The sequence below is a fragment of the Larus michahellis genome, chromosome 2 (assembly GCF_964199755.1).
Source record: "Larus michahellis chromosome 2, bLarMic1.1, whole genome shotgun sequence".
NCBI classification, from domain to species: domain Eukaryota; kingdom Metazoa; phylum Chordata; class Aves; order Charadriiformes; family Laridae; genus Larus; species Larus michahellis.
Genome location: NC_133897.1, coordinates 130,840,030 through 131,128,387, shown reverse-complemented (window position 1 = coordinate 131,128,387; position 288,358 = coordinate 130,840,030). Strand labels below are relative to the sequence as shown.

Below are 288,358 nucleotides of genomic sequence, written 5' to 3'. Positions count from 1 at the left end.
TAGTTAATGCCCCCACTTGGAAGAAACAGTTAGGATTTTTGCCAACAATGATGATTTTCTCCCCATCACAATAACCTACCATGAAATGTATGTTTGTGAGCATTTGTAGCCTACAATACGAAGAGGAACATTTTTTGAGGAAGGGAAAATGCCCGTTAATATTTGATGGGTAAAGCAACAGTTTTATTAATAAAGAAACATCCTGATGCTGACCTCAGCTACAACAAGCTGCATGCACCATTGACACAAGCCCACCAGTGACATCAAGTTATTTAACACTGTTATAGCTGTAATCACCAAATGATGCCAGGGAAACAGGATAACTTGAGAAAGCCGCTGTGGGCCTGGAAGCCTCTCTGTTTTCCCCAGCTATAGTATCTGACCTCAGAAAAGACGATCCCTCTTTCTAAGTATCTTGCTTCCCCAGAATAAAATTATTCCCTCTCTCTTTTTATATGTATACAGACACGTGCACACAGGATCAGAATCTGGCCCACAGTTCTTTTGTTTGCAGCACTTGCCGATGAATGCCAATTATATGTAAAATAAATAAATGCTAGCCATATTATGATATAAATTTCCTTCAGAAGGGAATGTTCCAGAATCCTAATGGCTGCATTTTCTTTGTCTCTTTGAGTTTTACCCTTTACATGCAAGATTATTAAATATAGTCATTATCCAACTTAAACAAATAATAATGCCTGTAATTATAGCAGAAGCCAGTTCACTTATTGTTAAGTTAAAATGCTATATATCAGATATGTTGATGTGATCTGTATAATACCAAAAATTTGAACAATGAAAAATAACATTATCAAACATGAAAATCCATTAATGCTGGTCATTAGATTTTAACTATGCTTTTAGGGTTGTTAATGTGGAGAAGGGGAAGACACTTCAGCTGACCATGCCTAATGCTGCAAGCATGCAGCAGAATTAAATTCTTTATTTTCTCAGTACTCAATAAAGAAAACAGGAGCGTTCATTGCCTATTAATATATAACACCTTTGATGAAAAGATTTTTTTAGTTTCTAGTCCGTTACTATAGCTTCTATCCAGAAATTGTACTGCAGGTACTACATTGAATAAATAAGCTGACCTGTCAGGTTTTTGGCAATTTATGGGGCTGGTCAGCCTGTACATTCATGCAGTTTTTTGTTGCAATGAGATGTAATGGCTTTTCAGCGCACCATAAGCACAGTTGTGACCACAGGCTCACTAGTGTCATTTTGTGTGCAGTAATGAAGCCTGACGAGTGGTCTCCTGCTTGCAGATAGCCGGCTGTTGTCCTAAAAATGCAAACCATTGCCTCAGGCCATGGAATCAGGAACAGGCAAAGGACAGTGGCACAGGCACGGCTCCCCACTGCTCTCCCTCCCTTTAGCACACTGTACTTGGATGCAGTAGAATAGTCTTTACCCTTGTACATAAGGACACAATGAGAGAAAGTGATAAAAGCAATTGTATGAAGGCCATGTTGGAAATCAGGTTTTGTGAAGTTGCTGAGCCGACGTTTGGGGGGAAAAAAAAATCCATTGCCAATACGTTTTCCCCCCTGCACAGTGAGGCCTTTGAGCAAAAATGCTGCCACTTCATCATAGTTTCCCTTCCTGTTTTTTCATCCGTATAAATATTTGCGCAGAAATGTGTGTGCATGCTTATTTATATTTATTTATATTTTGAGAATATGGACTTACACCCACACCAGCGCACAGGCGCGCATGTATACATATATACAGCGAGACAGAGCTAGCAGGCACAGCAAATCGCAGGAACAAGCCTCGCTGGGGTTTTTTCGCAGCTCATCAATATTCCACAGCCCAGGAAGGCCAGGCATGCATGGGGGGGGGTCACACTTCCCACGACTCAGACGGCCCCACCGCAGATCCCCCTCCTCGCTGCGACACCCGAAGGCGGCCAGAGAGCCGGTGGGAGCTGGGTAGCACAGTGCTGGGAGACGGCTTCTTTTCGGAGTAAAATTAAAAATAAGTCTGTCCCGAGTCAAATAGCAACTAGGCCTCGAATTAGCAACTAGGCCTGGAATTGTGTGATTTGTGATTTAATTAAGTCCCTTTCTGTACACCAGGCAGCACGGAGCACCCCTGGCCCTCGTGGCAGGGGATTCTCTAAATCCTGAAGTTGAAGGATGATTTGTTCTTCTAGAGGGTGGGAACTTTCGTGGTTTCCACAGGCACACCCAGTGTTTTGTGAACAACCACAGGCAAAGGATATTGAAGCAAAAGTTACAAATCTGTTTCAGTTATTACCTCGTCGTATTCATTCCCTCTGTTTCACAGCTCTCTGGGAAGTCATCCTTCCCCCCGAAACTTTTCAGGTGGTGGGAAGCATCTTTGTAAAATGCCATGTTAGAGGAGAACGTGGAGCCCGAGGCTCTCATGCTTGCCTTGGCTAAAACCTTTCCAATCTTCATCCTCAAAATATTTGTCCCCTCATCTCAGAGACAGAAAAAGGCTGGGGTTTACTTGGTGTTTCTCGTGCAGAGGTAGAGTTGTGTGGTGCACGAGCTGAGAAGGAGGGAGGCCTGAGGGAGGAGAAATAGGGGATTGTTTGCAGGTACTGCTCATCAGCTGCATTTTTGTCTTGGAAGTGAGACTCTGGCCCTCAAATATAAAACCTAGACTACCTGTTTTTACATTACTTCACTTCTGAAATAGGAGGAAACGTTTGGTGAAGTATTAGGTCTGCTGCAAACTGGCACACTCGGCAAAAGCAAGCAGTTCTTCACGTTCTGCAACACAAAAATGGCAAAAGCAAAAGTAGCAGTTTCCATTGTAACAGCCAGTCACTGATGCGGCCTATAAGCAATGCATTACATTTGTCTTTATTTCTTAAAAGTGTAGCTTAATATTGATATTTTTGAAAGGTTAAATGTAAATCAGAAAACATACAGAATGTACAGCGTTGCCTTGGGAACCTTTACTTACTTTTTTTTTTTCCATTTGTGAAATTTTATGATGGGAACTCTGCAAAGTTAAGGTAGCATTAACCCAGTCTTTGGGTATATATAATACAAAATGCTTGAACTTCTGGGACAGCAGCTATTTCTATGGATACAGTATGTTGAACAGACATGGAACAAAGAAAACCAAAACAGTTGGTTCTCTGCTGTCAAGGAAACAAGCTGCTCTTTCTGCTTAAATATCTCTTACCAAAAGTAGGAGGAAAAAAACCTCCAAAACTCGAGTTCGCACTTAAAAAGAAGAAATCTGACTTACAGGCATCAGAATGAATGTATTTCCAAATATTTCAGTAAGTGATATTGTTATGTCTGATATAGGTAAATTAACATATCTCCCTGAAAGCCCCTAAGGTTAAGATTATTCTTAAAGATAAATATTAAATCATTTTTTGAGAACGGTAGGAGTCCAGAAGGAAAGTGAGAAAACATTCTCCAGTGTTCTGGGTTTTGTGCTGCATGCAGATTACTTATTTAGATTAAATTCTGCTGTTTGTTCTTCTATAATTCAAATTCCTTTTTTTTTAGCCCCTACCCAAGCCATTAGGAGCTCTGTGTTTTAAAATAACAAAAGCTAAACCTCATATTTGGTGAAAACCAGAAAATTTTAATGGTTTTTTTTTTTTTTTTTCAGAAATAGTAAAAAAGGTGTACTGAATAGAATTATTTCATCTGATAAAAAGGATAAGTGAAGATGCACGTGTGTGTTCTATATGACACTTCCAACGTACAAATGACATGGTAGACAGCAGCTACTCAGAACCATGGTTAAGGTTATGTGAAAGAAGGGGGCTATAGGAAAAAATGAAATGACTCATAACATTTTTAAAATCATGGAGTTCCCTCCTGGTTCTGGTTGGAATACACCAGAGACACATACCACATAAACTTGTGGTGTTTCTAGAGTATAAGTAGACCCAAAATGCCCAGCTAGCTTTGAAACAAGCTCAGAGATATGAATCCTTGCCTCTTCACAGCAACATTTCTAATCTGAATCAGGGAGCACAAATGAGGTTGAAGGCCTCATTGAGGCCTGTTGAGTTAAAGTTGGCTTTGTTTATGGGCCCTGTAGGCTTTATCGGCCAGGTTTTGTAACACCTCTGGTGGGCTTACATGTATGATGGCTGGATAATGAGTGTCCTCCCAGCAATGGGTACCCTCCATGTGCACGTTCTTAGCCCCCGGTAATGGAAAGGTATGCAAATTCAGTACTTTACCCTTCTGTGAACAAGAACTGAAGTCAACCATATCACTGTACTCTTCCTGAGGGCTAGGAGCCACAAAGGAACAGAGGGTGTGTAAAACAATCTTGTGTCTGGAGATAACTCTGCCTTGGTGGGAACTTACAGAGAAATTCAGAGCATTTGGCCCATCACATACAAGTGGTTAAGGTTGATTTTTGAAGAGAATTGCCATGAAACTCCCTGCGCCTTATCACAAGTGGCCAGCAGTAAGTCCTTTGCCTTGGTATTCTTGCTTGCTATATTAGCTTTGTTTGTCTTGTAGGCTAGAATTAGTTTTTAGAGCTTTTTTCTTGAGTACAGGTTGTGAAACAATTTAAAGACACATCCCTTAAGAAACAAGAAACTGATAGATTCAAAAGGCATACTCTGAAATGTCGTTAAAGATGCTACATACAACCCCACTAAAATAAGAGTTACTACTGAAGACCTAGTACTCATCCATAATTAACTTCACAGTGTCTTCTTCACAAGTGCATGGATTATAAAATTCTGCATAGTAACCTTCTTATCTTTGAATTTCCTGGCTTTTCTTACTTTGTTTAGACACTATTGTAGCAGAAAAGAGGAGTGGGTTTGGGGAGAGAGGGCTAGTTTGTACACTTCTGAATATTTGAGCTGTGTTTAATCATTCTCATGTGTGAAATCCTTTATTAAAAAAAATCAGTTTATCTGATACTTACTGCTCTTTAGTACAGCACAGCTTGGTAGCACTAGGTACGTCTTGTTGAAAGTATGTCCATAAATATGTCCCTTGCAGCACAGAACAGCTTGTTAACTTGGCAATCCTCAGCAATTTGCTTTGAAAAGTTTGCCTCAGTTTTGATAGTCCAAATGTAGGGCAAAAACTCAGAGTAACTTTTTAGCTAATTTTACCAATTGACACTTTCCTCCCGGTTTTAACTGCCTGCTTGCTAGAACACGGACTGCAGCGCTTCTTTCTCGTCATTCAGTAATTTATTTTTGCAAGGTCTTTTCATTTGTAATGGGCTGGGACTGCTGATTTTCTGTTTTCCTAATGTACAATCTAAAAGAAAGAGTCCGTTATCTTGAGGAAATACTATTCTATTATCTTAACCATATATAAACCCCGTGCCACTGTTATATAGGGGATGGTATTATCATGAATTTGAGTGTTTTCAATCTAAAGAGAACTACAGAAGTGGGAAAATGCTATCTGTCCCTATGTCACGGGTAGAATAAATGGGGCACAGAGAGGACAAGTAACTTGACCAGTGCCCAAAGGCTGCAAAGGATCAGCAGCCTTGAGAAAAAAATAGATTTTTGCATGCCTGGTGCTGTAAAAAATTTCTACACTCCTTTTTTGCTTTAGTGACACTTTCAGCTAGCTTTGTTGGATATCGTTTTTAATGGGAGAATGGAAGTAAGATGCCTGCATTATTTCTATACCAAATACATTAGGTTGGCCTATGGGAGAAACCCTGAAGTGAAAACTTTTGAGTCTATGTTCTAATTTAACCACATGAGGACCATGATCGAGATACTTCAAAGTGGGTTACGATGGTTAACTAAGTGAAAGATAATATCCCTTTGCCATTATTGTCTAGTAGGTCTCATTACTCCTCTGGGCATGCTCCTTAGAATAAATTAAAAGGATCCACTGAGAACCATTTTGCTTTGGGTTTTTTTTTAATGATTGCCAAAAGCCATTTGCTAGAATAGTACAGAATGTTTACAGATGCCTTAGGAAGAAAACAGCAGAATGTGGAACTAATTGTGTTTATTCAAGATAATTATGAAACACAAATGACCATTACTTACAACAAGTCCCCTGACAGCTAGAGTTTGACTCATGGGGCCAGGATCAAACTCAGTAAAGAAAGGCGTTAATGTTAAGTTATAATGTCCATATGGACACGACATATCAGCACTAGCTATTGCAGCTATTGCTTGCCCCTCAGTGCTCTTGTACCCAACCAGTGTTCAGTACAGAAGAACCACAGCTGCTAACTTTGAAGAGGAAAGGCAGGTGGAAATGAGGAGTACTTCGGAAGGAAGATCCTACTGGGTGAGAAGCTCTGAGAAATGCAGCCACAGACTTTTCTGGCAGTTAGAGTAGAAGTTCTGTTGCAGGAAAATGAACAAGCTTTGCTGCACCAGTGGTGGGCATTTAATCTCATCAGTCAATGAGATGCATAAAACAAATCTAAAGACATGACTATTAATTCCACCGTAAGGAACAATGCTATACACAGAGCTCGTGTTCATCCAAAAATGGTTTGTCAAGCCATGCCTACGTATCCATGTAATACTGGTATGCATACTTTATTCTTGAATAACAGGACAAGAGGAATCCAGTGCAGTGCAGTGTTGGAAATGCATAACGGTATATAGAGAAGAAAAATAGCGAAAAATTTTGTAGTGAAAAAATTTAAGTAAATTGAATGCCAGATTAAGGGACCTAGACATAATCTGATTTCCTGGTTTCTTATGGGGCACTGAAGTGTATTTTTTTTAATTGATCGGGGAGGTTTTCTCTAATAAAACGTAAATGGGTCAATACTGTTGTTACAGTTTCATTTCATTCTTGCTGTTGCTGTAGTTGAATTGTTTTTCTTTGGACAAAAAAAGTGGGTACTTAGACTACCAAAAAATGTATTAACATGTGGTTCTCATACAGAGAGGTCATTTATAACCTTAACAGTGTGAAAAGATGATGCAGGCTGTACTGCTTTTGTTGATTTCATTTTCTGGCGACACACATACACAAAATCCCAAACTTAGCAATGTCCAAAGGAAAAACCAGGAAGTTCTTTATTGACTTTGGATCTTGCTTGCCCATATGGCTGAGGACACACCTTGGTGAATTTCTGGCCCTTAAATCACTGAGAGTTTTGGTTCATGATCACTTAACATACCGTGCATGTAACTTATGTTGAAAGTTATAAATCAGCATTCAGTGTAGATTTCAAAATTCCAGGAAAAGGGATGAGTGTTAGAACTGGCAAACTAATACAGAATTGTTGATGAGGGTTGAAACCCACCAGCAAATACATTGTGACTGAAAAATGTTGGCAGTTCAAGGGGACCAGAAATAGTCTCAGCAGACAGACTGGATCTTAGCAGTCTGGGTCCCTGTTCACAAGCTCCCGTGCTTCAGTCTTGGTGCTTTTTCCTGGGAAGAGAAAACCTCCACTTAGCTCAGCGTTTAATATGGCCAGAAGAAATTGGACCAAGATCTCAAATTAATTCTCAAAAATTTTACAGATGGTTTATCACACCTCCTGTCGTTGTTCCATTTATGAGGTAAGTAATAGTAAATTCACTCATATCCCGTAATGAGCCCGTCATTGTTTTTCCTTGCCCTTTTCCTTACTCTCTTCTCAAGGTACTGCCAAGACCGCAGGCTGTTGCCAGTACCCCCAGGTATGTGCTGATGCTGGGCAGGAGTGACCCACCGTGGGCAGGAGTCACTTCCCTGGGGGAGGAAAAGAATTTTGAAGGAAAACAAAAGAATGGTGTCAACCAAGACCTTGCCCACCCTGGGGAGCAGACACAGGCACTATTCAGTTGTTCTGGGGCATGGTTGTGAGAAAGTGGCAGGAGAGCTGGGTCCAGCAGCAAGGTCCAGGTGCTGCCGGTGTCCGGGGAAGTGCCTTGGCAGGGTTCCCTCCACCTTCCACTGGGCTCATGGCAGAACCAGAGACTTCTCTATGGAGAGTGAACGAGCAAAGAGGGTCGTTCCAGGTGGACTGAAATGATTTGTGGTGCTGGGCAGAATATGATGACTCCTTTTTAGTTGTTTGGAAGAGGTGGGGAATTAGAAGAATTCTGAAAACATTTACTGTAACATTTGTGCTTCGTTTTTTATTTTTCATATAATGGGTGATATAGTTATAAGAAGGGAAAATGATTTTAAAAGGACTGAAGACCCTCAGAATGAAATTAAACATATAACTGTGTCAAGCCAAAAGCTTCAGCAGGGTTTGAAAAATTTTCTATGTGTTTCCATTTAATAGCTTTAAACAATGTTTTACTTAGACTTAGACCTACTTTTTCTCATTGAATTTTCAGTTCAGCCAGCTCAGACTGGAGGGTCAGTCCCTCCTGGTGACAGCCCTTTTCCCTGCCTGTTACAAAGACCATACTGTGCTGAGTCCACCAGTTTCCCAAAACATATTTTTAGCCAGAAGGAAGACTTACCTCTGCCCTATGGGACATTGTTTTCTTCTACCACTACACTTAATGGTACAGGTTGAAGGGATATGTGAGGGAAAGAAGGGGGAGAAGCAGAAGGCAAATAGCATCTTGGGGCGAGAAGTTTATACTAGTGAAAGCTCCTTGAATCTCTTGCCCAGTGCATCTGGGCAAGGAAAAGAGTGGGAATTAATTGTATGGGAGCTGCAAAATAATAACAACAATGAAAAATGAATAGTAAATTCCTTTTTTTAAAAAAAAAAAAAAAAGTTTGTCAAATTATCCCGAGCAGTTCAACGGGATCTCTTAGCAAAGAAAAACCAAGGCCTGGTGAGCATGACCTCTAAGCCCATGTGTGAGTGGACTGCCTTCTTCAGGGTGGCTGCAAACAGCTTCTAGTGATGCCAGTCAGCTGGGCAGAAGCAGAGAGAAAAGGACCTCCGCCTTCCTTCCCTTCCTTGATGGTCATAGCCCATAAGATTAATGCACCCTGCTCTCCTCTCAAGCCACCAGCTGATCCCCCGCCGAGACGCTGAGGTGAGAGTTCACTGACAAAGCTGGATTAGGTTAAAGATAATAAGAGTATAAACATCCATAGGGAGTTCAGCTCATGTACAAAGTCATAATTACGTAAGTCATTACCATCGTCTGGGTGAAAAGAAATCGCTGCGAGCAGGGGTAGAAAATATTTGCCCAGACAGCCTTAAGAAGCAAGGATGGAAAATATCAGACTTTCTCCGGTGGATGCACCGTGGCTTTAGCTAGGCTATAAAATGTGGATTGTTTGGTTATTCAAGTAGAAACCTGTTAAATGGATAACCTTGTTGCAACAAATTTTAATTCTTTTAGCAGGTCAGTTCTTTCAACAGGTATTGATTCAAGCAGCCGCTGCTATTTTTATCAAATGCGTTTTAGAGGCACAGAAAATGCCACGGAGGATTTAAACCCCCAGTAAGCTGCACAGAGGCAGTGTTTGTAATACACTGCTTGCTGCTTTCACAAGCTGGACAAACCTCATACATTATGGGCCAAATTATGCCCTTGGATGAGTACGCCTGATTCCCACTGCTGTCAATGTGGCTGTCATAGAAATCTGTGGGAGACCAGCTTGGGCATCCAAAGAGGAATCTGGCCTAAAATCTATTGTGCTCATATTCCTTGTTACTTAGATATTTCTCATGTCTGCCTGACTCACTCCCTTTTTTGTCGGGGTAAAATAAGCACATTTAAAGATATTCTTGGAAAAAAAAAAGGACAAAAGTCTTCTAGTGCTACAATGTTTTGTTTGTGTGTGTTACTATAATTAATAGATGATGTTCTTTATCCAAGGTTTCCTTGAAAAGTCACTATATAGATGGGTTTATAGAAATCTACAGTGTTTCTGCAACCTTTTGAGTTCTGGACAGGCCTGGCTGATATCCCCTATAAAGTGAGCAAGGATGGTCATTTCGCCCCAAGTTTTACTCTGCCAATCCTCAGTTGCTCACCAGTGATGCCCTCCCCAAAGAAAATACCTGAAAAGAGCCGTTCAGGAAATACTCTGCTGCCTCCATGACGCAGGAGTACCCCCCCCGTCTTCACTCAGGTGTCCTGTCTGGGAGTAAAGGGTGGTCTGGATGAAGTAATCTGCAAATATAAAACACCAGGAAAAGCCAGTTTTGAGAAGGGTAGCCCCCATGAAACTTCATGAAACTGAATATACCTCGTGCATCCCCCACGGGTACTATTGTGAGGAACCAGGACCTGAGGCCACATGGATGATGGCAGGAAGGGACTAAGGGCCAGCTCCTCTGGAGGTGTTCCCACTGGCCCCTCTCAACATCTCCTGGTGTCCTGGCCACCTCTGTGAGCTGGATACCAGGTTCAAGATTTACTTCTCTTTGCACGGTTGCTTTGAATTTATTTTATTCTAGGCAGCTAGTTGGAGTGGTAAATTTATACATGCATTCAGCATTGTCATAGTCATATCTTGCCTGAGGGCATATTGATCCTTGTTACCATATTGACTTGATGCTTTTACATCTGCCAGCAATAGGTCTACACATTTTTTTTCTACAAAGATTGCACATTTTCCTTCCCCTGCCCCAAATCTCCTTCCACACAGTCTCCTTTTATTAAGGTAAAACACTTTTTTTTTTTTTTTTTTTTTTTTAGTGCGGTGCCTGTGTTTGCTCAGGTAAAGGTTGTGCAACGATTTCTGACTCTATTGAAAAGGAAGGGTAAAGCACACAGAAATTAATTAGCAACACAGCTTCCTTTCTAAATTACAAATACACAGAAAGCATGTTTTGTATTTGCTTTCCAGACTGCAAGAAACAAAACAAAGGGGAAGTTACCTGTCCATTTATAATTAAATCACTGAAGAACAGGGGAGCAGCAGCAAGTTGGTCCTTGGTGACTGATACGCTTTCAGCAGGAGAATTGCCACCACAGGCAATTTCTTATTTTCACTCAGGTTCTCCATACAATTTCAACTGTAAAGGTCAGTAACTAAAAACAGATGCTAAAGTGGGTCCAAAATAGTTTTTGCTTAACTTTTAGCATTTACTTAACTGATTACTAGTTACAAATCTGACACACAGCAGAGATAACAGTGCTCTCAAGGAGATTAAAGGATTAGTCACTCACTAGTTTAATCAGATTAATCAGAGATTTTGAACACAATATATAATTCTATCCACAGAGGGGATACATGATAGCCACATGCTAGCCTAATTTGAGAAGGGATACTTGGGATGGACAGACCCAGACAAAAGAAGGCAGAAAAAATTGCTAGTTATCACAAGGATTTTTCTATGTACTGCTCTTGTAATACCACTTAGAGACCTTATATTTTTCTATTGGAATTACAAATTCACAAAATGTAAGACCAACATCAGCTAGTAGCCTATGCAAAACTGTAAGGTGACTAACATAATGTCCTGCTATAAGCTCGTGATATTGGTATATATTAAACATACGTATGTGGTTTTCCCTATTTAATTTCATATTTGAAAACTAGTTTTTAATTTGTGGGGAGAAATTCCTTTCTTTTTCGTTTGATGCCACAGCATCCAGGATCTGAAACATAAAATGTGGGGAAGGATCCTGTAAAATATTAAAAGCTTTATGACAAAATTGGAAGATGCTATTTGATGCAGTAAGTTATTCCAAAGTAGAAAAAAAAAAGATTTGCTGTCATCTGTGAGAGCTGCCAAAGCTAGAATTTAAACCTGGTGTTACCTGCGGAGAAATGTAGTATTTTTTAAGAAAACGTGAGTTTCTCTTCCACGCGATTTGAATAAAGGGCAAAGTGGGGCAGAATCTCAGCATATTGAAACTGAGGTTTTCCTGTAGTAGACGTTACTTAACAACTGTAGTATTTCTACCAACAATTAATAAAGAGAAATCATAGATGACGTTGATATGAGGCCTGTTTTTACATGTAAGAAAAAGAGCAAGGAAAAATCAACGTAACTAATGCTATCTTAATCTATCAGCCTCTTCTTAACAAAACCCCAGAACATTCTCTTCTTTCTTAATGCATTTTTTTCATTTTCCTGTTTGTTTTTTTTTTCATTTCTGGGATTGTGACCCTAACAAGTTTCCTTAGCATTTTGGAAGGTGTCGGTCTCGTGTCTGAATCATATCTCCCTGACATCCAGTCTTCAGAAAAGAAGAACTTTTAAGAAAGAAACAAACAAATTAATCTCCATGTGCTGCGGGAAAGACACTGTAGTTGGAAGTAGGCCAGGTTTTCACTCTGAAGGATGCTCTGTGCTTGGCAAAGCTCAGAAATGTGTGTCTGCAATGCTGCTTCTGCTAAGATTTTAAGATTTAATAATTACAGCTCTTTAAAGGAGGAACTGCCGTTTAGTGGGAACATAGCGGCTAACGAGGAAAAACCGTGTTAACAGCAATTAAGTGTTTGTTATGCGGAAACTGCAAAAAGAAAACTGAAATCTTGGCGAGGAACGCTCAAACTGTGCAATCGGGCAGCCTGTGCCCAGGGTCATGCCCACGGTATGTGGATTAAATGAGTGGAGGTGAGCCTCGCTATGCGCAGGCTGCCGATGCTTCCCTCTCCCTCGGCAAAAGAGTGACTGGAGGATTGCCCTTTGCCGAGAGGATTCAACAAACCTATTTGCAGCGGTCCACCCCTACGCTCAGGCATTTGCCATCGTCTCTCCGGCGGCTGCCCCGCTCCCTCTCCCAGCCGGCCCCGGCCCCAGCGCGGCTCCCCGTGGCCGGCTCCCCTTCCAACCGGCCCTGGCAGCCGGATTTCAGCCACGCAACCCGTGGCAACCACCATCCCATCACTGCTTTCCGGCAGGAGAAACACAGGCACAAACACAAAGCTGCCTTTCGGAAAAACAGCCACCGCGCGCTCAGGCTTTGCTTTGAAGAAAGAACGTGCTGAATTAAAAAATGTGCCAAGAACAACCGGAATGGCATCGCTTTATTTTCATAAAGAAGTCTCTCCTAATTGCACACTAACTGTCTTTTTTTCGCGGACAAACTTGTTTTCCACCTAACGCTGACAGTCGCGGGAGCCTGAGTGTATGTGTGTGCCGGGGAGCGGGGGGGCTGCTTTGTGGCAGTGTCTGTACGTCTCGTGCCTGCGCTGATGGAATTATTGTTTATTTTTTTAATTTTCAGAGGTAGGTTGATGACAGCTGAAGAAGACTGTATTTGCCGAAGAGCAGCATGATGGTAGAGAGGAGCAGAGCTCCTGAGGGAGATCTAATGGTGCCTCTCCTTCCTGCACAGAGATAAAGACTTATAATAAGCGTGTATGTTCACCATCTGGCTCTGTGCATGTGGTCCTTATGGAGGCGAAAGCAGCACAATCTGTAAATGATCAGGAGCCATCGCACTCTCTCCAGAGAATCCACGATGCAATCAAGGTGACAGATGGCATGGCCGCTGCTGTGGCCTCATGGAGAAGATCAAAATCACCTTCAATAAACTCTGACTGAAATGGGCATGAGCACCTCAAAAAAGTCAGTTTGTCAGTCAAACTGCGACAGCAAGCTGCATTGGGGAAACATAGCGGCCAGCTCTCTGTTTTCAATCGTTTCCGTCTGACTGAGCCTGAACTATGATCTTTCTCAAATTGTCCTTTCTGTTTAGCTGAAGCAGGCCAGCAAATTGCCAGATTCATAGCTTTATTGAAGGAAATTGAAAACATGATGTCCTCAATTCAAGGGACAAACAGCTGGCAGGTGCTTGGACACCCAAGCACATAAAATGGACCCCTAGTCTTTTGGACAAGTTTGTCCAACTTTGGTCAGAATAAATATAGATATATAATAAAATAGATATAATAAAATTCCAATTTAGGCAGGGTTTATCAGGCATTAGCTGTCAGAGATTATATGGCTGCAAATGAACCTTGCGCTATGTATTAAATGCTGGGTTTTCCCATTTACGCTAAAAATGCCACAGCTACCACTAATTAGAGTGATTTTTGTTTCCCCATTTTTGGCCAAATATCTTAGTACAGCCTTTTTGCCACGGTTGCTTATCACGTATCGGCATTAAGGGCCCGATCTTGCAAGGTTCCCAACACCCCCGAGCAGGTGGCTCCGCACCTTACGGGATCCGCCTGACCCTCCTGCAGCACTTGTCTGCTCCCAGCCCATCCGGCCCCTCCGCCTCTGCCCACACCACCAGCAGCCCCAGACGCCGAATTCCCACCCTCGCACAGGCAGGGAGGTATCTGCCAGGCGTTTTCTGTTATTTGTGCAACTTACACGAGCACTTAAGGACTAGGTGAGCTTCCCTGAATGCGGCGGTGAAGAAATATATCCTTTTTTTTTTCTTTCTAATTCTTTCTACTTTTTATACTTATTTTTTACTATGTCCTTGGCTTGATCAACTCCTTTTATTAAGGGAAGCAAAAGTAATGCGCCTGTCACTGTTTTCAAATTTGCACATGAGGGCTTCCAGCCTGAAAGCCCTATCGCCAGGCTGAAGCAAGACAGACACGCTGCGAGGTGACAGAGGAAGAGCAGGGCAGCCTTCCTCCTGCCCGCGGGATCCTGCCCTGAGATCTTCCCGGGGCCCACCATGGGTCTGCTTCAGTACAAGAAGTGGATCGACGGCTGCGTCCCCGCTCCGTGTGGCAGATGGTCACTGTCTTTCTCAGTTTGCTTGCTTGCATGTTTGGTTTTCTACCACCACATTTTGAAACATCCCTGTCGCCCTTAGCCTTTCCAACTACTCATTTTTAGCTTCGTTACTCGTGAAATATTCTAGAAAGTCCTTTGGCCTGGTTCAAAGTCTGTTAATGGCAGCGAGTCTTTTCATCAACTTCACTGGGTTTGAATAAGTCCTTGGCACGCACTTCACTGTACAACAGAGCGTTGTCAAAGGCAATTTTTTTTTAATTTTATTTTATTTTTCGGTTGGGTGTGGAGTATGGATAACATTCCTGTTCCATCTGACCGATTTTGCACATATAGCTGACCATCCTGGATTGTACGTTTTATGTCTGCAAAATAAATAAATAGGTTGCCTTTCTACTAGCTACACCTGTTCCTCTCTCCCAATGTGACTTTTTGCATGCATGGGAGAAGAGCTATGCTGCCTCTCACCAGTACACAGACACCAAGACACTGGGACAGAAATGGCCCAGCATAAGGCCATCATTTTCACCGGGCAGAATGGTATTTTGCTAGTCCTGCGCTCTGAGAGTTAGATAAAAAGTCAGTGGCAAATCCTTGATCTGACAAACAAAGACGCGCGGCAAGGAGAACGAGGAGGGAGTTTTTGAGCTAAACTCCTCTGGGTTTCTGTCCTGTCTATCAAAAAGTTTGATTCGGGATTACAAGGTCTTGCACTGCTTTTTACAGTAGTGTTGTTCCAGGGAGCCCAGCAGACCAGGTATATGAGCCATTTCTCCCAGAGTGGAACCTTTTAACCTTTTCACAGTTGACTGTGCTGTTGGTGGCCAGTTCATCCTCAGGGAAACACCTGAATACTGCATGGACATTTCCTATGGTGCAGTTTCCAAAATGGACCTAATGTAACAGTGTAAAATATTCATGTACATTCAATAATATTATAAGCTTGAGGTTCTTGTGTGGACCTTGTCAAAACATCTGAATATCTGACATCTTTATTATCGCAACCAACCTGTGTGGTGAGACACTAAGGCATTGGGACGCTAAGATTTTGAAACAAAAGTATTTTGAAAAATTAATGCATTTGCCACGAGCAACAATGAATTGGCTTTCTCTCTAAGTTGTAGCTAAACCGTGGTAGTTTTCTATCTTTGGACTATCTATCTCCCCACTCCTATTTTATTTGCTGTTTGTTTCCCACACTGGTCACAAAGGGAGTAGCAGGGAAGTCTGCTTTACTCCTTTGGTAAAGAAAGAAAAGTCCAGGCCAGGTAATTTGGTTGACAAGCCTCAGCCTACAGCGACGCAATGGAGAGCCCTCGGTACAGACTCTATTTCCCCCTACCTTGATCTTCAGAGGGTCCCTGCAAGGTCTCTGTCTTCTGTTGGAGGAGTTCCTGTGGGGTTCCTGTGAGGGAAGATGAAGGTGAAATCACCTTCCCAGACTGTTTTGAGTATAATGAATGGTTTTACTTCTCATTTAGTAGGTGACATAATGTGTGTCACATAATGCACGGCAAATTTCAATAAATATCTGCATTAGATCAAGGGAAAAAAAGGCAAGCCTGACCGAAATTTGCTACTGCGTGGCTGAGAAATCTGGAGGTCTTTGCCCAACGGAGGGAAGTTTCACTTAATGCATAGAAATTTGATGTCATATATTATCAGAAGGAAAAAAGGATAGGTTTGTAGATAATTGAATGAAGTGAAGGGAAATTTAGGGCAAGAAATGCTTTTGTCCTTGAATGTTCTTTTATCATATTCCAAATAGGGACTCCGTGTCATGGACCTGTGAATACAAAGACTGCTTTTAAATCTCTGCTTCTTGCATGACTGACACTTACAATTCAGTAACATCTTTCAAGACATCCTTTGTGCACATTTATTTCAAAATAATGTATTGGACCTGTAAAATCTTATTAGAGTATTTTTGCTGCAATTACAGTCCCATATTATGTGATCAACATTTAAGTTGATTGTCCCTTGTTTTAATATGACCTTATACCATGACAGCATAAATACAATGTCAGTCACTCTCTGAAATTAAACAGCTTTTATATCATTTACTGCGGGTATTTTGTTACATATTGATGGAGGAGATAGCTGATTGAAAGAGGAAAATGTTTTGTTTTCTGGAAGAAAAATACAGAATTTGGAGCCTAGCAACGTTGCCTGGGGAACGTTTAATAATATTGCCATGCCTGCCACATACCAGGGAAATGAACTTCCCAGCTATGCCTAGAAAACCAGGATCACTCCTTACCCTCCTTTTGTTTGCTTGCTTGCTTTATTTCTTTGACCCTCGTTCTAGTTAGAAAAACATATTGCTTCAATCTTTTTTAGAAATCATTTAAAATGGAAGGAAATGAAGAGAAGGGGAATATCAGCACAGAGCAACCCACTCTCAGGAGTGGAGTCTCAGTTCAGGGCAATTTCCATTCCAGTTCCCTGGACAGCTTTATGGGGAAATGGGATGTTCTACTTCCATGGTTATCACTGCGGCAAAGGCAATGAAATACCCCCTTAAGAGGAGGTCAGCAGAGTCCAGTACCAAGAGCAGGAGGTTTCAATGGAGAAGAGAAGGTGATAAAATTGAAATAAAGGTTTGATTTCAAACATCAATGCCAGTGCTTCATACATATGTCTTTCATCTACTGAAAGTACCTCATAGAGGGGAAAAAAATCATTCATAAACACAGCAGATATCTTGTCCGTGTGAACTAACGTGAATTTCTCACAGTACTCTGATCAGCTGTCACCAGAAAGAGGGAATGGCTATCATGATGTTCCACTGCGAATTTTTCTTTTTAAACATTTTAAATTTCTGGGACATTTTACGTAGTCTGAATGGTGGATATGCTGGGATCAGCAGTATGAACTGGAACGTAGAGGAAATCAATCTAGTATGGACTGGCCATTTGGAAGTATTTGGATGTGTGGGATTAAGATTGCAAAAGTTGATATGGGCAAAAAGGGGATGTTTTGCATTCAATTTTTTCTTTTTTGCATGTGGACACAGAATTAGTATCACAATAGGTAGACGGGAATATTTATGGATGGTATCAAATAGCTACAAAACCTATAACCTGATTTGGAAAGGTCCATTTACACAGTGGTCTCAGCCTGATTTCTAATTGTTCCTGAATTGTTATTTGAACATAAAATCCTGTAATTTCTCCTGTGGTAGGAGCAAATTAGTGAACTCAGAATGGTCTATCTAAAATCAGAAACCAGGACCTGAAAATATTCAGTATGACTGTGGTATATTTCATGTTATGAATGTACCACAGAGCCCTCAAACCGCCGGGTACTTGCATTACAATTTTGACAGCAGCTGATACATCTGGGTGGTAGGTAAGGTCTGCTCATACCTACCTGCAGCTCCACCACAGCCAGAAAAATGGAAGTCTGAGAAGAGGAGATGCGTTGCTTTGTATGATAAAAGGTAGTTTCTTTGTCTGGCAAACCACTCCTTTTGTATGCACATCAACCAGATGGCCATTTCAGTTTGTCTCCGGCTGTGAATCAGACAATATGGCAGAATTAAGGGAAAAGCAAAACCTTCCCCTCCACCCCTCCTCTTTGTACATAAAATTAGAAATCAGCAACCTTTAGGGAGATTTAATTTTAATACTTCATTTCTTTGGTAATTTAGTGACTTTTGACTTGCTCAGTCAGCTACCGTGCGACACTCTCTTAAAGGTGTGACAAGCTAAATGCTTAAAAACAATGAGACAGAAAAAAGGGAGAAAGAGATTAGGTAACAAAACAGGTGGGTCATTACAAAAAAAAAAAAAAAAAGGAGAGTGGTGGTAATTTTGGTTCTTTGGTTTGATACAAGCTACATTTTACATGGTGAGATTCCTGATGATGCTACGCAGGCAGTGACTGTGGTTGTTTTTCATGTCACATCAAGAAGCCTGGGGTCTTGTACAAGACAGGATTAAACACAGGAAGTTCTTCTCTGATGGTCTACGTTGGTTTCTCCTACACTGGAGATCCTTCTGTGAATTCTGAGCAGCCACATTGTTACTCTGCAGAATTTGCAGAGAACTTGGAAAACCGACTTGTTTTGAGACCAGGAGGTGAAAGGCAGCTGCCCCACCACAGGCAGCTCACACACCGATGGGGAATGTTACATGCTCGTGTTATCTGAATTTGATGGGTTCAGCTGGACAGGAAGAAAGAAGGTGAGGAAAGAGGGCCAACAGAAATCTCAATAAAACTAAGTCTCCAAAAAAGACTGAAATCTGCAACAGGAGCCCTAAGAACCTTGACTGTTGGACTTCCAGGGCAAAAAGGCCTTATGAGGTTTACAGAGACCTACCGTCCACAGCATGTAGTTACTAACATAATTTTGAGCCTCCTGACACTGTTCATTTGGTTTATTTGGCACAACTATGTGGGATAAAGTTTGACAATAGCTACAAAGTGATACAGAGCCAATATGCCAGAAAAAAACCCCTCTAGTCCTTGGTAGGAGATGGTAGGTCTGTATTAAATTGTATATTTAGCTAGGGTTAATTTTGCACAGATACTGGACCACAAATTTCCCAGCATATACCTAATGATTTTGGTACATCTCTCAACACAAAGTTGTCTCTGAGCACTAGTAACTTTTGCTATAATACAGTGATAGCCACATGCAGTTGTGAAGAGGCGCATTCCTCTTTGAAGCATGTACCCATATTTTAGCAACTGCTAAAATTAAATCCATGGGTTGAGTCCCCAGTTTGCCTGCTGTTTCCACCTACTAGTTACCAAGGTATTAAGAAATACTAAGGTATTTTTCTAAAGTGAGAGTAACATTATATCCTCGCGGCTCATAGATGATCTCCAAGAACCACCATGGAAGTTTATGTAAAATTAAAAGATAGAAGGCGTCCTATGAAATAATAAAACTGGGCGCTCTCAGGATTCTCCCTACAGTTGGCAAGAATTCCTGTTGACTTCTATTAAAAAAGAGTTTCAAATCCTGGTCTAAACCTTTAGTTAGCAAACATTGTAACTGTGTTCAAGTGACACTTAACAGCAAGGGCAATGGAGAAGAGCACTTCCCTGTGCATCCCTTTTTGGCCATTTCTTTGAATTTATGCCAATAGTGACAACAAGCAATTGTATTTTGTGGTTTCCTTCAGGATATATACATTTGGTTTAAGTCTTCTTTTAACAAAAATCACACAGAAATTCATTTATATGTACAAATTTTTGCCAGAAACTATGGGAAGAAAACAGCAGTAAAAAACATTTGGGAACATATAATTTATTAGTGAGTATCGCTCCTCACATGAACAAGGGACTAGGTTGTAAATAACTCAATTTCTAGAGAATTTGGGATGTTTTACACCTTCAATCATTTATCCTAAGGCTCTGGAAACTGGATTTCCTGGGGCTGGCTGCTGTTGTAGTGAAAGTAAACATAACAACAGGCAAAAAAAAAAAAAGAGATATTCTGGAGTTTTGAAGTGATTAGTTGCAATTCTTATGTATTAACTTGTGTTAATAAAATGTTGTGAGGGCCAGCAGACATTTCACTAATGTTTGGTGGGAGATAGCTTTTGCCCCAAAAGTTTAAGGGTCAACTTACCAATGCAAAGAAGGGGTAAGATAGAAGAAAAAATTATAACAATGATTTTACATTAATGAAGGTTTGTTTTTGTACAGAGATATGTGAAATATCTCTGCTAGAACTGGTGTTGAACTCTGGAATGTCAGATATATGCTACCAAATAAATTTTAACCATACAATATCTGCTTCTTAAATCCCTGAGTATAAAGTTGGTACTAAAGTATTCCACATTTTCTGCTAATGAGGCAAAAATTCTGGGAAAAAGTTGCATGAGTTGAGTACTTTTAAAATTAATTTTCGAGGTGGGGAAAGACAAAAGGTAGAAGAAGTGAACATTCAAATATTTTATGAATTTTCTCTCCCTGTCTCAAGACTTGTATTCTGAAAGTTAAGCGCTTACACTAAAGGGGCTTGATTTTCAACAGCATTTGATACCCATTTTCAGCTTTACATTAGATATCTTTTACTTTACAAGCTTAAGTTTTATATGTTATTTACTGTGCCTAGGTCAAATAAAACATCCATTACAACCTGAATTCTGTAAGATTCTGGAAAAATCTGTGAAATTAAAATACCTTGGTGCAAATCTAAGATCTCTAGGGAATAACCAATTCTGATGAGGAGTTTCTTTGTACATCCGTGTTTCTGTCTGTAGAAATGAGACAGTAATATATAATTCTTTTGAAAAGTACCTTGACAACTGAAGTCTTTGAACATAACTACGTAATAACTAGGTTTTGTTATCAGTTAGTGGTGCATTGTTGGTACCAGATGTGTTAGAGAAAGACAGAAGTGATCGTGTGATGTACGATACGGAATAAACTCCCCAAGGGAAATTCCTTCTTTATCCATGACATTTTTACCTAAATGTAGAGGGAAAAAAAAGAATGGTATTCTGAAAAGACACCGATCAAATTGCTTTTTTATCCAAGGAGTGGTAGAATTAACATGCTATCATCTGGTACAAGGTAACTGTTTTACTGGGAGAAAGAATAGATTTGCCAGCATTTTGATAGTCGTGCCATATAAAACTGACACACTGGATCTGGAATGCAAGCACAAGAATCTATATATCCATCTTTATCATAACGATTACAATAAAAGGGAGGAAAACTGTTGGTTTGCTTGATAATTAAAAAAAAACCCTTAATGGGCAGGAAAATTTTAGCAAGGTAGCTGTAAATCTCGGCACAGTTCTCTTATCAGATGATCTATAATCTTACTATAAAGTCACTTCAAACCTATGGAAGAAAATCCCAAAGGTCAACAAAAAAAAGTCATTTTTCTTCTTTGAACTGGCATGCAATTTTTACGTTAAATAAAATTTATACCCCTATATAAACAGATTGCTCAAAATTAATGTCTTCCTACCTTTATCCAGTTATCTTCTCCCGATTTTAAATAATCAGAAGTCATAACTTATGCTATATGAAGACTTGAGTGTTTTATACGTTGTTATCATTCCCGAGCATGGCTTCCACAGAGGTATGTATAGCCTGGAGTGTGCGTGTATATATATCCTCTCTCTAATAAGTGAGCCTCTGGAGACAAAGCCACCTCTTGTGCAGTTCTTAAGTACATGAATAACCTTAAGCACATGACTCATTCTCTTGACTGGGGTATCTCATGCATTTAAAGTTACATATGTGCTAAAGTGCTTTGATGGATCAGGGCCAAAACAAATAGGGACTACAGCACTGTGGGGCTAACGATGCTCTTATTGTAAGACTCATTATCCCTGTTTTTGCATGAATTTTAACAAAGCAAAGGTGTTTTGATTAGTGGGAATTCTTTAAGATTTATTTTAATTTGTTTGATTTCATTCCATTGTGCATGGCCCATTTTTATGCCTGTGTTTCCAAGGAAACAGTTGTAAAATGGAATTTGATATGATGTGTTATCAGGTTCCTTGTCAGCAAGTTTCAAGTGATAGTTATGAACTTGACAAATTAAGTTAAAAAAAATTATGATACAAGTATTAAGATAGAACTGCATGTATAATGTTTGTTGTCATGTGAACTGTGTTCTAAGGCTTTAATTTGTTTGGGGACGGATAAATTGTCCTGATCGCTGCGAGGAGTTCATAGTATTGATAGCACGTATACAATATACAGTGTATGCAACTCTGAAATCAATGTTTGAGTACGCTGCTGTTTTGACCGCAGTAGTACAATCTCATGAGAAAGCGCATTGAGTTAAATCAGACTGATTCCATTTAAGAGGTCCTTTATCTTTACCGGATGGCTAACAATAACAGGAAAGTGAAATCTAAACGGGACCCACGTCTTATGTACCAAAAACCAAGTAGTGGTTATATATACAACAAGTCTAAGTGGACATAGTACTTGGGATGGTATTTACGATCTGTTAATTGCTGTGCAAGCACAAACATACATGTTTGTTCCAAAACATTTGTACAAATGCATGTGTTTTAGAAAGCAACAAACTGAAGTTCTGCTCCCCGGCTTTTTTATTATTCTTATTGCAATAATGAGGGTCCCCTGAGTAGGTACATTAGGAAAAAATGGGCTTTGCTAGGAAAAAAAAAAAAGTTTTCTTAAAAAGGACTGTAGATCTGAGTTTGTGTCTGTGATATTTTTCACAGTTATTGACCTCAGGACAAAGATGAACAGGAAACTCCAAACACATACTGAGGATTCCGTTTCACATAATACTGTTTTTCAATGACACTTGCAAGACAAAATATTTCAGGAATAGTTCAGTATTCTATTGGGAATGACTTTTTTTCGAGCAATCTGTATAGACCAGTTACCTTGACTGAAGCCTGAGGAGCTAGGCAAGACCCTGAAAAACCATAAAGACCTCTGCAAGTGATATGAAATCCCTGAGTCTGAGGGAAGGAAAATAGGGATTTTTCACCAGAGTGTATTCCAGAGCTGCTCCCTTTCTAAGTGGGGAAATTGCTTGGTTGTGTTTTAATTCAACTAGTATTTGTGTGTCAGATATTTACTAGAGGTCACGTCAGGACTCTTAGAACTCTTAATATCATGGTTTCTTTGATGTCTCAGCTCCTGGCATACCTTCACAGGGATGCTCAGACAAAAGACAATGTGAGGATCCCGACCTCTGGTACTTGACATGGCCTGCCCTGAGATCATGGTCTCCCTGTTGACAAGAGGTGGGACACACCAAAGCCTGTACTTCCATTGGCATCTGCGCTCACTTTTCCATGAAAATTAAGGTGCTGGATAGAACAACTGGGGTTACCAATACAGGCGTTTCTCCAGCGTCAGGATGCAGACAGGACATGCATTTGAAGCCACAAGACCAGAAGCACTCCTGGTTCCCCACATTTAGAGGTCAAGTGTGAAACCTTAACAGATTTGGGGAAAGAGGCAGGGGACACTATTTTCATTATAGCTTAAGGAACAGGATCATGCAGGAAACTTTAGGCCAAGCAAGAAGTCAAAGCTGGCTTTCCTCAGCTGTAGGCTATTGCCTTAGTGCCTGAGGTGAGAGGTGACCTTCCTCCCCCAATTTACAAGAGATGTGTAAATGAAAGAGAGGTGAATATTAACACCGGAAAAGAAGAAATAATTTCCCTTTAGACTAATGTAAAGTATTTGGAGCTGCCCAGAAATTTGGCATTTTTAAGGTTCTTGATGAGATGGATTTTTGAAAAAAGGCAAGTGAGATGTCAAAGGTGAATTAATTTCAAAAAGGGACCTGCATGGAGAAATCATCCCTACTTGCATAGTTGTATGCGCACACACGCACACATACATAGACATATTGTGCATTTTTTGTTTTTCATATGTTAAACCTGAAACCAATTTATGTTTTTGCATTAACAATATGAAGTAAGTTTATTTAAAATCACAGTAGCTGGACTTGCTGAGGCAAGGGTGAAGTGTACACTCTCATTCGTAGAAGTAATTTCATTAAAAATGTCGCGTGATTGCAGTTGCATTTGCCTTAGCCTTTTCCCTTTAGTAGCAGTTTAAAAGAAAGAAAAGGAAAACTATTCATCTTGAAGACAATCAAACCTGACACAAAAGACTGTAAAAGCTTGAAAGATGGTCTAATGTGGAAATACATATTTCAACAATTTGTAAATTGTGCATTATACTCAATGAAGAATTGTGGTCTGTTTACCAAATACGAATACAGACAATTGTTAATGTACTATCATGTCAGTCCATGCGACAGAGACATTATATTGTTGATACAAAAATGCACATTGAAGGAACAGCACCAAAAAAATACATACTTGCCACTGTTCAAGCATTAATAAAAGAGCTGTTTTAATGTTGTTAGAGGTTGGAAGAAGTCTCATCTTGAGACAACTGAAACTTTTAAGAACCCATTCCCTGAATGTATATTATAAGAGTGCAAAATGCATCTACATATGATGTGTTGTTATCTTGTCTGTCTCTTTTTCTAATTCTGTCTTTTGATGTCATTTAAAAATGGCTAGGGGAGTGTTTTGAAGGCTTGTAACAAAAAAAAAAAAAAGGCAAAAAAAAAAAGCTGCTCTCATTTCCAAGACAAGTCTTGCTATGAAGTCTCAGGAATCAGTTTGGGTGAGTTATTGCAAATCCTTTAAGAAAATGGGAATACACAGGCTATAACAGCTCTATTTAAAATAGAAAATCTACTTTCTGTGTGTGTGTGTGTGTGTGTGCGTGTGTGCAGGCAAACATGGCATTCAGGAGAGTGAAATGAAATGAGCCAGAAACTTCTCACATTTTCCTGGCATCTGTGGCGTGTCGCCATATGAGAACCATATGACTGCTGGCAGATTGGCATGTCAGCTCAAGCATGTACAACTTGACCTCACTGAGCTCTGTGTTTATCAGTTTATAACAGGAATATTGATACAATTTTAGCTGCAGTCTTTCTGTGCAAGGACACTTCATCCTTTCACAGTCCTAATTCTCCTTTGCTAAAATGACAGCACCTTGTTTTTGAAGTTGCTTTTCCACTCGGGGGAAAAAAAAAAGCAAAGGCGGCAGAAGACAGCAGAAAGCTGTTCTGTGTGCCAGAATGATGTTTCATTCATTGTTTTGTTAACTGTGAAGTCCTTAGTGGAGTTTGTCATGGGATTGCCTGGCTGACTTGCGCTGCCTTTGTGGTTGAAAACCACAGCAGTATTAAAGACAGAGGTGGAGACAAAAATCTGGATTGCTGTTAAAGCTGAAAGTCAATGCTGAAATATATATGCACAGAGCAGACTGTTGTCCCAACATTCATTCACTCAGAAGAAGGATAAAAGGACAATACGTAAAATTGTGGATGGGCAGATTTTCACCTCAAGTTGGCTTTAGATGTCCTGATCTCCAAAGAAGTGAAATGTAAGCATGTATGTAGTTGCCACAATTAATATATATGCAGTTAAATATAAGAATGGTGGATGTGATGTAAAATCTGAGGCAAATGGCTCTCCATCAAGACTGAGAAACTGGATAGAAATGTAATCATACATCTGAATTTGCTTCAAAAAATCAGACATCATACAAACTTGTCTGGCAGGTTATGGCTGGGTAAGAGTTGATAACAGTGAAATGACGTGGGTACAGCCCGACCATGACCTGGATTGCAGACAGAAATAAAAAGTACAGAGAGTACTTCTGACCATACAATTCCATTTAAACTGCCTTCGTCACCATCATTTTCTTCAAGAATAAGCGTATATCTCTGATCCTCAAGCACTTAAACACACACTTACACTATGACTTGTTCCACTTAACAGTGTGGAAAGATGCTGTAATGGACACGCCTTTCTTCACATTAGCGTCTGCAACTGCACTCACACTGTCTTTCAGAAATAACATTGCTCATATCTGCTCAAGCTTCCTTGAAGGTTAAGCTTTAAACTGCTGTGATTTTCTAATTTTCTCTGTACTGGCCATTCGATTAGAATTTCATCAGGGTATATTCTAGGACTGAAGTTAAAACTTTCTCACCCACTGTCTTGACCAGAAATATTATAGAGATAGTACTATAATGACTAGGTCCTCTGTAAGGACCGGCATGAAGGTAAGTGGAAGAGCAGTGAAGAACACGGGAAGGAAATTAATTAGATAATGTCCTGAAGATAAAAAAGAAAATGAGAGCAATTTTGCTTGTTCATTTTTTTAAGAAACTAAGAAATAAAAAAAGTGAGATCTAAGATTTCAGTTCCCCCAGAGACAGATTATGGGAGACTGGGATATAAAGCAACATCCTGTCACATGCAACTATATACCTCTGTATAGCTCAGATTGCCAATCTGTAGTGATCAAAATTTCCATTTACAATGCCCTTGAGGGTATTTATCAGAAAGCTTAAAATATTCGGGTGTATTTTCCAGAATTTCATTCAACAGTCTTTTCACAGTGATAGATTGGAAGAAAGAGCAAAACAGAAATAAAAAAGGGAGGGAAAAATGGCTCTGTTCTGCTGAGAATGGAGAGTTATTTATTTCTAGTTTGTTTTGGCAGGTGACGTTTGGCCATCAAACCTAATATTGTGCTAAGGCCAAATGTTTTTGAGTTTACCCACCTGTAACCTCCACACAAGTACAGAATTTAAAAAATTCAAAGTTTCAGAATCTTTCATGCATGATGAATGCAGATTTAGTTTTCATTATCATCCTTAGTCTGAATCTCTGCTGATAGCTTGAGAAAACTTGCCATATCAAATTACTGCAAAAAGATGTCCAGTCTCTGGAAATGAACAATGAGCAACATCTATTTGACAATTGTATTTTCTGTTGGCCGAGACATACCGTGTCAAAAGGACCAGTATGGATCAATGCTGACATCAAAAGGGGCAAAGTGCATACTCAGACCATTGAAAATCAAATCTGACCACAAATTCTTATGAATGGGTCAGTTTGTGAATTTACAGACACATTTGCACTGTTGCACACTCATATTCAGACTTGAGAACCCACTGACGTTTATGGGTGGGCTAGACTCTCTCCAAAATGTATATATGGGTCAGTGATCCTTTTCCTTTATAAGGGGGAAAAAAATAAATTTGCAACTACAGTCAGACTTTCTTATTGTGTTTATTACAGGTGTAATTTATTATTTTTAATGGTAGCAAAAAGAACTGAAAGCATACCTGTGGTTCATGATGGTGATATGCCTTTCTAAGGAAAGGTAAAACCACTTCTGAGCAATGAGCTGGTCTTAAGTAATGGAGGCCAAATAATCAAATTGTAGTCATCTGGAGGGAAGGACGTAAATATGCATAAAACAATATAATAGACCTTACAGTAGTTATAGTATAAACTTGACTAAATAGTAGATTTATACATGAACTAGCAAAGCCCCTCATCATTAAACAATACTTAGTGTAAAAGGACAAGTCAAGCTGTTTGTGCCTTTTCGTTTCATTTCAACGAAGTGTAGCAGGGGATGCTTAAGTGTATGATTCAGAAGGGAGGGAAAATCATTTACTGCAGCATGTGGACAGGTTTGAGTGAGAGCAGATTTCCGTGCAGCAATGAAATATGAGCCAGCGAAAACACCCCTTTTTGAACATGCTCACAAGCCCTGATTACATGGCCCACAGCTGGAGTTAATCCAGATTCCTGTTTAATTAAATAGTAGCAGGCATTCTGCTGCATTACATCAAGATGCACAAAGGTGACATGGAGGTGAAACACAAAATGTGATATCCACCTCTTTTCATTGTTATTGAGAAAATATAAGATTTATTTAAAATCTTTTAATTAAAATTTATTAACTGTGCAGGATAGATTCTAACTGCTGAGAAGCGTCTGTGATAAAGTGATGGTTTGGTCCTAACATACCAAATTTTGTTATGGAATAAACTCTGTATCAAACAACCTCTGCTATAATTCGTGGTGAGAAAATCCATCCTATCCTGGGCCCACATTATCAACCTGTTTCTGAAGAAGAATAATTCAAACTTCTTTTCCTTCATAGCAATAAGAAGAAAAACTTCAGATGAAGGATCTCTATATAAAAAAACCACGATACGCTGTCCCATTTTAAAGCTGGGCACTTAGTTATCCGATGTGCGGGACCTACCTTTCAGCATCTGTCTGTCTGTCTGTCTGTCTATCTCTCTATCTCTATATTCAACCCTTTCACAGGTGAGTGTCAGAAATTTCCTTAGTCTTTGGGGACTAGCAACTCATTTATAACACATGTTGATTGAGATGTGTAAGGCACCATCCAAGGTTAAAGGGTATCATAGAAGTAACCAGGTGAGAACTTTCTTACAAACTTAAAACGAATGTATGTGTTCTACTTCTCCCCAGAAGGAAGATCTTTCCTTTATTAATCTGCTCAGGTACCCTGATTTCATTGCATGCCAGAGACTGCCTGATTTAGAAGGCAGAGATACTTGGGGAAACACAGACCATGGATATTTCCTTTCATTGAAAAATACAGGAAATGGTCGGGATACATATTATGGGGTTATGAATTTTTACAGCATTGTGTGGTAAACATGGCTAGCATCCTTGAAGAAATAACAACAACCACCACCATCACCTTGGTTTCCTCCTGTCATGAAATATTAAGGGTTGAGTTCGCTTTATTTGGCTGAAGTCAACAGCAAAGAAAATTGTTGACCACAGACAGCAAAGAGGTTCTGGCTCCTTGAAGAGAAAGATGACTATTGGGTTGGTGACCAAAAAGTGAAGGTTAGAGGAGCAACATTTTCCCCACAAATACGTTAGCCCATTTTTTTAAAAAGATTTCGTTCTATACTTTTGCTTAAAAGCATAAAATGAGATCAATAAATGAACCTGGATTGCAGAGGGTTTAACAGTGATCAAAATTAAATGTTGTCTTTATGTAACTCGTTATTAACTGGTGCGACTCCTTTCACAGATATTACTGAGCCAAAAATCAGCAGGATTCAGGAAATGTATAAAACCTTTCCATGGATCTTGAAAGCATTCAGTCACATTAAATTAGAATAAATTATTTCCTAACAGTATGAGTACTCCTATCTCAAAGAATGAAACGCCCTGTCTGCCTGCTCATCCAGGCTAGGACATTATTTCCAGTGCAAGCAGATGACTTAATATGGGTTTTTAAACCTTGCTGTGTCACGTCAGAGGCCAATTAGATGGACTATTGCTCTGACCTGGTGTGGTTATCTTTTTATCTCTTCTGATGTTGCTTATCTTTGCGTCTGTTTTAGCATCATCCTTCTCATCGCTTAGACGTATCTTTGAGCATGTAAAAATATGTTTACTTCACATACCTCATTTTCCCCTTTTCTGTTGCTTTCTGCTCCATTTCTGGCAGTCTGAACATGCCATCTCTCCCTAGAGTCCCCGTGTGTGTTTCTCCTCACCTTGACACCTTTCAACTCTGTGGGACCAACCCTTAAAGACCACCATAAAGACTAAAGTAGTAATTCATTTCCATCTTTCTTCACTCCTTCCTTCCACAGGCTTGCTGTTGCAGCAGGCTTGGCAGGGATGGAAAGGATGGTGATAAACACATTCAGGGTTTTGTGACATCTAGAAAAAAGAGCAACTTTTCAGAGGAAGAAGAGGGCTGCTCTAAATTCTGCTTAACATATCTGTAAAATCTAATTTTCAAATACAGCCTCAAATTGCCCCTTTTTCTTCTCTGGTTTTGAGACCACCCTCCCCACACTCCTGGAGGAGGATCCTCAGAAGTGACGTTTTGCTGGAGGTCTCCTCTCCTAGGCAGCCTATGGGGGCCAGGGTGCAGCTGGCCTCAGCTTGCACTAACCCGCTGGTCCTGGCTCCTGTTTCTCCCTCCCTCATGTTCCTGGCGATGGAGCTGTGTTGGAAACACGCTTCTGGACACCCTGCTCTGGGAAGCACCTGCAGCACAAACCACAGGTAAATCATGTGCTCTACAAAATGAAGCATTTGGATCCAAGAGGAGAGGGATGTCATCTCCATTTTCTTGCCAGCCGCATCGCACCCTGTGCAATACATTTACTTTATGATGCTTCAAAAGGGCAAGGATTTGCCATAACAGCTGCTTCATCTATATGCATTTTGTGCGTGCTCCATGGATATATAGCATATCCGTGGCCACTTTGGGACCCGCAAGAAGCCTTACAGGGCTCCCATGCTGTCAGCATCTCCCATGAGAGACAGTGGGGTGACCTGGTGGGAGGGATGCAGGTCACATCCCTACTGCAGGAAGGTAGGAGCAGGCAGGAACATCCCAGATTGGAAATGCTCTTGTCCTACAGCTCAGTCCTGTCTCCTGGTGCTGCTCGGGGAAGCCTGGAGTATCCTGTCTAGTTCACGTTTTCTCATTGCATTGTCATTGTTTTGGGCTTTTTTCTCTCTCTCTGCTTGTTTTTGTTCTTCAGACTATATTAATGGTAATTAATGGTAAGAACAAGACTAGGGAGGGTGTGGGCCCCCTCAGAAAGGAAACGGGGGAGCTGGTGACAAGTGTTATGGAGAAGGTCGAGGTTGTCAATGACTTCTTTTCCTCAGTCTTCACTGGCAAGGGCTCCAGCCACACTCCCGGAGTCACAGAAGACAATGGCAGGGGTTTGACAGAACTGCCCATCAGAAGTGAAGATCAGGTTCACGACCATCTGATGAACCTGAAAGTGAACAAGTCCATGGGACCCGATGGGATACACCCACGGGTACTGAAGGAACTGGTGGATGAGGTTGCTAAACTGCTCTCTATTATATTCCAAAAGTCATGGTAGTCTGGTGAGGTCCCCACTGACTGGAAAAGGGGAACCATAATCCCCATTTTCAAAAAGGGAATGAAGGAAGAACCAGGGTACTATAGGCCAGTCAGTCTCACCTCCGTGCCTGGTAAGACTATGGAGCAGATCCTCCTGGAGGCACTGCTGAGGCAGAAGAATAACAAAGAGGTGACTGGGTACAATCAACACGGCTGCACCAAGGGCAAATCGTGCCTGACAAACCTGGTGGCCTTCTATGAGAAGGTCACAATATCAATAGACAAGGGGAGAGCAACTGACGTCATTTACCTGGACTAGAGCAAAGCCTTTGACACTGTCCTGCATAACATCCTGGTCTCCAAGCTGATAAAATATGGGTTTGACAGACTGACAATTCAGTGGATAAAGAACTGGCTTGATGGCCACACCCAAAGAGTGGCTCTCAATGGGTCCATGTCCAAGTGGAGGCCAGTGACAAGTGGAGTCCCTCAAGGATCAGTACTGGGACCGGTCTTGTTTAACATCTTCGTCAGCGACATGGACAGTGGCATAGAGTGCACCCTCAGCAAGTTTGCCAATGACACCAAGCTGTGTGGGGCGGCTGACACGCTGGAAGGAAGGGATGCCATCCAGAGGGACCTTGACAGGCTGGAGAGGTGGGCCCATGCCAACCTCATGAAGTTCAACAAGACCAAGTGCAAGGTCCCCCATCTGGGTCAGGCCGATCCCAAGCACCAATATAGGCTGGGCAGTGACTGGCTTGAGAGCAGCCCTGAAGAAAAGGACTTGGGGATGCTGGTGGACAAGAGGCTCAACATGAGCCATCAGTGTGCACTAGCAGCCCAGAAAGCCAACCGTATCCTGGGCTGCATCAGGAGAAGCGTGGCCAGCAGGTCGAGGGAGGTGATTCTCCCCCTCTACTCCACTCTCGTGAGACCCCACCTGGAGTACTGCATCCAATTCTGGAGTCCCTACTACAAGAAAGATATGGACGTGCTGGAACGTGTCCAGAGAAGGGCCACAAGGATGATCAGAGGGCTGGAGCACCTCTCCTATGAGGACAGACTGAGACAGTTGGGGTTGTTCAGTCTGGGGAAAAGAAGGCTCTGAGGAGACTTTATAGTGGCGTACCAGTATCTTAAGGGGGCCTACAAGAAAGCTGGTGAGGGACTTTTTAGGATGTCGGGTAATTGTAGGACTAGAGGGAATGGATTAAAACTAGAGATGGGACGATTCAGACTGGACGTTAGGAAGAAGTTCTTCACCATGAGGGTGGTGAGACACTGGAACAGGTTGCCCAGAGAGGTGGTGGAAGCCCCTTCCCTGGAAGTTTTTAAGGCCAGACTGGATGGGTCTCTGAGCAACCTGATCTAGTGGGAGGTGTCCCTGCCCATGGCAGGAGGGTTGGAGCTAGATGATCTTTAAGGTCCCTTCCAACCCGATTCTATGATTTTGTGATTCTATATTTGACCATCTTTATCTCTTTCTAGTCCTATTTCTTTCCTTTTCCTGCAATGGTCTTATTTTTCCAGCTGTTTGTTTCTTTCTGCACTTTTACTGCTCCTTTTCTGCCAAAATCAGAGATCTTAATTTCTTCATGGAAACAAGCCCTAGTTTGAAACCATGGCTTTTGGTTTAGCAGAATGGAGTTTTCTCTCCTCATGGCAGTTTCCCTCCTTCCCTCAAATCCAGTTTTAAAAACTATTGAAGACATAAGCCACACAGGCAAAAAAAAAAAAAAAAGGAACCCGGTTTTAATAAAATGTCATTCAGGTTTTGAATGACAGAGAGAGGCTGTGCATTTGATATACTATAAAAAGTCTTAAACACCAGTATATTATGTGAAAAAGTAACTGCTATTCTTTGTGAAGGTGCCATTTATCAGTGTTGGAGGAGGTTATTCAAGTGAATAGATTAACAAACATGAACTTAAGTGTAATGTTTATCAGCTGTCCTGTTTAACTCTAAATAACATAGCAGAAGATGGCTCTTAAAGATGAAATGGCCATCAATCAATTCGTATTGCCCATTTTACATGAGAGGTTATATATTGTTTCCCTGTGGAAACAATGCACATGTGAGGTGTGCCGCCGGGGGTCACCCCGCCAGGCAAAGGAGAGAGGCTGAATCGCACACCTTGGGCAGGCACAGACAAGCACTCTGTCATTTTAATAATGCTCTCATTGCAGAAAGTTTCGCCGGTTATGGCCGTGATGCTTAATTGCTCTCATTTATCTCCCTAATAAATGATGTCATTGACTTAGAGCTGTTGTACAAATACAACTGGCGAGTCAGTAAGTAAACCTGTTATCCACCCCCAGTGATGAGAATGGGGGAATACACAGGAGTAAGAAATGCAGCAAAGGCCTTGACAATGTAGATAGATGAAAACGGGGACAACAAAACAGATATTTCTCTTGCCTTTCTCTATTTGTCATAGAATCATAGAATCATAGAATTGCTGAGGTTGGAAGGGATCTTTAAGATCATCGAGTCCAATCTTTAACCTACCCTGACAAAAGCCACTTCTAAACCATGTCCCACAGTGCCCCATCTACCCTTTTTTTAAACACCTCCAGGGATGGTGAATCCACCACATCCCTGGGCAGCCTATTCCAAAGTTTAATAACCCTTTCAGTGAAAAAATGTTTCCTAATATCCAATCTAAACCTCCTCTGATGTAACTTGAACCCGTTTCCTCTCGTCCTATCACTGGTCACCAGGGAGAAGAGGTCAGCCCCCGTCTCTCTACAACCTCCTTTCAGGTAGTTGTAGAGGGTGATGAGGTCTCCCCTCAGCCTCCTCTTCTCCAAGATAAACATGCCCAGCTCCCTCAGTCGTTCTTCATAAAGTTTGTCCTCTAGACCCCTCACCAGCTTTGTAGCCCTTCTCTGGACACGCTCCAACACCTCAATGTCCCTCTTGTAGCAAGGGCCCCAAAACTGAACGCAGTACTCGAGGTGGGGCCTCACCAGTGCCGAGTACAGAGGGATGATCACTTCCCTAGTCCGGCTCACCACACTATTCCTGATACAGGCTAGGATGCTGTTGGCCTTCTTGGCCACCTGGGCACACTGCTGGCTCATGTTCAGCCGGCTGTCAACCAACACCCCCAGGTCCTTTTCCGTCGAGCTGCTTTCGAGCCACTCTGCCCCAAGCCTGTAGCGCTGCATGGGGTTGTTGTGGCCCAAGTGCAGGACCCAGCATTTGGCCTTGTTGAACCTCATGCCATTGGTCTCAGCCCATTGGTCCAGCCTGTCCAGATCCCTCTGCAGAGCCAACCTACCCTCAAGCAGATCAACACGCCCGCCCAGTTTAGTGTCATCTGCGAACTTACTGAGGGTGCATTCGATCCCTTCATCCAGATCATTGATAAAGATATTAAAGAGAACCGGCCCCAGCACCGAGCCCTGGGGGACACCACTTGTGACTGGACACCAACTGGATTTAACTCCATTTACCACCACTCTCTGTGGTGGTAAAAACCCAGCCAGTTTTTTACCCAGCGAAGAGTACACCTGTCCAGGCCATGAGCAGCCAGTTTCTCCAGGAGAATGCTGTGGGAAACGGTGTCAAAAGCTTTGCAAAAATCCAAGTAGATAACATCCGCAGCTTTTCCCTCATCCACTAAGTGGGTCACCTTATCCTAGAAGGATATTAGGTTTGATAGGCATGACCTGCCCTTCACAAACCCATGCTGACTGGGCCTGATCACCCTGTTCTCCTGCATGTGCCGTGTAATGGCACTGAGGAGGATCTGTTCCATGATCTTCCCAGGCACCGAGGTCAGACTGACTGGCCTGTAGTTCCCCGGATCCTCCTTCCAGCCCTTCTTGTGGATGGGTGTCACATTTGCTAACCTCCAGTCAGCTGGGACCTCCCTGGTTGTCCAGGACTGCTCATAAATGATGCAAAGTGGCCTGGCGAGCACTTCCGCCAGCTCTTTCAATACCCTTGGGTGGATCCCATCCGGCCCCATAGATTTGTGCACCTCCAGGTGCTGAAGCAGGTCCCTCACCATTTCCCTTTGGATTACAGGGGCTTCATTCTGCTCCCCATCCCTGCCTTCTAGCTCAGGGGGCTGGGTACTCAGGTGGTCTGAGACCATCTAAATTTATTGAGCAGTGATAAACTAAAAATATATACAGTGAAACTCCAAACACTCTGAGTGCAGAAGTAAGCCTAGTCTGTAATGCTGGCTTGAGATTTTGAGGGGTGACAGTTGTCCTTTGGTCCTGAGGTATCTTCACATAGATGGAGATAGCTGCAAGGCTGTGCAGTGCATCCCTCACTCTGTGCATAGAAAAAAAGGCTTTCAGCTCCATATTTTCCTCTGCAGCCAGGTTTTATTCTTGCATGAGGTAGAAGAATGAAAGCAATAAAGTGAAAAAAGCAAACAAACAAACCGAAGCAAACAAAAAGCCCCCTAAATGGCTTTATTCAAGCTGAGTGGACAAATACAGAAAAAAACAAACCTAAATACCTTCCTAGCAGTGACTCTGCTTTATCTCCATAGGATAGAAATCATGGCCATTTCCAAGTCTTTATCTCCCTTGCAGAGGTTACCACCTGCTGCATTTCCAGCAGGTCTGGATGGTGTTGCTGTGGCCTGGCCAGGGGCCGTCAGAACTACTGTGCCCAGGCAGGGTGATCCGTGAGTGCGCAGGAGACGTGTCCAAGGTGGCTGGGTTTTTGTTTGCTTACTCATTTGTTCTGTGGTATTTCTAAGGGAAGAAACTGTCTCTAAAAGGAATCTGTTCTGACAGAGCTGAGCTTTTGGAGCCAGTCTGGACTTCTCATCTTAGCTCTGCCCCTTAACGGGGGGAAACGTGAGAGGGTTGTTAATGTCCTTCTTCCTAGAAATCCTCCTTTCCCGGGCTCAGGGATTAAATGGCTGGAGTTTGACAATTAAAAAAAAGTTGCCTAATCTCCGTTAACCTTTGTGCCTACAAGGGCAGAAAGCAGCAGGACTTTACAAGTCTGAGCGTGCTAAAAGTGGTCATGCGAGATGATGGGAGTCTTGGGGCGTCCTGTGCCGCCTCATGCAGGAAATTAAGCGATTATTGGAAATCAACTTCCTGGGAATTGCTAGGTTCCTCAACACAGGATAAAAAAGATGAAAGCTCCTTTAAGGAAAGCATAAAGGGAGTGAGGGAGGCAGAGCGTGAGCAGAGAAAAGCCAAGGGGCTTCTGCAGGGCCAGAAGGAGGTAATCACCTACGTGAGCAAATGAGAGGTAGAACAGGGGAGGATCGATGACCCTGTGCAGAGCTGGGCTCCTCAGCCTGCTCCTTTCTCTTTCTGTCATTCCATTGCTTTCCAAGCTAGGGAAAATGATTTTTTAAAATGCTCCCTGTTTATGGCATGGCTTTAGATATTATTTTTTTTTAAGGTCTTGCACCTCTAGCTGGAGCGCTCAAACTGCCGGTGGGCAGATAGCTTGCCACCGCAGCGCCGAGAGACCTCCTCAGCAGAGTTCACAACTGCGGCTAACAGTTTGGGTGGTTCTACTAAAAATACATTACACCTGGAGATACTTGATGACTCTTTTCCCAGAGCTGATGAAAATTACTGTTACTTTTTTGAAGGGAATTTTCAGGAAGTGTTAAAAATATCTATAATAAGAGGAGTTGGCTTTAAATGTAATATTCACCACAGCTTTGAACTGTTGGTAAATCCAGTTTGCTTCCTACAATATCCCCACACTTCTTTATGGAAATAACTTCACACAGTTGGAATCTGTGAGAAAGAAGGTGATACAGGTCACAAAATGATACCAGATTTTAATTTCTACTGTATGAAATTCGTAGCGTGCAGGATCTCAAACAGCAGCTAACTAGTTAGATTGTATTCTTAATATAGACTCTCAAACCCTTTTATGATTAGACATTGAATTCTCCTATGTGAAAGCACAAAAGATTTTTTGCCATGGGGGAAGTTCAAGGCACCCAGATTACAGCGTGTAAAAATGAGAAAAAGTCCTTTTAAAATGTTGGAAAAATGTTTCAGGCCATTTCAAAACCAGTGTTTCTGAAATGTTGGTAGCACAATAAACTATTAAAAAATTATGGAATGAAACCTTTGTTTTTAAAATGATTCTCACTGATTTTAAAGAAAATGGTAAACGAAGAGGAACTAATGATTACAAACCCACAGATTCGAATTTGTGTTTAAAAATGCTGAAGGAAAAGGCTTCAGTTTGTTCCACAATATCTTTAAGGCCTTTTAATTTTCCTAAGTGAACAATTTGGTAAAAGTAATGCAGCTTTACAAAATGCTTCAGTTTTGCTGACTCAAATTTTTAAACATTTCATCCAGGAGTCTGTGGCAGAGACGGGCACTTGGTCTGTGAAGGGCTAGGGACTCACTAGGACCAGAAGACTGCTGTAAAAATGAGGAATAGAAACAGGAAAGTCAAGAAACTACTGCACAATTCAGAGAGTAGTGGAAAATGTAAACACTAAGAAGGAAGTCAATAACATGAAAGAAGACTCAACAACTGAGAAAATGAACTGTAGATGGAAAGCCAATGAATCGCATTGGCATTGTGAGAGAAGCATTAAAAGGCTTTAGCAGAAATCATTAAGAAGCAAAAAAAGCAGAAGAAAAGACCAGGGTAGAGCACTGGTGACAGAGCAGAAAAGAGACCTGCAAGACAGGGGGGCTGTGAAAGAAGAGAAATACAATATAGAGGTAGAGGAGAGGGTGTAGAATGACAGCTGGAAATGTCTGTGCAAGCCAACTGCCCGTACGTGTTCCACAATAGCACATATTCATTTATTCACTCTGGGTGAAATCCTGGCTCAGTCGCAGACCATGGGAGTTTTGCCATTGACTTCACCAGGGCCAGGATTTGCTGGTTTTGGTTTAGTTCCACAAACAGTGTCTGACTCATTTTAAGTGCAGAAAGATGTTTAAAAATTAAGAAGAAAATGAAGTTTGCAAATCAACAATGCCATTACTTGAAAGGCTGGGCCAGAACTACAGAAACCCCTTGCTCAGAAACCAGTTTGGGTGGGCAGCCTCTGCATTAATGAATTTAGAATAGAATAGAATAGAATAGAATAGAATAGAATAGAATAGAATAGAATAGAATAGAATAGAATAGAATAGAATAGAATAGGAGTATTTCAGTTGCAAGGGACCTACAACAATCATCTAGTGCAACTGCCTGACCAATTCAGTGCTGACCAAAAGTTAAAGCATGTTGTTAAGGGCATTAACCAAATGCCTCTTAAGCACCGACAGGCTTGGGACATTGACCACCTCTCAAGGAAGCCCGTTCCAGTGTTCGACCAACCTCTTGGTAAAGAAATGCTTCCTGATGTCCAGTCTAAACCTACCCTGGTGCAGTTTTCAACCATTCCTACGTGTCCTATCACTGGATCCCAGGGAGAAGAGCTCAACACCTCCCTGTCCGCTTCCCTTCCTCAGGAAGCTGTAGAGAGCCATGAGGTTGCCCTTCAGCCTCCTTCTCTCCAAACTAGACAAGACCAAAGTCATTAGCTGCTTCTCACAGGACATTCCTTCCAGCCCTTTCACCAGCTTTATTGCACTTCTCTGGAGGCATTCAAGGACCTTCACATCCTTCTTAAATTGTGGGGCCCAGAATTGCATGCAGTACTCAAGGTTTCTCATGCCTGTGTCTAGAAATGGTGATAAATGCACCAACCACTGGCCATTTTCGTTGTGCTTATGTGTGGATATACAATAGGCATAAGGTATATTCTTCCCTTCTTCTATTTTTGTGTTCTGCAAGAAATTTTCCACTAATGTGAAATTTTCACTAATGTGATATTTCACTTGCCAAGAAATATTTTGGGGTTTTTCTGCTCAATAAGTAGACAATATATAATAATAAAGGACTGAATTGTTAATAACCTGTCAACTAAGTATAGTCTTATGATAAATGAAATATCAAAATACATTTTAAATTTAAGGAGCCAAATCCTGATCTTTTGGAAAGCAATAGGGTCTCTTAGCTGTGTTTCAGTGACGTTGTTCGTGATGCCTAAATACATATCACATGGGAATATTAGCGTAAGAGGGACATTGAGGTGTTGGAGCGTGTCCAGAGAAGGGCTACAAAGCTGGTGAGGGGTCTGGAGGACAAACCTTATGAAGAACGACTGAGGGAGCTGGGCATGTTTATCTTGGAGAAGAGGAGGCTGAGGGGAGACCTCATCACCCTCTACAACTACCTGAAAGGAGGTTGTAGAGAGACGGGGGCTGACCTCTTCTCCCTGGTGACAAGTGATAGGACGAGAGGAAACGGGTTCAAGTTACGTCAGGGGAGGTTTAGATTGGATATTAGGAAACATTTTTTCACTGAAAGGGTTATTAAACATTGGAATAGGCTGCCCAGGGATGTGGTGGATTCACCATCCCTGGAGGTGTTTAAAAAAAGGGTAAATGGGGCACTGAGGGACACGGTTTAGAAGTGGCTTTTGTCAGGGTAGGTTAAAGGTTGGACTCGATGATCTTAAAGGTCCCTTCCAACCTCAGCAATTCTATGATTCTATGATATTTGATTCAAAATATAGATATATTATATACCAAATGATACCATGCAAATAGAGCTGCTTTGGGTGTTATCAGGGTAATGATGTTGTAAAACATTATTCCTGACTGGTAACCTTATCTTTCACACCCTTTTCAAGATATCTAAAAATGCCGTATTAAAAGAGTTTTAAAAATAAATAATTTCTTCCACTTTGTGAAGTGAAGTGCTTTTCATCGGAGCATAAATTCAGTATAAAAATAAAAAAGAAACCTTTGCAATCTTCCTGCAAAATTAAACACTGCTATCTGAACCACTGACAGAAATATATTTACATATTTCAGGCTAAAGATCTTTTGTAAATGTTTAGTTACCACATTCAAACCTTTCAACACTTCTCCCAAAATCACATTATTCTTATGAAGATACAACAAGGAGTCAAAGAATAAAATGTAAAAAGCTCCACTTCAATAATATGAAGGTTGTGAAATGAGCTGACAGCATCCAGGAAGCTCGAAGTTATGGCTGACAGTCTGTCCTTAACTCATGCTGTGTGAAAAAAGCAAATGGCACTGACGCATGTTAGCTGAGCTCCAAATTTGAACCCCTCGGCCCATTCCTCCTTCTCTATTTGAGTTACTGGAGCTGTTGTTTTGAGGTCTGATTTTCAAGCTTGGCTTGGGTGCTGCTGTTAGAAGGCATGCGTGGCACTCGCACGCAAAGTCAGTCTTTGCTCCAAAAGCTCTGTTTTGTCCAGGCATGTGCTGGTGCAGCAGCAGAGATGCAAGATGTTGGTTACAAACATCAATACCTTTTCCGTGGGCTTCGAAGGCTTCAGCAAACGCGCAACAGCTTGCTGTACACCTATTCCAAAAACATTTGCTTTACCTGCTTTCTGTCTTTTACCCCAGCTACAGTCTATGGGCCTTTTATGTTTTCTAACCTGTAACACTCAATGAGGATAACCCTTCAACAAGGCAAGTACACCATATATGTTTAAAAGCTCTGGGGAACTCAGAGGTGGCCCACAGATCTGAAGTCCTTTTAGGAACTGGCTGGTGCCTGTAACTGCATGGAGAGGACAGAGAACACTTCCTACGATGGCTCCTTTCCCAAAACTGGCTCTCATGGTTCTTGGGGAAAATAATGGCAGGACAAACTTCCACCCATGCCTTGGGAATTTTAAGAGTAGAAATACGTTCCCTGAAAACTGAGTAAAGCAGCTTTTATGAGTCCACAGCCTAAGAAATCTCTCTTGCACATCCTAAGATATGACCAACAATATTGCTTCAGCTAAAAAGAAACACTCTCAAAGTGTTTAAATCCTTGCATACCTTTTTAAAATAAAATTTAGACTGGACAAGACAGCAGACAAAAGTCGGTGCCTATCTATCTTGTAGTATTTTTCTTTTCCAGACTAGTGATCAAATATTCAGTACCCGTAAGCTATAAACCTTAAGGATTCCCCATATTTCAGTAGAATCAAGGTGTCTGCCGGATTCTGTTATTTACTTTCTTTGAATGCTCCTTTTCTTTAGCATTGCTTCCCAAGTTTCTGTGTACTTGCATTGCAGATTAATCTGAGCAGTTTCCCAAGAGTGAACCTTGACAACGTTCTCCGGTTCTTGTGGGATAACACTTCGGTGACTCCTGTTTGTGAAAGCTTCCTGCCCATTCCTGACAATGTCTCCTTAATAAACATGAGCTCAAACAACTAGTGGAAGGTGCTGGTAGCAGAATAATAATAATATTTTGTAAAAAAAACCCGACCAACCCACCCCCACACTAGAGGATGTATTTAAAAAAATTAGAACATCTGAGATAAAAAGGTGTAGAGAACATGACAGTCTGTCAGTAGAAGTCTGAGCTGATAAAGCCAGCAGTTTGTTGAAATGTAATGGCCTTCTACTAAAATGCTAGGAGAGTAACAAGGCACCCATGCAAAAAAAAAAAAAAAAGGAAAAAAAAAAAGGCTGAATGAACATTTTAATTAACTCATGTGCAATTTTAATTAAAAACATAATGTGTCAGGAAAATGAATAATGCCTTGGGGCAATAAAATAGCTAGATTTTCTGTTCAGTCTTCTGCTTCATATCTTTTATGGAAGTAGGATATTATTGTTAAAGGGAAAAAACACCCCCTCCAGCCTCCCACCCCCTCTCCACACATCCAACCAAGAACGTGTAATGTTACAAAAACCAAAGGTGTGGACAAAACGAACCAGATTAAATCAGCATATCATATAGAATATCTATACTATGTGTTGCTATCATGGTGGTTGTGCCATAACTTTTCTGGCTTTTAACAAAAAAACTTTGACCTTCAACTTCAAAGTCAGTGTCTTGTAAAGTATGCACAGAAAATGTGGATGCCCCCATTTTTTCAAGTGAAAACTTGAAATGTCTCATTGTTACCAGACCTTAATGAAGAACTGATGGTCTCCACCCTTCACAGATGAAGCCATTTGAAGTCATTGGGATTCTGTAACCTGAGATACCAGAAATCACTTGACTTTTTAAATGAGAAAAACAAAGCTTTCAAGTATTAGAAAGGAAAAATAAACCAAGGGGAACAAAAGTTGAAGAAAGCTAACTTTTCCCTAAATGGAAAATGCAGAATGTCCAAACCTATTTATTTCTTTTCTTTGCCCAGATACCACTCAGCCCTCACTGAAAGAGATTTGAAATTCTAGCAGCTATAGCGTAGCCTGGGGCAAAGGCAGGGTCACAAGCACCATCATGTAACACATTTTAAAGGCTGTCAGAGATGTTTCTTCAGTCTCTGTGTCCTCAGCAGTCCCAGAGTCGCTGGCTTGCTGCAGGGAGCTGCTACCTGGTCATACCTTTTCTGTGGCTCACATCATTTTGACCGTAAATCACATCTAAACTGTGAGAAGGCTGTTTGCCTTAATGCGCTCTGAAAGCATATGAAGCTTTGTGTGCGAACAGTCCTGTGCCACATCCAGTCTGCAGCAGATTTTTGCAGAGCTCTGGTCACCCCTTGGCTTCCGTGGGCTTCAATGGGAAGCGCTGACACCCAGGATCTCCTCTAAACACCCCCAAATATACTTAAGACTCTAAATTTAGGCTTCTGACTTTGAAATTCTGGTGCCAGTTATAAGCAAAGTTTCTGGTCCGATTATTTTCCTTTTGTTCTTGCAAGCGGAAAAAGAAGATGCAATGCTGTGACTTTTATTCACACAAGTGACAAACCCCTTCATACCTTGGCACTGCAAAAGCAACTATTGCGTTCACATTAATAACCAGTGTCTGAAAAAAGGGAACGATTGCTGTTCAGGCTCTGTAAGGAGCACCACTGAGAACCAGCCCAAATAGAGCACCGTGACACTGATGCTTTCGCTGGACCCTGCCGAAAGAGATAAGGGTGAGCAGTTGTAGTACTTTCTTTCCTGAACTTTTTTTTAAGTGAGAATTGGGTAGGCAAAATTTAGGCAATTGGGATTGGGATTGGATTCCAGGATGGTATTTTTGAATTTGGTAGGCAAATCCTGTAACAGGGCAGGATTTTTATAGAAAAGGAATGGGGTCTAAGCTGATGCCTCATTTCTTAAGCACTGTTTACTCTGTCACTCCACCAGTTACCTGAATATATCGATATGTTTGCTACAAGAAATGCATTGAAGCAGTCTATATTTTAGGTTTGTGCCAGGCACTGGGTTTTTATTGTCACACTATTGCATCTATGCTGAGTACTTATGCCCTACTCACTGCTACGATGCTTGAACACTACCTCAGATGAACCTCTTCAGCCATAATTAAACCATTGCTCTCTGTCCTGGTTTGAGAGACACAGGACAAATTTATCTTTTAATGCCAGGGAAAACTGCACTTTTAGAAGACTCTAGCATCTGAACTTGTGAAAGTATTTACTTTATAGCCAGCTACAGTATGCAGGTTCAAGATCTCAGTGTTTTTGAGATCCCAGCTCACGAGCTTCCCCAGCTCACGAGCCTGCTGTGAGGACGGATGACCTACAGGGTCCTCACACCCCAGCATGGTGAAGTCACATAGACTCACAAGAGAGACACAAATGCTGTGGGACCACATCTGCCAGAGTCCACAGATAACACACTTGTAAATCTTCCATTTAATTTTCTCTTCCTGTACCATTTAATTTCCTGTGACAACCCTCCAGCTTTCCCTTGTCAGGTTTTTTTTTTTCCAAGGAACTTCTTGCAGGGTTTTGGATCTGCACCGAAGCAACAGCAGGGTGGTGTCTCTCAGACTAAATGTTCAAGGATGAAGAGTTGCGGTATTTCATGGCAAGTTTATTCCCTCCCCAGGGCAGGCAGGGTCGGGGTCGGGGGGGACACAGCCTGGTGCCCACCCTGCAGAAACCCCACTACTGCTGGGGCTGCCGAGTGTCACCTGCACCCTCAAGCATCATTTCCACATCGCCACCGTTCACAGGCCAAACTCAAAGAGCCAAGCCAAGTTGTGGTTTTTAGTCATCCAGAAAATAGTGGAGGGCTTGCTACAGAAACATGCAATGTTTGGAAATTTAACAAACAAATGGGAGGTAAGGATCAGCCTAAAAACACGAGCCTCTGAGGTCACTGCCTTTACACTGCATGTTTATGTCTGCATTCACTTAAAACACTGAAATTTCTGAGTGCAAAGTTGTAATGTCTGTTTTTCCAGAGCCTGAGGGGAAAACCTAAATTGATTTTCACTGTACAGAAAATTTCCTTGCAAGAAATGCCTTTTTAGCACCTCTTCAGACCTGTTACTTGTCTTTTTCCCTTTTTGTTCGCCATCAAATTACAGGCTATAGCACATCTAATAAATAAAGAATATAATTCCAGGTTGCACGTACTATTGCTGAACAAATATGTTTTAACAATATGCCTGCCATTTATGTTTACTTCTCATAAATGAGCTTGCTTTTGTCATGGCAGCAGCGCTCACAATAAGAGTTAATTTTATGCAAATTCTGGAGAATATTCCAATTTAATTATATTTTTTCTCCCCCCATCCCCCCAAGTCATTCACTTGATTCTAAGACTGTCATTTACCGAAGGAATAGTAACACACCATTTGATTTAGGAGAGCAATCATGGTTCATGTTTCAAATCCTAAATGTTCACAATAAGGTGAGACAAATTATTACAGAATTATTCATCAAATTTCTCTGAATAACAAATAAATGCCGTGGAATTATGGTCTGAACGCACACGCTTCACAAAGGGGCAAATATGGTAAAATGAATTAAATAAATTCTTCAGTGCTAATTGGGGTTTATACTGCTATACTCTCGGATCCTTTGAGAAGTGAGTTACTTTGTAACTTATCCCATTGATTTCAGTGAGGTGATCTGTACTGGTACGATTTGAAATGTAAAGATTTTACCATGGAAAAGCCCGAGCAATAGAAAATAAAAAGAATTTGATAGCTTGGCCCCATATCTTTGTTTCTGGCCATAGGCTAGAACGTCCTGAAAAGATGTAATTATTCTTATGAGCCAGAAAGCAAATTTCTTGGCATGCCTCTCTGAACCTCTTTGCAAACCTAGGGCAAGTATGAAGGAGTTGAAGTTTGTCCACTGAATATTGTCTTCTCATTCCTCGCTATACTTGGCCAGCCGTAGAGGTCTCTGAACACCATATCCGCAGGTCAGCTGGGATGCCCGGTCTGCATCTGTGGGGATGTGCTGCCTCTGATGACAGCAGGGTCATGTCCCCTCGCCACGGGGATTGTTACAGCCTGAACTGAGCAGGCAGGGACTGAGCAGAGGCTCCAGAAGGCTAATTCCAGATACTGGCTGACAGTTATTTTCTCTCAGTTCCTACTTATGTCACATTGGTTTGAAACTATTAAATCCATTTATTTGTGTTTTGCTTAGTAAGGATTTGCCTGCATCAAAACCGGAGCCAAAATTCAGTTGGTCACATTTGTTTTGGTAGAAGTCCACATGGGGACACTGCTGCAATAAACGTGCCTGCTTCTGAGGCAGATCGGGACTGACGTGAAATATAAGTGCCGCTAGTTGAAAAATCAGAATTTTTCAGGGACTTCTTCCAGAGGTACAGGTATAGTTTACAGTCAAATTAAGCAACTTGTTCCCAGGTTCCATGTAGACAAGCTCTATATCATTTTATAGCCTAAATATAAGCCTTCCATGAGAAGTGATTCCCCAGCCCTTCAGAGTACCAAACAACAGACTTACCTCCCTAAGTACCTGCTGAACCACCCATGCTACCAAGGCCTGACTGGCACTTAGGTGGTGGTTAGCAAGGACTTTCCTCCTGTGTAGCAGAGCTTTCCCTTTCTGTACCTGCCAGCCATCTGCCTACCGGTCAGGAGTGGGGACACCAGTGAAACACAACTCTCTCCTCTGGTTTGGGGGCCCAGAAATTATTCGAACCACTGTTGTAAACCAAAACTGCTCATGAGAAGCTTTTCTCACCTGATTTCTCCCAAAATGCTTACATCAGGCCTATGAAATGGCTTTTAGTCCTGATACAAATATGACGGCACTTGGTTACGTGGTTATTAGTCTTTTGCAAAACGTTTATGAACATGGTGACTATGAATGGAGCTAAACATAAGTAGAAGAGACCCGCATGCCCTTACAAGGAAGTTTCATGCCTCTAGGAGAATCTAGATCATCTTGACTCTTCTTCCACAGATCCCTACAGATGATTGGTATGGCAGTAAACTTGTGAGGCCTAAAATTTTACCTACAAATGGAGGAGATTAGATCATTTACAGGCAAGTATCTGCATACAGTACCTAATTTTTGTATACAGCACTATCAGTGCTGGAGGTCCATAAATATTTATGTGTTTGCAAGTACATAAAGAGTATCTACCGTTATTTTGACTAGCATATGTAAGTCAACCTTCCTGCCTCAAGGTATCAAATAATCCTTAGAGGATTTATCCTTTCTGCTCTGCACTCAGCATTTCCAGACTGTCCAGGTAAGTTGCATGGGATGACAATCTGGTGTCTCAAAGCTCCTTGAGACGAGACATCACATTTATTATTAGTCTGCAGCAAAATGAAAAACAGTAGTCTTGCAGGTTCCAGCAGCAAGCTCTGCCCATCGCTCTTAAATTTCCCTGAACAGCAAACACACATTGTCAAGAAGAAAAAAAAAACCACACTACTTCAAAAAAATTCAAAGGAATGAGGTTTGCATCCACCATTAATGTTCTCTGTTGCAGATGCAAAGATAATTAATGTAATCTAACACATCTTGAGGTAAACTAATGTGCATACAGATATAAACAACAATTCCAATCTTTTAAAGAGCGCAAATCTGGTGCTTATTAGAACAGTTCATAATCACTCCCATTTCAAGTTCTGCATGAGAATATGCTGTAATGAGGAATTTAAAATCTTCTAATTAGACATGATTTTATAAAACAGACAGATAATTAAAATGGTGAGGGTTACACAGAGAAAGATGAGAAAACACTGCAAAACAGACAGAAAGGAAGAAAAGGGTATAAATAAAGAAAAAATAAACACAAAGCATCACCGATGTTTCAAATTTATCCCACAAAATTTGAAGTGTACTGCAGTTTTAGATTTCACAGTGCCAAAAGCTACTATCAAACATTTTTTATAAGGTTACACTAGCATAGGTAGATTCATACTAACAAATTTATGTGATTAGCGGATGCTTACTAAGCCTTGGGCGTTATTTTCTTAAGTTTTAGCACTGCGGAACAGGACATTGTGCTCTATAGACTATAGCTGTTTAGACTGACAAAAACACATAGATAATAGTTCTTAGCTGTAAAGTCATTGCAGAGCTATTTACCCTGATTTGTATTCAGTGAGAGACCGGGACAAATAAAAAATATTTTCCATATATTGTAAAGAAGGAGGGTGGTCTACTTCTGCTAAAAGAGAGGAAGGGGTAAGAAGTTGATTCTATAGTGAGCAATTCTTCTTCCACCACACAGTGTGAAGGTGACAGAAGATAACTGACCCTTGTTAGCACCCCAAGAGAAGGGTGGCCCTAGTTCCTTCTTTTTAATGCATCTGGGAAGGTGAGTTCATTTTGCCTTTGTAGCTTTAACAGAGACATTTTAAATGGCTTGGGAATGAAACTTCAATTGGGAGAGTCACTTTGTTTTGTGTTGTCACCGAACCAGCTGATTTTCCCCGACGGTTTAAGCAATTTCCAGATTGTAACAGGGGATGCCACACGTTAGCTAGATACTGAGCAAGCGCCTATCCAAAGAGTCGCTGCATTTCCAAATGCTCCATACCAGTGGGAGAAATTCAAGGAAGTGCATATGTTGCTTCTAGTTTCCACAATATTTTGGGTGTGACTGACTAGACTCATATGTTCCCGTATTTCACCAGCAGATATGTATTGGACTCGGAAACAATTCCACACTATCAACATTAAAGTGATGTGCGAAGCCAAGAACGCTATTACTTAAGATCTTGCCAACTATCCTTGATCAATAGATGAAGGTCAACTTGCTCAGACACATATATCTATTTCTGATCAACCAGTTCTAGCTGCGTAGCTGGGAAATTGTTCATCAGTTAGGAGCTAATCTGCATATATTGAAAGAGGAATGTTCCTCTTTACTGATAAATAAATATCCATCAATGTTGCGAGTGATAGTGTTTATTTTGTGAGGAATTATTCAGTCTTGGCTGAATCTATGAATGATAGCAAAGAGAAGGCAGTTTGAAACTCATCCACTAGTGGTCAGATCTTGAGGACTGTCTAGTTGTGTGTGACTGCACCAAAATCCACTACAGATGGCAGAAGGACCATGAGTTTCTGCTCCAGCATTATCATATCAGGGATGCTCTCTCAGGTTATCTGCTCTCCAACTTTAAAACCAAACGTTAGTGTTTTTAAGCCCTAGAATTGAGAGATTCCTCACTTGAATGGAGGCTATCCAGCTTAACTTCTATGTAGAGGTGTACAGGGCTGACAAATGACAAAATTGTCTCTTTATAGAGAGACGCAAAATATTTGTGTCCAAGCACTCAAAACCGATAATGGAACCTACCTGGGGCTGCTCAGGAATTTTTGTCTGCTGGACCAAGGAAGGAAACTACATAAATAGAAGGTAGAGAAGGTAATCGAAGATGTGTGATAAACTGCAGTTCTCATAATTTTGTGGTTTATTACATTATGTAGTGTGTGTTCATGTGTTAGGGAGAGCAGAAAAGTAAGTATCATCCCTCAGTAAAAGCATTGTTCTGCAACATTTTATTTGAGAATTTCAGTAAGGCCAGCGAGACCGAAATAAACTCCAAGATGCCAACAGCTCATACGTGGCTTGCACTGGAATGATAAATTAGCATGAGCTTTTGATGGTTTTATTTTATTAAGCAAAAAGATGAATGAATTCTCATTTCTTCTCATCCAAAATCCAAAGATTCACAAATTATGCTTTGTTCAAGGTGTACAATAATTTCAAAAGGATTTTTCACCTTTGTGAACATCTGATCTGTTCCTGTCAAAATGCATTTTTAAGCTGTCTCTTCCTGATTTTTCCCAGTAGACAATTCAAATTGGAGTACACTTTAAAAGATTTTCACACTGCAGGTGGGCTATTGGGAACTTTAGAAGGTAAGACCTGATTATTGAATAGCCATGGAGAATGTGTCAGCTCCACATGGAGAAGAAGAGAGAAAAAAACAGCAAAAATGCTCAGATGGAAATAATTCTTAAGTAAGTAGAGAGTGCCAGAATTATCTAAGAAAGAAAAATATTTAGTCTTGCTTATTGAAAGTCACAATTTCACACTGTAACCACAAAGGACTCTGGTTTTTAGCAGAACTGAGGAGTTGGCTTTCACCGCTGCTGTAGTCCCTAGTTACAGAGGTGTGAAATGTTTACTTAGTAAGTGCAATTCTTCACATACGACAATGCAAAACCATTCACACCTATGAGAAAACCCCATTTCCAAGCATGCGTGAATATATCTAAACCTCCTGGATTATATCCACTGAGTCCAATGCAGGAAGAAATATTACCTGGACCAACCTCTTCCCCTGTGTCTCACTGGGGACTTTGTCCCCATGGGTGGAAGCTGATGTTGTTCCCTGCTGCTTCTGCTCCCGTCGGGGACTGCACTGAAATCCAGCGACAGGAGCTGCTGAGCCTGTACCATCACACCATGGCATGACCCTTCTCCTTCCCCACTGCCATCTACCTTGGGGCCACGCTGACTTTCTCCAGCCCTGCTTCAAGATATTTTGACTGCAGGCAAAGACATTATAAAAGGCAAAGACTGGTTCAAGTTTCGTAAGACCATTGTCCTACTCATCTGTTTACTTGAGACCTTTGAGAGCAATGACAACCCAACTGGCCTTGGATTATCCATTCATAGCAACATTTCGCCTCATAATTGAGTTAAACAACTAGTTATTCCTATAGCCAGAAAGCATGAAGAGGATGATAAGGGAAGACTGATTTATGATCACTTGGTATCTGAAAGGTGTAGCGTTCTATTTAACAAATAGTATTCCTCTAGATTGGAAAACATCATAAACACATTGGAAAACCTTCAGCCCAGACCCATAAACCACATGTATTTTTTTAACATTTTAATTTAGCTATCTGTTTTGGATTACATAAATAAAAAAAAATGAATTCTGTATTTTCTTTCTCAAATAAATCAATTCTGCTACATTGGAATTACCGATTAGATTGAGCATTAGGGAATGTATAAAACTGCATCTTTAACAGGCACGACAACATTTCTCAATGAGAATCAGGCAGTTTGCAGTGACCTTCATGTTGATCAGTGGGGGGTCAGTACTGGCATTAAATCATTTTGATTCACAGATGAGATCAACATATTCATATTTGTTTGCCAAATGTGTATTTTAATTTAAGCTTCCTCTGATTGATGCATGTAATTTATGCTGCTTAGAACTAAGGCGTCATATTTTTCTTTTTTCCTAACTAACCGGGGGAGACTTTCTTGGAAACAGATAAAGGAAAGAGTCCAGTAATTTGTAGCAATGTGACTACAGCCACACATGTTCTAGAATTAATGTTCTTCATTAGGGTGAGGAGTATCAGCTGTATATATACATCAGGATTTTAATTAACTTGGTCCCCACAACAGGACATGAGATTCAAACTGTTTTTCCTTTATTCCTTATTAGACAAGAAAAAAATACCAAACCAACATGATGTAAAGTTAAAACAGAAAAACAAGGAAAAAAAACCGAAACAACCCCATGCACACGCAACAATAAGAAACAAAATCTAAGTTGCAGTCAAGGTCAAGAATATTTCTGTAATTCAGAATTAATCATCGGGAGTAACTTGGCATGGACTTCTCACAGAGCTGCGCTCAGAGGGAGACGTTTGCAGTTCTACCTCCCTGCATAGCCCAGGCCGACACAAGGGTGGCGACTCATTCATGGGGTAGTTTAAATCCTTCTCACATATTTTTGGGATGGACACAATTTCGTTTACAAGTGACTTGTAATCGGCTACAAAAGATGCAACCGCTGAAAAAGAAGAAAGACTTGGACTCCAAGGGTGTATTTTGAGAAAAAAATTACTAATCTTCTATAGAAAAAGGTTTCCAAGGCCCGTGAACCTTACCCATCATCCACTTTTTAAAGTGACATGGGCAAGAGTGGGGCAGTGCATTTCGCGCAGTCTCAGGTATGACACACATTGTACCCCAGATGGTTTTGCCTGTTCAGACAGTCACACGTGGAGCTGGGTATTGGGTTAAGTAAAACTGACTCAATGTAATCCAATGGTTGGGTGTACAGAAAGGGACTTACATGAGTGGATCCACCACTGCGCTACGCTGTGACAGATGGGTTGTCCTTTTAGCGAGTGCTGAACATACTGCCAAGGGAAAAATGCATCTTATGCTGCCAGTGACTGGTTCATGTTTCACCTGACCTCTGTGTAGCCAAACCGATGACCAGATTTGCAGACACCTTGGCTGAGGTTTTTTTATTTCACTCAGCATGAATTATATATATGGAAAAACCTGATGGGGGAACCACCATTGACTTAGCAGTTCCATGAGTTTGAATACATAACTGAAGTCTGGATGCTTTTATGAACTGTAATTGAACAAATAAGCAGGGACTTATGCATACGTGGAACTTCAGTACACAATTTTCAAGGTGGGTTAAACAGCTGTAGAAAAGCTATTCTTCTTCCAGAAGTAAATGCAGCTGACTGGAGATCTTATGCAGAGCTGCCATTGCTTTTCAAATCCCCACTCTCCTGACTTTATATTGCTTCTTTATACAGTTCATCCTTTAGCTACGTAAATAGGGTTATGAAATTTGGGGGAACAAATTTTGTTATGGAATTTTTTGTATCTCTGTCTCAGCTTTCAGAGAAGTAGGAATTCCAGATAAAGAAAAAAATTAAGCAGGAGTTTGTAAAAGATCTTTGAGGTCTGAAGTTGGGCTATTCACGTGCACTAACTGCAATAGTGTTGCTATCAGTTGGAAAAGAATGAATAAACACTGAGTTAAACAAAGTTAAACAGAGCTTCAGATTTTTTTAATATTTTTTTTTGGGGGGGTGTCCTCTATTTGTGGAATAAAGCATATAACAAATTCAGGCTAGAGTCTGTCATACAAACCTTATGAAAAACGACTGAGGGAGCTGAGGTTGTTTAGCCTGGAGAAGAGGAGGCTGAGGGGAGACCTTATCACCCTCTACAACTACCTGAAAGGAGGTTGTAGAGAGATGGGGGCTGACCTCTTCTCCCTGGTGACAAGTGATAGGACGAGGGGAAACGGGTTCAAGTTACGTCAGGGGAGGTTTAGATTGGATATTAGGAGACATTTTTTCACTGAAAGGGTTATTAAACATTGGAATAGGCTGCCCAGGGAGGTGGTGGATTCACCATCTCTGGAGGTGTTTAAAAAAAGGGTAGATGGGGCACTTAGGGACACGGTTTAGAAGTGGCTCTTGTCAGGGTAGGCTAAAGGTTGGACTCGATGATCTTAAAGGTCCCTTCCAACCTCAACAATTCTATGATTCTATGATTCTATGATTCTAATTACATACTTTCTACCCCATCTATTTTAGACATCTGAGATGTAATTCAGAGCAACTAATATCCTAAATTCTTTATATGATCAACAGAAGAGGTACATTGCTGGAAAGAAGTAGATTTGATGCTGAAGTTAGGATGGACTCCCATAGCTCTGAAATAGTGGAAAATAGATATGCTGCAGAAACGCGTGAAGCATCCTAACACGCTGACGAAATATCCTAGAGATCTTGGCACATACTCTTAAACAGCATAATCCTATTTTGCTATTTTCCAGTAAGTCTTCTTTATTTGTTTCTAGTATCATAAACTCTCCTGTTAAGCAGAGTAATAGAAAAGATGCCTTTTATCAGCCTGGAGCCACTGGAGCCAGACAATACTTTAAATCTTTGCACTTCTGATAAAATAAATTGTATATTTTAAGGACCAAAAATTATACAAAGTTATGTTTCACTTTGTCATAGTGATTTGGAGAATTACTCTAGATTATAAACTGATTTTTTTAAAGACATTAGGCATTTTGCTATTATAGCACACTTATTTTCAGTTGGTGACAAGCAACCCAAAGCTATTAATTGGGGTTAAACATGTTTGATGCTCATTGACAAAAGGACAGTGTCTTCATTTTATTCTAGGGGAATAGTATTAATTGTTTTGAGGATATGTAGAAATCTAACTGGGTATGTATGTCTGTTATATAATAAATCAAGACATTACAGTAAACCTACTGTACATCTAGAGATGTATGCCTGGAAGCAGATCTGGCAGTCAAAAACCAGGTTGCACACCCTCTTTGTTTATGAAAAGCCCAGACTCCACTTCCAGCCAACAAAAAATTGCCTATTATTAAAGCCATTTACCTGCTGATTATCTCCATACCATTATTTCTTCTACCATTCCAGCCACCAATAATATGGAAATGTTGTCAAATATTTCTTAAAAAGAAAAAAAGCTCACGCTGTCTCTGCAGGTTGATCGGATGAGCTCTCTCTCGTACATCCATCGGAAAGCTGACTACTTTCCAACAACTTGATTTCACAAATGGAAAAACAGCATCTGTTTTCCTGCAGCTCCACATATGGCTCTCACTGTTGCTGCGCGGAGCTGAAGCAGGTAGCCCCCGCGAGCGTGGCCCTCCGGAGCCCCCCGGCCCCCCGGGACCGGCCAGAGCCGTTCGGCTGTGAGGGCCACCGGCTCCCCAGGCAGTTGGAAGCGCGTACTTCATCAGCATATGCAAAGCATCCCTCCCAATGTCAACTTGCAGGGGGAAAAAAAACTCAAACGTGTATTTAGGACTCCTGCACTTGTCTTTTTGGTGTGGCAATTTCAGTGTATCTACTCCAAGGCATGATTGCTCAAGGACTTTAGAAAATGTCTAGCTGCCATCAACGGAGCGTGAGGGGAAGTCAAATAATTTGCAGGCAGAGTGGTGTGTGCGTATGAAGAAAGGAAACAGAGCATCTATGCTAGAATTAAGATAAAATGCATTTATTTTTTCTCCATGGCACAAGACTATTTTTGGCTCTGTAATTTATGCTATCCAGCAGCTCTTGCTGGTCCATTCGGAGGAGAATGAAGCTGAAGTCAGATAAAAATATCCAGGCTTCTTTTTTTGCCTTTTTTTTTTTAATTTTTTTTCCCTTTTCATACGTTTTGGTAAGCATGTGTGCTTCTGAAGGTCAAGGGACTGGCAGAATCAGAAATTGAATTTCTGAGTACATCCACAGTCCAGGTATATTTCAGACAGATGCTCTCATTCTCAGACTGCCCTGCCAATGACCTTAACCCCGATTTGGAAGGACAACTCAATCTACTATAAAGAGGAAAGGTGATTTAGTCTCCAGCCATGCTGGCAGAGTCTTGGACCTCTCTGAACACAGTTTGTCATTTGTGCTGAAACATCAAATCATTTGGTAATGTGAACTATCTCCCACTAGAGATTAAACTCAGACTAATCACTAGTCTTTCCCTCTCAAATCTGGCTCTGAATAATCCCAGTGATAAAATACTCTCTATTTTCCCTTTCCATAACAAAATGTAATGCATAACTATCTATTTAACCATCTATCTATACCATTGTTTCAGACTTCTTGAAGACCAGACTCAGGAAAAGGAGAGAGTATTTTCTGTGGCCGTTGCTGGAGACTGCATTATAGCAGGTTATAGCTTGACAAAAGCCTGATTTGTTCAAAACTAGCATTCCTTTCTTCAAAGCATTTATCCACATCTTCAAACCCACCAACTTGGCCCCAAAATCCTAAAAGCAGTTTGGACCAAATCTAACACTAAATAACTGTACACCATCTGGTGAGGTGGTATCTTGGTTCGTGGCACCAAAAAAGCACGATGGTCCAGGAAAGACGCTGACACGTGGCTGCAGCAAGGCATCTTCAAAAGGGAATAGCGCAACCCTGAAAACTGGATCGAGTCTGCCTTTTGGGGCAGGAGGAAGTGAAAAAAAAAAACCACGGCCATAGTCACCACAGGAGAGTGACAACCAGCAGCACCTCGGAAATGCCTTCAGAGAGACAGGGCCAGCAGGAGGGTCTGGAGAAGGTGAAGGTAATCAGGTAAGAGGTGAAGAAAGAGTGAACACAAAGAGAAAGTGGAAAGAAAAGGGAAGACAGAAGGAAAAAGAGAGAGGAAAATAGAGGAGTTAAATCTGGTGAGAGGCTGGATAAGGAGGAAAGATAGTGCCAAAACTGGTATTTTAGAAAATCAGCCATCTCCTCTGACCTCTTACATATCAGCTGAAGGAAAACAAAGCTCAACATGATTTCATTTGATGCAGGGAAAAGAAACATCCCGTTACTGAAATCTGTGACAGTGTACAGCATTATTCTGCTCTCCTATGTCAGGAAAGAGCTGCTAGTGCTTAATCAGGGCAGACATCAGACTGCGAGGGAGAGGGAGAAACGCCAGCTCTGCTGCTGATTTGCAGGACGTTAAAACTCTTCATTTTCAGTAAAGTGTGGAGCTGAGGTCTTCCCATGGTTCCAGCCAGGCTGTTTGCTTGGCCTCTTACGGCTTTAGCCTTGCTCTAATTTAGTGAACCCTGTGTTGTGAAGCAAATGCTCTCTGCACGCTCTGCAGACCCGGGGAAGATGAAAAGTCCACTTGAAGCCTGACCCCAGAGGGAGAGACAAGTTTAGGAGGTTTTAGGGGGTTTCACCCTCTCATATCTAGGAGATGGCACAGTTTTCCTGTCACTACGTGAATATCTGAGTACCTCATTCGGAAAAAATACTGGGACCTACACTGAAACTGAAAGGCCAGGAGGGAAGAAGAGTCCCAGCCGTGCTCTATACCTGCCATGGACAGAACACTTACAGAACAGCACAGTCATTGTACAGCTGCCCTCTACCTGCCAAATTTCTGTTTGTTTGATAACCTCAGCTGTGAACAGATTAGTAAAGATATGTTTTTATTTGCCTTGTGGGAGAGGTAGCAAAGGGAATCCATTCTTTCTGTGAGTCAGGCTAGTTTATCCACAGATAAAGCTCTTTGAAAGGAAAATATCCAAGTCCTGTCAAATACAACAACTGCTTATAGGAAAAACACTGAAATATAAATGATGTAAAAGCAGGCATTGTGACATAATAAAAAAAATCAGATCCCCCTTTTAACAGCGAGGTCTGTATTTTTTATGTTGAATCAGGCTCACACGTAGCGCTCCATTTCACTCAGTGAAATGCCACGGATGTATTTGAAATGAAGAGCAAAATTCCTCCCTCACAGAGCAGTAAATTTTCCAAGTGTTTGCAGTTTGTTCTTTTCAGATGGATGAAAAAAGGAGGGAATCCACCTCAGAAATTATTAGAATACTGTCATAGTATCATTCATCTTGGCAAAAGTTGACTGAGCAGATGATGAAGATCCACTTAACTTGGACTCAATCAAAGGTTTTGCTATTTTCATTTCACAGGCCAGATGTAGCTCATCACCAGTTGGAGCTGATTTCAGAAGAGGTGTTAGAGTTTGCTGGTCCAAGAGAGGATCTGATCCAGGCATCAAAGGGAGCCACGAGAGAAGCGTGTGCTCTTCCCCCTGCTCGCAATTGTCTGTGGCGCCGGCTGCTCACTTCTGACAACCCGGAGCCACTGGCCTGGCCCAAGGGCTCCTATGCTCCCCTCCTCAACTCTCCCCCCCAGGCTCCCCATCCCAACCTGCCATCCCGCCAGTGGCCAGCTAAACAACACGGAGTTGGTGCCTGCACAAAAGCGAGGAGGAATTGCGAATAAATGCAAGGCTGTACACCCAAAAAATTAAGAGCCAGCTTCCTGCTGTGTGTTCGTTTGACTCATCCACGCCCATACACAGAGCAAGGAGTTAGCTACCTCCTCGCCACTTCTCCTTCATGACTCTTAAGCTTTTTCACCGCGTTGTGGGGAACATATTCCAAGTTATCTGTGTGGCATCTGTTGCCTGGTCTTTCTGACCTGTGCAAGAAGCTTTCTTGGTCTAAAATTTTTCTTAGTCTAAAATTGGTGATGCCCAGAGTTCTCAAGATGCGAAAGATTCAGTAATACCCCGGCAAGATGCAAAAGGTGTCTGAAAATTTTTCTTACTCTGTCTTATGTCCTTAAAAACAAAGAGCGTGCCTGAAACATTATTTATGCCCATTCTCCCCTGTTTCTATCACTGATTCTAATGAGTTCAGTACAACTCTTGAAAATGTGATAGATAATGTCAATTATTGTGGTATTCATGCAGTACAGCTTTGTTTTATTAGTCTACAAATCAGCCTCATACAGAGGGTCTGCCTGAGACCCCGACACAACATTATGAACTTCAGAAGCTGACTGGAATTTCTCTGGATTTTGCATTTTTTTCCTGATGGTTCACAGTAGGTGACTTTTCTCTCTCTCATAGATTTTTTGTGAGTGGGTTTCTCTGACACATTTATAAAACTTTGTCAGCATTAGCAACTTAAAGCTTTCTATCTGATGATGTTTCTTCTATTTCTAGTCTCTGACTGGATAAAGTGACTAACCAGCAGAGTAGGAAAACCTCATAAGGTTGCTGCAATCAAACAAACTAGTGAAACAGTTGTTTGGGTTTTCCAGCACATTTCCGGCAGAGATCTATGCTGGTGTCAAAAATGGTAGTCCAGTTACAGACTTTACAAGGTCAAATCTCTGCCTGGTCATGAAAACAGACTGCATATTGGTTGCTTGCATGGTTCTGTTCCAACAAAGGCTATTCAAATTCACCTTCTCCAAGTGTGTGAAAGGACGAACCAATTGAAATTCCCATTGTAACAATATATTACAGGATATTAGAAGAGTAAATATATTTATCAAGGTTAGAAAAGATGGGCTGTCAGTTTTGTGCTTCTCCTTTCACATTTCTTCATTTTCTTCTTTACCATCATGCCAATGACAGCAACCAATAAAACATTTAAAAAACAAAAAAAAACCCACCATTGCCCCAGCAGTCACCATTTGGAACATTTTCATAAATGTTCTTTTCAAGACATGCCCTACTCAATGAAATAGATGCCTGAAATCATGCATACTTCAACGTATTTCCTTTTCACATTCCTTCTGGACGTGTATTTATATGCCAACTCGTCTTCATAAATTTCATACTGGCCTTATAATAGCACAAATTAATGATGCCACTAGAAAAGAACTCAGCTGCTTTCAAAGGAGCAATAATCATGTCAGAGGTGCAGTTGGCATGAAGATGATTGAGTTGCACCTCTTCTCTGAGATATTTTCAGGGATGAATCATTCCTTACATAACATATAGCAACGGAAAAATTTTCCATGTTACTCTGATACCTCATGCCATCACATTTAATTGTGTAACAGTCAATCACTATCGCATAAATTTGCTTCCTCAATGATTTGTTGTAAGACCGTGGTAGATGTGTTTTCAGTAAGCTGATTCGAGATTTCAGGAGACACGTTTCTGACACTATGCTGAATTGCAGGAACTGCAGGATAGCGATACACTTTTCTGGAGACAAACTCTCCTTCTGACTTTTGGATGTGAGCTAAATGGAACTCCTCTCTCGAACATTAACTCCTCCATTGTGAACAATTAAAGGGGAAAATTACAGACAATAAAAAGTCACTTTACTGTAAATAAAAGGACCTTATTACACACTTTGACTAACAGACTTTTTCATATTCTCATATATCAAAAATTTGCTTTACTGCTTGTGACATTTTTCAGGTTATGCCTTGCACCTCTCTTTAAGAGAAGCTTAGATTAATTATTCATCTAATTTTGCAAGCTAAATATGCTCAACAAAACCCCCATGCTTTTCCTATACCATGGTACAGATATAGCATTGCTGAAGTGACACACATTATTACCAGACATTCGAGTCAGTCTTCTAGAGCATTCTTTGGATTACTTAGTATTTTAAGAAGCCGGCATTCATCTTAACACAATGAATCTCTTACTGTTTTTTGTCATTGTGGACTCTATTGAAGAATGAAATTAAACAGAAGTAATTTAAAACCAATATTTTTATGTTGAATTGTTCTCATTCAAATGGGTTCCAAACCTGGAAAGGCCGGGACTGTTGGCCTTCCTCAGAAAAATATTTTCGGTAGAAAAGGGTAGATCGGGCATGATGCATCAGGCTACTGTTTCACTCAGTGCTTCACAGAGTATGGCGTATCTATAACCCACCCGCACTTCAGAGCTGATAACGTTTCACATCAGCCCAGTGCATGACACCCCAGTATGCCAGGGAGCGGTGAAGTGGGTTTATATCTACACTGACTTTAGCCTCATTGAGAGCAATTCATCCTATTTAACTTTAGACACATAACTGGAGTGACCAAGTTAGCAGTCTAGGTGCCCTACAACTTAGGTTGATTGGGTTTTGTGTTGGTGCATTAAGATTCGCATCCCTGAGCTGCTTCTCTCTCTCCTTTCACTGACCCTACTTTAACTCAGTGAGGTACCAAAAGCTACATGGGATATATTAAAGTAAATTAAAATTGAATGACATTCTGAAAAAATGTAAGACCTGCAGCTATTCAAGGAGAATCTCTGTTAACACAAATATCAGATCTTAGCTCTTCTGATGAGGAGGATAGTTCACTAGACTTTTATTAACATCGATATTTCAAAGTCTTCAATGGATACCATGTTCTTTTTACCAGAGGAGAGGGGTGCACACACGCATTACCTGACATATTCCACCCCACTGACACCTCCATGAAAGACCAAGGATGTCCTTTGGTCCTGGTAGACACTTATTTTGTGATAGTGATTTTAATGTAAATCTTTACTGAATGGATTCTATGTAGAGTTTGTTCAAGAGACGGTTTGTCTAAGCCAGAACAAGGATGAAGAAGGAAAAATTAACCTAGATAACATCATGCAGTTAAGGAAGAAACCATGATTTTGGAAACAAGAAGTCATAAGTAGGATCTTAGTGCCAAACTGTGTAATACATTTATCTTCTCTCCAGTTATACTTTGTTTGCACTCAACACGCAGTTTATCTGCAGCCTCTGTGATCTAAGGCTCCGTGCAGAAAGTCACGCTGTTCTTAACTGGAACTGTATGAAAGGCTACCATATATTGAACTTTTCCCTTGGTACATTCCTTTTTCCTGCCAAAAAATTTGGTCCAGATAGAGTTTAAGGATCTTTAAAATCTGCCTAGAAATTCCAGATGTTTAGCAGCCTGGCTGGGGTAACAGCTCTGCCTGGGTCACATTGGACATTCAGAAAACCTGATTGTGTCTACTGCAGACATACACATCAAACCCAAAAGATATGTAGGATATGGCTGAGGTTCTGGGAACACATCCATCAGTGGTACAGCCTGTTCTCAGGAGACAAGATGGCCAGACTGCATCCCACTTCAGTCTCTAGAGCTTCTTCTTGTACTTCACACTTAAAATGACCTTTGCAATAAACCTGTCTTACCAGCCTTTCCTGCAGCTTGGTTGTTACACCATTGTCAAGGGCTGTTTGGTTCCCATCAGTTTGGGGAACTCAGGTTGCCCATCGCATAGAACGTGTTCAAGGCTGCTGGCTTTTCTGTTTGGCAATTCTGCCATGCCCTGTTGGGTTGGCATGGCTAAACTGCTCTGAACACAGCTACTGGACCTGACCCTATGTCCTGGTTCCGGTGGGGATAGGGTTAATTTTTCCTGGTATTCCATGCCATGTGAGCCACGCCCACCCTGAGCTGCCGGGGGAGGGGGCAGGAAGTTGCTGCTTAAAAGCGGGCTGGGGTGTCCCGGGTCCGGTCCGGCCGGCGAGCGGCGGGGAGCGGCGGTTCCGTAATCGCGTTTGTATATTCCCCTATCCGTGTTGTTGTTGTTTGCCTGTTCCCTTTGCTGTTCTGTTAAACTGCCTTTGTCCCAACCCAAGAGTCTTGCCTTTTCTTACGATCCTTCCTGTATTAGGAAGGCACGTGCGAGCGGCACGTGGTTCTTTGTTGCCATCTGAGGCTAAACCACGACACCCTACAAGGGCTTCTGCTCTGCCCAACTGGGCTTCAGAGGGCACCACCTGGTGAGGCAGTTCTGGGCACCCTCAGAGCAGAAAGTGTATAAAATGAGGATAATTCTGAATGAGGAGGGAGGTGTCTAGCCAACAGAGACCTCTCCAATTTAGAGCCTTTACACAGCAGGCTTTAATATCAACTTTACGTCTGCATATCTCAGGCCTCTTTAGAGCTAGACCTTCCAGCAAGGACCTCCAGAGTCTGACAAAGGCAAGAGGAAAGCATCCTGGAAATGACACTGCTAGTGAAAAAAAGGTCTTTGTGTTCATATTTTCTGCACGATTCCTTCTGGGTCAATGAACTGTATCTTTGAGCAAAGGGCCTGAAGAAGGCTCTGGCACCACTTCACTTCTACTATCTGAATTCACCCCTTGTTTGATGTTGTGGCAAACCCATGAAAGTCAAAGTACTTGCTCATACGTGAGTCAGAGTGAAATCCAGGATGTGGATGTTCATTTCGAGGGACCGTATACAATTCTCAACTCATTCAGTCAGTAAGATTTTGGACTTGCACAAAACAATACCTTCATAAAGATCCAAACATACACCTTTATCTTCCTTTTCCAGTGTCACTTTGCAGAGCAGAACATCTTACATTTTAAAAAAAAAACAAACTTATCAAATCTTAACAAGTTGTTCAATGAACATGAGAACATATGTCAAATCTTTTATATATCTCACTGGGTAAGCAGAGAGAATTGAGGTGAAAGCTGCTTACAAAAGACAACTGACAATAACTTGTGTTCTGGGAAGTTACATAAAACAAAAAACAAGCCAGTAAATAGCTTCTTCACTTTTAAGATGCTTCCAAATTAATAGAAAATTGCCTTGGCTGACCAGAGACAGATTTCCTTGGTAGCTTGCCCACAAAAACAACCCAAGAACAATTAGTGCAAGTAGCTGGACAATGTTTTTCTAAAAACTATTACTTGAGGAAACAATTGTGCTTCTATGAATGACCAACATGATTTTACATTCCCCATTTAAATAATCCAGTAATAATTTCCCTGCTTTTCCTTCTTTGTGAGTGTCCTGTCATGGCAATCCTGTCCCTGCTGATGGGAAGCTAATGTATTTCAGTACTTCTGTGAATAAAAGTAATCTATCTTTTTTTTAATAATACATAAATTAGAACAGGATTCTGTATTGTCACTATAGTGCTTTTGGCTCTGTAGTGATGTAGTGACCTTCTATTTTTATGTCTTAGTAGATGTTCTTGCATGCAGAAAACTTTCTAGCTTCAAATATTATGGATTTGCTGGCTTTCAGTGCATTTCTTGACAATGCAATCAATCTTTCATTCAGGGTTTGTTTTTTTGGTTTTTTTTTTAGGGAGAAATGGCACATTTTTAAAAGAAAAGAAAAAAGAAACCTAGTTTAAGGTCTGGATTCACACACAATTTTCTTTGGGGTAAGGATGAGGAAAGACATACAGCCTGAGTGACAGCTATGTTACCAGTTGAGGAAAATGGGCTACTCTTGCTAGATTCTCCCAACCAAACTGCTACAAGTCTTCCCAAGGCTTAGAAATTGAACTTTTGTATATAAGCAAAGCATGGGTTATTTGTTTCATGTATCCTCTCTTCTTGAACACTCTATTTCTTTGAGCTTTTATTTCATTTTTTTCTTTATAGTCTGTCAGTTTAATCAATGTATTTAAAGAACTTTGTAAGTCTCTTTGCACACTTTTATCAAAACTTCAAGTGCTTTTTTCCTTTATTAAAAACTACCTTATTACAAGGAAAAACAGTAACGGTCTTTGGCATTCCAGTTTCCGCATGTGGCCCGAGAGACTTCAAGTATTTCTATCCCCAATTTGTGGAAGTCTACACAAAGTGGGAAGACGGCACTGGGGATCTGGTATGGGGTGCCCAGCATTTATAGTTTTAACCAAATTTTCAATATTTCAAACTGAGTTTCGGGTCTTAAACCAGAATGGATTTCTTTGGTGACCTATCAATCAGCCACACTTACTTAAGTAAGTGTATATACAAAATTGTTATTCAAGAATTGGAAAGAACTGCTTCCTTTTCTCTTTCTGAAGAAAATTTGCATTAAGTATCTGATGTGAATCTTATTCAAAAGAGCTAATTTTATTTCTTTGGAGAAATAAAATTTCCTATGAATATTTGTCACATACTAGATCTTTTCCCTTCAAAATTCCAAAATAAAATTGCTGATATTAAAGGCTTACTGAAGTCAAAAAACATTCAGTTGTGGGTTTTTTTAATTGAAGGCTAGAACTCAGGTAGTAGGGTGTGGAGTTTTTTGAATTAGGCTTAGTCAGAGATTTAACTCTGACAGCTAGGGGCTGGGTAGTTAGCGGCTTTTAATCATATTGTTCTCACAACTTGTGTCAGCATTTCCTAGAGCTACAGAAAGCTGCTCAGCATTGTAGACACTGAGATTTGAGTAAACAAAAATCGGTGGAAAATGTGAACAAAACTACACCAATATGGATTTAGACAAAAGGAGATGGGCAAGGGTAAACGTTCACTTACCCTCTACCCGCTAATCTGCAAATAAGAGGGGGAATTGGATGTAACACGGGCATCGCTCCTGGGGAGAAGTACGTATGATTTACAGAAGCAAAGGTGAATGGAGGTGGGGAGGACGTGGTAGCAGGGAAAACGAGGGAGCCAGAGCCCAGCTGCCGTGTAACCATGGGCAACTACACGGACTCACAGGGAATTTCAAAGGTGCCAGCACAACTGTCTTTGGGGTCTGCCAAGGAGCCAGATGCTGGTGCGGAGTGAATATTTTAGACCATTTGCCATACTGTTTTCAGAATTCTACCTGATCATCTTCCCATCTCCTTTGGAAAACCCAGCGGTGTGTTAATTACCAACTTCATAAAGGAAAAAAAAAAAAGTCTACAGTAAGCTCAGTGAGTTTACAGAACTTTCATCGAAATGCAAGGCAAAGCATGCCGGACTAGCTGGGAAAACAAAAAAGTACATTGTTACAATCAGTACATTAAAATTCATTGTCAATGTATAACATTTGTGGCCTCTCTGATTAAAAATGAGGTTCCTTCTTTCTGTAACACCCAGGGATTTTCATTAAGCAAAATGAAGATCTTAACTGCAGCTACTAAAAGCAGCAGCTGGCGTTTCTATCGGTACAGCTATATGGCCTGTGACTGGTTCTTGCCTCACGTCTCATTTCTAGTGAGGCAACACATATCTGCTCCGTCTTCCCTGCTTCTGAAAACCCTCTCACCACTGGAGAAATACGAGGGTCCTGTAATAATTCGTGGTTAAGTCGTTCCGACGAGAAGGGTAAGCTGAAGGTATAGATTTGCAATCGGTCGATGCCTGTCTGTTGATTAGATATAACTGTGTTTTTATATCCGTCTCTTCCAGATTAGAGGATATAAATGCAGTCACCTGTCAACCCAATCCAGCAATGAAATTCAGCAGCCTATTGTCCCAATCACTGCTTTCAATCACTCTAAACGGTCTCCAGAGACAATCATTATTATAGGACATGTTCCTAAGAGTAGATAAATGGAGCTCAACCTGCCAGCCTGCATAGGGAAAGATGGACAGTCTTGGCCAAAAATATGAAAGGGCCTGGAGCTTTATTGACATTTACATCAAAAATAGTTAGCAATGAAAGCAGCTGTTGTGGAGAGCTTTCACCACAACGTGTTTGGAATATGCTGTGAATTGAAATACAGACCTCCTGACAAGCAATTTACCTTCTGTCATTCTCCATGTGCTTGCAGCATTACTGGGTACTTGCTGTGATAGCCCACTTAAAGCTGCACATGTGTACAGTTTGGATGAAAGATTAACTGCAATTTGAGGCAGGAAGTAACGAATTGTGGAGTGTCATTCATAATGGCCGACATTGTCATCTGCAGGGTGACACCACAGCAAGAAGGTGCCTCTGTTGTGACGAGCTCATAGATTCAGATGTCATTCATCCTAATGAAGATCTGCCTACAGTTCTAATAAGCAGAGTGTGAGACAGCTCAGGATTATAAGCATTAATCTGCCTTGTTTGTTGACATTAACATGATGACTAAAATGCCATTATGCAAGAAATTCTTTCGAAAGCTATTAAAAAGGGGCAATCTTAATATGAGTATTACAGCCCAGAACAAAAGATGTGCCAGGAGTTAATTTCCATGTTTACTCTTGTCATTTTCTACACCGTATTGATTTTTTTTCTCCTCTAAATAACTTATGCTGCACAAAAGTTTTTGCTATTTCATGAACAGAATATAGTACCACTTACTGTAGCTGAAATACAAGCCGCATACTGGTTTTCCCTAACGCAAGAGCTACATGCATTAACCCCTGGTACTCATAGCAGGTTAAGTTAAATAGAAATAACAACAACACGATAAATATTTAGCTGATATTTTGTGAGAATAGCAAACCTAAATCATGCCAAACACACTTAAAAGGAAGACTTACGATAATATTTAATTTAAATAATTGACCTAATATGTAAGTAGATTGGATTCTCTTTTCAGTCACACAAATAAGCCATTTTCAAGCTGATGTGGTGCTCTTGACTATGGGGGTCAATGGAGAACTGCCAACACTGATTTTTCCAAAGACATCAAGACTCTTACAAGTCATTATCAAGTGGAATTGAAATAAATCTGTGTGTAAATCTCTGTTTAAAGAGGGCTAGAGAAGGATATTAAGGATTTTGATCTTTATCCCTGCAGAAGTGGATGACATATATAAAAATGGATTTGTGTGCCTGTCTTTGCAACTAAGCTTACATATCTTTTGCTATCTGAAAGCTGTATTCACTAGCAAAAACCAGACAGCAATCGAGTATACTCAGACATCGGATAAACTATTTTCTTTCTAGATGAACCTAAGAGACTCAGGGGACAAGTTTTAATGGACAGTGATGCAGATGGGGGATCTCATTGCACTTGTAGATGCTTCAACATGTTTTGGGGGTTTTTTATGCCTAGTTACCAAAACCAACTTGAAAATTTTTAATTCTTAATTTTTGTAAGACAGATTTCACCAGAACACAGGTATTTTTGCTCTGGATGTGGAAAAAATTACACTCAGCAGTGAGAGATTTGGGTTGGGGATAGGTTAGTACAAGATCTTCTAAAAAGGTTAATCAAAATCCACTGGCAGCTGTTATCTTTGTAATGTGTCAGTGGGGAACAAGGGGAAAGATTTATCTTGACGTATGTTTGCCTATATATCAATGGATGCAGGTAAAGGAATTTAAAAACAAGAGGACCTGAGAGACACGCTGAGGAGAACACGCACTGCCTCTTCTTAGTCTTTTATATCTCTGCAAAATGGACAACCCTAAAAAGTAATTTCTACTTGAGTCCAGCAAGAAAGGAGTGGGAAGTAAATTCATGCTCTGTGTGGGACCACTGTAGGCTGCTTCTAATGAGAGCCAGGATGTGGGAGCCTTATTGTAATTCTACGAGTTAGTGATTGAAAACTAAGTGCTACAGCAAAGCTAGGCAGGGATTTTCTTTTTCCCTCTCATAAGGACTCTTTTTACTGCCAAGCCATGACACCTTTAGAAAGGTCCTTTTGCCACACTAACCTAACCACATCTAAAAGGGAAACTAAAATTGCTGAAGGGTGCATTTGTTCCATGGGAGTTCCAGTTTGCTTCAGGAGAAAAAAGAAATCCCCATTTAAGGTGAAGGATAAATTGCCAGTTTATGTCAAGTTTATATTTTTGGCCTCCAAGCCACGTCTAGTATTGCAGCTGAAAAAGACAGAGGCCTTTAGACTGGGAAGTCACTGAACTCCAAGGGATGTAAGCGGGATGAGTCGATTGTCTTGGAGTGGGGCTTAAAAGGGACACTGCTTAAAGTAAGGAGTTGCCAGAAGTCAGCAGGGGCATGGCACAACATTGTGAACTCAGGCAAATAAGGAATACCATTCATGGGAATAATATCGAATATCAGGTTATGGGAATCTCTCATGAAAGGAGGGACTTGGTCTCTTTTCAAGCAGCCAAGAAGGGCACAGGTGGCACAAATGACAGGACCTGAAGAAGGTGGTACTTCTCTCCCGCTTCTGGGGCAGAGCAGAAGCTGTCATGTTGGGGGCTCATGTTTGTTATATTTCCGCCATTTGATGGGTCCCTAAATTCCCCCCAGGCCTCTTGGTGGGTCACAGTTTTTGGTATGGATTCCAAGTCTCCCTGTGGATGCACTTATTTTATTTTTTTTTTTGTCTTAGCAGGTGAAAGCACCATTTCAAAGGAGAGGGTTGTGTAGAATTGTCTGAGCTGCTGGGCATCAAGCTCCCTTCTGCCAGGGACCGGCAGCAGGGCAATGAAGAGATGGGGGCTGGCCCCTGCCTACTCCCTGTGTCTATGTGGGCTATGCTCTGAGGGTCTGAAGCACAAGGCTGCGCTCACTCAGAGGCATCACGCTCTGCTCACTGTCTTCTCCGTCCCTCCATGGTGTGAATTCCCTGGCAGCGCTGCCAGGCAGTCCCCGCTGGCTGTTTCAGCTGGGTGGGACTTCTGGTTCAGCTAGCACTGACTCCCTGACATATTTCTGACTAGAGATATGCTCAGTCCCGAGGGGAACGTACCTCAGAGAGCAGCTGTTTGCCGCTCGTCTGACCCCCTGCACCAGCTGCACATCTCTGGAGCACCAGACGCACGTAGGAGCTTTCATGGTGTCTATGCAGTCGTCTGAAACAGCACAGTACTCAACCATTTTCCTGCTCTAGTTGAACAAGGCTGCTCTTCATTTCTTAAGCCTGTGTCAGGTAGATGAGGACAGCACGCAATTACAATTTCTTACAAGTCCTTCTGAGAGAATCTCTTGCAAAACGCTGTGCGCCTTCATGATGGTACTTGGCTGTTGCACGGGAAGCGTCCTAGAGGTAAGAGTGAAATGCCAGTTGTAAGGGAGCTTCTAGACCTTCTCAAAACTCTCTCGATCACAAGGCCATGAGAGTTATTCCAGCCCATAGAAACCCTGCTTATGTGGGTGTATGCCCACACCAGGGTCCTGGTCCTTCAAACAGGGGAGGTGCTTGGAAGAACATTGTGTAGTTTGCCCAGCCTCTGCACACAAATAACCTTTCTGTGGAAAAAAATAGGCTCTGGGATGATGATCTAGAGAACATAAAACCCCTGAATCTCACCCAGACAGAGACAGGTCTCTCCAGGAAACTGCCCATGTGCCACAGGCTAGGCAGAGGATTGCTGAGCCCAGACTAACTCTGGCGGCCTACCTATACCACTCCAACAAACAGCAAGGTCAGTCCAAACCCAATAGATCCACGGATCTCGATGCAGTGGGAATAGTATCTGCAGATTCAAAAGCTACCTCTGTGAATATTTTGGGGAACCACATGTTGGAACTTTTTTTTTTGGACTTTATTTATCACAACTTTGTAATCAAAAAGGCTTTTGAAGTGGGTATGTATTTTGTTTGTTTGTTTGTTTCCAAGGAACAAAATTAAGAATTCCAACAATCCAAAACCAGCTGAGATTTGGGACAAAATGGTTCTTTTGTGGGAAGAACTTTTGCTTGTGACACAATTTTATTTTCTGATAGAATCCAGCTGTTGAGAAATGTCCACAAGCTCTAGATTTAGAAGGACTGAGTCTGCAAGAATGGCGTTCTCACCAAGCTTTTAATTCTGGACTCTGAGAGCAAAAAAGTAGCAGATTTATTAGACATTTCTAGAAATGTGAGCTAATTATTTGCAGATGACTACAGATTTTGGTGGCATAAATGTCCCACAGATCAGACTGACTGGAGAGATGTGAACAGGTGAATAGTTTCCATATTATTGATTACTTTCCATACTTAAAATAAGAGAATGGAACATTTCTGTAAGGCAAAGGAAACCGATAGCTGAAAGCATGAGAAGAATTTGAAGGAGAAATAAATAAAAAAAAAACCAAACCCAAGAGGGAGATTTTTTTAGACAAAAGTAGATAAAAAAATCAAAGTATATATTATTGAACAGACCCATAGTACTTTTAACTAAGAGTTTCAGCTGCTTTGAATGAGTTCACTGAATAGAAACATTGTCTTTTCTAAACAAATTCTGATGCACAGTTTTCACAGAGCTTGGCTTTCCATCAGGTCTTTAATTAGACCATGTGCTGGGAAGAAGACGACTGTGAGTTTAGTGGTGAAGATGGAGCATCTTGTTTTTAAGAGAGAATAACAGTGGGTCATTGAACCACTGTGTAGATGTTCAGAAAGCAGAAGTATTTGACTGTCTATGAAGTTTCCATTTGGATCTAGGAGTAGATCAGAAAAATTCTATGAGCCTGGATGGAAACTCACCAAAACTTGTTGCAAAGTTAAGGGGAGTAACTGAGAGAAGTTCTCTCCTGGTGATCAGACTGATGTGTCAGCCATTCTGCAAGGGTTTTCAGTCTGTACTTTGATTATTTTCACATCAGAGAAAAGTACTGGCCTGAATAACGGAAGGGAGGAAAACCAAAACTAAAGGTTTGAAAATTGTTTGTTTTCCCACAAGTATTAGGAGAAGCAGCCAAATAAATACACTGGAGGATTATTTTTTTCTCTTTTCAGACTGCATTAACTTTCAGCCAGGGCTGTGCAGGCTTATTTCTAGCTCAGAAGCTGGACCTACTTTTGCCTCCTGTAACACTGTCGTTAAACAGTAACACTATCTGGCAGCAACAAACAGCACAAAATAAGTCTTAAGATTATCCAAGAGCACACACAGCTGAGAACATTCAAAACCAGCTGGCAAATGTTTGGAGCTACTCCAGATTCTCATAGTTGTCTTCCTTAATGCAGACAAAGGTAACAAATCTGTAAGAGGGGCCAAAGATTCCTGGTTTGCTCCCAACCTGTCCTTTAGCCATCAAACTGATTATTGGGTGATCTTTGCTAACAAGGACACAGTGCGATTTCCTTCCCTTAAATCCTTTGAACTTTGTTGAATTTCAGCAAGTGATAAAGTTTAAAAAAACAACATCCATGAGCGCAGTGTGTGACAGAAAGGAAACATTATTCCTACATATCTTATCAAAGCCTTGCAAACTGGCTATGTTGCGTATGACTTTTCTTCATTCTGCTCAAAGGACCACGCAAAATCAGTCCTCCAAAACTTGAAGTCTTGGCCTATTGCCATCAAAAAAATCCAGACTCAGAAAACAAGTCCTTAAGCAAAGGACTTGTCTCTTTCATATAGCTCTTGCAGGAGAAGGAAAGACTTCAGGCAGGCATTGCCTGACATTAAAACCTGCTTGTCTGCCTAGTGGTAAATCTGTGCTTGATACGCAGATACGGGTTTCCCCGTGCTTGCCTTTCACTTGAGACTGTTCATTGCTTGTAGCTGAAATTTCAAACCGGCAAATGGAAGAAAATCTTGATTGCCCCGAACACACCAGGCACAGGCTCCAGTCCCCTTTCTGCAGTACGCTGGTGCTGCTGGCAGCGGTAGGCTGCTGCACGTGACACTGGGAAAAGAAAAATTGTGAATGTTGTGTTACTACGTATTTCTACTTTTTCTGCTAGTTCTGTTTGTCCTCAAAGCGAAGGCATGTTTTTGAGATCAAGCGCAGCCGCTTCTCCCAGAGGCACAATGTTAACACCGTGGTGGACAGTCTCCCCATCCCCACCAAGGTCCTCCCACAGACTTGGGAGTTGCAGGAATCACATCCTCTGTGAAACACTGAGGTTATCGAGTATTGTGAGCTCCTGCCATTTAGCCAGATAGTATATTTTCTTTGTGAATAGCTACATGTGTACATAATTTTCTAGCTAAGTTCAGCAGTGAGATGTTGTTAGTAAGCGTAGGTGAAGACTTGCAGCTCTTTATCTCAGTGCTTTAAAGAGCAGAGGTGAAATGTTCCCTGGTCAGGGAGGTCTTGCTGCTCTGGAAAGAGGTGTCCTATTCGGCATGGCTGAAGGACCTTTGTGGAGACCATCTGTGCCCCTTTCTGAAGGCAGTCTGGGTAGAAGCTGCTGAATCCTAGCGGGGTGGGGGGGTAATACTCCACTACAAATGGTGGGGGAAAAAAGGGAGTGCTGCTTATTTTGATGTGTACTTTCTCTGGCCTCTAGTTATCGGGAGCCCTGTCTTGGCATCTCCACAGGCAAAATCTCTCAGAGGAACTGTGTATTGCAAGACAGAAAAAAGGATACGTTGTTGTTTAATATTCACAGGATAGCAGGACCCAGGAGCCTAAGCCAGCCTCAGGACTCCCTTGTGCTAACCTTCATTCAAACGCTTTTTGTCCTTTATCCTATTTACCTGTTAACAGTGCTCCTCGCTGCTTTTTAGCTTCTTACTACTTTGTTTTCCTTTTTTCCCCCTTTCTTTCTTGGGGGCTTGTCACCTCTTTCTTTGTCTTGTTTCTAAATACCAGTACAGAAAGCAGAAAAAGTATTTAATTTAATGGGCTTCCTAGATTTTAGTTGGTGACTAAGTTACAAAGAGACTCCCCTTCTAGGGAACATTTCCTTTGAGGTCTTCCTTTCTCATAAAAGGAACAGTTTGAACAGGCAGTATTTCTTGTTTGTTTTTAAAGGCATTTTCTGAATAAACAGTTTTAGCTAGAGTTTTTTTGCTTGACTCCCTTATGACTTTGAGAGTACTGGTTGCAAAAGTTACCCTCTAACCTAATTAACAACTTATTACTCTGTTTCGCAAACACATGTTCATTCTGACCTTGTAAGCCAGCTATCTCCACAGACAGACGAGGGCTGCTTCATGGCAGGTATAATTTGCCCCAAGTCTGAGTGAAGTACTGGGCGAGACAGGGAGAAATGGGCAAGAAAGAGAGGGCTAGTTATAAATTTGGCCGAGAAATCCAAGGAGACATCATTTCCAGGCTTCCATTCCATGGTACAGAGGCATGGACTTTGAAAAACCTGAGTGCAGTGGAACGGGTCAGCTCCACTGTGCTGTAATTTGATTATAGCTATAAACTGTCAAGCCTTTAGGAACAAAACTTTTTAAGAGAAGTACTCTTGAAGAAACAGCTGGCAGTCTGTGATGTCCATTAGACAGTGATGGCTGGGGAGCTGCAGATTCCTGTTTTCACCCTAGAGAAAGTGAAACCAGAGTGCCTCCCTCCAGACCTGGCCCCCTCCTGCCCCAGGGTTGGAGTTTGCTGACATTTTATGCATTGAGGAAAGAGGGTGAGGAGCAGTTCTGGATGTCAAGAGGCCCAGAGGGGACCCAGGCTCTGCGAGAAGTGACCTAGAGAGTGCCGGAGGGCTGGGAAAGCCTTTGAGATGCACCAAGGCCACACTGTTTCACCCAGCGGTGGGCTCTCCAGCTCCATCATCCTCCTTCCCCACGTCTCGTCCTGACCCCCCGCCCATCTGTGCAGAAACCCCACTACCTGTGCCCTCTTCCATCCAGACCACCGGTGTTTTAGGCCCAGGCCGTCTGTCTCCTGCATCGTCAGGCAGAGCCTGTTTCCAGGCATAAATGACTAATGACAGCAAAAGAGGGGCGGGACAGGATCTGGGTTACAAAATCTAAAGTAAAGCTCTCAGATAAGGGAAGCTGTGGTCGTTTGAGCACATAAACTTTGGACAAGTAAGGAAAGTTCTAGGGAGAGCAAATGAATGAATAGATAAACAGATAAAGTGCCTGTGTTTTAAATAAAGAGTCAGCTGCTCCGTAAAAACAGGAAGCCTTTAAAATATGAGGAGAAAGAGGCATTTGTTTTCTGCGTGCAGAAAACCAGAGCCTTGCCGAGATGGAGAGAGCAGTGGTTTGAGTCTGGGTACTTTCGTTTCCACTCACGGTGCACGCGAGTGTGGGAGCAGGTTCCTGCTCTAACGAGACGGGCGGAGAGAGGGTTTAAGCTTGGAGGTTGAGCAAGTCCCCATGCAGGAAGGCTGTAGCTGCCGGTGGGTTAAGAGGCAGCCTGAATCAAGCCTCAGCACTCCTGAGATTATTCCAGTTTCCCGTCTTGCCGCTCGCTTCTTATTTTTTCTTAATTAACTTTTCCTGAACCGAAATACTTTTTAGGAGCAGGTCTGGTTATAAACAGCTCCAAGTGATCAGACTGAAGGGGTATGAAAAAGCGGAGGTATCCACATTTATCTGCTTTTGCATTTCGCTAGTCTCTTTCTAGTTCGAGTCCAACATAATTTCCCAGTTTCTCATTCGTACAACAGGCGAGTTCTCCCTTTAAGATATTTCAAAGATCTTATTAATATAGATTTTATATAAACATATTGATATGCTATTTCTGACATGAAAAGACATATTTCTTTGCTTATTGATTCACAAGAAGAGCAAGTGAAACTTCAATTCTAAAGCGTATTGCACTAAGAGATCCTAAAGAATCTCTTCAACAACATTCGCAAGTGTTTCCCTATGAAGAAAAGTTTATGAAACATGTTTAAATATTTATGGAATGTTAAAAATGAGGCATTAATTGGCAAACAACTTAATTAAAATGCTTTCTCGAGTAATTAGGAGCAAATACTTTCCTCTCTGTTTTGCATGCCATTTGTCTTGTTCTCTGTTTGATAAAGCCTGCCTGTCAGTCAAACTTTGCTGCAGGTAATTTTTTAGCTCTGTGGGGAAAATCTTCAAAAATTACATCTGAATTTAAAATATTTTGATTATCATTTTTGTCTAACAAATTCTCCTTTTTACTTCGTCTTCTATATGTCCCAGTGAAGCAGCATCCTGGGAATTTAGGGCCTGAAGATGAAATTCTGCATCAAGGCATTACTGAATTTCCAAAAACTCTCTCCTGAGAACAAACTGAATCAATCTAGAATCAACAAACAGTGCAGTTAATTAATGAGTACACCATAAGGGAGCTTTTTTAAACAATGTTGACTGCTGCTGCCTCAGGACCAATAGCACCAGAAGTTATTGCTGGTTTCAAAGAAGTGATTCTTAGGGTTCCCCCAAGGCACCTTTTGCTTACATTAGCTATTTACTACAACTTTTCCTCTTATTTGCACCCTAGGGAAACTATACTTATTTGCTAAATTACTTTTTAAGTGATGCTTCTTCATGCCAGTAGCCTGAGGTATATGAGGGAAGATGCTACAGCATAAATAATAGCAGAAACTGAGCTGCGTTACAGCAAAGTGCAAGGAAAACCTTTGAGCTGGACACCACCCCAGCAGTGTTTCCAAGCCAAGCTGAACCTGGAGGGCCGGGGAAAACCCCAGGGACTGACTGCCCACCCAACCAGCTGCATGCCACTGCTGGAGACAGAGGCAGGGAAATGTGGGGCTCCCCAGAGGGAGCAGCCCTGCAGATCACTTTGGAGAATCGGGACAGTATAATTGAGGAAAAACCCCAGATTTCCAGCCACGTGAACCAGGAAAGCTGAATCAGTCTCAGGAGAGTGATGCAAGTTTGGACCAGTGAGATCCTGGCTAACAGATTGTCCCCAGCAATAACCAAAGTGAGATTAACATTCCAACCACTGCCTTTCACGTAAAAATAATCCAAACAAAAGAATATTTAAAATGTGACCACATTTTTCTAAGCTCACAGAGCTATACAATGGCAATGCAGTGATTATTTTTCTTGTGTAAATTTTGGAATTTCCCTTTCTGGCCACTCTGTAGGAGGAGAAAAAAATATCTAAAGTAGGAGGCTGTGTTTACCAAACACCCTTCAGAAGATAAGCCAGGTTGATCACAATGTTCTTGCAAAATGATGTTTTCTTATTACAGCTATGCGATGAAAAAGTTTATAATTATTATTAAGTAAGGCCAAACTATCATCGGCATGGGGTGAAGTTGTATTTGTGTGTAACAAAATTCACATGTTGGATAAATTGCTGCAATTCCTTTTTAAAGACCCCAGCTGGCAATTGGCCTTACCTCAGCCATGCTTTGAGCTCTTTTAACTGTAATGGCAATTTAAAGTGTCCCACGAAATGAAAGTGTAGAGATATTAATCTAAATCTGAATGGCAGCATTATATATTAATAAGTCCGAGAGACTGCATAAGCATTGGGGATAGCAATAATCAGCTGTTATCACTGATTGGATCTTGCTGGAAGATATTTCCAGTCTTCACGTGCTTTTAGTAACATTTAATTACAAATTACCCCTACCATAAGTATTTCAGTGGGGATTCACTGATGTGATGTAATGTAATCCCTAAAAGTTAGGAATGATTAATGTTTTGGTTTATTCCTGCTATAGCACTTTAGCCAGATTTTTGTAGGACCAAGGGAAGCATGATCACCTGCAGGATGGGGGCGAAGCTGGAGAAATCTTCATGGTTCTGAAGGGCTTTCTCTGCAAAGGGTTCAGACAGGTTGGAAAAGAAAGGATCCTGTAAAACGCAGCCTTTGCTCCCAGAGAAGAAAGACAGTGAAATCTGCTGCCAGGAGGGCAAGTGCTATCTGAACCCAGGGAGCTAAACTGTTGTTTAATTCTCTTATGCTTATGTCTGGTTTTGTTCATTTACTGTAAATTCGAAGGGACTTTGCAGCACAGGCACCATGACAGGGTTTGACCCAGGCAACAACCATCTGCTAGGAGGGAAAGACCTCTCGCCACCTAGGCTCCAGCCTTGTGCAGCTGGCAGCTGAGCGTCAGGATGCTGTTTCTTTGGAGCTCCTCCTGGCATTGCCACTAATCATTTATTTATTTTGGCGGATCCAGTTTACGCAAGCGAGCCCTGCTGTGTGTTGCATACCAGGGCAGCTTCACCCAGGGGCTGTGAGCAGAGGTGGGGTGTGAGGTGGCCCCAGGCTCTGCTCTCAGCCTGCCCGTGCTCCCGCAGGTTTGGCTGCTGGGAAAGGTCCACAGAAGTTGCCAGTTCCTTAGTGTTGTTTTGGGATCAATTCTGCTTTCTTCGGTCTTGGTATCAAGAAGCAACTTCTAATTGTGTTTTTGATGCTAATAAATTATACCTGAATAAAATCATAAAGCAATAGCCATAGGTTGCTTAAATATGAAAAGAAAATGGAATAGAAGTGGGCAGTGGGGTGGGAAATTGAAGTACTCCCATTAAAAACAAACAGGAAACCCCATCAGATTTGTACTGTTCCTGGTGATGGTTCTGATTTCAGCCAGCTCTCAGAGCACATGTTTTAAATTTCTCAGTAATAAATGTTGCTCCTCCCCCCAAACCGCAAATACAAAGTTTATTATACTTAAAGTACATGACTTTGGATTAGGAGTGTTCATACCAACATTTTTTAAAAACAACATTTTTTGTATCAAATAGCAGCAAAAGCAATTCACGCTTGGCATTGATACATTGCATACTGCCTCAGTAGAAAAAAAATGGGCCGGCTCTATATCTGTTTGTTCCCTGATGTATAGCTAAAATCTGCCTTAGAGATGTGTATCAGATTGTTGCATGCAAAAGTTGGAGATGTTTTCCTGCTTATCTTATGTAATATTCTAGTAATATGAGCCACCAAAATCCAGAATTATTGCTTTGGAAAAATGATTGTCAGTATGTGGTTTTGTTTGTGTCATTACTGTTACAGGTAAAGTATGGTATTGGCTGAATATCCTGATGACCAAAAGACAGGACCAAACTAACAAATTATGGTTCTTATTTCTGCAGATTAAATATTGTAACAGAAAAAAGATAAGGTCTTTTCAGCCCATGGGTGTAATTTCATAGAAGCGGGTCTAGACAGTGCAACCCTGACAAAGTGAATCAAGATGATGTGGTGAAGTAAATGGTCTACCACTATCTGTAGTCACACTACGTATGCAGTTTGTCCTATGGGCCAGCCAACCACCAGGACAGGGCACTGGGCTTGATCCTCCAGCATGGACATGGAGTAGTCCATATTCAATTACCAAATCACTCAGAATTCCTAGTATGTGAAGAAGACTGCTGACAACATGCTCTACGGCATTGACTGCTGGCAACATGTTTTGTGGCATCACCTGCTGTCCTGTCTAGTCTGTTTATAACTCAGCAATGCCACCTCAACATCTCCAGGCTTCTACAATGAACTTGATCAACTTGTGTTACCAAATCCTTGCCTTTTCTCCCACTGGATGTGGGACTCTGTCACCTCTTTTATAATGGCTATAATAGGTCGACTTCTTCCCAGTGCTACAGGCTGTGCTCCTGTACATCTGCCTGGCTGTGTTCTTTGGCCTGTGCTAATTGTAAAGCCTTGGAAGAGTATTTATTTTATGGGCAACTTGGACAGCTGATTCAAGTTGCTTTGTAGTGGATCTGGTTCTCAAAATTATCTGTCAGTTTACGGGGATGTTTTCCTCCCTGATGGTCTTACCAGCAAACTGTATATCTACTACCAAGACGTTGCTTGCACCATCCACTCCAGAAATAAAGTCTGCTCTTCCCTGTCCACAATAACTCTGTCTGGCATGCAAGATTCTTCTACCCCTTCTAAAGGGTTTGGACTTAGGTACTGTAATTAATCTGCATACGTACAGGGAGTATATGTGAGTTTTCTGGATATACTTTAGTATCAATATTTGGTAGGGCCAAATGATAGCTCTCTCTGGACTGCTCTACCTCTGAAACACTTAGCAAAGTGTGAAGCTCTCCATATCCCCATGGAGATGATTTCAGGCAGAAAAGAGAAAAAAATGGATTTCTGAGTCTGCAAGTCAGGTACCCAAAAGTTAGATATGATGCTGGATCTGGTGCCACATTTGGTATGGATTGATAGTGCTTTACAAATTTTGGACTGTCTAAGGATTTGGTTCTTGACTGAACCCAAATTCTGGGTCCTCTGCAACTTTAGAAGTGTTGGCCTCGTATGAACTCATTCAACCAATTCAAACTCTAAAAATTTTTTGAAGAGTTGTCTTTTTATACAGCAGGTTTTATGCCAGATCAAGTACTGTCTATGCATGCAGCTGTAATTGCTTGCTAAATCAGGCATCACTCAGCGTCCCTCAGCTGACACAGAGCTACATAAAAATATATGGACAGAATGAAATCTGTATTCTGACTAATTTGGCAGACAATTGTGAATCCACACTTCACCTGGATCAAGCTTGTATTAGCAGTTGATTCTATCACGAGGATGGCTGATATGAAGGATTGTGCAACACAGTCTCTCACCCGTTCCTGGTGAAGTTTAGAAAAAAACATCTTCACTCTTTCTAATGTCAGTTTGTCTGAATTAGTGGAAGATGAAGTCTAGTTTAAGCTGTTGGCTGAACTAACATATTTAGTTACCAATGTGAGTGAATATTAATATTGACACACAGCTAGTCTGTAACTAGACCCCAGGAAATTCCTGAAAAACCTGAGCTACCAAGCATCATATGCAGGATTGCCTGGTTTCTGGAAGGGGGTTTGCAAAGCAGTTGGTAGATAATGTAGTGATAGAGTTTGGAACTGTTAATTTCCATGTAGTCCTTTGCTAGAATTACCTGGCAAATAGAGTTTGGGTAGTGCTCGTGCTGCTTAAACATTTCTTACATTTCTTTTTTTTTTTTTCCCCTTGAACAACATCAGAATAAGCATTATAGCTGCAAGAGTTTGAAATGCTGTTTGCAAGTCAAACTGTTTCAAAGTAGCCCTGAGGGGAAGGAAAACAAATATTCCCTTAACCTTCATTCTAATTATATCAGTCATTAAAATACAAGGAACAAAGAACAGTGTTTATTAAAATTCCCTTCTGTTGATATTCCTCTTTATAGTGTGGTTCATATCAGCAGATGTTTAGTGGAAACATCGTTGTGGAGGGGAAGACGAGAAGGCTTATGAATTGAGATCAGTTAACCAAATATTTTAAAATATTCAGATACTCCCTACAATCTTTTACACTATCTGTAGGCAAAGGGGTTATTTTAAGAACGCATTTCCATTACAGCTATCTCTGTGATTGTCCAACTGTGCCCAGTCCACTGAAATGTACAGTCCTGATGAAATGACAGTGTTCAATAGCTGCTGACTGAGATCCAGAACTGGCATTGTACGCTCTTCAGATAAGCAAACAGGAAGAATAGAAATGGCTGTTTCCCACTGAAGACCTCATTTTTCTTTGCTGTGAGAACTCCTGATTCCATAATCATAAATTAATTTAGGTTAATTTTGCGATTATTAGTACAACTGCCATGTACTTCAAACAACGAAGCTGTCTCATAGGGACATTGGAGAGGTGCAGACGTCTGGTCTAGGTTGTTTACCTTCTTCGTACGTCTTTCCTTCTTTCTGATGCTGCAAGTTTCAGAGTGGGCTTCAGAGCAGGTGCAACCACATCCTGAGTTTGTGATCAAGGTGACTATTGCACTGTGTTCAAAATACTTACACTGTGCTTTGGAAAGACTGATTTCAGGCTGTCTGGTGATCCCTAGAGACTACCAGAAGAACAGGAACACTCTGCTTTTTAGCCAAAGCTTACACCTGAGTGGATACTTCTCTTTAAATTAAGTGGCTTTTCATGATGATGACTAGAACAGACTGTTCATCTCAATTTCTTTATTATAGAATCACAGAATCATAGAATCTTCATGGTTGGAAAGGACCTTTGAGATCATTGAGTCCAACCATACACACACAGAAAAAACCCCAAAACCCCTACAATCCCTGTCACTAGAGCATGCCCTGAAGAGCCAAATGTATCCGCTACTTAAATATCTCTAGGGATGGTGACTCAACCACCTCCCTGGGCAGGCTGCTGCAGTGCCTGACCACTCTTTCAGTAAAGTAATTCTTCCTAATATCTAATCTAAACCTCCCCTGGCACAACTTCAGACCATTTCCCCTGGTCCTGTCATTATTCACCTGGGAGAAGAGGCCAACCCCCACCTCTCTCCAACCTCCTTTCAGGTAATTGTAGAGGGCAATGAGGTCTCCCCTCAGCCTCCTCTTCTCCAAGCTAAACATGCCCAGCTCCCTCAGCCTCTCCTCATATGTCCTGGTCTCCAGACCCCTCACCAGCCTGGTAGCTCTCCTCTGGACACGCTCCAGCACTTCAATGTCCCTCTTGTACAGAGGGGCCCAGAACTGAACACAGTACTCGAGGTGAGGCCTCACCAGTGCCGAGTACAGAGGCAACATCACTTCCCTGCTCCTGCTGGCCACACTATTCCTGATACAAGCCAGAATGCTGTTGGCCTTCTCGGCCACCCGGGCACACTGCTAGAAGTTAGATCTGGAACCCGTTTTTGGATTCAGTTTTCACTTTTTCCTTCCTAAATGATAGCTTTGTTATAACTAAGAGTTTTAAAAATCCGAAGAATTTCAGCATTTGCTCTAGAGGTGATTTCTGTTTGCTTGCACTTTTGCTTTCATAATCCACAGAAATGAAAATTGACTGTTGTAAGGCTTTTGAAAACTACTTAAAGATTTTTAAGCAATATGTAAATCTGGAAAAATGGAAGTTTGGTATGTTGTATGCTGCTGGTCTGATACGGATAGTAACAGTTCATTTTCCTTTCTTGGTGTTCGTGCCACAAGGCCTCCAACTGTCTTACAGGATGATTCGGTTATAAGCAAAAACAAGCAGTCAGAGCAATCAGCATGGGACTAAAGGGCTCTGGCTCTCAGAGAGGTGTTGCGTTGCACATCTCAACTGCACACCACCTGTCTACCTTTATAGGGAAATACATGTTGCTCCTGATGAACATGATGGTGATAGTATATGCTATTGATGTAATCCTCCTAAGATAGGGAATTCTAGCATGTAAACCAGGTTACTGAGGCTTGTATGAAATTCAGGTCACACCTGACACGAGAAAGACAAAGGAGATGACTTCTGGGAAGCTGCATATCCCAGCAGTAAAAGACAGAGCACGAACAAGCTCCTTAAGTTGAGTTCTCGAAGCTCCATGGCATACAAGTGTCAGCTGGTATCTTGAACTCTGTCATGTTTTGTGGCTGTGAGGATGAAGACCATTCAGAGTGAAAAGAGCACAACGAGAACACCAAGCACAGGGTTGATGATATGAAAACAAACTGTTCAGGGAGCAGGTGGGAAGCAATGGGGGCCAAGCACCTTAACCCCACTTCAAGCATGTCTACTGCTCCAGCAGCAGAAGGCAGCTGTTACCAGGGTGGATACTGAGGCAGCTCAGAGCTACTGCAGTGACATGTAGATCCCTTATCGCTGGAGTATAGGCTGAAACCGGCAAAGCATTTGTTTGTTACCTTTTAAAATTCTTCTTCATTCAATAAACAGATTAAATTATTTCCTCTATTATATTTATATTATTATAATTATATTCCTCTATTGACCAGAAAGTGGTTTCAGTACCTAACCTTCCAGAGTTCTTCAGTAAATTTATTTTATTTCATTTAAGAGAATAGTATTGATTCATTCATTTTTTTCTTCATCTGTACCTGGTTTTCTTAGCTGAAAGAAAAACAATATCTGAATCTATATTTCTATTTAAAAAATAAAACTAGCAGATCAGTTAATACTAGTATTGTTGGTATCTGTGTATGCCCGGTGGACTTGCTTCTGAAGACTCTTTTATTGCCTAGCAAGAGGTAATTCTCAATCCTCTGTAAGTAAGGCCACCAAGAAAATCTGCCGATTTTCACCAGCCCATTCCATGTTTTGCTGGACCGCATGTCTCTTGCCCCTAAAACCTGTCCCTTGTCTTTTTCTGTAAAAGGAAAAACAGGGAAAAAATTTTGTTCTGACAGATTTTTATTTTACCAAAGTGTGCAATTATTCTATAATATGTGGAACCATGTGATTATCTTCTCATCACAATCCGTAAAAAGTGCTCCAAGTTTCCAAAAATCAAAGTCTGACTGAATAGAAGAAGGGAGAAGCGTTACAGAAGAATCCAAAACTAAGGAAAAAGTGTCATGAAGACAAAACACTTGAGGTTATCAACGTACACAACTTGCCTTCAGAAAAGAGTTCCGATAAATTGTTGAATCAAAGGTAAAGACTTTTTGTTTTAAACAAGCAAGTCAGATTCTCTTGGCATTGACACGGACACTAGTTTGCCCAGCTCTAGCTGGAGCAGAATAAATAGCTTTGCTCTGCACGTAGCAATACAGGCTACAGGTGACTTGACCTTTCCAGGTGAGGGGCCTAATTGCTTAAAGGCAGATTTCCATAGAGTTCTGGAAGATACTTCCTTACTGATGCAAGTCTGATGGCATCCTTAAAAGAATTTAAAATATGGATATTTAGAAGCCCTACACAAGTTGTAACTAATATTTTCTTTTGCCCTGAGCCTGTCATGCAAATAAGGTTTTCAGTGGGGTACTATTTTACGTGAAACCAAATGCATAAGGGTTGCAAATCAGATTCTGTTCTGTGATACTGCAAATGCATTTAAATTAAGGATAATGCTTTCAATTCACACTCGTAAGAGAAAAACTAAGTGAGGGGTTTGCACATTGCTAGATCTTAAGAAGCAACACGCAGTAAGTCATATATACTCTGTTTTTATTTCTGAAATATCACAGACACTATATGCGTCGTTCTGCTTGGAGCCTTATGTAAAAAAACAATTCCGCTTTTCAAAATCAACAGCAAAACTCAAATAATCCAGTGCTGCATGTATTTTGGAAAAGAAATATGACCTAATTTAAAATGTGAATATAGAGGTAAAAGCACCAGTTGCATTCAGTAATTGCCAGCAGTCAATGTTATTGCATGCAGAAAATTGACTAGTACACCCAATATAAATTATTGATGCACTCATATTGACTTATTCTGACTTTGATGGATAGAAAATGTGACACTATTGTAATATGCATATTGTATTAATAACATAACTAATCAAAGATAATTTTTAACAAACTATGACATAAGGCCTTAAATTATTGATGGAGAACAGTTTAGAGATGGTTAGTGCATTAGTTGAATGTGTTCATTTCACTGACCATTTGGTCTGGTCCCATCTGCCACAAGTTAGCTTCCTCGTCTCTCTAGTACCCATTCAGGTGCATTTGGAGCAGCTGGGATATTAGTTCTCTGCGGAGAAATAAGATATCACCATGACTCGCCAATGCTCCCTGCAGTTCCATGCTCCCCAGCAGCCTCTTCAACAATAGGACAAGGCCCTTCTCAGTTCCAGGTCTAATAATTTAATCTCATAAAAGAATGTAACTTAGTCCCTTGGAGAGCCTTGCCTTATTAATAAAAAATGCAGGCATACAATTTACATTGTTGCAGTGACATTCCTCATATTGCTTTTTTTTTCATTCTGTCAAAAGCTTCTGGAAAAAACCTTAATAAAGAGAGACTTATTCAAGGAAATAATGTGGCCATTTGAGCTAGTTGGCCTAGGATTATAGCATAAAAATGAGAAAAAAGGTGGGGGACAGGGGTGGGAACACATGAGAGATGCATTAAAGGAGATCTGTTTCTTTAATTCTTTAGTTTGGCTACGCTAAAAAAAAAGTGTGTGGAATGCAAAACAAGAAGTGCTCACTTTTGATCTGTCTTTTCAGTTAAATGTTGAAATAGCAAATAGACCGTGTTTGCTGAAGGATTTTTCTTAATACTAATAGCATCCATTGGACAGTGAACCAGGACAATGCACAATGTGGATCAAAGCACTGAAACAAGTGGCTTCCCATGACTTGTATTTAAGTTTTGTAGTACAAATTGGCCAACTGCAGCATGCAGTGTTTGCAGACTGTGTCCATTTCTACAGATGTTTTAAGTTAGGAGTTGTTCTTTGTTGTTAACCCTGAAATAGCATCTCAAGAGGAATGTCAAGAAGCCACAAATGGTTGGAAGCTTAAACATTACTGATGACAGGCATCCTTTGAAAGAAAATACTCTTCCTTGCCAGGCTGCACTGGGGGTGGTGGGAAATGATGCTTGTTAGCAGACAGCTTGGTAGACCTTCCAGAACTCCCCCTCCACCCTGCCGATTTTCTGCTGTATGCTGACTTTGAAAATGTCTACATTTTCTGTGGCCAGTTTTTAGACTGGGCAAGTCCTCTTTGTGCTACAAGACTTGCCATACTCCCACATGGTCTTCTACACCAGGTCAGCTTGCCCACCTAAGCAGCACTCTGTATGCTTACACTCGGTCTCTGCCTTAGTTAATACATAGCGTGCTAAATGGGTTTCTTTAATTACCAGCAGCAATCAAGGCATGAGTCAGAGGATGAAGTCAGCCTCTGAATGAACAGAAAGACATGTCAAAGAACTCTTTGATTAATGTTGCCAAAAAATGTTCTTATTTTTGAGTTTCCATAGTCAGAGAGTGTATTATTTCACTTGTTCTTCCTTTAGGTAGGCTGCAATTACTGTCCCCACCAAAACAGAATGAGGTATGTCTGAAAACACAGAGGAATTTCAGGAAGTATTCATACAGCAAACCACTGTTTACGGTAGTAACACAGACCCAGGAGTCAGTGGTGAAAAAGTATCTGGATTTTCCACGCGGCTCCAGGGAATCAAGGCAGCGTTTCTGTCTCCATCCTCAGCTCCCTTGCCTCCACACCCTCTGAAAACAAGCTGGGAAGGACTTCTCCAGAGCTAGTTTTTCTGTCCTAGTCACAGGTGAGAGGTTATTAAGGGCAACTGAGAAGTATCACATCCCCACTGTGGTGTGATTTGTCTTATGTGACTAATATATAAGAAAGGAAGCTGTGATGAAGTTTCCAGCTTTCCAGTCTGGTGGCATATGCTGAGGATGTCTGTGGTTCTCCAGCTCAGTCATTTGCTGGGGGAATACTTGGGAATTTCCAAGAGCCTGAGCTGGATTACTTCCCTTTTACCTATGAAAACACCACATTTGGCTTCTCCGTCCTTTCTAGACGTGACTAACTCTCAGGACTCATAAAAGCACTTCTGAGGCACTCTTTTCTCCAAAGTATATCAGATGTATAAAATGAGATTACCTTCTTTTTCTTCTTTCTTTTTAAATGATAAAAGTAGACTGTGTCCCATGGTATGGCAGAACTATCAAATTTTAGCTCAATGTACTGTTCAAACCTCACAGGTTGAACACGACTGTGATATCAGCATGTGATTTTAGGAAACATGGTATAAAGTACAGAAGGGACAAGCAAGCGTTTTCCTACTGCTGCTGGCAAAAGGAGTACTTATTTTGGTATTCTAACTGCTAGAGAGCATATGATCTCCAACTGTTTCTTCCAGAAGAATTAAAAATTGTCAAGTGGCATTCTGCCTTCCTCCTGGATTTCATGGGAACAGCTGGCTAAGCTTCTGCGCTCCCTCACCCTTCTGCTGGAGCCTGGTGTTCAGTCACTGGCTTGCTTTTTTGCCCTTCTACTTAAACATTGTTTACACATTATTAGTCTAGGTGGAGTAAGGCATTCTGCAAGGTTTTGAAATGAAAGACAAAAATTGTGTGATAGATTTGTCAAAACACACCTGAACAAGGACTGAGGTTTGACAATCCTGGTGTAAGTCAAAGGGTTTATCCATATTGACAGAAGTTATTAAATCCCTGTACAATTTCACAGATACACAACATGAACAGCGTAATTTGTGAAAAAAAGGCCATAAAGAAGCTGTATTTTTTCCGAACTATGTATTTTATGATTGAATTGCTTGTTCCCGTGTCAGAGAAAACTGTCTACCTGAATGCTTAAATCCTCATTGTCATGCAGATTAGTCAGCAGCTGGGGCTAGGTGTATGCTCCTGCTGTTTGTTCACAATGCCTTCTGCAAACTATCAAAACCCCAAAAAATTCTTGTTCCTGTCATTGGTGACTGACTGCAGTATTCATAGGGTAATTTTCTAATTGGAGCTAAAATGCTGTGCAGACCAGTTCTTGCAAAACAAACTTGAGGTTAGTTTTAAAGGGGACTTTTTTAGATACGGAGATTTCTCCATGCAAGGAAACCCAACTTTACTTCTCCAGGCTGTCTCTCAGTACGTGGACACAGCTTTTCTGTTGCTGATTTTCTCTGTGTATTATGGTTATAAAAATGTGAATGAGAACCTGATTCCTATTTTATAGTCTAGGTGGAAGGCACGGTGCTGTCTCTGTTTGGAGGTGGCTTGGAAAACTTTGCACAGAAGACAGAAGGCAGAGGTTTAGCTTGTACCTTGCAACACCTCAGAGACTGCGGTGTCACAGGCCACGCAGCACCATGAAAAAACCGGTACAGCTTAGGCAATGTCTAACCTACGTAGAGCATAAAATGCACAGTTACCAGGATGGGATTTATTTGCCCATACAGGCTGTCCAAACTAAAGAACCAGAACCTAATTAGAGACATTGGCCGAAGTGCTCAGGCAATATGGGCTGTCCACATTTCACTGGAGGGTTCAACTGCCCTTCCCACTCACACAGCAGTGACAAAACCATCCTGCCCATCAGCATCCCATCGCTTAAGGATGGTACATTTAAAAGGTACGACTAAATATCTGCTGTGGTTTTATATGCAGATTTCCGAGCCTCTCTAACATGCTTTCTGGAGGGACTTGGGTTTCACTGGTTACAGCTATGCTATCATGAGTCTGTGCTTAAGCCCAGAGCATATGGACACAAGCCCAGGCTGTGACATGGACATTCAGTGAACCTCAGTGCTTATGGAGAGAAAGCCTGATCCCACCTTCCCCCTGAAGCCCCATCCCTCCTGCCGGCAGCATGAGGTGGCTTTGTGCAGTTGTCCCAGTCACCAGCCTGTAACACACAATGCCTTACGGCGATTGCACCTTCCTGGATTCATGCAGGCTGGGGTCATTGCAAGAGCCAATACCGCATGGAGTAAGGACTGAAGGGGTGCAACAGGCAGCCCAGTACGGCTCTGGGGAGGTGGGAAGGGTGCTGTGCCCTTGGTGGTGCTCTGGCCCATGCTCTGCTGAGCAGCGCTGTCCCTTCCTCTGGCTCCAGCAGGGATGCAACACCTCGCACTAAGGGTACGATCGCTTGGTGCCAGCTGGACATAGAATCATAGAATCATAGAATGGTTCGGGTTGGAAGGGACCTTAAAGATCATCTAGTTCCAACTCCCCAGCCACGGGCAGGGACACCTCCCACTAGACCAGGCTGCTCAAAGCCCCATCCACCCTGGCCTTGAACACCTCCAGGGATGGGGCAGCCACAGCTTCTCCGGGCAACCTGTTCCAGTGCCTCACCACCCTCACAGTAAAGAATTTCTTCCCAATATCTAATCTAAATCTCCCCTCTTTCAGTTAAAAAACATTACCCCTTGTCCTATCGCTCCACTCTCTGATAAAGAGTCCCTCCCTATCTCTCCTGTAGGCCCCTTAGGGGCCTACAGATCTTTGCAAGCAAGACCTTTAATAGCAAGGAAAAATGTCCTGTTTCCTCTTTTTAAAGTAATAAATATGGTGATTTCTCTTGCTAACCAGCATGCAATTATTTCATCTAGTACTTCAAAAGCATTTGAAAATATGAAAGTGCTACCTGTTTTTTTTGCTCAATAGAGGTGCAAACTTAAGAGGAAGCCAAGATATTTTTTGTGTATTTTGCTCAGTTTACTCATGTAGCAAGGTGATGCTTAGCTATGGAGCATTTGTCTGAGGAATGGTTTCTTTTCATCATGAAATATATGGGAACAAGATTATATCTACAGTTACTGCAATCTCAAATTACTAATTTGTTTTAATGAAATTCAACTCCTCCCAAGATTGCCCCAGAACTATATAATGATTTGAAGTGCTAATGCTTGCACTGGGATCTTTACATTAGCAAATAAATCTGGGAAAATAAATGTATCCATTTGTCTGCCTTGCAGGGATATTCCTGAGGAGGCAGCTGCACGCTGTTTCGTTTCATTGTGTTGTTTTGGTTTTAACCAGCTTGGCTTTCTTTTCAGCCATGCTGCAGGACAGGAAGGCTCCATTTCAGTGGTAAAAATGTTTCTTTTTAGCCAAAAAAATAAATGTGTTGCCTCCACTGTGAAAGTTGCAAGGCTACCCAGTGCAGCTCTATTTACAGCAGGGTGAACTATAAAAGGACACCGCAGAAAGAATCGGTCTTCTTCACAACTTCATTTCTGAGTTCCACCCCGGAAAGCACACTGTAGGACCAAGGTGGTTTTTATTGTGTTATCCTTTCTGAGAGGGCTAAATCCCCATTTGCAAAGTTTAAGTTTCCAATAAATAATAAGCACGAGTGACCAGTGTGCATCACGTGGATACCAAATCTTCAGAGACAGCTGAAATTAATTGCTCAACTAAATCCTGCACTAAAATATAACTGAGGAATTCAATACTCAAAATAAACATAAAAACATTGGGAAGTCTTAAGCAGATTATGAGATTCATTCAGCAGATAAATTATGTATCCTGTGTAAGGACCAAGCTTCTGACTTTAGTGTGGAAAACAAAAGAAAAATATCAGAAATATCTTAGATGAAGTAGAAATGTGAATTTAATTTTAAACTGAGATCATGTCTTTGAAGTTCAGCAAATTTGGGGGTTAGCCTCAAGAATCCCTCCTTTAGGAAAAGTTTCACTGACCACTCACAAGACAAATAAAGAAATCAAGAGCTATAAGCAGCTGGGAATGTTGTATCTGACTTTCTTCAGATATCAGCTAAGGTGACTGAAACGATTTGTTTCACAAAAAGGAAGTTAACTATTAATCCTATTTTCAAGTAATTGTTTGACCAATTCTAGGTGAAGGCAGACCTTGTGAAAGAGGTTTCATGGCTGCAAACACATGTATAACTGCTACAAATCTCATCTCTTTACTTTGCCAAGTAATATACCTTTCTCACCTGTATCAGTCTTCAGAAATGGGACACCCCCCCCCCCCCAAATTCTTGTTTTTAATTTGGAAATTGGAGACTGCCCCCATTCTTACTTCCATTGCTTCACATGAAGATGCACCCACATAAAAACTGTTACGTTTTCTTTAAAGGATATGTAGGTTAGCAGATACCTCACCTAATTTTTATTTCAAATTTTAAGCCCTTCTGAAAAGAGACATACTCAGCCCCTCCTGAAATCACTGTCTCAGCTTCGCAGACGGTGAAGAGAAAGAGGCATTTCTAGATACCTAGTTTAGAGTTAGGCATTTAACTTTTGGTAGCTTAGGTTAAATGAAATGAATTCCTAGAATCATATAATGTGTTGGGTTGGAAAGGACCTTTAAAGGTCATCTAGTCCAACCCCCCTGCAGTAAGCAGGGACATCTTCAACTAGATCAGATTGCTCAGAGCCTCATTCAGCCTGGCCTTGAATGTCTCCAGGGATGGGGCCTCCACCACCCCTCTGGGCAACCTGTTCCATTGTCTCACCACCCTCACTGTAAAGAACTTCTTCCTCATGTCTAATCTAAACCTACCCTGCTCTAGGTTAAAACCATTGTCCCTCATCCTATCGCTACATGCCCTTGCAAACGGCCCCTCCCCAGCCTTCTAGTAGGCCCCCTTCAGGTACTGGAAGGCTTCTATAAGGTCTCCCTGGAGCCTTCTCTTCTCCAGGCTGAACAACCCAAACTCTCTCAGCCTGTCTTCATAGGAGAGGTGCCCCAGCCCTTTGATCATCTTCGTGGTCCTCCTCTGGACCTGCCCCAACAGGTCCATGTCCTTCTTGTGCTGAGGACTCCAGAGCTGGACGCAATACTTCCATCCTCAGTGAAGCTGTGCTGCCATTTGCAGATAAATAAATGCTCTGTCTAAAATCTACTGTGAAGATAAACTGGTGTTTGGAATATATAGGCTTCTTTCCTGTTTTTTCCACTTACCAAAATAATGTCTGTACCTGTCACTCTTCAAATTCCTTGATATATATGTATAATTCCCACTTTCTAACTGCCATTACTACTAGTAGGAGATGTACGTGGATATTGAGAGCAGAATATACCCCAGTTTCAAGTACCTGAATTATTTTTACTTTGCATGGAAATATGATTAGTTGTAATGAGAATTCCGGATTCAATGAAGGTGAGGTAGCTTAATGGTGAGGATTTAGTGCACTTTTACAATCTGATTATCTTAAAATGTCTCAACTTATAGCTTTTTCAAGCAGACATAATGGACCTCATTCAATAAGTTTGCTTAATCAGGTGTTACTTGTGGAGAAATATTACCATTCTTCTAAAAAATAAAAGATTATGTTTCCATGTGTTACTACTGGGCTTTTCCCTTTTCTTCCTATGACAGGATTTGCTGATATAGCCCTGAAATTCTTTTATTAATGTGTTTATTTCAATGAAATCAAAATAGCCTGTAGAACTGGCTCCCCTGCGTTTAGGCTTTCATATGTATCCTATGATAGTAGTAACTTGGAGATATTTTAGCTTCCATAAACATTATTTGGCAAAAATAACATCATTAACGAACCGTGGCTTTGTAGGAACCAGGAAAGCCATGGTCCTCAGGGCTGAGGCACTGAAGAACGGGCCTCCTAAACCTGGCTTTGTCACTAACTCATCACGTTATTTCAAGCAGCTTGTCACACCTTGGTCCTCAGGTTCATCATCAGTGAAACAGAGGCAGCAACACTCCCCATATCTCAGGACAAACCATGAGCGTAGCCAGTGTTTTACCTGCTGCTTGAACAAGCAGTATGGAAAAGCTTAGCTAGTATCAGTCTTATGGTGGATTGTCTGTGCCTTTCCTCGCATGAAGGGAACAGCCTCTTCATTTTGTGCACAGAAATGAGCTGAAGTTTGCAAAAATGGCCTTGGTATGCCGGCTTAAGGTCAGTGACTGTGTCCACTTTCCTTTGCTCCTTTGGGAGTGCTGTGCTTAGCATAACTGAGGCACGGACTGAGTTGGGAATACTCCATTTTGTGACTGCAATAATTCAGTGTTTTTTCCTAGGCGCAACTTTGTGCTAAATTTTTTACTGGAGACCACTTAGTCCCTTGTGATGGGATTAAGTGATCTCAAGTAAAAATGTAGTCTTAGGAAGATCAAAGGGTCAACTACCCAGGGGTGGGGTTTTTTTCATTTTACACATACTGTGCATGTTTATATGTACTTCTGTGCATGTTTATATGTACTTATATACATATGAAACACCTAACAAAGAAAACATCCTTCATCCTTTCCATGTTTAAACGTCAAGACAAATAAGAACTCAATACCTTCCATGTTACCAATGAAGGAGGGTATAAGGAACCAGGAAAGTGTCTTCCACATGTGTTGTCTTGTGCGATGCTGTGTGGAGCTGGAAACTTATCTGTCCGTGTTAATGCAAGCTGCCTAAACATTAATTTTCCAGTCTAAGCCAGTTGAGTTTGAACACAGCACTTCCTCTGATCTGAAAATCAACGTTTAGGAAGGTGTAGTTTATTGTCCTTTGGAAGGACTTACCTTTCCACTGAGTATATTGGGGCCTAGGTGACCATTTTAGTCTAAAATTAAAGAATAAGTTACAGTAGTGTAGAGCAAAATGAAACCAGCCTTCAGGTTGCTTGAAAATATTAAAAATGTAAAAAAGAATGTAAGAACTGTAAATGTGCAGAACGGTTTCAAATATATTCATAATTTACTTTCAGACTCACGAAGAACAAGGTCATTAATATTGTGGACTATCTACAGATAATTTCAAATGCCTGGTTTTCGATAGAAAATACAGATATTGCTGGTGAGGGCATGAACCATATAGATTTCTGGCTGATGGTATATCATGTGAGAAACCCACTATCACTATACAGACTGGTATCCTATGCGGAAATACTAGGCCAAACAAATGACTAACATGCTAGGGATGACAAAAATCTGTCATCTCACTTCTATCAGCATCTCACCACGGTTTTTCAGTGCTGCTATTTAGTGTCAAATAGAAAGCCTATGGAAAGTAGAAGACTGAAACAGATGAAAAATTTTGAAATTTTGAAAGAATAAGATGATTCAGAAAACATCAGGACAAGGCAGATTTATAATGAAATTTCCTCTTGTTTTTCAAGCTGTGATAAAGCTACTTTAAAAAAAGAACAAAAAATAACACATAACTGAAAAAACATGAAAACATTGTAAGTCTTCTCCTCCTTCTGCATTAACTGTATAAAGGATTGAATCCTGCAGTCCACACTCAAACATCCAAAATGATTAAAGTTTTTTCTGGGTAAGTAGGAAAGATCACATCTTGACAGTACTTGCTAAGTGGTACTGATGGATACGAGAGATTGGCTGGGCCATTTCAGTCTGTCAATTCTCAGTCTATGTATCAGAAAGAAAAACTAGTTTGGGACTGAAATGCTAAAACCATAGAAATCCAACACAGATCCAAGTAGTCTGGAAAAAACTAAGAAACAAGTATTGTGGTGAGTGCTTTAACTGCAGCAAGAAAGTGCCAAATGGCAATGTGACATAAGTAGTTTAAACATCATTCTATGATTCTTACTGCTTGAACAAGTCTAGGGCGATTTTGGATCATGATCCAGAAGGTCATTCCTTATTCATATCTAGAGAACTCACTGGAGCTGTTCTGCTCTCACTGATGATGTCACTGGGAGAAGAGCATCACCCCCATCTTTTAATTTTCTTTGTCTTGCGTACATATACTGAGAACTCACTTTTATTGTTATAAATGGTTGTCATCAAAACCAACAGTTTGTGTGGCAGGCATTTTGGGTGATATTCAGGGTACTGGTAAGATATTGTTGTCCATTTTGAACTCTGCCACAGCCTGTGAACCTCCAAGCATGTCCAGAGAAAGTCACTTTCCTGTTGTCCCCGTGCCATATACGCATATAGACACGTATATGTTTTTGTAAACTAGAGCTTTTAGTGATTGGCTTGGCTAGCACCATCCTTAACAAGCTTGTTTTAGTCTATTACTTCAAATTAATTTTTTAAGACTAGAGCATTAGAGAGTATGTCTGCTGGGGATACAGTTGGAAAGACAAGTCTGAGGGCTAGACTACGAAATAAAAACAGCACATAAGGGAAGAAAACTGCCTAAAGGAAACATACTGCTCTTTGAATAGCAGGCGAGAGGTGGGAGGCAACCAGTTGAAATAACCCTTGTTTAAAAAAAAATACATTAAAACTGGGAAAAAGGTCCAGATCCTCTTTAATATCCCAAACTCAAACTGAGGCTTTGCCAGTTTTAGTCTATTCTACACATTTATTTTTTTTTATCACAGTGGTTGACTTTTGAGAACTACTGGTAAAAAAACCCCGAAAATTACAAATGCTTCAGGGAACACACCTTGCCTGCTGGGTAGTTAATTCCTGCAAAGTAAATTATTATTTCTTAAAGAAAACTGAGATTCTTCTGCACTCCAAGATCAGGAGCTTAAAGGAAACACCGTCTAATACCATGAGCCTCGTGCTACCACTGAGAAACAGAAAAGCTGAGTCTAAAAGTCTGTCCAGAACTTGTAGCACTGATTATACTCAAATCCTGAATCCCTTTGAGGACTTCCCTCATACCAGTCGGGTGCAAGCAGAGCAGGTAGTACAGGATATTCCTGAACAAGGTCCTTCTAATAGAAATATTTGTCTAGGTAAAAGACGACAATGCTCTTGCCTCAGCCTCAGATGGTATTTGATGTCCATTCTAATTCCTTGTGTTTGTTCTGTGGATATTTAGTACCAGCAGCTTCAACAGCCTCAGCTGGCTCCTGAGGCACATAAGAAACTTGAGCCTGAATCCTAATGCAATTTCAGGGACAAATAGGAATGGCCACATTGATGGGATTTGTGTGTACGTACCCCCAAAAGTGTGTCTGACAGACTACTGTGAGCTGTGATTTTTGAACTTGCATGCAGCTAAAAGGTTGTCAATACAACTTCAGCCTTAATCGGGAAAAGGGTGCCTGTAATATTATATTTTACATTCCAGATCCCCCACCCCCTTTTTTTTTTTTCCTTTCTCTGCTGGGCACATTGCCTGTAGTTCTCCAGGATTTGGTTAGAGCTGAGATCTCCAACTTTCAAATTTTTAGCTGCATCCTCATGCTAAACTTGTTTTCTATCTGTAATAAATTTCCCATTAATTTAGCTAATACACATCATGCATATAATTCTTACCAGGTCAAAAACATTAATTAAGACTGAACAAGACTTAATATGCCCCTCCTAACTAACTCTTTTCCAGGGAAAAGAAGGGCAGTTTGGACTTATATAGTTAAAAATTAAGTATGAAATCAAACACCATTGAAATCACCAGAAACTGGTAAGATTTCTCTTTTAATCTGACAAGGAAATCCTCCTAGAAAAACAGCCTGTGAAGCTGCATCCGACCTGCATCATGTAATCCTTTGTGGGAGAATCGGAGGAACTCCATACCAACTTGAAGTAGGTATGTGCATGCGTGCAGGTATGTAGAGTTGCTTTAAATGTATGCTGCTCTCTCCCTCAAAGTTAAAATGGGAACCAATTGAATAGATTGCTGTCAATTGAATGATCTTCACATTTAACTCCTCCTCTACAAACCAACTGTGTTCAAAGCAGGACAGAAATATTTTTTCCCAAAGTGGTTTAAGGAAAAAAGTGCTGAAAATTGCCACTATATCCATTTTTTAAATCATGTTTAACAACATAATTGCCGCTAAACATCCCCTTCCCTTCAACCCCCCCAAAAGAAGTACATTTGAGGATACAAAATGTCATTGAAACACTGAGAAAAAAAATATTTCAAACTGCGGTGTTGCTAGCATAGTATGGCTATAGCAAAAGGCATACTAGTGAGCTGGAATCATATCATCCTGAGCATCTGCACTACTCCTCCTTGGAGAGTGCATACTAATCATCTCTCTTCATGGTCAGTAACCACATAAGGACAACACCAGACGATGCCAGTGGTTTTGGTCCTGTAGCATTTATATGCTTTCCTGCAAAGATAGTCATGCCAGATAATATTCGTCAACCTTGTCTTTGGTCTTCTCTCTTGATTGAGGCAGATGTTTATTTTCCATCTGCACTATATGTCAGTGCAACTGCAGCCTTCATCTGGCAAAGGGTGCCTGTAATATTATGAGGCCATCGCATAAGCTGCTGGAAAGATTACTCTTGTGAATAAAATCAGTTTATGGCTAAAAACATTTATTCTTCATTTTGATAAGCCCTTAACAAATGAAAATTTGCTTCCTTACACTTTTGCCAAGCATAGGACCATGTTTATTTCTAGCTATATGGGTCACGAAGGATTCCCAGCTGTTAGATAGAGTCAGTTGTGCATTGCTGCACTCAACAACATCTGTTTCACAAAAACAGTATCCAGCTTTTAGCGCTCAAATGGAGGTTATACCATATGCCAGCAGACCACTTAGTTTTTACCTTGGGAACCAACTTTACACTAGTCAAGGTAACAGAGGAAGTACTGAGTATTTAAATGCTACCAGGCTTCAGTCACATCTTCATGTGCTCTTGTCATTTCCAACTATATATAGTAAAATTAGTTCCAAGCATATACCACAAGCTGTTCCTCTGTTTAATTATTAACTGGAAGAAAGTTTGTTTGCAAAACAGTTAAAATGTTTTTTGTGATAGACTCTGATGTCGAAAGCGGTGCCATAAGATGCTTCTGCAAATACAGAACCTTGTTAAAATGTCAAATAATATCAGCTATCAACAAAGGCAGATCAGGTTGAATACCCTTTAACTACAGAGCAGGATGTTAAAAAGCCATACTACCGTGGAACTCTTCAGAGCCTCACAAACCATTCAAAATGTCTGGCGGTGTTATACTACCAGGATGTTTTCGATTATGATTTATGTTTTTCTACCAACTGTCTTCTTCCCTCTCGTTTGGTTTTAATCACTTAATGCCGCTCCGGAAATAAAGTTTTAAAAATACGTATCTTTGACAGCAACAGATAAATTAGATTAAAGGAAATGCCTCTGATAGGTGAATCATTCTCTAAGAAGAATACCAAACAATTTTATGCCCTTCCTGATAGGAGGAGGATGGCTGCTGCTGGTAACGTTGCATGCTATTATATTGCACTTAGTGATGTAGTAAAGCGGATTTGTTTGCCGATGATTCATTTTTATCATAAATGTTTTGCTGCAAAATACATTCCTTAATTCCCAGAAAGATGCTTTCAGTAGCTCATGAATTAAATTTGGTGTGTACTCCAGAATAGCTACAAGATTCACATTATACTTGATTCTACCAAATCATATCACTGAAAATGTGGATTATGCCAGTGAAGTGAACGAGTTAGATTCTGTTAACACACACAAATTTCACTTGTCTGTAATTAAACTGACTACAGTGGAATTATTCTTCATTGAAATTATGTAAAAAGCACATCGTGATACTATGGAGCAGTTTGCTCCAAATCCCATCCTTAGTTTGTAAAATTGAAGAACAGGATGAGTCAATTTGCATACGTAATTGCTTATATATCTATTTCCCTGCCATTACACAACCAGGTAAGTAACAGGTTCATATCACCAAATAGAGTCTGTTCTGCCAACTTCCAGGAGAGCCGTAATAAATTCACTCGGTCCACTGTAACTCTTCTGTGAGCATCACATGTACATACTACAAGTTGTATCTGGCTTAGGCTGTCTCTTTCTTTACCTTCTGAGTTGCAGTATGGGTATGCCTCAGGCTCCTCTTCCTCTCTTCAACTGGTACAGGGACTAAATCACCATGCCTCTTTCCTGGCCGCTCGTGTTTTTCTTTTCGATGAAAATGATGCAGTGTGCACATGTTGATATGGAGTTCACATCCTCATACGGAGCAAGGTATGGCCAGAAAAGTATCCACCTCCACTAACAGATCCTCTCAGTTCCATATTACAGACCTTGCCAGAGCTTTACAAAGCCGTGCTTTTGGGAGATGTGTCCATAAATCTACAAAAGACAAAACAAGATTCTAAGTAGGCCAAGTCATAAATTATACTAGGAATTCAGGGGGGTTGTCCCCAGAAGGGACACTGAGAGGGACAAGGATTCCAGGGCAGATCAGAACATCAGAGGTGGCAAATTTCTGAACAGGATGATATGACCTTATGGTTTAGTTTATGTACCCTTTTGCAGAAAACACATATTGAAGTTTTAGATAAATATGGATGGAAGAGAAATAAGATTGCCTGTTTTTAAAATGCAGGTTAGATACTTGATAGATAGGAAATCTTCCCACATAGCTAGGTCCAAACTAGTTTAGCAAAACTGAAATCGGAGGAGTTACATCCATTTATACTGCATTAGAACTTGACTTCTAACTATGCCTTCTTTGTTGTTTTTTTGTTGTTTTTTGTTTGGTTTTGGTTTTTTTTTTAATTATTGTTATTATTATTAATTTTATTTTGCTCACCGTAGTCAGGTATGTAACTGAGCTACTCCTGCAACAACATTTACTCAAATCTTGGGTGGAAATTTGAGTTTTCAAACCTGTTGTCTGTTTTCAAACCTTTAAGAAATCATCCAGCTAAGAATGATCTACGCAAAGGGCAATATGGAATACTCCATGCTTTTTAAAAACCCAATGAATCCTTGAAACTACCAGTTCTGTCTACTTATGATGGAAAAATCCCTCTTTCCCTATATTTTGAATATTTTTTTTTCTATCTTCATCAACATTAAGTTCTTTGGGACATTGATGCCTTTCTGTAAGTGTGTATCATGCCTGTGTTCAGCTAATTCTGTATTACAAATAGTAACAGTTTAGTTTATTCTTCCCTCTAGGGCTAAAATTACTGAAGTTTTGTGTCTCCCATTTTTGTCACCAGCAATTGCCTTAATAGTCACACCCTCCACAAACTAAAACAAGGACTTTGTTTAAAAATAAAGTAATGTTTACAAAAATGAAAGGTACGCTATCCCTTTCTAGCTTTCATCTTAGAATACACCTTATTTTCCAAAGAAGGTGGGAAGTGTTAGTGTTTCTATTTTTCAGTCTTCAGAAATGTATAAGTTGCTGGGAAATCTTCCCTTCTATTTATTATTGTTTGGCATCCAGCTCAGTTTTGAAGTTTTGGCTCTTACTCCACTTGGGAAACACAAGGATTCATGGGAATGAAAATAATGTTGAGATGGCTAGGGTGCCAGGAATATTTACTGTTACAATCCATGACCTTATCACAGAATTTTTTGCAATATTTCTGACCAAGCGTGCTAAACTTACAACAGTAACTCTGTACGTACAGTATTCAGAGTTGATCCTGCTCCCATTGATCTGATTGATAGGAAAGATTAGACTCTGGACTTTGAAACGTTGCTCTTTCCTCCTAGTGAATCATTGCCAGGAATAAAGAACCCCTCGGTGCCCCTTTTCAGCCTCTTCATTTCTACCACACATCTGTGCAGTCTTGCTCCACGTAAGAAGAATTGCACGGGTACTTTGAAAGCCCATCTTTGGCCCGGAGCGTCTATGCTGCTGGAAAGCCGCGATGTCTCACAGCTGTTAGCTGAAAAGAGCTGCTCTTCATTTGTCAGACGCAGACAGAAATGTCAATATTGAATCTGTGAATCTCACTGAACACCTAGTCCCAGACTGCCATTTCTCAGAGTCCAGCGTACTTTGGCACGGAGCCCCACAGCCTCAGCAGGTGGAGAGGAGGGTAGCAGGAGGGTGTCCCTTCCAGGGCAGAGGGCTCAGACAAATTCTTGTTCAAACTTTTGGTGGTTCCACTGTCATATTCTCCATGCTTTATACATTTCATCTACCAAATCAATGATGACTGGCACCATCCACTTCTGACTCCCCATTAACCGTTTCTCATCAAGTCTTTTTAATATGATTTTGTGCTTCTGTTTCATGCCCCTTTCCCCTCTCCCCCATTTAAAATTCTCCACTGACTTTATTTAAGCTCTCCCTAAGCCTACAAGTTTGGTGAGCTTTTCTGAACAAAAATGTATTAAAAAACAAGCTGGTTTTCCAGGTGGGTTTTCCCAAGCTCTCACAGCTCTCATTAGAGTAAAGTTTTTACAGTTACATCTGTGCAAACAGTGAAAACAAATACAGCATAATGGCACGGAGCTGAAGGAAGTTAAATGCACCTCTCCACCTGCCAAGGCCCAGATGTGGGAAATAACACGGCACAAAGACCCCAAATATTGGGACACAGCAAAATTATTGCTACAGAAGGCTTTGGTACTACGTTAGTTTAATTTCTTGAAGCATAATGTTTTCTGCAACCATAGCTTCTCCATTTCTGCTGCAAGCAGTTTTACTGCACTGAGCATGAGGTAAGATTTATAAGGTCGCTACAACCAGAAATGAGCAAAATGTTTGTCTGCAATGAAGAATGCCCATCATTAAGAGAGACCAAAAAGAGAGATGTTTGTGTCTATTACGAGAGATAGGTAAGACATGCAACTTATAGCAGGACTTACCGCCTCGCAGAACGTGGATGCAGACCAAAAGAAAAGTCTGCTTTCTGAAATTTCTGAGATTGCCTAACCTCCCTCCAACCCCACAAACGGGGCCAGTAACACTCACACTGAATCTCTTTCTCATCATAAATCCTCTTATTTATTCTCACCAAGCGATGCAATTTGGCACATAAAGGCAGTGTTGTTTCTTAAAGCTGTTTCTTAAACAGAGAAACTCCCTGTTAGCGCTAGACATTAGTATCTATCAGACAGGCACAAAGTGATATTAACTAGTGATGGTGAAAGCCTGGAAAGCTTCTGAGATGTGGCTCACCACACAACTGCTCATACTGGATCAGGCCACAGTTCTGTTGCATCCGGTGTCTGATCTTTAATAATAAACAGGACAATGCTACAGCATGTGTAGCAAACCCCTCCCCCAAATACACTCCCATTTTGTGCAGCCTTACAGACTTTATGAGCTGGACATGCCAGCCACATCTTCCCATTTAAACAGCCCTATTTTTACACCCATGTACGCATTCTATGGTATCCTTTGGATACAAGCTCTACAATTTAATTACCATGTGAAAAAATAATGCCTATTGTTTTGCTGTTTGATGAGGTAATTGGGTTCCTCTTAATGTTTGTGTTAGAGAAACAATTACTAGTTGTTGCCAGTTCTCCATCTCCATGCTGTTTGTGATTTTACAGACTTACTCTCAATCTTTCAGTTTCCAAATGGAGGGGAGATGAGTCTCCTTAATCCCTGTTCATGAAGGAAGCCTTCCTCTGTTCTGATAGCCTTTTTCACACTCCTCTTCTGCTGTAACCTTCCTGGTGCAAAGGGGACCCAAACCGCATACATTACTGATGGGACACATCAGGGATCCACAAAGGCATAATGATCTTTCTGTTTTGTTTTTGCTTTCTTTCCCAATAATTTCTAACAATCTATTTGGGTTTTTTTATTGCCTCTGAGTTTTGAGCTGGCATTTTCATACCCACAATGAGTCAAGATCTCTTTGCTGAGTGGTAATAGCTAGTTTAGAGAGCATCACTATACATATATAGATTATGACTGTTTTTCCCTATGTGCATTATTTGGCACTTATGAATATTGAATTTGCTATATTATTCTTAGTCATCCAGTACTGCGAGATCCTTTTGTAAGTCTTTGTTCATATTTACTGCCATGAATGGTTTTGAATCATCTGCAACTTTGCCACCCCTCTTTCCAGATCAGTTTTAATTTGGACAGCAGAAGTTCCAGCCCACATCCCTTGCAAGGTTCTCATGATATCCTCCCCTCCTTCTGACACTTGATCAATTCTTCCTACAACTTGTTCCCCATATAGAAAAGTTCCTGTACAGGAACCTATGTGTCCTCCTCTAGAGCAACTATCAACACAGAAATTCATCCAGCTTTTCTGCTGTGGCTTTATGATCCTTGACTACCTTTTTCACGCTTGAGTCATTTCTTAGCCTTTAAAAACTGTTTCACATAATTTTTTCCTCTGCTATGAAAAACGTTATTGTTATCAGTTTTATGCTCTTATCAAATTATTTCTCAATATTTGCTTTTGCTTTCTTTATTAGTGTTTACATTTAGAGTGCTAGAATTTATGTTTCCATTTATTTTCCTTCATTGGACACTTGACCACAAGAGCGTTTCCTGCAACCTGAAGAAGGTCTTTTATTCCTAATTGCCTTTCCTATTCTGTTGAGCCTTCTCCCCTGATTCTTTTCCAGTCCTTCAGGACAACTTATGTCTTGGTGCATAGGTTTGTTTCCAAGTTAACAACTATAATTATATATACAATAATTCAGAAATGCAGGGAATCTGTAGAGAAACAGGAAAGTAATTGTCTTGTAAAAATACAAAATTACAGCTGTAAGTAATACAAGACAGAATAAGAAGGTACTGTAATATGCAACTTCCTTTTAAATGATACCACCATCTGCAATAATTAGGATGAATGGAAAATGAAAATATAAAAATGCCTTGTATTTACCTTCTGATAATACAGACAGTCCACATCTGCCAGGATTGGTAATGAGGCCAGGTACCGTTGGATTTCTGCAGGCAGAGCTTTGGTTTTTTGAGTAGTTTGGGGTTTTTTCAAATATTTACTATATTTCAAGTATTATCAAGGGGAAATAATTTGTGAGTCTAGATAGAGTGAAATCCCATGCTTAATAGAAAATAGATTTAAAAGCCCAGATTCATCCTTCTTTTGTTAACTTATGGTAGTTGGAAGAATTGGACAAGAAGGGTGTTTAGATTTCAAGTGTAAGGATTTGCTTTCTGTCATGTTACATCAGTCTTGGGATCTTTTTAAGAAGAGGTATTTATCAAGCTGTAATGTAGGTTTCAATCATCTCTGTCAGTGGAGGATAGTGGAAATTGATGAAATATGAACAGAAATGTGGGAAAAATATAGAAAAGACCTTCACACACCTTCCAAGTTACTTGACTCTTCAATTTGCCCTGACAGCCGACTTACTATAGTATTTTTCTGTGTTTGTTCCTAACCTCACCTGTGAAGCTTTTGTTCTTGCCATGTGACTAAAGTTTCATATATGATCCAATAGTGTTATTTATCAACAAGAGACTAATAGCCGCACAGACTTGACTAATAAGGACCAAATTCCACAAATAACCAACTGATACAAGAAAGGTTATTCGGAGAATAGGGTACCAGTAAATGTGCATTAATATGTGGCCTTATATTAGTGGGTAGTGTGCAACCAGGCAAGTGTTCTCCATTTGTATTTAGCTCAGAAGTTATCCATCTCTGGTTGAAAAAGCAGATTTTTTAAGAGCTGAGAAAAAGTTTGCGTGCCTAAAAGCTTGTAGCTTTCTCAATGATTTCAGCTGCTCTGACGACAGATATTACCTCTACCTGCAAATCATGACCTGTGCATGTCCTTAAACCACTGTAGGTAGTGCTCAGCAGAAATTCTATCACCTGTTTTGATTGCAATTTCGGAGGCCGTTGATGCTCTCACTGCAGAAAAGCTCAAGGCTAATGATAGTTTATTTGTCTACACCTTCTCTGCATAGTTTGAGACTGAGTCTTCCTTTCCATCCTGGTATTGTACACTTGCACACCAGCTGAATGGCCCTGTAAGGACGCTATTTAGCTGGTGAAAACTTTCCATTTGGGTTTTTTTACCGCTTGTTTTCCTGGCTCCAATTTCCCTGAATATTAATGTATAAAAAATTTGGTTCTTGCTCATAGTTATAAGGGGTGTGTGATCTCAAAAATTTGGACATCTGTGGTGACTGATGGCTATGTCTGAGATTGTCTCCCTAGGCTTCTTCGGAGGTCAACAGAGAAGGATGTATTAGACCTGGTTTAGATACCTGCTTTGTGAATCACACCTTGGAAGAGTATGTCTCTCCGCTGCTAACACAGGGATCAAGGCAAGTAACTCACATATAGTCACCTCTGTAGATATATTTATGTGGTTGAATGGATCCCACCCAGAGTGTGCTGTCGCTTTTTCTGCATTGTAAAATTTCATTAACAAAAATGGTTGAAGGAGAATATACAGTACTTGAAAAAATCTGGTTTTTTACCTCTAGCTCACAGATCTGAATGCAGACTGAGAGTCCTCATGGTCTAACAGCTGTTCAGTGACCTATGTGACATGCTTTGAGTCTTCAGATTTTGGTTTTGCAAAGTCCTAAAAATAACCCTCTTTTTGCCATCCACCGTTCCATTGCCACTGCCTGCATGCTTGGGGTGTTTGCTCAGGCATGTTAAATGTGCTTTTTTGTACCTCCTTGAAAACAAGCTCTTTAGGTAATTATTACGCCAAATGCAAGAAAAGGGTAAGAATGCAGATTTAGCTGATTTTGACAGCAAACTCTATTGTCTAGAGCTAGTACCAACCAGCAAAGTACCAGCCAGGATACCCAGAGATAGGGACTTCTTAAATATGGATTGGCACTCAAGTCCTCTACTGCCTCGATATCATTTTTCAATGCCAACCAAGACCTTTGTCCTAATTTTGAAAATAATTCATGGTTTAAACCTCAGTTGCATCAAATTTGCATCTATGAATCCTGCTGACAGCTAAGCTCTTTGGAGACTACAGTGATCATAAAGCTAAGAGCGAAGCTGGGGACACAGTGTTCTCTGTTCAGGGCATCTGGCTAAGGAACAACAGTCCAGAGGAAAACAGCTTTAGGAAATGTTGCAAAAGCCACGAGAAAGCCTTTCAGCCCCAGAAATTACATGCACAATTTGAACACCTTTCTCTCTCTCCATCTCAAATTCTTATCTGAGAAAGCCATACCCCAACAGAGTTTTGGCCTTAAACATACTGGAGATTCCCTGAATCCCTCTGTGCACTTTGCTATTGCAAATGCCTTCCTATAGTGCCAGGACTCCTGGCAGCAGCGTAAAACCCTGAGATGTAAAGAAGAAATATTGTTGTGCTTCCCAGGACTATGGCCATGGAGTGTGCAGGTGGTCCAATTGCACCAGGACCTGTAGGTTGAAGCAGAGGTGAGCGAAGATGGAGGCATGTGCCAGACAAGTTGGTCAGCTACTTGCTTTCCTTATGGCAAGGAACATGACAGACCCTGGTGCTTCAGGTTATTTGAGGAAGACAGCAGTCTCACCACCTGCTGAAGAGGTTTACATTATCCTCTCTTCAATTTCCAGGGGATGTTACTATGTGCCTGGCAGGACTAGAAGCCAGTAAAAGGATTAAAAATGCAACTTTCCTTAAAACATTCATGCAAAATCTGTATCTACCTAGCTGAATGCCTAAATTACTTTGACTTTCAGAGGATTATACAACTATACATTTTCCATATACAACACTATTTCAAGGAGATTACCTGAAAAGGCTGTCCATCCAGAGCCCACCACACAGAAGCGTTAATGTATCAGTAGCATCTGTTGGTATAACTGCGAAACAAAGCTGTAGAGAGTTATTCAATTGAGTGATGCTAGACAAGTTAGAAAATGCTTGCAGTATCGTTTTGAAATGTTTTGATTATGAAAGTGTTCGAAATGTAATGACAGTGCCATTTAATCCTGGGTACATGTTCATACCGCTCTCCCACAGACGCCCTGGGACCCAACACGGGTTCAAGGGCTGTATTCTGTACGCAATGAGACTTCACAGGTAGTCAGAATTAGATCAGGCTTGTTGTCTCGAGACTGTAACTAATTACTAAGGAGAAGAAAATAGTATCGAAAAAAACTTCATTATTGGTGTTGTCCCATTCACCACAGGTTCCCAGCCCTTTTGTTAGCACAGGGGCACACAAGCAGTGGATGTGAAGTTTGTAACAGCTGTTCAAACACAGAGCAAAGGTAAGAGGGAGGACGTGTCTAGTGAAAGAAACTCCAGAAATCTATGTAATAAAAATATTTTCATCCATAACCTTAAAATAATAACGATGCTGTTCATCAGGCATTCCAGCCAATAGCTCATGCTCTGTCCCATTGCATCATACACTTGCATCCCACTGGTAATGACTTGTTCTTTGAATTGCAATTAACCTATTTAAGACCAATTAAGAAACAGATCTTGAATAGGCCTGCAGTATTACAGCTCAGTACTCACAGAAGATGACAATGATGTTTTAATTAAATATGGGAGCAAAAGGTCTCAAACTGAAGCTTACAGCTAACTAAGCAGCAGTCATTTGGTTACTGAACAGGCAAGGAGCTTTATGGTCTCCTTCCACATGGTTCAGCCTCCATAGCTCTCGAGTTTGCTTAAGGCTAAATAGCTTTCCTAATCTATTATTGCACAGAAGAAGTCCCTCCCGCCCCCATTTTCCAGATCGCAGTTTGGTATGTTTTAACAAACTATGATAATCCCTTGGTTTTTGCAGGGCAAGAGTATTGCTGATAAAGTGATTTCATTTAGGCAAATTAACTCTGTTAGTTACATGAAAGATTGAACACTGTTATCTTATGCCGGTATGTGCAAAGTCTCATAAGTGCAAAATACACATCAAGGGCCAATTTCACATGAAAAACTCCTGATAGTATAAGAGCTGGTTAATATTTCTGAATTATTAAGTCTGACAGCATAATCATGCTTTTTTGTTGTTTAAGCTGTTGATACCAGATGTTTAATGCACAGTAAAATGTGATAGTGTAATAGGAAGCATTTTAAGGAAGTGCAATTTTGGAAAATGAAGAAACTGCTTGGGGTAATTTAAGGCATAAAAACAGATGCTGGAACTTGGAGCTGCTTTAGTTTCAAATAAAGTGGAAGCTTTCTCTTAGAAACCTGTGGATGTTACCCATCATTTGCTTTGCTCTCCTGGACGCAGACCTGGCTGGTATCGCTGTGGCCAGCTTTGGCCGGGAAGTCAAGTCAAAGCGTTGAGTCTTACCATCACAGGGCGTTCAACACCGTGCCTTGGCTGTAGTCACTGCAAATGTGAAGGAGGGATCGCTCCCATGGTGCTGCGGCTGATTGCTCTGCCTCTGCTGGTTATTTAGCACATGAAGACCACAGGACTGAATGAAAAGCTTGACTGCAACGCTCTTCGTGCTGTAGTATTGGATTCTAAGTCTTGTAGGTATTTCAGGGACATAAGATTTAAGTTTGGATATGTTACCAAGTTCATTATAAAAGTTGGCTGAATTTAGACCACATGATGTTTTTGTTAACTACGGTAAATTGAGATTATTAAAAAATACTGCACAACAGGATAAAACAGTATCTATGACTACATATTTCTTTTAAATATATATTTGATAAGATATATATATGTATAGTCAGTGAGTTGCACATTAAAGACTGGCTTCACATGGAAGCAACAGACAATAATGAACGCTGATCAGTATTTTGAGGCTGCGGAGTCTAATAACATAATCACGCTTCCCTTCTCCTTGCTGCTTCTTTTGGCACCAGATGTTTAAAGCACAGTAAAATGGAACCTTAATGTTCTCTGTAATTAATGGGTGAAAGCACAGAAGTATATACAGGCGGGTTGTGTTTCTATTAAGATGTTGTCATATAATTTATGAGAGAAAACAGATGTTCCTTTAAACAATTTTCACTTGGCGTGCCTGGAATTCCCCTTGAGAAATGAGAAGTTGTGGGAATTTTCCATGACAAAAAGGAGTGAATTTCATACTTAGAAATAATTGTTATCATACAGAAATTCTACACAGCTGGAGACAGGAAACTGTCACAGCAAGAGCCATTCCAGTTTGATTATACATTTCCTTGCATGTTGCAAGAAGACCAGATATTAGGTAAGGACCTCACAGAAGGAGAGAGGTTACCTACAGGAGAAGATTAGGTCTCTCCTGATCTCTGGCTATTTAGCATGTTGATATGGGGGGTTTTTTTGTCTTTTTTCTTCTTTTTTTTTTCCCGAAAGTGACTGCTTCTCGTTGCTTTAAGTAAGCTCTCTCAGATCCGCTTTGACACCCATCTGAACACAAGCAGTGTTGCGACCGTCTTCAGTGGCTCTGATTTTCAGAGAACAGCTGCTGAGAGCTGTCTAATGACTGGGACTTTTTCAAGGTGTCACAACTCAACCACCTAAAAGAATGTACCCAGATAGGCCTCTGTTCAAATGGGTGTTGGGTCATTAACTTATGGCACAGAGAAGTACATCTTCAAAGCACCTTGCAATTATTTTTTTAGCACAACATCCTTCACAAATGAAGAAATTATTTTCCACCCATGAAGAAGTGTATGAGAAACTGAAGAACACAGTGAGAAGTTACATAGGTAGAAGCCAGTTTCAAACCAGAACTCAAACATCCTGTCAAATTCTTGCAGCTTTGCTATGTATCTCACATCAGCTGAAGGGCAATAACCATTTGTAAACACATGTTTAGTCCATGGCAAAGGAACGGTTAATTCTCTTACTTCAGTTCAATAGTGAAAGAGGTGTAGTGGCTTAGATTGTGCACAGCAACGTTCCTTCTGTCACCGGTCTCCAAATCCCATGCTTAGGCCTCTCAACCACGATTTGAAAAAATCATAAATAGCTAATCAATGTATTTGCTATAATTTCCTGAATTGGGAGAAGTCTTCCATTGACTTGTCTTCTGATCACTGCTTTCCCCAAGTTTCAAATAGATGTGACCAAAGGCTGCTGCCATGGGGTCCAGTTTGACAGGCAGGACAATAGGAAGATACCGATGGTTACTTGCTCAGCACTGTTTTCCAGAACAAAACAAAGATTCAGGGTCAGATCCTGGGTTTAAGATAGTCCCATTATCTCATTTCAAATTAAAATAAGCTTCCCTAATCTTTCATTGCACAATCTGCTAATATTTTTTGAAAACAGATGTGTAGTAGACAGCTGTTTTGTTTAACAACCAACTGAGAAAACCAGGATCCTGCATGTAGTAAATAAACAGATGAAATGTTAGATTTAAAATTGCTTCTTTCAGAAATACCAACCTGAAAATACTGACTGGGGCACAATTACCTATGTCTCTTCTCCTCAGCAATTCACATTCCTCTTCTGGAAAACAGAGCAACTCCTCTGTTGCGGGCAAATATGAATGAAAAGCATAAACCATCCACTCTCCAGTCCATACATTGTTAGTTTAGCTTATACAAATACAATTTAAAAAAAAATAAAAAAAAAAAACAAAAAACACCAATAACAAATTCAGGGAACTTTGGTGCAAAATTGCTCTAATAGGCTACTTGTAGGCTACTTGATTACAGCGGGAAGTACAAGTAATAGTATTCTCATTTGAACAAAGAACACCCATCCCTCAAAATCCTACTAACTCACTTTCAAGAGTAATTTCAAAAGGTTTTCCTGCATCCAGTTACTTAGCCCAGGCTTGTCAGGGCTTCTGAGAATTTTAGCTGATACATTGAGTAAATTCTTCTTTTGACTGTCTCTGGGGGGGAAAACTTAAAAGAAAAATCTATTTCTGTATGTTTTTGTGGATTTGACATTTGTTTCCCTCATCTTTAGTAATCCTGGATTGGTAGAATATCTGAAACATCATTCCACTATGCCTCCATATGGCCAAGATTAAAAATGAATACAACTACAGCACATCTGTCAAAAGTAACTTATTATTTAATGAGGAATCAGAACTCCAGAAAAAAAAAAATAAAAATCTTTGTTCTTTTTTCACAATACAGACTTATTTCTCCTGGCAGACTGGTCAGCTGGGTATTGTTCTCATTAAGTCATATGACTCCCAAAGTGTCAACAAATTTGAGATGCCCAAACCAGAAAGCAATATTTTCTAGATTTGTAAACATACGTATGTGTATATTTATTTGCAAAACATAGTAACTATTTAATACGATAAAGATTCCCACTTGAAAGTTCAAGATTTCTAGAAATAATTCACACAGGGCTACTGTATTAAAGAAAATTCTTGAAAAGCATGGAATTTTTTCAAGTATATTTCCCTCCTCTTTAAGAAAAATTAAAAAAACCCAAACCTATATCTCACACTAAGCTCCATGCAAATCAATGGGTTGTGGTAGAAACCCCCCTCAGGAGGAAAGAACACTAAAAATACTTACCCTCAAACTGAAGTCATGATGATTCCGCTGCTTGGAGAAGCACGTCAGTGTAACAGAAGTGTTCTCTGCAGCTTCCCGAACCCCAGCTGTACTTTTCAAGGATACAGATGACTCTGATGATAAGCCAGGCTGGCTCTACAGAGCACTTTGTTCATTCCCCAAAAGATCTGCTGCTCGAGGACTTGGTGTCAAGATAACTTACCTTGCTTTGCTTGCTATGCCCTGGGAGCCTGAAAGAACTCCTGCTCCCAAGAGATTTCATAAGAGATGTGTTTTTTAAAAGTCTGTTTGAAGTCAGGTGTTTTTGTCTGTTTCCCTGCAAGAGGACTGTTCCTGACAGTATTTATTTATTTCCAGAAGGTTTAGGTCAATATGCCTACTCTATTGATTATACAGGCAGATCCTGATCTCAGGCTGGAGTAAAGTAAATGAAACCACTCCAAGTTTAAACCAGTGCAACGAAGCTCAGAATATAGCCCATAGTTTTGTTGTATGTGAGCTAGTCTTCTCATATTTGCTCAGAGAGATACATTCTGGGGAACCTGAGGGTTCTTCAGTGTTGTCGTTGTAATTTGTTGCTTTATTGTTGCTGTGCTGTTCACACAGACACAGTCACAAACCACCATGGAGAGATACTTGCACAGAAATGAGGAGATGGTTTCAGCTTCCACAGCTCCCATTGATTTTAAAGGCTTTTAAAAATGAGCATGCCTGAGGGTGAGGTATGTTAACAGGACTGTAGGCAGTGTTTGTTTAGAAATGGGTAGCTGAAACACTAACCAGTCACGACAAATTCCCTCCTCTTTAACAGAACCCAAATTTAATGATGAAACACCCTCCCTTAGAAAAACAAACAAGCAAGGAAACACGTTTGTATGTTAAATATGAAATTGAGGTGAGAGGATAAATGATTAGTATCAAACTTAATGTCAGGAGGAGGAAGCCAGGCTATCAGAGCAGCAGTTAAACCAGGTATGAACAAGGGTTGTCGTTAAAGAGCAGATTTTGAATATATTGTTCCAGAGCAAATGATGGGATGAGACCACAAAACAAAGGCACTAAACAAGACACGTATTTCCTGCTAATGTAGGAGCAAGGGGGGAAGAAAAACAATCAACAGAAATAGAGGAAAAAACTGAGTGGGAATTTTTGTGAGAGAGTACTGCTGGCAATCAGCCACGGTGGGATTCAGCTCCGTATTAAGGCACCTTAAACTTAGGCTTCTTTTGTAGGTGTTCACATCTGTTTCAGGTGTCCAGCTCCCCTTGACGCTCACTGGAATGCTTCCCTGCGTGAAGCCCAGAGCTAATGATGGTAATGCCTGTCTATTTGAAGGTAAGCATTTCCATTGATCGTGATGGGAGTTTAACTACCTGCCTTATACGTAGACACCTATGTATTCATATTTGCACATTAAAACACATCTAAGTGCCCTAATCTTGAACATAATAGGCTATGTTGAAATGGCTGGTAATGACGTGACAGGAGGCAAGCCGAGCGTCTGGCAGTGGAAGCCAGGCAAACGTGACATTAACCAGAGGAAAGCAGTGGATGGAGAAGATGGCTGTAACCTTGAAACTGGTTGAAAGTGTGCAGGTACTGTGCCTCCCTTTCTTCCTCCCCACCCCTAAAGTGAGAATGCAGTGAATAAACTGGGAGGAAAATCACACGAGGTAGCCTAAGATAAGGAAACTGGAAGTGATGTTAAAATGTTCCTCTATACATCTAGTGTGGTTTCAATTTACAGATACAGATCTATTCCAGTTCACATACATATGGACAAGTCAACCCTTAGAAGTATTTGTGCTGATGGATTTTGGGGACCCCCCCCATAAATGTAATGTTATTAATATGAAACGAAAATACAAGATGGTGTGACTTTCAAAACCTAGTGCTACTCCTACTTGTTATTTCTCATTTGCAGCAGTGCCTGTGAGAATAAAGGACTGGTACACATTCAGAGGTTGATGATAAACAGAGAGGATAGTCCTCGAGGTTCTTCATTAGAGAAGAATACATCACATTTCCAGATAGCAGTTTTGCTGAACATGCTAGGCCATCTGCTCATGAGGCTTTTGGTTTCATTTCAGACACAACTGGCTTCAGCCCATCTCTAGCAGTCAATAACAAGAAAGTTCCTAAAAAATGAATTACCGTCCCAAAACACAAATCACTTTTTGCAAATGTTGTGATAAAGTTTCCGAGCAATGCAGAGCGGGTTACCATATGTGCCAACCTCTGTGGGCTGGTGAGGAGGGAGACATTCCCATTGTAGTTCTCTGAGGCCATGTAGATTTTCATTTTAGTATATCAGCATTAAAATCTATATTAATTCTCCTTTTCTGTTAGTCACTATTGAAAAAACCTTTTGTTCAGTTTAAATATCCAGTTTTAACAATTGCTTTTCTTTTTCAAAGCAGGATGTTAATGTCAGTAATCCTAAGAATGCACCAAAAGGGTAAATATGTCAAGGTGCTTGGAATGAATTTATGGATGTTTTCGAGTGCAGCCTCTCACTTGAAACAGGACTATCATCAACTCAAGATCAAGTCAGGTGTGACTTTTTCCAGCCAGCTGCGGAAAATCTCCAAGGGTGGGCTAAACCTTTTCTCTGGGTAACCTCTTCAATTGCTGCAGTACCTTTCTGGCGACAAATTGTTTCCTTATAACCAACCTAAGCCTCCCAAGCCACAGTTTGAGTTTACTGTTTGCTTTCAATAAAACAATGTAATGCAGAGAGCCAGCAAAGTCTGTAAGAACCATTTAAATATACGATAAACTTGATCAACAAAAGTCAGGTGGAATCTAAGGGGACACAGGTTCTGTCTGCCCATTGGCATTAAAGTCTAAGTCTTCTGAATGCAGCACTTTATTAATAATCCTATGGTCACAAGCATTGCCAACTTGCGAGCCATATCAGAAGGAATCATCAGAGGAAATCAATTACCTGCATTTGAGTACTTAGTTGCTACTTTTCAAAAAGCCACACATCAGAGACTGATGGAGACCGCAGAGGTGTTGGGGATGTCACAGGAAGGAGAGGAAGGAACCACTGGGTCTGTTGCTGCTGGCTATTATCAGCAACTTGTTTTAAAAGGCAGGTTTCCTGCGTGCTTTGGCAGACTAAGCACTCACTGTTTTATAAGCTTACACCAAAAATTTAACATTGGTGATTTAAACTTCCCATATATAGTAATCTGTACATAATTAAAAATGGCATTTGTGGTTCATCAGTGGCCTCCTGACACTGGAAGAGCAGGTGTTTTGTTGACATTTTAGGATCTGGATGGTCTTTGAATTTGAAATTCTCTCTCAGTGCAATAACCTGCCGACTGCCAAGTTGCAGCAGTGAGAGCTTTTCAGCAAGGGAGGGGTAGAGCAGAGGCTGGGCTCTGGAAAGACACTTGACTCGTTTTGATTGTTTTGGGTATTCTGGAATTTAGTGCCACATTTTGTTGAATGTCTCTTACCTTTTAGTCAAAATAAGCACTATCTGGGCTAGGCAGCTGTTTATGGAGGTATAACATCAAATAAATTAGTAGACTGCTCAGTCTAAGCTGAAGAATTGAGGCTCGTGACTCCTTGGATCAAGCTGAATGACCTAATGGTTGAAGCACCTTCTCAGGGCTGACATGGTTACTTCTGCACAGCATCGTTTGCTAGGATGTGTGATAAATCTTGCATTGCTATTGCCCATGTTGTTGCCTTTTTGTGAATATACAGAAGACTTCATCCTTGAGGGCCACTGATCTGGCACCTTTCAAAAGCACAATGCTTAGAACATGTCCAATGGATCAGACCCAAAGATTTAAGGTGGAGCTGGGGCACCCAGCCCCCAGGCTGGAGCAGCTCTGTGCCAAAATGTTGGAGCCAGAATATGGGTGCACGTTGAACTCACACGCTCAAAGCTAAATATGAGGACAAACGTTTCAAGATGAAAGCTAAGGGACAAGTGTTTAGCAGGATCAGACATTTCTAAAAATAATCATGTGTTACACATGAGAAAGATCTATAAGTGTGTATGGGGGTGGATAATAATAGGATAATAATAATCACAGAATCACAGAACCACAGAATGGTAGGGGTTGGAAGGGACCTTTGCAGGTAAGTCCATACCCCTGCCAAAGCAGGTTGGACAGGAACACATCCAGGCGGGTTTTGAGTATCTCCAGAGAAGGAAACTCCACCACGTCTCTGGGCAGCCTGTTCCAGTGCTCTGGCACCTTCAAAGTAAAGAAGTTTTTCCTTATGTTCAGACGGAATTTCCTGTGTTCCATTCTGTGCCTGTTGCCTCTTGTCCTGTTGCTGGGCACCACCGAAGAGAGTCTGACCCCATCCTCTTGACACCCGCCCTTTAGATATTGATAAGCATTGATGAGATCCCCTCTCAGTCTTCTCCAGGCTAAACAGACCCAGGTCTCTCAGCATTTCCTCATAAGAGACGTGCTTCAGTTCCTTGATTATCTTCATAATAACTAATAATAACAACTATGTCCATTGTCACAAAAATAAATCTTACAGTAAAATTAGGTGTTTGGGAAGGACTGCACCTTCTCATTGTTCCAAGCAGAAGCAAAACTTCCCTTGGAATTAGGAGACTTGTCCTTTACAGAAATTCTCTAACCAACTTCTGCAAGGATCTTGTAGCTTACACTACTACTGCTTTTGATGCCAACTACTGTCTAGAAAAAAAGAGTAGGCCACTTGTTATGACCAGTATGATGACACCTGCTTTTCAGAGCTCTGGGTGATATCCCCAGTTGATGTAACCTGGCGTAGCTGTATTGGAGGTGAGAGACACACTCATTCATAGCAGATCATGACTGACCGGATTGTTGCCTCACTCCATTTGCTGTCATCTAGAGCAGGGATACTAATCAAGAAAGGGAACAGTTACTTTTGCCAACACTTTAAACACAATTCTTGATTTTCATATCTGCAATAACTAACACTGATTGTTAAACAGCGAGTGAGTGAGAGGTACCAGAGTTATTCACATCTTCTGGGTGTACTTTCAGAGGGTCTTTCCCCCAGACCGTTCCAGAAAACAAACAGCTCAATTGAAACTCAACATGTTGCATTGCCAATAAATCGCAGTGCAAAATGCTTTGGTTTACTGTCAGTTAAAATTCTTTTTAAAATGAAAGTGAATTGAGAAATTTGAATTTTATTTATCGGTTTGTCGCTAATATCATTCCCTGAGTTTTCGCTTACAAAAACACTCTGTGGGAAGACAGAGAACATTGTAGTGAAGAAAATATTGCCCTAATATTTGACTTTCTGTAAACTTTTAAGGACAAAATTTTAAGATTCAGAAAAGAAAAATATACTTAACAATTCCTGCACATATTTTACTGCTTTCAAAGTTGTTGAGATAGAAACTTGTAAAGGTATCAATTTTATTTTAATAGGTGATAGAATAATATGCCATCTTCCAGCAGATGAATAATTACACTATTATGCTTTTCTGCTTCATGAAGATTTCCCCTGACTTTGGTAGGAGTTCTAAATGTGAAAGACACATAGGCTCAAGACCTTGGTGCTGTTTTCAGAGCTCAAATAGTATCTGTTACAAGCGCAAAATTTCCAGCAGATGCTCCTCACTATGTCATTGAACTTAAGTAGTCTCTCAATTTGAGTTCAATGAGACCATTCAGGCTTTTAAAGCTAAGCATGTGATTAAGTGATGTACTGGATGAAGACCGATTTTTTTCTAAAACATATATATAATGAAAAACATAACCTAACATTTTATAGAATGAAATGATTGATAGGGATACTTAAGCAAGTAACCTGATACAAACAGATTCTTTAAGCAAACTAATTTTTATTCTCTTCTAAAGTCCAAGCACTGTGTTAGAAATTTAAATGAAAATAGAATTAAACTTTAATTTTGAGAGGAGAAGCTCGAGAATTTATTGGGAATTTGGTACCACTAATTAGGTTTTTATTTTACTTCTTTAAAGGTTAAGTGTAATTTGCATAGAAAAAATGCATGGAATTCTAGGGATACTTCCAAGATAGTATCACAGAAATGTAATTAGGTGTAACAGAAATGCATACAGAATTCAACAGAAAATTATCATGCTGTCGTTATGTTTTCAACCAGCCTATGCCATGTAATATAAAATTGTGTCTGAGGCGATGGAGAATTCTATAAGTTATCACAAAAAGCTGTAGAAAAGACTTGTTTTTCATTTAAATGGGACCTTTTCCAAAATAAGGAAGGAAATATGATAATTTATATTCTGAATATATACAAGTTTGAAATTTACAGAGTCCTGTCGAACACATGTATCACCATTTAGTGCTTGTGAATATAATACAAGAGCATAATGGATGTTGGGATGACACATCTTTGAAGCTGATGCAACTGGTTAGTGACCTTCACAGGTTCTCCTACAAACGTAGGAGCAGTGATACTTCTATCTGGAGTACAGGGAATGAAATGAAGCCACAGCCCAAAACGTAGATCAGCCAGAAACTGAAAGTGGGGAGACTGGGCAGGAGGATACTGTTAGGTGCAAATACCTGTGTGTTTCTGGAAGCAGAAGCCACCCGTGGTGTGCAAAAGAGAAACAGTTGGAAACATCAAGCAGAGAGCAAAAGCAGGAAGCAGTGGACCTGGCAGAAGAAAAAAGTAATGGCTAGAGGAAGGCTTGGAAATGCAAACAAAGGAAACACCCCATTTTAGTCTGATCTGGAAATCAGCCCTTTGCTCTCTGTAGAGGAATGGGCTTGCATCAAGGAAATGTCTGATCCAACCCACCACCATTTTTCCTCCTAGAAGGAAAAAAATCAAAGAAGATGAATATTTTTCAAGGTAAACAATTATTTTCCTTTTTTAGATACTTCCTTTCTGGTTTATGAGTTTCTAAACCAAAACCCCGTTTTTACCATCTCACTTGCAAGTGTGTATATACTAAGGAACAAATCCCATTTTACCTCTCAGAGCTGACTCAGTATTTCTGCTTATGAATTGCAACACGTACTCTCCTAATTTGAAAGCTCGTGCTTGAATTCATAGGGCTGCATCTACTCTTCTATTCTATTCCTGTATCTTAGTGGCACCAGTTCTGCCTATGGAGATGACACCCAGGAAAGTATCATCTCCCTTCTCATACATTGACCACCTTTGGAGGCCAACCTGACTACATGTGTAAAGGGGAACTCCAGTGCCTTCTAATAGCATAATAAAGTGCACATGGCCTCAGTTTCCATTTAGCCTGTGACAAACCTGGAAGGTAACTGTGGGCATATGCTGGCTGCTTATGTACTTCCCACTTCCCCTTTTAAAGGATTTGTGCCTGCTCCACTCTTTACTTTAGGGAAAAATAAGATAACTTCTGTGGTCTGATTTTAGACCTGCCTGAGCTTAGTCTGTCTATCCACCCACAGCAGATTTAATGGAGCAAAATATCTGTTTAGGATGGAGTCCAAAGTACAGACTCTACCCCACCCACCGCCCAATTCCTTTAATCCAAACACCTCCCATAGGTGTGCCCCATACACAGCAGCCACATATTTAGCAACCCAAATAGCTTTACAGGCCAACTTCAGGCTTTTACAGATTTGAAGCACAAGATTAAAATCAGATGACTGATATAATGATGGTCCATTAGTGTCTGCCCCGGGCTTGCCATGACATCCCTGGGGCAAGAACATACATGCCCCTGTGAATAAGCTGAGTATCACTCACTAAATGACAAAAGACTAGTTCAGATTTTGTTTACTTTAATATAGGCAGTTGAAAACTGATGGATCAGGAGGTGATTCATGGGCAAATCAAATGTCTTCATCTCAAGAGTGGGAGCATCGGTCAGAGAGGGTCACGGACAGGTGGAAGAGAACAGCTCCAGATTTTAATCTGCTGGTGCAGGGCTGTCAAAGCCCTACACTTTGAGATTCAAATCACTTCTGTATTGGCTTGAGATAAAGAGATTCCCAAGGAGAAGAACCAGTAAAGGTAATCAATTCGGAGACTAACGGAAAAGAAAGCAGCAGCGTACGTCATTCTGAAGCACATCTAATTTTTTTTTTTAAAAGTCAATCATAAAAAGTGCTGAGCAATCTCGAGTACCTTTGACTTAACTGATGACACATTAACTCTGAGGAACTGGATGCAAAGCCAATTTTTGGACTCTCCACACACTGTTTGAATTTACTGTGCTGCGATGTTTGCTTTTTGTTTTTTGCAGTTAGGCTTAATTCAAGTTATTAAGTACAATAAAATATAAATTCAACTCCTTTAAATAATATCTTTGTCATGACATGACTGAGCCACAAGACCACTTATACGAAGCAATATCGGATGAACAAGCGATGCAGTAAGTTAACAAAACCCAAAGAACACAAATTTATCACATTTAAAGGCATGGTTTAGAAGATCCGTAGCACTAATTTATTGATAAACTCTGATCCAGAAGGGGCTAATAAGAAAGAAAAGCTTGTTGTGCAAGTATAGTTAGCATGTTGGGAATCACTGTCAGCTCTAGTCTAAGACATCAAGAAATCATGTGATTGAGTCATGTTATTCAAGTCTCATTTCAGGTCTATATGAGCTTTTTCTCCTTGAAACCTTATTTGCTAACTGCGTTTCTCTTCAATGCCAATGCAAACACAGAAGCGTGCATTCAGAACTCATGTGTATCTCCACTTTTTGACATAAAATGTTATTTTTGTTGATAATTACCCTTTGGTTTATGGCTAATTAACTTCCATGTACGCAGTAACTCTTAGCATTGCTCTTTAAACATTTTCTTCTGCACTTTGCTCTATTCAGCACTGCTCCACCTTGTCTGCTCTTGCCAAGAGAGCTCACAAGTTGTTGAGTGTATTACTGATTTCATTTCAGTTTAGGAGGTCTAGTCTCCTTTTTAAACATTTTCTATTTTTTAAATGTATCTGCTACATGTATTTGTCCTGTTTTGCAACAGTTAGCATTCCTGACATAAATGCTTAATTGTTTTAGGACGATACCCCAGCCAATGATTTTCTTTGGTTTGTAATCATCTATTTCCTGCATTTCCCTATGTGTGGTTTCAGAAATGTCTGTGGGTGGACTCCCAGTTGCATTGAAGCCAGTAGTGTTATCATCCTTGATGACAAACCTGTTTGGATTTTACTGTCTCCCTTTCTATTGCTTCTATTGTACAACTATTTGGCTCATATGATATTCTTACATTACAGTCCAGCAATAATGCACTTGCTAACAGTTTTAGGATTTTTCATCTGCAATCTTCAATCATTCATTCTTTTCACTTGGGTAACTGTGTACTTTTAAGACTTTATCTTGAACTGCTTCTGTTTGCAAATCAGGACATTTTACCCTATTGCTGATTCATCCTTATAATGGACACGACTGTAAAAGCTGAATTTTTTATGTTCCCTTCTCATCCTCTCCTCTGTTCTCCTTTTCTCTCCTCCCTCTCTTCCTCGACTCTCTTCCAATTCGTGCTATAGCAATGTTCAATACTCCAGAGAATGAAAACTGTCCAGATGTTGTTTATATACGTACACCTCCCAGTTAATGACTTAATATATGATGTTTGTTTTTATAGTAGTACAAACACTCTTTAGTTGCCCTAAATATTTGTTGCTAGCAAAGACTGCACTGTTCCTCAGGCAAATAAAAATGAATTATAGCAATGAAAAGTAAAAAGTACATTTTGCAGACTACAAAGTCAGCTATTAGAAAGTTAGGAAATCCCAGAATTGTAGGCCTTTAATGAAGGTAAGCATGATGTAGTTCCATTTATTTTTCATCAGAACTTTGCCAAATTCTGTCTATATATTGCTGTGCAGAGAATACAGCACGCTTCAAAATTTTGTGATGTTACTCAGGGCATACAGCTGAGTACCTTACTATATTGTAAATTTTGTCTGCAGTACAGCAGCATTAATGTTTTCATGGATACTCATCAATAGGGAAGCTAAATGCTGGGTTTTTCTCATGATGAGAGTGCTTTACGTGTTGAAAGGGCAAGTCCTGAATACACCACTGTTTTCTACATCTAGGTATCTATAGATATATATCTCTTGATGGGCTCAGCACTTTGGCAAATCAGACCCAAGCTCTCAAGCTGAGCCTCTAGAAAATGAGGGACTATCAGATAATTAGCCTAGGAGCAGTATGATGGTTTACGACTTACCACAGAAAGGAATGGAATATAACTCTCAAGCAGAGTCTTTAGTTAATTTAGCCAGGACAGCCGCTGCTCTTGCAGTCCCCTCCTTGCCTCATCAAGTTTCCAGCTACAAGGAAAGAAGCAGGAACTCTCCACCCTCTTTGTCTACATAATCTAGATTTATCTGTAAAGCTCATTCCTAAATTACTTCCTTATAGATATGTGTATATATCAAAATTTTCTCATTAAAAATTCAGAGTGAAAATTCTCCCACGCAGCATCATACTAGCATTTCTCTGAGCATTACCAGGGCCAAAAACCTTCACGCTGTGGCACAGCTCCCTTTCATTTAACTCCCAGAATAAGATGTCTCATTTTCCCATAGTCCATCTTAGACTGCCAGCCCATTTCCTTGCTCAAGCTTAATGACAGTATGGCTTCAGGATGAATTGAATCAATGGCTCTTCTGCAATGGTATGTTGTTCCTTCTTCTCCTTCGGTGAGTGAGTTTTCTGACAGATTAGGAAGTAACCAGTTCTCACTGTGACCACATGATTGTTAGATAGAACAGAAGAGAAATTACAGGATTGCATAACTTGCGGCACAAATGGCAGTAAGGAAAAACGTGACCATGTCTTTTTGAGGCTGTTTGCAGTTGTACCATCCTAGTCAAAGTAAAATTGCAACCAGGAAGATGTAGCCTCTTCTGTTGATCCCTTCTCTTCATCCTCTTGCCCATCACTTTTATGCTTTCCCAGTGTCAATTTTTGACCCACATTCCTTTCTTCTTTCCCAGGGAGATCCAACTGTAGGAGTCATCTCAGTGGTTCTGACCTCAGACCTCTTGGTTTCTCCTCTCCCATGCTGTCATTCCCACTCATTTCCAGTTCTACCTCTCTCTGTGGATTTCACCTTTGAGTCATATCACAATTCTACATCTTAATCTCTACACTGAGGCGATGTCAGTTGTGCCACACTCCTCCTCAAAATCTTTCCTATTCTTACTCTCCTCTTCCTCTCTCCTTTCCTTTGGTTGCCAGATTTCATCTTGTTCATTCATCCCATTTCCACTCATCTGTTCCTAATCCTCTTTTCTATTTCCATCTCTGGCTCCCATTCATGTTCTCTTTGCCTATTCAGTTCCCCATCTCTACCAGCCAACCCCACCACCCAAGCCCCCATAGACCCCTCAACTTCTTTTTTTCCCTGACATGATGTGAGACCATGTGTGAGTGCACATAACAGGTATGTGTTTCGCATGTCAGTCCAGACGACTGTGGCAAGTGGGACTACGAAATTTGAAGTGCAGGGGCAGATAAGTGGGATTTCTCGCCCCTCTCAGAGTGGGGTCTTGTTTAGAGCTCAGGCTGATCGGCTGTGATTGACACAGGGGGTCACGGGAGAGACGCTGCAGCGCGGTGTTACAAAAGCATTAAACGCAGATTGATCTGTTTTCGAAGGAGAGAACGCAAAGTGAGAATCAAATGTTTTAGTCTAGTATGTATTAATCTAGCGAGTGAGATTTGAGAGGTCTGTAGCCTTTTCGTCCTACACTTAAATCACTGCACTTCCCTTTGCCTGTATTCCAGCAGGAAGGGAAACGGAGAGCAGTGAACAAAAAGGCTTTTAGTTTCGTTGCCCTGAATTCAGCCTGATCTCTATTAGCTCAGAGCTTCACTTTCAGAGAAAACAGCTGCTGAGCTAAGAGCTGGAAGCAGACCCAGTTCCAGTGGCATCTTCATGGAACTAAGCTCCAAAGGTCCAGCGGGTCACAAGAGTATACAAAACCTCTCTTCTTGTGGGGCTTATAACCTAAATAAATTTGAACAGATTATCTTTGACACAGAGGTTAATTTGTTGACCCCGCTTCAAAGTCTGATGCCACTGCTGTTTCTCAAAATCACTAAAAATGTTTCCATGGGTATTTTTCCTTAGCATTGTTCACAGAAATACATAGATTGTTTTGGTTTAAATACTTCGTGCGCATTTAAACTGCAGGCAAGAATGGACTTGCAGTATTGCAACTGCAATGGTTACAGCAGAATAAAGCTATGAGCTGTTGAAAATAGCCTTAGAACAAGTAGCGCTGGGTGAGTGGAAAAATAAGCCTTGTTCCTGCCGTCGCTTATAACACGTATCTCACTGGTGTTTCAGTGATGGAGAATCTGCTCTTGTCTAAGCCTGTGAGTTTAAATCCTTGTGCACATGAAAACTACCCAGTAGAACAGGCATTTGTCCATGTGCTGCATATAGCAAAATCACACGGTGATGTGTAACATACAGTACAGATTGCAGTATATACTGTTCGAAGTTTATTTTGAGTCTTCTGCATTTTCATAAGACAAAAAAATATGATCTATATCATCTTACAACATTGGCAGTATGAAACATACACACAGTATGCATTTTGAACTGTAGCATATGTACAGAATGTTCACAATTTAAACAGGAGAAATGTAGCTGAGCATCTATCTATCTATCTATCTAGGCTTACTACTGCGGTATTAGGAACCTCTCTGAAATCTTTGGTGTCTTCCAACTGAAAGGCCCTCCTAGCTTATCTTATGAATCCTCCGTCCCTTCCCCCCGACCCAGTATATATATATATATATATCTGTGCCTCCACCGCTATCCAGCCTGCAGTTGTTTCTAGCAGCTTTCCAAGCATACGAACTGCACTTGAAGAAATTTGCCAAGGAGCCAATACTACTGTCGTGGAAAAACAGCAATTACACCCCGCCAGTAAGGATAACAACGGGACACAGTTATGTCCAGCTGGAGAGTAATGTTAGCCTTTTCCAAACATCAGGTGCATTCTTCTCTCCTCTTTTATGACCATACTGTAGCGAGAACTCTGTAAAGATCTCCTGACAGCTTGAAACTGAAAATCCCTCCAATTCTTAAGAGAGTAATTTTTATCCATGGGACCATATCATTATGAGATTAGGCTTGGACCTCTCGAAAATGAAATAAATTCCCTCTTTTCTGATACAGCTGCATTAAAGGGGACTGTTCAGCCTCACCTTCCTTCCCCAGTTAGCTGAGATGCCAATATGTGCAGACGCATCTATTATAATCTTAACTGTGTATGTTATGTGCAAATACCATCCAGCTGGATTGGCATCGAGGTATTTCATACTATGTGTAAAACGCCAAACTTCAACAGGTTCGGGCTTCTAAGTCTTTGAAATTCCTTCAATAGTTGAGGAGAAATTAATCCATCTTCTTGGGCTTTTTAAAGGGTTGACACAGAAGAGTACGCAGCACTCGGGGTACTGAGAACCTTTCAGGCTGTGTTCCCTGTATTTTAAAATAACACAGTCTTGCTCGTGGTGTGGTGCTTTTTGGTGTGTGGTGTGGTGTGTTTTTTTTCGTCTGCAATTGATCCAAGACAGTAACTTTAAGCAAATAGGAAAAACACAAACTTAAAAATGTTGTCGTAACCCTCTTCACACCCTCTGCCAGAACTACAGTGATCTTCTTGATGTTTTGATGCTTTGAATCTGGGTGAAGACTTACTCTAGCTGCTGTAGCAATTTAATTGTATGTGAACAGTTATTTCTCACTATCCTGAAGTGAAACACTAACATTTTCACAGCAGAGGCCACTTGTAAAATGAGTAATATTTTACCCGGTGTAATGTCTTACAGTGCTTTTTGGTCCTAAATTACTCCTTTTCCAAGAATTAACAGGACCAGTAGCTAAGAAACCCCTTGGGATTCCCAAGATGGGGATTTCAAATACAGTTCCCTGCGAAAAGCCCTACAGAGCTATGAGTAAAACATTAGTTTCTCTTATGCTTTCCCTCCTGTGCATCGTGTTGCACAATAAGGGTGTCTGATCTTTTGATCTCAAGAGGGACAGCTGATTGTTTTAAGCAGTAGTGACCAGATTCTGAGACACTTTAATGTGAGACATGCTAATGAGATTTCCTCTGATTAATACAATGGCATTTGTGGGTATTTCACTGAAATCAACAGGAATGTTTGAGGAAGAAGACAACACAACGCTGCAGACCTCAAACCCTCAGATGTGAGTCAGGCCTCTAAAAATGATGAGATCTGCTAAAGCCAGGAAGGTTTTTAGCCAACCGGCGTTTCTATCTGCTAATTCTCTACAGTTCAGAGAAAACTTAAAACAGGACAATTCAGAAAACTGAGCGTTGTACAACTTGTTTCCAAGATGAAAGGAATATATAAACAACCAAATATTGTGAAACACACAATTCATAATACTGCATGCAGCCGGCAGTGAGTTAAGGTATGTGAACTTCTGTCTGTCAGTGTTCAATCAAACCACGATTCCAGAAACTGAAGCACCTTGCTCCATCCTTCAGCATGAATTTGCCTTGAACGGTATCTTACATCACAGCAGCAATGTTTCTGGGTGTACCTTGTACCAAACGGCAGCGGAGCGATAAGGTAATGCTGCTCCTGCCCTGGTATGTTGTTAGCCCCCTGCCCTGCCACCCGCTATCAAACCCCTTGGACTTCTGCCCACTCCACCCCAACCAGCTTCCTCAAGCCGGGCATCTCTCCATGGCCTCTGCTTTTGGTTTCTCACCTCCTCCTGTCTTGCCTTTCTTTGTAACAACCCAGAGGGGCTGGGACAACACAGTTGGAGTACTGGACCTGGCTTCTCCTCGCCTGGCACAATGTCAAGAGCCAACCTTCGCTATTCCTATCTCATTTATCCTACCTCAGCTGAAGTTTTATGAAGCTGGGGGGATGGAAGGGGTGTTGTCTTGCTTTTTAAGCGGGGGACACACACCGGGTGTTCGTACCAAAACCAAGCGGAAGTCAAAAGGCTGCCAGAGCCTGCCCAAGCCTAGCACCGTTCACACTGGGGACAGGCCACCGCCCCTCCGCCACCCGAGGCCAGGTCCGCGGGGGACACCGAGCCCCCCTCCCGGAGGGCTGAAAGCGATGGGCGGCCGGGGGCCGCTTTCTGGCGCTGGGGGATGACCCCGGGACCCCGCTCCCCGTCCCGGGACCTTCCCGCCGCGTGGCAGCCTTTCCGGGGCTTCCCCTCCGCCGCCGGGAGGCCGCGGGGGCGGGCGGGCGCGACCCTCCCCTCACCGAGAGCTCCCCGGGGAGGAGCCGGCCGGGTCGCACCGGGCCCCGCTCGCCAAGTCCGGCTCCGAGCAGCCAAACCCAGCCCCCTTGGGCTCGGGGTGGGCGGGGAGGGCTGGCCGGCCGGGCGGGCGACTCTCCTGCGGGGAGCGGGAGGACGGGCGAAACTTTCCCCCCCAGCGGCGGCGGAGGCACCAGCGGCCGCCGAGGCGGGCTCTGCCGGCATGGGCCCCGAGGCGCTGCAGCTCGGCACCTACGGCGGGGCGGCCGCCGCCGCCCTGCTCCTCTGGGCCGTTTGTCTGCTCTGCAGGAGGAAAAGGTACCGGGGGCGGCGGGGCGGGGGGCGGCCGCCGCATTCCTTCACGGCGGCACCGGGGGAGCGGGGCTGACGAGGCGGGAGCCGCGCATTGGGCCGCTCTTCCCTCCGCCCGCCCCTCCGCGCCGGGAAGCCCTATCAGCGCCCGCCGGGCCGGGGGGCGGCGGGGCCCTGGGGGATGGCGGCCCGCGACCCCCCGCGGCGGTTGGGGCCGGGCGGGGGGCCCCCAGGGCGGCCGCGGGTCGGCGGGGCTCCGGGTGGTGGCCCGCACCCGGGGTGGGCAGCCGGGGATGCTGGTCTCGCTTTCCGTGGGTGTGCGGGAGTCCGTGCTCCGAAAGAAGGGGTGCGCGGAGCAGCTGGCCTGGCCCCTGGCTGTTCGGCGTGTGGGAAGAAGTGACCCTTTAGGTTTGCTTCAAAACCGGAGCGTTGCTTGTACGTAAGGAAGGGACCCTGTGCGGCGCTTGGCAGCCTTCCCGGGGAGCGCGGGGTGCGCTGCCGAGGGAAGGTGGACAAAGGCTGGGTTGCGACACGGGCCCTCCGCCGCCCCTTCTCTGGGTGGCGGGTGCCTGACAGGGGTGTTGGCAGAGCCCTTACAGCTCGGGTCATGGGCATTTCGGTGACTTTTGTTCTCGCACGGTGTTGCCTTTAGTTTCTTTCAACTCCAGGATTTAAAGCTTCACAGAAGGTTCACGCATAAGTTGGGACACAAAGTTGCAGTTTTTGCGGGGGGAAAGAAACGCGCTCTGGAACTACACTTTCTGTTTCTGAGCAATATCCATTTCTTTATATGCTAACCTTTTCCCGGGTATTTTTTGCTTGTGTTGCCGCTACTTGATGCTCTTCAGTGTCTGTTCCGCAGCTGATGGATAAATGCGTGTGAAGGCTTGGTGGAGGAGGAGTGAAGAAGGGGAGGGAGCAGTATTCACTGATGTGCTTGCTTATTTTTTTTTTGTAATTGCATAATGAAATGCATAGAAAATAGTAAATTTAATTCTAAATCATAAACAGTTACTTTTCCTAATCATTAAAAGTTATTTTTGGAAGGTGTAGGCATACAAATGCAAAAAAGAAATTGCAGTACTAGCCTTTGGAAAAGAGTCAGAAAGTCAGTCCGCTGGTTCTTAGACCAATAACCCTAACTTTGGGACCATATATATAGAGTGAATCAAATAACAGAGGAAAAACAGTAAAAATTCTTGTTTTTGATCCCAGAAGGCATCTGGTCACTGACTGTAAACAGAGATGGATCATTTCCATGTTGTTTGTTTTGGAACCATTATTAGTATGATTTGAGATAGAGAGCCCAATCCGTCCCTTAAGTGGAAGACATCCATCCCAGTGTTTGAGTGGGGTCATCCCATAAAACCAACTACTTGACAGAGTAGTTTAGGATGTGGCTTCATGTTTCAGCTGATCTTATGGAATGGACAGCTGCTACTGGACTGGTCACTCCTCCTCCTCCTCCCTGTTGCTTATCTGACCCCCTGTGAGCTGGTTCTGGGAGTTAAACCAGCAAAAAACTATTTGCTTTTTTTGGTAGGTTTAATTTCCTGCAACTTTAGGTCTCTAAAGGAGGTCAGCACAGAAAACAAGAGAGGAGCAGTGAGGACATGGTCAGGCCAAATGGGATTGTGTGTCATTTTAGGGCTAGAAGCTGTTGTACTGGCTCAGCCATATTGTAAAATTGTGACTGTGATTAGGAGAAATTCTAGCAGAATTGTAATGGGATGAATTTTTGAATACTGAAACAGGCAAAACTGTTGCTGTAAAGTTTTCAGCCAGATGTGAGTAGCAGGCAAAAAGGATCAAAGAACCCATTCTGAGTTATTTTCATAACCCTCGTGCCTGTAGACCTTTTAAAGTCAGCTCTTTAGAGTCTATATGGACATTTGTGCCACAACAGAATGATATCATACAGGAGGCCTCAGCAAGAAGGCATGTTGTCGTGGCCGAAAAAAACCAAACTGCTCTTCAGTTAATAAACCAATTCTTTAAATCCTGTGCTACTTCCCAAAGTGTACAAAGCACCAGTATGCAAGCAAATGGAAATAAAAAGTGGAAAATCCCATTGACCTCTGTATAGTGCAGTCCTTGGTAGAAGTTGCTGGTGTAGAAGTGTTATCCCGCTCCAGTAAAATGTGCAATTATTATTTGAGTTTTTTAGCATAAAGGAAGAAAAAAAAAATGGTGCGTGGTTTTGAGAGATGTCTGGAAGCAGCCTGTCTGCCTTCAGCAGCCATTTCTGATCTGCACGAAGAAAAGCCATGCTAAGGGTGCAGTGGATTAAAAAATGGGGATAACGCTTCATTTCATGCTTCTCAGATTTGGTGCAAGTTTGTGAGCTCCCCTCCCTTATCTGACCCTTATCTGTTTATCCATCCCCATGCGTCCTCCACGTGTCAGATTTCTTCTTTCCCTTTCTTCTGTTTGAATCTAACAAACCCAGCAGCAGGCGGGGCTACCCTCCTCCAGGAATCCACAAAAACCATTTGGAAACCTGTTGACATAGGGTCTTTTGGCAAATTACTGCATGAATAAATGCCAAAGTCAAGGTTGTACTCCTGGTCATGGATCGTACCCATTTGGACAGAAACACGAACAATTCTGGTTTTGTACAGCTTGCCTACGCTAGAAAAAATGTTGCTACTTCACCTATGCACGTGTTTTTATAGAAATGAATATGTTGCCTTAATGTTGGTGGATGCTTGTACCAGTTTGCAAACTCTGTATCAGGTGATTTTTGTGTTTAAGGTACCAAAACAAACTTTACCAGAATAATCAAATTTAACATCTTAACCGCAACTATGTGTGGGTTCCATCCAGGATAGCAACAGTAGTCAAATGTGTGTATACATAAATGAAGAGTTTAAGTACATAAATATACACCACTAAGTGCTAACTTGCTCCTCAGAGTTCAGTAAGTTTGTTTTGCTGGATGACGCCTCTGTCCTGCTGAGGCGAAGCACAACCACCTACGTGGCTCTGAGAATTACACATCCAGGACTGTAACGAGGGTTTGCATGTCCCAGAGAAGAAAATTCCCCCAATCCGTCCCTGATGTTCCTCAAACAGTTGTTGCAGGATTTCACCGTACTTGGTGTGAGGTGCTTCTGCTTCGTTTCCTCTCAGGCTGGGTACTCATCACCGGAGAAAAGATTTTGTCAGGAGAGGTGATGTATTGACTTAATCTGCTGTTACCTTTTTCTGTAGCGTGGTTGGTGTAATCTGGTGTTAGCAGGTTTCAGGGTGACTTCAGTGCAGGTTTTCTTATTAAAGTATTTACATCTACTCTTTGGAGACGGCAAGGAAAGGAAGAGGAATTTCCTTTTGTATAAATGTTTATCATTTGAGTGCTGGTGGCAGTAATAACACAAAGGAAACTAATTGGAGTCTTTGCCAGGTTTCATATCACAGATGGTGAAGAAACAGAAGTAGAACAAAAGTTTCCTTAATCACAGAAAATTTTATTTTGAGTTAAACTTCAATGTCAAGTGAGGTTCATTGCCTTCTGCATCTTGCAGAAGCATCTCCCTCTTGCTGGATAATGAAGAAAAGCCTATCTAGGCTGTTTGCTGGGGAATGTGTTTTCTCCAGAGAAAGCTTCCTTTGTGCCGCCACATGAAAGTATTTCTGCTGTGGCAAAACATGATCACTTCCTAGCCTGGAGATTGTAGAGATTACTCTCTTTTGTCTTCATAAAATGACTAAGTCAACCCCAGCTTTATGGGGTTTTTTTGTTTTCAAACTGTGTTTCCACGAGCTGTGCACGGTCTCATGGAGCAGGAGGTGAGACGGCAGGTGAAGCCAACTCCTGCTCATCTTCCAGCAGGAATGCTGCCCAAGTCAAGGAAGGGCCCTCGACATCAACAGGGGTTGGCTCCTAGTGCCTCCTATAGGTGTGGGACTATTCCACTTTCTCTTACTCAAATGGATGCTTATTTTTGGCTGCTAGTGTTTATTGCGTATCCATGACTGAAAATGATCACAAATTGTAACCGACAGTGTGGGGACAAGGCTGGGACGCTCTCTGCCTCCCTCCTTGTGGGGCAGACGCTACAAATTACCAGGAAGAGGAAGAGGCTCAGGCTGACCACAAATTAAAACCACCAGCTTTGGGGAAGGGGACAGTGGGGAAAAGCCAAAGATTGTTGCATCCGTATTTATCTATTGGATCCTGCAGTCCTGAGGTTTGCATCCCAAGGTTTGTCAGATAAAGAAGATACAGACGCAGCCTGGAAATACTCAGGAGAGGTTTATGTCTGCTTGGAATGTTTAACACACGTCCTTTGTGAGCTACACCGATGAAGTGGTTTTCAAAAATTATTCCCTCTGCAACTCTATAGGTTGGTAAGGTTGGTATTGTAGTTATTGTGAATGGGCTTCACAGTGAAGATTGCCTGTGAGGAATGATACAATATGTGGCACGTGTAACCTGAGTGGGTTTTACTGTACAGCAGTATAGGAATTCCCAGGCTGGGTTAGATGGGGCACATACACTCAATGTATTATTTCTGACCAGTTTCTAATGTGTCAGAACATGGTATAAAAAAAAATTTAAACAGTATAATTGTAGATTAAAGTCAGCATAAGAAGAATTACTTAACAAATTTCTCAGAAATAATTTTGCTATGGCCTTTACGGCCATAGTTACAGATTTAAAGCTGAGTTGGAGCAAAGTGTCTTTCATTTTTGTCTTTTATTCTATCCTCTAAAATACCTCCAATCTATACAATCGCATTCATCTAAGATACTTTTCCAAAAAATTGCTCTCTTGAACCCAGATAGATAATGTTGAAAAGTATATAGATTTTGTCTTTGCCTTCAAGAACATCTTATCCTTCTCTGTGACAAGCTGTGAGCTTGCTAACAGCTCTCTTACCAAGCGAATTGTAGTTCACAAGATGTCATCAGCCTGTCTTTTTTACCACTTCTGCTAATTTAGGCAATATGTTAAGGTAGTTTTCTGTTGGAGGGAACATCAGGAAGGACAGATAGAAGGATACCAGAAAAATCTACCCTATCCTTTCTTACCTTGGCCTTGTACAGAGACCTTTTTCTCCATCCTCTTGGTTGGAGTCCTAGGGAGTACATGCATTTTCGTGACCTCCTTTTGTTAGATGTCATTGTCCGCTCCTACTCCACTCTGAAAAGATTAGGACTGAAGACTGAAACTGTTTAAGGCAGAAAAGTAACAGTTCTGTTTCTTAAGTAGCCTTAGAAACCTTTCTCACTGCCACACTTGGGTTTTCTGTCAACTATTCACTGTTGTGCCAAGATGTGGTAGAAGCTTATTTCTCTGCTTGCTTCTTCTGGTAAGAGCTTAGCAAAGGTCGAATAAAACAAAGTAAGCCAAACCATAGGCTTCTCAAAATGTACAAGCCTCAGTTCACTGGCTTTTGGGTTCTCTTATGGCACTAATAGACCTGGAGAGCCATTAAGTTGTGGGTTTTGCATGATAGAGTGTCTCAAGACAGGTTTTTCTTTTTCTCATTTTTTTTCAACACTGCTTCTCATCCTTTTGATACGTAGTCTGAGTATCATGTGCATCTTGGGTTCTGCTTCCTACCAAGGCTTTGAAGATGACACTGAAGATGGCAACTCTTTTAGAAGATAACGAACTTTCCCAATAATCTATGATTTACAGTGTTCTTTGCTTAAGGTACACTGCCACCTAGCAACAGTTTCCCTTCCCTCCCAGTTTTCTTGACCTACTTTGTCGGGGGTTGTTCAGCTTTAGTTTGTACCTGTTCTGGTCTTGATTAGCATCCAGAACCCATCAGTAGACGCCATCCTGGTAAATGTATGTGTGTATGGGGTGGAGACATTTTTAGTGGCAATAAGAACTGCTAGCTTCAAGTTTCTCACTAAAATACAATGTTTTTACTTTAAAATGTTTTTTCCTTCTAGTGTTTTGTGAAAAATGCCTTTTTTTTTTTCCCCTTGAAGTGCTTGGTTTTGCTTTCTTCTGTTCATTATTATTTGGAGGAAATAAAATTAAAGGGCGAGAATTAAAGGGAATTGCTTTCAGCTCTTTTTATTATTCCAGTGCAACATGAAGCATGGAGCATCCATCTAGAGTACATGAATGCACATGGCTTATAGAAAGTACTGAATGATTAACCCTTCAGCTCCTCCTCCAAGTTGATAGTCCTACAGGTATGAATAAGGAAAATCCAAGCAAATACAGACTGTTTCAAAAATGAGATTCATCCTTACTGCTATATTTAGAGGAGGAAAGCACGCTAGTTGACAAATCTTAGCTGAAATATTACATGTAAAGGCTGGTGTGAAGGAAGACACAAAGGTGCAAATCTTAATCTGGTATCCTCTTACAGGAGATATTAACTACCCCTCCTTTAAGCATGATGGCGAAATTTGCCACCTGATGTGTTTTAATCGTTGGTGACATAACTAGAGAGCTATATTTTCAGGCCACCGCAGGACAGACTGGAGTCCCGACCCACAGAAGTACCTGTGCCTCCGACTCCCCCAGTGGGGAGTAACTTTAGGGGGATGCAGGGACTTGGATGCTTCCTGAGCTTGCAGTCTTGCCTGCGGACTCCACCCCAGTTCCCCCGCTGTAAATTGGAGGTCACTGTGGTCTCCTCTTAATTTATGGATAATGCAGCTGAATGCTTCTCAGGGCACTCTGAGAGGTGTCAGAGAAGATGAAAAAAATTCTTGCATGGCATAACCACTCAACATGCTCTGAGGAAGCGTTGCCTGCCTGTTCCCTTTCTCCTGTATGCTGAAGTACAAGTTCTAGTTACTGTTTTAAGCCAGAAATGCCACATTTTACCGCAATATTTGGCTAAGCTGTTGGATCATGTCAGCCACTTCAGTGTTTTGCTCAGTTATGAGAATTACAGTCCCATGTAAAATCATTTGGGATTTTTTCAGTCAAGTATTTTGATTAAGAAGTTGGGCAGAGCTTGTTTTGGTATGGTAACATAACTGTTCTCAGTACTCCATCTAGTCACTTATTTAACTTAGTGCATAGTAATGCCAGGCAGTGGGGGAAATACAGAAGCTAACAGAAACAGCATAAGTGCAATGTTAATACACTATATGAAGTTAAGGAAAATCTCACATTGAAGTTGGCAGTCTTTTCCTCTTTTATACAAGTTTTATAGAGCTACTTGGTAGTGGAGGCAGGATTGGAACTCGTTTTCCTGACTTCTAGTTTTGTGCTTTAACTTGCTGCCTTTCCTTTCCAACACACTTACCATAGATGACATTATAGCTGTCTGGTAAACTAACTTTTTCAACCGTGAGGCAGATTTTGAATTCTGATTTAAAACTTCAGTAGTGTTCCTTTTCTTTCCCCACCATTTACTGATCCTTCTACAAGATGCGTGTAGGTTTTTAGGCTAATATCCATTTGCACGCCGTCTGGGAGAATTTTGGCTGACTGAGAGTCCCATAAAACAAAAGTTTCCTCTTTACAAACCACATGGAGCTTGGCTGTAGATATTCAGTTCCTTTCTCCACAAACTGTTTTTAATGGTGCCAGATTCTTCTGTTTCTTCTCCTTGTTTGGCACATGTCAGGAAAAAAAATCTTGGCTCTTGTATAGAACATATCTTGTTTCCTCTTAACTGCTCGTACTTTCTATTCGTAATTCAAATCGGCAGAAAAATGCTATGGTTGTGCTTCTCATGATTTAATCTTGTAGTTTCCTAAGCAATATTCTAATGTTCTTAAAAAAAAAATAATGTTCTCCTTCATACTGCAGGCCTGACAGTAGGAGGGTCTAGCTGAATGCAATGGATGCGTCCCTGTTGATTTGGGAGAGTATTGCACCGTGTCCTGACAGGGTGTCCAGCTCAGGCTCTGTGGAGGCACATGAAGAAAGAACAGATGAGCAAAATGAAGCTAAAATGGGATGTCAGAGGAGTGTCCTCTCCGTCACACAGCTCTCCCTTTCTGACGCTGCAGTGAAAACCCAGATTACAACACTGTACGTTCCAGGCTCACGTCCGTAGCAGGAAGCTGGAGAAGCATCTCCTTCCTGGTCCATGGCATCCCAGGGACCTGTCAGAGAGCCTGTGCCTGTTTGTCACAAGGTACTCCTGTTGCTTGCTGACAGCCTCGCTCTGCACCCATGGAGTTCTCGTTTGTCTAAGTCAATCTGCTGCTGATGGCTAAGACAGAGCGCAGTGCTGCTAAGTGTGGTTCCCTTTCTGATTTCTTGTGGCTCCCCAGAACAAATCAGCAAACCACTTACTGGCTTGCTCTTTCCTCACCCCAATTCCTTCCTCCTCAGGAGGCCCATCCCCAGATTTTTCCTGAGTGGTCATTACAAATTTTTATGTCACTTGCCTTGCCTAAAAAGATTGAATAAGATGTGAAGTTTTTGAGTGATATATTGAAAAAATGGTCATAGAAAATTACCTCATTTTCATTACTTTTTCAGTGATGTAGCATTTAGAAAACAAATGATGGTTTCAATACTGTGTGAGAATGCAGAAGTTTCGCAATTATTAGCTCTGGCAGTAATTACTTTAAAAAAAAAAACCCAAAAACAAACCCCAAAGGAACCTGTACGTTCCTTAACAAGAGAAAAAACTACTGCTGTTAAAGCACAGTAGGCAAAATTGACGGAGAATTGGTGACTAAGATGAAGTTCCTGAGAAGTCAGTATCTCAGTCTTTTTGTACTCTTTCTTTCCCTTTATATGCATGCCAGCAGAAGGGTGGATTTGCCCCTTTGTTATTGTGTAATACTGTAGTCTCTGAGGGCTTCAGGGGGATGGTCTCCAGCTTTCTAGCAGGGCCCCAAGGAAAATCAGAGTATTTTCAGATACTCTCATTTAATCTAGTTAACAAATGCAAGATGCTTACAGAAGGAAGAACAGTTGCTGATGTCTCTTTGGAGAGAATTTGAGTGACTTCCACTGCTGGTCCACTCAACGGATGCTGCCATAGTGTTTGGTCATCACTTCCCTAGCTGGGAAGTACTGCTCCATGTTTTCCTCTTCAGTGCTGGCATGGTTTTTTAGGTTACAATAGCTCCTCTTCAGAGCTTCTGGTGTGTGATAGATCATAGCCGTGCTAATTCTCTCCAGCTGGTTTTTCAGCATGAGAAGCTTTGGGAGTCACATTTGGGAAGCTTCTCTGAAAATAGCTCAAACAGTCGATTGATGACAAGGTATAATTTTTTCCTTCAGTTGTTCAGGAATTGATCTGCGATATTTACTCATCTCAGATTTATACTTCATTAAGAAAGAAAAAGCCTCTCTGGAAGGTTTGCTGTTGTTTCAGTAGGTGCTAGTATTTATAAAATGTTTCCAGTGGACCATGTGTTTCTTCCTTATTCCTTTTGAAAACTTCTGCTATTTTGTTGGATGGGATTTTTTCGATGTTTTTTAAAGATTTTTAGATGTCTAGATTAGTTTTCAGCACAATAACTGTTTTGCTTAAATAGCAAATTTCCAAGCCCTACAGCTGAGGGCGAGGCACGTTGCCAGAGCCCACACTGCAATGCCCGTGCACGATTCCTGTTGGAAAAGGAGCAGCTGTGTAGCTGTATGACAACTGAAACTGTCTCTCAGTTCAGGAGTCATCCAAGAACCAATTGGAAAACACGATGAACCTGCAGAATTGATATTTGGGCAAAACAGAGAGGAAAAATTAAAGTACTGGGAGGGCAGGCTTGTACATCGCGCTCTTTTTAACCCTAAATACATGCCTGAAAGGTTCTGTTTCAACAGCAGTAGGACCTAGATGTGTGTATCTGATGATGAAATTAAGCTTACAGTGCATGACAGTACACAAAAGATGTTTGGGCTTTTCAGTAACAGCTGCCAGCAAAGCATATGCGGCTGATGGAGATTCATGTCCAGGTCCTGAAGCGCAACAAGCTGGGTTCAGAGCCTGGGCTCCTTCTGAGGACCAAATGAGAGAAATTTGAAGTTTGTGTCCTAGCTGCTTGCACGTAATATCCTTTAAAGCCAGGTTAAATTATCTGTCGCTTCTAAGGAGCAACACAGAATTGTTCGCAGCAGGACAGGAGAATTTCCCCACGTTTGTCAGTGTTCAGTGGCTTGGGAAACAGCTGCTTGCGCAACGCCTGGTTTGTGGTTGGACAGACAGCTGAATTTCTGGCACTGCTGCTTTAAGATACAAAAATGATAATTAAGCTTCAAAGAAATCTTGCATATGTGAATGAGTCAGAATATTTTTTTTTCTGTAAGCTGTTTAGTTTCTTGCATCCTATATAGTGAAAATGCTGCTAGATCCTACTTGAAATTACCACATTATGAGAGAAGGTATTTTTTTCATAACCTGTGGACTTCCTCAGATAGAACCACATCAGCTATAATAAATTTAGAGCCTCCAAAACCTGTTGTTATGAAGACTTTAAAATAAAACTGTGCATGCTGCTACTATTGGCTCTGCCGTGATAAGAAGCGAAAATAGACAGTGCTGAGATTTGATGGGCTCAAAAGAAAGTTCAGGCTGCCTGGCTTCACATTATCATTTGTGGAAGTAGGACATACCTTCTTTGTGTTTTGCCCTCAGGAACAGATGTCCAATAAAGCACAGTGGTTGTGACCCATCCAGTCTTATCTCCTGCATAGTCTAGACCATTGCAGCATCTCCTGCGTCAGCTACCTTAAATTGTGCTTGAACACAATTGTGCTTGAAATTGTGCATGGAAAGATGTCCTGCCTTTGCTTTACTTTTTCCTTTGAGTGATGAGTAGTCCAGTGCTTATGCTGTAGGTTGTTTTTACCATTCTGTCTTCGCTTTAAGAAAGGGGTATGAATTCAGTCTCGTCAGTTGATTCGTGTGTCCTTTTAAACATTGAAAAGATTTAATTAAAAGTGACGAAAGATAGCCTAAGATGGCATACAAAACTAAAAAACAAGGCTACCTCCTGTTCAAAGTACGGAATACTGCTGTTGCAAATAAATATCTGCTTAAAGGTGCAGGCAAGCTCATCAGACTCATCTTTAATTGTGCCTTGATGGCAAGTTAGTATGGACTTGAAGCAACTTGCTGTCTGTGCTTTCTCTCCACCCCAAGAACATTTGGGTAGGCCAATGTATCTATACTGCCTGCTGCTGTAGGCAGTATAGATGGAGTCTGGAGTCTCTGCACTGCATGCTTGCTCGCTTGTTTTGGAAAAAAGGAGAAGAGCAGCCAATTTTTTTAACCAAGGCTATAAAAATCAGAGATAATTCAGATGGGACCAGATGAACCAATGCTTCATTTGTTTTGCTTAGACATTAAAAAAAATCTTGTTTGTTTTGTTTTGCACTATTCGTACTATTTCAGTGTATCTTGTTATTAATAATACCTCTGAGACTATTGTTTAGGAGCCAAGCATATGTGTGATCTCATGCCTCCAAATTGTGTTTCAACAGTTCCAGAGACTCAAGTGTACTCTATACAATAGAAATGTGAGGGATAAAGCAACTTAAACTGTAGCGATAAGGTTCATTTCCTCAAAATGAAAGCCCAGGAAGATTTTTCTTGTAATTATTTTCAGCACAAATATAATGTGCTGATTTGGAATGTCAGATGTTTTCTGTCATCAGACCATGTGAAAAAAAAACAACCCAGCATGCTTATAGTTGTAACTTTGTAGGTAACTGGTGGTATTAGGAATGTCCAATAGAGATATGGTTTTGATCCCTCAGTCATTGAATTGAAGACTTCACACTGGGCTCAGTTTTCAGTGAAAGACTGCAAAGTTAGAGATACCAGGAAGATGGAAATCCCCATGTGTGCTATGATGATGGTAACTTCCAAAGCGAAGGCTGCCCTAGGATTCCCACGCATGCAGGACATCGCTGTCCCCCATAGCTGTTTTCAGTGGCAGGAGCCAAGGAGTAAAGGATGAAGGTATTTACCACTTTTTACTCTTTCAGCAAGGTTTATATTTTGTATCGTCCCTTTTTCCCGCTAGGTATTAGAGTGCTTTCTTTTTTTTTTTTCTGATTTCTCAATTTGCTTTTTTACTGTTCACAAAATTCACTGCGCTGTATAGGAACTGTCCTCAAGAATTCCCATTGCTCAGCTCAGGGGGTAAGCTAGACTAATGAGACCCTTCTTTGTTTCATTTGAGTGGGTTTTGCTAATTGCTTTTAACACACTGGAACCTGTAAGGGGATTTTCTGTAGACAAAATGACAATAAAAAAATGAAGCACTTTTGTTGGTAAGTCACCTGGCAATTCCGCCTGGATCCTCAACATAGCTGTCAGCAGATGTGAGTGACTCCTTAACGTCCAGTGCCTCTAGTTACCCTTTATTTCCCCTCTGTTCTCCTTGTGTGGCATTTATTTCTCAATTGATGGGATGAAACCCAAAAGCAGGTTGTGATGGAGTGCATCTCCTGTCAGCAGTAGGGAGAATGAAAGAGCAAATTAGGATGGTCAACATGCAGCAGGAAGAGAAACTTCATCCTGCCTCCTGCCCCGTCCTGTGGTTGTGACTGATCTCTCCCCATCCCACTTCATCCTCATATCATCACTTCTTTACAGCTCAGCTCGTGCTGGGAGCCTGCTGCTCCTGCAAACTGAAGGGGCAGGGACTTCAGTACTTTGTCCTTCCCAAAGGCTTGTGCTCCCACAGTTACCCGTTTGTATCCATCTTCTTCCCCAAGTCTTGCTCAATATACTGATCATCAGCCTATGTGCTCACCTTTCCCCAGGATCTTATCATTATTTTCAGCATAAGAAGATACGACTGAATGAACTCAAGGCCCAAAAATGAGATGGCAGCTGTCAAGTGTACTTGGGAGTGGACAGTCTCCACGAGTCCCAGGTAGACCTGTGCTCTGGCTTTTGAAGAAAATTTACATTGAATGCTAATGGAGTTTACTGAACCATTGAATTTGTAATTATTAATGTTTATGAATTTCAGTAGGCTTATGTTAAATCAAGATACACTAGGGTTTTTTTTTTGTCTAGCTTGAAAATTTGCCCTTGAGCTACGCTGTAGTCTCTTCTTATCTTCAACTTGGTCAAGAGTAGCTTGAAAGCTTCTTGCCTTTCCTGCAACACCTGCCTTCTGCAGGACTCCTTCCTTCACCCAGAGAAGGGATTAGAGCCGTCACTATTCTCTTCATTTATATAATTCTGTCATTGCCCTGACACCAGCGTAATCTTCTTGACTGGCTGATCAAACTGATTTTCAACAGTTTTAGACAGAGTAAAAAATTAGTGCATTTAAGTCTTCCTTGATTTTTCTGGCAGTTTCTTTGTCCTTCAGCCTAGCATTTTCTATCTTTATTTCAAGTCCCTTTTGTTTTTTACTGTTCTTATCTTCCTCCTGATAAAATATCCACTACAGCTGGCGTTTTCTAACCTTTAGGCCTCTAATTCTTCTAATCTCAAGTTAAAACAGTTAATGAGCAATAACAGACCCTTATCAAGCTTCGTATTATTGCAGACAGTATTCAACATGGCTTTTTGGCCTTACTTTAGACAGTTGAGGTTTTCCATTAGTTTCAGCAAGCCCAGCATTTTACCTTAGATATTTGCTCACACCATAGAGCTGCTGTGGTGGCTGCAGCTTTATCAGATAGCCACATGAAATAATCTCTTCTGTAAGTTATGCTGTAGATTTAGCATTTTTGTGATTCATAACACATCAGTAACAACTGAAATACTTTTGCATAAGAAAATCTGTTCAAAATCACAGCAAATCCTGATGCGCGGGGGTTTTGAAAAGGGAATAGAGCTCTGCTCTGTGGTCCTGCTGCTACCAAGAAACGGCTTTGGATTTTGTTACAGCGAATGGTTTGCATTTTTACTCTGCAGGATGAAAATACGCAGTAGTTAAGTATCCTTTTGGGAGAGTCACAGTCACTGAATTTCTCAGTGATATTTTAAACACTGACAAAGTTTTGCCAACCTGGCCACATTAGATGGGGTTGTGATTCGTCCCTCTTCTCACCAGCGTAGTTGTGCCTGCAGAAGCCCTCTGGCAGTAGTACTTGGGGGGCAGGGGGGATTGCCGTGATAGCTCTTTCTGGTTGAGGAAACAGCTTAGTGCGTCTGTTCGAGGCGTGTTTACTCACATGGCATTTACTGACAAGTAGGGCAGACCAGGCCACACGGGAAGGAGTGGAAATCTTGCTGCTAAAGACATGCAGCCTGACCATGCACGAGTTCTTTGCTTCTGCTGGCCCTCGCCTTCACCATCCCACCATCTTTACACGGTGACTTACATCACCATGTAAAGGATCATAGAATCACAGAATAGTTTGGGTTGGAAGGAACCTTTAAAGGTCATCTAGTCCAACCTCCCTGCAATGAGCAGGGACATCTTCAACTAGAGCAGGTTGCCCAGAGCCCCATCCAACCTGACCTTGAATGTTTCCAGGGATGGGGCATCTACCGCCACTCTGGGCAACCTGTGACAGAGTTTCATCACCCTCATTATAAAAAATTTCTTCCTTATATCGTCTGAATCTACCCTGTTTTAGTTTAAAACCATTACCCCTTGTCCTATTGCAACAGGCCCTGCTAAAAAGTTTGTCCCCATCTTTCCTGTAGGTCCCCTTTAAGTACTGAAGGGCCACAGTAAGGTCTTCCCAGAGCCTTCCCTTCTCCAGGCTGAACAACCCCAACTCTCCCAGCCTGCAAGTTTAGTTGGGGCTCGTAAGAGTTCCCTTATGTTGTGATTCAGTGAATTGCTGAAGAAATGGCTTCCTTTTAAGCCTTCGCACAGCCTCTGATTTTAGTGGGACTTGTGCTTCTAAGCTGAGCAGAAGCTCAAGTTTTTTGACAGATCAGCACTTTCTTTCTGAGGTAAACGTGCATTTCTGGTTTGATGGTATGATACAGAATATACAGTAGTATTTCCTCAGCTTAGTGCTACTAATTCCTGGGGAGAAAAAATGTGGTACTAATTTTATGCTTTGAATAGAATTTGAAGGTTCGGTTTTGATACAGTTAAAATGCCTGTATTCATCAGTTCTTGAAGAATTTACGATTCAGTATCTGTAATGCAATTTTAATCGCCTACAAGTTCATAGAGGATGAGACCATTTCTTGTTGGTAACAGAGGTTATTTAAAAATAGTACTTTCACTTCCATCCGTTTACACATGTTTGTTGACAGCTTAAAAGGCTGGGGCTGATTCAAGGTTTCCTTTCATATGCAATGTTACATATATTTGAATTGTATGGATTGCCTAAAAGTATAACGGCCACGTGGTCCTGATCATGAAGCAAACATTATTTTCATGTTCCTAGGTACCGTGAAGCAGTAACTTATCTCTCAAACTTCTTTCTGGATCTGTAATTCTAGCAGCTGCGTGTGGCTAACCAGAGTTGGCACGCTCACTGTCCTCTGCTAAACTCACCCTTTATTTTTCTTTCCATAAACTGCCACGCTTGTGCTTAACCACATCTGCTGACGAGTCCGATCCGGTGTTTCCCACTGGGGTACTAACCTTTTAAAAGCAATCTTAAGCTTATTGTCTGTCTGTAAAAAAGGTGGGGAGGTAATTCTATTGATTTATACAAAGCAAAAGTACTCGGTTTCAGTAGTTGAGAAGGCTAGAGCCTTTTTTTATTTGTAAGCAATAAGAACATAGAATCATAGAATCATTTAGGTTGGAAAAGACGCTTGGGATCATCGAGTCCAACCATCAACCCCACTCTACAGTGCAGAACACAGTCAAGGACTTCTGTCCTCCAGCTGTGGACCACATAGGATGTGAATTTTCTGTAATAGTGATGACAAAACTAATCACGTAGTCACTAAAAGTGGCAAAGTGGCTTTTGATCCACAAAGATTTTGTGACATTATAGTATTTTTTGTTTGTTTTGGGCGTCTGGAAACTGAGATAGTACTTATTCAACAAAATCTATCCCGAGTTTGTGAGTGAGTTGTCTCATGAGAAGCTCCTCTGGTAGCCTTGGCCTGCATAGAGCTGCCTGCAGTTCGTTATCGCTGAATTTTTAAGAATTTCTTCTGGTCACTTCAGTACAAGATAGTTCCTTCTAGTACAAAAAAAAATGCGTTGTGGGTAATAATGGGCTTTTTCTGTTGTGAAATGTGCATGTGTTCCTTCCCACAGAAACCAGCTGTGGGGGGAGAAGGAAGGGAGGCTGGGGGAAATACCAGCGTACGCTCAAGAGTGTGTGACAGGACCCAGTACCTGGGAAGTGGTCCTTGCCCAACCCCTCAGACAGAGCCACACTGAGCTGAATTCATTTTTTTCAAAAGATAGGACATTTGCCTCAGCAGCTGTCATACTTATGCCATTGCGATAATGAAGAGTGTACATCCTCCTCTCTGTTTTTTTCCTTACCATCCGGAGTATCACTTCTCCTAATCCTGATGTTCAGTCCTGAATTGGCAGCTTCTACTTCAACTTTAAAATCGTTTCTCTTTTAGCTAGGCAGTTTTTCCTGTATTAATGAGGGCTGTAAGCAAATGGGAAGGTAACTTCCAGGTCTATGATGGCAAAGGTGTAGGGTAGGTAGTTTAATTGGGGTATAATAGATGGTAAAACTTTGGGAAACAAAGAGAGGTCATAAGAAGAGAATGGTAGACTGAAAATCCCCACCATCCTTTGATTGCTACCAGACTCAAACATTCCTGCAATCTTAGCATACTAATTAACCACAACTGATACATTATGGATGCTTATAAATAAGTAATTTTCCTTTAACTCTGGTTTAACTCCTGAAGATACTATTTCAGGTTCTTGCTTTGATGTACACTTCACATTCATTTAGTTGTACTCTTTGTTGACAAAAATTAAACTTAGCTAAATTGATAAATGCTTCATGATACATATCGTTTAAATAATACCAATACATAGGTCTTGTCAGCCTACAGCTTTATGACTATCAATAACTTTTAAAAGAAAAAGATCTCTTTCTTTCCTTAAAACCGTTTTATATTGGTTGCCATTTTCTTTAGTGTCAATTACCATTTGTCATCAATTCAGGCACTTGGAGATCTTTGGATGAAACTGGAAGCAAAGCCCAGCTCCTTTAAAGTGAGTTTGTTTCTTGTTAATGTGTTGGAATTAACGTGTTTTATGACTTCACATACGATCTTCTGAGCTTGTGTTTTTTCGTTTTCCTTTTTTTTTTTTTTAAAAAACAAAAAAAAAAGTGTTAGGGGAACCAAACTGTTACCAGTCTTTGGCTTTGTTTACATTTGTGGTTTGACTCTCCGGTGTGACTGTGCTGCTGCAGCTCCGGTAGTGCTGGAAGCCTGCTGCGTGTGTGCTGTACCAGCATCTCTAAATCATGTCATCTGTGGTTGACTGTGCTGCTGGTTGGTACCAGTATGTCATCTTCACTCTGTGCCTGCAGTGGTGGAGCCACATTGGGGCTCAAATTATTTTGACTATTATTTTGACAATACCTCACTCAAAACAAAAATGCTGGGTGTTCACCGCTAAAGTTCATGGAAAAATTCAGTTTATTGTTGCACAGTCATGTAGTGTCAGAAACTTTAACCTCTTTTTACGGACTGATTAGTCAAGAGTTCAGTGAGAAGTTAGTCTGGACTTGGGATTCCTCATCTGGATCATCTACCATGTTTCTCTGCTTTGTGTGTGAGAGCACTTGGCATACACCTCTCCCTAGAAAGCGTAGCTTGTCCCTCACCCTTGTGCTATTGCCAGGAGTCTGGTGAGGACCCAGACTGGTTTTTATGTCCTTTGCACCATTTTTGGACTGGTGGACATTGCTGACTTCACTCAAGTCACCCATTTACAACTGGGATTCGGATGATGCCCAGTAAATCTGGCTCAGCAGGGAGCATCCTATTATATAAAGAGGCTCTGTCCATTTTTTCTGAGTAATTAGAAAGTTATCTGGGTGGAACTCATGTACATTTAGGTAGGATCATTTGGATTTTCTCACAGATGAAAAGTAAAGGCTCTCTCATAAGCAGGAGTAACAGAAGATGGTTGATGTAGTATTAAGAATACAGTCATTTTATCTTGGCGTATTAAAAGTGGTGACTGCAATAATTAATACATTTTTAATGTAAGAAAGAATATGGAACAAACAGAGACGTTCGGGCAACTTGTTTGTAATTCCCCTAAATGTACTCTGCCTCACAAAAATTACTGCAAGAAGTTGATAAGTCTTTTTTGCTCCACAAAATCAAAATGAAATTGCTTTCCATTTTTCAACCTGGTGCTTCTGCCAGATTTGTTATGTTGGGAACATGATGTGGTGTAAAAGGCATCTGTAACCTCAGGCTCTCAAGAAAAGGCCCATGTTTTATACATTATTCTCTTCTCTTCGATGGATACCTTCTAGGAAATGTCTTTGTTAGTTGTTCTTTTTTCCAGTACAGAAATTCTGCTTCAACATGTTCTGTGCTGAAATGTCAGCGTTGTGCTGTTGTGTAGGTGGTAGTATGTATTATACACAGTTTTCAAAACCTGAATAATCAGTGATGTGCATGACTTTGCCAGGGAAAACAAATGGCTGTGTCATTTTGATTTCGGTATATCAAGAAAATGTAACCTATAAAAGTTAATTAGCATTCTTCCAGAACAGGGTTGTTTAAGTAACATCTTTGTTTCCATGTTTTCAGTTTTGTCAGAAGTTGGAGGGGAGTGTTTTATTCTGTTGCTAATATATATCCATAGATTTGCAGAGTATTTCACAGAGTTTTAGCTACCATGCATCTGTCCTTCATTTCAGTGAACAGCTAGATTTTCCACTCCCTTGAACAACTGCTTAGATCCACTGAAAATTTTGATTCTGGTTTTCACGTAATTTTTAACATGGTTTTTATAAATAAAATTCCTGGAGCCTGGTGGTGTTCCTGATATCTGTCAAAATGAGGTTTTGCCAACAATCTTAACAGGAGAAATCTTTCCACTGTAATTGAAATCCTGACCGTCTGCATCACTGGTCGCTGTGGGGAGTTGATTGGAGCTCCACCTCTGAGAGGTTGGGTGCTCTGGTAGTCTCAGTTCTTCCCGTTCAACCTGGATATTACTGACATTTGGCTATATCGGATGCACAAAAGTTTCTGGTCTGAGACAAAACTGAAATTTGAGCACCCATACTACTGAATTAAGGAATCTCACTTTATTTTTCCGTATAACTCTGCAGTTCATTAGCATTCCTCCACCACTTTAGAAACTAACTGATAGAAGACCTGGCTGTTTGCACACCATCATTACTTAACTGTGCTAAGGTTAAGTTATAAAAATTAGAGAAAAGGCTTCTCACGCACTAACTAGTTTAATAAACTCTGTCTAGACTGAGGTCTTCCCAAGGTTGAAAAATCAAATATATAATTGTCCTTTCATAGTAAAATTATATTGGTAGCTTTATAAATATTACAGAAGTGGAGGTGAGGTTTTATTCTGGATATTACTTCTGGATGTTAATTTTTACAGAAAGTGTTTAAGAAAAAGCAGTCCGTAGAGAAGTCTTAATTTTTTATTTTAGTGAGGCCCTCACAGAAATTATAATCCCTAGAGCCTAGATTTTCAAGCCTCCTGAGATACACTTGCTGTGTACCAAATCCTTCCTCAAATACCGAAGTTAAAATGGTCTTGTGGGTAACTTGGCTTCTTTTCTACTGCTCTGTAAATGCACACTTGAGACTTTGGTTTGGGAGTCATGTTTGATATTGTGTTACTAAGCTGTATATTGAAATGCTTGGTGTCCTTTAATGCAAACCCTGGATGGTGGCTAAAACCCATGCAGTGACTTCAGCATCGTAACTGCCTGTGAAACCGCCTCTCCTCCTTACTTAACCGAATGCAGGGACTCGGAGGTTCCTGGAGCTGGGTGGAAAAGTGACCAGGAGCAAATATTTGAAAAATAATGGGATTTATTAGTCACAGTGAGGGAGAACAGAACAAATGGTGGGCTCCGTGGCAGGGAGGGGGACTTGGGGCAAAGTAATTTGAGAATTAATGGTGGTAGAGGGCTATTGTTTCCAAGTTACTGTTGAGAAGATGCTTCTGTGCTGCCTCATTATGCTTAGGCCTGTTCTGAGCATGATCTGTTTGATTTTATCATCTCTTTGATTATAGATCCAAGAGCCTGTGAGAGCATCTACTCCGACCCTTTGCTTTTGAAGCAGGCTTTAGCGTTTCACTTGGCGGTGCCATGCAAGCTTGTCTTTGGAGAGCACATGTCTTCCAGACCAGCCCCTTTTGTTCCTCATCCTTGTGTTTAAAATACCACGTTTATAACCAGGGTTTGTCGTTTCCTTGTCACTGGTGGTTGCTATGTGTTTCTCCTCTGAGATGAAAGCCTGCTAAGGCTCCATTTTTTCACTTAAAACTTAACTGAGTTTTCACAAGCTTCTTCATTTACCTGTGTGGTGGTTGATTCCCTTCCCTCTTTAGAGGTGGTGTCTTCATAAGAGTTTTTTGGGGCTAAAACCCTATTTATGTCCAAGAGATGGAATTCAAGCCCCACGCCCACTCCCCAGGCTAATATCCTTGCCCATATTTCTAAGCCAATATGCTTTGTTACAGAGTTCAGTTTTCCTTCTTTGCATAATTTCCACTGTTTCTAATACGCTTGTTCTCTCATCTCGCATCGTTAGTCCTACCAACCACGTTACCATATTTTGAATTTTGCCCTGTGAGGCCTCCAATTGCCCTTACGCATTTGTAACAAACTGGTTGACTCAGGGGAGAGGTTGTTACAGAGGATGAGCAGGCAATACACACTTGCAGCCCAGAAACCCAACCGTATCCTGGGCTGTATCAAAAGCAGGGTGCCCAGCAGGTCGAGGGAGGTGGTTCTGCCTCTCTACTCTGTTCTGGTGAGACACCACCTGGAGTACTGTGTCCAGCTCTGGACAAGAAGGACATGGGCCTGTTGGAGTGGGTCCAGTGGAGGGCCACAGAGATGATCAGAGGGCTGGAGCACCTCTGCTGTGAGGACAGGCTGAGAGAGTTGAGGTTGTTCAGCCTGGAGAAGAGAAGACTCTGGGGAGACCTTATAGTGGCCTCCCAGTACCTGAAGGGGGCCTACAGGAAGGATGGGGAGGGACTCTTTATCAGGGAGTGTAATGATAGGATGAGGGCTAACGGCCTCAAACTGAAAAAGGGTAGATTTAGGTTGGATATCAGGAAGAAATTCTTTACTGTGAGGGTGGTGAGGCACTGGAACAGGTTGCCCAGGGAAGTTGTGGATGCCCCATCCCTGGAAGTGTTCAAGGCCAGGCTGGATGAGGCTTTGAGCAACCTGGTCTAGTTGGGGATGTCCCTGTTTTTTGCAGGGTGGTTGGAACAAGATAATCTTTAAGGTCCCTTCTGACCCGAACCATTCTGTGATTCTGTGATTATTAAATACAAAAGAGAATACCCATTACAAGTAAAGAGTGGAAAATAAAATCTTTAAGGTAAGCCTACGTGTTTTCCATTATATCCATAGGATATTCTTTTCTGTCCTTAGATTTTATTACTAAACATTGTTTTCAGTTTTTTACCGACCCAAGTTGTATAGTTTTCCAACCTTTTGGCATTTTGGCTAATAGAAATCTAAGTCCTCTTGAAAAATTCTAAATCTCATTCACATTTTCTCTTTCTAATTTTGCCCTCCCAAGTTACAATTACTGGTCTTTCCTGTAGCATTTGGAAACTGTGGTCTTTAAAGCTGTTGACTTTGGAACTGTCCACATTGGACATAGTCCAGGACATGATTACTGATTACTGCAATAGCAGCTTCCAGCCCAAAGATTTATTTCATCTATGTATGTTTGCATAGTTACTCTGTCTTGAACAAGCTATCTCTAGTGCTGATAAGGGGTGGAAACTCCAATGATATTTTCCGACTGTCTGCCTGGAGCCCAAAGAGAAGGCCCTCACAGCAAAATAATTTTATTTCACGTACTGGATAGGTGCATGAGGATGAGCGTGTCCCTAAGGTGTGAGAAGACCTTTAATAATCATGCACAGTTTCTTTCTTATCACCACTTCATCCTCAAACCGTTTGAGCACAGAGCTGTAGCTATGAAACTACAAGGAAACTGTGCAGCACTGTAAATTTTTTCGGCTATAAATTTTTGCCATTTTTTATGGCAAACCATACACAGCCATGAGCCTCCAACCCTCCATGCCTCTGATGCAGGGTCCAGCACAAAGACCTGAGGGTTGGGAACCCAGCTGGGCATGAAGCAAGCACAGAGACAGACTTCAGGAGCTCTCAGACACGTTAGCATCTGCCCTGCTGATTGCCAGAGCTAGTTGTGAGCCCTTCAGTTCCTGTGCTTTGCAATGCCCTGCAGCCTCATTGATCTTAAATTGATCTGAGACACTGGAACAGGTTGCCCAGAGAAGTTGTGGATGCCCCATCCCTGGAAGTGTTCAGGGCCAGGTTGGATGTGGCTTTGAGCAACCTGGTCTAGTGGGAGGTGTCCCTGCCCATGGCAGGGGGGTTGGAACTAGGTGATCTTTAAGGTTCCTTCCAACTCTAACGATTCTATGATTAAATGGCTGGAATAAGGGTAGCTGTAGTTATTGCAAATGAGGCTGCTTTACTATTGATACTGGGTTAATATGTGTCATTTAACCATTTATTTCAAGCTCTTTTGAACTTTCAACTCTAAGGAGTAGGTGACATTGTAAAAAATACTCAAAACAGATCACTAACAGGCTTGGTTTTTTCTCTGCTGTCTTCATACTGTACTATGCTAATGCCAGATATACTATAATAGGAACAATTGTAAGGCATTTAGGATCTTAAGTGATGTGGAGATTTGTTGAGGAAGAGAGTGAAAGACTGTTCTCAAGATCTGGAAATTGGAAAAGCTTTTCCTACTGAGAACAGCGAGACTGGGTGGAAGGTTGGGGAGGCAGGAGGAGAGTGCGGTGCAGTTTATGGGATTGGTCTAGCACTAGTTCTTTGTGGGCATGGACAAGTTAATAAAGATTTGAACAGTAGCAAAGATGAAAAATACTGTACCATATGCACAAATATCTCATGGAGGTGGGGTAGACTTTAGTGCATGGGCCGGGGAGAAGGGGGGGGAATCTGGGGGTGGGAGGAAGATGAACACTTCGGTCGTTGGGGTCTGGCTTTCTATAGGCTTGGGTTGTCCAAAAGTATGTTGGAAAAACCCTACCACAGACAAATGCGCATGTGGGGAAGGCACAGGGAATGGACAGGCAGATGTCCATAAAGGCTTGAGAAGATTTGTATTCGATTTAGTATCCTGTTCCTAAAATGGTGAATTATGAATGGAAAAGACGCTGTAGGAAATTACTAAAAGGAGGTCATGGAGGTTTGGTTGCTTTTGTATTAGTATAGAATATGTTTAAACTTTCTCTATCTCTAGACCCATTTTCATACCCCAGTGTGACCCATTGTGTCAGAAGATAAGATGAGATCTTGCTGTATTTGAGGCTGAATCAAGAACTATGAAGAAGATTTCACAGAGGAAAAGAAAAGAGGATTTTCAATAAAATGGCGAACACTTTTCTGGGCTAAATGTTCCATCTTACCTAGTTAGTGACCTCACCTAAAAAAATCCAAAAGTTCACATTAAAAGTTCACATTAGCTTTGGCAAATAGAGAAAATTGTGATCTCTACCTAAATAAACATTCAGTGCAGTATTTCATACAATTCATAATGTCATTTTACCTCAAATAATGATGAAAAATGAAGAAATAATATATATGTATATTAATGCCAAATGACATGAGCTTCCCTTTAAAAAGTTTTCTAGGAAAAATCAGCAGACTGCATTCCTTCCAGTACTGACAGAACTGGAGCTATTGCTCTATATAAAAATTATAAGTGACTACAAAATATGTCTATCTGAATTAATTGCAGGAAATTAATTCTAAGAGAAAGGGTTAATATGTCATTATTACAATAATTACAAGTCTTGGAAAAAGAAGGATTACTAAGTGAGAAAATAAGTGTTGCATTCAGTTCAAGATCTCTTTGAGGGGTTGCATTTCTTTTTTTGAAACTATTCTACACTTTACTTATGTAGTTCTTACTTCTGTATTTTAGCGTGAGGACAAAAAAACATACCTTCCACAATGAGCCCCTACTGTAATAAGAATTACAGAAATGTGCAATAGTGTCTTTATACTTCTATAGAAGTGTAACATTTATTTTTATCTACCTATATATATATATAATATTTAAAACTAGTCCTTTCTCTCTTGTCAGTGTGCTGTGCCATATGGTGCCGAGCAACATGCCAGATGATAAAAATATTCCTAGAACATATGATATCATCAGTCAATTCAAGAGGGGTGAAACTTCTTGACCAAAGCATTTGTGGCTTTGATACATTTTCCTAGGTGTAAAGTGTATATTTTGAAATGATGAAGTGTGTCCAAGAGGTCTCCTTTTATGCAAATTCTAAAATACCAGCTTAGAACGTTTTGCTTGTTAAAAAAGGTTGAAACTAAAGAATTTTGTTTTAACAAAGGAATTCATGGCAAAGTAGCAGCTCTTTTCATAGCAAGAAATGATTCACCTTCTTCCTTTCAATATATATCGCTGATAGCTGCTCTGGTGTTGGAACCGTGCCACGAGGAGTGGCATCTCTCCATCTCTCTTCTCCACTCACAGAGAAGTCGGAATACAGTGCTTGGTCAGAGGATGTTCACGTTTAGTGCAGACAGGTGTCTGTACATGCTTGGAAAAAGACCGCGTGTGCCCAGAAAAAAGGAAAAAAGAAAAAAAGACAATATTAAGTGTTATGGTTTCCACCAGAGTGGAACTTCAGTAATGCTGAGTTCTTCTTGCTTCGTTTCGAGCTCATTTCTTGTTTCTATCTGCTTGCACCAAACACCGAAAAAACAGAAAATGAAGTGTTTTCTATTGGCAGGGTGACTCGTGGTCAAGTGGCCGGCTCCGGGCAAACTGTGGGTGTTTCTTCGAAAAATATCACAAAGATGCTACAAAGCAAATAGAAGAGAGACGTTATAAGCTGGAGGGACAATGCTACAGGAAAAGTGGCCTTTGCAATGGTGTTAGCAATATACACTGTAAATAACAAACTTACATGCTAGAAATGCCTGAACAGCCGGTGTCTTTAGCTGCCTGCCAGCTCTCTGTTCGTTTGTGTCTTTGTCATGGGAGGAATATTAAGGAGAAAAGCCTTGACTTTGAGTTGCGACCTAAAAATCGTGCTAATTGATTCAAGAGGATCATCTTCGTGTCACCGGACTCTTTCTTCCTGCTTGTTTTCCTTCATGTATTTCCTTACAGTGTTCGTATTTTACCCAAGAGTCTCCTTAATGTCAGGTCTGGTGTTCCTGGGTCAGGGATTTTTGGACTCACCTTAAAACTCAAGTGCGTATTGCAGCGTTCTTGTTCTGTATTCACTGTTTATCTGTATTCACCATTCCAAAATTGCCTTACAGGAATTCTTGAATATCCCAGGATAGAGACCTCAGTTATACAAAACATGGTTTAAAAGATAGCGTCTGGCTTGATTGTTATAATCTCATTTATAGAATGAATGGATGAACCGGGGCTGAATGAAAAGTACCATTCAGAAGCGTGGTTAATGTTTTGCACATTGCTCATGCTCAGACCTCTGATGTTACAGTCCCACTAATTCTTCAGTCAACCATTAATTTCCCCAAAAGATAGGATATGTATTTATAACTAAAACCATGAAAAAATGTATATGTGAGAAAAAAAAAAAGTCTTTTCCTGAACAATGTGAAGAGGGAAAAACGGGTGCAGAGTAAAATTTATAAAACAGTGAACAAAGTGTAAATACTGTCATAAATTAGTATCTGTATGCTAGCATGAATGCTAGTATATTAATGTAATGAAAAAATACAGTTCTAACTTCAGTTTACGCTTTCCACCCTTTCCTTGTTTTGAGTATTCTCTTTCTTATTTAATGGCCCTCCATAATGATCTTTTTCAACCCACGAACCCATCAGCAATTTGGTTTTACAGGTTAATATACTTACAAATGATTTTGTGGCAGAGTATCCTCATCAGAGGGCAGATTTATGAACAATCCTTCCCCCCTAGCCCCCAATTTTTTCTTTGAAACTCAACTACATATCTAATTTAGTATTTTTATGGTGACCGATTAGTTTGGTGAGGAGCACTTTGCCTTCTGACTGAACCCTTAACCTCTTGAGAGTCTCCAGAGGTACATCACACCACAGGCATTTTAATGACTCAGGCACTGTATGTTCATTTGGGTTTTGCATGTGTAATGCCGAAACAAATTGGGTCAAGGCCAAGAACCCCTTAGATGATACCACCTTTTCGGATCTGGGGTTCTCTTCCGGAGAGCTGTATTTACCATGCCTGCGTTGTCCCCTCACGCTGCCGCTCGTGGCTGGGCTCTTCCCAGAATCAGAGCTGCTTGTGCTCATCATTGGTGGAACAGGACACGTCTTTCCACATATGTATTTGATAGTATAATAATCTACTAATTCAAATTTTGAAAATGCAGCCATCCTTCTTGTATCTCTTCTTCCCCAAACAAAGATTAGACCTACAGGTCCTATCTGACCCTGTGGTTCAAGTACAGATATGAACTTGCCCTTTGCCTGAAGCTTCTGCGTAGCACTGCTTCACAATGCTGTTAAGTGGGCAGGGATGAAATCTTTTTGCAAATATGATCCACTCCATTCAGGAAGACAGAAGTAGCTGTCTGTACTTCAAAGCAAAAGGCCTAAACATGATTTCTTAGTGGGGTTCTGGTACCCAAAATTATTCATCTTCACTAACTGTAGGCTGAACTAGGCCAATATGCCAGAGCAAAAGACATGGATGTGATTAAAGGCTGAAATGACCTATACTTCATCTACTTCCCAAAAGAATAAAGCAGTACATAGTAATGTTATACCTTCATCTTTCACCTTCTTTCTGAGGATCTTGCCATTACAGTAATTTGGGGGTAGAAAGCATTATTGTCCATACCCTGCTGATGAGGGGACTGAGGCACAGAAAAAGGCTTTAAAGCTGCTGTTAAAGAGAGTTAATGGGGTCTGGTGTGGCATGGGGCTGTGCTGTGCTGCCAGAGTTACATGCCAGGGGGACTGTGTCTGATCCTGTGGCAAGGGCATCTTCCCATGCATTGGATTGGGTAATGGGCACTGGCCACCGCAACTGAACACTTATTAATTTGCCGTCTTAATATCATAACCTGCAGACCATCTCAATTAATTTGCAATTGAGAAGAAACAACACAGTGGGAACAGAAACACTGTCTAAACAAGAAGGAGCTAACGAGGCCGTGCGATGCTTGGTGCAGCTCTGTGGCACTAACCTGCCTGTAGAGCATCTCAGCAGGTGCGTTAACAGCTCACGCTGCTCTCGCGTAGCCTCAGCGAGGCTGCTTCTGGGCTGCAGCTTGCTCATTTGCTGTGTAACGTACCTAAAGAGAGCAAACCAGACACAGTTTTGCTGTTATTATCATTTTTTTAATATTTATGGAGCGGTTCATAAACCTTACCAACCTTAGCTAGCCACACTGTAAATGTTTTCACTGGGGCTTTGCACTCTCTTAAGTGGTGAAGAGTAACTAGAGTTAGTAACTCTTAGTCTAGTAACTGCAAAGCTTAGAAGTTCTAGGCAGTGGTGAAAGGGATTTGTAGGTTTTTACAACCTTGAATATTCTTTCTCATAAGAGATCACGTTTTCGGAAGGTAAAGAAACACAGTTATGAGCACAAAAATATGCATGATTGTATGGCTTAGTGCAGTTCGTTCCCTACACAAGCAAATGCATATTTCGGCACCTAATTACCCCTTCTGAAGTGTAGTTATGCAATGTATCCACCCACTTGCTATAAACCTGAATGAAGATGTAAGCTGCATATAGGTTGTTTACATTGCAAATCTCTGCCTCTTTTAGAAAACCCAACTTTTACTCGCTCCGTATGAGCAGCTCACAGGATTTTAAGAATTCATCTTAACAGAAAGCAGATGGTTTCAGAAAGCTGAAGTGAAGAAGGAAAAGGAAGAAACTGAAGATCAGAACTAAAACGTATAACATTAAGTGAAAGCTACCATGATAGAATTTTCTTTTTTAAAGACAGGGGATTACAAAAATTAGTCTTGTGTCCTGGCATGCAGGAAAAAAGAAAGTGCTAAAGATGTTTTTAAAGTGGCAACTTTATTATTTTATTTTTTTTACCTGGGAAGTGTTCAACAATAAATTGCATAGTACAGGTTAGCATTCCTTCTTTAGTTGTCTGTCTGGTTAGGAGGTGGTGTCTGGTGGCAATACCTGACTCTTCCCTAGGACCTCCACTTGCAAAACCCCACGTTTCCTCACTGTGCAAGACCCCAGGGACTCTTGTCTCAGTGCTGAGGTGAAAGAGGACATCATCTCCTGGACGAAGGAATGCAAACTTCTCCGGTGTCATCAAGACACCTGCATCTTTCTGCTCTGCTCAGCTTCTGTCTCCAAAGACAGGTCCTGCCTCCCCAAGGCTCTGTGGATTAGGGGAACCTCAAAAGGGCACTTAACAGTCTTACTGCAAAAAGTAACAGCCTGTTTTAAATTAGCAAGAAGAGTAATTTCCTCTTGCAGTACCAATATTTCCTTATTAAAATGAGAGACAAGTTTTAAATATAGCATATAACTTCCAATACTGTGTAGTATTTCTTGGAGGACTGTGTTTGCTATGTTTATTTGCCTCAGGGGTAACACTTTTTTATGTACATTGTGAGGCTCAATAGTCTGGCAGCGGCAGCGCTCAGAACTGCTTTTCTTGATACTGTGCATCTGTCTCTGTTATGGTATCTATAGCAAAGTTGATAGGGAAGAAATAGATAGCGAAAATGTCTCTGGACTCAGTTTTTCAGTGTTGTTGTAGTTAGGTTTTCCAAAAGGTCGTGATTAATTTTAGCGTAAGAGAAAATGCTAACCTTTTTTGCCTGTGGATATTCTTAAGGAAAGAGTGATGAAAAATTCCCAGGGGAAATTTTGCTGTAAATACTGTAAGGATTAATTCTTGCCTGTTGTCTCCACATGGATAAATAATCCTTTTGGGCTTGTGTGAGAAGGATCATGTGTGCTTTATTAATTGCCAGTATATGGTCAACATAACTTTTTTTATTATTATAAACTTATGTTCAGTCATGAACTATTGTTGTCATCATAAGAATCAGACGTAATCAATATAAATATAATCCATATTGTTCGTATTTAATAATTCTACTATGTCACTATTGTCATCATGGGTTTTTATACTGAAATTTCATCTTTAAATAGCTGATGTAAGTATGGTTGGTGTATCTTCTCCTTTCCATCTTCATTTCTACAGGGACTGATTTCTAGTGACCATATGATGCTGGTGTTGCTGTCTGTGCCATGTGGACTTCCAGAGCGGAGCCTCAGCTTGCCAGTAGAGAAATTTTTCAAAACAGGGCTCTATAAATTGCAGTGATGGGAGAGTAATCAAATGCCCGGATAGGTGTAGACTTGATTATAAAAGCTTTTGCTCTTCAAACTTCACTTATGAGCAGGTGATTCCATTTTAAAAATACACCAGTCCAGAGATTTTTCTTTTTATTCATCCTCAGCTGTTTGCAAACCATTTTTGGTTCTCAGTAGCAGACAAGCATTAGGCATCTGTCTAGCAGCAGTAGCAGACGCACCGTTATTGTACATCTCCATAAAGATGTAGCTATTTATTATTCTTATTGGGGGAAAATATATATCTCTACATATTCTTTATATCTTTGTTCACCATAGAGAGAGGGAGAGGTTCAGAAAAGGGCAAGCTATCCAAATGGCCTGTTAAAACATGCAACTTATGTTGCTTTTCTTCTTCTCAGGTTATTTACATAGCACAATTTGGTATATACATAGGAAAAGAAAATTATTTCCTCAATTGAATTTTTTGTTCAAACTCTCCACTAATCCACCCCAGTGCTATTCATACGCCTGTTCAGAGTTTTGTGCCTATATCCATTCTACAGTTTCTGAAGATACCGACTCACTTCCAAAGCCTGATGAAAACATGGAGTGGAATCGGTCCACTTGCTGGTGAATATAGAAACTCATAGCATTAACATAGAAAGTAAAACAGTATATGAGTCCTGCATTAATACAGGACTAGACCTAGTGAATAACTATGGGTTTTCAATGGCAAGAGCAATGGATTAATTATATGTTACATCTTTGGCTTTTAGTAGCACTTATGAGTTGGTCTGGGTGAGTTCTTACTGAAATCCCTGCTAAAATCAGTGTCAGGGCTGGAGACCCCATCACTGAGGTCCTGTTTGATCAGGTGGTTAACTTTCACTCTGGATGCCGTCTTATCCTTGACTGCCCACATGCAGAACTGGTCAGGAAAAATTGGTCTGTTTGGAGTTCATAGCTTGACTTGTTCATATTGACTGTGCACAGGCAAGTTCTGAAAGCTTTTGAAAACATCAGCAGTTAGCACTGGCTTGTGGTCCTAGGTACTGGGCTGGGGACCTCTCCTATGAAGACAGGCTGAGAGAGTTGGGGTTGTTCAGCCTGGAGAAGAGAAGGCTCCAGGGAGACCTTATAGCAGCCTTCCAGTACCTGAAGGGGACCTACAAGAAAGCTGTGGAGGGGCTGTTTGCAAGGGCATGTAGCGATAGGATGAGGGGCAATGGTTTTAAACTAGAGCAGGGTAGGTTTAGACATGAGGAAGAAGTTCTTTACAATGAGGGTGGTGAGACAGTGGAACAGGTTGCCCAGAGAGGTGGTGGAGGCCCCATCCCTGAAGACATTCAAGGCCAGGCTTGATGATGCTCTGAGCAATCTGATCTAGTTGAAGATGTCCCTGCTTACTGCAGGGGGGTTGGACTAGACAACTTTTAAAGGTCCCTTCCAAACCAACCCATTCTATGATTCTAATATCTAGAATGCCATTCATCCCAGAGTCCAAGGGTAAAATCCTCACTGGACTGAACTCTTCCTTCTTGTGCTTTGAAGCAGCTTGTGTCCTTGGATTTGCTAGGAGAGGAACATTTCCTTTGTTTTTTTTGTTCCTCCGTGTGGGTTACGTTTGCTTGTGGTTACAGTTAATATTAACGCAGAGTACCTTCCTGGAGGTTCATCTGACTGCATGTACATTTGGAGGAAGGTGGCACTTCTGATGCATGGTTCACCTCATTTTAAGCCTAAAACAGATTAGACAAATTGTAACTCAAAAGGAGACGGCTAATCCAGATGTGTCCTTGTGTGTGTCTGCCAGAACTGGACACATACATCTATCCAGGACTTTGTTTTTCTTGTTGCTCTTAAAAACTGATCATTCTGATAGCACATTTGCACAGCGTTTCAAACTGGGTTAAAAATATCCAGGAAATTTGGTATTCAGTGAATTTTGCAAACACTTTTCTATTTTTCTAAGCTCTCCTGAGGATAAAACTCATTCTGTATGAATGTCCAAAGTACAATTGCTTCTTGATTTGTAACAGCTGCTGCAAAAAAAGGAGTCTTTTACATTAACAGTTCTGGGCAGACAGTCAGATTTTTAAACTCTGGGCTACTTCATTCTCTCTCCCTGGTTTTCTCAGGAGACCAGTGGAAAAAAACCAAAAAAAAACAAAAAAAAGATTTGGATATTTGGATACATATAACATGTTGTGCAAGCCAACAGGCTTCGAGCTTTCTCGAAGGATGCAACAAGTACATGAAGACTGGAAATCTAATTTGGAGACATGACGTTATGAGACAGTTCAAAAGAAAAAAGAAATTAAATTTAAAATTTGATTAAAAATTTTACTGGTGCAAATATTGTTTACAAAAAAAAAAAAAAAAAGAGTTTCTTAGATGGTCAGTAGAGGGCAGGCATATTTTATTTCTGAAGAACCTTTGCCCACTACTGTGTGCAAAGAATATTTGTTCTATCTTCAGATTCGAGGAGTGTAAGTCTACTTTGTCATATTACAGTGATATAAATCAGCAGTTATAATTTAAAAAGACATTGTCAACCCCTTTGAGGAGCTAAATGTCCATTTTAAAGCAATTGGAGGATATGAGTTATGACTACAGGCATTTAATTTCTGTGTTTAGATTGTAAAAACCATGGCATAAAAAACCTGAAATACTGCCGCTACCGAGTACTACAGAAGAATCATTTCTCTGCTGAATTCTGTAAAACGCAGTAGTTCTTTCTGATGTGAACTACTATATCACTAATGGTGTGGAAACACACCCTTGAAAGTCACGATTGTTTAAATCTTCAGCTCGGTAACAGAGATTCTTCTTGAAGATCTGACTAGCCAAGCGACTTTAAACCTAAAGGAGCAATGCCTCTTTTAATTTCTACCTGCCTTCCTCTGTAATTGAAACAGTGTTTGTATTTCAGCTGGACAGAATACCTAACAGGTTCTGAATACAGGATAAAATCAGTGTCATATCTGATTAACTCAACAGAAAAAAATTAAAGCGGATTTAAAGAAGCATTTATTCTGAATGAGCCTATTCTTCCCCAAATACATCTAAGCCCTGAAACAAATGTAGAGAGAGTCTTTTCGGGAAACACATTAATACAAACACATCTCTAATATTGTTATGGTATACAACTTTTAAAGTCTTGTAATTACAATTATTCCCAAAGAGAATGAACAATAAATACATACATGTTGATGCTGTAGAAGACTAGAAATATTTCTTAACCTGTGTAAGTGTGCATATGCATATATGAACTCTTATTTATGTGTATGATCAAACTTGCTACAGTGGAGCTACACAGGTAAGTAGCAGTAACAAGGGTCATGTCATCTACCATTTCTTTCTATGGCTTGACAGTTCCATTTTTTTCTGGCAAGGTTGATGGTCACATAGACACCTTTAATTAGGATCAAAAATGGTTTGAAGAATTTCCCCAAAATATGCAGTTCGCATTCACTTCTTTGCATCCGTCAAGCGGAAGTCTTCATTACGTTTCAGAACTATTCCAGCTAGAAAAAGCGAATGGTCTGAAAGATGTTGGCCATCAGCTCCAACTTCATGGGCTTTGGATTTCTCAGTTTGGGTGCTATGTTGCTTTCATTACAACCATGGCTTAGACGTGTGTGACTGAGGTACAGAAGTCCATGAATTGCACTCGTAACCAAAAATGGAACCAAGTTTGTCCAATTCCTTTTGTTCCTTTTAAAGAAGTGCTGTGGCCTTATGGGCAAGGAGCTGAATTTTTATGCTACTCATGCCTTCCAGATGGTCTCCGGGATTAGTTTCAATTTTTTGTTCTAGAAATTAATGGAGGTCCATATTTTCATGCAATCCACCTCGATACCGAGATGATGAATCTCTGTAAGAAATGAAAGCTGATTGAAGAGATGCAAATGTTAGAACCTTCAAATGATTTCAATCAAAATTGGACTTGCTATCATGTGGGTACACGTTACTAAATTAACTGCAATTTTATCTACTTGTATCTTTGTTGTAGTCATCTAGGCAGATGGAAGAACTGTCCATATGCAGCCTATATCATACACAAAATTTACAGGATATACTTTATTCTAATCTTGTGCTTAACCCCTGAATGATCTAGTGTTATGTTTCCTGTGAAATGCTAAGTATAAAAACTGAACTTACTGCTTAATGCTTTTAGGTGAATGGATTTCACAGCACCTAGACTGGATAGAAAATCTAAAACTTTATTGCATATTGTTCTGTTATAATGATGACAGTGCAGCAAAATATTTGTAGCCATATGGGTCTTAATAAAAAAAAATGGTATTTCTGTCGATAATGCAATAACCATCATAAAGCCAACAAACAGCTTTCAAAGTTTTAATGCATAGGCTTTCAAAACGGACTTTTTCCTTTAAAGTCTCTACCTTTGACTTGAGATTGTGAAACTATTGTAGTGTAAATTTCAAGATTACTTGCACTGACAACATCAACTTGAAACCTAGTCATTTCATAAAAAAAGAGCTAGTGGTTTCATGAAATGTTTCTATTTCTATATCATCTTGCCAGTTTCTGTAATTCTGCTGTTATATTTTCATTTTGAAGGACTTCTATCTCCTGTGTTGAACTGCAAGGCTATCACAAAGCAGGGGAAAATCCCTTTATGCAGAGTAACAATGAAACAGACTTTAAACAAAATGATACTTTTGAGCAGAAATTCTTATATGAATTTTTTACACAAATTCTATTTTCATAAAGTAAACAGAGATTAGAGAATCTAATTATGTTATCGGAGCCACTTATAAATACAGACCTGTTAATTATTACATTAGTGCTACGCATGGTAAAAGCTGGAAATAATTTCTCCTTCAAGAAGGTGCTTCTTGAAAGCAAGACAAACAGATGGCCATAGGGGAAACAGAGATGAGCTGGGTTGGCCTGCTCGATGGTAGGTCAAAGGTTTTCATCGAGGAATACTGGAACCAGGTCTTACTGAGTGTCTTCAGTACCACCTTACAAAAATCCCAACTGCTGTTTTAGCTTATCTGTTTAAGTGTTAGGACCCTGGTGCGTGTAGGCTGCCGTGTAGCATATGTTAGACATCCACCATAGCCTCCTTAGAAATGGTATGTGGACCACTTAAGGTCTCCAGCAGCTGCAAAACCACTCATCTAAATAAAGGTGAGGAACAGCCGTGTCCACAATCAAGTGTGAGCGGTCCTTCAGGACTGTTTCCTTCTGGTGAAGCCGCATTCTGTGCTGTGGATTCTTGTGCTCAGTCTTCTCCATCTACAGTCGCTTGTCTTCAAAGATGCTGAAATGGCTATTTCCATGGCCTTTCTTGTGCTGTTTCTCTTTGGTGCTCTGTAACCACCCTGATGCAAAGGTTGACATGTGTTGTAGGAGACATCAATGGGAGCAACAGTATGGGAAGCTGAATTGAGGTACACCACATGTAACTGCAAGATGACGTTCAGCACTTATTTCAATACCTGTGTAAAAGCTTGTATGGTTAAGAAGACTTGGAAGGGAACTAAGAAATAGTTCCTTTGCAGTAGGACAGAAAAAAATGCATGACAGGGGATGAGAGTATAGTCTGTAGGGGAGGATGAATGTGCTGGAGACTGAGAGGGGTAAAAAGGAAAAGAAGTAAGGGGAAGACTGTGAAGAAGTGATAGAAAGGACGAAGAAAAGAATCTCTTGTTTGTCTCTTGCATAAAAACTTGTGCCTGAGAAAGAGCTCACTTGAACATTAACAAAATAAAAAGAACCATGAAGGCTGACCAGGGAAACACTAAACTGGAAACAAAACAGAGAAGGAAAGGGCTTTCTTTTTTTTTCTTTTTGGCAACAGAATGCTCCCAGATTGCTGGGGTTTTTTTCTCTCTTTTTTTTTTTTTTTTTTTTTTTTTGTTCTGGCTAAAAATCTCATGATTTCCTAGCTTCTTCTCATTCTGTAAACTGAGGTGAGATTTATGACTTTCCCATCACATGAATTATTGTTGTTGCAGTACCACCCGAAGTCTTAAACAAGATAAGGACCTTTCTGAAAAAGAGACTATGGAAACAAACAAAGATGATAAATTTTGTGTCCTGAAGCCTGGTTCAAAGGCTGTTACAAGCAATGTGAACACTTCCATTAATGTAAATGAGTGGCTAACATTTTAAATGTGCTAGAAAACTAAGTATGTGTCTGCATACTGCAATAACGTGTCATTGGGAGATGTAAAGCCAGCTCTGAACATCTGAGCAGCTCTGAACGTCTGAGGTAATTCATCCCAAGATGCAGGACCAAGGTCCTGGCCTCATTGGAGAAAGTGGGAGTAGGATTTTAGCCCTACAGCTTCTGGCACAGGAATTAGCTCGAGTGTTTCTAAATGCTTCTTGCACTGTAGCAATGTCGTGCAGCTACAGTGGTTAACTGCAAGATGGTCCTACCATAGAAGGTGGCCAGGTTTTGTTGGTTTGATCTGAAAGCATAAGCTAAGTTTAATGTAAACAGAAGCAGCCTGGCAGGGCTGAAGAAAGTCAGGCTTAGGACTTGTCATTAATTCTCTGGGTACTCCTTTTTCCAGTTGCCACGTCCAGTTTGGCCCTGGTGTGATACCCCAGAGAGATGTTAGAAAAATTCATAAGCACCTAGACAATAGTCAGGTTATAAAAAACAGCCAGCATGAATTTGTCAAGAACAAATTTCGTCAAACCAATCTCATTTCCTTCTTTGACAGGGTAACTGGCCTAGTGGATAACAGAGAAGTAGGAGATGTGATGTATCTTGACTTAAGTGAGGCTTTTGACACTGTCCGACATGACATTCTTATAAGCAAGCTTGAAAAATATGGCCTAGATGAAATCGCCATAAGTGGCTGCAAAGCAGTTGAAAAAAGTGTTCTCAAAGAGAAGTTACTGGTGGTGCTCTTTCCAGCTGCAGCAGAGGCAGCCTCACGCAGCATCACTTGCCGGGCTCTTCCACAGAGAGTTCTGCCCTCTAATCCATCATTCAGAATGCTAATGAGAAAATACACCTTTATTTTTTACAGGGACAAGGGGTTGGGGTGGGGGAGGTTTGCAACACTTTGGAGGAATGAATCGGTTCAGAAGGATCTATATAAAAATCTACCAGGTGAAATTCGGTAAAGAAGTGCAAAAAATACTGCCCTTGGAAAAGATACGGTAAATGCACAAAGACAAAAGGCGGAAGTAAGGGGAAGGCAGAAAAGTGTCTGGGGTTTTAGGAGCTCACAAGTGAAATATAACTCACAAAGGACATGCTATTGCAAATAAAGCACCTCTTTTTTCGGGATTCTTTAACAGGAGTGTCATGTGTAAGACATGGGAAGTAATTATTTTGCACCATATGGTGCTGGTGAGGCCTCAGCTGGAGTATTGAATCCAGTTTTGGGGACTGCATATAAAGAAAGATGTAGATAAATTGGAGAGTTTCCAACAGAAATCATGAGGAAATGAAGAATTTTAAAAGCATGATTTAAAAGGAAAGGTTGAAGGAGATACGTTTGCCTAGAATATTTATTCCCCTTATCCCTTGTATGCAGCAGGAGGGTCTAGACGGTCTCCTGAGGTCTCTGAGAGTCCTATATTTTTGTAGTCCTAACTGTAATATTGGCTATATGAATAACGTACTCATATCAGTCACGATTAGTTGGTGTCATAGCAGAGGCATCTTTAGAGATGTCGCAGCAGAGGCATCGGAGAAGATCTGAAAGAGGAAGCAGATACTTGGAGTGGCTTCAGAGGGTCTCTCTGTGCAAGTTACAGTAAGGAAGATGAGTGGATTGGGGAAATAGAGAAGCCAGTGTTCAAAACTGACATCGTTAGTGGTGTGGAGAAAAACTACTTTATACATGATGATTGTTTTTGTGTGTGGCCACGTGGATTTTTAAGTATTATCATTTTGACAAGTTGGTACCATCCTTCAACGCTCAGAGGTTTCCTTCGGTAAAGTTTTCTTCACTGGAGATTTCTGATTGGATCCAGAATATTTTTTCCTGAATGGAAGTGCAATAGAGTTAGAACAGTGTTTTTAGAAAGTAAAAATTTTTAAGAAGGAAATAAGTCCAGATTTATAGTATATGGTCAGATTTTTCTTCCTTTCTTTTTTACGTTTATTTTTCAATTCCAAGATAGATCTGCTGAATTGTAATCATTTAGACATTGTGGTATTGGCAAAAATGATTGCTAGCCCTTGCTTTCTGTTTATGTGTTTTTCTTTAGAGCTGTATGGCACATGCTTACATATACCAACCAAAAAGTTCCCAGCATTTGCAGGATTCAGTCCCGTGTGCTCCGCTGAAAGGTAGAGTTAGAGAAAGCATGTCCAGATTAACCGTGGAGCGGCTCAGCTCAGTGGACTAATGCAGTGCCACATATGGCATTTATCTTTGCTGTGGAAAGTTCATATGGTCACCGACAAAATATTAACAGATCAGTAGATAATGAGTCTTTGTAAGCTGTTAAGTGAGGAATAATAAATATAACTCCTTTTTTTTCCTAGAAGCCAAATCCTCCTATCCTGCTTCAAGAAGAGTTAGACTTTACAATGTTGTTTGAGGGAGTTTAAGCTTCCCCAAAGTTGTAGGGATTTGTGGAGCAAGTGGAAGCAGTTTTGCGTCCTGTGAAGGACAATAGTGCCCAGACATCCCACAGGGATAATACTGTCCATTCATCATCCCTAGGTCAGGCTTTGTGGCCGGTGGAGCTGAGGAGCCACGGCCACGACTGCGCTTCAGCCTGTCCTTCACATCCTTCCAGACCAAGGTGTGGCACGGAGACTCTTGGCTTTATAGTGCTGCAGTTTCTCTGCCTTGGAGGCTGCTGATAGCTGTGACTTGGGTGGAAATGAAGCAATTGTCCATAGGTATGAGCAGAATCTGTATTGCGATTCATCCTGTGCCTTTCCCAATAAGATGCCTCGAAAGCATTCATGTTCGCCTGAAAAAAAAACCAGCAAAAACCATCTCTCTTAGGTACACACATACCAATTAAAAAAAAGGAAAAAAAAAAAAAAAAAGCAGGACCTGGTTTAATCCCACCAAACCCCAGGCAGCTCAAAGTTCAACTTCCCTTTCAATTACTAATTCATTGCTTTTGTTTGTGGGTATTGCAGTATACGTGGGGTCTGTGAGATTACTCGCCGATTGTCATTTTTCATAGCAATGCAGCTCTCCCACAGAAGGGATTAAGAGTGGAGCTTCCTTTAGCGCTTGCACTTTGCAGTTTTACAGGGCACGGGGAAGTTGTTTTGTGTGCGTGTGAGGGGACCTGCACGTGGGTGCGAATTAATAGAGTTTTTAAATGTATTTTTAATTTTTATCTCCAAGCGATGCTCCATTATCAGCTAGATGATAAAATGTCTTGAATAGTTGACTCTAGGGCTTTCACTAAACTGCCCATGAATGCTGAAACCATCTGTTTTTCTGGACGTTTGTCAGGGTGAGTGTGGCAGAGGCAGCTGTTTGAAAAGGGACGCTTTGGATGATGAACCAGCCCATTGTTTCTGAGCGATTCGCTTGCATTCAGAGGCTCTACCCAAGCGTACTATAGAGCAATCAAAATCAAACTATTGTTTGTCCCAATCATATTGATCTGAAAAGAAGGTGGTGGGATGACCGCATTGTAGATGCAAATAGTTGTTTAGAGCAGCTGTATGCTGGCCAATATGTACCACAGTAGGAAACCCACATGGAAGCTAGAGGGCTCCCTGCACCCTACTGGGGAAAGAGAAAAGATGATGCCAGATTGAACTCCAGTCTACAGCAAAAAGGAAGGCTCTGGACTGTTGGTATTGCTAGTAATTTGCTTTTTACAGCAATGGTTGACATTAACCCTGTCGTGCCGTGGCAATTAAAGACAATTGTTCGGTTGTTTTTTTTTCCTGCAAGCACGTTGCAAAGAGAGTTTATCAAGAAGATAATTACCTAAAGCTACTGCAAGGAAATATAGGAGCGATTGGATTGCTTGGATGTCAACTATCAATTTTCTCTTCTATAAAAATTAATTGCATTTTTGTTGTTGTTTTCTATGCGGAGTCATTCATGCACTGTTTAAAGTTTTCATAATTTATTTATGATGATGAAAATATAGCAGCTGAATCGAAACATATTGTGGTGTTCGTTTCTGTGTTAAATATAGCTGTCTTATCTCTGCAGAAAGCAGGGGAAAAGATGATCTTTAGTGCATGTAATGAAGATTATAGCTTTTAGTTTAGAGTAACTGAGAAAGCTGCACTTCATCCATTAACATTTTAAGCTTTTTAGTTGTCCTTGTCACTTCATTGCATGCATGCTAATATCTCCTCATATAAAATTTAATCTGTCGAACTAAATGAAGGAATTAGTATCTGAAAGACATCTTTCATTAAGCAATTAACGAATCTTTCTAACAAATCTACAAAAGCATATGTGTTTATATTTAATAAGTATTTGTATGATCAGCCAATTACAATACATAGATACATCTTTTTTGTTTATTTTTGTTATTACAAAATCTAAATTACAATCAAGTCGTAATTATGCTTTAGCAAATGTATTGTAATTGTCAACAACTGTGGTTGGGGGACTACTGTCTTTCAAAATCATCAGAGGCACGTAAAGCTTAATATCTATCTCTTTGTGTAAGAATCCTTTTTCCAGTCTCTTCGTGATTCACGGATGGAAATGATAAGTAGTAAAGAATCTGCAGAGGGAATACATTCAAGGATAGGTCTTTTTAAAATTAACAATGATGTATATGTGCATGTAGGAGGGAAGCAAACGAGAAGAGGATGGCAGCCTGGATGAAAAGATGGTCACCTGCACCAGCTGCAACACGTTTCCTTTCACAGCTTTGGAGTAGCTTTTCAAATGTATTCTCTTTCCAGGCTGCTTGCCTAATTTTATGCAGGGACACCCCAGCCTAACTTAAAACTATTAGTAAACCCGTGTCAGCCTCTATGTAAAAAGTGAAAAACATAGTAAAAATGGTGATATTGCCCTTTTGCCCTTGTGCCATTATTAACTTGTTTGGGAGTAATTTTCTTAGCAGTATATATGAATGCTTCCTTCTTGGGCTTCCTTCTTGTCTGGATTACTTTAGTCTTCAGAATGCTCCATCTGATGTATAAATGTCCAGAATTAACTAATAACACTTTAATATGAAAAAAAAAAAAGCTACTTGATTTCCTTAAATAAGCTGGTGCTCCGGCACTAGTTGCTCTCTGATTTGGGCTGCTTTTATAGATTTTTTTAAAATGAAGTTTTCACTTGGATCATGCAGTTTTTGGGACAAAAAGGCTATGGTAAAGCAGATGAGCAATAAATCACACTAGCTTCAAGTAATGACCACTTCCCTGAGTGAGGACCAAATTCTGCATCAAATGGTTCGTTTTCAAGCACATAGAGTGTGTACAACAATTCTAAGCATTTTTTCTACTAAATGATAAAGAATAATATCCTTCAGAAACTTCTACCCTTCTGAGTGCATGTTAGGTCCATTTACATGAAAAACTCTGGGCAGTTGGCATGAAAAAGCCACTGAGAAAAACTGGAGGTGGGTAGAAGGAATGACCCCCCAGGTACTTAGGAAACACCGTACCTGCAATTTTCTCCCAGTGGGTGAGAGTGAGCCCCAGTGGGGAGGTGTGAGTCAGGTCAGTTAATGAATTACAGGAAGGCACTTGGGTTTTATAAAAACAAATTTGGCCAGTAGAAAGACTTGTTTTTCTTTCCAGACATACCACGCAACATTAAAACAGACAGCGTAGCATGTTTGATTTGACTCCTTTGCTTATCTTTTTCATTAGCAGTTTGCTACCTGACTGTTTCAGAGCCAGTTCTCCAAGTGTTAAAATAACTCACCAGCTTGACAGCTATCATATATGTCTGGCAGTATTAACAAAGTGCAATCCTTGCCGTAGAGTTTGGAAAAAATGTATCAGACACCTACTCGCTGGTTGCCAGAAGACCAAACCTCTGAGCAGGAGAGAGACAGAGGGAGATGCTCCACCACCAGCGAAGTTCAGGCAGGATGAGGAGCCAAGACACGTGGTATCCTGGAAATCTTTGTTCACTCTCGGGTACTTCTCTGTGATGTCTCTGAAAGTCTGCTCAAACTTCTACCCTTCACGTTGAACTCGGGGTCGTGTTTGTCTCATCTCTTGTTGTGGTGGAGACCAAAGTCATCTGCTCCAGGATGCTTTCATCTGTGAGCAGTGCACTGCACAAAATACTAATAAGACACCTCCCCCATCCTGAAAGAGCCCCAGCCACTCAAGCATTAGCACCTTACTTCTTCTTTTTATCTTTCATTTGCTCTCACACAGCTTTCTGGAAGTAGGCTTTTATTTAAATGCCCCTTTTTTATATGCCTTCAGCCATTGATTCCAGTGCCTACTTCCAATGTTACTCAGTTTTGACAAACATTGGCAGCATGAAATTGTAATTTAATTAAATCTGGAGATTTTACCAAGCCCGGTTCTTGGATCTGCTTTACTTCAAATGGAGGTACACAGACGGGAGCTACAGAATATCAGTGTTTGGTTATAGTCCTTCTGACGAAGAGCAGTATAAACATGTAGATAGACAGAAATCAGTGCCTTGGAGAAATAATACATCGCTATTGTGTAACACTTTTACCTGTTCCCATGATAAGTCCTCATCAGAAAAATTCTGGAGATGCACTTGGCTCCAGGTGTAGGGTGGTGGGTTTATGCTGCAGTTATCTGGAGGGAATCATTTCCTTATGGTCTCAGGCTGAATTAGACTCTAGTTTGGTCAATGCAGTGTCCTCATACCTGCCCTGCATTTCCCGATCCAGACATGGGTTGTGAAAGAGAAAAGTGCAAACCATAATGTGGAACTATTAGTACTGTGTGTCTACGTATTAACATCATTTAGCTGGTTTTTATTAGGAAAAAAATGGGAGCGTCTTTTTTAGAGTGAAGGATGATGCAGATCTTTAAATCCTAATGGAGACAGGGAATTGATAGTCTAATTTAAATAATGTTTGTTTGGGGGGGGATGACATAGAAATAAAGCCTGTTTTGCTTTGTTTCCTTTAGGATTTTAAACTTCTCAGTATAAAAATGCATACATCTGAATCCACCTTTTTGCTTTCATCTTTTTTTTTGTTTTAACACGTGTTGTTATAATCCCCTAAAAAAGACTTTTTTAAGCAGTCTCCTTTTCCTGGTGAAAATTTTCTTCCCAAAGAAGCATTTTGACAACGATGCTGATGAACAACATCCTTTCACAAGGTGAATAATATGTTAGGCGAAAACGTAGTAGAGTTAGAGAATTTGGCACAAAATTGGAATAAGGACAAAATGTTGTCAGAATTGGGTGCTGGAAGCCATATGCTTCTTTTTTGAAGGTGGGTTACATTCTTAGCTGTCAGGTTGCTAAGAATCCTCATGTCACCTGTGGACTTCAGGCAGAGACAGGTTTTCACCATGGTGGGAAGGCAGGTCTGGCTGCTACCCCCAGTTTGGCACATGGATTTGAGACTTGTGTGACAAGGCATCTAATTTATCAAGCCTGATTTGTGACGTGGAAGGACTTCTCTTACAGAGATTTGATTTCCAGTCTTCCTGTGGGCAGTCATTTTACTGTGTTTCAGAAAATTGGTAAGATTGTGTTTATTGTCTTATGTCTTTCTGTAAAGGATTTGACTTGTGAAGTTAAGTGCTTGAATAGGAATTTAATCTTTATAAGAACACAAACAAGTTTTGTGATTTGTGGTCCCAAGCATCATTCTTCTGTATGAGAGAACAGAGAAAGAAAGAGGGGAAAAGCCAAAAAAAAAAAGCATCAGACTTCTCATCTCAGCCTTTGAGCTGAGCTTATAGGTAATTTGCACTCAGACTTTTGTGCCCACTGTTTGGTAGTAGCTTGAATAAATCCGCTGTTGTGACCTTCCACTTCTTCCCAATGTATTTTTAGGAAGCCTTAATTTTACTATGCTAAATAAGTATATCTCCCTGTCCAAAGAACTGGTCTTTCTCCTGTACAATATAAATTAATCTTCTTTTTTTTTAATTTTTTTTAATTGACCACTGAATTTTCTTTGAGATTCCAGATGAGGTTTCGTCTGAGATTTTTTGGAGGTGATACAAATGTTTCTGTTGACAATATGTGGATCGACGGTACTGTGGTGTTTCTGCATCTCATTACTAGAAGAAATGAACAGCTCTTGGTCCTTGGCCTCCTCTGTGTTTACAGTTGTGGAAGCCCAGCACCCAGCAGAAATTCTTGTCTCTGTCCTGAAGCCCACGACCTCTCAGCTGAGGTTAACAGATCTTTCAATACTGGTGTCCCACATTTCTTCTTTGTGATTTCTGGTCCATGTTTTTGTTGCCAGTGAGTCCCGTCTTCGTGTTCTCATTACCATTACATTTAATATTTTATATTAAATACGTAATATTTACTATTTAATATTAAATATATTATATATATATATCAAGGATATTCTATATCCTTATATTTAATATTTTGTTGGTGAAAGTATTAAACCCAACTAGTCTTGAAGCCAGTCCCTAAAATACTTCAATAGTAACCTCCTTCCCATATGAATATCCTTTTTCCTGTGTAAGCCACTGGCTTCTGCAGCCGGTCCCAATTCGTCATTTGAACTGGTTGTAACAACTGGAGATGCTCTGCTGAGTTCCAGATAGATTATGAATTACTGGGTTTGCTGTTTTAGTTTTTAACCTAAAGTCGTGGTTCTCCTAGAAAAGAAACGTTTAGTATCTAGCTGTCTCCTCTCAAAAATTGTTTCAAACCTTCCGTATCTCTAAAGGTGCGTAGTACCCTAAGACTGCTTTTCTAGTGTTGCCATTAGAAAGAAATGGGCAAAATTGTCCCATGAAACTCCTGATTTTTTTTAAGAGTGTATTTATTTCAAGAAAAATTAGCACAGTGATCTTTTCAATGCAGACTCTTCTTGAGTTTTAATCTTTTTTCAGTGTTTGGAAACGAAGTTCAGTTGCACTTTATGGATGTTGTACATCACAAGAAGGAGTTTTATGCAGCAATTTAGCATGCGGTATTTCCGTTTCTGAATGGTTTTTAATCAGAAACTTGTTAGTCTTGAAAGGTGTCTTTCCAGTTTTTCAAGTATATGCCAACAGATACCAACCCATTCACACTGACAGAAAAATTATCCTACTTTCTTGCAAATGAGTTTTGAAAAAGGAGACTGTTTATGGTTATTAGAGATCCCATAGCAATCCTTGTCTCAGCATGCTCATCCAATTCTGTTTTAGATACTTACCAAGTCACGTATCCCAGTCATCTCAGAAAATGCCTTCCCCCTACTAATATTTGCTTTAAGTTTGATTTGATATTGCAACCTTTATTTTGTATCTCCAGCTGTCCACGGTTTAATTCCAAACTGGTGAAAGCAGCTGCTGTGTGGCTGCACTGCCATAGCTCTCGTGTATCTGAGTAGGGTCAACCCTTAAAACAGAGCTGGTCGCCAGCAAAAATGGAAGTTACTTGTGTTTTCCTCAAGTGAGGGTGGCTCTCAGGTAGCTTTCTCATGTTTTATTAGGAGGAATCACTGACCTTTCACAGAATCACAGAATGGTAGGGGTTGGAAGGGACCTCTGGAGATCATCTAGTCCAACCCCCCTGCCAGAGCAGGGTCACCGACAGCAGGTGGCCCAGGAACGTGTCCAGGCGGGTTTTGAATGTCTCCAGAGTTGGAGACTCCACCACCTCTCTGGGCAGCCTGTTCCAGTGCTCTGCCACCCTCAAAGTAAAGAAGTTCCTCCTCATGTTGAGATGGAACTTCCTACGTTCAAGTTTGTGCCCGTTACCTCTTGTCCTGTCACTTTCAGTTCCTATGTGAATTTTGTATTTGGGAAAGAGAGTGATGTGGCATTTCTAAAGACATAGAAACTTTTGTGGATAGATTTATTGAACAAATTTGATATTCAGTACTCACTGCAGACAAGTACCTCGCTTCCAGTCCTCGATATGCATGCATAGTAGTAATCAGTATCAAATGAGGAATGTGTACTCAGCCTTCAACTTGAAGTAAAAGCTTTCTTCTTAAACGACACATTAACTCTGTCATTCCAGCAATGAGTGAATCAAAGTTTAATGAGAGTAATGAGGCTAAATTAACAGAGTTTATGCATGAAATAAATATGAAAGGTTATAAATATCAATTTAGTTCTAGAATCTTAAACATTGTAAGTGAAAAACCTTCTGCTGCCATCCTTTTGTTTTTAACTGATGGTTATTTACCTCCACTTCTTTCTGTTTTAAGGACAGTTTCTCTCCCGCACTGAACTCATAAGAAATATTATATAAAATATTGATGGAAAATGCTGTGTAGTAACATAGCACAGTGATTGTTCAAGTACAGTGGTAACCAATGGATGGTGTTTATAGTAAAATAAGTATTTGGCATAATTTAAAAAAAACACAACAGTTTTTTTCAGCTTCTTTTGAAAAGGCTTTTTCTTAATTCTATGAGAAATTTCACTAAGGCTTAATCTGGTTTATTTATATTGCCACTATAGGAAAGAGGTTAAAAGAGTTTAACTTAAGACTCTCCGTGACCAGCTGAACTGAGATACACTTTTTGATTAGACTGGATAATTTACCTTATTGTGGCATATATTAAGGGAGAGTTAAAAGCGGTTGCCGCAGTGGCAGTAACTTTTGCTAAAATAGGTGTTGACATTGTTTAGATGCTGTCAGAAAGCGAGTCAAAGCGTATATTTTATTAAAAGACAAATTCAGTGCTGCCATGTGAGGAAGTGGGAGTGCTCTTCTGCTCCAGATAGGCTGTATGTGATGTCCAGTTTTCAGCATGACCCTACTTGGGGCTTGCTGGGCTGCATGCACAGACCCCCTTATTTGAGTGTGGTAGTATTTGTACCTCGGTGCGTTGAACCCTTTGAGCCTCTGGGAAGTGCAAATGGGCATTCAGAGTAGTTTCAGTGTGGTTTTTTTTTTTTTCTCTCCCTGGTCACCTCTCCTGAGATGCTGCTAATGGTTTTGTGGAAATAATTTATACTGATGCTGTAATGAAGACATAAAGGACACCATTCATTCTCCTAAACAGAGATGTCTGTCCTGTGTGGCCTCCAGCTGTGGGTCCAGAAGGATGTAATTCTCCCTCTGTGGCAGTGTCAGACTGGCCAGCTCTGTGTGAGTGTGGAGTACATACCATGGAGCATCTCACAGTATTAGACCGACCCCTGTCTTGAGGCAGCTGAATTGAGCCCTGCTTGTTTACTTCAGGTGAAATAAATCAGTTCAAGCTCCACTGACTGTCCTGGTAGCTGTTGGGGGCAGGGGTGGAATATAGATAGAACATTTTTAGATACCTACATTCAGGTGCCTAGATTTAATCTGCAGCCAAATCCCATGCATGCAGCCAAAAGCAGGGTACTTGCTGTCTTCTCATGGGATGCAGGCTGGAAACTGTTGGCATGCCACTCTCTACCAACCTAAAGCCATCATGGTGCATACCCATGTTTAAGTAAAGTGTGAAATTCTGGTAAATTAAGTGTAAAATACATTCACCCATCCTAAGTTCATGCACTTGAGCTGTTTAAGTGAAGACTGTAGTTGTCCCTTGAAGAGTGGTAAAACAGATACCTCTACAGAGGAATTCAGCACTTAAGCACCTGAATTGGCCCTAGGAATGATACCTTCCCTCAGCTGTATAGGATATGCAGGATGATTAGGATCCTTATTTAACAGAAATTTATCTTGACTTAAATTGTTTCATGTTACAGCTTCAAAGAGAGACCCTAAAATGTAAAAGAAGTATAATCAACAGCCTGCAAGGAGTGTGCAGTGATACCCCTCAGGTGGCTGGCTGACTCAGGTGTTGGGTTGAGTGTTGAATTTGGGTTAGGAATTATTTTCTTGCTCATTTTCTTTAAAAACATGGCCTGGTGATTTTCTGAAAGGAATGGGAATAGCAATGGTTTATTCCAACTGTCACCATGGCCACCAGTCTGTGTCTTCGTGGTGAATTTATAAAAGAACAATGGCAGACAGTTGGGATTATTTCAGTGCGAAGGAAGGGAGGGAAACCAATGATTAATTCCCAGGAATACTGAAGTGTCCCTAAAATAAACGAATATTCTGTAGGAGTAACTCCTGGTAATTCCTTTTGTCTTCCAACAATGGTTTCTGTTCATGGGACAAAACTCTGTTCTTCATTTAGTTATCTGCTCTCTGTAAAGCGGAAAGCAGAGCTCCTCTGGGAAATAAAGCAAGGTGGCCAAAAAGAGAGAAGCCTAACTGTCCCATTCCACCTCGAGAGCGTCCCAGTGGTGCAGAGGTCCCTGCCCCAAAGTTCTGCCCAGCTAGTAGGGGCTGTGTGCTTGCGCTCACTTGGATCTGCAGAAGGGCTGCCCAAGAAGGAATAATTTGCAGACGTGTGACTCTGCTCATAGAGGGTCAGCTTCAGCCTGAATGGACTTTGCTCCACTCTATTTCCAAGCCTGTTGCAGTTGCCCACTTAATTACAACAGTGCTGAGTGTTTTTCAAGATTAAGAATCGAAGATGAAAGGGGTGGTGGGGGTGTGTGAATTGTCCAAATACAAAGCACTGGCACCTGTACTACCCTGCGTCTCTCCGTGAGGGGTCATCGCAGGGCCTGAGGCTTTGCTGCTGGTGGCAGAGAGGCTCCAACCTCCTGCCTACCAGCAGCAACCTCCGACCTCAGCATCCCTGGTTAATACCAGCGATGATTTTGAGGGAAAGTCCATGTAAAAATTCCTGTGCTAGATTAACTTCTACTCGTATTTCAAGGTGGAAACATCCTTGTTTAGGTTTCTGAGCAGGATGATCTGGGATGAATACCTGCAGGCTACTCAATTTCATGACTTGGAGGTGTTTCTTCCAGCCCTCTGCTCTCTCATTGTTGTTTGAGTTGCCGTCACCTTAATTAAGGTTGCCTTCTTACAGTATTTTTTTAAAATATGTTCTTGGAAATGTTGGACTGCTTGTGAGTTTAAAGCAAATTAACAATACTTCTTTTTTTTTTTTTTCCCCTCTGTAAAAGCTGTTTTACAATATGTCTCTTGTAAACTTGAAGCTTTCTAAGTTTCTGTATCAGAATGTGAATTGATTATGGGATTTGATGGATCGTATCCCATTAGCTCTTTGGCTTGTAGGAAGCAGCCCTTGACCTATTTTTTAAGCTTTATTTCATAAATGTTTTCAAAACTGTCTGAAGATCAAAAAAGCAGGGTCATTCATTTAAATTTACTTTAAAGACCAGCGGTTCATGGCTAATGAATGTATGGTTTATTAATCAAATGTATGTAGCTGAAAGAAGCCAACTACAATTCACTTACAATTGCGATTTTACCCTATTTTAACGTTATTTTAATGAGCTACAGATTTGAATGTGGGCTTTGTTCATCTGTTGCTTCCACTCAATTGCAGTTTCACCCTAAGAAGACACAAGACAGATTGATCAGGCTTCCAGTCATTGTGAAACTTAAATGAAGTGAACAGGGCCTTATGTTTCAAAACCAAATGAGAGGATTAAAGCAACAAAAAAAAAAAAATCTCCTATGTTATCTGTCTGCTGTTCTTAAATTTGATTAAGCTACTTGCCACTAAGCACTTTTGGTTTTACTGTAAATACAGCCTAGAAATAAATTTTCATGGCCGCAGGCACCAATCAGCAAGTGATACCATGAATAATTAGCACTTAGAAACACTTGTTCATGTTAGAATATTTCTTTGATTGCCATTTCCAAAAACACACTAAGATAATAGGACAGTACATTTCTTTAAGGTCTAATTGGGATAGAGCTCCGTGCCAGCAGTTACAATAGAAGTATAAGCAAAGTTTTCCTAAATTTTTTGTGTGCATGTGTAGTGCGAGTTTGTATTTTGTGAGAACGTGAAAAAAAGAACAGTCTCAAGTTAAACTATAATAATTTGATGTATTCATATTTTATTTTTTTAAACTTCAGCATTCCATTTGGGGCTATAAAAGGGACATTTGAACCTGAATATGACCGTATCTAATATTATCTTGGTAAAATAAAAGCAGATTGCAACCACCTGTAAAATACTGAAATGGCCTGTGAAGACAGTGTAAGCAAGAATTCTGCATCCTGCTTTATTCTCATTCTGCTTTATTCTTAAAGGCTCTCCGGTTGGCTTGAGAATGTCTGATGGGGAGTAGCAATCCCTGTGAGTTATGCTGAACATAAACTCTAGGAACAGCAATGTAGAAGCGTAGCTCAGTTTTATAGACTTTTGCTTTGGTTTCTATCTTCAACTTTGGATGTAAGTGTGTTTGAACTGTGAAGTCCATCAAGAAATACCGTGAAAATATTAATCAGGCTTGTAATAATTCTGTGTTTTCCACATATATTTAATTTACCTATTTTATCATTGATTTGGATGCCAATTGCGAGTTTCTATAGTTGGTGTGCAACTTTTTTGTTCTAAATTGCCTTTTGAATTTTGCATGAAAAAATGTTAAGTAGCAGAGCAATCTAACGTATCACTGTACTTGATCCCACATTTGTTGTGTACCCAAACTCCCTCTTTACTCTAGGGTGACTTTCTGTGCAGAAAAACCCTGTCTGCAGATTCTGGTGCCCTGAGCAATGTGAGGTTGTTAGCTCAAATGATGTTTTAGGTTGTGATTTTAAATAAGAAATACAGGAAATAAGTTTTGCTAACACTGAGACATTTTCAGGGTTTAAGAATGCTCTTAGAGTGGAAAAAAGCTATCAAATCCCTTAAAAGAAATGTTTTTGAAAACTGATCTTTATATAGTGCTTTGACTACATTATGTACAAGCACTAAGGGGTTAGTGCAGTATCTCCATGGCGCAGGCTGGATTTACAGCTGGTGAAACCGAGGCAGAGGAGGAAAAAAATGGACTTTCTGGTGTGCTTAAGCATATCTTAAGTGTTCGTCACCTCTCCACAGCAAATGAAGAGCGGGCTGCCATAACTGTGCCGTTTTTAATCTAGCTAGAATGAGAGGAATGAAGGGCAGGGAAGCTGTGGTGGCACAGTGGTCAGCGTAGAAACTTGGGGGGCAGCCTAGGTATATTCTTCGCCGATGTTGTCTGTAGTACCAAGATGAAAACTTGCCTCACTAGAACTGTGAACTGTACCATCATTCAGTATCCTAAGGGCAAATGCAATATAGAAATTGTAAGATTATGATCAGATTTGGGAGTCCCAGACTCCCAGATTTGCATGGCTTTCTCTTGAGCATTCAGACTCTCCTTGTCTTCTCTAAGTGTTAGACTAATGTCTATCAGCCTCAGGAATTAAATGTGTGAGAATGAACACATTGATAAGAAAAACTAATTTATAATCAACACTGAGTCTTTATGCAAAATTTTAGAATAATGCAGGTCTTAAATCTGTCTGATTCCCACACATTGTTTGTTTCTAAATAATGTGCTTCATGAAGTACATTTTTTGCGTTCTAGGGAGATGATCGTTAATAGGCCTTTGTGTTTTCTCAGCCTTTGTGTGGCCATATGTAAACTTGAGGAACCGAGTTCTGTTGTGTGCATCTGTGTCTAGCTGAAATCAAAGGTGATTTGATTTTTTTTAACCCCAAACCAGAATGTAGGTGAAAAAAAATATTCTGTGTCTCGCTGAAATCAAAGGTGATTTGATTTTTTTCACCCCAGAATTTAGGCAAAAAAAGTATTGGTGGTGAATTTGAAGCACAAACATACCTTTGTCTTCTGTATGTTAATTTTTATGCAGGTTGTGTGCTATTATATAAGGAGAAAGCTTTAAGAAATATTTGCATGTATTTTTAATAGAGTTGGATTACTTTATGTTTTGTAAAAGTATATATGAAGACAAAAGCACATAATGTGATGAAATTTTGTAAAGCATTTGTGGGCTCATTTTCTGCAGTGCAGGGTGTTTGGCAGCACAGTCAGTGAATATTTCTGTATAGCTTCACAGCGTTAAACAAATTTCTCTTGACATTCAGTATATGTAAGTAACTGAGAGTATAGTTCATTTCATTTAGTGTTCAGTCATCTAAAATCAAAGCATTTGGGATATTATTACTTAGTTTTGCTATAAATGAGTAATCTACCATGTATTAAGCTTGCTGTGTTTAAACTGAAGTTTCCAGATAGCACAGGTTACCATCTGTATTTTTTCATATTATTATTGCCCTCATAATAAGTTCAAGGTGAGGTTTTCAGGCAGTAAGCTGCAAGTCAGTTTTCATATAAACACTTTAGAAAAGCTATCTTGACATCAGCAGCTTATGCAGTCTTCCGTCTATAATGTAAACGACTACACCTGTGTTATTTTTATTTCTTCATTATTTTGTGGCCGCTCATTTAAAAATGTTTAAAGCATTAAAAACGTCGCCGCAAATACGTGTGAAAAGAGACAATTGTTCTTGTAGGAAAGGCCAGGAAAACACACAAAAGAGGCCACAGTCAGACGATAAACATAAAGGTCCAGGAGGTATTATGATGAGGTTCACAGATACTGTGTTCCAATCAAGCTCAATAAGCTCTGAATTCCTATTATGTTTCTCAAGCCTCCAAAAAGACATGGGAAGAAACCAAAAGTTTAAGTCAAATAAAAAGCACTTAAGCCAAGAGCACATGAATGTATAGCTGGGTAATGGAGCTTTCATCTCCGAAATAAAAACAGTTCAATTCAATTGGAACTGAAGTTTCTTCCCTCTTTGAAAAAGTTTATTTTAATGAGTTTCCATTTTATGCGTGGGCTGTTCTTTAATCGATGCTGCTCCATTGAAGTTTTACCCAATGAAGACACAAGACAGATTGTCCAAGCTTGCGGCTATTGTTGGGAGTTGATGAAGTGTATGGGCCCTTATGGTTGATAACAGAAGTAGATGGTCAGAGCCAATAAATAAAACTTTAACTCTGATTGTTGGGTGCTTTATGCTGAAAAGCTTTCTATTACCATGAATCTTCGGTTTTGAAGGACTTGTGAACCCAAAGGCAGCTCGTAGCTCTGTCACACAGACTAAGTCAGTCAGACAAGCAGCAATCTGTCCTATCCGATAAACCCAGTTTTGTCTTTTAAATTCTAGACTTCTCTTCAGGAATCAACATTGTTAATATCTTGACAGACCATTAACTTCATAACACGTGTATATGCTGCCCTGTTGATTTATCATAAAAATTTGATGTTTGCAGAAGTTAAATTGTGCTGTCCTTGATCATGTTTTTACAAAGCAAATGTCAGAAAGAACAATTTTAACAACTGCAAGCCTGTGCTAATGTTTGAGGAAATTAGTAAAATATTTTTGTGATAGCGCTGAGAGTCACAAGTGCAAAAGGACCATAAAAAGATTCATATTCAGTATAGTAAGAAATCAGAATATTAACCTAGGGTTTTGAGTTTTTTCAATGAGAAATGAGATTTATTTTGCAGACAGAGCAGTCCTAGAGCCAGGATGATTTCTCTGTCGCTTGGTCCAAAGAGATCTCAGTGAACAGAAGAGCAAATACAAATTCAATTAAAATATTCTGCATATTTACTGAAGAAATGCCATACACTTCGAATTTAAGGAGAAAATCTGTTAAATATTTGTGTTATAACCAGTTTTCTCTGAGCAGCAATACTTAGAGTGTGGCAGCTAGTGCCTGCCTTACTTTGGAGGTGTCGTGCAGATACAGTGGAAGATATTTGGCCTGAGGGATGCATCATATATCCAGGAGTTTCCCAATTCTTGGGATGAAAGGGGAAGAGAGAGGGGATGAAGAACCCCCGCCTGCTGGGAAAATGCAGGGAGTGTAGGTGTGGGTACCCTCGAGGTAGATGGCAGGAGGGAGAGGGTAAGGTTGCAGGGAAACAGGAGGGGTTTCTGTGGGAATGTCTGTTGTCTGTTTGCATGAAGGTCACTTAAGATCTGGCCCTTCTGTTCTTTTCAGGTTCTTACTCTTCCTCAGTGTCTCAATATCAGAACTTCTTTCAGTGGCAGGTGAAGTGGCATGGCTAATATTTGTCACTAGTGGTTTGTTCTCTCATATTCTTTACATCTGAACACAAGAGAACATTTTTTACTGTGAGAGTGGTCAAACACTGGAACAGGTAGCTCAGACAGGTTATGGAGTCTCCCATCTATCGACACGCGGTCCTGGACAACCTGCTGTAAATGACCCTGCTTGAGCAGGTGGGTTGGACTGTATGACCTCAAAAGGTCCCTCACAACCTAAACGACCCTATCATTCTCTTCCTCAGGGCATGTTTTTGTGTTCTGTGCAGTATTTCGTTCCAGTAGGCATGTTGATAGGGTTCTTCTAATACTCCATGTTGTCATCATGTGTTTCAGGAAAGAGAAGAGGGTAAGGTGCAGCTTGCATGTGGAGTAGGAGTCATTCTTAGATTGGCTGCCGAAAAAACTCCTCTCCTGTGATGAGCTTTTAATCTGCAGTGGTAATCGAAGCAACATCAGTTCATATACAGTACATGGGGAAGGTGGGCAAATCTTGTTGTTGCGAGCCTTAATATTTGATACAGTTGCTTTATTAACTGGCACTGCACTGAATACTGTTCATCATTCTTCGTTTGTGCATTTGATGGGGATGAAAACACTTTCTTTTTCATTCAAAGACCTGCGTTTTGTACATCTTCTAAAACAAGTTTGCCTTCTGAGAAGAGGTGGCCCAGAAAGACGAAATAATGTACAAGGTGTGGAAGGTCAAATGGATGCATTTAGTGTCTACCAAAGAATCCTGGACTGTAGCTGTGGTGCTTCTAAACTGTGCACCAGTACGTGTTTAAGGAGTGAATTTGAATGAGGTATGGAAGGCCTTTATAGTATATGCAATACAGTAGCTACTCCCACAGTGCAATATGCCAACTTCATAGCCGTAAAGATCTCCTGTCTTTCATGTCCTAAACATGCTGATGTTACCATACTCTTGGCAAACCATGCTTTAACTCAAAGTGTGTTAGGGATGGTAATGGAATAAAGTTTGGTGTGTATGACTCTGTTGGCATGTGGACAGCTGGTAAAGCTGGTAAGCCGCTACCCGAAAGGATCCAAAGGCTTGATTCCATCTTACTCTAACTGATGGAGATTCCATTCTTACTACATTTATCTGTCCATTGCTGTAGAAGAATACTGTGTTCTAGGAACTGGTGATAGCAAGACCTGTTATTAAACCAGAGATCATAGATTTCCATGAACCAGATATTCTTACTGGTTCCTGCGTCTCTTTTGTAACCTGCTTAGAGATTTGAACAGGAATAGTGATACAGAACTCTGGATATTATTGTATTATGTTATGCTGAGTGGCTTTGTGCAAACAAATCTCCTTGCTGGGGAATACGTAATGTAAGCTCTTGCAGATGAGATTCGTTCCCTCACCCATGCCCATCCTTGCTCCAAAGCTTCACTGCCAGCTCTTTCCCAGAGAGGGCTTGTGGCTGTACAGACATCCTACATAGCAGCAGGCTGTACACCCCAAAGTGCACAGTGAGAGAGAGGCACAACTGGCAAACAAAGTAATTCAGAGATTCACTTTGCCGTTCCCTGTTAGCACACAGGGAATTCTCTGGGAAGGTTCAGATTCCAGAGCTCTTTCTGAGCAGGGAGAGCGGTGCTCCTTCCTGAGGCATCTAATTATGAGCCTGTTCCTGGGTATTACCTGGCACAGGGAGGCATGCTTGCATTTTCCTCATAAGATAAAATTAGTCTTCTCCCTCTAATTACATGTGGTAGGAATTTATTCTTTTTACATTTAAATCAGTTTTGTATCAAGCTTCTTTTACTTGCTAATACACCTCGGGTTATAGGGTTCCCTTAATTCCTCTACTAATGGAATTAGAGAATCTTCCTGTTGTTCTGGCAAGAATACCCTGAAGGCTGGTTATCTGAGCTTTGCCTTGGATAGACTGGTTCATCTGGGGATTTCACCAGTTTCAGCAGTTACACGTTGGGCAAAAGAGTCCTGGGCAATTAGAGTCTTTTGGCAGCATGACTTAATACCTTCTTAAAAAGCGTTCTCTCTTCTCTTACATAGCATCAGTAGAGCTTTGATGACAGTATCAAAGAGGAGAACTGAAGCTAGAGAAAACTAGTTTGGTTTTGTATGTCCTGTTTTAATGAAAGGGAAGTTTGTTGGAAGAGTGCTCTTCATCATTTAAGATAAAGAAACAAAATGTTCCATTAAAATACTGGCTGTATTTTGGATAAATTTGCAGCCGTAGGTCCTTTTCCATGCATCACCTGCAGCTGTGGCACCTGAGGACTATGGAATGCGTTAGGAGCAAGCACTTTGGCTGTAGGAAAGGACTGGGATGTATGTAACCCCCTGCTGAGGCTGCATCGCAGGACCCTCGGCGTGCTCAGAGCTCGGGCTCCATCCAGGAGCTGCACAACTGCTCAGTAACGGGCTTTGCTTTTTTCTGGTCAAGCTGTAGCCGTTACTGACTCGAGCTCTGGAAACCCCTGTTGCATGAAGCAAGATGGTGGGTTGCCTCAGGTCCGCAGAGCACCGGCACACCAACTTCTAAGTCTTTGGAACATAAAGCAGCACCCAGTAGGAAAACCGTACTTGATAGAGCAAACTTCTTTTGCTGGAAGATAAGGAGTGTTAGAATTCTATTTATCTGGTAAAAGCACAGGCTAGAGGCTGTATCACTTGCTGTCCTTTATTATAATCCCCCAATTGCCAGATACAGGTCAAAAAGGTAGGATGTACTGTTTTGTACCAAAGCAGTGGAGTAATGAGGACATCTGTTTTCATATGGTACTTGACACACACTACCAGAAATTCGATGTCATGCTGTCCAAACTTGTACATCATTGCAGAATTGCATTAGCTTTTCTGATTGATTCTGACAAGTCACTGACAGTTTTTGAGGTGAAACACAGACATGACAAAGGGCAAGCAGAGGCTGCATATGTCAGCTGGAACACTCCCTTGTTGACTCGAAGGGGTGAAAATCTTTCAGTCTTGTCTCTATCTGCCCCTCGTTGCTGTTTAACCTTCCCACCCTTGCCCCAGTGTGCGCCTCTTTAGACATTATTTGGTTATGGAGCAGGTCCTTTTGAGTTTTCTCTTCAAAGAAGTATAGTGCCGAAGAATCATTTTCTTTTCATGGGTTAATGCGTGTGCCCATAAGGTAAAAAAATGTAGTTCAGTAAATTTATTCATCATGAATCATGAAAGGTTGATTTCATTTATCATATCACACCATAAACATAGTATTTTGTGGTTTGTATTTACACATGCATAAACTTAATTTACCCTCACGGTGTCAAGCAAGTCCTTATTTCCTTTCCAGAAAGTGTCAACGTATATGTACTAACACATAGTGTTTTAAAATACCAGTGCTATGAAAAAAATAGAGTTGCTTGGTTTTTTTTAATGTTGTAGGGGTTTGGGTGAGGTTTGGGGTGGCTGTTTTTAAGAAAAATAAGGACAAATTGCTCTCCAGTGATGATATACACAGGTTTACCAGCTCTGAAACAACACAGGATTCCCTCCGGTGCTACTGTCAGTAAGGTCAAATGCACCATTTGTTCTCAATATATGTTTCTAGGTATCCTAGCAAAAGAGCAAGTGGTGTGCTGTAGCATAGCAAGTCAGGGTCGCATTTTATTTTACCATTTTACACGCTATCTTCTGCTCCAGCTTTTCCCTACGAGATGGATGGTCATTTTTTGGCCATGACTTGTTTTGTCCATTTCTTGAGAAAAAGCTGATCAGCAAATGCAGACTGGTTGTATTGCAAATATTCGCTGCTAAAACACTCAGCGTTCAATAAAAGTACTAAAAGAAGGATGTAACATAAGTGGAAGGATACTGTGTTGCACCTGGTTTATCTTGCTAGACTTGCACACTCATCTGAGAAAGGATCAGATCCTTTGGTTTTGCAGATAGGCGTGTGTTATGCTCTTGTGGCTGATTTATACTTTTTCTTAAGGAAACATAGAAATGAAGTGATCCATTTTAGGTGAAATACTGAAGTTGGCATTTACAATATTAATGAAAAGATAGCTTCTAACCATACGTTCTTATTAGTAAAAGAAAACTCTTTCACAAGGTTTTTTAATTAGGAACAGGTCTTTTTACAAAACAGTATTGTAATAGTATTGAAGAAGCCTATATAGGAAAAATGGAATAATTAAGGAAAAATATAATTACTTGTAGAGTCTTAAAGTAATATCCAAGTGTTAAACCACAAATTATATGAATATTGTTTAGATCTGTCTTTTTCATGAGCTTAGAAATTTCATTTTGAAAGGGTTGTGATCTCAGTTAAGTTAGTGGAAGGCACTTGTAGATGAACCACAGACAGCATTATCAACTCTTCCCAGAAAGAGGAATGTGTGAAAGAAACAATGTGTGAAGCAAAGCAACAAACTTCCCTACCTTATTGTCATGTAAATTCCAAGATACCACTTTATCTTAGCGCCTTCACCCCACAGGGCCTGTGAAATGGAGCAGGTTAGATATTTTCAAAGTGTGGTCACTTCTTTTCTTTTTCCTATGGAGATGCAGACCTCTCCTGGTTGCAAGAGACTTGCTTTTCTCAGTTAGCCCTTGCAGACATCTGAGATCCAACTCATTGGTTCTCCAAGATTTGGGGATTACACTTTGAAAACTCCTGGCATTTGGAGGGCGGTGTCATCTCATTTTATGTGCCGAGCTGCTAAAATTATCCACTGATCATGCAGTGGTCGTGGTGGCCATTACAGGTGTAGTTGGTATCTCTGTGGCTGTAGACAGCTATGGTGATACAGGCAGACTCACCAGAAGCGGCCTTGCTTCTGTTGTTGGACTGTCAGACTTCATATGGGCAAAGATGGCCCAAGCAAGTGTGTAAACATAGAATCATAGAATGGTTTGGGTTGGAAGCGACCTTAAAGATCGTCTAGTTCCAACCCCCCTGCCATGGGGAGGGACACCTCCCACTAGACCAGGCTGCTCAGAGCCCCATCCAGCCTGGTCTTGAACACTTCCAGGGATGGGGCAGCCACAGCTTATCTGGGCAACCTGTTTCAGTGTCTCACCACCCTCACAGTAAAGAATTTCTTCCTAATATCTAATCTAAATCTACCCTCTTTCAGTTTAAAACCATTACCCCTCGTTCTGTCGCTCCACTCCCTGATGAAGAGTCCCTCCCCATCTTTCCTGTAGGCCCCCTTTAGGTACTGGAAGGCTGCTATAAGGTCTCCCTGGAGCCATCTCTTCTCCAGGCTGAACATAACTTCCTCCGTCTCCCACTTGGAAGGAGAAGCACAGTGTGATCATCTTCATCTTTGATTGTTTCAGATTCCAGGCTGAATCAGTGATATTCAAGAATGATTTTGTTCTATTTTGGACACCAGAGTGTCTTGCACAAGTTGTGCTGCCGTTTGGGAAACATCGCTGTCATCAGTTTGAGCTGCGTATCCACAGAGGAGAGCAGCACAAACAGCAATACAACAGCTGAGATACAAAAAAATGTTGACTTGTTGCTGCATTTGACATTCTTAGTGCATCCTTCTGCATTGTTTTTGTATTTACAGTGCAAGTTTATATGCAAAAACACTCATCATTATCAAACTCCTGCAGCGTTTAGGGCAAATACATGGAACAAGGTGATTTTCAGCATATTCCTTAAAGCATCTTTTGTCTTGCTTAAATGCTATTGACTTGAATTTCCATTGTATTTTTTGTGGTGAAATTTGGAGTTAGATAAAAAAGTACTCTCTGTTGGTTGTGCATACATAATTTGAGCTCACCAGCTGGAATCACATGTATATGTAAATCATGGCAGATTTGGGCTCATAATTGTTCAAATTGGCTATGGCATTTGTTATGTCAACCCTGTGTTCTCAGTGCTGCCACTTTGATTTCAATCAAAATTTTGTTAGGCAGGAGTCATGGAAAACTCCATTCTTTTAAGTGTGTAACTTTCTTTTGATGCAGTCTGGAGTTAGTGTACACTTAAGGAATTATTTTAGCAAATGGCAGTCTTTTAATAGGTTAGTCTGTTGTGTAGTCTTAACAGGTTATATTCTTCAGAGACTTCTAAACTGCCCATCAAGGTAGCTTCCAGTATTAATGATGTATATTGTACTTTAATCTACAAATGTAAAATAGAATGCCTTTTTTTTTTTCAAGTCTGTGTTAATATTTTAGCCTCCTCATCTGTGAGGGCATGCTGTAGATATTAATTATTAGGGACAATTGCTAGCTGCAGTGCCGTTTCTGAAATTAGGACCTATATTACATTTCTCTTCTTACAGACTCCTGACAGTATCGGCAAACCCAGTGCAGTGGGACTCTCCAGACATTTCCTTTGGAAGCAGCTGATTGAAGTTACTCAAAACTATTGTTTCAGAACAAAAGACATTTCCGAAACTACCAAGCACACTGGACCACAGGTTCACAATGGCAAAAAAATGATGTATATATAAATACATAAGTTTCTTTACCTAAATGTGATCTCTCTGGTGTAATTCAGATGGGTCCAGTTTAATCCTCATATTTGAGTTGGAAGGAGAAGCCTGTTCAGCCCACAGCATACTCCTGCTTTCTGGCTTTCAGTTTTTCCAAACTGTTGACTATTTCACTAACATACCCTCTGATTTTTCCAGCATGCCTAGAAAAATCTCTTTCGCTTCCCAAGCCTTTGAAGATGTTTGGATTCTGTCCATTGCAGGCTTGATCTTTGGAGGATCGTAGCTTGAAGAAAATCAACTATAGTTATTTTTACCTCCTCAGAAGTTTTATACTTGTAGTCGTCGTTACTTTTTTAACCTTTCCTTTACATATTTGCTTTTTTAGTTCCTTTGATGCTGAGTACAGTCACACAGATAAGCAGGCATCGGAGCAAACCTGGGCTGGCAAACATAATATTTATAAAAGCTAATGTCAACAGTTTCTCAGTTCATCACAGTCCTGACTCTTCATTAAAAAGAACTGAAAATGTGGTGCCACCAGCCTTAAAATCAGGGAGTGACCAGCACAGAGATATTAACTGATGTGGGCTGTCACAAAGTACATTTTGGTGTCTTAGGTAGGTAGGGCTCAAGCAGAGCAGAAGTGCCTTAAGGCGCAGACCAATTCTGAGCTTTATGCTCAGAAAGCATTTTACAGCCGTGATAATGTGTCTCTGAAATTACGCATCCTAACAGCGCCTCTGATTGTCTTTTAATGAATTTATCGCTATGCAGTATCTATACAGTCACTTACAATGACAGGCTGGGGTATGGCCAGTAAACCTTTCCCGTGGCAGACTGTGTCTGCAGGCTTTGTCTGAACCTGTGATGTAAATGTTCTCGATGGGCCTTGTTTTCCCACCAGAGGAAGCTGGTTATTGTCCCTGTTCGTGCGTGCATATGCAAGAGAAACGGGGAACCCTACTGAGTAATGCTGGAGCTGCTCCAGGTCCTCCTCACCCACCCCAGTCTCCTCCTGTCCCTCGGTTTATCTCCACAGAGGACAAGTAATAGGTGCGCCCAATGCACTTAGTGCATCAGCTCCTCCGTGCAAAGACCCACAGTTTATTATCATTGACTTGGGCAGCAAAAGTACATTTTTGAGTTCTTCAATGTAAAGGTGTAGGTTACATTCCTAACTGGATGGGCGCTTGCTTTTGCTGTCAGCAAAATCTGAATTTCATCCAGTGGTTGTGGGTCTTGCGCTTTGGCTGCATTTATTAGCTTCGTTTCTGAGCATCTCGTTAACTATGTAACTGAAAGTCTACGGTGTATATTTTAAATTGCCTTTATGGCAGTAATTTCTGATTTGTATGATCATGTTTGAATTTGTGTAGTGCCTGTTTATGAGATCAATGTGTGTTTACGTCCTGAACTCCACATTTGTGTATTCCATTCAAACTGTTTATATTGGCTTGATGGATAGCCTGTTAAGATGGAGCTTAGGTCCAAGTGCCTGCCTGTTACTGGTTTTAGTATACTGCTGAAAGGGAAGCAGTACATTCTGCTCTGTCCCTTCCCACCCAGCTGTAATCTGTGTTTTTAAAAAATAACCATTTCTACTGTGGTCTGGATTTCATTGCAAGCTATTGCAGAAACAAATACTAATCCATTATAAGATTTAAATATCATTACTGTACATTCGTCATGCTGGTTGAGTGTGGCAGCACCATTCCAGCATTAAGTTAATTGTAAGGAAAGTGCTCCTGGGCACGGCAGCTTGGTTTCTGTACCGAGATCCAGATCAGAAAAATCTTGCTGATTTATACCCCATTGGATCCAAATGTTTTTATGCTATTAAAAGATTTGCAAGTACATCTTTTATTTGGAATGCTTGTTAAGGTGTAATTTATCGCTAGTTCTATTAATGTACTGGGGGAAAATAGAAAAATATTTTCCCAGAGAGAATAGTTTGATGAATTTTTGTGTCAAAGCAATTATTTAGCAGTCTAACATGTCCAGAGGAGGAGAAGGCAGGATGTGCTATACGGAGAATAAAGATAGAAAAAGGGTATGAGATTAGGATAGGCAAACACATCCGGTGGTCCAGTGATGAAATGGAGTTATTCCTCAAAGTTCAGGGCAATTCCCACCTCTCCCATGTTTTTCTTCTTAGGGGAAATGCTTCCCTTAAAGGAAGAGCTTAGTTCTTCTATGAAATCGTGATTTATAGGCAGCACAACCTGTCTCTTAAGTTTTCTGTCTGGAAAGTAAAAGTGCTTTCATGAGGAATAATAAAGCAATCTCAGAAGGAGTTACACTGTGTTTGTCTTCCAGAAATAAACAAGGGTGTTAAAGTCTTTTAAGCCTTGATTTCATCTAAGCCGTGGCTCATTTCAGAGACTGACAGGTAAAGTGATCGACATGAGGCAGGCAGTTTTGCCTTGTCTCTTGACACCCGTCCAGTTCTGTGACTCATGCCCCGACACCGTGCAGCACCGTTTTGCTTGCTCTGCAGTGGTTTTCTTCTTACAGCAGATTTGCAGGTGCATTGGTAGAGATCTGGGCAGTGGAGATTTAAGTAGAAGTGTAAGTGGGGTAAGTAAGTCTAAGTAGGGACATAACCATTATGCAGAAGGTCAAAGCCCAAAAGCAGAGAGAAGTCTGAAGCTTCACAATCTCCAAGGTGTTCAAAATATGATAGTGACACTATTGTAAGCAGATATGTTTCAGATTTTCTCTTGGAGCCACTGCATCTAAGGTGCTACAACTTCGGTTTTAAAAGGGAGTTAGTTTCCAAAATTTAGTGTAGAAGATCTGACTCGACTGAAATTGATTACGCAATTATTATATTTTTTTGTTTGTTTCAATAGCAGCAAAAATACACATGTAAAAATAGAGGAGGAGGGACTGGTAGGTCTTTGCTCATTATTGGGCAGATATTTCCTGAGATGTTGAAATACATCAATTTGGTAGTAGGTAAGATAATACTTAAAATGCAAGCACTCCATGTAATTGAACTTCCTTCAGATCATGGAAGGCGACAGGAGTACTTCTGAAGAGCTTCTGAGAGCTGTAGGATCTCTTTCTCCAAGCTTTGGTCTCCCTGCCATTTCACAACACAGACTTCCCCACATTTTTCAAGTCGGCTCATGTACCCAATAGCTCCTCAGTTACTGGGACTTGGTACAAAACCAAACAAGGCAGTGACAAGATTTCTTTCCAGCAGACCTTGTATCGTGAACTTTCAGTATGTACTAAAAAGAAGGTACCAGATCAAAGCAAGTTTCCCTTCAAAGAAGTCAAAATATCTTCCCACTGAGAGAAATTTTCTTGCCAAATGCTGGCTCTCCAACTGTGGCCATCTTGACTAGGGAGCTATTTAAAGCAAGGATGCAATGACTTTTTTTCATTATGGCAAGACTTTACTTCACTTCTCATGAATGGCTGAGCTGTTGAGCTGTTGATGCTCAAGCTTTCCTCAAAAAATATGTTCATACAGAACTCAAGATCAGGATATTTCTGAAGGAAAGTGATAATTGGGAGGAACTGAAAGCAGAATTAAAATGGACGCTGTTAGTATAAATATGTAGGTTGTTTCTTCTACTGTAATCATAATCAATTTCCCTTTATCTGATATATTCTGCCCTAAAATAAGTCAGAGTACAGTCGTTGCATCCACTTGGATGTATATTGTCTCTTCTATTCTCTGACATGGTTTTATAGCTGGGAAAGAAAGGGCATCATAGGGGTGGTTCAGAAACTGGGCCCAGTTACGCTAGTCTCAGTTAAGATAAATGCCATTGTTTTGGAAGAGAAACTGTCCCGTGTCTGATCCCTCGGACACAAAACATGGATGTGGCATTATGTACAGGAGGAAGTGTCTTGCAAAAATTTGTTGGTTTTATGTAGAATGTGTACAAAGCTGTTTAATGTTTGTTGAAAAAAGTTTGGGAAAAAAAATTAAATCTACTAAGAGCAAGAAACAAGCAAGGTATCCGGCAGGTGCTCATAACCTGTAAAGCTAAGTCAACTTACTCAAGGCAAGGAAGGAATGGTGAGTAGCGGAACAGCCAGTGAAGGGGTTTATTTGTAACCCTGAGGCTCACTTCTCAGGATGGACTGGCTTGTACAGTTTTTCCATGAAATTAATGAAGTCAAGACATGCATATGCTCAGCCTGTCTGGCTACAGATTTTTGACCCTTCAGCGATGTAGTATCTGTTTCACCTTTTTTAATTTTTTTAACTTGGACATCTCCTTTGGCTGGAGAATGAACAACTCACGTGTTAGTTGGTGTTCACTTACAGCTTGAGCAGCTCTCTGAGAGGATGAAAGAAACTTTTCTTTGTTTTATATCTACGTTTATAAGAATTTGTCCTCAGCTCTTAAGGAAACTAATGGCTAATTCCTGACCTCAAATCACTCACCTTTGCAGGTCCAGCCTGTGTGTAAATGAACATTTCAAATAGCACTTTCATTATTTCCTAGAATACACTGGCTTCTGGAGAGTATTGATCAGTTTCTGACCGATAGTTGCTATCCTTGATGAGGAAGGGTTGGGCTTGGTTTTCTAAGTTCACTGCAAGGTTACATGCCATGGAAGAAGTACTTAGTGCTTCAACATTTATTATTGGTCTTATGATGAACAACCAGTCTCTTTTTGATAGTAAGGAGTTGATCTTTTCCAAAAACTTGCAGCAGTTAATCACCTAGGTTATGTAGGCAAATGTAGCTCCTAACACCAGTAATAGAATTTAACTGGTTTATTTAAAGGCATAAATATGCACATGCTTGATTTTAATTGGCATGCCTCGTTTTCTCATTTCTGCCCTTGTTATAAGAAACAGATTTACATTCTTCCAACCTTCCTTCCAACCCCACTGTTCTTGTTGCCCTTTTCTCCGTTGCTGTAGCCCCTGCCACCAGTCTTCCAGTGAATCAGGTATGTGATGCAGACGTCATTGTTATCTACTCACATCTTCCTACCCAGACTATGCCAAATCTTACAGATTGGTTTGCATAACATCTTTAATAACACCTGATCTGTTATGTCTCAATTATTGCACCTCAGCATATGACCACCAGGGATGAATCCATCAAATGTAACGTGCTTAGTCTCATTCTTGCCAGTCTCATGGTCTCTCTTGCACCATGAGAGACCCGTCTCATGGTCTCTCTTCTCACTGATTCAACTGATCTTTCCTAGTATCCAAGTATCTACACACCGTTCCTTATCAACCCAGAATAGCAGTTCATCCTTGAGGATAGTGGGGATATTGCCCTTGAGAAATGACTTCCAGAGCTTCCATTTCCTCGTGAGGACACAAAAAATGGTCTATCTGCTTATGTGCCAAGATTACTGCTAGTTGATGTTAGCGGAATGTTTTTCCTATGCCATTTCCTTCTGTCTTTAAACAGCTGTTGCCTATTGTCTAAAGTAAGATCTTTGAGGAAGAAAATGCCTTCTTCATTTGCTTTGGCTTTGTGCAGGGCCTACTGCAATGGGTTTTTGATCTATGATTTAGGTTGCAGACATAGTTCCAAAAATAATAAAGTACAACTAGTTTGTTCTAGTGATTACCTCTAATAGCATTGTTTATGGCTTGTCTTTTTTATAGTTTTACTTGCAAGCAGTAACTTTTAAATTCCTGTAAATGTCAGAAGTCAAACCAATTCATTCTGAGATTATAAAGGAAGAGGATCCCCAGCTAAAACCTTCCATAAACATTCAGAACTACTGAACACAAAAATAAAGGACACCAGCAATTTAAGCTGCATTTCTGTTATTATTCCAAGGCAGTAAACTGCCTTGGAAAAAAGGAAAATATTTTTTCTCCATTTGCTTATGTTTTATAGTGCTTTGTGTGTAAACTGTTACGCTGTTTCCCTGAAGGAAATGGTGAGAATGAATCCAAAGCCTGTTGAAGCCAGTGGAGCGTTAGTCAGATTTGCCATTTGTTTGTTTGTGCCTTTGATACAGAAGGAAGGTTGGGATTTTTTTAACAAAAATACACAAATCTGATTGCAAAGCCACAAAATTGGTAAATTGGCTTGGGGGCAGGTCTGGCCCCTGAAGCTGCTTTTAAATCATGTTCTTAATTGACTGAATTTAAAGTTGACTTCTCTTTAAACAATCTCATACGGATAGCAAAGAGAAATCCCAAATTCATTAATTGACGGTTGGGGTTTTTTTCCTAATTTTACTTTTAATTGATCCACCAGACTTTGTTTGGCAAGATAGGCATCACCAGAATAGTTACCTAGAAAATGAGTTCTTAGTTTCTTATACACAGATTTTAGTTTTGACTCAAAAAATAGTGGCCTCTTTGCCAGGGGCAAATTGTAATCTGGCAGGCACACAAGGCCCTAAAGACTTCAGAGGAGCTGAGCAGAATGGCCCATATATCTCATTTTAAAGCTTCCTGCAATAGCTTTGAGTCCAATGAGGATCTGTATGTTGGAAAGATCTGCCTCTTGACACAGCAACAGAGGAAAAAAGATTAGACAAGCACTGTACTCCCTATGCGGAGGCCTAATTTCTTTCTTTATCAGAAGGACCTCAGCAATGTGCTGTTGGATATGATAAACGTGTTTTTTACCTAAATCAGGATGACGATGATGGTCTTCACTACGTCATCATAATTTTGTGCTGCAAGTGATGAAAATCTGGGGAGGGGGAGGATTTTTAAGGCACGGTAAGAAAAAAGAGAAGCTGCATATTATCTGCAAAGCATTTATATTTCCTAAATCTGACGAATGTGCTATGCTTTTTGAAATGACTAATGACCCTAATACTTTTTGGGGAGACTTAATAAGAGGAGGAGTTTTAATGTGTCTGTCACCTCTGTGCTGCTGTGTGCGTTTTGCGTAAGGCATGCACAATATATATGTGAAGAGATTGCCTTAGAGCCATTTACACGCTCACGTGGCTGTGCAATTGAAATAAGCACGCATGAAATTCAGATGCAGAAAGCTTTTAGATAAATAGGACAGGGCCTCTGTTGCTGGAAGTTAGCAGAGCTCCTTTGACGTCAGTAATTACAGATGATTTACATCATCTGTAAATCAGCAGAGCATCACTGCTGACCCAGCCCATCCTGCCTTAACTCACAAGTGCTACTCTTTTCATTTCTGCTAACTAACTGGGTGAATAAGAAATTCACCCACTAACAGTGAATAAGAAATCTCTTTCCTTCTTGCAGAGGGGGGTTAGTCCCAAGCAGTGTCTAGGAGTCCCAGCTTCTCTCCAGGTCCAGCTCTTTGGCAACAACCCTCTGGACTGAAATTGCCCTTCTCCAGCCCAGTGAGGGTTTGCTTGCTCAGTGGAGTGGCTGTGCTGGATTAAACTGAAGAGCCAGAATACTGTCATCTCAGGTGACTCTTGTCTTGCTGCAATAACATCTCGTATGCTGTTTCCAGGGCCACTTGTCCTCAAGATGGCCTGGAAGCCAAGAGGTTGCATGCTTTTTGAAGGCGTTTCTTTTGACTTTAGCGTGGCCATGATATCCCCAACTGAATTCAGTTGTCTTCCCACAGAACAGCGAAATAAAATGTGATATCAAACCAGATCACAGATAGAGATTTAGGGAAAAAGGTGTACCAGATGAAATGCTTGTCCCATCCATGGCACGCTGCAGGATGTTTCTTCTGCTGCTTCTAATTACAAAGTTAGGAACTTTTTCAAGTGGTTGTCCTGGTTCCGGTGGGGATAGGGTTAACTTTTCCTGGTATTCCATGCCATGTGAGCCACGCCCACCCTGAGCTGCCGGGGGAGGGGGCAGGAAGTTGCTGCTTAAAAGCGGGCTGGGGCGTCCCGGGTCCGGCCGGTCGGCGAGCGGCGGTTCTGTAATCGCGTTTGTATATTCCCCTATCCGTGTTGTTGTTGTTGTTTGCATGTTCCCTTTGCTGTTCTGTTAAACTGCCTTTGTCCCAACCCAAGAGTCTTGCCTTTTCTTACGATCCTTCCTGTATTAGGAAGGCACGTGCGAGCGGCACGTGGTTCTTTGTTGCCATCTGAGGCTAAACCACGACAGTGGTAAAATGACTTCTGGGAACTGAGCACAAGGTAGGTTGTCATCAGAAATCGTCATAGAGCTCAGGAAGAAACACAAATCAAAGTACTCCTCCACATTTCCATACAGTTGACCAAGGCTATGGTGTTAAAACTCCATATAAATATAAACACGTATATTGATACATATATATTATATAAGCATATATATTTATAGACATATCTATGTACTCTTTTAAAGCAAAGAAAAAACATAAGATGGTTTGCATCTTGAGGAATAATTACCCTGGTAGTACTCCCTAAAGGAGTATACTCCACTTTTTATTTTTTCCCCGTAGTGTGAATGCTCGCAGGTTGTATGCTGGGCTTGTTTTGTAGGAAGCCGGGTATTGGCAGAGCCCTGTTCTGAGAGCACAAGATTCATCCTTCAGGATTCAGAGTTCCTGAGGGGCAGAGCTGTCAGGATTGGTTGACATTTAAAGGAGAGGAGGCTGTCTTCTATGAATGCTGTGCAAGCCTCTCAAAGGTTTTGAAAACAGGGAGTAAATGTAAACTATATATAAAGACTTGAAGGCAAGGTGCTCCAGGTAACCTGCGTGACTGTGGATGTGAACTGCTGTGCCACACTAGGTTCAGGTACAGAGGATGAAATCTGTTGTTATCCCGGGAACACAGCTGGTGCTGACATCCGTTCAGGTTCATTTTGCTTACAGAGAAGGAGAGAAAGAACAGAAATCTTCAATGTTTGTAAAAGTTGTTGTTGAGTATGTTAGGATGCAAGTGAAAAAAAAATTACAAAGACAGATTTAAACTAATTTGGAGTCACAGAAGGTATTAGGAGGCATTTCAGTGGTGCAGTAAATTAGTACAGAGATCTTTCACCTCCAGCCACTGGGTTCAAACTCATGCCAAGCTGCAGGCTGATAAAAACTGAGTGATTTAAACTATATCCTTACTAGGGCATGGCCATGATTTCTTGTTTGTGCCTCTCTTTGGTTGGAAAGACTTATATTCCATTTCAGAGTGTGGCATTATTGCTTTGTAAATTTACAAAACTGATATATTTTCAACATTAATTAGATTTTTTTATAAGAATAGCTTTGTCTTAATTGAATTAAAATATTTCAAAACACAGCTATTGAAGTTAAAGCAACTGGTTTAGTACGGGCATTCTTACAGGCATATGGAAACTCTTTATTCTCTTATTTATATAAGAAGAGCTCATGTATGTATGTGTGTACACATAGTCTTTATTTATAATAAAAATACTAAGGAAGGGAATTGTCTGTTTTTAAAAACCTTAAACCCTTAATCTTTCCTTTTTACATCATAGCTAGACTTGGATTTAGCTAATGTCATTTGGATGCTCAGTACAACATATGCTCGGGAAGCACAGCCAGCTATATTGATAAGATAACCCTACCTCCCCACATGCTATGGGTGCAGATTTGAATTTAACACTGTTAAGCTGTGGATGTGAAATGAGAGATCACGTGAGGCCTTTTTCAGAAATCCGACCATAAAACATACATTCAAATGATACCAAGTCATAAATTCATAAAAGTGAAACTGCTCCATGTTTATGTTTCTCTCACGCTCCATAACTCAGAGATTTTGCGTATATGTTTGGTTGTGGCATACGGTCTTCTTCTATCAGAAACTTAGAGAGATCTGAATAATGTTACATAAAAATTGGGAGAAAAGCTCTGGTATTTTTCATTGTTGCGATTACGATCTGGTACATGGTATAGGTGACAGAACACCTATATCCTAGACAAGATGAGATACAACTTTCAGTAGGTATCTCTAACTGCGTGAAATAAATATTATTTTATGTATTTATTTCATTTTAGAAATGTATTATCATCTCTCATTGCTGAGGCAATATTTTATTAATCGTTCCATCCTAGAAGAAAAATAACATCTCACTAGTCAGTCAGGAATTCTTACAGTTCTGGAAGCTGCATAAGAAAGCTTTTATGGACAAGAAAAGGACATTTTAGACAATTAGAGAGGCATAGATATTTGTTAATAAAAGCCCAAATGTTTCACTCTTCCTATTGGAGTAATTCAGTTAACTTCAGGAGAAGGGACTATTCATGTGTCAGTACGAAGCACCCAGTAAAAAAGTACCAATTTGTAATTTCTGAAGTAATTAATCTCTGGGGATGGATAAATACGTATTAGAGCATTTTAATTGTAGTGTATTTTATTTTATTTTCAAAGTAACAGCTCGGGTATACAGCAGTTTTCAGGGTTATTGTGCAATGGGTAATGTCTCTGAATTAAGATTATTTATGTGGGGTTTTTTTATTATTATTTTTATTTACCTCATAGACACACTTCACAAAATATCATAGGCTGGCATCTCTACAGTAGCTCGGAGCTGCTCTTTAAAATGTCCTTGACTTTAAATAAGTGTATAGCCAGAATAGGCATATTCTTGGCTTCAATGTAATTTGCCTTAGTCCACTCTCTGACAAGGCTGTTTAGGAAGGAGGATGCCAGTGGTTTCCAACAGGAAAATTTATACTGGGGGAAATTCAGTTTTTGACAGTAACACAAAAGGACATTAGAGGCAGGTATGAAGGCACCTACTACAAGAGATTCCAAATTTTAATTGGGCTTTTATTCGTTTCTGCAATACAAACAGTTGGAGAATTTATTAATAATTAAATAGAACAGTAGAATCCTTCTGGCATCATTAAGCTTGGGGCAAACTACTAATGTACTGCATTACTTTAACAAAGAGTCCGATTTTTCTGCTTGGGCCGTGTACTGGTGAGAGCCTGAATTTGGGCAGAGGAATGTCCATGGATAGCAGACTTCTCCATTGGATTTTCTTGTTTTTTCATGTGTTGGAGTGGGGGGAGGATGACACAGTTAAGAATATTTATTTTTACCAGAAAAAAAACACCAACCAGTTTGAATTTCTATCTTAAATGTACAGAAACAAAATAACCTAACTCCTGACATCCCTTTCCAAGAAGGATACAAGGCAGAGTACCTTTACAGCTTTACCTATCTGGGCTTTCAAATTGTCATCTCTAAAATGCACCATGAGCTCACACATGGTGCCTCCCCTCTCACATCATGCACGTTGAGGACGTGCAAGGCTTGGCAGGGCTAGCAAGGACATTTTGAACCTCCCAAGGCTCTCCTGGCTCTCTTCAATTCAAGACACAATGCAGTAAGCAATAATGAGCTTTTTATTGCCACATGGTTGCCACCTGATTTCTTATTCTTCAGGTAATGGATTGGTTTGTGATAGAGGGAGTGAGGGTGGCTTAAGAAACATGCCTCACCACATTAGCAACTGAAACCAACCCAAAGCTAGCTGGGGGAGGGGGGGGGGCATACTTTTTGGTACAGTATTTTAGAGACCATTAAATGTGAACTTAATTAATCCTTACTATTCCTTTGGGAGATACAAGATTGTTATTAGTCCTGTTTTACAAATGGGGAAGCGGAGATAGTTTCAGGCAACTCATTTCTATGTGGTGAACCCTGATGGAGCAAAGATGATAGTGTAATACCTCCTAACTAACTCCTAGTCCTCTGCCTCTTCTCCAAGCCATGGTGTTTTACTGCCAGACATCCTACGGCTCCAAACCCCATTATACCTATGCCAGCTCTAAGTGCTTCAAGCCTGCTTAAGTTCAGGCTCCAGGTAGCACTAATTTTCCATCCAATGAATGAAATATGTGCTAAAGACATCTGTCGAAATGTTGATTTAAAGGCCTTGTCACGCGTGAGACAGGAAATCTGGGAGACCGTAGGGCACAGGACTGGTGTTGGTGTGCTGTTCATTTCCCTTGACCACAGCAATGCTTCTCGCCAGTTCCCCGACATGATTTCATTTCCCTCTCTCTTGCTGGAAAATCTCCGACCCTGAGAGCCATTTAGAGGCAGGAGCCTTGCTGAAAACAGCCTCGTTTACTGTCTAGTCTTAATTTGCTCCCTGAAAAGTATCCTTATGATACACTGAGGCCACGGAAGAGAGCATACACAAGCCTGATGCAGCTGATGATTGGATCGTAATGTATAAAAAGGAAGTGAATGGGATACAGTAATGTGGGGTGGCTTTAATCCAGTACCTAAAGGGAGCCTACAGGACAGATGGGGAGGGACTCCTTATCAGGGAGTGGAGCGATAGAATGAGGGGTAATGGTTTTAAACTGAAAGAAGGGAGATTTAGATTAGATATCAGGAAGAAATTCTTTACTGTGAGGGTGGTGAGACACTGGAACAGGTTGCCCAGGGAAGTTGTGGATGCCCCATCCCTGGAAGTGTTCAAGGCCAGGCTGGATGGGGCTTTGAGCAACCTGGTCTAGTGGGAGGTGTCCCTGCCCATGGCAGGGGGGTTGGAACTAGGTGATCTTTAAGGTCCCTTCTAACCCGAACCATTCTATGATTCTGTAATTCTGGTACTTTCTAACTTTATGCTTGATGAAGCAATATACCTTTAATTTGAGATCTGAAACTGGCATTCCTTGAGTTTGTTTGTTTCCTTTGTATTCTCGGAAAGCCAAAAGGAACCGTGCTGCTTGCCATTGTAGCAGCAACTCCCTACATAGGTGATGATCGTTCCTCCAACCTCGGGCCTCCAAGACTGTAGCACATACTGTTTCAGCTTCTTAGGGGATTAACAACTTTAGCTGAAAGCGTAATAAGCCTTTTATCCTTTAGGCACTGGCTATTACAGGGGAATGCACGTCACGTTTGAACAGTGCCCTATCTAGCGGCATCGAAAAAGAAACGAAGGAGGAGTGGAGGACAGCTGGGGGGACAGTCCCCAGCAGCCTGGGATGGGGTGTATTGAGTCCTGGTAGTTTTTCCTTTCTGAATGATTTGGCTTTTCATGAGGCTGATGCACAGGCAACAAAGAGGAGGGTTCTGCTGGGGTGGTGGCTCCTGGGGCCCCTGCCTCTTGCTGCCTTTAAGCACGCTATATTTCCTTTTTATTGCACCTGCAAGCGGTACTCGGGAGCAAGCCACTAAATTTTGTATACCGTCTGGATGTCAGCGAGCATCGCAAAGCAGGGTTTTGTATTCCAGTTAGGATGCCGGTTGGGCTTAGCAAACTGATGCAAGTGGGACGGAATAGCTCCAGGTTTGTCTTGTTTTCTCACTCCAGCACGCTGAGCTGGGCTAAAAAACATTTTCATTTTCACTTCATTTCTCAGAGAAATAAGTCTCCCGTTATTATTCTCTCCCCCTCTCCGAGAGGTTGTTTCATTTTGTTGAAAACAGGCAGAAAAAGCCCTTTGTTTCTGAACTCTTATTCCTCTAAAACTCATCCTGGCTGTAAATGTGGGAGTAGCGGCTTTATAGGTTTTGGCCCACACTTTTAATCCTGTGAGGTGGATACAGAAGCCTGCCTTGAGCATTTTTGTTCTGTTCTTAACCTCACGATATTTCTATACTGGTAACATTTTGTTAAATTTATAAGGCAGATCACCAATATGACGTTTATGGGCCAAGTTCGTGATATATTTTTGATACGTCCATCCTTGGACCCAACTCTGACTTCAGTAGAAAGTTTCACCCTCCTGACTTTCAGCCGTCGGCATATGGTAAAAATACAACTTTCAGCAGCCAAAATGCTGCTGATCCCCTGGGTCCTGGGTAGTTATTTGAAATGCAATCACTTAAGGACTTGTGTCAGAAAGCAGAGAGCGGGAGGGTGCCGGGACGGGGGCGAGAGGCGGCTGCAGCCATACGGGTGTCAGCGAAGGGAAGAGCAACACCACGTGCCAGAAAATACTGCAACTACCTCTTGCATTTTGTATAAGCAATTTTCCAGTCTGTTGTCTTCTGTCAAATGCAATGTTCTGAGACATTTAAATAAAATAAATATTGCTGTTGAGTTATATTTAGAGCCATGTGAAATTTCTCTAGTGAAACTCCCAGCCAGGCAAAACATGCCGCCTTTCAGGTTTCTGTACCACTTGAAGCTTCATCTGGGCTTGTCAGAGGGGTTGCTCCTGAAATCTGTTGGCGAACACGGTCTGCTTTCCCAAGGTGGCCGGGGGAGGCTCTGCCTGCCGCTACGGATACCGTCGGGGAGATTTGGGCAAACCAGGGCTGGGTCAGGTGAGCCTTGGAAGACAGTTGAGTTTCTCCCAGATGGAAGGTCAAAAAAGCAAATGATGAGACGGGCTGCTGATGGAAATTGAAATGAAGGTTTGCATAAACCTCCCACCCCTGCTCATCGTAATCACTGAGCTTTCACATATCTCCCCAGACGTGCGTCGCTTATCTAATGAGGAAGGGTGTTGGTGTAATGAGTCCTGGCCGAGGCGAGCGTAGGTGTGTGGAAATCCCTCTGGAGGTGGGGTGGGAGCCGGCTGGGACGGGGGCCGTGGTGGGGCCAGGGGGCAGAAGAGGCTGCCCTTGGCTTGGTCTGGCCACCCGCCTCCCTCCCTCCCTCCCCTCCGGCCAGCACAAAGGGGCTCCCAGCTCTCCCCTTTCCTCCAGGGAGTCACCCTCACCCCAAAGCGTTCCCAGGGGCACCATTTCTCCCAGCACTCCGCTCAGTCTGGGAAGTCACCCTTGTCCCAAAGCGTTTCCATTTTTCCCCCTGGGGTGCTGTCAGGTGGTGGATGCCCGCTCGGCCAAAGCCCCATTTTGAGGCTCCTTGAGCACAAATGCATCAGGGCTGTGCATCCCCTCGGCTTGCTGGAGGGAGGCCGGCAGCACAACAGTTTGTCGGGTGCGCTGCGGGTACCAGGCGGGCTCCAGCCCAGGCTTTGCTGTGCCTTTCCATCCCATAGTAAAATCTGGTCAAATGGGTTTTGATAAAGCAGCGAGCACTATTCTCTTTCCCTTCTCCTGGCGTGATGGGAAGGGGAGGCTGAGCACTCCTTTAAATCACTGTCCTTCCTCTTTGTAAGGAGTTCCAAAATAAATTCAGAATATACAAAAACTGTATTTTAAAATATATATTAATAAGGAAGCAGGCAGATTTGTTCACCGCAGTGGTGGTCTAGCTGTGAAGGTTATGTAATAAAATGGAATTTTAAACAGCATTTAAAATAACAACATACATTGTCTAAAAGCTTTTTTAAATTATTTCTAACACAGTAGGACCCTTCTTTTGTTCATTTAAAAGTTAACCTTGTTTGGCAACGTGCTAGGAGGGGGCAGAGAAACCTTTATTCTTCCAGAGGGTTGAATTCTTTTGTGAGATATGATAGACAAAGCTGGCATCCCTTGTACAAGATATGTAAAGCCTGTCTCCAGACATTGTGACATTGCTACAGACAGAGTTTGTCATCCATAAATTTACAGCTTATTTCAGTCTATTCATAAATTGACTAAATTTTTTTTTGAAAGAAAAAAATATATATAGGTGTATAAAATACCCAGTTACAGGTTGTGTTCTATTTAGCCCTTGATTGAAACGTATTGCTCCTCAGTATCTTTTAGCTATGAAAATTATAATATGGAACAGAGATTAGAATGAAATTATCATGGCTAGAAGGCATTTACTCAGTGGTGGCAGCCACATAAACCTGAGCCCTGAGAATGATGATAATGCATTAGGTTCTGCATGCCCGATATTATTGCTGTACATTATGTATGTTTCATTTATACTATTTCGCACACACCAGCAACGCTGACAGATAGGTAATTACTCTCTGCGCCAATGAACACTTATCAGCCCCGCTGCTGTTTATTGCTGGGATGAAGTGCGCTTGTCAGTCAAGGTCACTTGTTTGTGTGTCCTTTTTAATAGTTCTTTCACAGTTGTTGAACTTTGCGGGCGGTTCTTACGGCAGGCTTTCGGCAGGTTGCTTTACTACGTCGCCCGCCTTATCAAAGTCGTTTGTATTTATCACTTCCATTGATAAACAACCGAGTTGCAGGAAGCAGAACTGGAGAGAGGAAGGAGCATATTTTGCTGGTCAGCTGATGCGCGGGGTGTTCGGTCATGGGTGACCTCAAAAGCAGCGTTTTGCGGAGACCCTCAGACCCTGCAGTGCCACCAGCGTAAGCCGGTGAAATCTCTTGTGATAAAGATAAACATGAATTTAATGGCAATGGATACCAGCGCAATCTGCGGACTGCTGTAGGGCTACTGCTTGTGCTTTTTGGCAGAATATTTGCCATTTCTGAACAGGGCTCTTATTGTTTGCAGCCTCAGGACATGCACACGATAGACTAAGCCACTTTGTTTGCCTTCAAATCAGGGTTTCCTTCTCTGCAAGAAGCCTCACAGAAACTCTGTATTATTGCATAAAATATGTTTTCCAGGCTATGTGTGTGGCTCTAAAATTCAAATTTTTCTGTTCTTCAAAGTAATAGTGTCAAAGGCATTATAGCAAGCCCGTAATTTCTTTGGTTACAAAGGAAAAAATCACAAGCTTTTTCTTTTTCTCTTTCTCTCTTTCTCTCTTTCTTTCTTTCTCTCTTTCTCTTTTTCTCTTTTTTCCCCTCTTTTTCTCTTTTTCTCTCTCTTTCTTTCCTTCTTTCCTTCTTTCCTTCTTTCCTTCTTTCTTTCTTTCTTCCTTTTCTGTTTGCTGCAGAAGCTTTGTTAGGAAAAACAGAATAACCTCTAGGATATAATAATTTATCCAGTCAAGATAACTGTAGCTATTTCCTTAAGCCTGTAATCAGCCCGAGTTTGTGTGTTGTGAGATTTATACCGCAGTTCCTTATTACCAAAGAAACAGTTACAAAGGATTTATGTAGTGTGTGCAGTGTGTGTGTCTGGAATTTCTGTGTGTGTTCCCAAGTTCTGCACTCCGGTATCTCCTTGGTTCCTCTTAGTAGAGAGCAGTATTTTGAAGTGGAGACTGAACATTCAATTAAATGCAAATTTTATTCAGGCATTAAAGCAGAATCACATTCATTCATTAAACTCAAATGATGCTTTTATTTAGAAAAATATATCAGCACATGGTAGCACCACATGCTGCTTATAAATAACTATGGTGATCCGGTTGTGCAAAAGTATATAATTTCATTATTAAAGGATTTAAACTCCTTACAAGGTGCATGGTGTCCATGAATGTTTCACTTAATTTGATTACATCCATAGAAAAAGCATTTCACTTACATGGGAGGCAGTGGGTCTCCTGTCTTACGGCGCCGTTCTAATGCATTACGATCCCAATCTCACACTTGAAGGTGCTGACTTGGCTGGATGTGTTTAATATTTCGGGTGCGTAAATGCAGATTTGAGCGATTCGGTTCGTTTCTGAATCTAGCCTGCCAAGCTTCCACATTTTCAAACCACTTCCTTTTCTAAGTTCTTAGTTACCGGAGTGTTACAAAGAAAGGGTTTTGATCTCATGTAGATAGCATAGCATTAATTACCCTGACACTAATTAAACTGCATCAAACAAATACCACCGTGTTCCTCAGGGGGACAACAGAAGGCAGTTTAAAATAATTACTGGAGCTTCATGCATGTGTGAAGTTTTCATTACTCTTAGGACACAAGCAAAAGAGATTTGGTATCATTAAAATCCCCCCCCTTTAGTGTTTGCAAAAAATGACTAAAATTTCCTCGGAGCATATTGATGTCTAAATAGTAGTGATTTCAGTTCTTGCGAATAGTAACTTTTCTTTAAGAATTGTAAGCCTGTGAAGCAGGAACAGGTGTTCCAGTCCACATTCTGGTATGATTATGTATTAGCTTATGTTTGTCAGACCATTTCATTAACCACCCACTGCTATCACATATACATATACTTTGTTCTTTCTGAACCATGAAATGAAATGCATATATCTTCACTAATGCTTGCTATCAATGTAAATGAGAAAAGGAGGCTTATTACCAATCACTGCTGCTGTGAAGCACACACCTCTGTACAGTTACAGGTAATAAACATCTTTTTGTAAGTAGGAAGCAAGATATATTGAGTTCTGCGTACAATAAGAAGCAGACGTGCCTTCCACCGTACTCCAGTATTAATAGACGGCAATTCCCAGCTGTGTTTACACATTCAACAGGACATCCTAAAGCACATCTCCAAACCTATTCCTTTTCATGCTCATTTATATCTTGCAAATGTTCTGAAGCTAGCAAAACTTTGCTGGCCAACGGTTAATGGGCAGCTTCTCTGAGGAAAATTAGAGCGTGTTTGCGACATTGAGCAAGTGCTGGTTTCTGGATCAGCGGTCGCTACTGCCAGAGCCGGCAGCGGCGGCAGCGGCAGCAGCTTTAGTGGCCCTTTGAAAAAGTGGGTGGAAGAGTCCACTGATGGATGTCCCTGCCTGGGGTGGGGGGTTGGACCAGATGGTCTTTGAAAGCTCCCTTCTAACCCAACCCATTCTATTCAGTTCCATGAACCACATACCAGCAAGCAAAGATGACACCAGAGACGGTAAATGTGGAAAATCTAGAGTTCCAAACTTGATGTAAATGCCGTATTTTGCTAATGCTTACTTGACTATGCATGAAGAGCCGCTTTCCCTTCTCCAAGTTTGTTTGTGTGTGTGCTTCGTATTTCCCAATGCTCTAAAAGCCACCTAAATCATTGTACGTGGGCATTTTGACTATTTATTTCTAGAGATCTATACAGTGTTGATAAAACTACTTTGAATTTAGTACTGATGGCAACTGCCTATGGCAAAAGGTATGTGAGACAGAAAGCGTTTCTAGATCTGCACTAGCTGTAGCATTCCAAGTATGTGATTCTTTCTTGAAATTTGATTATGTATAATTCGAATGTATATAGTCATGTGTCATAACCCACTTATTGTCTGTCTGCTTTGAGGAACTATATAAAAGATTTATCTGTAATAGAAGGTCCAGTGATGCTGGTGGTGCTTCTTTTTTCTTTTTTTAAATTAAAGTAATGCCTCGATATTACTAAATCTGCTGTCTGAAATATAACGTTGCATTAGGGTTGTGCAATCAACAGACTAAGTAGAGATGATCAAAACTGATTGGAGAGGAAATACAAAATTAATCCAGTTGTAGGATTCTGCAAACCCAACAAACACGCACAGCAGAGTACTTTTATTTCTTTGGAGCCAGATGGTTTGTCCTATTTTAAGCTGATAGATTCTTCATGCATTTCTTTTGGATGTCATTGGTTTTAACTGCCAGACAGTATCTACTGTTAGAACTTTCCTTATTCCTGGATTATTTAAAGAGTATTTTTGGCACATTCAAATGATCATACTGTACACCAAGTTAATTTTTCCTTACACTTAGCTCATACGTGAAAAAAGTGTTTATATAATGAAAAAAACCCTCTAAAATGAACAGTTCTTTTTTTCCTTCTTTTGACATGATGTTGACAGAAGTCGCTTTGATGTAGTTTAGAGTCATGAATTTTCTATCTGTTCTGTTTTTCCTGGGGCTCCATCTATTCAGACATCCTGATCTGTCATTTTGCAACACTTTGTGAAGTGCTTGACAGATAGCGGTTTTGACAAGTGCTGGACATCAGCAGCAATTCAGAATAAGCAGTGTATATTTCTCCAGGTAAAGTGACAAAACGTCTAAAAGCGTAAGAAGAACTGTACGGTCTTCAATCACATTTAATGTTACAAAGCAAGACTTTTTCTGCTTTCTCCATTTGTTCTAGTAGCATGCAGTGGCTCAGACTCAAGTATCTGCTGGAATTTTGGACTGAGAACTTTCTGGGTTTTTTTTGTATTTCCTAATGTACAACTAATTTCTCCGAGCTGATTAAAAAATGAAAGCACTTGCTGAGACTGAGGTCCAGAAAAGTGCAACACATCTCGTGTTTCATATAATAATAATTTCCAGGGTCTTCTAGTATTTGACATAAACAATATGTATGTGATCACTTATCCGTGCTTTGTTTGGAGTTTTTTGTAATGCCATTTTAATTCTACAAATAGGGTGCATAAAGAACATAATTTGGGAAAGTCACCATGATTGACTAGTCATACTGTTCCCTATTCCACTTCCCAAATCCTTTCCTGAGGGTGGTTTATGCTATATCACCCATAAGCACTCATAGATTCCATATTTACATTATGTAGTATATTGAAAATGTAAAACATTTCATATAATTATTTTGCATCTGTATTCACTCAAGAAACAGCTGTTGAAAGTTGAGGGGGATGCAAAATGGCACAGCCTGAAGATGTTCTTGTTCATTCAGCTAACTCCTTTTTGATGTGATACCTACTGGCAGGGTTGTGTGGTGAATTCAACTTCTTTGACAGCCATCAGCCCCACTGACCAGTAGTTTCAGTTTTTGTAGTTAGGGGAAAGATGAGAAAAAAATATTTCCATAATTTAGGTTTTTTTTTCAGCTGCTGGATCGAAAGCCCCTGCCAACAGCTATCTAAATCAACACCATGCCAACATGTTCTGTAGTCCGAAGGTCACTCAAACATCTGGCCCCACAGTCTTGTTCTTTAAGGTTTGTCACTGGGCAGCATCTGTTTATAGATTCTTTCTCAACCTCTCTTTGATCACTTTGACAGCAAAAAGAAGCTTCTATCACCCTTGATGTGTTAAGATAAAAATATCAGGAACATCAGACCATTGTAAAATTTGGTGCAATTTCATATAATATTGTATCTGCACTTTTAGTTTCTCAAGTTTATTTTTTTTCCTTGGCTGAGTTAGAGGGAATTATGTAGTACTCTCTGCTGTTGAGATTAAAAAAAAAAATATTGTCAGAGCTGATATGTTCAGTGGGAATGTAAAAATTACTACACTAAGCAGGTCTTGCCCAGCTGAGCTTGGTCAGCATTTAAAAAAAAAAAAGTTTGGAAAGTGAGCAGAGCCGGCATATTTAGCTCTGGTCTATTTTGAGTAACATGTTATCTAACTCTCTCTAGTATGTCTGTCCTATGTACTCCTACAAAGAGTTACCTATTTCATAAAGGTTTATATATGGGTTTAGATATTTCTCTTATAAATAATCATGGGAAAAAATGGAAATATCATTGCTTCCCTGTTTCCTTTTACTAATTTTCGGTTAACTTTTAGATCTACCATTTCAAAACAATGTGTAATTTCTTGCTTTATTCTAGACAAGAATAAATAAGTTCTCTTTACCCTGGCCTTTTGCTTTAAAAAAAAACATTTGGTAGTCTTTGACAGTATTAGAATGATCATATTTATGAACATTACTGAAGTCTAGTTTGTACCATGATGGAAAAGATCTCAGGTGACATGTTGTCTTAGGAGTCTTATTGTCCTATCCTCAGCAAAGACATTTTGTTTGAAGATGTATAACCCAGGGACAGACACAATCTGTAATATCAATGCAGAAAATTATGTATATGTGGAATTAATTATTGTTTGTGCACTTTCAGAGTTTGTGGCAAATGCTGCAGGCAGCCTTAGAATCTTTTGTTACTCCATGGAATTGGTACAGCGTGATGTCAGTCATTCAGGCTTCTTCATCTTCAGCAGAGAGAGGACTCTGCATGAGAACTTAATTTAATATACACATAAAGGCCTTAGTCCTGTACATCTGCCATGAACAGTCACCTCAGTTCTGTAATGGTGGTTTTATTGATATATATCCATCTGTTAGATAGAAATGAGCCATGAGCCCATTTCACGTAGGCAGCCAATAGACAGCTAAAACTTTTGACCATCAGCAACCGAGTGTGAGAAAATAACCATGTGTGAAAACCAGGAGCAGACACATCTGAGTTGGGCTCTGTCTAGCTTTATAAAATGATATGATAATGCATATATGAAACGGCCCAAGTGAGGGCTCCACATCCCCACTGCTCTCTCACGTGCCATCATCCTGGGCGTTGGGTGCGTGGAGCAGTCTCTTCCCAGCAGCTGTAACAAGAAATGGACACCAGAGCAGCGAGGGGTGGCACTGTTGGCAGATTGGAGCTTTAGCTGAAAACTCTGAATAGAGCTAAGCCATGAAGAGTCTTAGTAGTAGAGAAAATAAGTTTGTACCCAACACAGGGAGGAAAAGAAAGCCAAAGGGCAGATGCGACATCCTTCCCCACCAAAACACCCCACCTCTGAGGGTCTCAGAATGAAGAAGGTAGAACTTAATCCTTCCTGAACCATGTCCGGTAGCTTTGAGGAGCAAAATGACACGGACACTTGATGGGATTTCTAGTTGTATGGAAGAGGACAAAGGTCAATCTTCAGAGATATTTTCAGGAAGAAGTGGCAACATTTTGTTATAATCTAATATGCAAAAAAGGCCAAGTCGAAGACTGTAGATCTGAAATATACAGAGGGTAGGCGCTTCCATAGTAACTGTGAAAGAGATGTAGGCTTTGAATTTAAATTCCAGCTAGCACATTTAATAGTGTACGAACTGTTTAGGATAGATTACTTCAAGGTAGTTCTTCCCAGAATCTTGCTTTTTATTAGAACAATATTGTGAAATGGGTTGATTGCACGTTTCCACATCTTCTCTGTTCTGTCTTTTACTTGGTGTCGTGATGTTTCTTTGTAGTTTCTCTTTCTGCATAATCTTTCAAGTCCTCTTGGAAGTATGATCCGTACTCCTTTTCCCGTGCCTTACTGCTTTTAACTGTACATTGCTTACTCCCCGTCTTCTTGTCTTTCCTCCTTTAGCTCTCCTTTCCTTTGTAGCAATCTTTTTTCTATTCTCTTTGTCTACTCTAATAAAATCTCATTGTTGAAGGGCTGAATTAGTGACAAGTCATAGTCCTCTCCATTCATTTACAGACAGTATTTGACTCAAAAAATATCTCAGCTGAAGGAGACAACGTAAGAAAGCAGACGTTTGGGTGGGAATTTTGCCCCTTAATGTTTTTGTGGAATAGCTGCAGTCAGTGTCACCTGCAAGAATCAGAAGGTTTCGTCCTATTACTAGCCCTAGCATCAGAAAGACATAGGCGTTTTCCGAGAAAAACAAAGCAGGTTTGGACATCAAAAAACCTGTTGTACACTCTGAGGTGTGTTGTGGAGATTTTTTGTCACAGGTGGTACAGGTTTGAGCAGCATGCTGCATGTCAGTGCTAATTGCACTGAAGAGTAGCTAGAACTAATAGTCTTTCTCTATATAACCCACAAGTTGCTTAATTTTAAGGTGAACAAGTAAATATTTCCACAGAAACTTTCCAGGAATCCAAAAACCTGAAAGAAAGAAAAGAATCAGGTAAATCTTATTCTTTGCGTACACCTCAAATACGGTTAAAACATCAGTCAAAACTTCAACTGATGAAATAAAAAGCTAGATAGGAATGATTTTATATGAAAAAATAACATTGTGAGCAGTGCAGTGAGCACGCCCATGAAGCAGTACCGTTTTCAGCTCTACAGCTGTGAGATGAGACCTTTGCTTCACTAGCTGCAAAAAAGCATATATCGGCTTGTGTGTTTTTATCTAGTATTTTTTCTTTTGCAAGTAGATTTTTACGATGTGTTAATGCAGAACGAGCAAGCTTTTGGTCTAGGGGTATATCTGAATGAAGACACTGTATTCTCTTGTGTCTGTTCCTGGCTTCCTTCCTCCGCTCCCCAAGTCAGAAACCTAATTTATTAACATTTTATGTTTATCATTTTATGTTTAAAAGTAGGATTGGTCAAGATGAGACTAACAGCTTCCCTAGCTGGATTTCATGTCAACTCCAGGGCCAGAAGCGGGTGTGTGCCAGGGAGCGCATGGCAGGAGAATGCCTTTTGCCTCTTGCAGTTTCTGTGAAACTGTAACTCAGGGGTTTTCTGGCCTATGAGCAATATTTTTGTAATTTTAGACTTTCCGTCCATGTATTTCACTAATCGTTTGGGTAACATTTCAAAATTTTAGTTTCTACAGTACAGTTTCCACAGACACCCTGCCAGGCTCTAGTTAAAGGACAGCCCTTTAAAACCTGTGAGATCTGGACCTAGTTGATAAAGATGCTGCCTTCTTGTTCCTTGGAGTTTGGCATTTTTATTTCTCTTGTTTTCTGCCTTCCTAGATCTTTGGGTGACTCCCAGATCTGTTCCTTTCTTTTTCAGCTTGATGTTCTCCATTGTTTCGTTCTTGATCCTGTTTTCTGTTCTCCTTCCCTTTCCTTCTTCCCTCTCCAGGAACTTAGCTCAGGCAGCTCTGCCCAGGTGGCTGTTTTGGAAGGTGTCTGTTGGGCTCTCACACAGTAGAGATGGGACCCACTAGCCAGCCACCGGCTGTTGTGGGCACATCGTGGATGGAGCCAGTGCCACCACCCAGCGTGCCTCTGCTCAGCTGCAACGTTGAGCTGAGCAGGGAGGACCAGCATCCTACCAATGCAGCACCCACCACATGCTGGTGGTTAGAAAACTGGCGTTTTAGTGGGATTGTCAGCTCCATTTTTGAGTCAAGAAGGGCTTCTAATTAAGAACGTGGCCCTTTAACGTGTCAGTGATGTCTTTAAAAGGAGACGCTGGCATTGCTGTGTGTTGTCTGGAAGCACAACTGGTTTAAAGCCCGTGGGAAGACATCCCTGACTCACTGGCCGCAAGGCAGAGTTGAACTCATCGCTGATGTTTGTTTTCTGTGATGAAACTTCCCATAGATGATACTGAAGGCTGAAGAGCCTTTCCAAGGCAGACCGGAATATTTTATGTAAACAAGTAAGTGGACTGAATGCTGTACAAAATGGCATATTACAGAGGCTATAAGTATTTTGCCACATTTCTTGCACAAATAACGAGGCTCATAACCGTTTATGCCACCTGTAATTAAAAACAAGATAATCCCATCAATTTGAGAAAGCCTTATGTGATTAATATCCATTTCCTAGTTGCTTGCTGCAATGAAAGATAATTAATTGTAAAGACATTTTTAGAAGCAATGCAACAATCTTCTCTAACCAAAAGCAAATGTTTAAAAAGTAAGAAAATTGATAATGCAATTAATTATGTGGATATTACAATAACCTAACTTTCTTGGTAGAAAGTTGGTGCCTAGGGACAGTATTAGCCACACATTAAATTTAAATGAACAATAATATTCTCTTTGTCATTGCAGTCTAGGAAATGACAGCTGTAACATAGCTGCAGCCCTACAGAGTGGCTTAGGTTGAGATTTCAGAGCAGTTTTTGCAGTTGCGAAGCTGTATTCATCAGTAGATATTCTTAGGTCTGTCTCTATATATCCCAAAAGGATGCTTCAGCTAGAGATTTTAAGACTTGCCCTAAATGTATTCGTAGGCTTTCCATTGTAACAATGCTCCCAGATTTCACAGGTGGATTTGTATCTAGACGATGGGTTAATGAGGTTGTGTCTACCTCCTTTCCAGCTTTAACCTGTGTTTTAAATACATTAACTCCACAAGTAGGCATTCATTGAACGGGGATTTTTGTTAATTTTAAGCATTGTTTCAAACTTAGCCACATTATTTCCAAAACAAACCTTAATGAAGGAAACAATAAACATAAACACTTAATTTTTTAAATGCCAGTTTACAGGAAAATAAACAAAAGATATTGTTGATAATAGGTACAGAAAATAATACACAGAGTTACCGCAAGCTGTTGTGCTGAACATTTTCTTGAAGAACTGTAAGCTCTTAACCAATTGGGTGTGTGGTTATAATTTACCTACAGTATTTTGCTAATATTACAGATGGCAGTAGAAGCTCAAGATTAAATTACTTATCTGGTATTCAATTAGACTTCAACAGGTTGCTTATAATGTAACAAGAAAATGAGCATTTAAAGTCGTATCAGTTGTAACAGTGAAATGATAACGCACAAGTAGGTAAAATACAGCACTGATAGTAAGGCAAATGGCAGGAATTGAATTAGCTCTGTAGAGCTGTGTAATATTGTGTATGTTATTATTTATAATGTGAATGGATGCTTTGTTATTTATTCTTTATAAAGGAGAGAGGTCAATATGAGCTTTTTCAGTAAATATGAAGAAACTTAGTATATCTTTTTTCCAGTAGTAGGAAAAAGTTTGCATGAAATACGGAGGGGTAAAAGGAAGTTTTCATGTTTGACATGATGGTTGTTGATTTATTTGTATGTATGTATACACAGACATATATTTCTCTAATCTTGAGTAGTCTTTAGAGCAAACCATGAAGTGTCTGCTGTGTGATTCTCTTTCCTATGGAGAATCAATGTGCCGTTCAGAGGAAGAGTATGATGTGCCCGGCGGTACCCTGTTGTTGGGATGCAGAGAAGCAGAGGCTCAGAACCTGAAGATGACATGAAGGGGTGGAGATCTGTGAAATAGTTACTACCTAAGAAATTTGCGGTATGAGTTTTGAACTTGATATCTGATTTCTGCTGCCTTCCAACTGACTTCTTGTTGTGGCACACACAGTATCTTCTGAGCTCTGCCTCTGTCTAGGGGAAATCTGGACTTCCAGGAGCTACTGTGGGTTTCAGCAGGTATTTGTCAAGAGAATCATAGAATGGTTTGGGTTGGAAGGGACCTTAAAGATCATTTTGTTCCAACCCCCCTGCCATGGGCAGGGACACCTGCCACTAGACCAGAACCTGTGATTCTTCTTGTTAAATTGGGGCCCAAACAAACAAACAAAAAAAGAGTAATTTTTTACCCTTATTTGGAAACCATCTGAGACTTATGCATTGGGTGAGTGACATCAAGCTTGCTCTTACTTTCTTTTTATGGTCTGTATGTGGCCTTGCCCTGGGCTTAAGTCATGATGGCTTGAGCTCGCAGAGCCGTAGCCAGACTCGTCACGGTGAGCAGAGTGCATGGTTCACACAGTGCTGCCCATCACTTGGTCATCACCTGTAGTAGGCCGTATAGAGGTAGTTACATTTTGTTTCTTTTTCCTTATAAACACACTTAGAGCAAGAACTCTTCAAGCTACCCAAACATCAGATCACATGAAAATAAACCCGAACCAAACAAAAAACCAAAACCACCACCACCAACAACAAAAATCCACCTTTGGACATTTAGATCCATAATCTGTAAATAGCTGCATGCTAAATTCTGCAGTGCCGTTTGAATTAAGCATTTGCTTGTGTTGTGCAAGGTTCGGAGCCATGTATTGCACAGTGCTTAAATTTGTTGCTGGCATGTTAAGACCATGATATTCTAATGAACGTGTCCTGAATTATAGAATACTACTGAGCACCCTTTCTAATTTTCTTAATGCTGTGAGTCATTCGGCTTCTGGGCATTAGTTAAGTTGTTACATAGATGATTTCCCTCATAATTGTAGACGGTTTTGCTGCCTTGTTTTTCTCTTTTTCTCTGGCAAACAGGATTGTTTCACTAGTGGTAATAGAGTTGCCTGTTGCTATTGTGAGTTTAGCCGGCTGTGAAGCTGCACTTACGTTTGTTATTACCCTGCACTTGGTTATGAAATGCAGCCTATTAATTATTTCACTAAAATGTAACCACTGGGCCCGATCCTGGGGGATATTCCACTTTCTCCTGCTGCTTTACATTTCCATTCATTTTAATGGCAGTTCAGGCTGGTTTTTTATGTTTATGTGTAATTTCCCTTGGCTGTCACTGTCTGTTCCTTCTAGATACTTCAGTCAGTATTTTCCACTGTTGATTAAATTCAGGTTTCTGCTCAGGAGCTGTCATTGTAACTTCTGATCTCTTGCCTCCCCCCCGATGCTGTAGTTGAACATTGAGGTGTACAGGGATGGAGGTCAGGGGTACAACACTTCTGATTCACCGTGGAGCAGGTCTCCAGAATAATACCCATCTTTAAGCATTAAAACATTTGACCCGTAACCGACTTTCGTTGCTGCATTTGACATAATAGCTCCATTTTGATTTTTTTTTTCCTTTGGCTCTGATTGGTATTGCAGTGGACTTGTTGGGAAGTTAATAGCTATCATGACAATTTTTATTTTCTAAATGAAACAATGCCCCCTGGTGCTCTAGGATTCGAGAGGTCTGATTTTACAGTCAAAATAAAAATAAAACCAAATAAAATCTTTTCAGACAGATACTTCTTGTCCCTGGATCTGCCAGCTACCACTCAAATGCTGTCACTGTCACTCACAGGGGATGGGGAGGAACTCTGTCAGCACTCAGCAACAAAGAGAAGTCACAGGGAGAGTAACAGGGAATAAAAGCACACTGGAAAAGAGACACACGTCGGTTAGGCAGGGTATAAGCAAATTACAGAAGAGAAAAATAAAATGAAAGGGTCAAGACAAGAAACAGTCTAATGAAAGGAACAGTCAGAGGAAAGTAAAATTAAAACTGTCTGCTTAATGAAATGTAAAATCTAGATAGTGATAGAGAAGCAGCAATAATATTAAAAAATGGAAGTACTTTTTTATAAAAAGATTGAATTTAATAAAGGTATTACGGAAGAAAAGGACAAAGAGGTTAAGTGTGAAAAATATGCAATCAAGAGCATTAAATTAAAATGGCAAATCTAAAAAGGAAGAGAAAATAGAAGGTATACATTAAGTGCATGAATGCGGCAGAAATAAGTAGAATAAATGTAGTCTGATGTTTTCTGTGCATTAACAAAATAGATTATCGATGCAGAAATTTAAACCGAAGTCCCTCCGGAGTAAAAAATATAAGCAAAGCTGATAAGCAATGAAATGAAGCAGTTGATCTCTCTTCCATTTAGCCTGTCACTAGCATTTGATGTTTTAAAAACGAAGATGCTAAATTACAAAATTATTCCTGGTGGGCACGGCACGCACGTGAACCCGGAGAACGTTGCTTGTCCCGTTTGCAGACAGCGAGTTCCGGCGCAGCGTGCCGTCTCCAGCCTCGCAGCTGACGGGAGCCTCAGCTTTTGAAGCCCGGTCAATAGAGGGGAGACTTCCACGAGTCACCATTTCTGATGGAACGTGGGAGCTATGAACGCTACCAGAGCTATGTGTAAAGTCAAAAAATGAAGGCAGAAGAAAGGCAAAGGAAACCACCCCATTGCTGCGGCTGCAAGACTTGTAAACAACCCGTGCTCTCAGGTTGTTTGTTTTTTTTTTTCCAGTCGCAGGCAAGGATAAAATAGCACAGCTCAGAAGCAGGGATGTCTGAGAATGGCTTTAAGGTAGCTTTATGTTCCCACAGTCCTGGGGCAGCAATGAGTCAGTCAAGTCCCTCACTGTAAGTTAGAATAGCCTGAAGAATGCTCTAAATCATTCTGGCTGCCAGTGACCCTGTAACAGCAGAGAGGGGTTGCTGGGGCATAGCAAAGTCTTGGCTGTACTTCTCTTCCTTTGGCCATGTCCTCTAGCCCGGCCAGAGGAGCTGTGGGGAGGGGGACGAGAGGGAATCGGGGGAGAAGAAGAGAAGAGAAAGCATAGAAATGGTCGTGATGTCTGTTCTGCTGGAAGACCCTGGCTTCTGCTGTGGCTGGCAGAGGTCCAGCGGCTGACTGTGGTGGGAACTGATCCCAGTGTGGGCAAGAGAGATTCTGTGGCTCTGCCACGGCCAGGAGCAGTGGTAGGGTTTGTTTTTAATAATCTGATTTTCAAAGGTGTTTTTAGAGAGTTCTTCACATGACACAGAGTCCCCTTTCCCTGGGAATCTCATCGTGATGGTGACTGGTGTGTAGGTCCTACACGTTGGCGGGCGTTCGTATTCTGTGATCACCGCAGTCGGTTTTGTTAGTGTACCGATGCTAATTGGATACTATTCCTTAGCCAGTATTATTTGTCCTAGCAATAGAAAAACTGAAATTGATGCTGCCATGGGCATTTATACCACTAGTCTAGCTAGTGATTTTAATTTGGTTTTTATTTTCCCGCCCTTATAAAGTAAACACATATCCCAGATTGGGAGAAAAACGTGAGACTATGATTTGATTTTTTCCTTCCTTTTTTTTTTTTAAGAGGAAATTTCTAAAGAATATAAATAACAAATATCAGCAATAATTTTTTGTTCAGTAATCCTAACTCCAGATATTTACATTTTGGATTTGGATGGTTTGATGCTATTGTCAGTCACCTCTAAGGTGACCCTATATGTGACAGAAGCTGCAGTTAAGTGTGTGATGTGTTTCCAAACTCTTCTGCAAATGTCGCAATCTTGCTACTTCAGTGTGAGCAAAATGTTTGTGGCTTAGAAGAGGATCATCATGCTTTCCACGCCAAAGGGTACACATTCCAAAACCTTCCCTTTCTCCTATTAAGTAGTGAAGAGCCCATCAGGTAGCCATCAGAATTAGAATGCTATTGAACTGATTAGTAATGGCAAGTAATCGAGCGGGCTGTTAGAGGAGATCCTGTAGTAGAGGAAAACGATTATCCCTTTTAATAATTCCTTGAAAGCAGTTGCCAAAATTTCATTTTCAGTCAACTAGGTATTCCATGGGGTGCAACAGCGGTAGAGTGATTTTTTGAAGTACTGAGCAAGACCATTGATCTTACAAGTAGTAGACATTTCCTGTCTTGCATATCCCCACAGCCATCCAGAGACATATGCATAACCTGCACGACCAGTGCTAAGGATATAGCTTATACTTCCAGATGTATTTTAAGAAAAGTGTAAGGAGGTACCTTCCCCGCTGACTAACCCTCCATGAAGGCAGCGATAGAAGGTCACAGCCACTCAGCCACTCACTGTCTCTAGTTATCTGAGGTAAAAGGGTACAATCTCTTGACCAGCAAATAGTAGAAGAATGGTAGTTTGTAATCGGGTGTGGTGTGTATATGAGTGAGCACAGATGCTATAATCCTTAATTAAATTTAATGCCATTGATACTGTAGCTTACAATGTCTTGGCTGTTTCTGATAATTTAGAACAGAAGTTTTCAAAGGCAAAAAGAAAGATATATGTGTTGGTTGGATGTATGTCAACGCTGGTTGACACAGTCAGCAGCTGAGGACTAGATCTTCAGGGTGTAATTCATTTCATAGAATCATAGAATCTTCATGGTTGGAAAGGACCTTTGAGATCATCGAGTCCAACCATACACACACAGAAAAAACCCCTACAATCTCTGTCACTAGAGCATGCCCTGAAGTGCCAAATCTAGATGTTTCTTAAATACCTCTAGGGATGGTGACTCAACCACCTCCCTGGCCAGGCTGTTCCAGTGCCTGACCACTCTTTCAGTAAAGTAATTCTTCCTAATATCTAATCTAAACCTCCCCTGCCACAACTTCAGACCATTTCCTCTGGTCCTGTCATTATTCACCTGGGAGAAGAGGCCAACCCCCACCTCTCTACAACCTCCTTTCAGGTAGTTGTAGAGGGCAATGAGGTCTCCCCTCAGCCTCCTCTTCTCCAAGCTAAACATGCCCAGCTCCCTCAGCCTCTCCTCATACGACTTGGTCTCCAGACCCCTCACCAGCCTGGTAGCTCTCCTCTGGACACGCTCCAGCACTTCAATGTCCCTCTTGTACAGAGGGGCCCAGAACAGAACACAGCACTCGAGGTGAGGCCTCACCAGTGCCGAGTACAGAGGCAACATCACTTCCCTGCTCCTGCTGGCCACGCTATTCCTGATACAAGCCAGAATGCTGTTGGCCGCCTTGGCCACCTGGGCACACTGCTGGCTCATGTTAAGCTGGCCGTCCACCAGCACCCCCAGGTCCTTTTCTGCTGGGCAGCTTTCCAGCCACTCTGTCCCAAGCCTGTAGCATTGCTTGGGGTTGTTGTGACCAAAATGCAGGACCTGGCACTTGGCCTCATTAAACCTCATACAATTGGCCTTGGTCCATCGATCCAGCCTGTCCAGGTCCCTCTGTAGAGCCTTCCTACCCTCAAGCAGATCAATACTCCCACCTAGTCTGGTGTCTTCTGCAGACTTACTGAGGGTGCACTCAGTCCCCTCATCCAGATCATTGATAAAGATATTAAACAAAACTGGCCCCAAAACTGAGCCTTGAGGGACACCACTGGTGACCGTCTGCCAAGAAGATTTCACCCCATTAATCACAACTCTCTCGGCACGGCCATCCAGCCAGTTTTTAACCCAGTGAAGAGTACACTTGTCTATGCCATGATTCGCCAGCTTCTCCAGGAGAATGCTGTGGGGGACGGTGTCAAAGGTCTTACCAAAGTCCAGATAGACAACGTCCACAGCCTTCCCCGCATCCAGAAGGCGGGTCACGTGGTCATAGAAAGAGATCAGGTTGGTTAAGGAGGACCTCCCTTTCCTAAACCCATGCTGGCTGGCCCTGATCCCTTGGCTGCCCTGCACTTGCCGTGAGAGCTCACTCAAGATGATCCTCTCCATGATCTTTCCTGGTATTGAAGTCAGGCTGACAGGCCTGTAGTTCCCCGGATCCTCCTTCCAACCCTTCTTGTAGATGGGCGTCACGTTAGCCACCCTCCAGTCATCTGGCACCTCCCCTATGATGGAGAGAGTCTTGGTGAGCCCTCCTGCCAGCTCCCTGAGTACTCTTGGGTGAATCCCATCTGGCCCCATAGACTTATGTGCGTCTAGGTGCAGAAGCAGATCATTCACTATTTCCTCCTGGATTATGGGTGGGTTGTTCCGCTCTCCATCCTTATCTTCCAGCTCAGGAGGCTGAACACCCTGGGGATAGCTGCTCTGACTATTGAAGACAGAGCCAAAGAAGGCATTAAGTATCTCAGCCTTCTCCTCGTACCTGGTTGCAACTTTCCCCCCCATATCCAGTAAGGGATGGAGATTCTCCCTGGCTCTCTTTTTGTTGATGTATTTATAAAAGCTTTTTTTGTTGTCCGTAATGTTAGTGGCCAAGTTGAGCTCCAGCTGGGCTTTTGCTTTCCTAATTTTCTCTCTGTATAACCTAACGAGATCTCTGTACTCCTCCTGAGTTGCCTGTCCCTTCTTCCAAAGGTAGTAAACCCTCCTTTTATTCCTAAGTCCCATCAAAACTTCCTTGTTTATCCAGGCTGGCCATTTTCCCCGCCCTTTAGACTTGCGACACTTGGGGCAGCCTGCTCCTGGGCCTTTAAGATTTCCTTCTTGATGAGCGTCCGGCCTTCCTGGACCCCTTTGCCCTTCAGGACTATCTCCCAAGGGACCCTCTCAACCAGTGTCCTGAACAAGCCAAAGTCCGCCCTCCGGAAATCCAAGGTGGAGGTTTTGCTACCCCCGCTCCTTACATCTCTACGAATTGAAAACTTGACCATTTCATGATCACTAAACCCAAGACGGCCTCCGACCATCACATCTCCCACTAGTCCTTCTCTGTTTGTGAACAGAGCTCAGTTGATGCCAGGAGAGCTGTGTCAGTCTGCAATACTTTAAGCTCTGTCCTGAGGACACACAGTACCATCATCTGGAACCTCTTACATGGGATCAGTGGAGTTCCTTGGAAAGGATTCAATGCTTTTCTGCCAGGACCGTCAGCACCGGCAGTGGTCCTGAAGATCTAGTGCTGCCAGAAGAGACATATAACTTCTGTCTGTTGCCTTTAATCACAACTAAGAAGGAAACTGTTTCATGTTATCTTTGAGTCTGAAAACTGTTAACATCTCAAAATGCATCAATACAGGTTAGGGGCTGACCTGCTGGAAAGCAGCTCAGTGGAAAAAGACCTGGGAGTCCTGGTCGACAACAGGATGACCATGAGCCAGCAATGTGCCCTTGTGGCCAAGAATGCCAATGGCATCCTGGGGTTCATCAAGAAGAGTGTGGCAAGCCGGTCAAGGGAGGTCATCCTCCCCCTCTACTCTGCCCTGGTGAGGCCGCACCTGGAGTACTGTGTCCAGTTCTGGGCTCCCCGGTTCAAGAAGGACAGGGAACTGCTGGAGCAGGTACAGCAAAGGGCTACAAAGATGATTAGGGGACTAGAATATCTCTCTTATGAAGAAAGGCTGAGGGACCTAGGTCTCTTCAGTCTGGAAAAAAGAAGACTGAGCGGGGATCTTATGAATGCTTATAAATACTCAAAGGGTGGGTGTCAGGAGGATGGGGCCAGGCTCTTTTCAGTGGTGCCCAGTGACAGGACAAGAGGAAACGGGCACAAACTTGAACATAGGAAGTTCCACCTAAACATGAGGAGGAACTTCTTTACTTTGAGGGTGGCAGAGCACTGGAACAGGCTGCCCAGAGAGGTGGTGGAGTCTCCAACTCTGGAGACATTCAAACTCCGCCTGGATGCGTTCCTGTGTAACCTACTGTCGGTGACCCTGCTCTGGCAGGGGGGTCGGACTAGATGATCTCCAGAGGTCCCTTCCAACCCCTACCATTCTGTGATTCTGTGATACTGAAAATCATCTGATTCTGTCGGATTTGCCTGCTGCAGTCTTCTCCCTGGCCTTTTTGGGTAGGATAGATTGCAGCCATTAATGCTGGCGTGTGGGAGATTGTACCAGAGTCTTACCTGTGTCCATACAAACGCAAAGACCTTCCTGCAGTGGCGAGCATTTCATCCCATCCACAGTATTGTCTTAGAAATACTTATCAGTTCACCAGGCTGAGCAGTCATTGCAGCTAGTTCTGGTTCTCAGACCAGAGGAAAGTTTATGGTAGCTTGGTGGAAGTGATGAAAACTGGATATTCTCTGCACTGCCAATTACTAGAGAATACTTCCAGATGCATTCCCTTACATGGGAGAGCTCACTGAGCAGGTATCTTTGATTTAACAGCAGGATGGAGCTGAAATCATGTCCTGACATGCAAGCATTTTGGATTATTTAATAGCTTAATTTTTCCATGAGGATTGATGGCTTAGTCTGTCATTTATTTGTTTGAGATATTTTATGATCTGATGATTTCTTCTCACATATTTTAGTCAGGCACATTATGTATCATTGTTGCTTTATGTTTTCTATTACTGGGAATTAATTTTTCGCACAGTATCTTCATTTAATTATATAATACAATCACATGTGCATTTTGCATGAATAGCAAGAATCTGTTTTCATTTAACCATTATATATTTTGCTATCTTGGGTTTCCCAGCTAAAATTCCCAAGTTTTTTGTTTTAGCATAACAATAGTCATATTCGTTGCTTCTTACATTATAACAAAAGCACTCAGATGTCAGTTCATAGATTGACATAATCAGCTTTGTCTCTTAATTAGAAAAGAGAATAAAGCTCTTTAGGGGTGTCAATAAAATGACAGATGTATCATTAACAGAAGGCTACGTTGGATCAGAATGGTACAAATGCTTGGAATTGAAATGTTAAAATTTTTTACTGATAACCTTTCGTTTCTAATTTTCATTTTCTTACGATTTTTTTCTAATTGAAAAATAATAAAGTCAAAGGTACATAATACAGCATATAAATGGAAAAATTATTGGTGCTGGAGAACTTAAATTCCTTCTGTAAAGACTCAAGTTTATAACCAAGGTAGAGGTATAGTTAGGAAACCCTGTTACTCAGGATCCTGCCTACCCTCAAAACAAAACTCAGCATGGCCAATGCAGCCTTGGCCATGCCTTTGATGCACTCCGTGTCATCCCTGTAATGTCACCAATTGTTTATGAACAACGGGACAGCATGGAGATTTTAATATGAAATTCAGGACGCACCCCATACCTGACTTCTCAGTACAGCACACAACATGAAATCTTTTCACAATTAGTCTGAATAGTCAGGCCAATATTGATTTCAGTGACTCCAGATTTTGCACATTTCTCCATCAGTTTACGATGCTGTTGATGTCCACCTTTTGGTATAATGAGAGTCCATTGTACTTGTAAGACTTTCAATTGGAACAAATAAAAACTGCAGAATCTGACTGAATTCCAAATATTCAAATACTGGGACAATGGGAAGTACGTGTTTTGGAATTCAGGCATACAGATGGAAATAAGATTGCACACTATCTATCTGAGGTGGCTCATCCCAGCAGCATCTGATGTCCAGGACATTCACAAGACCCAGCATCTCCTATCAACTTTACTGGCAACCTGAGCTAGAGGATTTTCAGACCTCCTACAGATCCAGCGGTCTTCTGGCAAGCAATATTAAGGCTCTTCTAGGAAGAAATCTGGGCTGTTCTGTCTATTCAGCATCAGTCCTATGGCAAAATTCGAGGTGCAAATGGGTTAGCTGTTGGGCCAAGTAGCCAGCCACATGAGAGAGCACGCTTGAGTGTACTTTAAGACAGCCACACCTATGGCTTCTGTACCAGACGAGTGGCATTTTAGCAAGGGAACTGATGAATGGGTGAGCCACCTGGCTGTAGTCCCAAGTTTGCATCTGTTTCTGCAGAGTAACGTGGATGAGGTGTCCTGTATCTTTGTCTCTCTCTGTCTGCATCCACTTTCTTTTCATTAGAACCTATAAAGCTCATTATCTCCCCAACAGAAATGTTTTAAACTTTTAAGTTTTCATGAAGCTTTGACACTGCTATGAATTTTGTGTCCCATGTATAGAAAACATAAAGCAACAATGATACATAAGGTGCCTGACTAAAATATGTGAGGAGAAATCATCAGATCACAAAATATCTCAAACAAGTAAATGACAGTGCTTCATCTGCTGTTTGGGATTCAGCATTTCATTATGTGGGGCTTCAAAACAGGTATAGTAGTACTCAGTTGGAATAGCTGGATGGAAAATATTGAACATTTCTTAAATGAAATTTCTAATTTTCAAATTCAAGCCTTTTGCCTGACAGAAAATGGAAATTACTGTTACTTGCACCGGGGAGTTTAAATCTATCCTGTACCCTTGAAGCGAAGTAGGAAATTATGCAATTGGATGGTATCTGTTTTAGGAAAAAAAGAAAAAAAAAAGGATAATATATTTAAGTAAATCTAGAACAGACAAGTCTTGGACTCTTCAGAAAGGTGATCCTTTTATAACCCAAATATTATTTTACGCAGGAAACAATTTAGGAAAACAATGAAACAAGAATTCATTTGCAATTGTAATGTCTCTGATTACAGTCCCCAAGTTGACATTTACTCAATTTAATTAAAGAAATGAGAATTGTGTTTATATTTTCTACTCCATCTTTCACAGCAGAGGGATTTAAAACATGTTCAAACCTACAACGTCTCAGTTACTGTTCCATCTTATGATCTCCAATTAATAGTATTTTAGCATTCTGTGACTGCGGAATGAACATGTATTCTTTATTTACCTACAACTGGAATTAGATAGGTTGCCTAAAACTAACAAGGATACTGTACATTCCAGAGAACTCAAACAGGTACAAGACCAGGAGCTTCATTTAGGTTGAACCCTTATGCCCTTGGGCACAATAGAGTTTACATAAATATTTAAGAAGGGCAGCTGCAGATCAATTAAAGGAATATATTTTCCAAGCATCATAACATTGTTTTCAGGCAATACACTGAAGCTCTTACATTAATACATGTTAAATCTGTTACGGGCTCAGAAGAGTTTTAGGCTCAGGAGAGGGGAAAGCAGATGAGAGCACCCCAGGGGGAGGTTGGGCAGAGATTGTCTGTGAGATTCTGTCGCGGTTTGGGCTGGGCTGACCACTAAAGCGAACGACAGATGCTCTCTTTTACTTCTCTGCCCTTAAGAGAAGGGAGAGCATCTCCCTTCAGGGAGAGGAGGATGAGAGAGAAAAGAGACTTAGGAGTTTAAAAAGAAACTAAACTACTTTAATGAAAATATTAATAAAAGAATAAAAAGAAAATAGTGAAATATACACAATATATACAAAACTGTATGGAGCTCCCAGGATGACGATCATGTCACTGTCAGGCACAGGGCAAGTCCCAGACTGGACTCAGCAATGGATTGGAACTGGATTCCGGATCCGCATTTAGGAATGCACGGATGGGGGTCAAAGGCAGATGAACAGACACCAGCCATTGAAGAAAGAGGGCTGACTCTTTGATCCCTCAGCTTTTATACTGAGCGTGGGGCAGATGGGGTGGAATACCCTGTTGGTCAGTTTTGGGTCACCTGTCCTGTCCGCGCCTCCCTGCAGGTGGGACCCCTCTACGCTTTTCCATTTCCAACCCTCCAACAGGGCAAATAACGAAGTTAGCTGGCCTTGGTTGTTATAGCAATAAGTATAAGCTAGAGCCCCTCTGCATACCATTCCTTGGTATAAATTATAAACAATCAGGTCCTATCACTCTGGAAGCGGATGCTGTTGGAAAAATGTGCCATTAATTTCAGAGAGTTTAGTTGGTTACAAGAGGCTTAGCTGAAAAGTAAAATTACTGGGAAAAAAAGATTGGTTTTGTTTTACCTCAAAGCGGGACAGACGCACGACCCACCACCGCCCGTCTCACAGGGTGTCTGCATGGCGGCTCCGCAAATCCACCCAAGGAGGAGAGGGCACAACCATCCTTCTCATCAGTCCTTTTGGCATCCTCAGAAAAGCTGTGGGCACTGTATGCTGAGAAGGCTGCGACTGTCTTCATTCTGATATTTGCTAAATAAAATTGAGGAGCAGCTGTTTTGTGGGAAATATATTGAAGTTTGTTTTTTTTAAAATCTTTAAAAATAAAAATGTTTCAAGATACTTCAGAATTTCCTTCATAATGAGAGATCTGCTTTCAGGCTTGTCCTACCCAGGAATGTAAATGTAGTCAGGAAAGGACTGCCTATCTGCTCACTTCAGACTAGGTACTCCATTGGGTTGGTGTTACATAGCATGTAGTATGAATTATAGAAGGATGTCACTCGTATGCACAGTAATGTGAAAAGTATCACTACCACCCCTGGGAAAATAAATTTGCAAGTAATCAATCCGGTTTGTTGCTCCCTAATTGTGGCTGCTTGTTAAGGCGGGGACAGGATTTATCCCAACTACGAGACAGTCCATCTTGAAAAAGCCCCACGTGTGCTATTGCTGACGGGGCAGAGCTGGAGCAGAGCTCAGGGGAAGAGGAGAAGGAGGGAAAGGGCGCAAGGGACATGGGAAACGGAATGGGGAAGTTTTGGAAGAAGAAGAGGGATTTGAGGAAAGAGCGTAGAAACACACCTTGCAAGGACTTATTGCAACTATTGAGGAGCAAAAGAGGATGAGTCCAGATTGCAGCGTGCTTTCTGCTGAAATAAATCACCTATAGTCTCTGCTGAGAGAAGTAAAATCAGTTCTAATGGAGAAACTGAGATGTTAATCTCGGCTGGTGGCAGAAGGAGGTGAAGCAGGAGAGAATGAGCGTGTAATGGAGAGGTTACAAGACTGTTTCCCTTAACACGTGCAACAGACTTGTTGCACTGGGAAGAAAAGAGAGAAAACAAGGATCTGGGAAGCCAGAATGTATAATTCTTTAAAAGGGAAGAAGACCTACTAATACCAGGTTCATCTTACAAGCATTAAGGCTTTTGAAACAGTCACCTGAGTATAGTATTCAGTTGCTGTTTTCCTGTGATATATGCGTTAGTGACAGGATTAGGTACCTTCTCCCAGTGTATTATTTACAAATAAGTGTACTAAGTAAGGTACCTTGGATATTTTTGTATTTATTCAACTGTTCAGACTATACTTTGGAATTTTTCAGTACATTTTTGAGCAAAACATATATGTCTTGACTGTGAATTCTGTTAATGCGATTCATGAAATGTCTGACATCTGAAGCTCATGGGGGAGAGGAGGGAAATTGCTTTCAGGTCGCCACGTGCTGCTGGGCTTCCACTTGGGGAATGCATGGCCATAACTGTGGGAGTCATGAAATCGTTAATTCAAGACTTCATAGCTGTGTTGCAATCTTTTTTACAGATTAAATGCAAAATTTTTTATTCATATAAAGCTATGTGCATGCAAATTTTAAGACAGAGTAAGTGGACCCATTTCTCTTGTTAATTACTTCGCTAAATCAGGAGTGGGCTGCTGGTATTTGAAAATCCTGTGCGTGGTAGACAGAGCGAGGGAGAGAACAGTTTTCTTCAGCTCTCTATTGTTGGCCTATAACGGTTTATAATGCACTCAGGTCAAGAGGGTGGGACTGATACTCACTATACCACCACGGCTATAACATCAGAATTTTGCTGCAATAAAACTAAATATTGCAATAAAACTAAATGTTTGTGTTACCGTTACAAAAACAATTGCAACACCACTCAGTTTTTCCTATGGTGAAATTGCTCGCTGTTTGCACATATGCATATGTGTGTGCATATATACAAATAGGTATGCTTATAGACACATAACCTGTGTTCATAAACACATGTACATAAACACACGTACACACACACATGCATTCTGAATTGTGCTTGCTTCTTGAAAATGGCTAATATTCCCTGGAAGGGGAAATGGAGAGAGGGAGTGATTTTGTCACTACTGGTCGATCTCACGAATTAAGATCAATTTTGCAACGAACAGTGTAGACGTAAACTGTAGAAAGGCTGTTCCTATCTCTGTCTAAGGCAGGAGACAACAGATGGGTATGGGCAGGCAGGGGAGGATGGCGGGGAAACTGGACAAGACTCACCAACAGCCGTACGCAATTCTCTGTGCCAATGCAGGATGTATGTGCTCTGCCACGGTGACACTGGTGGTCAGGATTCAAGAAGGGATTTGACGGAGGATGAACTGGAAGTGGAAGCAGGTGGACAATATCTGGACTAAGAATGTATTGCAGGAGACGGGGGCAGAGGCTCCCCAGATCTCAGCAGGAGCTTGGGTTGAGAAGGAAGTTAACAGTGGGTGAGCCAAGGAGCTGAGCGGTGGTGGCAGGTCCATGGAGCCACCCCGGGAGGGATGGGCGGCCAGGGTGAAAGGACACAGAGGGATCATGCGGGGGAGAAAAAACTTTGTGGTTGAGTGGTCCAGGAAAACTGATGTAAAAAAACAAACGTGGGAAGAGATATGACAGAATTAGGGAAATGTAAGGGAGTCATCCTCTCTTTGCTAACTGAATGATCAATTCTAACCTATCTGTATTGTTAATAAAGACCAATACTTCCATTCATTGCTTTTCTCTCTAGTGGTTATAGAGAATTTAAAAGATGTCCGGCTTAACCAAGATACCAAACTTCTGGACAGCTCAGTTACATGAAATGAAGGCTCTATTTTCATTACCTTTTTTGTTCTAATGAACATCCTGCATTATTTAGCATTCATACAGTTTTATAGGAAATAATACTTGATTTTTACAATTTTGGTTTTTTTACTTCTGAAATTGTGTGCTACATACTCAAAGAAAATACAGTTGCTGCACACAGAAGTGGCAATATCTTTCCATCTGACATTCTCCTCGCTTTCCTTGTTACCAGGGTTTTTAAAATGTGATAATGTCCCACCACTGTTTCTGAGATTTCCTGAATTTATTTGTTTGTTCTTTATTACGTAAGGAATGATTTCTGCCTGTTTGAATATATTTCTGTGGGGAGTGCTGACATTCCTATCCACACTTCACTTGTCATTTCTAGGCCAGACGGTTAATATGATTTCCTACTATGAGCTACTTACTGTGTACAGTTTTAACATGTGTTGCAGCGAGGCAGTATATTAAAGTGCAGAAATGGCTTATGAAAGAGATGGATGTTAGGGGAGAGCTGTTGGGTTCTCTTAGGTAAAGTCAGTGTGCAGCATAAATACGTTTGTGATAGTGGTAAAAGGAAATACTGGTGGACTTCATATTCTGATCCCATCCTTCTCAGACGAATACAGGAAAAAAAGTGTTTATGTTTGTGGATAATACCAAAAGAGGAGCGGCTGCAAGCCGGCAAAGGAGGGATTAGCGTTCCTCATGGCGAACTGGAACACACAGAGGACTAATCAACAGCATCTGGACAGGACCACAATCTTTTCTCTGGGAAAAGGCTGAGGGCTGTAATGGTTCCCAGCCTGGGATTTTATCAAGACGGTGGTGATTTTGCAGAGAAAGCCGGGGTTGTGCTAGGAGGCAAAGCTGGGTGCGTCGCCCTCAAGATGGAAGAGGTAATTGCTCTGCTGAGCTCAGTGCAGGACACTGCCGTACAGAAAGGCATGGGCTAACGTTAGAAAATCAAGAAGGGAGTGACATAAGTATGTAGAGGTCTGGAGAATAGTCATGAGGAAATACTGGAAGAAATTGAGGTTGTTTAATCTAAAGAAGACTAAGGGAGAACATAATAAATACCTTTAAATACATTAAGGGCTCCTGCTGAAGTGAAGGGAATCATTTATTCTCTTATCCTTCAGAGGCAGAATGAGGTACAACATGAAAATAAAGGTTAAATGTGAGGAGAAACTCCCTGATAATAAGGACAGATTGCTTGGGGAGACTGTAGAGACTCCGTTACTGAGTAACTTCAAGAACAGCATAGACAAATATGAGGCAAGATACTGGTGCACAGCACCCCATCTGGGATACGAGGCATAGCATAAGTAACCTCTATCATCCCTTCCTAGCCCTTTTTTCTTTGATTAAAGCTGAATCAAGGCAGACCGTGGTCTGGGCAAGTGATCTCAAATGTAAGAGTTAATAAGATAACCTTGGGCTTGATCGTGGAAAATGTTGAGTTGTCGTGGCTGCTCTTATTGACCTCACTCAGAGCAGAAACAAAGTAGGATTTCAAGGATGGGGCCATAAGCAGTGAAAGTTGCTGAATTATTGTCGTATTGGCCAGGTCTTGTCTTCACCATGACTCCTATCCCAGCTGTTATGAAACTTTACATTTTGTGTAGGACCATTCTGGGAATTTTCAGCCTCTGACAAAGTCTGAGCTGAAAGTGCGTTTTTGGTGGATTGCCATTTTTAAACTGTTCAGACAATTTTCCTGTGATGGTATTTACCCCAGCCTTTTTAGGCCATGTCCCAACCAGTCAATACAAACAGTTGTTGAATTTATGAATGTCTCCTTCAACACACAACTTTGAAGTGTGAAGAGGTGATACGTACAATGTGAAACTACAGTGTGTTGAGATAACGTCACCTAAAAAATAGCACAGGAATAAGATTTCATAGAGGGCAGGATTTCAGAAGTACTGAATGAATTGTTGAGTAGTGGTATTTTTTTTATATTTGGGGATGACCCAAAGGAAATTACTAGAAGAGGGGAAAAATGAAGAGGCTCCTGTGATGATCAGATTACAACACATTAGAGATCTTAGCAACAAAAACCTTGTATGATTTTACAGGAAAAAAAAAGTATTTTGATTAAAATCCCAGAAGTTCTTGACATGAAAAACTTTCAACAAAAGGTTTGCATTTTTCTGTGGAAAAAAAAAAATCACTATATTCACTGGTTAATTGGTTTGTTTTCATCAGCATATCTCCTAGTTTGTCTCACATCACCACTAGAGTCTGTCTTTGCTCTACTGCTCTTTTTGGGAGAGCAGATATACTCTTCTCTCCTTGGTGTGCTCAAAAGTGTATTTGCTAATTTTTCCTGAGTCTTTCTCCTTTTCTTTTATGAGTGATCTTTATCTTAATTAAAAAAAAAAAAGGTTATCCATCCTGCAGCATGAAATCACTTTACCCAGATGAAAGTATGGGCGGCGTCAGCATGAAGTTTTTTCCATCCCAGGGCTCTTGTTTCTTCTTCTTCGCTGAGTCAATCCATGTCTGCATCTCTTTTGTCAAGACTTGGCCTGATGCATCCATTTACTCCACATAAGCCTCCAAATAGTGATCAGATAGGAGCAGCGTGTGGTCCTTACCTCTGTAGGAAGTGTTTGAGCTGAGAATTCAAAAGTAGAAGACCGTATATTGCTAACCTTGTTCTGCAGGGAATACTTTTTCATACCGCATGTATTCAACCTGGAAAATTCAGAGTTCCAGGAGGTCACTGGGGCAGGTAATCTAGACCAATTATTTAAGGCATGCATAATTTTATAAGTATCAAAAAATTGCTTTGTGGACAAATATTTGTATGAGAATATTTTTTTCTGTCCTCACAGATACAAAACACCTAATGCTATGAGCAGGTCTGGGGAAGAACTGGAACTGCTAAATTAAAAAAAGAGGAAAGTGGACTTACTGGCTTTCTCCTGTCCTAAGTTTCCTGTGTTCTCTCTCTCATAATACAAGAAGACACTGCAGACACCACATTTCTGGGGATTACCTTTCTTGGGGTTGAAGCCTTTGGCCTCATTCTTTTCCTCACAGTTAGAGTGTTCATAAGCCCCTGGAAAGACACTGTCTGTCATGTCTTGTTGCTTAAATATTGTGATCGAGCCTGTGAATAATCTCAGACTGCTTTGACATGTTCATAATAGCTTTTGTTCTACTTCTGTACCCATCCAGTTCCATTCCTTAAAGTCCCCTGGCACGGTGTCTTCCAGCCTGGACATGGGATGTTGTGGTTTGACTAGAGATGCTATGGGAAAATCAGACCGATACCTTTAATTTTTGTGGATGGTAACTATGGTTTGGAAAGTGAAAATGGCTCCTCTGTGGCAAAGGGTATTGTTAGACCTTTTTCTCCCTGGCTTGGGTTTTGGTTTTTTTTTCGCCCTGTGGTGAAAGTTGTTGAGAAGTGGTCAGCTGAACCTGCGGTACCCTGCAGAGTGACGTGTTCGTGTCGGGCTGTTTCAGCTGTGCTGTGTGCAGCGAAGGCTGCGTTAACACCAGATGCCAATCATACACCACCAGTGGATTTGCAAGATTATAGGACAGGGAAAAAAAAAAGATGAAGGTTAAGCACAGGGCACAATAGAGATTACTTATGGTAATGAATTGTATAATTTTTCTAGACAGATCTGGATTAATGTTTATCCCAGGCAAGAGATTACTGTATGTCTGATTCTAGTTGTAAACAGACATTATTAAACAGAAGGTTTATGTTCATGAAATGCGACTATGGGTGTTAAAGCACTTATGATTTATTATGTGCAAAGAGAAAAATTAACCTGTTCATCTGCTATAGTATGAGATGAGCTGTGGATTTTTGCATAATTTGGAAGGCATCTGCTCCTTTGGAATACAAATAACCAGTGAAATGAGAAGGATTCTCCTCTTATTTACACTCATCCTATTCCCTACACTGCAGAGGAGCCGAAGTGGTGTAACCAGCAAAAGAATAGTCTTGTGTGCTTTTATAAAGCAACGATATTTCTATGAGAGATAACATTGACAAAGTCTGTTTGCCTGTGAATCTTTAGGCTATTTTTTTACGATTAAAAAAATATTATGTTAACGTTCATAGAGCTTAACAAATTACCTTATTTGGGTTTCCCAAATAATTCCCTTTCACTAATTGAAAACATAATGTTTAGAGATGTTGAATTTTAAAAATACATTTTTTAATCTACTTTTCACATAATTTGTGTTGCGGACAATTTTACTCCTGCTTTGTTGCATCACTGCTGCTTAGCATAACTGAAACACAGGTACGACATCCACATTTTTTAATACCGCCTTACCTCAGTAGCTAAATAATCACACCTGAGCCAATGACTTCTGTGCTTTGGGTGAGCTGAAAAAATCTCTCTTGACGAAACTGTAAACTAACTTCAAAACTTTCCTTCTTTGATCGAGTAGACATTTCAACTTCATTACTTGCTAACAAGGCAGTATCTTTTCTCTGTGAAAGCAAAGAAAAATTACAGTTATCAAAATCTGTTCATTCTATTTACGGGCTGTATTTGTAGCCATCTGATTTTTGCATAGTGCCATTTGAAATTATCTGTTTAACAATGATGGATGATACAACTCTGTTGCTTTCCCTCCGCTTTGTAACTTATCCGTCTACTTACAGATTGCATTGGACATGTTGCTGATGCTTTATTTGTAAAATTCACTCACATATGTGAGAAATTTGTCCATTGAGTCTTACTGACTTCAGAGAGGCTTCTTAGATAAGTAAAGATATTCCTGTATATAAGCAAAACCAGCCCAATCTGTAAAAAACGTAGGAACATGGAGCGAAAAGGCCTGGGAATGTTACAGGGTGTGTTAAATGAATTTTATGATTCTATGAATTAGAATTAGAATTTAGAATTAGGATTAGGATTAGGATTAGAATTAGAATTAGAATTAGAATTAGAATCAGAATCAGAATCAGAACTAGAATTAGCATTTAAGCTGTTAAACTAGGACTGAATAAAAGGTAATCTGGTAAAATGTTCTGAATGCTTCAATTAAAAAAGTTGCAGATTTAAATTGCCATCAGAACACTTCATATTGCTTTTTTATATTTCCTAACTATATTTTATATTTGATACAAAATTATATATTATAACATGAGAAAGACTTAACTTCAACGTTCGTAATATTTTGCCTATTTATCAAATTTTACAACAGCTGTGAATTGTGAGTCCGGAATTAAAGTTTGTCAACAAATTAATTAACCAGTAAAAGTTTCTGTGGGCTTTTTTAATGGTTCAGTGTAGCATCTGAAGGCGGTGGGAATGTCTGGAGGTAGCAGGGATGCGGGTGAGAGTCCTGAAGGAAGCCGGGGTCAGCTGCACCGCGCTGCTTAAAAGTTTGTGCAGCCAAGCGTTGTATTTTGGGAGGCACTAAAATATACGCGGCGCTCTTTTCTTTGCTGTGTGTTGGCAGACATCTATAAGTCATGAAGATGACCTCCATCTTCCAAAGGGAAGGAAAGCTAGAAATGAAGACACATTTCTGTTATCAGTCTGCTGTGGGTCGTAAGTTGAACTGGTGTTATATTTTCCTCTGGAAGCCGCGTAGCCTTGACACGGTGTTTAACAGTGTTAAGCTTATTGCTGCTGAGCTAAACATGTCTGAAGCGAACGATGACCCTCACGTCTTTGCGATGGCAAAATGTCTCCCTGATGTGATCCCGCAGACTTGGAGCATTAAGTTAATTTTCCCCTGGATTTCTGAGCTGCCTCCTTTTTACCCGGCAGAGAGCTTGTGAAGAATACAGCTTCTGACCGAATGACAGAACGTGGAGGGTGAAATTAGATGCATTCAATTAGAAGATGACAAAAAAGCCTATCTAAATATTTGTCAGGATGCTACTTACGGGATGCTGTGTCCAGCCCGGGAAGTGAAAGGAGGCCGCTCTCGGGACTTAATAGTCTGAGGGGGAAAAAACTGGGTAAATCATTCAGATTCTTTATGGGCTTGGAGAGGATAATTGAGGGTATCGAGTGGGCTGTTATGCATCCAGGGCTGGTGATCCCTCTCGTGTAATCTCAGATTAGTTCTTTTCTTGTATTCACTTAACACAGAATTAACCGTTACAAAGTTTTCTGGACGACTTGGGTAAATAGTGGTGGTGTTTGACTGCTAGAGGATGGATAATGCAGTGGTTTATGGGAGGTATTGAAAAAAGAGGTACTCTACCTTCTCCACAATAAAAAAAAAACAAACCCACACCACAAAACAAACAAAAAAAACCCCAAAGCCACAAAACCCAAGGAAACCAAAAAGCCAGGGCAAAAGTGTCAGCTGTGAGATTGTCAGGTTTGGACCAGGAGGTTTACGAGTTTCCCAGAGGACAAAAGGATGTTCCTGAAAACTAACATTCAGACTTAGCAGTCAGTGAAACAGGAAGAGATTGAGACATGCAACTTGGTTTGGCCACATCTGTTTATCTGTAAATTAAATTTATAGCAACTTTTTAATGTACGAGATCAAATCCCTCGTAATTTCCTGCTCAGAAAGTTGTAATTACAAAAATAAAAATTTTAAATGCAGCATATCATGTTGACCTTTTTTTTTTCATTTCTGTTACAGCAGTTCAAGGGAGAATGTAACTATGATAGGGTTAATCCAGCTACATAAAAATCCATGCTGTGTATGATAGTAGTAAAGCTTGTGATCCCTTGATCTTTGATTAGATCCAAGCTAGTAAATATCTTGTGTTTAATCAGAATGAGTTGTTCTGCATGTAGTATAAGTCACCTTCACAGATGGGATGTAGCAGCAGAGTTGTTCGTGAATATTTGTTTTAATCCTTTCCAGAGCAAGCACGCTTTATGTTTCTTTGTTGTAAATCAGATTCAAGCAACTAAAGACCAGCACGAAAGAAAGACATTTGCTTGCAGTCAGGAATAGGACAGTGTGGGAACCTTTTTTCCCTTGTAAAGAAAAATGTAACTTATGAGATTCTTAAAAGGTATTTTATACTATTCCATAAGCATAACTAACACACCGTGGCTGCTTTTTTAGACTGGAACGCAAACATCAGTATCTAGAATTTCATCTTAAACTGTTCATACACGTTCCTAGCTTAGAAGACTATTAATATACGGAGACTAAGATTTATTATGGTAAATGTTTGGCCTCTGTTATTATTCTATATTTTAAAGATGTTTAGTTAGAATGGTAGCTCATCTGTGTGCTGGTAAACTGAAATTCTTAAAACGTTATCTGTAAAGCTAGTTGTTTTGTGTGGTATGTCGGCGTCCTATTTACCTAAATCTGTCATAATTGCCTTCCGATACATCTTCCTCTGACACGCCAAATACTGAAAATGAGAGGACCCTTCGCTGGGAGATTTTCTACCGAATGTCATTTTTCTGTGTCCGTAACTTGATGGTAATAACTGGACGACCTGTAGTTAAATGCGTCTCAATTTCTCCCACTTATTTTTCCTAATCACCACACAGAGCCTTCTGTGCTCAGAGGGGTGATTAGATTTAACCTGCCATCATATCTGAAGAACTTTCTGTACAACATATTATACATTGCAAGAATTATATATGTAGACGGCGGGTCTGAGTGTAATATAGAAATAGATGTAAAGATGAGTTGCTCTCATGCCAAAGTGAATTCCTGTTTGTTTGTTTGTTTGTTTGTTTTTAACAGGAAGACTGGAGAGCCCCCGCTAATAAATGGCTGGATTCCTTACCTTGGGAAGGCTTTGATTTTTAGAAAAGATGCTTTCAAATTCTTACTGGATCAACAAAAGAAACTTGGAGATATTTTCACTGTACATATTGCCGGTGAGAAATATTTTAGTATTTCTCTTGATTTTTTTCCGTCAGTGAAGTTAAATACTAATTCAAATGTTTAGTTTAGAATCTTCCTTAACCAAAAACATATTTGTGTAGTATAGGCCAATAAAAATCACTTAAATTCACATGAATTGTATGCATAATAAGTGTCCATAGGATATAATTATGAGCATGGGGATTTATATACAGCTATAGGTATATATGTGTATTGACAGAATTTGTAGGCATGTAATGTATGAACGTAGATTTTTGCCAGCACATTTAATTGTGTATTGTGGTTTTTTCCCTAAAGAAGGGAGAACTAACATCATCTTGACACGGCACAGAAAAATATCAGATTAAATTTAGAAAACACTTAAGAAAAAAGTGCAGAATATGTTCTCACACATTTTACAACTGGTTGACAGGAACACAAGGGAATGAATGACACATTGACTCGGTGATACAATCAGGACTGGAACACAGAAACTTCCCGTTGCCAGCCTCTTACGCTGATCATGCTTGCTGAAAATAACAATATAATAAAGTATGATATAACCTTGCTGCTTTCTGTATTTATAGCTGTATTACTACACTAGCTCAAATACAAACATTTGAGTGAGACACTTTGCTGTAGAAGAAAAACATAGAATGAAACTGGATTCTTGAATGAGACTTAAATATGTAAATTTACATATATGTATATACACACAGATGTACTTTTTACTAAAATCAATTTAAAATTCAGTATTTTCCTCTGTTCAGAAAAGGGCAAACCCTTATTAGTGTAGGTGGATGTAATGGATCTTTTGCCCCTTTACATGCTGATATCCTTGATCAAATAATCAACTTCAGAGTTAAGCCTATCTCGTTTTTAGCTGTTCCTATATTTTTAGGGAGTTTCAAATAAAAATGTAAAGTGTAAAGCATAAAGTTTGCTTTGTAATTTCATGGCAGTAGGAGTAGCTTTATATTTCCATATAAGCAATATTTGCAATAAAAATATTTTTTTTCTTCAAAAGTCAATTAATTAAATTGCAAGCCGTATGTTTAATTAATACAATTTTTCTTCCTCTTACCAAATCTGTTCTTTTTTTTCCTTTGGAAGAGCATTTTTACTGCTATTAAATGTGTGATTTTTTTATTCACTCAGGGTTTTTTCTTTGGAAATTGGTATGCTCAGATTTTTTTTCCATCTTGCAAGTGAGTTTGACACATTACAAGACCAACTTTTATTGAAATACAGTCTTTTTTAATTGTTAATTGACATTCACATTTTATATACAGTTGTGGCTTCTAACGAATACAGATTAATAATTATAATTTAGAGGCTACCTTACTACATTCATAAAACCAGATACAGTCATACTTCGGAATCCTTAATGTGTTTAATCAAATATTTATTTCTCTTTCACCTCTTTATTTTTTTAGGCGAGACTATGTTTAGAGATTTGTGTGTTTAAGCAATCCACGAGTGTAATTTAGTTTCACGAATTTCTATTTGCATGGTAAACAAAATTCCGTTTCAACTTATCTCCCTGTGTTCAGGTATTTTGAGGAAGCTTTCCTTAATAGAGACTGAGGTAAACGGAGGGAGTTCTGGGTATCATTTCAGCCTTACGCAGGGAAATCTTTGATTTTGTGAATTTGTCATATCAGAGCTACCGCTTTAAGTTCTCTCTTTTCGGTATGAAAATACTGACCGTCAGGACTTCACTAGAGAGAAGCAGTTTGTCATCCACAAGTCAAGGAAGAAGCTGAAGCTAGTTAGTACCGCCGATCATGTCCTGATCTGAAGACGTACGGGATTTCTATATGTCTTACTGATTTGACAAAGATGATGTGTATATGTTCGGCAAACATAGCGTAGCCTGCTGTATATGGACTATCATTACTTTACCCCCCTGGTGGGTGTCTAAAGGTCCTGTCAAAAAATTCTATCAATATATATTGTTCTAATTATTGGTTCGCAAACTAGTTCATTTGGAAAATGCGGAACGATGTTTGGAGTTTCTGGCATTGCCCCGTACCGGTAATGCGATTTCGCTGATTGTACTTCCCCCATGTGATGAGCAAATGATTGTCATCCCTAAAAGTCGCAAGGGACATGAATGTCATCTTAATAAAGAAATTAAAAAGCACATCTTTCTATGAGAAACAATGTAAATTCCTGACCTGTCGCAGAAAATAGTTCTCTAATTGGTTTTGTGTGGTGGTGCAGCAGAATCGTTTTCCCCAAACGTCATGCCAGCGAAGCACCACTGTACATCATTGTCAGCAGTTCAGCAGAATCTCCCTAATAAGAGGACGATTACGTAAATGCGATAGTCTTCAGGGGAAAAAAAAGAGAAGAGAAAAGAAAAGAATAAGGAGGGGAAAGAGAGAGAGAGTCTGTTATGTTGAGATGATCGTACTTCCCAAGCCAACCTCGCTGCATGTAAAGGGTCAGCAGCATAGGCAGACGGCTAGGTAAGGACTTCAAGAGCTTGAAACAGTTTTGTCATTGTTTCTCGGGATTAAACTTCGTCTCTTTTTCTTGACAAGTTATTAGGAATGATACCAAACCTTACAACACTCTGAGACTAACTCAACTTTTAATAAAATAATCTTAGGGTTTTTTACTGAAGATACTTGCCTTTTAGAATGCTGCTGCTAAGTCATTTTTTTCTTTTAAACCACGATACACCTACAGTAACATATCACATTTTTCTCTCTTAGGCAAAAGGTAATTTACATTAACTCCTTACCCAGCTGAAGTCTGCTGCAAGCATTACCGAAATAACATCCATCATTAGATGCCATCTGAAATGCTTGTCTTTCATCATTAGCATTAAAAAGCTACAGAATGCATTATTAGAGTAATTTCTTAACTATCATACAAATACTGGTTTCTGTGCTCAGATTTACCAAAGTTGACAATTTTCATATTTTCCACATCAATCTTCTATTTCTAGGAGACTGTGTAAACTAAAGGGAGATAACCAGGCTATTTGCAGCACGGGTGTAATGCAGACTGAAGGATTGGATGGGGAAGTATGAATTCTCTGTAGCCATATTTAAAAAATATTCGTAGAGCTTTTTACAGAAACAAGCATACATCTCTTATTTTGACTTGTTTCTATGGTACTAAATAAAAAGCTCAGTAACTTAAACTGTTGAGATTTGCAGTGTGACATTTCTGTATGGACATGCCTACTTAGTGTTTTGCGTGGAAGGATTTTTTTACAATCTAACAAGGAAAGGCTTGGTCCCCAGTGGTTTCTACAGAAATACCTTCAATATTTAAGGCTTCCTGATTTGTGGAGCGTGTGATATGCCTCCACTTTTGGCTGATGTGGCATTTACCTTTACCAGTACTCTGATGGAAACTCACGAGCATCAAGATTTTGGTTCGGTTTCAGATAAAGCTACTTTTGAGAGGTGGTTTTTGGCATTAGCTGCAATGAAAGGGCATGGGAGGGGAGGGAGGAAGCTGCATTTTAAAATACCAAATAATAACTGAAAACTTCAGGAAAGATTTGCATTTGTTGGTCTGTGACACCACCAGGGACAATAAGTGGGAAGAGACCTCACCAGGGACAACGGCAGGATTTAAAAAGCAAAATTAAGGACCATATTGACACTCACAAAATATAAAATCGTAGCTTGAGGTGAGAAAGTTTGTTCCAGTTTGGATGTTTGCTGCTCAGGGTAGAGGAGGTGTTGGGGCACGGTTTTGTAATTAGCAATCTGTTCCTGTATGGAAGAGACTGGGGTAACCGGTGTGCATCTGTGTGCGAGTATGACTGTAATTGCTAAAGGCTCCCATACCCACTCGCACAACAACAACTTTCTAACCGCCGTTAATTAGCCCTAGATTTTAGTCTATTTCTAATTAAGAGATCTAAAATTAGATTCTCGGGGAGGTACGAAAACAAGCTGCCTTTGTTATAGAGGGGTTCCACTTTTCTAACTATGTAGACCTTTACTAAATGCAGTAACAAAAGTATTTTGGTATATGTGTTTATATATATTGTCGACTTGCAGTGATGCGGTCTGAAGCCTGACTTGATTCTACAAAATGAATTATATTTTGGTACATACTTACTTTTTGCTACCAGGAACCTGATGAGAATAATAAAAATCAGGATCTGTAATATTCTGTTTCTCAGAGATTTTTTTTTCAAAGTATGTACTAGCGTTGAGTGAGTTTTGACTTAAAATTATTGCTAAAATAGTTCATTTGTCTGAAAACTCATTTGCTGAAAATCATTTTCTTACTTAAAAATGATAAGAACTGATGTGCGTTTGCTAAGTGTCTGATTAAAGATCACAAAGAAACTCATATTTTGCATCAGAAATAAGCAGATGGTGGACAGATGGTTTAAATTAATATTAATTAAAAATCTTAACTTAAATTGTTTACCCTGTAAACGCAAAGTTAGGAAGCCAGCATTCATCTTTAGGGTTAATAACACTCCAAATCTATTTATTAAAAATTGCTCCAATGGGCAATCTTTCCAAGCTTTGATCGCAAAGATGGTAGCCTCAATAAAGAGCATGACAGTGGGTGAAAGCTGGAAAGAGAGAGCAATTCTAGGACTCCTAACAAAGATCCTGCAGAGGTCGAGACTAAAAATTCCTGCCAGCCTCTGTGGTCTGGGCAGGAAGAAATGATCAGAAAAAAGGACTGGGAATTGAAGATCTCCTTTTCGGGCTGACTTCTCGATATTTTTATTCTTTAAAAATTAATTTACGTCTGTGGTTTGTTACGTTACAGTAAAGCAAACTCTATGAATACCTTAAAAACCTTCACACACTGTTGACAAAAAAAGGGGGTCAAATTCTGTCTTGATTTATCGCTTATGTTTCCTTAGTGGTTCACGAGAATTGCGGTGGATGTAATTGGGAGGGAAATTATGGCATATAGTAATTGCAGAGAAAGTCCAGAGCGCACCCAGATTTACCATAGAGCTCTGTGTGTATATACAAGTCAGAATACGGAATAACTATGATAATTCAAATATCACTGTATGGTAACCATGGATACTTCTTGACATTTTTAGTGGTAGTGACTACTTTATCTCAGGACATCTGTCACAGAGCCAAATTTGGTCCTCAGTTAAGCATGTAGTGTTCCCATTAAAATCAAAGGAGATTTGTCCCTTTAGTGAGACAGAATTAGACTGTAAGTGCTGGAAGCTTTGCTATTTTCCTGAGTCTGTAGCTAGGATATTTTAACGGATACCCTTTTTCCCTAATGCACCTCTCCAAGTTAAGGATCAAGAACTCTTAAATTAAGACTTAACATGGGAATCATCTATAAAGAGTTAAGATTTAATTGAGCTTTGGGAGCGTTAGCATTTTGATTCATGATAGTTCACCAAAACGTTCTTCTTCAGTAGTTGACTTAAGGTTTAGGGAGAAATTGCAGGATTTTTCTAGCATGGGCAACTTGAAAAAGCGTCAGGCTTGATGCCATCCTGTTGCTCTGTAGAAGCAGCTGAAGGTACGACTGTGTCACCTCACTGGGTACCTCAGTAAGGGTAGGAAGTTGTAGGTGCACCCTGGCACGATGCATGATAGCGCTGGGAGAGTGTGTACCCCAAAATGGGGCCCACATTAAACGTGGCAGGCTGCTCCGTTGTAAGCTATGGCTTCAAAATCAAATCCCAAGGTAGTCACTTTATGGATACCAAGCACCTTCTTAAAAAAAGTTAGAAAAACTTAAGGCAAAAAACAGATGTGAGAGAGACTTTGAAAGTTGGGGGTTTGCAGTGCGCGGTTAAAGCCATAACCAGCAGATTCTGAGTCTCTGTGTCATCTGCTCGAAGAAAAGCTGCCTGGGTGGCATGTTTTCCACCCCAGCCCCACACATTCACTTTCCTCCATACAGGGGAAATGTGTGTGTTTCTCCCTTTCCGATGGTAAAAAAAATCTACAACTTTCAAATGCTGCTACAACTCCGTATTGTATTTTCATGAATTATACCAGAGTAGTAAATGATTTATTCCAGAGTGCCACAATTGCAGGCCGTGCCCTACAGTTGGCAAAACCAGTAGCTCAGTCTATATGGAAATGGCTTCACACTGGTTTTAGAAGAGCCATAAAAGTGTACGCAGGTGAAATCTGCATCCTGACAAAGAGAATCTCAATAAAACTTGTTGCATCTTCCTTTTTTCTTTTTTTTTTTCTTTTTTTAAATTTTTTTTAGCTTTGCAGATTTCTTCACAGATCTTCGCTTTGGGGATTTTCTGCATGCTTTTCTTCCAGACATTGCCAGGCTTATTTTCTTATTTACTTCTGAAAGTGTCACCAGATTATAAAAGTGCACGTGTGTCTATTTTTTTCTTTTCTTCCATTCAGGTAGATATATTACCTTTATCATGGACCCATTTCAATATGTCTATGTCATCCGAAACAGCAAGCAACTTGAATTTCATGAATTTGCTGATAAAATGGCTTCCAAAACTTTTGACTACCCAGCCTTGTCGAAAGGAAAATTCCCCGATCTCAAGGAAAACCTGCACAGAATCTACCAGTATCTACAAGGCAAGCCTTTGGATATCATTTCTGACCACATGATGAAAAATCTCCAGGATATATTTGAATGGAAATGCTCACAAGCAACAGATTGGGAAACAGAAAAAATGTACAAATTCTGCTGCTCTGTAATGTTTGAAGCCAGTTTTGTAACACTATATGGAAGAGTTCCTGCTGCAGATGGCCACAAAGTTATTAGTGAAATCAGAGACAAATTTATCAAGTTTGATGCCAGCTTTCCCTATTTAGCTGCAAACATACCGATTGAGTTGCTAGGAGCTACCAAGAAGGTTCGGAAGGAGCTTATACATCATTTTTTACTTCAGAACATGACAAAATGGCTGGGAGGGTCAAAAGTGGTCCAAGCCAGACAAGATATATTTGAGAAATATGAGCTGCTTGGAGATTATGACAAAGCAGGTAGGAAACTTATGAATGATTGCTTGTCTAAAATAAAATAATTTACTATAGACCTTTGAAATAAAAAGGCAAAATGGCGACCTTGAAATTTTTTTATGTTCTTTCTAATTGGCTAATGATAAAATGTTTTACTCTGAAACAACCCTCTATGATAATTGATTTTTTTTTTGTGCTGAGGTGGTAAAACAAGATACTTAATGGTGATAATGAGAAAGATTATAACTGAGCTGCATTTCCTCCCCTTATTCCCCCCACCCCCCCCGACATTACATTTCAAACTATTCTCATTAAGCAGAAAATTAGACTTCAGAAGCCTATTGGTCCTCATTAGCATTCACTGATCCTTGGCTGGGTCTGTGTCCTAACATCTTTTAATTAGCACACTGCAAATCTAATCAGTGTAATAAACGCTATTAATCTTCCTTTTCACTTATTTTCTCCCAGCACATCATTTTGCCTTCCTGTGGGCCTCTGTGGGAAACACGATTCCAGCTACATTCTGGGCCATGTATTATCTTCTGCGGCACCCAGAAGCTCTTGCAGCGGTGCGTGACGAGATTGACCATTTGCTGCAGTCAACAGGTCAAGAGAGAGGGCCCACGTATAACATCCACCTCACCAGAGAACAATTGGACAACCTGGTCTACCTGGGTAATTTATTTTTATCTGTTAGGAAGAAAAGAGGGGCTCTGCCGGCAAACTCGCTTTATCACTCATTTCTGTTTACTGAGAAGGTGGAGGACACAGCTGCCTAATTGACATAATAACACCCATTTACATCAATTATAAATTATGTAGTTTATAGCTGTAGATACTCTCATTGCATGTAAACATTAAAGCCTAGGTAATTAACTATGCAAGGTATGCAAAAGGCTAAATCGAAGCTTTGCAATTATTTGAAAAAAAGTTGATGCCTATTAAGTTGTTTGATTCTGAGCATCTGCCGAAGTGTTAATGCATTTCAAATACTTCTGTATGGTACTGCCAAGAAAGACCCTTTTCTGAAATTAAAGTGGGATAATGTATTTAAACTGCAAATGTAATTTTTTCACAAGCAGTTTCTTTCTTTCTCTCTCCGTAACAAAACAAAAAGCGTTCTAAAGCGAGCTTCGTTGAGCCTCAGAACAAAATATAAGAAGGTAAAGCTTTACAGAGTGGAGATGGCGTTTCCCATATTGAACAAAGTATCTTGATTCAAAATAAGGGAGCTTGACGTGAGATACAAATCTTCCAATTCTAGATCAGTGTTTCAGAGGGAGATCCTTGTCAGCGGCCATTAGAAGTTGTTTGATCCAGGAGCTGGATAGGCCTTCAGAGTATCAGCTGATGGTGTCACTTGGTTTGCTAGTGCACAGGCACTGGCAAGATAAATGCTAAAATTAGTCCAAGGGAGGAGAGAGGGTGTAGCAGGTAGGAGCCTAAACTGTAAGCATCTGGAAGTCTCCATAGGCAGCGTTAGCAGGGTAGACAAGAGGTGAACAAAAGCATAAAGGTTCCATATTCTTCTCTTTTGAAATATTGAAAACGGTCCCCTGTTGAAACTGAGCTCACGACTGTATGTTTTGGTAGCTCATGGCCTGAACTGATGTTCCGCTCTTAAAAGAAGCTGTGTCAAGCCAGGGTGGTGGAGCAGTGCGGTCTCTGAGCCTGGTTTGGATCTCGGTAGTAGCTGCCCTTCTCCGGGACCATCCAACGTGGCATGTCTTAAGAACCTGGGTTCAAACTTGAATTGTTTCTCATAGTACAAATATAAAATCAAGTTTGATCTGGTTACTTTTTGTTAGATCATTAGTGTTAATCTCGTATAGCGTGAGTCTAGTAAGTTGGTTTCATCTGGAGTCACAGCTGGTTTGGTGCAGGTTTATCTCTTAACCAATGGAGGATGCTTTTGAAATAGGGGAGATATCTGATGACGGGGACACTTCTGAAGAATAACATGACATTCTAAGTGTTTAATGTACTTTTAAGGACCACAAGTAAAATCGCTTCATATCAGAGTTAGCATCCACCAAAAAACAATAGAAAAGGAAAGTTACCGAGCATCAAGAACATCAACAGAGAATTTATTTTTTATTTGGAGGCAGCAAGGGGAATGGCAAGGAAAAAAAAAAAAGAGAGAAAACCAAAAGCATCCCAGAAGTGTAGGAAGAAGGAAAATAAAAGCATTTACTTCACTAAAACCATCTGGTGCAAAATGGTATGAACAGTTTAAAACATTAACTGTGTCATTCCTCTGCTGCTCCTTGAAATCCTGAAGTACTTTGGTAACATTTGATTTATGTGTTGAGGGGAAAGTGCCACATCCTACTTTGTAGTATTCTTGTAACACTTTTGTTAAATTTTATAATCGCATTAAACGTAATGTGATATGAACAGAAGCTAGATTTCCATTCTTCTGGCACTTAAGTCATAAAGGGCTGGATACTGTCCCATAAAGTAGTAATATAGAAAAAAAATCTGTACCATAAGAGAATTAAAATTCATGCTTCAGTGGAAAGGGATGTTTTGTTAATAAATGTGTAGGAGGGACAAAGGTCCTGATGTGCATTGCTTGCAGACCAAAAATCCCCGTGTCGCAGGGAGGTTGTGGGCCAGCACTGCCTTTGCCCTTGCAGCTCGCTGACCCCAGCCTCTGAGGCTGATCTTTCCCTCTTCCCTCTCCCGCCCTGGGCCAACCCAGAGCACCGAAAACCGGGATTTGTGTCCCTGCTCTCGAGTAAGGCAGACCAGGTGGGATTCTTGTACGTTCATCACCTTGTCATCTCGTTCTCCTGTTTTAAGCGCTCCGATTCTCCGTCCTCTTTTTGGCCTACTGTAACAAGAGCCTTTTTTTGGATTCCTCATGCTATGGAGAGCAAGCAAGTATTGCTAGGAAGCCTTTCTCCGTAAGCAATGTTTTTATTATGGTCAGATTCTTTGGGTCTAGGGAACAACGTGGCCTGATTTGTTTCTAAATTATAAGCACAGGTATGTGATTTTTTTTTATAATAATGAAAAAAAAAAAAAGGCTTTCAACCCACAGCAAAACTATCAAGTTTTGGCCCTGATTATTTTTTTTTTCCGATGGCATTTCTGGGGCAGCACACTCGGTTTTGTCTACGTAAGACTTTTCCCGAAACCCAAATGCGCGTATTTGTGTGCGCAGAGTAACATACGTTATTAGTCGTTATGGCTCACAATGGAGCTCTAATATGGTAAACGACACATGAGAATGGTCTGTCGGTTTTTATGGTTAAAATGGAAATGCAAAGGGTAAAGCAGAGATATACTCAGTGCACGTTTGATGCTAGGCATGTTTAGTCAGTTCGTTTGTTTAATATTAGTCCATTCACTTATATGGTGAAGTATTCTTGCCCCAGGTCATTGCTGAATCCCAGATATTTCCTGCAAAAAGAGCACGGCTTGAAAAAATGTTTCGTACACAGAAAAGGGTAGGAACCCAAAAGCAGCTACTGCGGAGCGCGTAGTCGTAATAGAAACGCTAAACGTGAAAATTACTGGTTGGATTGAGAGAAACGAATATATCTTCCTGGAATGGGCTGGGCAGTACCATTTAGTTCTTAGTAAGATGCAAATGTACTTGTTTCAGCTCATCGTTTGTGTTGGCACACCGTGATGCCTGTGGGTAAATGCCCCCCCCCAAATATTTGCATACTGGGTAGCTATTTTCCTACAATAGACTCTAATAATTATAGTACCCTATTACCTGCTCTGTGTTAGTGTAAAATTAACAATCCATTATGCACAATAAGTTTTATAAAACATTTACAGATCGAGATCATGTTTAATTAAAATTAACTTGCCTACGAAAGCCAAATGCACTTATGATTCGCAATGACCTTTTATTACCTGCAGTCCCTTGTTTTGGCTGGATGATTGACAGCTTGCTGTTTGGCTACCATGTTGTATTTCAGCTGACAAGACTTTTCATTTTAACTCAATTTGCCTGCCTATCACAAGCTGGTGGCAGGCCAGGCTCAAGTCACCCAGCTTTGCCTCAGCAGCTTGCTCTATTTCTCATTAGTACGCATTTATTCAGTGGAAATTGGAAGACAAATGCTTGAAGGCATGTGAACTAAGTATAGCAAATTAGGGTTTAAAGACTGAATATTTATAAGTATATTGAAACAGTTTTTTAAAAAAAAAATCTAGAATGAATTGGAAGCTGAGTGCTAGCTTTAGTATAAGAGAAACGAAGAGAAAAGTGGGAGGATTCTAAGAATAACAATACTATGAGAGATATCTCTCTTTTTTCCCCCCTCTCTCTCTCTCTAGAAAATATGTAAAATCTCTCTGACAACACCTTATCAAACAACAGCCTGCCTTCTTTATGTAGCGCTCGCACAGTGAAGTTTAGCTTCTCATGTGTGTAAGAAGGGGGGGAAAAAAAAAAAAAACGAGGGTCATGTTCATTTGCTGCTTGGTTATCCCTTGGTATGCTTTAAATTGCCTTGTTTGTTCGGCACAAGCACAGAAACAGATGTTGCTCTACCGTGCTGGATAATTTACTGTACCTCACGGTGCAGAATGGAAGGCCTCCCAAGCTACCCAGCTGGTCTGTCAGCGGCGATGGCTGGTGTCTGCTGAACTATGACAACTGCAAGTAGAGGCTGCAGTTTTATTGTGCAGTTGTCATTCCTCTCAATGTATAGCTCTGGTATTTGTGGAAAGCTGACTGTCTATTTTTTTTATTTTTTTTTTAACGCGAGCCTGCAAAGCCGTATAAGCTCCATTCTCCTTTGTTGATCATAATGTGACTCATTACTTTTGTCATCTAATGATTATCGGCATGATCGCTCAGAGCGAGAGCCAAGCTCGCCTTCCACACATAACTGGTACTGGAAGGTAAAACAGATTTGTCATTTACGATCTGACCGCTAAGCCACACTTTGTGCTCCATTATTGTGATTAACTTCTGCATAAGATATGCTGCCCAATTGTCATTTGGGATCCGGCAGCGGGCAGGGACTGCCGCGCTTTCTGGGAGGATGTCCGCCGATAGGATGTGAGTGCAGCGCTTGGGCGGTTAAACATAAACCTGCTATTTCGCGGCGGCGCTTTAATAATTATTTTTCTTTTTTTTTTTTCTTCCCCCCTCCTTCCCCCTTCCTCGGTTGATTCCTGGTGTCACCGCGTATGTCACCACCGTTTCCAAATGGTGAACCGGTGTGGAGTTACCAGCCTCATTTTCCGCAGGTTGAAGGCAGTCTGGGAGCGGAGGCAGGACCCTTCCTTTGTACCACGTAAAGTTTTGTTGCCAGAGCGCTGCCAGTTGAAATCTATCGTGTCAGGTGCCTTGTGGCTATCCGCAGTAGAGGCCATCTTCTGGAACCAGGGTTCTTTTCTGGCTTCGTCACCAACAAGCCGATTTGACTCTGCCTGATTATAGTAACGAAGGCAGTCCAAAAGAATATGCACAGACTCACTGTACGTCACATTGAATCACGGCGCTGGCCACACAAAGCTGACCGCAGCCTCATTTCTTTAGACAAATGCATGCTTAAGGAAAAACCTCCTGCAAGAAAGCATCCAGGGCCACTTTATTTGCTATGCATGCTGCACCAGATTTAATTTTTAGTGAAAGAACGTTTGTTATTATTTTTTTTTGGAGGCATCTACACTGGGTAGCTACTGCCTCTGATAAACTAACCTTGTGGGTGCAGCAGTTACAGGGCCTTGGTGAACACTTAGAGAGGGCTTATTTGATATCAGAGAACATAAATGCAGACACAAATGGATTATTATGTGCAAATGAAACCCTATTTTAGGCTATTTTTCACACTGATGATTAGAAGGAATCAAGTCACATACAACAGCGCCCATATACGCTGGTGGAAAAATAGTCAGTTTTGATTACAAAGTGAGAGATGCAGCCCTAGACAGGAGCTACATGCTGATATACATGCTATCAGAATGATTTATGCAAATTATGCATATTATTCCCAAAGGAATTCCTCCTCAAACTGCCAGGATAAATTGCCGGAAATTAGCCATAAAATCTGTCGTGCTAGGAGCAAAAGGTGAAGGCCACTGGGAAAGCAAGGACATTCAGCTTCTGGAGCCTTCCAGGATGCGATGGTGGAGACAGAAATCTTGCTTTCCCTAAGCCTGAAAGGACTGTATTTTGTTTTCTCTTGGCCAATTAAAAGTGTCTTTCTCTCTTAAAATTACCAGGCAAATAATGAATTGCTTTCGTTCACTCTGACCATAACAGGCACTATTATTTGGCAGTGCAGCGCACTGAAAACAAAATAAATAAATTTAAAAATCCTCGGAATGACTATGGAATTAACAAGCAAAATGATTTTTTCTAACATATAGTCCTGCCATTACATCCAACAGCTTTCAAAAGGCAAGCTAAATAGCTCCGTGGATGCTTCGCTGGTATTTGCTTGTAACCTCTGAAATACGTGTAAATGCGTAAAGTGTTCCTGTTTTTCAACGTGATGCCTGAATAATGACTTTCCACCCCAAAACCGATGCTGCCTACAGCCGACAGGATTTCTCAGCACCACCAGTGGGAATCACATCGGGAGGTTCAGTGCCGTGGTTCCCCGCCCCGACCCTGCGGGGCTGTTTATTGCTTCCTCCTGGTCTCTGCTTTATGTTTGGTTTGTGGGTTGGTTTTTTTCCCTTTTTTTCTTTTTTTCCCTTTAGCCTGCCCTACTAAACCTGTCGAGATTCAGCAGCTGTAGCCCTGTATAACTTCCAATCATCTTCCATATTTCTGACGCTTCCCCCCCTCTCCGCTTTTGTTTAATCGCAGAGAGTGCCTTAAACGAGAGTTTACGAATGTGCTCGTCCTCCATGAACATTCGCATCAGCCAGGAGGATTTTGTTCTCAAGCTTGAAGGGAATCAAGAAGTCGGTTTGAGGAAAGGAGACTGGATAGCCCTTTACCCGCAGATTTTGCACATGGACCCCGAGGTCTATGAAGATCCTAAGGTAAACATTCAGCTGGTGCTGCTCTTCCTACTCCAGGCACATTGCAGCCGACAAGCCTTTTGTCATCTGAGTTTTGTTGTGGTTTTTTTTGTTTTGTTTTTTTACTGCTGTTCCTTCTTGTGGAACAAATCTTCCGACTTTCAGATGTATTTTCTAGGGCCCTATAGGTCAAAGGATTCATGGCCTGAAGCGAGAAATATGGTGATGAGACTGACTGCGACTGCTTTCAAAGGAATTGGCAATTGCACATTGACTGCCATAAACTTTAGGCTAAATGTGGGTTTTGTTTGGCAGTGGATCATTTGATACCCAAGGAGGGCTGAATAATAGAAGGTGGTTTAAATAGCAAATAATGTGGGCCATTTAGCTAAGTGCCCCCAAAGCATCATTGACTCTCTGAAGCCCTATAATAGCAGTGTCTTACTTGAGCCTTATGCTTTTTCACCTCCCTTCGTAGGGATTCACCCCTTCTTGATCAATTAGTAGAGTGTTGTGAACTTGAGACTGTAAAGCTGTTGCTCTGCAGCGAAGCTTGGAGGGTAATTGTGTCATCTCCTTGTATTTTTCTCTGACGCTCGAGTTAATGAATATCAAAGACTTGAAATTAATCCACCCTGCCTCAGCCTTAATACAGCTTCAGAAGTTCACCACCTGCATGCAAATTGAATAGTCCTCGTCTGGGCTGTGTTGTTCCCTAGCCCAGGGTGCCACGGAGGAAGAGCGAGGGTGCACGCTGAGGCTGTTAAAGAGCTCATACCTGGTCCATTCTTCATCCCAGTTTTCCTAAACAAATGGCTGTCTCTTAGCCACGCTGATTTCCATCCTTGGCATTAGAGATAAAGAAGGGATCTGGACTTTTTTACATGTTTCTAGAAAACCCATGTTAGAGGCATTGCTCTCTGAGGTTCTGCCTTTTGGGAATTTAAGGATATGAGGTCACAGAGGAAAGATGAGATTCAAGTGCCTTGTTGGTGCGGGACAGCATGTCGCTGTGCAGGAACTCCACCAGCCTCAGTGAGAGGAGGTGTGAAGCGTGTCGGAGTTAGCAGGAGTAAGGTATAGTCACCGGGATGAACACTGGAGCCGTGAAAATAACATCCAGGAGGGCTCTGCTGGCTGTCCCCACCCAAAACTGAAGACAAAGCCCGCTGAGAAAATTAGGGGTTTAAAAAATCATCCATATATTGGCAAATAGTTGATTAATATTGCTATCCTTGAAAAGTAACAACTAACAAATAAGCTTTTCCTCATTTTATTCTTAACACTTTATTTTGGAGAACATTATTGATTTGTCAAAAGTCCATCTGTTTGTTTAAGTTCTAGACCAAAAGCATCAGTGTGGAAACTGATCCCCTCCCTTATCCAATAATTGCCGGAATATATTACCATATTTCCATTGCTTGAATATATCTGCTTAGTATCAGCTCTGCTCAACTTTCACAGTACAGCTTTAGTTCATATATTTTATCTTTTTGATAGTGAATGAGCAATCCACACATTGCAGTACATTGATTTCAGCACATGGGCCCTCTCGAAAAGTGGGGAAATCACTGTTCTGTTTGGTTCTTAAAATATGCAGTGTGCTTTCAACAATAACTACTGAGGATCAGATAGAGATGGAGAATGAATTTTTTGAAAGGTGCAGTCTTGAGCTTGTCATGTATTTAGGGAAAACTTTCCTGGGAAAACAGGCAGCTTGACGAGATAATTTTGTAGCAATGCTTTTCTCCTGGATACATAAATTTAAGTTCAAGCTATCTTCTGCTTTGGCACCATATTGTATATAAGCATATAATGTTGACCTCTTTCTCCACTCATCAAAACCTAAATAGATGAGTCAGTTTTCTATAAAGTGGATAAGTGAACCCCTAAATCCTAACTCAGCTAGTTACAGAGCTCAGTAAATGAACCCTGCAAATGCCATAGAGTGAAATACCAGGAAAGCCTGCAGGAAACCCTACATGGTGGCTTCCCAAACAAAGCTAAATGTGAGATGTGACAGAGAGAGACTTATATCGATCACAGGGGATCGCTCAATTTTCATAATACTCTTAGCAGGCCATCCACACAGAACTTCTATACCTGTTCTTGCTCGGTGTCTTCACCTTTTCCTTGCCATCATTCAAAGAGGCCTTGTGCATGCCTGAAAGTTCCTTTGTTATCAAAAATCAGTCTTTAGCCAGCAAACTGGCTTTTGAGGAAACGCTATCCAACCCGAGGGGCTTCAGCAGCACAAGCCTGAGTTTGATGTCATTGTCATTGGCTCCATTCCTGTCTCACACTTGTTTTCTGCTTTCCCGATTCCTTAGACACCAATTTATATTTTTTTTTGTTAAAAGCAATTACAACTCTCCAAAGGCTCTTAAGATGACAAAGACAGCATAAGGTTTGTCCCAGTGTGTCTGTGTGTTCAATACCACGGTTCTTAATTGCTCCAGACGCCAGGGGTGCACCTTGTGGAAAGATTCCAACAAAGTGAAGAGCTCTGGGTTGGGTTGGGTTGGTTTTTTGGGCTGTTGCAGCTCATATATAGCAGTGCTTTTTTAGACCAGCAGGATTTACATTTCAGGAACTGAATTTTTTTTAAGGACAAAGCGGTATTCTGGGCTTTCTTACTGTGCTTCTTCAAATGAAGCAGTAACTTACCAGGAAAAAAAAAATGGCATGCTTCCTTTCAGCTGGTGTGTTCAAAGAGACTGAAAAGAATGACTTGTCAGTGGAAACACATATGTAATCACCTTTATCTTTGTGGAAAATCCAGGCCTCTGCTATTTAGAGAAACAAGCTCCCGTTCTTCCGCACCCAAAGTTACATCCCCTCCAGAGCACCCTGTACCCATTCCCTTTCTCATAGACCACCTCCCCTGCTACTGTTTTTCCTCCACAGCAAGACCTGCAGTGCGTGGTTTTCGTGAGCCTTTAGTCTAATGGGTAGATCGGTATCAGTGTATTTTTCATTGTGGTGTGGTTTTTTTTTAATCAGTTGAGGTTGGTTTCTGTCTGACTGACTTGTTCCCAGCCAGCTCCAAATGGCTGCTGCTATAGCAGATGTATGCAAAGCAGGACAAATGCTAATGAGTGACCATAAGCAAGAAGTGTCTGTCATTTTTATTCAAAGCATGCAGGAGGATTTTGTAAGTGGTTAATTTGCCGTTGACTGAGTGAGGATGCCAGATCTCCTTCATTCAAAAACACGAATTATGTCTAAACAGGGATCCTGCTACTGGAAAAATAGAAAGATTTCCAATTTATGGAATGCAGGTTACAAGCGCAACTTGGAAGCACCCTCTTTATAATGGTCAGTCCCTGGCGGTTGTCCTGCTTTGCGCACAGCTTCCGGAGCAAACCGTTTGAAGGTCAGATGTGGCAAATTAAGCAGCAACCATCTCCAACTGAAGGGAAAATTGACTACAAAGCATCGGGTCTGGTTTTCGAATAATCTGCACCACTGGGTGCAAAAGAAGGATGGATTTTGCTCTAGCTTGCAAGAACAAGATCAGTGCAATGCATTAATTTATTCATAGGCATTTGCAGAATTTGGCAGATTATCCTTATTCATGATGTATGTAGCACACTGAGCGCGTATGATGCTTTACAAGAAAATTGTCCTTCCACTAAGGTTCATTGTCCCTGCTACAAAGCGGTCAAAATCTAATTACAATCAATATAGGCCAGACACTCAGTGGATGAGACGTGGAAGTTGAAGGAGCTTGATGTAAAAGGGCTAAGCTAAGTAAGTGGATTTAAGGAGTGTTCTTTGCAGGGAAGATAATGTGAGTTAATGAAACTTGAGGGAACCAACTAAAAAGGAGAAGCTGTCAGCTCCTTGTCTTCCTCTTTATCTTATTTTCTGGGTTTCAGAAGCGTTACCGTTGTGCAAACAAAGCAACTCGTGTAACTGCCTTGTTAGATATCACGCTCCCTCTCTCTCTTATTTTCAGGAGTATAAGTTCGATCGATACATAGAGAATGGCAAGAAGAAAACCACGTTCTACAAGGCAGGAAGAAAACTGAAGTATTTCCTAATGCCCTTTGGCTCTGGGATCAGCATGTGTCCGGGGAGGTTCCTCGCAATGAATGAGATGAAGATGTTTCTTTTCTTACTATTGGCTCATTTTGATGTAGAACTAGCGGAAAACAAAGCTGTCAGACTTGATAACAGTCGTATGGGCCTTGGTATCCTCCTGCCAGACGTTGATATTGCCTTCCGCTACAAGCTAAGGTCCTGAAGAAAGTGAGCGGCTGCCTATATGCCTTCTACTAATCTCCATGTTTGCTCTGTTTCATCACTCAGCTTTGTATTTTTGGAAACATTTGCTTTTCCCTCTCTGCTTTTACCTCCTTCCTATTTGTTTCTAAGGAGAAAAGCCCTTGGGCTGGAGGTAGATATCAGTCGTGGGGACAGGCAACCTCAATTTGTCCTGCCTGATTTGTGACTAATGAGGTGAGATGACAAGAGTTTGGCCAAGTAAATAGCCCAACGTCCCTACAAGAGGTCCCTACAAGTCCCCATATACACTTGGCTATGAGTTGAGTAGGATTTACAGGGAGGATGACATCAAGCTGGATCCAGGCCATTTATATGGGAAACAGGCTCAGCAGCCCCCTCTGACAGGGGTTCCCCCTGGGTAGATCCAGAGGTCCCATACACCCGCCACCTGGAGGCATCTCTGCATCTGCTCATAGAAGCATAATAGCAAGAAAGGGGGAACTTAATTCTGGGGAGGAGGGGTGTGTGTGTGAAAGAATTTTTAGTGATTATTATTCTAAGTTTTTATTTACCCTGTTCCCTTCATGGTCTTGAGTATCTTAGCCCTTAGTTGGGAGGTGTGATGGAAGCTGTGCGGGGTGGTGGGGGGTGATTTGCAAGAATGTCTTACTGGCAACACATTTCTGACTTCAGTTTTATGTACCAAGGGTGAATGCTTCGCTTTTCTTCTTTTTTTTTTTTTTTTTTTTTTGGTGCAATGCAAAGAAATTAAAATCTGTGATTTTTCCCTGCAGTCATTTAAGGTCAGAAGGGAGGTTCTGTTGATTTTAATAGGCTCTGGATCAAGCCTAAATTATCTATTTTGGCTTTTGAGCCAGAACAGTATATTCTTCAGGGAGAAAATATATGAGCCTGTTTGAAATGATTCTATCATCTCAAAAGTTACCTTCTGTTTGTCTTACTGTTTTCATAGTAACACATTTGTGTGTTTATTTTGACCATGTATTGTGTTTGTTCCTTTCTCCAAAAAGGCAAAAGAAGAAGAAGGCATGCCTTCAAGGGCAAGCGTGGTATCTAAAACTACTTTTTAATAGTCTTTTACTGTGCCCAAGTTATGCATAGGCAGAGTAGTGTCACCTCTGTTTGGAAACAGAGACTTGTCCATCTACAAATTGGAAAATAGGCTCTTCCCTTGGGCCAAAATTTGAGCAAGCAAAAACCCTGGGCAACCACTGAAGTTGTCTGTACACTGACTGCCCAACCTGCTTCACTGGTGACCAGCTCTTCTTTCAAAAATTAATTTCCTAGTGTGCGAGATCTGAGATTTTTAGACCTTGTCTCTCTTCCCAGACATCGCTTCAGAGACTGATGAGGATTCTCGTGGCTGTCCAGTCTCAGTTTGCCAAGATGATAATTGTGATGGGAGAGTAGCCATGACTGTGTGCCTTGCCTTGTGTTCCCAAAAAACATCTCTCTTTGGGATGTGCCAGCGTAAGTCTTTTAAAATCAGAAATTTTGCTCATCCCTAAAGCACTTGATGGAAACTCTTACGTACATACTAAGGATTAGAATTATTTATTGTTCTTTGTGTAGAAGCCTGTTTAGTTATTCGTGTAAAGCACATACCCTAAATAAGCATCAACATCAGCAGAAAGGCTTTCAGAAATTGGCACAGCCACATTCCAAATCCTCCGAGGAGAAAATTGTGGTTTTGTGAGATATATTGGATAAACATTTTCTCTTCATATATAATATCAGTAATGTCTACAGTGTTGGAGTACGCTTACATTAAATGGGCTTTGCAGTTGATTAAATGCTTTAACTTTGCTTCAACATTTAATCAACAGCAAAAGCTGATTATTGCTTTGTGCCACAGAATAAAATTTGTTTCTATGGAGAGGTTCTTGTACTCAAGTCACTTACTGCTGTAGTTACTCTGTAGGAGCTATTCTGTACTCAGCCATAGCTCACAATCCAGTTTGGACATTAGAGCCTGGTTTATTGAGAGAGGAAACATTGTTATCATTATACTGTTGACTGTATTCCATTATTGCTTAAATGTAAGCAGTAAAATGTCTCATGCCACAGTTATGATAAATCTTTCTTTGGCATCCAACTTTGAAACAAACCTGAAGCTACTGCGAAAATAACAGTAGGTATTTGTTTTAAACATGAGACTTTTTTTTTGTAATTGTATTCTATTTTTAGGATTTTGAATTAGAATATCACAGGCTGCTGCATAATTTGGTAGGACATCATAGGTCTGTGCCAAAAGTACATGCAAATCATTAGTAATTTCAGATTAATTGCTGATCAGTTTGTATAGTATCTATTTTGAAATTAAAAGAAGAGCTAGATTGTCTACAAAATAGCAGATTAAATCTGTAGGGCATGCTTCCATTTAAAAAAGAAAAAAAGGGCCAGAATCTTTCCCAGGAGTTGCAGGAAATGTCCATGATGGCACTTGGAGGCCTTGCATCGGGGTTGGAGAGCACTCTTTGCACCATGCAAGAGGCCAGTGTTTTAAAATCATAGAATGGTTAGAGTTGGAAGGGACCTTAAAGATCATCGGGTTCCACACCCCCCTGCCATGGGCAGGGACACCTCCCACTAGACCAAGTTGCTCAAAGCCCCATCCAGCCTGGTCTTGAACATTTCAAGGGGGATACACTTTGCTGGGATAAAAGTTAGTTGCTCTTTTTGCTCAGGGACCAAAATAATCAAACGTAAATCAGGGCCTGCCCAGCCTGTCCTGGAATTGTGTCCCTGGAAACCCATGCTCCGGGTAGATAAGTTTTGCTGGTAAGCAATGCATCACTACCTTAGCCTACCCCAGCTGCAGGGGAGGTAAGCCTCACACCCCTGTAAAGTCACAAGTGCTAGAGCAGGACAGAGGAAACGTTAAGCCCTTCTGGTCCATCTACTCAGTAGCTAAGGAGGTGACTTATTGAGAGTCAGCAGCTGGTCTGACCAGGAGGGACTGGTTCTCCAAGGAGCAGGGAGTGAAAGGCCCACGGTGCCAGTATTCCTGGTCAATAAACCATAGCAGCACAACGGGATGAACGTGAACCATCCCTGGAGGTCCTAGCTGGAGCCAAGCTGGCCGCAGCATGCTGCACCGAGGAGAGCATGTTTCATGACGTAGGGAGCAATACGGTTTTTGATGACCTCCTCTGTCGCAGAACCCAGGAGCGACCCGCTCTTAGCGTCTGTCACTGGGGCCTTAAGATGGCAAAACCACCTAAGCAGAAACGGCAGCGCTGTTTGCAAGCGTTCAGGTGCCGGTGGTGCTGCAGAGGTGAGCGGTGGGAGGCAGTCACACCTTGTGCTTCCTTGTCTCTCCTCTCCACTTCAGCGGCGGGGGGGATCTGGCCTGCAAGCCAGCAATGCTCCTCCGGTCCACTCACCCAGCAGGGGTAGGGTCAGACAGGAGGAGCACACGGGTGCCCCTTCGATTTGTCTGCTGTTCCTCTAGCAAAATGGGGCACGCAATCACCAGTATGAGATGCGACTCGGCTGGTCAGGACCAGCCTCCAACTGTAAGTTGTCACTGCCTGTGGCTATATCGATAATATCTTCTGCTATTAAAAAAAAAGTTATAATCTTTTTTTCTTACATAAAATAGGTTTGCTAAGTCAGTATGGCCCTTTATAGCACCCAAGAAGAAAAGTGAATTCATCATCAACTAATGTGAATGCTAAAATGTGATTTTTTCTTTATTACTATTCTTATTTTAATTTACAGATCGTATGCTCTCCATTTTCATGCTGGCATTCAGTACTGCTATAAGCTACTGTAAACTCTTAAACTGTCACATTACTTAAAAGACCATGCTAGTCTATGTGTACCTGTTTGCAAATTAAGACTTTCACATCTCTGCCAATATGTCCTAATGTGCTAATACAAAACCATGTAAGAGTTATTCTTCAGTTTATGCTTTTGAGCCAGTTGCATGTCACTAGTTTTGGCATTGCTACTTTTATGAATAATTACTCGTCTGTGAATTTCTCTTGTAGAATTATAAATGATCTTTTATTTCGTCATTATTGAACTTTCTGACATTCAAAAGATTTTGAATTGCTCTTAATTGTGCAAACTGACATTTTGTATATAGATGAGCAACGGTTAGGTTCTACTTTAATAGTTAATATCCATCATTAAGGCTCTTAGATCAAATAAGGTATTTTGTGAATTTCTGAGCAAGAAAATTGAAACTTCATTATTTTAGTAATCTAACATCTTAAGTGAATTTTGTATTTCAAGGACAAAATAAAAATGAATATATCTATTTTAATATTGAATGACTGTCCATGGTATTTTTTTTGCAGCTTACATTTACACTTTTCTCACAGAGTCACAACTATTGCTTTCATTTTTAAATTATTAATTCAGCATACTGCGTTTTTATCTTACTTGATCTTGACAGGTATGTCTGTAAGGAAGAAAAAAAAAAAAGCCCTGGGCATGGAGCAACTCCTTTGAATTTAGGAAATGATCAAATCTGTTTTACCCCACATCAAACTTCAGCCAGTTCTTATCAAATGAGAAGAAAAAAAAAAAAGTCGTGCTTCTGACATTCTTAGGACATTATTCAAAATTAGTATAAAGATCTGCAATCCACTGGTGATTCCCAAATACAGCTCCTAGGCTTTTCCTTTTGCAAACCTTTGTGTAGTACAAGACGTACTACCTAGTGTAAAATATTCTGTCCTCTCGGATCATTCATTTTAAAAGGGGAAATGAATGGCAATGGTTGCAATATACAGCACTGCACCAGCAAAGCACACCTTGGCTTTCCTAAGTATCACTGTAGCTACGGAGTTCTACAAGTAGGTATTTAATATGAAGGTTGTACCCTAAAAACATCAGTGTTTCTTCATTCCTTCACGCAGAAATGCTTGTCAGGTACGTCTGTGAGAGTTGCTGAAGATACGTCCTAGAGAAAAAAGACCTGCAGCATTTTTCTGGGTTTGATAAATGTGTTTGTAACTCTGCAATTTTTTTAACTCCAGGTTATATTAGAAGTTACTGAAGTTTATAAATAAAAAGTGGCATTGCTTGAGATTTCTTGAAGGGCACATTTCTGAGTGAGTTTTCCATGATGATCTGAAAGATAGCTTTGTGGGGGAATTAATAAGACCTCCAACACTGTGTTTTATTTAATATTTGTTCTGACGCTAGATGCTTTCTTGATGTTACTTATATTGCACTGTATTTTAAAATTATTTGAAACATCGATTTATGCATGACATATGCTTAATTCATATGGATAGAGCTATTTTAACAGTCAGACCATGGAAAGTGAAGTATTTTCCTGCCCATTACCTAAACCAGCCTGTGTACCCTGGCTAGTCATGTCCCGATAATCACAACATACTAGAAAAATGATCTCATTACAAAACCACCATTTTAATCTACACTTGTGAAAGTATTGTGAGCCTGAAGTTATTGTCTATGTTTATAAATAGCAATAAGTATGAAGAAAAGGTTGCTGCATATAAAGAAGCATATTAAAAAATATAGAAAGTGTTCCACTTTCATTTGAAACCCAAGAATTAAACTGCAGTGGGATCTTTATCCTCATATAAAGCAGTACTACGCAGCCTTTGCTATGTGTCAGGCTTGCCTGGGACCTCAGGTAGTGAGGTGGTGTGAATACATCATTTGTAATAGCAGAAATGTGCTTGTCTTCAGAAGTATTTACACCAAAATAAATAATCAAAAGAAGCCCAAGCTTCAGCTGTTCCTGCTAAGAGCCTTGGAGGACTGCATCTTGCAAGATTTTGTTAAACCGATTTTGACTCTGATGTGTTGGTTTGTATTCCGCCCCCCTCCCCCCCCCCCCAAACAGCAGCTATGAGTACAGCAAAGTTAAATACAAGTCTAGGTTCTGGCTACAGCGAGGGTAAAAGTCAGTAAATACCCCGTGATGACTTTTGACAGTGACTTCTTCCCTATCAGCTCATCTTTCCCACTACCTCTTCCTTCCAAATAGTTGAGTTGCTAACCTCCCACAGGCAGCGTGTCTTTTTCCATCTAATTTCCATCTTGTCAGCCAGTGAATCGGCTATCTTCTCGACGGATTTTTCCGTTGCCTTCTAAAAATGAAATCTTTACAAGCAGCCTCTCGCAAAATCGGCATCGCAGGTGGCTACCGCCGAGGGAAGTGCCGCGTCGCTAAAGCTGTGAACCTGAAAAGTGGATGGGCATTAGTTGAGCTGGGGATTGATGGAGGGATGGAAACACGGACCGGGGTGGGGGGAGGGATGCCGCCGCTCCGGGATGGCTCCGCTCCGGGATGCCGCTTCGGTGCGGGGGGAACCCGCCCGCCCGCCCGCCTCTGCCCGCCGGGCTACCGTCGCCGGCTTGAGCTCGCCGCGCTCCCCACTCTCCCCCGACCCCCTACAAAAAAAGGATGTGGAAGGACGTGGGAGTGAGGAGAGACTCCTGCCGCCCCTTCCTAAAAGCGTCTTTGCGCTTTCAGGGATGCTGGAGTGGGAAAAGGGGACAGGAGCCCCGAGGAGGTTCCTAGGGAACCGGTCTGGGTGCTGGGTGAGTTTGGAGGGCTTCGGCTGGTGGAGTGGAGGTTTACTCCGGAAAGGCGATTGTTTGCCCCTAATCTTCAATTATAAGGGTTTAAAAATAGTATTAGAGGGGCAATCTGTTCTGCAACTTCTCGGAAGAAATAACTGTTGATTTAGATAAGCACTGATCCCTTCAGCGTTTGATGAAGACGTTAATTTATGGCTGTCTAGCAGTTTATGGCTGTCATTAGATTTTCAGCTTTGTCTCTGTTCGAAATGTATCTTTCTTTTTATTTTAATCCGAGACAATTATGTAAGAAAACGGTTATGTTTGATCTAAAATGCATCATTTTCCTATAGCATTTCAAATTATTCACAGATCATAGTTCTTATATGTGCATATATGAATTTAAAAATACAGCAGTAAAGTGCTTGAAACAGACCATAAATTTGCTTCGTATTTTATTACACCGTCTCTGAATCAGGTTGAGAGGACAAGGGCAACTAGGGGCTTGGGGAAGGATTTAACCCTTCCCGAGGCTGGAAAACCAGCCGAACCGAAGCAAATCCCCCTCCGGAGCGCTTCGGGGGAGGGGGAGGCTGGGTGACACCGAGCTGATGAGCAAGTGACCACGGGGAAAGGGGGCTGGCTGCAGCTTTTTTGCTCATTTAGCAGATGTCCCTTCTGCAGCGTGGCCGGCTGCTCGGAGCCCCCGGGCCAGGCTGGGAGCCGGGGGCCGCCACGACGGTTCGCGCTCCCGGGAGCGGCTCCCGCCTTCTCTCCTGCCCGGGACGGGATGGCAGCGGGGCGGCGGGCAGGAGCGGCTTAACCCCTGCGGCGCCTTCCTCCGCCAAGCGCAATGCTTCATAGGGAACTAGCATTAAAACCTCCCATGGGCTCCGGGAGCCCCGGGAAGGGCGAAGACCCCGCGGAGACAGCGGCGGGGGAACCGGGACCGGCGCCGAACCCAGCGCCACTTCCCAGAAGTTTTGTCCCGCTCCGGCAAAGAGCCGTTCCGCCACCTGATTAAAGCCTCGGGATCCCTCCGGCCTGGTGGCAGCGGGTGCGATCAAAGTTACAAATGATGCTGGAGAGACTGGCGGAGTCCTGGCTCATTTATTTTACCCCCTCAACAACTCCCCTCCGCAGCCGCCGCCACCACCAAAAAAAAAAAAAAAAAAAAAAAAAAAGAGAAGTGTTAATTGCTGTAAAGTTTCCGTGCACGTGGATAATTTACTTTGACTGCTGCGTTTTAATTAAAAGCAAACTTATTTATGTTTCTGATGTTTACATTAGGCGATTTAATTACGTTTAGAGGCAGCGTCGCACTTTTTTTTCCCCCTTCCACCCTAAATCACATTTTCATTAAAGGTTTTAATAAGAAAACTCACTTGACCACTATTCATTATCTAGTCCCCTCCATGCACACAAGTTCACTTACCCATTCATTTATTCACTTACTCATTCCAGCAGATCCGCTGCAACTGCTGCTAGCAGGGATGTGAACACTCATAATTATTTGTCAAAGTCTGGAAAGTGTATTATCCCTTCTTCTAGTGGTAATTAGTTACCATAGCATCTAATACGTAAATGTGCCCAGAGCACACCATTAACAGTTAAGCGGAGGATTCAATTTAACACATGATTATATCTTTCATAAGTCATTACATTAGGAAAGCCAATGTCACTCATGCTGGGACAATTCCAGGCTCAGGGCCGGGGTAAGGGGCCGGGGGCCGGGCTGGGCGGTGGGGGCAGGGGGAAGCCTCCGGAGGAGGCTGGGGGGAGATCCCGGTTCTCTGGAGCTGTTGGAAACGGGGAAGAAGCTCTTTTGGAAAGGGGGACATGTTCATTTCTGTCTAAGTGATCTATCAAGCGTTAAGAGGGGCGGGGGAGCCTCTCTCCTCCCCCCGCCTCCCCCGACACACTCGGCGCTCGCATTGCCAAGACCTGCCCAGGGACCGGCCCGGCGGCTTCGTGCCACTTCCCAGCGAGGCTGCCCGGTGCAGAGGGACAGGGGCGAGGGGCCGGGAGTGACAGCACCTCCACCCGCCAGAGACCCCCCCCAAAGCAAGCAAGGAGGCAGCAAGCGAGCCCAAAGTTGGGCGGCAGCGGTAGCCAGGAACGAAAAGTGGATTTCATTCCGCTTTCCCGTCGCTCCGAGGGTGGAGGAGAAAGAGGTGAAGGGAGAAACAGCCCAATGTACCATAGACGGCAGCGGCCGCCTTCGCTCCTCCGAGCCGGCGGCGAGCAGCCCCGGCCCCTTCCCACGGGGGGCAGAGCGTGGGCCTCCCACGGCCCTTTGCCTTCACACCCCCCCCCCCCCCCCCCGCCCCAGCGCAGGTCCCGGCCGCTCCAGGAGTTTGCTGGGACCTTTCTTGCTTCCCCTGTCCCACGCCCGGGCAGAGCTGAGCAGCACCCGCGCCTTCCAGGGGGAACATCTCCGGCAAGCCCGTTCGGTAGCCAGAGATATTAAGCGGTAAATCTTGCAGCAAATGTGTCCTGCGATGTTATATGCACGAACACACACACTCTCTCTCTCTCTCACACACACACACAGTCACACACACACACTCACACAGACACGCACCACGCCAAGCTGGTGGCGGTGGTTAATTCCTAATCAGAATGATGGACAGCAGAGACAGAACAATACAAACTAATGGCTGTGTTGCTGATCACTTTACCCCTTGATTAAAGACACCCAATTATGGCGCAGAACAGTGTCGTAATTATGTTCCTTAATCACATCCAGGAGGTTTAATTGCCTTAACGATGTGTTTCATTAAATGAATTTAGGTATTATAGTCGACAGTTTTCATACACAGTTGTTTTCAAATTAACATAATATTAGACATCGTCATGGAAATTGTTTTAATAATCATAATTAGACGCACCCAGCCTTTGTCTAGTAAATGCTGAGAGACGCTTCTCCTTGCGCCTGGGGGCTGATCTGCCCACCCTCTCTGGGCAGCCTTCCCACAGCTCCGTGGCACTTTACAGTTATGTTTCCTGAAAAGTTACAGGTTCTGATTAATCTTTTTTGATGGGAAGTGGAGCAGAAAATATTTATCCCCTTCCCCCGCCTGTGCTGCTGCCGTTGGGAGAGGCGGCTCCGCGGACACCCGGCGCCGGGGCCGGGCCGCCCGAGGGAGACGCGGGGACCCCCAGCCCGGGCCCAGCGCAGGGCGGGCAGATGTGGGGAGCTGCCTGCTCCCCCCTGCCCTCGGGTTTGGGGCAGGGCGGAGGGTCCAACGGGGAGAAGCGGCTCCCAAAACTTGAAGGGTAGGGAGGAGGCAAGGGGGGAGGTCCTGCTGCTCACCCCGGGGCCCGGGCAACGCCACGGGTGGCGGGGCGAGGGGCGTGCGTGGAGCCGCGGGAGGGGCGGGCAGGGTCCGGCGCTGCCCCACGGCTGCCCCCCACCCCCGTGGTCCGCCCGTCACGGCCGCGGGGGAAACGCACCGCGGGGAAGAACTTCGCGTCCCCCTCCCTTGGACACCCTAAGCCGGGAGGGGGGTGCCGGGGGGCGGTGGTGGTGCCGGGGAGCATTCAGGGCAAAGCAATGGAAAAGAAACTACCCGCCCCCCTCCATCCACCTCCTTAAATCTGGAGATATATGCTTAACAAAGCACAGCATAATACAAGCGTTTGTTCAAAATATTTTAATAAAGATTCTTTCCGACATAGATACACATACAAACGATCGTACATTGCTGTCATAATCTGATTGACCTATTTAATATATATCACTCTTTACACATCCGTGACCTGCCAACAGATCCATCATGGCTCCTATTTTGCCATCCAACCTGACAGTCCGAATTTGTATTATCTGCAAGTAGTGGAAAATAGCAGGACTCGTTTTTGAAAAGAAAAAAAAAATTCTTGATTTACAAATGGCAGAGAGACAGCCACCCAGCCATGCAAACTCAAACTGAAGGCTCACTTTGGGTAAATAGCTACTTCTTGCTTTCATCTCTCATTTTTCTTCCAAAAAAAACCCCACCCTCCCACCCACCCCCACCAGAAAAAAAAAAAAAAAGAAAAGAGAAGAGTTTCACGCATTCTGTAAATCAGCCTAAAGTATTTTAAAGTATTTCAACTTAAATAATCGTCCACAGTCAGAATAATTTACATACACATTAAAAGCGATTTAAATTATACCTTTGAAAACACAGCGCCTGGGAAAACATTGGCTTGGCAAGTGTTCTTGTAGCAGCTATTGCTCTGATGCCTTGTAAAAGTAAATAGCTATTACCTGTTATAATGCAAAGGATACCCTTTCAAAAATCAGTTGGTTGAGCAATTAAGAATACACCTTTCCTGTAATTTTTGGACTGAAGCAATTTATTAAAGCTCAATTTAAATACAGGGATGATGCAACTTAAAATCCAGATGACCTTTCATAAACCTAAGCAGCTTGGATACATCAACATTTCTGGTTATACGTTGTTGGCAAATAAACGTTTTAAACACTTGGCACACAGTTTAAGTTAATCCATAAACAGAATTTTAGAAGCATTTAAAGTAACTGCACGTAAGACCCGTGACCTTAACACATGATAAATATTGTTGGCGTGGAAGGGTCATTTAAAGAATAACAAATAAATAGCATGTCTTGTTTATACATCATTGCAAAGTGGAAAGAAACAAGGTGCACATAAATATTTTTTTTAAAAATGCGATACTTTCAGCCACACGGAATAGGGGTTTTGATCGGTTATTTTTTGTCTCTTTTTTTTTTCTTAACTCTTTCGATTTTTTTTTTAAAATCACTCTCACCAAACTTTGCGCATTTTCACAGGATCAAAGTTTAGAGACGATAAAAAATACAAAGTCTTCCATAGCAATGGTCCAGTCTCTTTGTTTCTGCGAGTCGCTTAAATAATAAGTTTACATTTCAAGTTTGTTTGTTTCCTGGCTCAGAATAATAATAATAATACTGCTAATAATAATTAAAAAAAAAATTCTATGTTCAAGTGCCCGCTCTGATTTGTCCCGTCCACCTCCTCGCCTGGGTCGCTGCGGCCCCTTCCCCTCGCCGGGACCGGGGCCGGGGTGGGGGCCGCTCTCCGTCCCCCTCCCCGTTGCTAGCCCCGGCTCCCAGCCCGGCCTGCTATTTCTCCACCTCTCCTTTGTCCGGACGCGCAGCGGTCGCCCGGCGAGAGTCACCCCCCCCAGCACCCCGACCACCCACCCCCCCCCCGGGCCGAGGCTTCCTCCCCGCGGCACCCCCGGCCCCGCGCCCCCTCCCCGGCGCCGCAGGCAGGGCTGGCTCCCGCCGCCGTCCCGTCCCACCAAAACCCGAGGAGAAGCGGGAGGCGAGGCGAGGCCGGGCGGAGGGAGGCGGAGGCCGGGCAGCGGTCAGTCCCTCCGCCGCCCCCGCGACCCCCGGCCCGGAGCCGGAGCCGGGCCGGGGCCGCCGGCTGTCGCCGCTCCCCGGGGCCGCGGCGGCGGCGGGGGGCGGCAACGGCGGCGCTTAAGGCTTCTCCGTGCACTGTTTGCAGAGGCTGGAGGAGACGCTGTTGAAAATGGCACATTTCTCGGGGCAGGAGGTGGCGGGGGGCAGCCCGGCGCTGAAGGGGTAGCCGGCCGCCTGCTCGTAGGCGCCGAGGGCGGGGTGCAGGGCGGCCGCCGCCGCCGCCGCCGCCGCGGCGGAGCTGGGCAGGGAGGCGGCCGAGATGGCCTGGCCCTGGTTGAGATAAGCCACCAGGCGCCGCATCTCCTCCAGGGCCTGCGCCTGCATCAGGATGTAGTTCTTGGCCAGGAGGAGCGTGGCGATCTTGGAGAGCTTCCGCACCGAGGGGCTGTGCGCGTAGGGGATGACGGCCCGCAGCTCGTCCAGCGCGTCGTTCAGGTCGTGCATCCGCCGCCGCTCCCGCGCGTTGATGTTGAGGCGCAGCGCCTTCTGCTCCTTCGACTTCTTGCTGCCGCCGTGCCCGTGGCTGTTGGAGCAGCCGCCCTCGGCCGCCTTCAGCCCCCCGCCCCCCCCGCCGCCGCCGCCGCCGCCCGCCGCCGGCGAGGCGACGCGCGGGTCCCCCCCGGCGCCGCGCAGCACCAGCTCGCAGCGGCCGTCGCTGTCGTCGTCGGGGCTCTGCTCGCCGCCGCTGCTCTCGGCCACCGAGCTGCGGCTGGCGCTCTCGCCGTACTTGACGCAGACGGAGCCCGGCGGCAGGGCCAGCGGGTCGCCGCCGACGCCGGGCTGCAGCAGCGCCTCGGGCTCCGCCGCCTCGTAGCAGGCGAGCGGCGAGGGCTGGCGGTCGCGGGGGTGCGAGAGGTCGAGCCCCGGGGGCGAGCGGAAGGCGGACTCCATGCGCTTGGCCGAGGCGGCGAGGCTCTTGTGGAAGAGGTCCTCTTCTGCGGGCAGCCCCAGCGCCCGCTCCATCGGCGCCCCGCTCGCCTCCGCCTCCGCCTCCTCCGCCCCCCTCAGCTCCCGGCCCGCTCCTCCAAGGCTCCGCGCCGCGGCGGGCGGCTCCCCGGCGTCCCGCTGCTAGAAATCGCCTCCCGGCTCCCGCCGGGGCTGCTCCGTCCCCGGCGCCGCGGCTGCCCTTGCTCCGGCTCCGGCTGGGGCTCCGGCGGCGGCTCGGGCTGCGGCTCCGGCTCCGGTTGTGGCGGTGGTTCGCGCTGTGGCTCCGGCTGCGGCTCCGGCTCCGGCTCGCCCTCAGCAGGCGCCGCGCTGGGGCATTGTGCGCTGCCAGCGGAGCCGCTTCCACCGTTTATCTTGCTTGGATTCACCTTCAAGAGATTTCCGGACCCATCAACCAGCAGCCGCCGCAGACGGGGGAGTCTTTTACATCATTATCTCTGAGAGTAGGTTATTATGAAGAAGACTCGCCTGTTGGGACAGAGCTTTCTACCCAATCAGGTTAACGTTTTAATTAATAGGATTAAAACGGTAACAAACAATCCCAGGCGCTATCTGGCCCTGAGTCTGAATAGTTTCATTTCCCAGGTCTGAAGACAGGCAGCAGCTAGAGCTTTATAAGAGGCGCCTGCTCCATTATTCTCCCTGCCATCTGTATACACAGCTTAACGCATATGTTTGCAAGACGTTGTGTCCTGTTAGTAACCCAACAACTGCCTTTAGCTTGACATGTGTGGCGACTTTCACTCATCAATGAGCACACTAAAAGCCCTACTTAGATCGAAGGATGTTCTTTGCCTCCTTCAGCAAATTACAGCCCTGCACTGCAGAAAAGCCCGCTTCAACACTTCCCCTTCCGAGTGCTGCCAGCAGACTTCTGCTAACTTAGCCATGGAGTCAGGAGTGACACCCTCTCCCCCCAGCCCACCCACCCCCTGCATTTACATTAACTTATAGCCCCCTCCCACCCCCCCCCGCCTTCGCGAAAAGCATCGCCTGGGAAAAAAAAAAAAAAAAAAGAATTAAAAATCCTGGACCAACCCGTACCACCGTGCCCACTCCTGCCCACCGCCAAAGTCCACCTTGCTTCCCTGGGAGGCGAATGGTCCCCAGCCCCCTCTCCCTCCCCCTCCCCCCCCCCCAGCAAATGGAGACCAAACTACGGGGAGGTTCCCCCTCCTCCTCCCCTCAGCCGTTTTCAAGCAGCAGATTGCCGCTTTCGAGTGATTATCCCCCGTGTCCCTATAAAAAATATAAAGCCCCATCAGTTACCTTGAAAATGAACAGATCTGGGGAGAAGGGAGGGCGGGGTGAGAAAGGGCAAAACCCACCAAACTTTTTCTTTTCTTTTTTTTTTTTTTTTTCTTTTTTTTAGTTGTGATTGACCAACTCTTTGCAGCTCCCTCCCTGCCTCCCTGCTGGGAGCACCCCGCTCCGCTCCCAAAGCCCGGGATGCTGCCGCCGCCGCCGCCGCCCGTGTCAGGGCGAGTGCGGCCCCGGTTCCCCCGGGCGCGTCGACCCCCTGCTCTCCTCCCGGGGCTTCTCCTCTGAGCCGGGCACACGCTCTTCTGCGCTCCCCCAGAAGCTGAAGTGGCAACCCGAGGGCTGGTCTGAATTTTGTCCCGCTGCTCCTCTAACGCTGGAGGCGAGCAGCTCGCTCCCGCTTCACTGTAAGCGCTCAGAGTATTTAGTGGCAGGTTTTCATTCTTATGACATCAGTAAAAACAATATTTCCCAACACTTCCAGTAAATCATTCTTATGTGGCAGAATTACTGAAGGCTATGAAATTTTTTGGTTTCTCCGGTTTCATTAAAAACCTTTTAATTGTGTCTTTCAGAGTTGGCCCCAGGTGTTGGACTCTTTTCATTACATTTTGCTCTAATGTGATGAAATTCTAATTCTCTCCTTACCATATGGTTAAATTTCCCCACTGAGAATTAGTTGAAAAAGGAGAAATAATCTATTAATCTCTGTAATAGATTCACAAATGAGGTTTGCCACAGAACCTGTTTTTGAATGGTAATATCAGAACAGTTGGGTGCCTTGTTTCGGGAAAGAAAGGACCAGGCGACAACAGAAAACGTTTGAATTTTCACCTGGAAAGAATGAAAAGAAGCCAAGCTGCAGATTTCAAAGTAATTGACTGAGATTTCATCTAGCGAGGACATGACTACAATACAGACCTTCCTCACCTCGTGTCTCCGGATCAGAGGCGAACATACAAGCCGAGCCCTCCGAAGAGGGGGGGGGGGGGTGTCTCACCCCCGCCCCCCCCAGCCCCGTTTGGCTGCTGCGCTTGTCCCTGGTCGCCGTCCAAGCGCACAGTCGCCGAGAGCCTCGCTCCCCTCCCCCTTTCCAAGGGATGCCACCGTTAACCTCTATCATTATTAATCCAAAGGCATTTTACGTTTATTGTTTTCCAATTAGCAACTTCATTGTCCCTGGGATCATAAACAAAGGGCTTTATAATCGCAATAGGGGCTTGGGTTTTTTTTTCTTTCTTTCTTTTTTTTTTTTTTTTAATTTTATTTAATCTGTTTAATATCCAACTTGTAAAACTCATGTGGTCACTTAAGGATGACGGATACTGTCGTTATAATTCGGTGGTTAGGGGGAACGTTTCATCCCTCACAGCTTATGCCTTCGAAGACGGACGTCTCCGGCTGGATCTCTCCCGCTGATCCGTGGGTTCACTAGTGCTACCCCTCTTTCTTTTTGCCTGCAACTTTGGTGACCGCGTAGGTTCCTGTTCCGCCGGCGGCGGGGCCGGTTGCCCCGAGGCTGCGGCGGCCGCGCTTGTCCCGAGAGGCGGCCGGTGCTGCCGGGCCGCGCCGTCGGGGCGGGGGTCGGGGGCGTCGCGGCGACCTCCAGGAGGTCCCGTTCGCCTCCTCTTGTCCTCGACTGCGTTCGCTCAGATTCGCGCTCTGCTTCTGAAATTTCTCTCTTTTCTGCTCATCCCTGCCCACCCCCCAGCCTGCCTGCTGCTGATCTGCCTGTGGGTCTGTTCGTCTGCTTGTCCCTGCTTCTACCCGTCCATTCATCCACCTCGCTTTTTCTTTTATTTCTCCTCATCCTTTCCTTTCCCTTTCTTTCAGGTCTGCCTCCTGTTCTTAAGACATGGAGGTATCCCAGATATCTTGCCGATGCGTCCATGTGTGACTTGCCGTGCTTTAGCGATGCCAACTTTCTTCCAAACTCTAGCTTGGCGGGGGGTGGTAGGGAGAGGAAAGTGGAGGAAACAAAAAGAGAGCCCCTCTCGCTTCCCCCGGCGCGATCTGTCTCTCCCCCCGCCCCCTCCCGAAGAAGTGGCTGTTTAATAGTCTACGGGAACTTTAGTTTGGAAGCAGGCAGAAGAATTTATAGAAGCTTTAAATGCGGGGCTTATAAAAATACCGAGGAATGGTCTTTGAGGTTTATGCACTCGTAAACTTTTGCTGATTGCTTCTGGGAAGTTGTCAGGCATTTAACACTGCGTTTATCTTACAGCGCAATGAAAACACATCTGCCCAGCGTCTCGTTACCTGGTTTAATTGTACGGCAGCCCTCTGCCACCGGCTCCACTCCGCTTGGGTCATTATTTCGGGAAACGATCAGCCTGGAGCCGAGCTGCAGACGGGACTGCGCCGGCCGCCCCGGAGCATCACCCAACCTCCCCCGTGAGCGGCCGGGCTCCGGCCGTCTCGGGAGGGGCGGGAGGCTGGGGCTGGGGGTGCAAGGAGTCTGGGAGAGTCCCAGAACACTGATGAGAACGGACAGAACAGAGATTGCTGACTTTCCATGGCGTCTTTTGCAAGATCTACTCGATAGTCATTTTGTTCTGCTCCCCACCTGGGAGAGAAGTTAAAAACCCTCTCCCTCTCCTCAGGGCTAGGCTTCTCCTTTGCTGAAAAGCCATCCAGGAGGAAGGATGCTTTCCAAATTCTCCCTATAGGCGCCCAGGAGCTGAATGCTAGCGAGGCAGACTTTAGGCAGATGAAGGCAGCCTCTCCCTGCCCGCTCTGGGCAGAGGCACGGCGTGCCCGCTGCGGCAGGACGGTCCCCGCTGCGAGCTGAGGGTTTGGCATCACACGCAACTTCCCGGTCCTTCTTCCAGCGGCTCAGCCCCGAGACCCTCCTGCATCCAGCACGCCGGGCCCGGGAGGGAGCAGAGCGGGGATGCAGCGGGGGGGCAGCCCCAGCTGCAAGGGTCTGCCCGGCTTTTCCAGCGCTAAGGCAGGTGTCGGAGAGCGCTTTCGTTCTGCCACAGCTGCTCCTGTGTTTTCGTCGCTCTCAGGCAAACTTTTAAGTTTAGGGTGAAGAAAAGAAAGTAATAAGAAAGAAAATCACACACACGCACATTGCATTCGCTCCAAGTGCAAACCTCCTCAGAGGTGTCTCTCCTAAAGCAGCCCCAGAAGGACGATGAATTGCCAACTTGGGAAGTGTTTCCAGCAGCAAAGAGGGGTCCGGCAGCCCACCGGGGCCGCGTGTAGGGGATGAGAAGGGGGCGATGATCTCAGTCCCCGGGACGTGGCGGCTGCGTGTGTGCAGCTGGACTCGGGGGAAATCTGTGTGGCGAGGGGCTACGAAACGAAGAAAAGCATTCTCCCCCCACCCCAATCCCTGGTCCTTTGCAAGAAGAGAAAAACTGCATTGATGCACTTGACCCGACAGCGCAGCAGAGATGAGGGACCTTGGGGTGAAGGATGGCCCTGCACCTCGGAAGGGGACCGCTGGAGAATGGAAAGGAAAATCTGGAGGGCTTGCAGAGGGATCAAAGGCACCTGAAGGTCCCCGCTGAGACCCGCCGGGTGGCCGGTAGGTCCCCTCCGGGCTCTGCCGGGAAGCGCGGTTGCCGCGCTTCCCGGCAGAGCCCGGAGGGGACCTACCGGCCACCTGGCCCCATCACCGGTCCCGGTCCCGGTGTCTGCTCTTCCGATCCAAAATCCACAGCACCATCTCCTGGAAAGCGGTAGAAATGCACGGCCCGCCTCGGAGGCGATAGGGTTGATGCCGGCGGTGGAAGGAAGGACCGACGTGAGGCTGGAGACGTAAAAAATGACACGGGAATGTGAAAAAAAAAAAAAAAAGTAAAAAAAATTACATGGGAATATAGATATAAAAAAAATTACATGGAAATATAAAATAACCCTGCAGCGTGTTTTGTCATGGGGAAAGAAATAATTGTTCCTCTGGTCCGCTTTTGAAGATGAAGCCCGTGGGCTGAGGGCTGTGCTTGGGGCAGGAGTCAAGAGGCTCCCAGGAGGTGTTATATATTGATTTTCCTAGACACACACCAGGGAATATATGTACTTGAAATAGATTATGGCTGAAAGAGCCTCATGGTATCCCGGTTTCAGGGACAACACTGGGTGTATATGCAATGATAAACCCATTGAGGCATTGCACCGAGGTTTGCGGAGAAAGACTGGAAGGTCTTATTACAATTCAGTGTGCTCTGTTTTATTTTGGGGTAGTTTGAGATCTTTTGGCTCTGGCCATGTACATTTAGTATTTAGTCTCTGCCCAGCTCTCATTCTCACGCTTGACCCTATTTTGTTTATATTGGAAACTTTCCACTGGAAGGAATGTGGCGCTGATCATACTCTTCTCGCCCTTGTTTGGCCAGGCCGTAGATGTTTATTTTCAGTTAATATTTCATCGCCAAACAGTTTCTATAGGCCTTTCCTTTTCCTTCCATGCTTTTTGAACTCCCTCCAGTTCACCTTTATTGGTACTGAAAGTACTTAAATCTGAAAGCAGTAGTCGAGGTGCTATCTCATCAGTATTGTATACTGAGAGAGACATCTATCACTTCCCAGGTACATGACACGACGCCTCTGTGTTAGAGGCCCAAAAATTACATTGGATTTTTTTTTTTTTGGTCACACTGCTAGATCCTATTTAATTTACTGAAGCCCGTACATCCAAATCTATATGTTAGTAGGCACATATATTACACCTACTGTATTCCCTTCAGTCACCACTTTGCAATTATAGGAAGAAAAAAATGCTTGCGTGTGCCTTTCTTCCCTTCTTTATAAATCCATGCTGTTTATTGGTTGTGGATCTGTTCTCCCCTAAGTGCTTAGGAATTTTACTTTTTAATATTTTTTCCACTATATTACTGCAGACTGAAGTTAGGCTTACCAGATGGTAGATGACAGGTTCACTCTTTCTCTTCCTCTTCCCCTGCCATTTTTAAAGACCAGTAACATGCTCCCCTTCCTTTTCAGACCTCTTAGAGCTCACTAATTCTCCAGAACACTTTAAAATAATTGTCATTAGTTTGGATAAGTTCATTAGTTAATTCCCTTTCCTCCCCACGCTGCGCATCACAGAGATATGCTCAGTTTCACATCCTTAGTTTTCTCCCCCTCAACCTTCCTTATGACCTTCTCTCAACAATTCTAACTGCGAGGATGTTTTTCCTAATTGTACTTTATTTTTCTTAAAAAATGCAATCCAATAATTTTGCTAATTTAGAATAATCACTCCTTTTCCCCCTTCCTTCATAGAATAACAAACCTTTTATTCCTAGCAATTCCCTTCTTCCCCTTGTAATTAAAAGATCATCTAGAATCTATGCACATCTAAGTTAGTTGCTACATTGAAAAATGGAGGCACTATCGCTAGCAATGCTGTTATACTCTATAAATAAGGCAATTTTATATGTTTAATAACTTATCATAGGCATAAAATATAAAAATGTGTTGAAATACAGTTCAGTAAGAGTCAAAATCCATATATTTAACAGTGAAAAATAATTTTTCTTCTCAGATTCTGTCTATATTTCAACTATTTTTGAATTAAAGTATTAGCTCATTTCCCATTACATCCCTTCAGTTGCCATGATAAGTAACAAGAAAGAACAAAGAATTTCCTTCCTGGATTACTTTGCTAAGTTCATACTTTAATCTTTTGGTAGACGATGTTTTTCAAACACACTCAGATGTCTGATTGTCAGCTTTATGTCTTAGGAAGTATTCCCAGCAATTCAGGTACAGTAAAGTATCTACCTCTAGCAAGTCTCTGTGTACTATATAACTTTTATAGTCATTATAAAAAGTAATTTATTGAAAAAACTTAAACCTTTTCCAACTCAACTGACTTTTGATTTAAAGGTGTGCACTCCTGGTTATGGTAATCTGGTGTGGTAGGTGCTTTTTTCAGAATTAGGTTTGCTGTTTATGTCACAAAGTTTAGAAGCTCTGGGAGTACCATCCTCTAAAACATAGCGTGTTCACAGAAACAGAGATATCAGCTCGTGTTTCACTGTTACAGTGCCTGGAATTGCACATAATACACAGTAGGAGAACTTTTCCCTTTCTTAGATCACTTTTTTTCTCCCGGGTATTATTTCTATTTGCCTTCACTGTACTACAATACAGTGATTTTGGCTACAGGCTGGGTCTGGGGAAATGGCGTGTAACAAAAAAGGGGAAGCAACACAGCTCATTAGTATGCGACTCTTTCTTTCTTTCTTTCTTTCTTTCTTTCTTTCTTTCTTTCTTTCTTTCTTTCTTTCTTTCTTTCTTTCTTTCTTTCTTTCTCTCTTTCTCTCTTTCTTTCTATTTCTTTTTCTCTCTTTCTTTCTCTCTTTCTCTCTTTCTCTCTTTCTCTCTCTCTCTTTTCTTCATTCCCTCTCCTTCCTTCCTTCCTTCCTTCCTTCCTTCCTTCCTTCCTTCCTTCCTTCCTTCCTTCCTTCCTTCCTTCCTTCCTTCCTTCCTTCCTTCCTTCCTTCCTTCCTCTTTTCCTTTTTTACCTCCTTCTCTTTCTTTCCCTTGCTTTCTCGCTTTCTTGCTTCATATACCATATGGCCTCGCTTCATTTTAAAAGTGACAGGATCCTTCCATAACAGCAGAGATCACGACCAAGAGGAAAGCTCCTTGTAACAGTGCCTGGCTCTGATTAGCGCTGTGACACTCACTCACGATATTTTTTGAGCCAAACCATTGCAATGGGATTTGAACCTGCTCTTCTATCCAGAGAGGATGATGCTGCCAGCAATGGTCCTGCCATTGATTCTGCGTGGGCAGAGGCCTGCTGGTGCAAACTAAAGGATTCCATCTCACTGCAGCCACATCAGCAAGGGAAGGAAAAGCAGGGAGGCATGAGCAGGCAAGGCAGGGACCCTGCTGTGCTCCTAAGAGGTCCGGCTGCTGAGCTCTGACACCTGGGGGTTCCTACAGCAGCCTTGGTGTTGCTCTGCATTGTGCTGGTAGCTCAGTTAGTCCTTCGTTCAAATCCAGGGTCAGCACACCAACCGCCAGACCTCAGCCACAACCACCATAGGGTAAGGACAGAGGCCAAATGCTACCCACAGGAAAAAACCCTACAGTTCATTTTTGTGAGGGAATTTGGCTTTCAGAATATTTTTGCAACACAGCGTCAGATACCAAGAGTAGTCCAGGTACCAAGAGTAGTCCAGGTACCACAAAGCTTACACACAACTTCTTTTCTGAGGGTAAGACCGAGTGACCAGAGAATGCGTGAGGGCTGACAAAAGCTTTTAGCATCCTTAGTCCTGTCTTAGGCTGTCACAGAGACTTACGGATGTTTCCTTTGCAGAGTTATTTGATTATTCCAGGAGAGGACTGCTGGAGGCAAGAGGCTCCATGCACCTGCAGGCTGAATCCACCAAGGTGACAGTCATCTTTGAAGAGGCAAGTTTGCATAGAGATCTGAACATATTTCAAACTGATTTACTTCACTACTGTCCCATTTCTTGCACTGGCCATTCACCTGGACAATGGTTTGATTTATTTGAGTTTAAATGGGCATGAAAACAAATGGCGTGGCTTGGGGCAAGGCTAGGTGCATCTGAGCTACGAAACACGTAAGATTGCATCTGGGCACTTGTGAGCTGAGGCACTGTCAGAGAAAGGGCATAGACAGCCTTTTCACATCCCTGGCCCTATACGCACCTATGTATAGCATCAGACTAGATTAATACAGGAAAGAAGCCCTGTTTAAAGTACTGTTTTTTTTCCTACTTCTTGTCAATAATCCCAAATTAAGAGTTTAGTGAGGAATGACATGCTGTTTTTCTAAGAGGTGAGTCGACTGAGGTCAACTTTATGTTAGTCCTGACCAGCCATCGGACTTGAAGGGATGCTTGCTTGAAGTGCCAAAGGCTCCCTGAGACGCATTTTTTAGACTTCCCAAACAGGGCATGGGATTTTTCCCTGCCTCCCTGTCTTAACTGTGGCTGTAGGAAATTATTCAGGAATTTCTCAGTGTAATGACAGAAGGATGGGAGATGGAGGCTCCAACACTGACGTTGGCTCTGACAAACCCAAGTCACCCTGGAGACACATGTTCTGTGTCCCATGGTACACATGAGATTTGACCTTTGGGCATCTGGGCATCTAGCCTCTTGGTCCAAGTTTTGCTTTTCTAAACTTGGCCTCCCTTCCTTGTACCTTACTATATGATTACCTTTGGAATTCCCCCACTTCTTAGGGTAAGTTCTCTGTATTGTTCACCTGAAGTAAAAAAACCAGAGCAAAACAACTCCACCCAAAGACAAAACAAAGACAAATGCAAAACATTCAGCAGTGATAGTTATTCCTGCGTATCAGATGAAGCCCATGGTGCAGAGGAGTGTAGCTTCAGTGTGCCCACTAACCTTCTGCTCATACATGGGATGAGTCTGGACCCAAGTGATCACACATTACAAGATTTGGGAACCTTTTTATGCAATAACTTCAGGACTATACCGGCAGTGTGAGACCAGGCATGGTGAGGGGCATGGAGCCTGCGACAAGTTGTTATCGTATTCACGCTGTTGATTCTGATTCTCTGATAAAGTTAATTGACTGAGTCAGGGCAAATTTGCTCCACACCTGCTCTGGACAGAGCAAGCTCAACCAGCTCTAATCAATCACTCCCACCAGGAAACTGGCAGAAATAGTGCTTGTTCAGCTGGTGCCAGTGGCTGATCTTGGTGGTACTGGTGCAATCCCAGGGTAAGACTGTGGGATGCGCAAATCGCCCTGGGGGAACAACATCAGGATCCACCCACCTTATTTTTCACTCTTAAAATAGTACATTCCCTGAGCCTTTCTAATATGCTTTGCTGGTCTCAATGCCATTCAGTTAATGCTCTGGCAGCATTTCTCTCAGAAAAAGTGTACTTTATTGCATTTGCGACCTGTCCGTTATCAAATTTGTTCTAGGATGGACCAAGGGAGGATCTTTCCCTCTGGTGCTCCCGCTCAAACTCCTCATCCAAGGGTCTTCAGCAAGGAGGAATGGCTGCGCTGTGGGTAGGGCACATGTGCCAGGAGTCTAAGAAACTATGCCCTGCATTTTCTGAATTTACTCATCATGAGATTCACCCAATTAGGGCATGTTTAGAACTGGCTATTAGACACACCCAGAACCCACCTCATCCTTTGTTTCTGAATATTTCTGGGCCCTTTTACCTGTTTTGCCTTACCCTGCTGCCTGCACACAAAGCACTCCCTTCAAAATCCATGCCTTTTCTCAAAAGGAACGTGTATTTAAAAGCTCTGGCACAAGCCCGTGGGAGCCCGTGGCTCCCCTGCACAGTGGTTCCTGGTGCAGTCCGTGGAGCAGTTGGACCTAAGCCCCAAGAGGAGCAGAGCTCTGCCACCCCCCCCGCAACATGGTTACAACACAGGACACAGCAGCTATGGCGTGCCCAGGACCTTCAGTCAGACAGAAGACTGGTTAAAACCCCCAGCAGAGCTGTAACTCTTCACAAGGCAGCTGCAGAAGGTTAAAGTCTGTGTTTGCATTCAGTGGGTGGCAGGAGAAAGGAAGGCAGACAGCAGCAAGCCTTATAAATGACAGTGCTTGCTTTTGAAGCACTTAAATGTGTTACTCGTTTTCAGTTAATGGAGAGGGGAGCCTGACTAGGACCCTTCCTTTGGGGTTAAGTCAGACCACACCACAAACAGGGCAGAAGAGGGATGGGGATTGTGCTCAAAGATATTTTGACGAGGAGAAAGGCAGCAGCAATAGCAGCTGTAAAAATCCTATGGGGTAATGGGCAGCTCCTTAGGAGGAGAAAAATAGACTGCAAAGGTAGCAAAATAAGAAGGGAAAGGCCCTGTACATATTTGGATCCAGTCAGCACTGCATTCGCATTCTGTGGCTACAGACCCTCGTCCTGTGCTAAACGTGAGTTTGGGTAAATTGCTCCCTATGGATTGTGGGATGAGGATCTTCAACCAGGGGCAAGTGGGCACTCAAGGAGTTATTGTGCTTTGTGCTCTGCCTCATGATAACTTCCTTGTGTGTCCAGAAGCTCAATCAGAAAGCAAGGGAAATGTTTAAGACCTCAGACTGTATACTAACAAACAAACCAGAGCATGGACAGAAACGATGCTATCAGCCCTCCTGTCCTCACCCCGGCTTTGATGGGCACAGTAGCAGCGTGCTTCTCTCTGTGACGGGCTCTGAAGGCATGAGGAGGAGTTCAGCTGTCCCAGTGAATTTAATTCCTTGAACATCTGGTCCCCGTCTGCTACAGAAAAGATGGCAGGCCAGATGGGAACATCCTAGTGGCTGCAGTCAGCCTGGGGGGCACCTACTGCATCACGCTTGAAGATATTTGGAAAATGATAGATCACAGGACCTGAAGAGCTTTCACATAAAAGACCTAACGTTACTGTAAAGTTAAATAGGTGCCTTTTTTTTTCTTTTGTAAGGGAAAGTTGTTAATACAGTAAGAGGTATAAGTAAGGGATATATTCACCAGAGATTCAGCAGGTAGATGCTTCTAGGAAAAGGAAAATAAAAGGCAGAGAGTAAGCCTGAGCATGGGCTGTACACACCATTTAGTTGATAGCACACACCCTACCTCTGCTTTCCACCATTTCAGACCCTACCTCTGCTTTCCGCCATTTTAGTTTGCCACTTCTAAAATAGAGTTTGGCAAGATACAGGCTTGAGGAGTGGGCCCATGTGAACCTCAGGAAGTTCAACAAGGCCAAGTGCAAGGTCCTGCACCTGGATCAGGGCAACTCTAGGTATCAGTAGAGGCTGGGGGATGAAATGATTGAGAGCAGCCCTGCGGAAAAGGACTTGAGAGAACTGGTGGATGGAAAACTGGACATGAGCTGGCAATGTGTGCTTGCAGAAAGCCAACCATATGCTGGGCTGCTTCAAAAGAAGCCCAGAAGTCCAGAAGGCCAGTTACATCCTGGCTTGCATCAGAAGAACCGTGGCCAGCAGATCCAGAGAGGTGATTTTCCCCCTCTACTTTGCTCTTGTGAGACCCCACCTGGAGTGCTGTGTCTGGCTCTGGAGCCCTCAGCACAAGAAGGACATGGACCTGTTGGAGTGGGTCCAGAGGAAGGCCATGAGGATGATCAGGAAGACGGGCTGAAAGAGTTGGCATTGTTCAGCATGAAGAGAAGGCTCTGGGGAGACCTTCTAGTGGCTTACCAGTACCTGAAGGGGGCCTACAAGAAAGCTGGGGAGGGGCTGTTTGCAAGGGCATGTAGTGATAGGACGAGGGGCAATGGTTTTAAACTAGAGCAGGGTAGGTTTAGATTAGACTTGAGGAAGAAGTCCTATACAATGAGGGTGGTGAGACACTGGAACACCAGAGAGGTGGTGGAGGTCCCATCCCTCCATGAATGGAGACATTCAAGGCCAGGCTTGAAGAGGCTCTGAGCAATCTGATCTAGTTAACGATGTCCCTGCTTACTGCAGGGGGGTTGGACTAGATGGCCTTTAAAGGTCCCTTCCAACACAACACATTCTGTGATTCTGTGGTTCTAAAAGAAGCGTGGCCAGCAGGTCAAGGGAGGTGATTCTGTTCCTCTGCTCCACTCTCATGAGACCCCACCTGGAGTACTGCATCCAGCTCTGGAGTCTTCAGCACAGAAAAGACATGGACCTGTTAGAGCAGGTCCAGAGGAAGGCCACAAAAATGATCAAAGGGATGGGGCAGCTCTCCTGTGAAAAAAGGCTGAGAGAGTTGGGATTGTTCAGCCTGGAGAAAAGAGGGCTCTGGGGAGACCTTATTGTAGCCTTTCAATACTTAATGAGGGCTTATAAGAAAGATGGAGAGAGACCTTTTACCAAGGCTTTTACTGGCAGGATACAAGGGCTAACAGTTTTAAACTGAAAGAGGGTAGATTTAGGTTGGACATAAGGAAGAAATTCTTATGCGGGTGATGAGACGCTGAAACAGGTTGCTCAGAGAAGTTTTCGGTGCCCCGTCATTGAAAGTGCTCAAGGTCAAGGTTCAATGGGCCTTTGAACAACCTGGTGTAGTGAATGATGTCCCTTTCCATGGCAGAGGGGTTGGACTAAATAATCTTTAATGGTTCCTTCTGACCCAAACCATTCTATGATTCTAAGAGTCTCAAAGTTCATGCTAGTTCATGCCCAATATGGACTGCACCAGGTTTGTCTCCCTTCATGCTACACAGTCATCTTAGACCATCCTGGAAGGCTTTGTGTTTCCAGATGCCAAATCTGTCAGCATGCTCTGTTTTTTCTTGGTCTGATGGTGCACATGCTGTGTGGGCTGCCTATACCACATATCTCTGACAAAAGAAACACAAACTAATAGTGACATCTTGGGGCCTTGAGGAGGCACAGGCCAAATGCTCTGGGCTCTAGGTGAAACCAGTCTGCTGAAGAGGGGTCTGGTCTTAGTGATGTGGGTATCCACCAGTCTGTGACACTTTGCCTTGGGGACTAGGGACTGCTCCCCACCCTCTTTACTTAGGAGTGCAGATATAGCCTAAAAGCTGGAACCTTTGTCACTGGGACCATTTCAGCTGACAAGTCAAGGTTGCACAATTTCCCCAGGGTGTCAAGTGGTGAACAAAAGTTTGTCCTACTGAACTGGCCAAACCAGACAATACAGAGGGTCAGCAAATTTTAGGGACAGAGACTCAATATCATTTCTTTCAGCCCTTGGATTTAAATTTTTGTACCTTACCAGTCAATGGTAAAGACATTTATGCTCAGAGACTGACCGTACATCACTTACTGCCATTACTAAGGAGGGTCTGGCAGTTTCTACCTCAGGATCATAGAAATTTTTCTTTCAGCTCCAAACCAGTGATGACGCAGATTGAATACAAACCTGACTGAGGTTTGCTAGTTAATAGAAATGCAGTGTAACAAAATCTAGTGCTAGGTCATGTTTATGCTATGTTGTGAGGAAAACAGAAATTCATCCAGTTTCAAATGAAAGGTGGACAACAGCTGCCAGAACTGCTGCTGGAATGAAACTCTGGAAGAAAAAAAGAAGGGTATTAGCATAGGGTAGACAGAACAAATTATTTCCAAAAATTATTGTCAGTAGAAGTAAGGGACCAGAACGGACGGGATTTTGTTTCACAATATTCACAATATTTATTTCACAATTTCACAGGATTTTATTTCAGTCTGTATTGTAGTTCTTAAGCAGTTACAGAAAAGGTTTATCAAAAAAAAAGAAAAGAAACAGTCTGAGAACTGGAAAATCCCAGAGAAATGTGAAAGGGATGTTATAATGGCTGCAAAGAAATCGTGAATGTTCAAACACTGTTAAGGATTATAATTTATACAAAGCATACAGATCAATTAAAGCAAAAGAACGTAAAGACTAACTATCCCCATAGATGACACAGCTGGTGCAGGGAAGATTTATCCTTTTAGATCAAACTTGACACAGATTATTCACTGAAGTGTTTGAGAAACCTCACTGTCATCCCTGTTCGCACATCCCTGAGACAGCCTTGCTGCTACTAAACAGGAGATTTTGGTATTTCAGGTAATTTTTCTGGTCTGTCTGAAACAGCAGGCACAGTTTAGAGTCACACAGTCTCAGCTACATGGACACGGGTTTAGCAGTTTGCAGTAAAGTGCAGGCTTAGGTGAGCACCCTTTAGTTTCCATTTTCTTCAGTCTATTTGTCGTAAACCATCACTGAAATAATAACTTACGTATTGAAAAAAAAGGGTTACAGAGTCAAGTTCTGGCTATGTTTAGTATTGCTATTACAGAATGGTGCCAGAGAAACAGGGATAACGCGACCTTAGATTTTGCTTGAGAGAAAATGAAAAATCTGTTATAAACCCAGAGAGACTGAATTCTTGCAAAAATAAGAGAGGGAGATAAGGCAGGACCAGAAGGCCCTAGGAGCTGCCACCACTTGATAAAAACAGTCTGCATATCTGTGAGGATATCGGTTGTGTCATGAGAGGTAGCCTGGTGGTCATAGGAGGTTGTAACTCCAGATGGACACATGCTCTGCCAAGAGGAGAGCAGACAAGAGGCATTAAATCAATTGTTTTGCACAAGACATTTTCAGGCAACAGCCAGCAGGTAGAGTTGACTGAGTCCCAAAATATGGCACATTCAGGAAAAGGTTGTGTCAGGGTAGACCAGAGGTCCAAATGACAAGTATGTGACTCTAATTCAGCATTGATTCTGTTAATTAAGTTAATAGTTCATTCACAAGTATTTGAAGGTCTTTGTGGTGTTAACCCTAGGAAAGTGATGAAGATGGTGATGGTGTGTGCCCGGTAAAGGAAGGTGTGGGGAAGCGTGTTGTGAGAAGGTACTGGCACATGCCTTTTGGAAACAACTGTTGGGTTGTGCTCCTGTAGCACCGTACCGATCGGCTCTTGCACAGGCAATGCGTGGAGCAGACCGCGGATGGGCTCCGTGGCTCTTAATGAATCTAAACAACAGCTGTTCTCTCTTTCGTTGGGCCAAAGTCAAATGCTGCAGCACAAAACATGTGGGTTACAGTGCCATGGAGGGAGTGTGCAATTCATCCTCCTGTAGCTGTTGCAGGCATACGCATTTGTATGAGCAGCATTTACATGCATGTGACAGTCTAGAGGAGGGCATGAAAGTCATAAAGTACAGATTACAATTAAAAGGCCCAAAGGAACCACTGCAAGAATCTAATCGGACCTCCTGTGCAATGCAGAAGACTGCACTGAACTAATTTGTTTAAAGTAGACCATGTGTATAGAAAAGAAAATCTTAATGTTTCAGTTTCCTATGTTAATGCACCATGACCTTAGGGAAATTGTTCCAATGATACTGTTCTCACTATTTAAAACACGCAACTTTCTCCTGATTTGAATGTGGCTAGTTTCAGCTTTGGCATTGCTTTGTTAGACCTTCCTTGGCTAGGCTGAAGACCACTTTTACAGACGTAACTGAGCCGTCAACTTCACTCTTGCTGAAGTTGGTTCCTTAAGTTTATCATGATAGAGCACCCCTTAGTGACTCTTTCTGGTTTATTTCTGAACACTGTTCATATTGTTAGCTGCCTTCCTGAGGGGTGGGCAGCAGAACCGGACACAGTGCTCCAACTGCACTCATTCAGGGGGTCAGTGGCTTAGTGGCCTCTCGAATTGCTGATCCTGAACACCAGGCTCTTTTCTCCTTCTTGATATTCCCTGTTCATGTAGCCAAAGATTTTGGTAGCCCTGGAATTGCATTTGGAAGGGTGTTCAGCTCATTGGCCATTTTTTCCATTAATAAAAACAGCTTGCTTTCTTTGTTAAGCTGACAGATTTATAATCAACTCAGTAATTTTGTTTAAGATGTGGGCATGCTATTACCCTACTTTAGTTGTCTTGAACTTTTCCAGTATTTCACAGATTACAGAAAAGAGTGAGTTTCTTTGTCAACTCTTCTGAATTTCTTGTATACAAAATTTCTTACTACATAGCCCGCATCTAGATTTTGAAAGGGAATTCACATTCATTTAAATGCACCTGCTATATCTACAAGAATTTGCATATGCACTTCAAATATGCTAAAACGTATATTTAAATATGCATTACAGACCAGAGAACTGGTGTTCAGCTACTCACAGATTTTAAAATCAGGAAAACACCATTAAAATAATTTACTCTAGGTCTGTCTATGAGGACCCTGGAGCAGGTTCAGTGCAAGGAGGAAAGAGAAGCATCTTGACATTGATAACTAAAGTTGTACATTTTGATCTAACTTTTGCCTGACAGACTGCAGAATTTTTTTTCTGTGCTTGTTAGAAATAACGTCTAATTCCTGCATGAGCTGGAGTAGCTTTTTCAAACAGACTTTTTCACTTGATTCAGAGGCTTCAGCTGAAGAGAAGCTATCAGAGTGACTGAAAAATTTCATCAAAGTGTAATTACCCTCACCATTAACATTTTACACAAATTCTAAATGCATATATATAGTGTCTGTTGCCAGCTATTGGAACTTCACAGAACCACAGAATGGTTGAGGTTGGAAGGGACCTCTAGAGGTCATTGGGTACAAATGCCCTGCTCAAGCAGGGTCTGTTATAGCAGGTTACCCAGGACCATTTCCAGTTGCCTTTTGAATAGCTCCACAGATGGAGACTCCACAACCTCTCTGGGCAAGCTATTCCAATGTCTGACCAGCCTCACAATAAAAAAGTGAGGTTTCATGTTCAGATGGAATTTCCTGATTTTAGTTTATGCCCATTGTCTCTTGCCCTGCCCAGAAGAGTCTGGCTCCCTCTTCTTCACTTCTTTCCATCAGATATTCATACACGTTGATAAGATCCCCCTTGAGCCTTCTCTTGTCCGGGCTGAGCAGTCCTAGCTCTTTCAGCCTCTCCTCACACATGAGATGCTCTAGTCCGTTAATCATCTTTGTGGTCCTGCACTGGACGCACTTCAGTAAGTCCATCTCTCTCTTATATTGGGGAACCCAGAACTGGACACATTACCACGCTTGTGTCTCACCACTGCTTAGGAGTGGCAAAAGATCATCTCCCTCAAACCACTGATAACCTTCTTCCTAATGCAGCCCAGGATACCATTCACTTCTTTTGCTGCACTGATGGCTCACAGTCAGCTTGTTGTCCACCTGGACACCAAGGTCTTTCTCTGTAGAGCTGCTTTCCTGTTGGTTGCCCCTCAGAAACCAACTGGTGAATGGAGTTATTCCTCCCTAGGTGCAAGACTTGGCAGTTCCCCTTGTTGAACTTCAAGAAGTTCCTCTCTGCCCAGTTCTCCAGCCTGTCCAAGTCTCTCTAAATGGTAGCACTCTGATGTATCAGACAGTCCTCCCAGTTTTGTATCAGTTTTGAACTTGCTGAGGTGTACTCTGTCCCAATGCCCAGGTCATTAATGAAGAGGCTAAACAGTATTGACACCGGTGTTGAACCTTGTGGTGTACCACTAATTATTTGACTTCAAATGAACTTTGTGCTGCTGATCACAACTCTCTGGGCTCAGTTGTTCACTCAGTTTTCAATCCATCTCACTATCCACTTATCTAACTTGTACTTTGTCAGTTTGTCTATGATGATGTTATGGGAGACAGTATCAAAAGCCTTACTAAAGTCAAGGTAAATGACATCAACTGCCCTCCCCTCATCCACCAAGCCAGTCATCTCATTGTAGAAGGCTATCAGGGTGGTCTGCTTGCTAATCTTGACCCATAAACTCACAGCTGGCTCTGACCTGTCCCAAGGCTGAGCTCCATGCACTCTAGTTGGTCTTTCACATAAAGGGCAACTCCCCCTCCCTGTCTTCCTGGCCTGTCCCATCTGAAGAGCCTGTATCATTCCTTTGCAGCACTCTGCCCACGTGAACATCCCACAATGTCTCTGTAATCCCAGAGGTCATAGACCTGTAACTGCACATAGCATTCTATCTCCTCCTCTTTGTTATGCATTTGTCTACTCAACAGAACAGATTTCTTACTAATAGAAATCTTTTCCTGGCTCTTGGAACTCTAGTATCTTCTTCTTAGAGAAACCAAATTGAGCTGTGTTACTTTCTCATTGTAAAGCAGGTTTTTCAGACCATGGATTCTGAACCTTTTTCAATCTGTATCCTAATCAGCATTCTTTTCCAAACATAGATCTCAGTGCTGGGTGCAGCTATCCAGATGTGGTCTCCCTAATCCTGTGTACTGTGTGAATAATAACATATCCTTACCATTCCTACTATACTTCTTTGTTTATAATTCCAAGGATTTAAACTTTATGAGTGAGGAAGGTCAGGAACAACGCACAACAGAGAGAAACACATGCTTTGTGTTTGTTCAGTGATGCCTCTCCGTCCCTTTAAAAGATTGAGAGTGGTCCCTTTGGCTGCTGGGACAATCAATCCCCCATTTGCTCAGTGCAATCTGGTGAGACATCAGCCGATGAGCAATGACAGTACAGAAAAAACACACCTGCATATAAACTTCGGAAGCCTGGCCTGAAGGCTGTTGTGAAAAAGGGCTGGAGAAGCTGGGAAATACTTCTAATCAAGGAGAAGTGAGAAGGAAACCCGTTGTATTCTGCAGGGGTATGTGGACAGAAATTATAAGATACAAATTCAAAGGATTGTCAAGTTTTCCGTCCACCCTGCAGGAATAATTTCACCCTACACATACATATGTTAAAATGAAATAATAATGGCTAGATCCTAAATCAATATTGATAGTAAAATAGAATCACAGAATCATTCAGATTTGTGGTCCAAACTGCCGCTCAAGCTCTGAAGTCACACACACATAAAGGCCTGGATCCCTCATCTTGAGAAGCTCCTTGTAGGTACTGGAAGGCTGCTGTGAAATGCCCGCTTCTCCAGGCTGAACAATCACATGTCCCTTGGCTTCTCTTCACAGGACAGTTGCTCCAGCTGTTGATCATGTTTCTGGCCTTCTCCTGAATTTGTTTCATTTGATTAATATCTTCCTTGTACCAAGAGGGGCAAAACCAGAGACAGTACTCTACATGCCATCTAAGGAGTACTGAGAAAAGGGGGATAATCACTCCTCTTGCTGTATTAGCCTTGCTGCTGTTGATACAGTCCTGGATCCTGTTGGCCTTTTTGTCTGCCAGGGCACACCGCAGGCTCATGTTCAGCTTGCTGTCTACCAAAACCCCAGTGTCCTTTCCAGCAAAGCTGCTCTACAGCCAGTGCATTCCCAGCCTGTATCACTGCAATGAGTTCTTCCTTCCCAGGTGCAGGACTTGGCATTTGTCCTTATTAAATTTCATGAAGTTCTTGTTGGCCTATTCCTCCAACCTGTCTAGGTCCCTTTGGATGCTGGCCTTGCTCCCAGGCATGCAGACAGGCATCAGTTTAGTATCATCCGCAAACAAGATGAGAGTGCATTATATTGCCTCCTCCAGGCCGTTGATAAAGTTGTTAAACAGGACAGGTCTTGGTACAGATCCTGCAGTATTTAACTTGTAACTGGCCTCCAGGTGGAGTTCAGCCTATTAACCAGTCCAACCATTAACCTGCTTTTCACGCATCTACTTGTCTGCTGTCCAGACCAAAACATCCTAACTTGGATATAGGAATATTGCAGGAGGAAGTTCCAAAAGCCTTGCTAATATAGAGGTAAATGACATCCACTGCTCTCACATTGATCACCACACCAGTCATTTAATCATAAAAGACGATCAGGTCTGTTGGGCATAAGGACTTTAACAAATTCATGCTGACTGTTCCCAATCATCATCATCTTCTTCACATGCCCAGAAATGTCTTCCAAGATGACTCGCTCCACGATTTTCCTAGGGATGGAAGTGAGGTGACTAATCTGTAGTTTCCCGGATGGCCATTTCAGCCTTTTCTGAAGATGGGCGCAACACTTGTGTTTCTCCAGAAGTCATGTATCTCTTCCAGTCTCCACAACTTTAGAAAAAAAAGATAGAGAGTCAGCTTGCAAGGACATCATCCAGGTCTCTCAGCACCTTGGATGCAGCTTGGTCAGTCCCATGAGCTTGTATGGGTCAAGTAGTTTTAAATAATCCCAGACTGGATACTCAACCACTGCTGGTAGTTGTCAAACTTTTTAACCAAAGGGGCTTGGAAGACTTTGTTTGTTGGGGAGGGCTGAAACAGAAAAGGCACTGAATACCTCAGTCTTCTATGTGTCCGCTGTCACTAGATCACCTGCCCCATTCAGAAATGGACTCACTTTTGCCTTGTTCAGCCTTTTACTACTACTAACACAGTGGCAGGAGCTCTTCTTCTTGCCCTTGACTTCCCTGGCAAAGGTCAATTTTAGGTGAACTTTGGCTTTCCTAACGCCATCCCTACATGCCCAGGCAATATTTGTACATTTCTCCTTTGTAGCCTGTCCCAGATTCCACCTCTCTGTGGATACTGCCTTTTTGCATTGGAGCTTTGCTGTGTGTTGACTGTTTAGCCAAGCCCGTATCCTGATATATTTTTTTTCCCCTGAATATTAAGATGGACCATTCTTGTGCTCAGAGGATGCTGTCCTTAAAGACCTGGCAGCTTTCCTGAGCTCCTTTACCCTTCAGAGCTGTCCCCCATAGGATCCTACCTAAAAGATACCTGAGTAAGCTGAAGTCTGCTCTCCTGAAGACTAGTTTTTACTCTGCTATTTGTCTTCCCCAATAAGTGTGGATTCCTATGGAGATCTACCAAATTCAAGTACATTTCTTAGAGGGGAAAGAAAGGACAAGATTCAATAATTGCTTAAGGAGGTAACTTCAGTTTCTGGGGTACAAATGCATCTTTTATTTGTGGTTATGCCAAAGTACAATTTCCTTGAAATCAACTTCAGACTTTTTTCCTTTCCAGATCATAAAATGATTTTTGCAAACAATGGACAAAAAAGGCCCATTTTGCCAGCTAGGCTGTTTTAGACATACAATGGATTGTTTTAGAATTATCTTCAGAGTAGGACAGGGCTGTTTGACAACTAAAGTGCAGCTGAGCTCCTTGTTATTCCAGCTTCAATTAGTCCCATACCTTTGTTACTTTATTAGATATCTGCTGTCAGTGGTGGTGGAAAGGATGCTCACTTTCTTGAATATCACGAGACAACGGAGGGAACAGATTGCTTCAGAGATCCTTCTCACCTTGAGGTCACTACGTGGGACACACGATTTCTGGCAGAGAATATCTAGCATCACTTGGCAAGTGGCAAGGACTCTCAACAGGCAGCGCAGAGGGGCCACCTCTGTTTGGATGGAGAAGAGTTTGGGCGCAAAGATGCAAACTTTACTATTCTGTTTGCTCTTAGGGTCGTCATATGGCCATGATTTATTTTATCTACTGGCAAAGATGTAGCACATCTGACACTAGTAAAATTTATTATTGCATAGCTCTGTATTATTATCAGGCTCTGTATAGGTCTCTAAAGGAGATAATCCAATATGTTTTAGATTAAACAGAGACCTTTCCACATATTTTTGTTACTGCCCATATCACTGCTTTCAGTAGTGATGACTCTGGTATTGGCTCTGCACAGGGCTAAATTTCATCCATACTTGTAGAGAATGTAAAAGGGAAAGAGACTGGAGGAAGGAAAGGTTCGGGTTTTATTTTTATCTTGTTTTGAAAGTCAAAGTGAATTGCATGAATTCTTCCTAGGTCATCCTGAGCTAGCTTGTAAAATAGTATGGTGCAGTTTTCTGTGGTGTTAATTGAGACCAAATAAAAATGAAGTAGAGTTTGCAGGTCTCCAACCAGAGGTCCTGTGTTTTGCTTATTTATCAGGGCAGTGTCAGGATACTTGCGCTGCAAAGGCCTGTACTGTATATGTTGTATGAATAAACAACATTTCTCTCTCAAAAATCTAGCAATCTCACACTTTCTAAAAGCACAAAAATTATTTCAGTTATAAATTATTTGTATTAAAAGATTAGAAGCTGAAAAAAATCCAAAGAATATATATTCACTAAGCGGGGGTCATTCCTGTGCCTCAGAGAGATGTGAATTTTATAACCACACATAAACAATTACAAACTGCACTATGTTTTAGAGAAATACACCAAATGAGTGAAAGGTTCTGTTAAACTGACAAAAGCCTATGAAATTGCAAGCAGGTACAAACCTTATTCTGATTATTGTTTGTATTTTGAAAACATGAGGTTCCTACGGTTTGTAGGTTTAATTTTTGTATCTTTTATTTCCTTTTTTGGAAGTGAACAGTTGACAGTCTGCTTTATATGCAGCATGCATAGCACATAAATAGCATTCAAATTAAATTCTACACCAGCTGTACATACCCCATACATGTGGTTCACGAATGTTGCTGACTGCAAATGGTGCATATTTTGATTTTCAGTTGATATCTAAAACTGTGAATTATCTTCTGAATATGTAGTGTTTTGCTTTCAATCCCTAGATTACATTTATATCAAGCAAAATAAATACAACTGTCTGATAATCACAACCTGGCTTTCTTCAACTTAGGTAAAGATTAGTTTCTGGCAGAGTGACCCCAAATCTTGTCTTCTTCAAGGCAAGAGTCTCATTTCAGATTTGAAAGGGAAGTTTGGAATGAAAAGTAGCCACAGAGGAAAACCCGGTGTGATTCTATATGCTGCATCCTCTTAACCTGAATTTTCTTGAACATGAGGCTGCTTTTACTTCTGTAAAGCCCCAGTGTGCCTTTAAGATAGTAAGATTTGGTATTCAGCTATTAGCCTTTTCAGGCATGTTCACACTGCATGACATTTATATAACATTGACTCCCAGCAACCTGTTCCAGCATCCACTGGGCCCAGTATAAAACCTGTGAGGATTTTTTTGGATGTGGCCTGTATCTGGTTCTTCCAATATCCTGGTCAGGAATATGGCAGGGAGCCATCGGAGGGAGGAGAAGTAGCCAGATGGCACCAGTACACTGTTGCTTTGGCATTTTTTTCTGGCCAGCTGACTAGTGCGATCTCTAAGGAGGATTTTCGTTTGTTTGTTCGTTTGTTTTGTATCTTTTCTTTGCGGTAGCCTGTGGACCTGAGTTAAGCTCACTGGTAGCTTGATCACCTTACAGATTTCCCACCTTTTCTTTCCTCTTTTTATTTGTTTTATGTAGTCTTGGAGGGGAATTTACTTTGGTATACTAAAATCTTGCCCTGATTTCATATTCATTTTTCATACAAAAGCCTTGCTGGCTCTAAGGAGAGCCATATGCTTGAAAGACATGCAACACTGATATTTTTTTTCTATCAGCATATCTATGGACATTGTAAAAATTCAAGGCAAACCTCAAAGGGAGCTAAGGACCATATAGATATTTATGCCCATGAACCTCAAAGGGAGATAAGACCTATATAGGTATTTATGCCCACAAACCTCAGAGTGAGATAAGGCTCATATAGATACTTATTCCCACAGCAAAGACTTTCTTTAAAATTCTGCCTGAGTTGAAAATGCCCCTCTCACTGGCTGTGTCTCAGGTGTTGGCATCTTCCTTAACGAGTCGGGGAAGTTCAGGGGAATCTATGGGTGCACCCTCCTGAGGGCAGATGTAGCTGTGAGGTTTGTCTTCCCATATCCTCTGAGCTGGACAGACACGAGCCATTTCTGGTCTATATAACTGTGTTAGCGTTGCACTGTGCTCAAGTCAATAAGGCCTGGTGACAGGCTGTGTATATTACCGGTTTGTGTCTAAACAGCTTCTAGACTAGAGCTGGCTTGTGTCCAGCCATCTGAGAGCACCGACCAAGCAGCCCGCATGTATCTGCACCTGTCCACGTGGATGTATTATAAATGTGTATGATGCAATATAATTCACTGTTTATAAATGACATATTGTGACACCTCCTCCTTGAAACACTTCCCCCCCCCCACCCCCAAAGCCTTTCAGCAATAATCCAACACAGAAACAAGACGGCTAAGAGAATAAGTGCATCGCTGGGAGTTACCACTTCTCCTTTGCGTTTGAACCCTGTGATCTGCCTAATTGAGAGATTGATCTTGATTGGTTGTGAGCACCCACGGTTCCTTCTGATGGGAGCATATGGTATTGCACTGTACGCGCTTTGAGCCAGGGAACAGATCTCTCACTACCCGCTTTACACATAGGAGTGACATTACTACAAAGACAGGCGGCAGTAATATAATGCCTTCCAGCAACTGTGAAAACTGTCTGTGTGACTCAGATGCTTTTCTACTTACTGATGATTTAGTTCCAATAGTGCCTCGAAAAACAGTTCGTCGGCCTCCCAAAAGCACAACGCTCCTGGGTCATTTGTCTGCTTGCACCTTTACAGGTGATGCTGTTCCTTCTGGTTTAGTATATCAACGGTGAATGACTGACTTTGATATAAAATGCAACTGTCAAAACATTCCATTAAAAAGCTGCTTTTGGCAAACACCTTTTCAACACGCAGGTTACCGACTCTTAAAAAACTCTGTTCAGATGAAGGTGGTTAATGCTACACCCATTGTGATGACGGATTTTTGTACGAGGCGGCGGCAGCAGCTCAGTTGTTCTAAGGGAAGGAGAAGATAGGAAGCAGCTGCATTTGTGGTCTGCAGATGTTCAAGGCAACACCAGTCAGGAAACTGCTAACTGCCTTTAATTGATCAGCACACCAAAGTGAGGGAGTGAGCGTTCACATCTGCGGCCCATTCTTATAACATGTTTCCCCCTCACTAATTCTTGCTACTGTCTGGAAGCTTTCCAGGCTGCTGCTAGTCATCAGAAGACAATTCTTCCATAAAGAATCCAACATTTCAAGCTCTCCAAGGGCTTTAAATAACTAAGCAGAGGTGTTTCCTGTTATAATAATCGGTTAAACTAAATAAACTGTATTTAGAGAGGATTTTAGCTTGGTTTAAAGGTTTGCTACTCTTGTAGGATTGCTAGGCCTTGGTGCTTTGCTAGCTATGCTGAAAATCAGGTGGAGTTAAAAGGCTTGCAAAAACTGAAATAAAAATATATAGCAGACCATTATAAAGTCAGACGTGAGAAGAAAC

General features: G+C 41.6%; 2 protein-coding genes and 1 long non-coding RNA gene across 7 annotated transcripts; 1 reads left to right on the top strand and 2 right to left on the bottom strand.

The window, feature by feature from the left end:
• Positions 1-5,871: 5,871 nt before the first annotated feature.
• On the bottom strand, positions 5,872-21,650 carry LOC141739582 (uncharacterized). Its single transcript, XR_012585744.1, has 5 exons — positions 21,425-21,650; positions 17,860-18,002; positions 15,830-15,892; positions 9,892-10,003; positions 5,872-7,355 (listed from the first exon to the last, which is right to left on the bottom strand). It is a non-coding gene; the product is annotated as an uncharacterized LOC141739582 (long non-coding RNA).
• A 101,734-nt stretch (positions 21,651-123,384) lies between these two features.
• Positions 123,385-254,135, top strand: CYP7B1 (cytochrome P450 family 7 subfamily B member 1). Of its 4 annotated transcripts, XM_074577137.1 has the most exons (7): positions 123,392-123,664; positions 231,611-231,747; positions 238,084-238,680; positions 239,125-239,331; positions 245,447-245,625; positions 249,566-249,858; positions 251,185-254,135. In XM_074577137.1, the coding sequence occupies exons 1-6, from the start codon at positions 123,570-123,572 to the stop codon at positions 249,851-249,853; spliced, it is 1,503 nt and encodes a 500-aa protein (XP_074433238.1). In that variant the 5' UTR covers positions 123,392-123,569; the 3' UTR covers positions 249,854-249,858; positions 251,185-254,135. The 4 variants fall into 4 exon arrangements, with proteins under 4 accessions (XP_074433237.1, XP_074433238.1, XP_074433239.1 ...); XM_074577136.1 differs by lacking the exons at positions 249,566-249,858; positions 251,185-254,135 and having other exon boundaries at positions 123,385-123,664; positions 245,447-246,069; XM_074577138.1 differs by lacking the exons at positions 123,392-123,664; positions 249,566-249,858; positions 251,185-254,135 and adding an exon at positions 123,974-124,093 and having other exon boundaries at positions 245,447-246,069.
• A 7,445-nt stretch (positions 254,136-261,580) lies between these two features.
• Positions 261,581-265,676, bottom strand: BHLHE22 (basic helix-loop-helix family member e22). Of its 2 annotated transcripts, none has more exons than XM_074577133.1 (2): positions 263,765-265,676; positions 261,581-263,094 (listed from the first exon to the last, which is right to left on the bottom strand). In XM_074577133.1, exon 2 carries the CDS (start codon positions 262,742-262,744, stop codon positions 261,839-261,841), a length of 906 nt encoding a protein of 301 aa, XP_074433234.1. In that variant the 5' UTR covers positions 262,745-263,094; positions 263,765-265,676; the 3' UTR covers positions 261,581-261,838. The 2 variants fall into 2 exon arrangements, with proteins under 2 accessions (XP_074433234.1, XP_074433235.1); XM_074577134.1 differs by having other exon boundaries at positions 263,771-265,676.
• Between the last annotated feature and the right edge of the window lie 22,682 nt (positions 265,677-288,358).

What these genes read in the sequence shown, in the direction of transcription:
- CYP7B1 (XM_074577136.1), top strand. Translation starts at nt 123,570, where the DNA reads ATGGGCCCCGAGGCGCTGCAGCTCGGCACCTACGGCGGGGCGGCCGCC. An exon ending in TTTCACTGTACATATTGCCG is followed by an intron (nt 231,748 to 238,083) that starts GTGAGAAATATT and finishes TCTTCCATTCAG; the next exon opens with GTAGATATATTACCTTTATC. An exon ending in GGACAACCTGGTCTACCTGG is followed by an intron (nt 239,332 to 245,446) that starts GTAATTTATTTT and finishes GTTTAATCGCAG; the next exon opens with AGAGTGCCTTAAACGAGAGT.
- BHLHE22 (XM_074577133.1), bottom strand. Translation starts at nt 262,744, where the DNA reads ATGGAGCGGGCGCTGGGGCTGCCCGCAGAAGAGGACCTCTTCCACAAG.